Source organism: Typopeltis vanoorti, chromosome 15, assembly GCF_054136105.1.
Source record: "Typopeltis vanoorti isolate ZY-2024b chromosome 15, IOZ_Tvanoo_1.0, whole genome shotgun sequence".
NCBI classification, from domain to species: Eukaryota; Metazoa; Arthropoda; class Arachnida; order Uropygi; family Thelyphonidae; genus Typopeltis; species Typopeltis vanoorti.
The window spans coordinates 82,948,534-83,183,170 of NC_143563.1; the positions used below are offsets into that span (position 1 = coordinate 82,948,534).

At 35.8% G+C, this 234,637-nt stretch overlaps 1 protein-coding gene across 4 annotated transcripts; it reads right to left on the bottom strand.

Moving 5' to 3' along the window:
- Window positions 1–8,580: 8,580 nt before the first annotated feature.
- LOC150098935 (methyltransferase-like protein 25B) lies at window positions 8,581–185,003 on the bottom strand. Of its 4 annotated transcripts, XM_090405563.1 has the most exons (12): window positions 184,805–184,840; window positions 183,036–183,149; window positions 176,605–176,794; window positions 156,698–156,763; window positions 145,084–145,320; window positions 111,378–111,480; window positions 82,802–82,939; window positions 79,117–79,266; window positions 61,306–61,521; window positions 33,487–33,591; window positions 12,538–12,626; window positions 8,581–8,809 (listed from the first exon to the last, which is right to left on the bottom strand). In XM_090405563.1, the coding sequence occupies exons 3-12, from the start codon at window positions 176,773–176,775 to the stop codon at window positions 8,657–8,659; spliced, it is 1,428 nt and encodes a 475-aa protein (XP_090261689.1). In that variant the 5' UTR covers window positions 176,776–176,794; window positions 183,036–183,149; window positions 184,805–184,840; the 3' UTR covers window positions 8,581–8,656. The 4 variants fall into 4 exon arrangements, with proteins under 4 accessions (XP_090261689.1, XP_090261690.1, XP_090261692.1 ...); XM_090405564.1 differs by lacking the exons at window positions 183,036–183,149; window positions 184,805–184,840 and adding an exon at window positions 184,873–185,003; XM_090405566.1 differs by lacking the exon at window positions 111,378–111,480 and having other exon boundaries at window positions 82,802–82,904; window positions 184,805–184,841.
- Window positions 185,004–234,637: the final 49,634 nt, after the last annotated feature.

The window sequence follows — 234,637 nt, forward strand, 5'->3', positions numbered from 1 at the left end:
ATTTCACTCCTACTCTCTTATCCCTTGTTATGCAGTTACTGCTTGTGTCAGATACTGTCTTATGAATTTCCAGGTACTCTCAACATATTTTATGCACAGCTCATCCACTCGACTTATTGAAGCTAGTTTACTGCAAATCTTCCTATAATAACTTACCACATATTTACACATATGTACACTTATGGCAGTAACCTTTTCATATTTTACCATTTCTCAAACAAGAACCTCATAATCATTCTCACCAACAGGAGCAGTGTGAGTAGCTCATTAACAACTACATATTGTCAAATATCACCAAATCCATAACATTGTTGCCTCTAGTTGCTTCAATCACACATGCTGCTTAAGATATTTATCCCTCAAAAAACAAAAACAAACACTCTTCTTGTTCCCATACACTCTCCCCTCCTTCCATTCTATATTACTGTAATTAAAGTGTCCCATGTAAAGGAATATTAAAGTCAATTCGCCTACACATTTCACAATAAGTATTTCATTTCCTGGCCTATAACAGCACCCTATCAGACACTAGCCTGTTAATTTCTACTTCACACCATACTTATTAAAATTCTATGCATGAATTAACAATTTTGACACTTTTTGCGTCAATATTGATAGGTTGAATATGTGGATGTAACAGCAAAAGGCAATGGAATGCCATAAAGGCAAGGTATGAATGCCAATCAGAGTCAGGATCAGGGAAACAGGGGTGATCAGACCGAAGAGCGAGAGAGAGAGAGATGTGGTATTCTTGCTGCTATACCACATCTCTCTTTGGTCTGACCACTCCTGTTTCCCTGATCTCGACTCTGATTGCCATTCATACCTGTCTTATCCTTAACTTTATGCATTCCATCCATATATTCAACCTTGTATCCATCTACATCCTGTCATACAACTAGTTTAGCTATGCTATTCTGCATCACTAGTATGCTTAGATTGTTTGCTACATTAACCACTTGATTCTGTGCCTTATCAGCAAACAATAGTCTTTCTATATGCTCAATACCAAACCCATTCAAATTCAATCCATCAACCTTAATCCATTTCAATTTTCCTTCAAATTCACACCACAGATTCAAAAATTGATTCCCCTTTGCTTCACACAACTTGGCCATCTTGTTATTCATTATCTTAGCTCTCCTAAATTCACTATTGTTAATTGTCATATCTGGGCAACATCTTTTCCAACAACACCATTATCCTTTGTGGTGCGACTTTCTTTCTTGACTACTTGTATTAGAAACTACAACACATTTTAGGAATTTTAGTCAAGTGAGTAATATTTATTATCCTACTAGTTTCACTGATTTTTGCTATTGGTATCTTCAGGGATACAATTGGTAAGCGATATGAAGGTAACAGACTAGGTTTTAACTGACAGTTCTAATTCATACAAAATTAGTACTGTGCGAGACAATACGCGTGTCTCGGAAACATGATTTATTTGTTACGAGACATAATGTAATTGACGTGAAAGTTCATTTCTTTGGTGTTTAGTGATAAAGTTTTCCAAATTTCCGGTAGGATTAGACCTTGATTCTTATTTAGGTTTCCTGTTGAACGGGCGATTATAGCAGCTTCCTCGAAGGTTCTGGAATGGTAGTTCTCTTCTATATAGGGCATATGACTCTTATCCCACTCAATAAGATGGTTGGTAGTCTGAAATATCTTGTCTAACATAGCCTGTGTGCTCCTTCTGTCTCGTTTCGAAGCTTCTAGAGGTCTGACCAATGTAACTAACGCCATAGGAACAAGGTATATTATATACGCCAGAATACTTGTAGAATGGATGAGGGTCTTTCGGTGATTCTAAAAATTTCCGAATAGTATTGACTGGCTTGAATGTTACTCTAATATTGTGTGGTTTTAGAAGGATAGCCAATTTTTTTGGAAATGGTGCTGACAAATGGAATAGTTATAGTACTGATGTATTGGGTGTCATCATGCTGTCTTTGTGGTTATCTGAAAAGAGAATCTCGTTACAGAGTCTTTTAGGACAACCATTTAAGGATAGCTCTCTTCATTCGCCCTTCTCCGAGAAAGAATTAGCCATACGAGAGCCTTGCTCAGCCAAATAGACTCTCAATGCTATGATTTGTTCACAGACATCTCTAATAACCTTGATGTAGATACCTGGCAACTTTTAGATAATATGATTAAAAACAGTTATGCTAAAACCTTCAGTTACAGCAAAAGGACGCAAATTGATAAATTCAACTTGCTATATGATAATTACATTACCTCTAAACCGTCTTTACCAGATAACCAAGTGATAATGAACCTATCTAAACACATTTTAACAAAACCTGAGATCTCAATTCTCAAAAAAGAATTCAATTTCACCTTAAAACCTACTGCTATTCCTAAAATAGAGTTCATCTGCAACTTAGAAAAAGCCCTCTCATTGCTACCACACCCAATAGCTAATGACCTACGATTAAAAAGCAGCATAATCCTCTCCGCTCCTTCAAGATCTCCTAACACCAACTCTAACCAAATGGAAAGAACATTACTCAAATTAAAGAATAATAAAGACATCATCATACTTAAAGCTGACAATGGCAATAATACTGTTATTGCAAAAGTTATTGCATATTATAAAACATTATGAAGAGAAAATTAACAATCTATTATCAGACACATCTATCTATGATGTTCTCAGTACAGATCCTAGGCAAAAAAAAACATTCACAACTCTGATACTTATATCAAAAACTCACAACATTTTATTGAGAAATTAAAAAACATCCCTATTTCTGAATATGATATACCAGCAAGCCTCGACGTCACATCTCTGTTTACAAACATTCCAGTTGTGGAAGTCATCAACATCTTAGACAACTTGTTCCCAAGAAACATCACTACGTTGTTCAATCATTGTTTAACTTCAAATTATTTCATTTGGCAAAAAACTGCCTACAAACAACTTACCGGATTAGCCATGGGTAGCCCCCTCTCTCCTTCTTGTGCTGACTTATTCATGGAAGACCTAGATAAAATCTTATCTCAAATTACCCCAAAACCTAAAACTTGGTACAATATGAAGATGACATCTTTATCATTTGGAATCATAAGAAAGAAGAACTAATGGATTATCTCAACAAAATGATATGATCCTTCTAAAACCACACAATATTAGAATAACATTCAAGCCAGTCAATACTATTCGGAAATTTTCAGGATCACCGAAAGACCCTCATCCATTCTACAAGTACTCTGGAGTATATAATATACCTTGTTCCTGTGGTGTTAGTTACATTGGTCAGACCTCTAGAAGCTTCGAAACGAGACAGAAGGAGCACACAGGCTATGTTAGACAAGATATTTCAGACTACCAACCATCTTATTGAGTGGGATAAGAGTCATATGCCCTATATAAAAGAGAACTACCATTCCAGAACCTTCAAGGAAGCTGCTATAGTCGCCCATTCAACAGGAAACCTAAATAAGAATCAAGGTCTAATCCTACCGGAAATTTGGAAAACTTTAATTAGATCACTAAACACCAAAGAAATGAACTTTCACACCGATTACATTATGTCTCGTAACAAATAAATCATGTTCCCGAGGCACGTGTATTGTCTCACACAGTACTAATTTTGTATGAATTAGAACTGTCAGTTAAAACCTAGTCTGTTACCTTCATATCGCTTACCAATTGTATCCCTGAAGATACCGATAGCAAAAATTGGTGAAACTAGTAGGATAAATATTACTCACTTGACTAAAATTCCTAAAATGTGTTATAGTTACCATTATCCTTTATTTGTCGCAACAAACTCCTCAAGTCCCTATCAACATTTTTTTTTTTCACTAAGTCATTTGTGCCCACAACTACCACTAATTCTGATGTTTCTCTTTCCTTCTGTGTAAAAGTTACTTTTTTCATTATTCCACCAGGTAGGATATTTTTTGTGTACTTTACTAGTAATGACATCTCCAATGATCGCATCTCCATACAATTATTCTTTGACTCTTTCTTCATTACACTAACTTCCTTCTTCTCATTCAAATTCAATCCATCAACCTTAAACCATTTCAATTTTACTTCAAATTCACACCACAGATTCACAAATTGAATCCCATTTGCTTCACATAACTTGGCCATCTTGTTATTATCTTAGCTCTCCTAAATTCACTATTGTTGTCATATCTGGGCAACATCTTTTCCAACAACACCATTATCCTTTATTTGTCGCAACAAACTCCTCAAGTCACTATCAACATTTTTTTTTTTTTTTTTTTGAACTAAGTCATTTGTGCCCACAACTCTCACTAATTCTGATGTTTCTCTTTCCTTCTGTGCAAAGCATCAGTTACTTTTTTCATTATTCCACGAGATAAGGATGTTTTTTGTGTACTTTACCAGTAATGACACCTCCAAAGATTGAGTCTCCATACAATTATCCTTTGACTCTTTCTTCATTACACTAACTTCTTTCTTCTCATTCACATCAGCCAATGCCTTCTTTAGGTGTTTAATCTCATCTTCCAGATATTTCATTTCACTTTTCATTTTGACTAACTCTTCTACTGTACTACAGTCCCAACTCTAGCTCCCATATCTAATTGCTCTAACTTATGAATTCACTTTTCTCATAAATTAATGCTTTCCTTCTTTTTGTTTGCTCTAACAGTCTACAAATATTTCACATTTTTCGGTGCATAAATGTGAAATATCCATGAATCTATGAATTCTCTCACCCCTTCCTGATCCCCGAGAAATCCAGCCAACCAAATCTGTGAACAGCAGTCAAGATACAGCTGATGTTCCAAGTAAAATTTTGAGCTATTTTACCAACTTATTGCAACATGCCCTCTGAACTACTTTTGTCCACCCTTATCCCCAAGTTTCAACAATTTCCTGCAAACCTAACATTTTTCAACATTGAATTGACAACCATTATCCTTTGCCACAATGCCAATTTATTTAAGTCATCCTGCAGGATATCTACATCACCTTTATCAACTAGTTCCCTCCTCAGTTTTACATGTGCAAATAACTAAATATCTCCCTTTAAATCTTTCCCATTATCATTAATATACAAATTAAAGAGAAGTGGCCCTAGTACATAACCCTGAGGCACTCCACTAGTCACCCTCATTCTCTAGATTCCACACCACCATATACTCCTCTCTGTCATTTCCTTATCCATGTTACCAGTTTCATATCCACTCCCATTTATTCCAACTTTTGTAATAGTTTTCTATGCTGTATTCTGTCAAATGTCTTTGCAAAGTCAAGCAGTATCACAGTGTAGTCATTTCCCTTATCTAATTCTGCCGTCACTCTATTATAAAATGTGAGTAAATTACTAAGGCAGAAACTATCTTTTACAAAACCATGCTACCCACCACAGAGTATCATATTCCTATCCACTCATTGCTGGATTTCACTTTTAACTTAGCTTTAAGATAATCAGGAAATTTTATAAAGCTTTGAAGAATATGAAAAAAGAAAAGAAGGAATGCTTGTTAAAATTCACCAAGCAGAAATAAAGAAATTCTAACAAGGCAGAAAGATACACTGGTATCCAAAAGCTAAGGACAAACTACATTTTTACCAGTGCATGAAAAAATTTTCATGACTACAGCCAAATGTGGACATAAATTTATTGCCAGCATACTAATAAATTGTATTATACAAAATATGTGTTATAAATTTTGTACAAATTAAATTGCAATATGTTTTTGGCAAAAGTTACAAATTTCCTAAGGACATAGTTAAGGAATTAATGTAGAGTGCTTACAGAAAACTATGCGAGGAGACATTTCAGTATGGAATATGTCCACCCTGAACTGCGATGCAGTTCTCACGTCGTACCATGCTTAGCACCAAGTGATTCAAGTGATTAAGGCAAACTGGCTCACTCCTCCTTCAGAGCAAGGGAGGCATTGTTTGTTTTCTGGAGAAGAATTTTGAGCAACAATGCATCTCCCTATTGCTTCCCAAACATGTTCTATGGGGTTAAGATCTGGGGAAGCATGTTGGCCACTCAATTCGATTAATACCTCGGTCTCAAGAAATATCTCCACTACTCGTGCACAATGTGGTGTAGAACTGTCATCTATAAAAATGAATTCTTTGCCTACAGTACCACAGAGCAATTGAACATGATGTGGAAGAATGCACATCTTCATTGCACTATCGTTCACCAGTCATACTTCCTTCTTCCAGCACTTGTAGTTTGGTGGATCCATTAAGCATAATGCCTCCCCACACCATGATCCTCCAAGCACAGCTGTATCCATCCCTTTCACACCAGATCAAGTGTCATCTAGAATCAAAGGAAACAATAAAACGACTTATCTGTAAAGGGTACATTAGCCCATTGGTGCCTTGTCCAATTTTTATGGATACAAAAACACTGACAATGTACTCTATCATGAACTGTGGATAAAGGGATGCAGACCGCAGGCCTTTGGGCATATAGGCCAACTTTTCACAGCCATCTTACCACAGTTTTTCAAGATATCTGCATACCTGTGATTGAATGGAGCTGACTTTCAAGCTGACCTACCATAGTGTGTCGATTATATTTCACTGTTATAACCAAAAATCTGTCTTCGTGCTCCATGATAGAGCAAGGGTGACCTCTTAGCAAACGTTTGGAACACAGTCCATTGGTTTCGAACATTGCCAAGAACCTGGATACAATGATATGATTCCCAACTCTAATATTAGTAATTTTGTGTCCTTCAAGCATTCCAATAATTCTTCAATGCATGTTTTTTTTTACTCGTACATATCTACTCCTCCAAATTCAAAATTCTGAACCTGTTCAATGAGTTCTTATCTCTTATGTTGCTGGTATTGTTAGACCAATTTTTAAAATTCTCAAGAAATATAACCTAGTACCCACATTTTTTTCCTATTAAGAAACTCATTTTGGTTACCTTCCACTAAGAATAAACAATCTCCACTATCTCTCACAGGTGTTTATCAAATTTCCTTGTGATTGCCATCTCTTTTATTGTGGGCAAACACAACATCCTGTTTCCCACAGGAACACCAATCCTATATCAATCATTGGTAAGTCTGATTTAGCACAGCATTGAATTGACATTAGTCACAGCATCTTCTGGCTTGATTTTCATCTACTTCATTGGTGCTGCTGCAAATTTGAGTGTTTGTTCAAAGAGAGAGCAGGAGTGCTAATACATCACCCAGATCTGAACCATAATGACTGTCTTTCTTTATCTAAAATTTGGGAGATTCTAAATTACTTATAAGCAGTAATTTTGATTTTCTCCAATCACATTTTTCTATGTACTGTATTGTACTTACTATATTACATTAGAGTGTGGCTCATATCATTAAAAATTCACAGTTCTTGTTGCCTATGTTTTAAAATGTAATTTCACTGAAAATGATCTATCAGATTCAGATTGAAATAGTCAATTTAATAAAGTTTTATTGACTTCTTGTGTTGATGTGTTTCATTATTTGTTTTCTACTATGTCAAAAGTGCCATTAAAGATATGTTCAGTCAACTGCAAACCATCAAAATGAAATCTCTCAGAAAGATAGAAGGCAAAATCAGAAGAGATAAGATATGCAATAAAAACAACTTTAGAAGTAAAACCACTAAAAGGAAATGGTGATAGATGGTTTGAACATGTTCATATAATGAAAAATTAGATATCCAAAGAAAGCTTGGCAAGAAAGACTGCAAGACTCAAAGATCTAAGCAGACATGGAAGAGGAACATCCACACACTGAAAAATAAAAGAGTAGGATGGAAAGATGCCAAAGTACTAGACAGAGATCAAAAGAATCAGCATGTTCTTTGTAGTACATCTACATCAGGTAGAAGAAGATCAACCAAGTAAGTACATCCCTTACCCACATACTGTCCTTACTCCAATACTAGTTACCCAAGTTGAAATCATTCATAATGATTATTCATTTTGTGTCCAATAAACTATGCATCAAGTTCATGATCTATAACAATATCCAACTATATATTTGATTTTGTCAGCCTGCCTCCCTCTCTCCAAACCCAGATAATTATTATGCAATATTCTATGACTAAAATTACAATCAACAGCTATTATTTCTTTAGCATTATTCAAAATTTGAATTACCCAAAATTCAATATCATAAAAACAAATAAAAATAAAAGTAACCTTTAGGAAAGAAAAGATAAGGCAGGAAGAGAGTAATCCACAGCGACAGAAGCAGGCATCAAAAAGAAATCTATTTAAAAAGACCTGTAACTATTCCTCTCAGCAGTTTGAGCATAAAGGAATGTAATACAATATGAGCATTATAATTACTACTACTTTTATTACAATTGCTCATACTGTATTACTTAGTGTAATATTAGCTAAAATAATTCACAATTAACTGGCTGCTGTTTCAAGTTAATGAAGGAAAAAAAATGCATTACAGAAGTTAGTGCAACATGCTGCCAAACTGCAACAAACACACACACACAGGTCACTAATTGCAATACAATGTGATTAGGTGTAGAACGTTTTTTTTGTAATTAGTATTGTGTGAAATATTATTTCATGTTGAAAATAAAAGGTCCAAATCAAGACATGCCAGATCATGTTTTTTTTTTTTTTTTTTTTATTATCTCAATTATTTTTTCGTTATGACATGATATAAATATTATGACCAACACTCATTTATGATAAAAAAAAATTATTTTATACCTATTACAGCTAAATTACGAGGTGATATATACTCATCAAATGCAGCTTCCAAAGCTACTCTAATATTATTTTCATGGAGATAATACAAGCGATCTTGTGTTATCAGAGATTCCAAGACAGGTTGCATTAGAACTTGTAAAAGCTGTAATGTAATTAAAAAATATTAAATAAGCCTATACAGGACAAGAAAATATAATCATATATATATATATATATAATATGTATACACACTGGCAATTTACACTGTTTAAAATATGGATATTATTCAAGAGATATGCATAAATGCTGACTGAATATATGAGACCACAAAATCAAACTTAGAGGTCAATCATGTCAGCTGTGCCATTTATTATATATTTCTAAAAAGACTGCGCCAATTTGTTATCTATGTAGAGTAACTATTTTATTACTGAGTGTTACGTAAATAATAGGCATTCAAAAATATTGGTGCAGTGACTTAATTATTATTTTCATAGTCCAAGAAATTATTTACTATAAAAAAAAATAAAAAAAAAATATATATATACACACAAACACAAGGTGGTTCAAAATTCAACGTACAAACTTTGAGGAGAGATAGAGAACATCAAAATCAACTATATTCACATAGAAAAGCAGACTGGAAACACCACCGGAAGGTACTAACAGGGACACAAAGATACAGAAATAACACAAGGCAGTAAGTAATGTAAAAAACTTTATTACGCATAACTGAACAGTTCACTAGTAGTTGGATACATAATATGGTAAACGAGGTGCATGTCTGCCATCTCAGTGTTCGTAAAACGACACATGTTCTTCATACAACGTCGAAAGCTTGAATCCCACGAACAATCTTTCATATTGATATTTACTATGGTGTAGTCAAGTGGTTTTCTTCCAGCGCATTCTGTGGTGGGTATCTAGTGCATAGTCTGCAAGTCCTGAGTGGCTGTAGTAGGACAGTTTACAGCTGAGGGACCTGGTATACTCCAGGTAGGTCTAGGGGAAGTGGCTGGTCTTTGGTGGAGTGGATAAGGGATGTCAATTTCTTATGTGGTTTGTAACAGGTAATCAGGTCTTTTTTTTTTAGGATTTTTGTGAGCTTTTCAGACATGTCCCAGATATATGGAATGGTGATAGATTTAGTGTAATTTTTGTTAAGAAGGGGGAGGAGGAGGAGGGAGTTGTGGTTAACTGGTTTTAATATTTACTGGATTTTTTGGCAGTTGTAGCCATTGGCTAAGAAGGTGTTAAGGATATGGTTTAGTTAGAGCATTGTTGTCTGAACAGATTAATTTAGCCCTGTTATATAGGGTTATTATAATCCCGTATTGTTGTAAAGGGGAGTGTGATTGCTGGTGAATGCATCTACCTATATGAGTTGGTTTTCTGTAAACAGAGAAAGCCAAGGCTCCATCAGGCTGGTGTGTAATCAGAGTATCTAGAAATGGGAAACTTGTTTTCTTTTTCCAAGGTAAACTGGATTCTGGGGTGTTGATTGTTTAAGTGTGTTAGGAAGTTGTGGAGTGTGTCTAAGCCATGGGGACAAATAGCAAACACATCATCCACATAGCGTAGCCTGACAGTATGTTTTTGTGGGACTGAGTTTAAGGCTTTTTCTTCAAAAGGGATCATAAAGAAGTTTGCCAGGAGTGGAGAACCCATGGCTGTACCCTCCGTTTGTAGAATTTTCCTTGCCAAACAAAATAACCCGATCTCATGGTGAACTGAAATAGGACTGAGATATCAGGAGGAAATTTGGCTTGGATGAGATCTAAGGTATCTTTGAATGGGACATTTGTGAATAAGGAGGAGACATTAAAATCAGTGTGTTGGAGTGAGAGGTTCTATATACTGGCTTTAAAGTAGGTTGAGTTTTTAATGTGTGAGCACTTCGGCTAATTTGTATGTGGGGGAAATTAATGCCATCCCACAATGGGATGTAATGGCACATTCTGTTTATGGATTTTTGGTAGTCCATATATTTGGGGGAGGGGGAGGGGGGGTCTACAGTTGAAAGCTTTTAGTCTACTAGTCACTTCCTCAGGCCAAGAAGTCACCTTCTAAAGGAGCCTTTGAGTGCTCTGATTTGGGAGCTGATGGGATCATATTCAATGGGGAGAGGTAGGTAGAACAACCTTACAGTAAAGTGGAAAGCTTACCTGTGTAGTCCATTTGGTTGAGGACCACAGAGGCATTTCCCTTATCCACTTTGGTGATTGAATACTATTTTGCTGTTGTTCTTCATTTCCTGTAGAGCTTAAGTTCTTCCGTTGTAAGAGAAATGATGGAAAGATACTGGAAATTTGGAAAAAGCTTTTGATTGGATTCAATGGGAAAAAGTCTGGGAAAGTTTGGAAAAGATAGGCATAGAAAAAGAAGAAATAGTCATGATTAAGAACGTGTATGTTAAGTCCAAGAGTCGTGTGAAGACTAAATTTGGTAATATGGAGGTTTACACTTAAAAATGGACTACAACAAGGCTCATTGTGGTGATGAATAGCATCCTAGATATGGTTAATGACCAGAAAGGAAAAACAGCCGTGTTTGCAGATGATGTAGTGATTTGTGCACATTCATAAAAATAACTACATAAGAAACTAGGCAAATGGAATAATGTGACACAGAACTATGGATTACATATTAATAGTAGAAAGTGTGAGAGCATGGTTTTAAATCTTAGTGAAAATGTAACCATTAATGGTGTTAGAGACTCAATGGGCAAGATTTGAGGAGTAGTGAAAAATTCAAATAACTGGGAAATATACTTTCTAGCGATGGAAGTTTAACCAGGAGATAAAGAGGAGGATTTCACTAGGTCAAACTTTTTTTTTTTTTTACCAGTGTAAGTAGTCTACTTTGGGACAGCAAGGTCAAATTTAAGTGTAAGCTCTTGATTAACAAAAGTAACTTTTGTCCATTTTGACTTATGCAGCAGAGACCTGGATACAACAAAAAGAGACATGAATAAATACAAGCAATGGAAATAAAAGTTTTAAGGACAATGGTGACAAAAACAAGACAGAATAAGAAATGTGGACCTATGTTATAATTTCGGGCTAAAAAGTGTTGAAGAAATACTTCTGAGCTCTTGCTTGAGCTATGTGGTCAGAATGTCTCATTTGGACATCTAATGAGAATGAAATTAAAAAGAATAGTAAGAAGAATGTGTGAAATGAAATTTGAGGGGAAGAGAGACCAAGATGAAGACCACAGAAAAGGTGAAGAGACCAGATAAGAGAAGATCTGAAAAAGAGAAACCTGAACTGGTACAGTGTTCACAAAGGGAGAATTTGGAAGGATAGAAAGAAATGGAGAAATTGAATCTGCCTGACCTGACAGTTTTTTGTTGGAACGGTTGTTGCTAAAGAAGGAAAATTAATATTCTTCATAGATGTCACACGTGCATAAAGTTTGAAGGGCAAAAATAAACATTTTGTCACAAAATGCTTGAAACACAAAAAACTGTCACCTGGAGATATTAGTAGCAATTCGGAGGTAAAAGCCCCAATCAGGCAACTCCAAAGCCAAACCCAAAAGGTGGGATATGTTCATGTTACAAATGATATGTAATTACAACCTTGTTTGTAACATTACTCTATGCCAGTTATAAATTAAATTTCATTCAATTCAATCTAGGGAAATGAAGTTACTAGTTTACTTTTTTATCCCATTTTCCCATTAAAGATAGTCTTAACTGAAACCAAGATGAGATGGCTTGACAAATTTTAATAAGGATCTAAATACCAAATTTCAACAAAATCCATTCCAGTCAGAATCAAGAAATAACCATATATGCTCTGATTTTATCAAAGAGAAACTAAATAGGTACTTAATGATTGAATCATATTTTATATATATATATATATATATAAATACTTCACTTACAGTTAAAACTTCAACTAGCGGCATCAGGGGTTCATATCTTTTGTAACATGCTGAAAGTTTCTCTTTTTTTTCTTCTGCACTTAAGTTATCTGAAAAGTGCAACAATATGCCCATTACTGATATTATATTATAATATTTTATAATATAACTTATTATTCAAAGGATGCAAAAAAGTTTACACAACTGGTTCCCAACAGTTTTTGAGTAATTCTTCATGTTCAAAAACCAAGATGTTGTTTTGGAATTACAGCCAAACAATTCAAGCTATGAGGACAGGGTATCATGTGTCTTAAATTTCATGTGCTCTTCTGATCAGATTACCTGTTATGAAAGATGAAAAACTTTTGTTTTCAGGAGGGTGGAAACCCTACCACCTTTGTATGAAACTGGCTAACTCAAATTCAGTTGAGAAAGAACAATCCAGATGGGATTCAATCCCAAACCTTTTCAACCAAAGGATACTGCTGATACTGACAGCTACTAAATCACATAAATCACCAACGGAGAACACACAGGAGGAGAGTTGTATTATGGAAGGGTGCTTGCTAAGAAGTTTTTTTTGGTTAAATATTTAGGAGATTTGATGTGAGCAATATGAAAAACATGACAATAGTAAAAGTGAATTGATGAGGTTGAGGAAGGAATTCTGCTGGGTGCAGAGTAAAAGTGTAAGAAGATACCAGAAAGAAGAAATGAAGATAAACAATGGTAATAAGGCCAGAAAGTGGTACAGTACCATATGGTGAAGGATGTTAAGATAGAGCAATTGGTGGCAATGTGTATAAGAAGAGTGACTGAGGCTGTGAAGAGGAGTGAAAATGCAGAAGAATTGAGTTGGTTGGAACAAATGATTTACAAGGAAATGCAAATTATGTAGCATGGGATTTGAGAGTGCTTGAGGTGTGATAACAAAGAGCTAAAGAAAAAGGCAATGACTATGAATGGCATGATAACGTGGATGTGCAGGGAGAGAGAGACTTTGGATAAGTGCATGTACGAGATAAATATGAAGTTAGGGAAGAGCTATTTGTTGGAGACTGTCAGTAAGCTGGGAAGACTGCTGTTGAGAGAAGTGTATGTGGATTCAGTCAGAAAAACAATTAGATGGTGAGGCTGTGAGTGTAACCTACCAGGATAGGTAGGAGATGAATGGTAGTGGTATAAGAGACAAAGTTTCAGGGATGACCTCATCAGAAGTAGTGAAGTCAAATATTTTCTGGAAAGATAGGTGAGAAATTTTGGGAAGGTGGGAGGAAAGAGAACAAGGAGCAAACTACCATGCTCATACACCTATGCAAAGTGTATTAAGAATAAAATGGCAGAGTTCGTAGTATTGAAAATATGAGTCAGTTCACAAATTATGAGTTAAGTGGAACATGTTGACAAAAAATTATATAATAATGGAAATAGAATAGAATGGATACATCACTCTTCAAGAAGAGAGAAAAGATAAAATAGGCAAGTAGGGTAATGCCGATGACATCGGTAGAGTTGCCCCCCCTGTAGGTGGAACTTGGAGGAAGTAGCTCTTGGCTAGAAGGAGAAGAACAAGAGGTCATCCCTTAAAGATGGGTAAGGATGTCGTTAGTAAAGGCAAGAGCACTAGATTTTTTTTCTTCGAGAGTGGTGAATGAATGGGATGAGTTGCCTGAGTCAGTTGTGAGTGCTTTGTGTGTTAATGATTTCAAGCAGAGGGTACAATAGATATAGTGTTGATAGTTTGGGTCCCCCACGATGAGTCTTAAGACTCCATGGAGATACCCATCAATTAATAAAAATAAACAGCTTTGAGGCCATTTGATGTGAAGTTGAGGGAAGCAGGAATTATAGATATGTAGATGAAACTGGTATTTGATTGACACGTGATAATAATGGGTGACTATAGAAATAATGAATGGAAGCAGAAAAGAAAGAACATGTGGAGAATACATTTTTGAGCTGCTTAGAGATAACTACCTTTCCAAACTGACTCAGGCAACTCATCCCATTCATTCACCACTCTCGTGGTGAATGAATGGGATGAGTTATCCAAATAATATGAAATTAGATGTATACTTTACTACGGAGAACTTCACTCCAGGAGGTGGAAAAGACAAGGGATATAGGGGGTGTTGGTAGATAAGGAGCTGAAGTTCAGGGGACCAATTACAAGTTTACCCAGAAAACTGCTGCCATGAAGACACTGACAATTAGAGATAAGTAACAGTTTCACCATAAAAGGCAATAATCAGGCCACACCTGGATTTCTGCACCCACAGCTCATCACCTGAATATCAATAAGAAAACAGAGGATGCAGAGGTGAGTGACTTCCCAGGACTCTGGAATGTTGATTACAAAGAGAGATTATGGGAGGTGTTCTGAAGATAGGGAGAAGTGATATGACTAAGACAAGTTGGTTAGAGCAGTGTATCAGATTGATACATTAGAGACATCATACGAGGACATCCTTGAAGGCTGTATTTGAATCATGTAAGGAAGTTAAAAGGAGAACTGCTGAACACCAAGTAGTGAATGAGTGGAATATTCCAGCAACAAATGTTCTTGAGGCTACATGTATGATGTGTATTATGTGAGGATGGCCTCTGTGGTAATTTTTCTGATTTCATGATGACCTAGAAATAACACAAAGAATAGTAATTCTAAAAACTACACATTCTTTCTAAACTTTCCTAAAGGGAAATTTTTATGCGAAATCTCACTTGGCAAGAAGTCATCACTGGAAGCTGTATAAGGAGCACAAGCAAGGGAGTGAGAAGCAGGTTTTTTTTTTTTACATGGAGCATTGTGAATGATTGGAATGCACTGCCAAGAGCATGGTGTCTGCAGAGAATATGAATGTGTTTAAAGCATGGCATGATGAGCCTAGTGTATGAAAAAGGGATCTCTTAGATGAGTGACTCCATGGGGTCTTAGGTTGATGATAATAACATTATAAGTGAAGAAATAGTTGTTTACATCAAAAGCATAAAGCAGGAAATTAAAAGAAAATTCATGCAAAAAATACAAACTGAATCTTTTTTTTTTCTTTCGTTTACTGGCAAAGGAATAAACTTTCATAATGCTAAAACCACTATATAACATATTACCATAGTTGAGTATCTAGGCCATCATTCTATTTGCATTTAATATAATTAAAAAAACCCTGAAATAATTGATTTTTTTTTTAATTTTTCAAAAATGTCCACCATTGTAGCATCCCATATAATTGGAAATCAGATGCCACCACAAATTTCTAAAATTCCTCTCAGCAGGAGTGCTAAATACAGGACCACTGTTTTTGACCAAACACAAATTTCTATCGTTACAAAACTGCCACTACTGGCATCAGCTGTGTGGTAGTTTTTTTTAATAAGGATATCATTACATTATATTTCAGTTTTTTTTTTTTTTTAAATGGTATTTAAATAGTATTTATGGTAAAATAGTATTTATGCTCCATATGTATATGATTGAGCAGTCTCAAAAAAGAAGGATAACCAGCATTGTGCCCAGGGTTCTGTTCTTGGGTCCCATGTTATGTAAGTTATTTGCTAATGATATCTCATGTGGATTTAGATGTGCTGATGATGCAAAGTTGGGAATTATAAAAGTGTGCACTTCTAATGTTAATTCCTTTCAAGAAGATTTTAATAGACTTTTAGATTGGACAAATGAGTGGGATTGTAGTTTTAATATTAATAAGTGCAAGGTGTTGCATTTTGGAGTGCAGAGATGTAAGGCTATATATTATATTGATGGAACTGTATTGCAGGAAGTAAATGAGATTTGAAATCTTGGGGAGACAGCTAACAGCAGACTGAAGTTTAGAGGGTTTACTGTACATCATATTGCTGCAGTAATAAGGAATGCACTGACATTTAGGGACAAGAAGGTGGTTATGTCACTATATAAAGCACTGGTGAGACCATATTTGGTGCTCAGATTTGGTCACCTAGTTTTCATTGTGACGTGGAAATTTTGGAGAAGGTCCAGAGATGAATGACTAAGACAATATCAAGACCCTAGAATATTGGGAGATATTCCAGAGATTCCCTCACTAACTTAAATGAGAGATGTTTAAGTTAGTGATGGGTATAAAAGAGTAAAAGGTGAGATAGGAGGAATCAGAGGCCATTCCAGCAAGTTGTATAACAGTGTGGAGAAGATTTTTATATGGAGAGTTGTGAGTGAATGGAACACATTATCAGAACATGTTGTGAATGCAGTGATTGTTAAGGATTTTAATGTTCAGTATGATAAATATGTTGAATGAACTTCTCATGATGAGTCTGCTGACTCCATGGAGGGTGCGATGACGATATCAGCTATGGTAACGTATTAAGAATACAGGTAACCCTCGTATAACGCGGATGTTAGGTTCCATAGAAATGCCACGTTATATGAGACATAGGTCACATAGAAAAAGTAGGGTTAGGTTCCGAAATCGTTTTTTTTTTTTAAATTATATAAACAACGATAACATATCCAACAAAAACAATTTTATTTAATTCAGGTGTCATGTAAGTTAAGAAAACAAACTATGACAAATACACAGTATAAAATTATAAAAATTACAAATTGTACATAAATTTCATTGCATATAATGCATAAATGTTTCAGACACAATAAAATAAAGCGCATATTAACATTTTGTAGATGTTCTTTAAGTGGCCGGAGGTCGTCACCACTTGAAATCTCTTGGACATAATTTGTATAATTCTCATTGCATACTTCAGCTGGTTTAGTCATCAAGAAGTGAGTAATAAGACTTTGCTTTCCACTATGTTGCAATTTTTTTATTAAGTTCATAATATGGCGCTAAACAAATATCCAATTGTCTCGTGAATTTTCCCGAGCACTCCATTGAGGGATCATTATCCGTAAAATAACTTCCTAACTTTTTTGCAAAGTCCAATCCTTCTGCTAATTTCTTTAAACTGAATTCTTTAACGGATTCATCACAATCAGAATCTTCGGCAGAACTTTCCTTGCCATCTATTAATTGTACCAGTTCATCCTCATTTAAATCTGTTTCTCCATCAATTAATTCACTAATTTCGTTTTCAACCATATCGCAAAAGTCCTCTCCACCAAAAATGTGTGCGACGTTTATTATACGACTTAGCTCGACATCCATTGGAGGTACGAAATTTTGTTCCATTACGGCCATATTTTTTTCCAGGAAGCATTCAACGTAGAGGGTTGTAATTCCTTAATGTACAGAGAAATAATTTTTACGCAATTCAATATTGAAAACTCTTTCCACGCTTGAGGCAGTGTCATGTTTGGATTAGATTCCATTTTTTCCAAAATTAATTGAAATGTTCGCCGAATATAATATGACAAATGTTGATATTATTCCTTGGTCGAGTGGTTGAATAAGTGAAGCAGTATTTGGTGGCAAAAAAGGTTATTTTAATATTCGGATAGCTTAAATTTGTTGGATGGCCTGGTGCATTATCTAAAATTAGTAGAATTTTGAAGTCCATATTCTTTTTCTTTGTATAACTGTCAACATCGGGTACAAAACACCTGAAAAACCAATTTTCAAACATGCTAGCTGTAACCCATACCTTTTTTTGTTGGCCCGCCAATAAACAGGTAGGATGGACTTGTCGAGCCCTTTCATCGCACGAGGATTTGCAGATCGGTTAATAAACATTGGTTTTGTCATGTAATCACCTGATGCATTACTACAAAATAGTAGAGTAATTCTATCTTTAGAAACTTTGAATCCAGGAGCTGATCTTTCATTTTTCGAAATATAGGTGCGTTTTGGCATTTTTTTCCAATATAACTCGGATTCATCCGCATTGAACACCTGGTCTGCACTGAAACCACATTCTTGAATGATTTTTTAAGAATTCTGCTCAGGGCAGCTTCAACATCTGCTGATGCTGATTCTCCCTGGATTTTAAGATTATACAAAGAAAACCCCTTTTTAAAGTTTTCGAAACAACCCTTACTGACAGAAAATCCATGCTGAGAGATTTCTTCTGAAGAATCTTGATCAAGTTCTTTTAAATGTTTATAAACTTTGAGAGCTTTTTGCTTAATAAGGTGTCCATCCAAAGGAATTTTCTTTTGAGTGCAATCCTCTACCAAATCATTAGAAATTTCTCCATTTTTTTTCTATTAGAATATTGCGAACGAGTAATGCGCTTTGCACTTACCATTGACCCAGCAATAACACTTTCTCGGATTTTATGTTCATTTTGTTTGATTGTTCGAATTGTTGATTGATTTAAATTCAGAGTCCTTGCAACAACTCCTGTTTTTTCTCCAATTTTCAACCGATCCAAGATTTTAATTTTTTTCTTCGAGAGAAATGAATTTCCTCTTCAATGATGGTTTTTCCCTTTCGTTGCAGTTTTAGTGGCCATTACAATAAAAATAAACTTTTACATAAAAAAAAAAAAGCATTACATATGTATGTAACTCACCAGAAAATAAACTGCTCTGCTTGAGAATAACACTTATGATTTTAAATGTGCTTTCCTGGCAGAAAATAAAGACAATTTTCAACAATAAACACTTTATACAGTAAATCCTAGATGGCAAACCTATGGCGCTCATGCCAGAGATGGCACATCAACGATTTACAGGTGATATCCTTTTATACACTTATAAATTATTCAAGTTTTTTTTTTAATTGTTACAATACATACAAGCTGAATTTTGTTTTACACAAGACAGCAGCTATAAAGACGTTTTGGTGCAGCATTAACAAAAGATCGCGCGCCCCAAAGACAAAAGCAACTGACAAGTGTTGAGTTGAAATGCTAATTCTCTTCAATCGAATTCCATAACATCTGAAACTGTCATAACAACATTTCCTATCGGTTTTAACACATTCACAACAGGGTGTCATTTATCGTTCCGATGGAACTTCTCATTACTGACTGGCTCAACTCACACAAACGTTTCAACCCTTGGTTGAATTTTATGGCTTCATGTTTGCATTTGAGGTGGCAGGTGAACTCACACATTCATTATATGGCATGTTTCAATTCTTGGTAGTCTTTCATTTTAAGTTAGCCTTTGTGATCTGTCATAATGACATTGAGAATTTCAAATGCAATAAAAAAACACTTATTTCATAATTGAAAAATTGGACAATAGTTTTTAGTTAGGTACTGTGTTTCGGTGCAACATATGGTTTTGCTCAAGTCTATACAGCGTAGTTTCTGTGAGAGGGGACATGTGATTTATTAGTTAGCGCCATTTTTATTCCATCTGTCTCTAATTGTACTATTTGTTGAGAATGACAGACTGCAAAAGCCCTCTGTACAGTACCTTATTGTATTCAGTGATACAATAAAACTAAATTATTCGATACTTATAACTACTTGCACGATATGGGCAGACACAAATTTAACGAAGATAAAATTTGAATTTTAAGTCCCGCGGTGAAAAATATGAAAAAATAAATGAAGGGTTACTAGAAATTGTAGACTGCGTTATATCGAAACCGCACTGAACAAGGGATACCACAATTTGTAGACTGCATTATACGAGGGTTACTTGTACAGTGATTTTATAATTTTTTTTTATGCATGAAAGTTTTCTTTGCCAAATAATAAAAAAAAAGATGTAGAGAATCAACAGTTTCAACTTGCTTTTCTTGGTAATTGTATAAAATAAACACTTTAATATGTGCAGGGCTCAAAACAAACTTGTCTGCTCTTCTGTGAGAAGTGAGAATTTTTAGTTGATTAATGAAAACAACGAATGATGAATGAAAAAGCCAGCCTGGTTGGCTGAGTGGTTAGCGTGTCCACTCTCGAGCCAAGAGGCTGTGGGTTTGAATCTCACCATGGGCAGATATGTAAGGCTATCTATTTGGGACAGTCTCATGCAACCAAATTTGTTGAGGTTTGGCATGTTTCTTAGGGCTGAGGCTGATTCCATGAATAGTCTTTCAAATGTGAGGGGAGGGGACTAAATCACATCCTCAATACTTTCTCAGCCAATGGCTACCCCCCCCCCAACAAAAAAAATCCAAAAAACATTGAAACCGGTAAACCAACCCCCCCGCCCCCTCACAACAAGGATTACTCTAAATCCATCACCATTCCATACATCCAAGGCACCTCGGAAAAAATTACAAAAATCCTAAAAAAACATGACTTGACCTCTTGTTACAGACCATATAAAAAATTGGCATCCCTTATCTGCTCCACTAAAGACCATCCATTCCCCCCCCCCCCTAGACCTACCTGGTGCATACCAGGTCCCTTGCAGCTGTAAGTTGTCCTACTTTGGTGAAACAGACAGGACAGCGAATATCAGAACACAAGGGCTACATCCGGTTTCACCAGTACAGCCATTCTGGTTTTGCAGACCATGCTCTGGATACATGCCACAGAATACGGTGGAAGAAAGCCACAACAGTACACCGTAGCAAGTTTAAATTTGAAAGACTATTCATGGAATCAGCTTCAGCCTTAAGAAACATGCCAAACCTCAAAAAATTTGGTTGCATGAGACTGCCCCAAATTTGGGAGGCTTACATCAGGAGACCTTCAGCCCAACAGTCAAGAATACCTACACAGCTCGCTAGGGGGCACCATCAGGACTTTTAGGAAAACCATAGCTTCCTCGCTTCGTTTCTCATTTACTGTGTTTAGTGCCTGCATGCACGTCTTTATTGTAAGTTCCTTTGAAGATAGTAACGTGACGTTGCCAAAATATTGGAAATATATTAAAATTTAATTTAATGTATATTCTATTGTATGTTGTAATTTCCGTAAGTTATTTAGTAAGCATTAGAGTACTATGCTAAATAAGGGATAAAAATTTAAGGAGAACTAAAGGAATAAATAATTCCATACCAATAAGAACTGATAAGAACTGTTTCAATGCAAATGTTTAGTTCAGAAGAAGGAAATTATAATACTAATTAATGATAGAAGTCACTTATGTAAAAGTTTATTTGGAGAATTTTCAATACAGAAGATAACCACAAAAAAGAGAGAGAGAGAGATAAAACAACAATTAAATTGAAAGTGCATGATATTATATGCACTATCAACTGCAAGGGAATAAAACTCCATCTGCATTAATAGAAATCAGGAAATAAAATAATTAATGAAATATTTTTAAATTTAAATAATTAATTACAAGTTCTGAAACACATGAATAGTGATTAGTTAGAATAACTTCCCAAAAGGGAAAGTTTAAAGCAATTGTTTCTGTTAAGGTTGGGATTATGAATGTGTGCTTCCCAGCTTTCTTTGTACAGTTTTTCCCAGAAGAAAATAGCTTTTGCTTAGAACTTTAGTATTGTTTCACTGAATATTGTAGACAAGGCATTGCTTACTAAACTGGATTTATTGGCTCCTTAAGTGAAATATATTCCTCATGCTCTTCAAGACTAATTTGTGAAGAACAACCAGTCTATCTATCATAAAAGATAAAGAAAAAAAATGTTTATGAACTGGATGGAAAGAGAATTGGAGGTTAATCTGACAAAAAAGTTTTGCTTTTATTTCTTAAAGTCCATTAACATATGGAAGAAAATTTTGGAAACTTCTCTGGAGGAGGATTAAGATGAATGCCATGATTACTGATTATTTTATTGATAGTTTTTGTATTATAACTATTAGAATGGTTATAATTCTATCAATATCAAAAGTTATCAATAATAGGTAATTCCTTGTTCAGAACATCTTTACACTGAAAACTGTAGATGCCATATGGTTAACATAGAATGAGAACATCTAGAACATCCAGACAGTTGTTACCTTCTACTTCTAGGGTAAATTTCACTCTTGGATTTACTGAATTAAGTTTCTCAAGAAATTCATGACAATCAGACAGAGGGGTTTCACAGCAAAAACATCAAAAATACATTGTTCATAATGTTCCATAAGTAAGGGAAATGGGAGACCCATATCTGTTTCTGCTATCTGCTTGCATAATTCGTTCTGACAACTGAAATATCCTAAATTAACAACAAAGTCAAATTTACAACATCAGGAAAAATATTATGAAGTAATTCAACTGTATCAGACAGAGGGATGTTTTTTAAAGAGTGGGACTACATCAAAATTTACTAGAAGATCTGTAGGTTGTAAAAATAATACTGAAATTTTATGCTTGGAATCTATTGAGTTTTTTTTATCAAAAAAGCAGAGTTTCCTCTAAATGCAATGAGAAGATAAGATAAGAATCTTGAGAGTTAATAAGTTAGACATTCTATGCAATTCATTTTAGGTCTTAATGGAACATTTTCTTTATGTAATTTAGGAAGTCTAAGAGGAAAAACATGATGAACTTTTAGCCTTTTTATGGTTTTCATTCCATGAATGAACATCATCTAAGAGATTGCTGAGTTTATTGATTTGTGATTGAGTTGGGTCTTTATCAGTGCTTCTGTATGTAGTATGATCTCTAAGTAGAAGATTAAGTTTTCTCAAGTAATTGATTTCTAGCATCATCATGGCAAACACAGTGACAAAGGAAAATGAAAACTGAGTCATTAGATACACTGAATCACACTGAGAAAAAACAAAGCAATCTCTTTCTCTTTATTAATTTTGGTTTTTTAAGAGAGAACATTTTTCTCATGCAGAATTCACACTTCTCTCTCTCTCTCTCCCCTACCCAATTCAAGAAATAGCATAGCCTTGATCTGACTTAAATGAAGCTTACTTCCTCACTGATGGATGGATTAAAAATTTTTCTGTGTTCTGTTTTGTATTTGTGTACTGCAAAATATTAGCATTTGTACATTTCCAGATGCTCTCCTTTTTCCCATCCAAGATTATACATTTACTTGTTCTGGCTTCACTAATTCACCTTAAAATTGGTCTACTTTTCTCTTTTTTCCCATTTGATAATATATATATATATATATTTATCCTCTTCTTATTGTAGTCAATATGTTTCATTCTGCAAAATGCCTTTTCATTTCCCTTTGTATGCCTTGCACCCCCCCAACCATTTAAGCTATAAACATCTAATTTTGTACTTCATTTCTAATGATGCTTCTATTTGACTTTAATCTTTCTCATTGGCTCTCCATACTTTTGAGCAATGTAAGAGTGAAATCAGCATAAGCTGGGTTTTCATCTTGTTTTTTCATTCACTGATTTTTTTAATTTGTTCCCTAGATTTTTTTGGAATTTAGACATTTTCTGACATCTACATCATGCAACCCAAATAACAAAATCACATCATTTGTTCTTTTTCTACTATTTAATCTTTTATGACTACTTTTAACCTACTTTGATTTCTGTCTTTAAATGATTATTAAGCTATACATTGCATTGTGGGGTGCTTAAGGGTCAAAGCTGTATAACTGAGAGGAGACCTCCACATAGCCTTTAAAGGAATGCGGAGAACCGACCAGGGCTTCTGACCTAATGTCCAATCCTCACCTTCTCGTGGTGCACCCTGTTGGGTATCTACTTGGATACTGAACGGACGAGGATGGGCTGGCAATTTGGGATTTAGCCGACCAAATTGTATTCTTATTGGTTAAACCAAAATATAGAATGATGGTACAACATGACAAAATTTCATGCCGGCTGGGGCGTCGCCCGGTTAAACAAGGCCCCCGTTGTTTTAGCCAGGGAACCAGGGCGAACAGCGAAAAGTCAGCTACTGGAACAAATCTGAAAATAAACCCCAACTCAACATCACCAGAGTTAAAGATCGGTACAATCAACGTAAGAAGCCTGAATGGCAAAGAAATGGAGCTAGCTGAGGAATTAGATAAGTACCAGATCGATATAATAGGGGTGACTGAAACAAAAAAAGACAATAACTGGTGAGATCTTTCTGAGCAATAAATACAAAATGTTATATTCAGGCAATGACAATCAAGGAAAAGAAGGAGTAGCCATAGTATTCAACACAAAATACGAGGCTAATCTTCTTGAATGGCAGTCAGTCTCAAGTAGAGTAATGTGGGCAAATATGAGAATGGGGAACTGGACAATGAGACTTATTTGTGCCTATGGTCCCACAGAAGGTTCTACTAAGGTAGAAGTGGAGGAATTTTTTGAGGCTTTAGAAAAAGCAACTGACACAATGAAAAATGAAAAGTTGGTCCTTGTTGGGGATCTAAATAGCAGAGTAGGAAATGATTGTGAGACATACAAAAATATTTTGGGAAAATTTGGAGAAAAGAGCAAAGCTAATAATAATGGCAAATATCTGTTGGATTTCTGCTCAGGACATGGACTGGTTATTACTAACACCATGTTCCAACATAAAAATGTGCACAAATTCACATGGAGAGAAGAGGCAAGGAATAAGAAAAGTCTCATTGACTATGTTATTGTTGATAGTGATGTTTTCTCCCTGGTGCAGGACACCAGAGTGTACAGAGGATTTGAAATTGGAAGTGATCACTATTTAGTCTTGAGCAGGATAAAATTGAATTTCATATTGAAAAGAATAACATGTAAGAAAGTTTTAAAGCGAATAAAAGTTGAGCAGCTCTCAGATGTGAGCTGTAGACTAAAATACACAAAGATTATTGAAGGAAAAATGAAAGAGTTTGAGAACAGGAATCAAACCTTGGAGATTCAGTGGCAAACTCTGAAGAAAACATTGATTGATTCTGCCAGAGAGGCATGTGGTGAGGTTGTTTGTAAGGATAAAAAAATCAGAACTCCTTGGTGGACACAGGAGGTTAAAGAGGCAGTGAAGGAAAAGAAGAAAGCATACCAAAAGTTCCTGTCAAATAAGTCAGCTTGTGCTCTTAGAGAATATAGAGACAAATGCAAGAATGCTAAACACTCTGTAAAACTAGCTAAACAAAAGTCATGGGAGGACTTTGGCAAGAATATAGAAAATAAATATCAAGAAGGTGGCAAAATATTCTGGAGGTTGTTGAAGAAGCTTAAGAATGGAGGAAAGAGTGCTATAAAAGGAATTAGAGATGATAAAGGTGACATGAAAACGGGAGAAAAAGATATTCTTGAAGTATGGAGTAATTACTTTGAAAAACTGCTAAATGAAACAAGCAGTGATAACAGCACAGTGGTAAAAAACACTGACCAGGCATGCAGTCAGGAATACATATCCATACTTGAAGTAGAAAAAGCCATCAAAGGCTTGAAATGTGGAAAGGCAGCAGGAGTAGATGATATTCGACCAGAAATGCTGAAGTATGGTGGTATAAGAGTCTTACAGTGGCTGCACTGCATAGTTCAGAAAGCCTGGACAGAGGGACGAATTCCCGATGATTGGAGTAGAGCTCTCATAGTACCCATATATAAAAAGGGAAATAAAACTGCATGTGAGAATTACAGAGGTATTTCCCTACTTAGTGTTCCTGGCAAGATCTATGCAAGTATACTTGAGAAACGGTTGAGAAGAATTGTGGAAGAAAAGCTTGGTGAAGAACAAGCTGGATTCAGGCCAAATAGAGGCTGTCAGGATCAGATCTTCACTTTACGACAAATAGTCGAGAAAGCATGGGAATATAACAAAGATCTGTATTTAAGTTTTGTCGATCTGGAAAAGGCATATGACAAGGTGCCAAGAGAGAAGCTATTCAATACGATGCAGTTATATGGTGTCAATGGGACATTATATCAAGCAATACTTAGTCTTTATTTGAGTTGTAAGTCAGCAGTTCGAATTGAAGGAAGTACAGGAAGATGGTTTAATGTTAAATCTGATGTGAGACAAGGATGTACATTATCCCCTCTGTTATTCATTATCTATATGGATCACATTATGAAGGAAAGTGGTATTAAACATGATATCAAAATTGGAGATGTTAATGTCAGCTCTTTGCTTTATGCGGATGATGTTATACTTCTAAATAAATCCGCTACAAGTCTGCAAGATTCTCTGACTAAATTGAATAGCTCTTGTAATAGATATGGCATGAAGGTCAGCAATAAAAAGACAAAGACAATGAAAATAGGCAGAATTATTGAAAATGTCAACTGTGTTGTGAATGGAGAACCTGTGGAACAAGTAAAACATTTCAGCTATTTAGGCACGATTTTTACTGAAGATGGTAAATTAAATATAGAAATAGACAACAGAATCAGCAAAGCTGGTATGGTGGGAAGTCAATTGAATAAATTCATATGGAATAAGAGAGAAATTAGTCGGAACACTAAATTAGCTGTATACAAGACAGTGTTCAAACCAGTTTTAACTTATGGATCTGAGAGCTGGGTCAGAAGTAAAACACTTGACCAAAGACTAGAGACTGCAGATATGAGAGTCCTGAGAAAGATTATAGGCGTGAACAGATGGCATCAATGGCAGTATCATATTAAAAACGAGGATATTAGGAAAGAACTTGACATTGTCTGCATCCAGGAATGCGTTAGCAGAGCTAATCTCAGGTGGTATGGTCACTTAAACAGAATGGGCGAGGAAAGATTAGCAAAACAAGTGTTCTCTGCCAGGTTGGCAGGAAAACGACCGAGAGGAAGACCAAGATATAGGTGGATTGATACGGTACAAAGTGCTTTAGACGATAGAAATATAAGATCTGATAATATTGGAGTGTTGACAAGTAACAGAATGATTTGGAGGAAAATTGTAGATAGGAAATTAATAATGATGTAATTTTTTTCATGTAGTACTATCATATCCTGTACACCCCTTGAGGGTACATATCAGGAATTTGATGATGATGATGATGACATTGCATTGTTGGCTTATTTTATTCAATTCATAACTGATTTTTTAAGAGTTATCTTCATTATCTTAATCATCTGATGATTTACTGATTATCTTGTTTAATTGTTTTTATTTTTTTCATATTTTTATAATTTGTTCAACACACACACAAATTATAGCGGAAGAGACAGACTATATCCCTGTCTTACTCCTTGATCAATTCCAAGATACTCTAATTGTGTCACTTTTTCACAAACTAAAATCATATATAGTTTTAGCTGTTGTTTACATGCAGAAGAACAACATTAATTATTTAACTTATATTTATAATCAATCTGGCTCAATACTTTTGTTTTTCGCCATCATCTTCGGTTGTCAAAAGTCCCTCCTATGTAGCACTGTGTAACATCAATACTGATAAGGTTCACTTAAAATGCAGTACTTACCAAGAGCCATGCCCTGATTACTGAGTCCAATTCATTCTGTGCTGAGAACACCAATTCAGCAACATCACCAAGTAGGTTGATGCATGTACCTCCCAACCATGATGCATGTTTACTATTACTTAACCATGCATTCCATTTTCTATGGACAACATCCTTTACTGGATTATTCAAAACTTAGTCTAATAGCCACAAAAGATGGTTCAAGCCAACTGAACTGAATCCTACATATCCTCAATTTCCTGATATGCATCCTGAAGCGGTGTTCAGGCTACTACGATGGCAATACATGATTAAGTTCACATCATCAGTAATCTCCTATCAACAATTTTCCTCCAAATTAGTCTATTACTTGTCACCATAGCAATATTGTTGTATATAACATTTCATGCTTCTAAGGCACTTCTGGCTGAATCAATCCACCAAACTTTGTTTTTCCTTCTGGTCTCTTTCCTGCCATCTTGGCATCAAACAACTGTTTTGCCTTGCTGCCAAAATGTCAACCTACTGACAGTTGCCAAGACCTTCAGAATATTTCACAACTGACAACTTTTTTGATGTGATATAACACTGCCATTTTTTTTAATATCAAAATAAAATTATATACCAAGCATGTTCATTCATAAAATTCGTACAGCTAGATAGTAACTGCCACAATGAACAATTTATAACTGATAATACCCATGCACAGTATTTAAGTAAGGAAAAAATTTTACAATTATTCTTGTTTAAAAAAGCTTATAATAGTTTGATAAAAAAAAGAGAAGATGATGATGATATATGCAAAGTAATTATATTTATAATGCATAGGTGCCTATATATTAAATAGTGGTTTGTCACTTTCGTTCACAATTTAATTAGTAAAGACAAAAATCATTTGAATAACTTACAGAAAAGCACTAATATGAACAATACAGTTTTGGGATAGTAAACATACAATATTTCAGTATGATTATAAATAAAGTACTTGATGAAAGATTTTCATTTTGGTCATTAAATGTGATAAACATGTCTAAAAAATGCCACTGCCTTCACTGTTCTATTACATCCTAAGAAAAACTCAGTTTGCTACCAACATATGTGAAGTTTCTCAGAATGAATAAGAACACTAGATATTTAACTCTCATCCTTCCGATATATCAATTTTTATTATTATTAAAAGTCCCTGATTCCCCTGACTCCAGGGGAATCAGGGACTCATTGAGGGATGCCACATACTACACACACACACCAGCTATCATACTTATTCTTCAATTCATTCACACTGCTTGCACGCACAATATCCAATGGCTATCCATTCCAATCATACACCACCTCATGAGAGAAAAATCTAGCCCCCACCCCCTTCTTAGAGGCATTCATTCTCAGCTTCCAAGGATGTCCTGCTGTCCTTTCCCCACCCTCCATAAATTGAAAAATTCTATCAATGAAAATCCTGTATGACCGTTTCAGAAGTATGCAAGTCTCAATCATATCACCCCTCTTTCTCCTGTTTGCTAGTGTCTACAAATTCTCAATCTGTCTTCATAATCAGTATTCCACAATCCTGATGTCATTTTTAATTCTCCCTCCACTATATCAGAATTACAACAGAAACCAGGAGACCAGACCTGTGCATAATAGTCCAAGTGAGGACTCATCAAGGTCTTGTAAACAGGCAAAATGACATCCATATCTTTACATGTGAATGTTCATTTCAGCATTACAATTTTCTTTTGAGTTGTATTTGCAATCTTTGCTACACAGATGCTGAACTACAACTTTCTATCTACTAATATTCCAAGATCCCTAGTCTCATCAGCTTCTTCTAGCATAATCCCAACCATTATAATATGACATTGGATACCTAATTACGTTGAAGTGAATGACTTCACATTTACTGACACTGAACTGACATTCGTTTTCCCATGCCCACAATTCCAGCCTATTAAAATCAATCTGTAAGTACTGCATATCAGCAGCATTCCTGATTACCATGCCTATCTTTGCATCATCAGCAAATGGCTGTATGTCGCTTGTCAAACCCTTCCAAATATCATTAATGTACAGACTGAATAACAGTGGACCAAGCACTGATCCTTGTGGTAACCACTGGTCACCTTAAATCCTGCAGACTCACATTATCCGTAAACCACTTTTTGATATCTGTCAGTCCATCAGCCATTTTATTCATGCTAATATCTATAACCCAAACCCATATTCTCCAATTTATGCAACAGTCTGTCATGCTGTATTCTGTTAAAAGCTTTAGCAAAATCCAAAAGTATCATTGTGTATTCATTCCCCTTGTCTAGTTCAATGGTAACATTGTTATAGAATGTCAGCAAGTTGCTAAAACATGCCTGTCCCTTGGTAAACCCATGTTGTTCATTACAAAGTAGAGATTCACTGTCAACCCATTTCTGAATGCAGGCCCTAACCAATTTTTCCAAAATCTTCACCACCACACCTGAGATACTAATTGGTCGATAGTGGGATACATCGGTCTTTGCAGCACCCTTGTGCAATGGAATTACCACACATTCCTTCCATTCCTACAGAATGTTCCCTGTTCTGAGACTCATATTAAACATCCTGGTCAAAGGAATGTCCAGTTCAGCTGAACACTCTTTTAGAACACATGCTGATATTCCATCAGTCCCTACTGCTGAATTCTTATTCAATTTGTGCAACAGCTCTAATACCTTGGCCTCACACACCTGTTTCATCTAGTGAAGAGGTAACAGTGAGCTCAATGTTGCGTCCACCAGGTTGATAGCTTTTAACAAAATGGGCACTCATTAACTAAACAACCTCTTCTGCATCTGCAACCCTCACACCATCTGGATTTAGAAGAGTTATTCTTTGATATTCATTCTTTCTTTTACTTGTGGCATATCGACAGAATTCTTGGGGGTTGTCTTCAGCACACAGAGCCAGTTTCTTTTACTCAGACTTTGCTTTCCATACAACAGTTGTGACTATTCCAGCCCACTGCTTATAATTTTCATAATGTACGTTATCATTATGCACATAGTATTCCTTCAATGTCATCCTTTTCTTACAAATCTGTTGTTTAATAAGATTACACATCTATTTGACTCCTACCCTATTTATTCTTCGAACTCTCATAATGCATTCTGATATTGCATCATTTAAGTATTGTTTAAATTCTTCCCATCCAGCAACCAGTTCCATTCCACTGAACTCGGTATATTCCTTAGCTGGTCATAATTTCCTGCTTTGTAGTTCAGCATGTAACCTTTTCAGAATGAAACATTCATAAACTCAGTCACTTCTGAAGTGAGTATTGCATGATCACTGTCACCAACTGGAGGCAGAATAGTTACATCTTTACATGAAAGATCCTCTGACACTATAATAAAATCTAACACTCTTTGACCTCGAGTTCCTTCTATCACATGCTGCTTGAGGAAGTTTTCATGCAACAGTTCAATAAATTAATTTTCATTCTTCTCATGAGATTCTACTGCTATCCAATCAATATTTGGATAATTAAAGTCTTCTGTTATGATTACTCTTTTCACGCTCATCTTTTCTATGTGGTGATGCATTTCTTCACCAATAGCAACGGATCCACCAGGTCTGTAACAACGCCCCACTATGTAATTGATCTTGTTAGATTCCACCTCACACCAGATGGCTTCAAACTCACTGCCTGTACTATTACTAACAGTATTATGAAATACTGTTAGTAATAGTACAACAATCATAGGTCTCAACTCTAAGTGGATTCAAGTCATTTGATATCATTAGCAGCATGCTCCCCCTCCTCTCTTATCCTTCCTAAAAGTACTGTACCCTTTATATTCAATACCAGTTAGTATGTCTGATTCTGATAGCCAGGTCTCAAATGCCTACAATCTGAGGTCCCAGTATATTGACCAAGGCAACAAACTACCTCTTTGTTTCTGATACTTCTATCTACCTGCATGTTCTTTTGTATACTCTTGTCTGCATGACACAGTGTGACAACTTGCAGATCTTTATTCTTCTCTAGTGCCTTATACATGTAGACACCTTAATGGGTCTGAACTGAATAAACAAAGTCAAAATGATTCTCTCCTCATCAACATTTCCATGATAAAGCCCATTCCCATCATTATCACAGTTATATAACATTGTCGCTCTTACACTCACATTCTCACCATTCATCCCTCTATAATTTAGTTTCCTTGACTCTGTGTTAGGTCTCATACCAGTTATTAATTTTTCAAGACTTGTGATACCAAATGCATTCAGGTGCAAGCCATCCCTCTTATACAAATCCAATCTTCCCTTAAACTCACTCCACACATCCAAAAAACTCGCATCCATTCCTTCTACACAGCCTACACATCGAATCATTTGCCATCGTAGCCCTTCTTAATTCATTTTAATCATATCGAGGTAAATACTGACAATTTTCACTTTCCGACTCTTCCAACAACCCTTTCGTATCCTCTCTCATACCGAACTTATCACTAGTTAAGTTGTTAGTACCTACTACAATTACAATCTCATTTACTTTACTTTTTCTGTTTTTGAATTGCTTCCTTAATATTCTTAATTTTTGCTTTGGGAAAAACTCGAAGTTATAACTCGCTGAACAATAGAATATTTTATTATAAATAATATAAAGCAACATGCAAAAACCACAGTGATATATTTAATTAGTAAAAAGATAGATATTTCATACAAAATTAATAGTACATCTTCAGTGTCTGTAACAGTAATAGGAATAGAATACAAGCAAAATGTTCGGTGGATCACCTATACAATTGTTACCGCATGCTAGGAAATAATAGAAATAACAAATTTAATCTATTAAGATAAACGGTTTTTTACATAAGATAAAAGTCTCCCAGATCTTTGAGAGAAACATACAGTCATTTCTATTTAAATTCGGTCGGTGTAAGATAGTTTCACAACTTTCTTTGAATAAGCGTTCATATTTGAATCTGCATCTATGAAGGAGAACTGTTTTATCCCACTGGACACTATGAGTAGAGTCAATACTGTGCTGCACCAGACCAGACTTCAGAGGTTTGTTATAATCAATATAATATTGATGTTCTTTTATTCTAAGAACGGCCAGTTTGTCCAAAATAAGAGACATCGTATTCGCAAGATATTTGGTAAACGCCAGCCAAAGATATTTTATTATAGAGTCACTGTACCATATAACATCCTTCTTTTTACAAACGTCACTTACCTGATTTTTGTTGCTTCCTGAATTACCTGTTTCCATGCTTTGTTGTTTCTTATTTTGCTGCTTAATACCAAATGTATTAAGCAGCAATACTTTTTCTCCCTAGCTCATTTAAACGCCTCTCAACTTTTTGTAATTCCTGCGATTTATAATCCCAAGAATTATTGAAGAACTAATTATGTTTCTCAAATGGAGATAAATGTCCATTTTTATTACTTTTCACATCATACCTTCACCACAATTTTAAAGAAATAAAATAAAAAATTGGGAGAAAAGACAAATCACTGGTTTATTTTAGCATCACTGATCACAAAAACCAATGTAACATCTCATATTAATAGAACTACACAATAAAATAATCAAATTTTTTAAAATAAATACAAATCATAGAAATAACAGCATATTAATTATCATAAATTAGCAACAGTGTCAAAATTAGCTCACAATTCCAGGGAGAAGGAAAAAGATAACGACTGATGACAGAAAAGTAGGTTGATGTTAAAATATATAAACAGTTATGATATATTTACCATTCAGTTCTAATATCAAAACTTTTACTGGGTTACATACTGTCCTTTTTGAAACTATTTTGGAAATACCTGAAACTAGCATATTTACTATATGTTTCATTTTCCAATGTTTCAGAACATTATCTTGTTCCTATTCTATTTTCTCCGAGTCACTTGAAAAACATATACATGTCGAAACAACAGGAACATCAATTTTGTTACCTGCATGATTTAACTGCTGCAATGCTTTAGATGCATATTTTTCAAAAGATGTCATCTCAGTTTTTGTAGCTATTCGCCTCCTTGTCTTTTTCCAGTCTGTGTTCTCTTTAATTATAACAAGAAACAATGAAACATAAAACCAATACATTGGTGGCTTATAGAATATATATACATATAAGCAGTAGACCATAATATTTACTACATATATGCTAACTGTGCAAGACCTGAGGGAAGGGAGAAGAAACTCCATCATGGCATTTCCCCACTGACTATATTAAGATCACATACTGTCACAAGTCACAATAAGACTAAAAAGATATACCTAAGGTTAGTGCAAAAGTATCTACCTCACAAGCAGCTACAAAGATGAAGAAACAGAACTTGCTTATACCTAAATACATCATCTACTAGAAAATGGTAAACATTTTTTAAAATAATTTGATGGGAGATTTCAATGCAAAGGTAGTAAAATCCTAATGAAGCATCTGTGGGAATTAATGGTATACGGACCACAAAAAATGTTTGTGGAATTTGCACGAGAAAGAAATCTAAAAATAATTTTTTTAGATTTCTGAATAATTTTTTTCAAAAAGAAACTTCAAAATATATGGACCTGCAGACAAGACACTTGAATGGAACTAAAAAGAATGAAATTGATTATATATGAACAGATAAATCATATATGGTGCAAGACAAATATTATAAAGTAAGGTTAAGCAAAATAGCAATAAATCTAGGAATGGAAAGGCAAAAACTGATTAAAAAAAAAAAAAAGAAAAGAAAACCAGAAACATCTTAGAAATATAGGGAAAAAAAAAGAATTCCAAGTTTTAGAAAAACATTAAAAAATTGACCCAATTTCAAATACTGAAAATTTCAACAAGTATTCTAACAAAATGTAAAATAACGAATGCTGAAAATTTACCTGGGAATTCAAAATGAGTAAAAATAGATAAATTAAAAAAAGGATACTAAAGACCTAATAGAAAAAAGAAGAAACATGAAACAGGATGTTCATAGTATAAGAAACAACTATACTGAACTCTGCAAAACAATAAGCTAAAAGACAGGCATTTCAAGACAAAAATTATAAGGACAGCAATAGAAAATAACAAGCATATAAAGAAAACTTCTTAATAATACAGGTAATCTTTTTATGACAGGTGTAAAAGATGAAAACAGGATACTACACAGAACTATGTTGGGAGATTACAGCTAAATTTTATCAAGAATTATATACAAAATAGGAAAGAAATAGAGAACAACAATAGAGAAAAGGAAACTAGAAACTATAATGAATATGCAGTCAAAGATGAAGAAAACATGCATTTACAAAAACCTGGATTTGATGGAATACTAATAAAAAAAAAAAGAGGGCTCTCTTGAATATAAAACTAGCAGAATTGTATATTGAATACTGGAAAAATCATCTTATATAAGAAAAGTGATAAAACTGACATAAGAAATTGGAGACCTATAAACCTTCTCCAAGTCCTTCATCAGCTTTTTATAAAAAATTTTAGATGGCTGAATAAACAATATATTAAATTGCCATCAATCAGAAGAGCAGGCAGGTTTCAGAACATCCTTCTGAAATCAAGTACAGGAAAAAACAAAAGAATATAATACACCAATTTCTTTGGTTCCCATGGATTATGTAAAATGCTTGAAGCTATAAAACATATAGGAATAGACGATATCTGTATTAACATATTAACTCATATATGAATGAGAAAAGTTCAGCAGTGATAAATTTAAATGGAAGAGAAATTGAAATAAGAAGGGTCAGACAGGGAGATTATCTCACCAAAATTCTTTGGTATGAAAAAACCAAATACTAGGAGAAAAGAGGACTGAATAAAAGGCAACACATAGCAATGGGGGCCATATGATGAGAATGTAGAAAGTTTTTTTTACCTTGGGTTTATTATACATTAAAAATACCAAGAAATTTTATATCTTACTTGATTTTAATCCTTTTCCCAAGGAAGCAAAACAAAGTTTTGTGCATGAAATATATTCAGGTCTGAGTTATTTGTATATAAAGGCTAACGACTTCATTTCGCTGGCTTTAGTATGTAAAGCAAAGCACCTCCCCCTTTCGGATGTGTATAATACAATGCATAATGGGAAGGGTCACTACCAACCAGTCCTTTACTAAGGATTAAAACCAAGTATAAAATTTCTTGGTATCTTTAACATATATGATGAGAATGTCTGACAACAGAGGGACAAGGAGAGCAACAAAATGAACACCACAAAGAACAGGTTATCTGAAACTAAGTAGACCAATGGTAAGATTGGATGAGATAAAAAGACATTATGGACATTTATGGTGGAGAGATGCACAAGTTTGGCCAGAATGGAAGAAGCATGAAGAGGCATTTGTCCAGCAGTAGCAGACTGAAGCTGTTGATGAAGATAATTGTAAGGAAAGTAAAGATATTTATTATAAGCAGGATGCGAGTTATATATATATTTATTTATTAATTAAAAATAAACATGATGGTACAACATGAAAAAATTTCATGCTGGGGCAGTGCCTGGTTAAACAAGGCCCCCGTTGTTTTCATCTGGGAACCAGGGCGAACAGCGAAAAGTCAGCTACTGGATCAAATCTGAAAGCACACCCCAACTCAACATCACAAGAGTTCAAAATCTATACTATCAACATAAGAAGCCTGAACAGCAAAGAAATGGAACTAGCTGAGGAACTGGATAATTACCAGATCGACATAATTGGGGTGACAAACAAAAAAGATAAAAACTGGTGAGATCTTTCTGAGCAATAAATACAAAATGTTATATTCACGCAATGCCAATCAAGGAAAAGAAGGAATAGCCATGTTCAACACTAAATATGCAGCCAATCTTATTGAATGGCAGGCAGTCTCAAGTAGAATGATGTGGGCAAATTTGAGAATAGTGAACTGGACAATGAGACTTATTTATGCCTATGGTCCCACAGAAGGTTCTACTAAGGTAGAAGTGGAGGAATTTTTTGAGGCTTTAGAGAAAACAACTGACACAATGAAAAAGGAAAAGATGGTCATTGTTGAGGTTCTAAATAGCAGAGTAGGAAATGATTGTCAGACATACAAAAATATATTGGGAAAATTTGGAGAAAAGAGCAAAGCTAATAATAATGCCAAATACCTGCTGGATTTCTGCTCAGGACATGGACTGGTTATTACTAACACAATGTTCCAATATAAAAAGGTGCATAAATTCACATGGAGAGAAGAGGCAAGGAATAAGAAAAGTCTCATTGGTTATTGTTGATAGTGATGTTTTCTCCCTGGCGCAGCACACCAGAGTATAGAGGATTTGAAATTGGAAGTGATCACCATTTAGTCTTGAGCAGGATAAAATTGAATTTCATATTAAAAAGAAGAACATGTACGAAAGTTTTAAACAGAATATAAGTTGAGCAGCTCTCAGATGTTAACTGTAGACTAAAATACACAAACATTATTCAAGTAAAAATGAAAGAGTTGGAGAACAGGAACCAAACCTTCGAGATTCAATGGCAAGCTCTGAAGAAAACATTGCCTGATTCAGCCAGAGAGGCATGTGGTGAGGTTGTTGGTAAAGATAGAAAAATCAGAACTGCATGGTGGACAGAAAAAGTTAAAGAGGCAGTGAAAGAAAAGAAGAAAGCATATCAAAAGTTCCTGACAAATAAGTCAGCTTGTGTTCTTAGAGAATACAGAGACAAATGTAAGAAAGCTAAACACTGTGTAAAACTAGCTAAACAAAAGTAATGGAGGACTTTGGCAAGAACATAGAAAATAAATATCAAGAAGGTGGTAAGATATTCTGGAGGTTGTTGAAGAAGCTTAAAAATAGAGGAGAGTGCTGTAAAAGGAGTTAGAAATGATAAAGGTGACATGAAAACGGGGAGGGGGGGGGATATCATTGAAGTATGGAGTAATTACTTCGAAAAATTGCTAAATGGAACAAGCAGTGATGACAGCACAGTGGTAAAAAACAGTGACCAGGCATGCAGTCAGGAATACATATCCATACTTGAAGCCATCAAAAGCCCAAAATGTGGAAAGGCAGCAGGAGTAGATGATATTCGACCAGAAATGCTGAAGTATGGAGGTATAAAAGTCTTACAGTGGCTGCACTGCATAGTTCAGAAGGTCTGGAAAGAGGGACGAATTCCAGATGACTGGAGTAGAACTCTCATAGTATCCATATATAAAAAGGGAAATAAAACTGAATGTGAGAATTACAGAGGTATTTCTCAACTGAGTGTTCCTGGTAAGATATATGCAAGTATACTTGAGAAATGGCTGAGAAGGATTGTGGAAGAGAAGCTTGGCGAAGAACAGGCTGGATTCAAGCCAGATAGAGGCTGTCAGGATCAGATTTTCACTTTATGACAAATAGTTGAGAAATCATGGGAATATAACAAAGATCCGTATTTAAGTTTGGTAGACCTGCAAAAGGCATATGACAAGGTGCCAAGAGTGAAGTTATTTGAAACGCTATAGTTAAATGGTGTCAATGGGGCATTACATCAAGCAATACTTAGTCTTTATTTGTAAGTCAGCAGTTAGAATTGAAGGAAGTACAGAAGGTGGTTTAATGTTAAATCTGTGTCAGACAAGGATGTACATTATCCCTTCTGTTATTCATTATCTATATGGATCACATTATGAAGGAAAGTGATATTAAACCTGATATCAAAATTGGAGTTGTTAATCTCATCTCTTTGTTTTATGCAGATGATGTTATACTTCTAAATAAATCCGCTAGAAGTCCGCAAGATTCCCTGACTAAAGTGAAAACCAAGACAATGAAAATAGGCAGAAACAGTGAAACTGCATTGTGAATGGAGAACCTATAGAACATGTATAACATTTCAGCTACTTAGCTATGAAGATGGTAAATTAAATATGAAAATAGACAACAGAATCAACAAAGCTGGTATGGTAGGAAGTCAACTGAATAAATTCATATGGAATAAGAGAGAAATTAGTTTGAACACTAAATCAGCTGTATATAAGACAGTGTTCAAACCAGTTTAACTTATGGATCTGAGAGCTGGGTCAAAAGTAAAACACTTGACCAAAGACTAGAGACCACAAATATGAGAGTCCTGAGAAAGATTAGGGGCATGAACAGATGGCATCAATGGCAATATCATATTAAAAACTAGGATATTAGGAAAGAACTTGACATTGTCAGCATCCAGGAATGCGTTAGCAAAGCTAATCTCAGGCGGTATTGACTTAAACGGAATGGGAGAGGAAAGATTAGCAAAACAAGTGTTCTCTGCCAGGTTGGTAGGAAAAAGATCCAGATATAGGTGGATTGATACGGTACAAAGTGTCTTAGACGATAGAAATATAAGATCTGATAATGTTGGAGTCTAGACAAGTAACAGACTGATTTGGAGGAAAATTGTAGATAGGAAGTTAGTAATGATGTAATTTTTCATGTAGCACTATCATATCCTGTACACGTGTTGAGGGTATATATCAGGAATTTGATGATGATGATGATGATATATATATATATATATATATATATATATTCCACAAAATGAGATGATGTATCTAAGACTGATACATGGTAAATTAGAGACTTAACTAAATGATTAATGAAGGGATAAGAAGTCACATGGTAAAACAACAGCTAATTTGGTAGGCAGCATTCTGCAGTCAGCCGATTGCTTTTGAACAATTATTTTGTCACTATATAGATGCTTGCATGAATCTGTACCTATTTTTTTTTTTTTTTTTTTTTTTTTTTTTTTTTTTTTTTTTTAAGGGAGGGGTATTTATGTTTGTTATGTAAACAGTACTAGTTCCAGGATCAAATACAGTAATACCTCAAGTCACATGAGTAATGCATTCTATGATAACATCATGCAACTTGAAATTCACATAACTCGAGAGATTATATTTTCCAGATGAATGGAAAGAGGAAAAAGAAAAAATACAACTGTTTCATAAAGGGAAAATTAGTCATAAGCACAATAAAAATAAAAAAGTACACATGTATCATAATTTAGTAAGATATGAAATTGCAAACATTTAATAGCAGGAAGCAGTAAAAATTATAAGTAAAGATGAATCAGTGAGTGTCTGATGTCTGTGCTAACATTAGATATGCACTGATTCATTTTCACATATTTGACACGAAGACTTCCGATCATTCTTATTGATGAAGGTATCTAATGTTTGTCTGATGCATGTAGTGTCATATTTCACACACACACACACCTGCATTCTTTGCCAACCTTCAAACTTTATCACTGCTTTCCTCAATGAAAACAAATGTTTTCATATATTTCCAAATAGATCAGTTTCATTGAAGTTAAACACTTGCTTTGATTTACAGTTTCAACATGCTTGTGAAATTTCGGCAACTGTTGTTGCCAAAATTTCACAAGTCATAATATTAAATTGATTTCTCATCAGTTTAACATTATGGAAGCCATGATGGTCTTTGAATTTCTGGAACCATCTGCCACTAGCATTAAGATGTCTTAGCCTCAGTATAATTTCTTTTTTGAAAATTCTTAAATGCTTTGGGCTTTTTTCTTGAATCACTGAATAGAAATGGGAATGCTTTATTTTCATGCTCAATCCATGAAACTAGAATCCTTTCCATTTTTTTACATAATCACTGATCAAATAAATGGAATCTCAAGCTGTTTTCATGTGCATGACACATGTTTACATGATTCTATAATTTTTTTCAGCATTATGTCTGATGGTACAAAGTGTTGACTCACTAAGCCTGGTCAATACTTTTATATCCTTTGTGTTTTCCTGTGCTCTCAAAATCTCTCAATACCAAGCTTTTCTTCTAAAGTAATAGCTTTACTTTTCCTTTCAGGTTTATTAGAATTCCAATTTGCTGAGTCAGAAAAAAAATAAAAAATAGAAAACAGGTAAATTAAAATCTGATGTGATGTAGAAACAACTTTCACCAAGATCAAACCAGTACAAGGGTTTTCACATAAACTTCCATGGACACAGAACCAGCATGTGGCAATCCAAATAACAATTTCTAAAAATATCAGGAAGTTATCCTTTAAAAGAGTTAGAACTTTGACAAGTTATCAAAAAAGTTGTCTCTGCAGATCTATTGCGTTAATTTTAGTTATTTTATTTTCAAAGATACTATTTACAAACAGAACTTTGGCTTAGCCATGTGCAATCCTTTATTCCCATGCTGGCAAATTTATACTTGGAAACATTTGAAGAAAAAGTTATCACTTCATTCCTATTAAAGTCTAGGTTATGGAAGAGATATATAGATGATATTTTCTTAATCTGGAGTTATGGACCTGATTCCTTAGAGTTCCTAAACCATCTCAACAGTCAACACCCGAAAATGCAATTTACTTCGGAATTAGAAGTTGACGACTCTCTCTCCTGTTCCTAGATGTCAAACTCACTCTTGTATCTGAAAAATTGAAGATCTCCATTTATAGAAAACCAACTCACATCAATTAATATCTTTATATACAATCTCATCATTATCAGACTCAAAAACTTGGCATCGTCTCTACATTAGGTAAACATGCTCACTCCCTCCTCTGTGAAGAAGAGGATATCAAAAAAAAGAACTACAGTTTCTTCTTACAACCTTTCAGAAAAATGGTTATTCTAAACAGAGAGATAGAAAGCTACTATTTAATCCATCTCCTTGCCATAATGAAGATATGGATCTCTACCATACATCAGCTCCAGTTCTCCTAAGCTAGCTAAAGTTCTATCAGCTCCAGTCCTCTAAGCTAGCTAAAATTCTCAAGAAATTTAAAATCCAGACTTCTCTCACTCCACTGCCCAAGCTACATTCCTTACTCAGTAGTACACTGCACTTAAACAAAAACATAACAGATTAAAATATTCCTGTGTTTATTTCATTTGTTGCAACTGCACATGCCCTATTTTGGCCAGACTGAAAAATACACTGAATTAGATTAGGTGGTGCACTACCTAATCGCACATTCTTTATTCTACTGACCCTAATGATAAAAATTCTATCACCCATCCAGTCACCTGGAACAAATCAGAGAAAATCTTTAGATGCTATGACAAACTTGAGAGAAGAATTGTGGAATCTAAGGAAATTGTCCTGAATTCATTACATCTGAACACTAACCTCAGGTATAATATTTCTGATCATCACTGCGCTGCTATCCAACTTTGGCGTTCACGAGATCATGACCGCATGTACATGCCCAGCAATACTGTGGAATCCAGAACACCTTCAAATGATAGTAATATGTTGGCAATTTAATTTATAGCTATGTTTTTTGTATGTCACTTTTCATGTAATGCACCCAATGAAGTTTTTTTAAGAAGACAAAACTAGGTGCGTGGTTTACTTAAATAAATAGAATTTCTATTTTTATCACTCAGCTTCCAGTCATTTAATCTAATTCAAATACACACACACAGTCAGGTCTCTTTTTATGGGGTAGATACGTTCCACAGAAAACCACATATAAAAAATCGCACAAAAAAGACCTAACTTATGTTGAAAAATCAGGGATACATTTCATAATTTTCTAAAACTGCATAACACTGAAGCAATGAATTAAAATAAACCTAAAATCGCATAAAAAAAGTTTATAAAAATTCAGGAAAATAAGAATGCCTAAGTTTGTTTTAAAGCTTTATTAATTTAATTTTATTGAAAAATAACAATTTTTTTTACATTTTTTATCAGAATTATCGTTGCTATTAGCAACGTTGCTTCCTATTCAGCAATGTTTGCGAACTGGTACAAAATCACTTTCATCACCAGAAAAATAATCAGTGCACCAGATCTGAATGGTAAAGGCAATGGTTCTTCACAAACAGAATTAGCTTCACACTCATTCTGTGCTGATTTTTTTCTTCTGACAACGTAATCAGTGATTAAACTTTGCGATGATGATTTTACTAATTTTTTTATACAGCTCGTGATATCCAGACATACAGATCTTCAGCTCACTTTGGAATTTAAAGCATGTTCAGAATTGTGTCATTAACAAGAAAATGATTTTCCAATTTATTGCACAGTTCAAGACCTTCTCAAATTATATTTGCAGTGAGAGGGACAAGTTTTTCTTCCGCTTCACTATTGTTTTCTGGATCTTCGACGATATCTAAAGTTAATCAATATCCAATAATATCACCGTCACTTAAGGCATTATCCACAAGCAATTTGTTTACATCATTCTGGCTAAATGTATCAAAACTTTCTCCACCAATTTCATGTGCCAAAGTAATGATTTCAGCTGATAATGTAGATGTTTGAATGGTTGCACTGTTTGCAACAACATCCAGGCCAAGCTGCTTAACAGTAGGAATTTAAAGTTTGTGGTCCTATTTCAGCGATAGCAGATGCAACATGATTTAAGTAGTCCAAAATAGAAATTTTTTCCCCCTAAACGTCAGTTACTGCTAATGATTAATTTTCTAGTTTATCCAATATAAATTGAAACCTGTGCTTAATGTAATATTTTTTAAAAGTAGCAATTATGCCTTGATCTAATGGCTGAATAATGCTTGTTGATTGGGTAGAAAAAACAGTACCTGCACATTTGGATGTTCTAAATGCAAATGACTTGGTATATTGTCAACAATTAATAAAACTTTAAAATTGAGAGCTTTTTTGCTTCATATGTTTCCACTTCTGGTACAAAGAAATTATTGAACCATTCAGTAAATACAGCAATTGTTACCCAGGCCTTTGTATTAGCCATCCAATGTACGGCATGCAGCTGTTTTAGATCTTTGCCTTTTAGAGCACGTGGTCTTAGAGATCGATTTACTAAGAGGGGATTTCAACATTCGATCTCCTGATGTATTGCTACAAAGTAACGTTACTTGATCTTTGCTTGCTTTAAACCTACTTGCTTTTTTTTCTCAGACTTTGCGATGCAAGTTCGACTAGGCATTTTCTTTCAAAACAATACTGTTTGATCAGGACAATATCCACCATCTTCAATAATTTTGGCTAACTTCTCTTGAAAATTTTTGGTTGCTTCTTCATCTGCTGCTGCAACCTCACCTGTAATCTTCACGTTATGAAGTGCATTCCTTTTTAAAAACCAAATTAGCCATCCTTTGCTAGCCGAAAATTCTTTATCAGCGGAAGTAGATGTCTCCAATTGCTTCATCTGTTCATAAAACAAAATAGCTTTTTGTTTAATTAATAGTGTACAAACACTCACTCCAATGCAAAATTAAACATCACGGACACTCACTGCTTACATTATGCCAGAATGTGCTGCAACACGCTGTTCATTATGTACAACGGTACAGAAGTTTTGAAGTTAATGCATCGAATAACTTCCAAACCGCATAAAAAGAGATCTGAGTGTGCATATATATACATATATAAACAGGGTGATCAAAATTAAAGTATCCCTGTTTAAGGCCTTGTGAAACAACAGAAACAACACCCAGTGATCCAAATGCTGCGAAGCTTTGCAGGAATACATTGTGCATCATGTGCAACCAATATCTGAGGAAAAAAACCTAGTTCCAAAATTCACCACCAGGGGCACTGTATGATGTGCTGAATGTAGATGCAGTAATTTTTCGGTGTGTATAAGAAGGAGAAAAGCAACACAGGCATAAATAACACATTTTTATTCACTTCTATTATGCATTCACATGCTGTACTGTTCAATGTGCTGCCCCTCCTGGTATGCTACAAACTGCACACTTTGCACAGTGTAATCAATGGCTGAATGCAGCTGGTCGGAACCGATGTTGCACACATGCTGCACATTATGTCTTTCAGTGCTGGCATGTTATCATGCAGTTATCAAAGCACGCAGTTTGTGTACTTAGGTAAACTTTTGATTGGAAAGCAATTTGAAGCAGAGTTATTTGGGCAAACTTTAAAATGGGGCCATGGACAATGAAATTTATTTGTGCCTATGGTCCCACAGAAGATTCTTCCAAGGAAGAAGCAGAAGAATTTTTTGAATCATTACAACAGGCAGCTAACGTAAAGAAAATGGAAAGCATGGTGTTTGTTAGAGATCTGAATAACAGAGTAGGAAATGAATCCCACCAGGCACATAGAAACATTAGAAGATACAAGAAATAAGAAAACATTCATCGACTACATCATTGTTGATAGTGGTATCTTCGTGCTTATTCAGGATAATACAAGAGTGTACAGAGAATTTGAAATAGGAAGTGTCCACTTAGTACTAAGCAGAATAAAAATGGATATCATATTGAAAAGAACAGTATGTAAGAAAGTTTTAAAAAGAATTAAAGTTGCGCAGCTTTTACAAGTAAATTGTAGACTCGACTATGCAATCATCCCTCGACTTACTTCCGGGTTCCGTACCATCCAGCAAGACATAATTGATACATTAAATCAACAGAGTTATAGGGATTAGGGACTTAACCATAAGTATAGTGTCATTTTAATTTTTAAACTTTATAAAACTGTACTGTGTGTTACTGACACTATAAAACAAAAGAATAATCACCCAAATATTCCCCCACAATCACATCTTCATTAACTTCCCTGTGTGAACAATCAGGCTGTGGCTCTTCTGATGTAACCTTTGTTTTTTTGATGAAGATGTCCAATGTGCTTTGCTTACTCCTCTTCTTCTTTTCATCATATATTTATTCATAGCAAGCAAATGCATCATGTACTTTTGTTTTTTCTATTTCCTATTTTCTATTATTAAGCAGTTTTCAATATTGGGGTACATGTCTTCAGCCATTTTGAGAACATTGCTAACTGCAAAGAACATTTCTGCAAAACAACCTTCATTGTAAATTGTTTAACTACCTCTTCCTGTTTCTCTTTTCCCTTTCTCGTTTTTTCCTCCAGTATAACCAATTCTTCATCGGTCAACTCTTCAGAGGAACTTTCTACAAGTTGAATTATGTTGTCATCATTCACACCGAGATTCGGATTGTTTGCTAGGCCGACTATTACAAACTTCAAAAATCATGCACAAATCTTTTTAATGTCCTTTTCCATATGCCACAGCAATATTTTTAATAGCATGATAAATATTTAATGTTTTCCAGAATTGCATGAGTCTGGTCATTTCCTTCAGTAGCAGAAATGGCTTGTGAAAAAGTCCTCCATAGATATAAGCCTCAAAAACTGCAAGAACTCCCTGATCCATCGGTTGGATCAATGAAGTAGTGTTTGGAGGGAGAAACATGACCTTGAACTTGGTCATACGTCTTATAGCGGTGAAGATCACTGCTATAAGACGTATGACTTTGAGCATTATCTAGAATTAAATAAAATTTTAAATTCTACATTTTCTTTTAGACAATAGCTTTTTATTTCACTCACATAACAGTTGATTAAGTCATCCACGACTTCTTATTGCTCCGATAATGAACTGGGAGTATGCTTCCTAATGAAAACATTACTTAAATTAAGGGGATATTGAATCCCACATAGTTTTAAAACCGAATAAGAAACTCAAAGATTGGAATCAGAGAGTTTCTTGCCGAATATAGTAAACTATAAAGTATCGGCGGACACTAGCGTTAGCCAATGCAAGTGATCCTAGTACATAGTACATTACTGGGCAACTCGTTGCAAAGGTGGAGGAAGAAGTTCAGATCGCTATTCTTAGGTATTTTCCATAATGTAAAAACACATTTCCTAGGAAATGTATGCTGTTATTACATTATGGAGGGAGGTCACTACCCAGATCGGTTTCAGCCTTTTTTGAGGCTTCATCAGTGAGCAGCTAGACCTAATACCAAAGTGTATAGCGAAAAGAACTTATGTACTTTGCGAACGAGTTTTCCAAACAGGTGCAACCATTAAGTTACTAAAGTATAAAGAGCTAATAAGCTTCATTTCGGCAATGAAAACATTACTTAAATTAAGGGGATATTAAATCCCACATAGTTTTAAAACCGAATAAGAAACTCAAAGATTGGAATCAGAGAGTTTCTTGCCGAATATAGTAAACTATAAAGTATCGGCGGACACTAGCGTTAGCCAATGCAAGTGATCCTAGTACATAGTACATTACTGGGCAACTCGTTGCAAAGGTGGAGGAAGAAGTTCAGATCGCTATTCTTAATGTACTATGTACTAGGATCACTTGCATTGGCTAACGCTAGTGTCCGCCGATACTTTATAGTTTACTATATTCGGCAAGAAACTCTCTGATTCCAATCTTTGAGTTTCTTATTCGGTTTTAAAACTATGTGGGATTCAATATCCCCTTAATTTAAGTAATGTTTTCATTGCCGAAATGAAGCTTATTAGCTCTTTATACTTTAGTAACTTAATGGTTGCACCTGTTTGGAAAACTCGTTCGCAAAGTACATAAGTTCTTTTCGCTATACACTTTGGTATTAGGTCTAGCTGCTCACTGATGAAGCCTCAAAAAAGGCTGAAACCGATCTGGGTAGTGACCTCCCTCCATAATGTAATAACAGCATACATTTCCTAGGAAATGTGTTTTTACATTATGGAAAATACCTAAGAATAGCGATCTGAACTTCTTCCTCCACCTTTGCAACGAGTTGCCCAGTAATGTACTATGTACTAGGATCACTTGCATTGGCTAACGCTAGTGTCCGCCGATACTTTATAGTTTACTATATTCGGCAAGAAACTCTCTGATTCCAATCTTTGAGTTTCTTATTCGGTTTTAAAACTATGTGGGATTCAATATCCCCTTAATTTAAGTAATGCTTCCTAATGTTTTAGAAGACTGGTAGATTTTCACTGTGCCATATCACAAATTGTTTGTTTATATCCAACCATATTACCCATAACAGAATCGCAATATGGGCATTAAAAGCTTTGAAACTAGGTATAGAGTTTAGCTTTTCGTGGATGAATGTCTGCTCGGGCATTTTTTTTCTGAAACAAGGACGTCTCATCCATATTAAATATTTGCTGTAGCAAATAATTTTCCTCTGTAATAATTTTATCCAATTTTCCCACAAACTCCTTGGCAGCCTTCTCAGCACTTGCAGATTCCCATTCATCATCATTAGTGTTCTGTCTCTTGACAGGTCCAATGGTATAACTCAGCAGATTCTCTTCCTTCAATTTCCTCTGTCTCTTGCTTCCTCCTTCATTTCCTGATATCCTTTTGTTGTGCCCATTATATCATCAAGCATTATTAGTCATCTCCTTCCTCTTGGTCGCTTTCCTTCAATTTTCCCTTCTATCATTCTTTTCAGTAGGCTGTCTCCTCTTAATACATGTCCTATCCAGTTATGTTTTCTTCTTATGGTCTTTAGTAAATTCCTTTCTTCTTCAACTCTTCGTAATACTTCTTCATTGGTGATTTTTTCGGTCCACTTTATTTTCTCCATAACCACATTTCAAATGCCTCCAGCATTTTAGCTTCTTTCTTCCCAACTGTCCATGTTTCTGATCCATATAAGGTCATACTCCAAATATAACACTCAATAAGCCTTTTCTTTAGATTTTCATTCATTTTATTAATAAACAAATTTTTCTTGCTATAAAATGCATATTTTCTTTTGTTAATTCTTTCTTTTATTTCCATGTCACATTTTCTGTTTCTTGTATTTGTATTATCTCACTTGCTCTACACTTTCTCCATTCATCATCACCTTGATACTTCCTGATTTCCTGGAGATTCTAATCACTTTTGATTTCTTTGTGTTAATTTTCATACCATATTTCTTGCATATATTCTCAAATTTTTGCATTAGATGCTGTAGTTCATCTTCAGTATTAGCTAATATTACTTGATAATCTGCAAATCTAATATTTTGTATTCTTCTTCCTCCAATAGTGATTCCTCTTTTCTCTTCATCAAATGCTTCTTTAATCGTTTATTCTGCAAATATATTGAAGAGCATCGGTGACAGGTAGCATCCCTGTCTTACACCTCTGTCAATCACACATTTTTTATTTGGTTTTTCCTACTTTTGTCTTATTATGGTTCATATATAATTCAGCTATTAATCTCCGGTCTCTCCAATCTAAACCTATTTTGCGTAACATTTCCTCAGATTTTCCCATTTCACCATGTCAAATGCTTTTCCAAGGTCGACGAAACATATATAAACTTCTTTATTTACTTCTATATTCCTTTCACATATGGTCCTCATTACTCCAAATGCATCTCAAGTTCCTCTGTCCTTTCTAAATCCAAATTGATCATTCCCCAGAAAATACTCCACCCTATTATATAATCGTTGATTTAATATTCTTAGCAGTACTTTGGAGGCATGCGAAAGTATGCTTATAGTTCTGTAGTCACTGCACTTAGCAGGATTGCTTTTCTTTTCAACTGGTATAAGAATACTCTCTGTGAAATCTTTAGGCCATACTCCTGTTTTGTAAATGAGGTTGCAGAGTTTCCATGTTTTTGTTATACCTTTGTCCTCCAGTTGTTTTAGGATTTCACTAGGTATTCCATCCACTCCTTCCATCTTTCCACTTTTTAATTCCTTAATTGCTGTTTCTACTTCTCTCTTTAGTATTTCAGGACCTCTTCTTTCTGTTGAGATTTCATTTTGCTCTTCCAATTCAATTTTTGTTGGTCTTTCATTTTTTGCATAAAGTTCTTCGATGTATTCCTTAAGATTTTTTTTAGATTCCCATTATGCAGCACAAAACGCTGCTTGAATCTCATGAACCAATGGGAAGAAGAGTTGAATTTGTCATCATAATCAGGTTCTGCTTTCTCCTTCAACATGTTGAAGAGACTTAGTGCCTTAGCGGTTATGGTCACAGTGCTAAGGGGTATGCGCTTTTGGTTCAGGTCCTCTATCCATGACGCAAGTAGCTTTTTCATATCATCGATAAGACCTTGTCGTTGCTTCGTCACTATTGTAGATTTAATGGAAACTGATCCTTTCACAGCCTCTACAATTTTATCCTCATTTTTCAAAATGGTCGTCACTGTAGAATGAGACCATCCGAAGTCATGTGTGATCACATTGACGGGCTTACTAGCTTCATGTTGCTTTATAACTCTCAACTTCGTTTCAAGATCAATTGCTCATCTCTTTTTCTGTGATTCTTCACTGGGTTTTTTGATTGTGAGTGTAGGGGCCATGTTGCACAAAACATCACAAAATATTTAATGATAAATGCACAAATAATCCATTTCTCAAACACAAAATCAACAAAGGAACTGTTGAAGGCACGTGCTGACTGAGGTTGCCACTGTGCATGCTTTACCATAAGCTTGCTTTCATCTTGTTCGAAAGTATAGCCGAAAATGTTATTTATTCCATTATGGGATCATGGCTGTATCTTCAAAAGGACGTAACTTGAGGGATGACTATAAACATTATTGAAGAAAAAAATGAAAAAAATTGAAAACAAGAACCACTTTGGAGTATTAATGGCAAACTCTGAAGACGACATTGATATTCAGCTAGGGTGATATGTGGTGAAGTTGTCCGCAAGGATAGAAAAATAAGAACACCATGGTGGACACAAGAAGTTAAAGAAGCAGTCCTGGAAAAGGTAAAAGCATACCAAAAAAGTCAGCACTTGCACTTAAAGAATACAGAGAAAAATGTAAGAAAGCTAAGCTGTGCATAAAAGTAGCTAAACAAACGTCATGGGAAGAATTTGGTAAGAATATAAAAAAGAAATATCATGAAGGTGGCAAAATGTTCTGGAGGTCATTGAAGAAGCTTAGAAATGGAGGAAATAGTACTGAAAAGGAATCAACGATGATAAAGGTGACATGAAAACTGAAGATAAGGATATCCTAGATGTCTGGAGTAATTACTCTCGAAGACTGTTAAATGAAAAAAGCAGTGAAAGAACTATCTTAGAAAATTTTCGAGAGGAATGCAAAGAAGAGTACATATCAATACTTGAGATACAAAAAGCAATCAAAAACTTGAAATTTGGAAAAGCAGCTGAAGTAGATGATATTCGACCAGAAATGCTTAAATATGGAGGTATAAAAGTTTTGCAGTAGCTACACTGCATAATTCAGAGGGCTTGGTCAGGTCTAATTCCCAATGATTGGAGTAGAGCTCTCACAGTATCCATCTATAAAAAAGGGAACAAAACTGAATGTGAGAATCACAGAGGAATTTCTCTACTTAGTGTTCCAAATAAGATTTCAAGCATACTTGAAAAGAGGTTGATAAAGATTATGGAAGAGAAACTTGGAGAAAAACAAACTGGGTTCAGGCCAAATAGAGGTTGTCAAGATCAGATTTTTACTTTGAGAAATTGGTTTGATTCCCATCCAAGACATGAGGAACCTTTATCAGGTCTCTTACTACTAAAGGTGAGTTAGCTGGTCTCATACGAAGGTCAATGGTTTTTCATCCCTCAGAACAAGCAAACCAGTCCTTAGTAAGGATTGGTTTGCTTGTTCTGACCAAACCAGAACACACACACACACACACATCTTCATCTACATACAAAAAATCTCCTCTCACCCAACGTCAAGTTCAGTGACAAGTCTGCTGGGATCACGCAAATTTAAGTCACATCATGTAGAAGGTCGACCCCAAATAGATGGGAAAAGGCACATGAGGAAGAAGAAATTGAGAATATGACAAGGTGCCCAGAGGAAAGCTTTTCAAAACACTGCAATTATATGGAGCGAATGGAACGTTATACAGAGCAATAAATAGTCTATATTTAAGTTGTCAGTCAGCAATTAGAATTGAAGGAAATACAGGAAGATAGTTTAATGTAAATTCAGGGGTAAGACAAGGATGCACATTATGAAAGAAAGTGGCATCAAGCTTAATATTAGAATTGAACTAGAGATGTTGAACTTAGCTCTTTGCTTTATGCAGATGATGATGCACTCCTAAACACAACTAGTGCAAGTCTCCAGGATTCATTAACTAAATTGAATAACAGCTGTAAAAAATTTAGCATAAAAATCAGCAATAAAAAGACAAAAACCATGAAAATAAGCAGGAACAGAGAAAACTTCAACTGCATTCTGAATAGAAATCCTATAGAACAAGTAAAATATTTCAGCTATTTAGGCACAGTTTTTAGTGAAGATAGCAAGTTAAATCAGGAAATAGACAAAATAAGCAAAGACGGTATGGTGGGTAGCCAGGTGAATAAATTTATATGGAATAAGAGAGAAATTAGCCAAAATACCAAAAAATACCAAACTAGCAGTATATATGACAGTGTTTAAACCAGTTTTAAGTTATGGATCTGAAAGCTGGGTTAGAAATAAAGCACTTGATCAAAGACTAGAGACCGCAGATTAGAGTTCTCAGAAAAATTAGAGATGTAAACCGATGACATTTGGCAGAATCATATTAAAAAAGAAGATATTAGAAAGGAACTTGCCATTAAGAGCATTCAAGAATGTGTCAGCAGAGCTAATCTAAGGTAGTATGGCTACTTAAATAGAATGGATGAAGAAAGGTTAGTAAAACAGGTGTTTGATGGCAAGAAAGAGACCCAGAGGAAGACCAAGGTCTAGGTGGATTGATTTGGTCAGAAGGGCATTGGAACACTGAATGTTAGATATGACAATACTGGAATGCTCACAAGTAATAAATTGATTTGGAGGAAAATTGTTGATAGGAGATTAATAATAATGTAAACTTAATCATGTAGTGATGTCATAGTAACCTAAACACCCCTTGGGAGTACATATTGAAAATTGATGATGATAAAATTTTTCCGGAGAGTGAAAGAACTAATATTACAGTCATTGTGTTAAGCAACAAGGAAGTGAAAAGGCATTGATACAGAATACCAAGCTAGACTAAGTGCACATTCAATTCACCTTTTTTTTTTTTTTTTTTTAAACATGCAGAACAGACTAACTGCGCTCAAAATATATGACCTTAAAAATATTATACTCACTCACGTCATAGTCTCATTTGATTTGACATAATTCTAAACAGTCCCTTGTTTCTAAAGAGAAAGTGGAAAGACACTGTGCAGTAACTTGGAAACAGAAGATCTAATATCTTACAGGAAAGAATCCTTTAAAGTTTTCAAATGAAAGTGGAGTAGCCAGTTTCATATGAGAGGATTTATGTAAGTTCATATTTACAGAGAACTTTGGCTATTTTTTTCTGATGCACCATTAATATACGAGATGGGAATGGTGTTCTGTGATCCTGTGTGTTGGTTGCAGATGGGATGAGGGTGCATATAGTATTTTATCTATTTTATACAAACAATAGACATTGGCTAGAAAGGCGATTGCAATGGGCCCTGAGCTCAGTTCCAAGGACTATGTCATTTGAACAAACAGCCATGGCACAGTGAGTAAGTTTGTTTCCATAAATTCTTCACTATGAACAGTGCATAAGTGTTTTGAGGATTATATACCGTGGTGACATGATTGCTCATGTATATACCTTCTTGTACTAGTGGGTTTTCTGTAAACTGAAAAGGATAACGATCCTTTAGGAAATTTGGAGAAAAGCGTAAAGCTAATAATAATGGCAAATACCTGTTGGATTTCTGCTCAGGACATGGACTGCATATTACTAACACCATGTTCCAACATAAAAATTTGCACAAATTCACATGGAGAGAAGGGGCAAGGAATTAAAAAAGTCTCATTGACTATGTTATTGTTGATAGTGATGTTTTCTCCCTGGTGCAGGACACCAGAGTGTACAGAGGATTTGAAATTGGAAGTGATCATTATTTAGTCTTGAGCAGGATAAAATTTAATTTCATATTGAAAAGAATGACATGTAAGAAAGTTTTAAAGTGAATAAAAGTTGAGCAGTTCTCAGATGTGAACTGTAGACTAAAATACACAAAGATTATTGAAGAAAACATGAATGAGTTTGGGAACAGGAACAAAACCTTGGAGATTCAGTGGCAAACCTTGAAGAAAACCCTGATTGATCCATAGAGGCATGTGGGGAGGTTGTCTGCTAGGATAGAAAAATCAGAACTCCATGGTGAACACAGGAAGTTAAAGAGGCAGTGAAGGAAAAGAAGAAAGCATATCAAAAGTTCCTGGCAAATAAGTCAGCTTGTGCTCTTAGAGAATATAGAGACAAATGTAAGAAAGCTAACCACTCTGTAAAACTAGCTAAACAAAGGTCGTGAGCGGATTTTGGCAAGAACATAGAAAATAAATATCAAGAAGGTGGCAAAATCTTCTGGAGGTTGTTGAAGAAGCTCAGGAATGGAGGAAAGAGTGCTGTAAAAGGAGTTAGAGATGATAAAGGTGACATGAAAACAGGAGAAAAAGATATTCTTGAAGTATGGAGTAATTACTTTGAAAAAATTGTTAAATGAAACAAGCAGTGATAGCACAGTGGTAAAAAACATTCAACAGGCATACATATCCATAATTGAAGTAGAAAAAGCCATCAGAAGAATGAAATGTGGAAAGACAGCAGGATTAGATGATATTCGACCAGAAATGCTGAAGTAAGGAGGTATAAAAGTGTTACATGCACTGCATAGTTCAGAAAGCCTGGACAGATGGACGAATTCCTGATGACTGGAGTAGAGCTCTCATAGTACCCATATATAAAAAGGGAAATAAAACTGAATGTGAGAATTACAGAGGTATTTCCCTACTGAGTGTTCCTGGCAAGATCTATGCAAGTATACTTGATAAACGCTTGAGAAGAATTGTGGAAGAAAAGCTTGGTGAAGAACAAGCTGGATTCAGGTCAAATAGAGGTTATCAGGATCAGATCTTTACTTTACGACAAATAGTCGAGAAAGCATGGGAATATAACAAAGATCTGTATTTAAGTTTTGTCGATCTGGAAAAGGCATATGACAAGGTGCCAAGAGAGAAGCTATTCAATATGCTACAGTTATATGGTGTCAATGGGGCATTATATCAGGCAATATTTAGTCTTTATTTGAGTTGTAAGTCAGCAGTTAGAAGTGAAGGAAGTACAGGAATATGGTTTAATGTTAAATTTGGTTTGAGACAAGGATGTACATTATCCCCTCTGTTATTCATTATCTATATGGATCATATTATGAAGGAAAGTGGTATTAAACCTGATATCAAAATTGGAGATGTTACTGTTAGTTCTTTGCTTTATACAGACGATGTTATACTTCTAAATAAATCGAGTACAAGTCTGCAACATTCCCTGACTAAATTGAATAACTGTTGTAATAGATATGGTATGAAGGTCAGCAATAAAAAGACAAAGACAATGAAAATAGCCAGAATCGTTGAAAATGTCAACTGCATCGTGAATACAGAACCTGTGGAACAAGTAAAACATTTCAGTTACTTAGGCACGATTTTTAGTGAAGATGGTAAATTAAATATGGAAACAAACAACAGAATCAACAAAGCTGGTATGGTAGGAAGTCAACTGAATAAATTCATATGGAATAAGAGAGAAATTAGTTTGAATTTGGAGGAAAATTGTAGATAGGAAGTTAGTAATGATGTAAATTTTTCATGTAGTGCTATCATTTCCTGTACACCCCTTGAGGGTACATGGCAGGAATTTGATGAAGAAGTCATGTCACTAGTATATCTAGAAAAGAAAGAAAATTATTTATTTTCTTTTTCTGTAGTTAAGTTTATTTTAGGATGCTGGCTATTAAGATGTGTTAAAAATGTATTCAACATGTCAGACTCACAAGATCAAATGTGTTTGCTACATTATCAACATAATCTAGCCAAACAATTGATTTAAGTGGGGTCTAGGTGGATTGAGTGTTGAATGCTTGGTTTTCAAAATGTTCCATGTAGAAGTTGGTTAGTGGGGAGAAGAGGAGAATCCATAGTAGTCCCATCCACATGTATATATATTTTTCCTTTCCATAAGTAGTAACCAGAATAAATAGTGAATTTGAATAGCTCAATTATGTCGATAATGAGATCGTGAAGGTTACATTTCTTATTAATGTTTTAAAGAGTACAGAATTTTGTCTATGATTTCGTCTACTATTGGAATTAGGTTGGAGAATTTTAGGAACCAAGCCCTCATGTATTCAGGGTTTGATATAATTTTTAAGCTTTTTGGTAATCTCTTTGGGCTAAGATATAACTTTTTATTTATTTTTTTAAATAATTTATACACTTTTTTCTTTTGAGATTTTGTAGGATCCAAATCTATAATCTGATAAATAGAGGAGTCCTTAAAGAGATGGCTCATTTTTCTGTTGTTATTATAACAATTATAACATTATTATTATTATAATAGGTCCATAATAACAATTTCATTTCACTTACCTACTTTTATTAAAATAATTTATTTTTTTCCTATATACCTTTTTAAATGCCCGTATTTCTTTAGGTGAATTTCTTGGGAGATTTGGATTTTGTCAGAATACCAGCCACTTACAAACTAATTTGATTAGCCACTGTGGGTGCAAAGACAAAATTATGCCTACAACTAAGTGCATTGATGGTGTCTTTTGAGAGTGGCTGCGATGATAGAATCACAAATGTGTTGAACGATATGTTAAAATAAACATTCAAATTTAGGGTTTGAATCACATCTAGGATGCAAAGCCAGCCTGGTTGGCTGAGTGGATAGCACACCCACTTTCCAAACGAACAGATTTTGGGTTCAAGCCCCACTGCAAGCATGGGTGTATGTAAAAGTCTGCTCTGGATAAGCTTCTACAGCTCCTTGAGTTTATAAAGGCTTGCCTTTAAAAAAAACTAACTCATCCTCATGTGAAAGCTTTGCTAATCACAAAGGTGGCAAAGTTTTTCCTTCCAGAAACTTGCGAATTTTCATTCCATAAAAACAGTCAGAAGAACACAGCATTTTTTACAGACGAGAAGAAAATGCAGATAGGATTAACCACCCTATAATAAGCTGTAATCAGGTTTCCAAGAAGCCAAGTTACTTGGCCATTACAGGCCACTGGGCATAATAGGGAAAAAGGAAAATGGGATGGGAAGAATTTCAATGTACAGTTAAGCAAGTTTGGCATTATTCCACTGGATCTCATAGTTAGTGTTGTCAATGTCATGTTGAGATTATGATTAACAACTGTCTTCCCTTGATTATATAATTATTCTTCCCAAGATTATGAGTCTTGACAAACTGGAAGATCACTCAAAAAAAGTATCTCTGGTGTTGTGAAATACAATTTTTGATAACTCTTCCTGTATGACCAAAATAAGACAAGCTGCAAAAATATAGAACTTTGTAAACACCAAGTAGCAGCAATAATTTGTCTTTTGGAGAAGGTAAGAAATTACAGATTTGGTTGATGGAATGAAAGGTGGTGGTGATGAGTTGGAATTTCTTCAAAATCTTTGCCAATTCAGAAATGCTTTTAATATAAGGAATAAGGATTCTGCAGAATTATTCTTCCCTTGGAGGGTGTTGAGGGAAACTATCAGTGATTCCATGCATAATTTTTAGGTTATAATCATATTCAAAAAATGATGTGTTTTGTGCTGTACAAGTGCAACATAAGGTACAACACACAGCCCAGCATGAAATTGTTCATAGGACTGTTTGATAATGTCCAATTCTACTTGAAGAGATACTTTGGAGGCACATTTTGTGTGTTCTGGAAACCAAAAATTTCATAATTCCATTTTGAGAAGGACTGTATGCAGATGAAATAAGAATATTCTTCTTCTTAGTCAATTTCCATGGCTGAGGACTTGTGATCCAATATATTAGTCTTTTCCATTTGTCTCTGTCTTCTGTCATTCTAAGTGCAATCTCCAACTAAGTTCTGTAAGAGCAGGAATTAGATCTAGCCAATCTCCAACGAGGCCTGCTTCTTCTTCTTCTTCCAGCTGCTTGCATCTTGCTCTGCAATAAGTTTCTCAACATTCTCTCCCTTTCTTGAAATATGTCCAAAATATCGAAGGATTCTTCTCTCCACCATGTTGAGGACTCATTACAAGATTTAACTTATCTCGGATGCTCTCAGGTTGGTTCTTTTCTCTGTCCAAGGAACCCTAAGCATCCTTCTCCAGGTCCATATTTCAAAAATCCTGACCTTGTTTATGGCTAAGACTCTAAGCCATAAAGAACCACAGAGAAAACCAGAAAAGGATCTGACCAGTCTTGATCTTTGTGTTGATAGATATTTTTCTATTCTTTCAGATCTTGGTGAGCTGAGTCATTGCAAATATTCCCTTTGTAATTTGTTTTCTTATTTCTTTCTTATGACTCCCATTGGCAGAGAGAAATGATCCCAGATAGATAAACTGATAAACTTTATCTATGTTAGTAAGCAGTCCTGAAGTATTTCCATTATGATTCCTATCTAGGATCATCAGCTTTGTTTTACTGACAATGATTTTGAGTCCATATGTCAAACTAAGCCATTCTACTCTTTCAAGGAGTTCAATCATGTTATTGACATTTTTTGTTATTAGTATTATAATCATCAACATATCTTAAGATATTGATTCTTGAGCCTCCTATCAATATGCCTCTATTCCAGTCATCAGAGACCTATTGATAATTTCCTCACCATACGGATTGAAAAGTCCAGGAGATAGCATACAACCTTGCCTCTTTTTATGCAAACAGAACCAATAGATAATGCATTATCAATGCTTACTGAATTATTATTGTTGTAAAACTGACTTATTAACAAGATAAGAATGTTAAGGAAAGCCAGACTTAGGCATTATTTCCTATATTAATTCCAATGTATGCAGTCAAAGGCTTTGGTGTAGTCAATAAAGCATAAGTTAGCAGGACTACTGAATTCTTTTGATTTTCCAATAAAGTGTCTGAGATTTGAGAACTAGTCTTTTCCCTTTCTCAAATCCAGCCTGTTCTAAAGAGATATGAGCCTGCAAGTGATTATTAATTTTTTCTTTGATAATGCCCAGCATGATTCTACTTGTGTCTGAGATTAATGCTATTGTTCTATAGTTTTCACATTTCTTGGTGCTTCCTTTTTTTATGCATTGGTATAAAGATTGTCTTCACCCTGTCCAATGGCCAAATTCAACTACATAATCTCAGCATTACTTCACACTTGTTCCTATCAACAACTGGAAAGAAGTTAAATCCAGGGGAATTACAGATGAAAGCAATAGAAATTATTACAAAGAAATCAATAAAACAATAAAGAAATCTTAGGAAAGATAGAGATCGAGTCCCATGCGGAAAGTATTGAAACAAGAATTCTGTTTTCAAAAATCAAAGCACTGTAATAGTTTCCAGGCAAAAAAAAAAAAAAAAAAAAAAAACTACCACATAAAAGATAAAGATGAGCACATCCTAACTGAAAAAAAGAGAAATTTTGGAGAGATGGAAAGAATACTGAAAATATCTATACAAAAATTCATATATATTAGTTAATGAATCTTTGACACAAACATGAGAAAATAAACCTCTCATCCTCTTTGAGGAAAAATCTTGATGTTCTTGGATTTTAAGCATAGCAGAATGGCCAGTCTGTCCAAACTAACAAAGGTTATTTGATAAACACCAGGCAAGAATAGAGGTGATAATGTATCTTTGATAAGTGATAAGAAAGAAGACAACTTCCAGCTGGTTTGAAAGTGGTATACAGATTATATCTGTGAAGAGTCCTTGCTATTTGTTCAGATGTTATTTTGAGGTGGAGTATGCAGATCCTTTTAACATCAGATTGCAATCTGGGAGAGGGATGATAATTATCTGTACTTGAATATTTACTGTATTGAGGTTTTGTTGTATTAATTAAGTAATAGAGTAAATTTTCACATGTAACAGGAATTTTCATTGAATTACCTATATGGTTTAGATTATATTATATTGTTCTACTTTCATGATAAAGCACATTTCTGTTATTATTTTAGAAAATTTATTATAAATCTTTACTGGAGCTCTTTGGTTCCAATTACCTGCATTACAAGCTCTTTCCCATTTTGTAGGGTTCACACCTTGTAATAAAATCTACATTTAAAATCTGCATTTTTAAACATTTATACACACTATAGGCAAAATTTCAAATAAATCCATTTCAAAAGACTATCTGAGCTTATGAATTAATTTTCATGAAATCCCTAAAAACTGAGTAAAAGACACTCAGTATATATCAGAAACACAATGGCTATGTCATAATTAATAGTGGTTTTTTATAAGTTATATTGAAATTCAACCATAGTTGTATTTTTATAAGGAAATTATAACACAGTCTAATATTAATTAAAATAAATTTAATTAATATTCCAATATTTTGGAAAAGTCAAATTGCCATCATCAGGAAACAAAATAAGATATATATGCACACAAGTACTGCACTAAGTCATGAAGATGAAGCATGCTAACTAAGAGTAGGCCTTATGTCCTAAATGGTGCCCACTAGTGGACTAAATTGAGCATCCTTGACTGTAGAGCTGAAGCATGGATGACGAGAACTTCCCAAATTTGGGCCAGTTTGATGCAACCGAATTCGTTGAGGTTAAGATAGTTTTCTTAAGGCAGAAGCAGATTCGAGGAGAAATTTCATATTTATATTTGTTGTGATGGAGTAAAGTGGCTAGAAAACCTTGAACTCCAACATGCTGATATTATGGTCAGTCATGTCTCCTCTCTATTCACCAATGTCCCACTTAAAGACACTTTAGACTTTATTCAAACTGAATTTCCTCCTAATATTTCAGTCTTCTGCTATGAACTCTGGCTATTACATTTAGCAAGGAAGATTCTACAAAAGACAGTGGGGACAGCAATGAAACCCCCCAGCTAATTTCTTCATGGAAATATTTGAAGTTCTAAACTCTGCCCTATATAGACCCATTGTTTGGCTACACTTTATTGATAATGTGTTCTCCATTTGGCTGCATGGCCTGGATGCTCTCAACATATTTCTAACATGCTTTAAACAATCAACATCCCAGGATCCAGCTCATGTCAGAAAAAGAAAATTACAACAGTCTTCCCTTTGTAGATACATTAATTACATGCCAGCCTGATGAATCCCTGGCATTCTCTGTTTACAGAAAGCCCACACATACTGGTAGATACATTCACAGTCACATCACTCCCCTCCTTCCTCAACAGTATGAAATTATAGAAACTTTATATAACAGGGCTAAATTAATTAGTTCAGATAAGTGACCCCTCCACTGAACTTAACCACATTCACAATACTTTCTTAGCCAATGGTTACAATTCCTACCATATCCAAAAAAATATTAAATCCCAAACCCACACACCCTTTCCCTCTTCTAAAGAAAAGAGACTACACTAAAGCTATCACTATTCCATATATCCAAGGCACATCCAAAAAAACGAACAAAAATCTTTAAAAAATACAATCTTTCTACCACTTACATACCATATAAAAAAATAGCATCCCTTATCTGTTCCACTAAAGACTAACCATAGTCCATAGACTTGACAGGTGTTTTTCCCATCTCTTGTTGCTGTAAACTATCCTACTATGGCCAAACAGGCAGAACAGCCAACATCAGAATTGCTGAACATAAGGACTATATCCATTTCCATCACTACAGACACTCAGGGCTTGCTGACCATGCTTTGGACACCCCACCATACAATCAGTTAGAAGAAAGTCACTTCACTCCATCACAGCAAATATAAATAAGACTTTTCCTTGCATCTGCTTCTGACTTAAGAAAATACCATAACCTTAACAAATTTGGTTGCATGAAACTGCCCCAAATTTGGGAACCTCTCGTCCTCCATACTTCAGCCCAACAGCCAAGGATGCTCAATTTAGTCCACTAGTGGGCATTATTTAGGCCTACTAGTCGGTATTTAGTTGATATGCTTAATCTTCATTAATTAGTGTAGTGCCTGCATATACATCTTATATTTTGTTCCCTGACGATGGTAATTTGACTTTGCTGAAATATTGAAATATTAATTAAATTTATTTTAGTTAATATTAGTCTACATTGTAATTCCCTTACACAATACAGTTATGAATAGCCAATGCATAAGCCTTATGGCCCAAACTAAATTAAACCAAATACGAATTTCTCACCATTCTCAACAAATACTTGAAGTACAGCTCTGTAAGTAACATTTCTAGAATGCATATAATGATCCTGTTCAGAATGTTCTGCCCATCGTGCACGTGTTTCTTGTGCAGCCAATCGTAAACCATAGTTCGAAATATACCAATCAGGATAGGTCTCTTGTGTTATACGAAGGGCAGATGCTACTGTCTTGCTTAGGGGAAAGTTCTTATAATTAGACCCTGAAAAATTTCATATCAAGAATTTATATATTAGACACAGCAATAAAAAATTAATACACCCAACAATGATGTATATTCAAGGACAAACTATTTAAGTATTGTTTGTATACTGATTTTTATCTATCAGTAAATATATTTAATTCATACATTATTTTGGTGTTGTTTCAAAGAAGCATATTTATCTTGTGGAAATACTTAAGCTAAGTAATGAAATCATAATGTTTCATGAGAGTGGAAGAAGAGTAAGATAGTGCCAACTAGTATTAAAATAAGTATCAAATTACAGATTACTGGTTAAGGTTGAAGAAATTTGTTAAGGCTGAAATATAGGAATAAGCAGATGAAGAACAAAAAAAAAATAATAATCATGCATGCAAACAACACAAGAACATACCAGAAACACTACTGACATTTTGTTTTCGTAATTTAGTCCAATATTTCAGTCCTGTTACAAATGTACTGAATTCTAAATGGTATATTACCCTCTCAGGATAGACTGTAGTTTTAAGTGTAATTAAGCAATATTATAGAGGCAATAATTTCACTAATCTGTTAATAAAATATAACTACTGAGACTAATGCTCAATGCTATATATATATATCTATTTTTTTTTTTAATTAATGAAATCAACTGGTGCATGTAGTGAAACTGTGTCAAAAATTCAAAACTGACTTGCATTAATGAATTTTCAATAGAGAAATACAACTTTCAGTAAGGAAATACCGCGAGTAGACATATTACTTACTATTATAATAACGGAATTAACTCACGTAAAACATTCTTCATTCGTAGAATTTTTGCCCGAGTATCACAGGCATGATCAGTACAAGTACGAAGGCTAATTAAACAATAACTGCTATATTCACAAAGCACCACCTAAGATTAAATTTCCTCAATTTATTAAAAAAAGTATATATATATAATAATATATATATATGTGTGTGTGTGTGTGTGTACAATTACAAGTTAGGTAACATTTGCTGATTTATAGAGTACTATCTCCCACAAAGGGGTGGAAAGACAGACCATTGGATCTGTTTAGGTTAGGGGAGTGAAGTAACGTTTCACATGTTTCTTTGTAAAGCCGTTCCATTAGGAACCGACTTTTGTCTTGTTCCACTGAACTCTATGTCTAGTGTTGATGGCATGCTCTGCAAGTCCAGACTGTTCAGGTTCAAGGTATTGAATGTACGACTTGTGTTCTTCTAACCTGATCTGAGCAGATCTTCCTGTTTGTCCAAAATATGATAACCCACAAGAGCAGAGAATCTGGTAGACACCTGGATAGCTGAGATGTGGGAGCTTGTCCTTTGGAGACGTGAGGCATGTAGAGATTTTTCTGATTGGTCGAAAAGGCACACAAATATTTAGTGGTTTTAACACCTTAGCTATGCATTCGCTAATGCCTTGCACATAGGGGGATAGGTATACGTGTAGTTTCTTCTGTATTTGAAGAGGATGCTGAAGCACGACTACTTAAAACTCTTTTTATGAAGGAATTCTTATAACAATTGGATATGAAGGAGGAATTAATATATTGTAATTCTTTTTGTAATAGTTCTTCTGAAGAACAAAAGGAGTGGGCTCTACGAACCAATGTTTTTATAGTACCTGCCTTATGACTGTTATACCAACAAATCGAAGGAACAGCAATGGGTAATCCAATATCTCCTGCTATTGCCAACTAAACCTAAACCTCTTTTTATGCGAATTTTTTTTTTTTTTACGCAAATTGGGATATCAAAAATATTTTTTTACGCGATTTTTATTCACTTTTACGCAACCAGCCTAAAATCCAAGTTAGGAAAAAATTCGTAATTCAAGAAAATTCTGAGAATTTTGTAGAATTGCATTCTCGTTTCAATAAAGAAAATTCTGAGATTTTTTTTTTTTTTGCATTTAATTCGTTTCAGTTAAGAAAATTCTAAATTCTTACGAATTTCATTTATTGGGAATTCCCTGAATTACATAACTGACAGCGCATAAAAAAGCAGTTCTTAGCAGTTTGAATTTTGGTGTTTGAGTAGACAAACAGTTACCTCATTTTTTGCATTTGCATTTTTTAAGTGAAATCAAAATAAAATCGCGTTATAAAATTAATAATTTTGCCAAGAAATAATAAATGGTAAGCTATATGTAATTTTCAAACTTTCATTTCATTAACCGAAGATTTTAATCCAGCCCTCACATGATGTTGCCGATGAAAACCGTTTCCTTGGATATAAAAATTCAAATTTAGGATCGTCTTCGAATTGGGGAAGGTGCGACGGCTGTGGATAAGCATTTTGGATTCCGTGAATCAACTATCAGATCTATGAAAAATGAAGAGGCTATTAGAAAAGCGGTATGTTCTGGTACAAAATCGAGTGTGAAATTATCATCATACACAAGAGATGATGTTGTTCTAGAAAAGGCCAAAAAAGCTTTAGTGATGTGGATAGAAGATAACGTACAAAAAAGAATGGCAGTTGGCGGAAATTCCATCAAGCAATCAGCACTGAGATTTTATGAACAGATTAAAACACTGCAGCCAGATACTTCATCTCAATCGAGGAAAAAAAAATATGAATTTCATGCAAGCAATGGTTGACTGGCTAAGTTTATTAAAAGACATGCTCTTCATAATATAAAAATTAAAGGTGAAACGGCTTCTGCTGATGAAACAGCTGCTAAAGCATTTCCACAAAAACTTGCTAAAATAACTGAAGATGGAGGTTTCATCCATATTCTGAACAAGTTTGGAATATGGATGAAACAGGCCTTTTCTGAAAAAAAAAAATACCAGAACTTGCGTATCAAAAATGCAAAAAGCTGTTGGTGGGTTCGAAGCAGCAAAGGATCGCATAACACTCCTATTTTGTTCGAACGCTTTAGGAAATCTGATGTTAAAACCACTGCTCATAAATCGATCATTAAGACCACAGCCAATGAAAGGTGTAGATTTTCAAAAATTGCCAGTTCATTGGATGGCCAACAAAAAAGCTTGGGTGACCATTAATATTTTCACTGAGTGGTTCCACAAACATTTTGTGCCTTGTCATTCAAATAGACGCTATTTGAATGACAAGGGTCTTGAATTTAAAGTGCTTTTGATTCTTGATTAATGCACCCGGTCATCATGCCATAGAACACCCAAATGTGCAATTTTTTTTTTTTTCTGCCGCCCAATACCATTGGGAGGCAGAAAAAAATATCATTGCTACAACCTCTAGATCAGGGTATAATTGCGACATTTTAAAACATATTATGTCAAACGACATTTCAGTACGTTTTGAACAAGCTAAATGATGATGAAACACTGTTAGTTATGGATGTGTGGAAAAAAATTTCAATTATGGATTGTATTGATCAGGTTCGATTATCGTTATCTGAATTGAGACCAGAAACTATGAATGCATGCTGGAAAGCCCGCATGTGTTAAAGAGAATGCTCCTGTTCCCTTCAATTATACTGCAGAATTTCCCAATATAATAAGTTTGGCATGTGAAATTGACGGAGAAGGATTCGATGATCTTACATCGGCAGATATCGAAGAATTGTTAATTGATAAACCTCTTATCGAAGATGAAATAGTGGAGATTGTTTCTGAGACTCCTGAAAGCAAAGAAGTGAATGATAATGATCAAGATAATCCTACTTTTACTGCTGATATTATTAAAGAAGGTCTTAAACTAGCCAGTAATTTAGGCAATTACTGGCTAGTTTAATATGATCCAAATGAAGAACATGCTGGGAAGTTTTCACATGAGCTTAAGTTGTTAATGTCTTCATAGAAAGAATTATATCGCGACTTATCTAAAGCATCAACACAGCGATTAATAACTGAATTCATGCCTAAAACTACTAAAACAACCAGTAGTACTTTTGTTCAAGACATGACAAGAAGAATTCCACAAGTTGAGGTGGAAGTCGATGATGATAATACCATATCTAGTAGTTCTAGAAATATTACAGTCTCACGAAAATGCGTTTATTGTCACAAACTGATAGCGAATAACATAATTTTTTTTATAGAATCCTTAGCAAACACTGAAATGAATATGTTTTTTTTAAAGTTATTAAAATTCATTATATGTATGTGTGTTCTCCATGAAATGTAAATAAAAATTTTATGACCTTAATGAATTTAATGTTTGTTTTTTTTCATTATTTTGCTTATATTTCAGGTTTGGAACCAATCTTCACTTTTTGTATGGAGTCAGTAGTTCTTTTTACACAAATTCTATTTACGCGCAATTTTTAGGAATGTATCTATCGTGTAAAAAGAAGTTTAGGTGTACTTCATGGAGCACTTTGAACAACCTATCTTTAAAAACATTTCACCTAGACATAACCTTTGGTTCAGATATGTGGACAACGTTTTTGCCATATGGAAGGGCACTTCAGAAGAATTACAATAATTTCTCTCAAATATAAAAGCACTTCATCCAAGGATCCAGTTCACCCTAGAAGTAGAAGTAAATAAGCAGTTAGACTTTCTAGACCTCTTAATTCTTCGCAAACCAGATGGTAACCTACAATTCACAGTCTATAGGAAGGAGACTCATACAGGCCAGTACATCCATGCTGAATCATATCACCATCCCAGTCAAAAGGCAGGTACTATAAAAACACTGGTTCATAGAGCCCACTCCTTTTGTTCTTCAGAAGAACTATTCCAAAAAGAATTACAATATATTAATTCCTCCTTCATATCCAATGGTTATAAGAATTCCTTCATAAAAAGAGCTTTAAGTAGTCGTGCTTCAGCATCCTCTTCAAATACAGAAGAAACTACACGCATACCTATCCCCTATGTGCAAGGCATTAGTGAATGCATAGCTAAAGTGTTAAAACCACTAAATATTTGTGTGGTCAACCCATCAGAAAAATCTCTACATGCCTCACGTCTCCAAAGGACAAACTCCAAATCTCAGCTATCCAGGTGTCTACCAGATTCCTTGCTCTTGTGGGTTATCATATTTCGGACAAACAGGAAGATCTGCTCGGATCAGGTTAGAAGAACACAAGTCGTATATTCAGTACCTTGAAGCTTAACAGTCTGGACTTGCAGAGCATGCCATCAACACTAGACAGAGTTCAGTGGAACAAGACATAAGTCATTCACAAAAGTCGGTTCCTAATGGAACGGTTTTACAAAGAAACATGTGAAACGTTACTTCACTCCCCCTAACCTAAACAGATCTGATGGTCTACATCTGTCCCCCCTTGTGGGAGATAGCACTCTATAAATCAGCAAAAGTTACCTAACTTATAATTGTACAATACACACATACATATATTTTTTTTAAAAATAACTTTAGGAAATTTAACCTTAGTTACTTAGGTGGTGCTTTTTGAATATAATAGTTGTTTAATTAGCCTTTGTACTTGTACTGATGATGCCTGTGATACCCAGGTGAAAATTCTACAAATAAAGAATATTTTACGTGAGTTAATTCCGTTATTATAGTAGCAAGTAACAGAGAAATACATTAGACACAGAGTTAATGTTCACTACAGCAAACTCACAGAACAGGTTGTTATGCTGGATAATTGCTATAACAAATTTCTTTTAGCACAGCATTGTATTTATGGGGATTTGGTCATAACCTTTCAGCAATGTGGTCGGTGTGTTTGTTATAGTGGTGTTTGATACTATAGGGAGTCAACTGAATTTAACTTTATTGAAAATTAGCAAAAAAACATTTTCTGCTAAAATTAAAAGTACATTAAAGGAATAAACAAGTATTTCAAAAAGACAAAATACAGCTGGTGAACCTAAATCAGCAAGCTGCATGCCTCAAGGTTAATATATCAAGCACACAGCACTTGCTGTTATAGGTTAGTCAGCCCATTTCACCTTCAATAACTGACCTCATTACCCCCTCCCCAACACACACACATTGACCTCACTCATGAGAGACTAAAACCTATATAACACGTCGGTGCAGTTGTAGCCCTTGGGGGAAACAGTAAGATGGAGTCCATTTAAAAGAGATAGACAAAATAAAAGAAGAAGATAAGGAACTGGTTCAAAAGGTATGTAGATAAACAATAAACTGATGCTAACCAACAGCTGCTGCACACATTTTTACAAGATTAAAGAAAAGTACAGAATGATGGAGGTCAGTTCAGCAGAGGAATAATGTCTCTGAGAGAGACTAGTATCACCATCATCATCAATTAACAGAATGTCCTGATTTTGGATAGCATTTTGCAAGCATAGTTTATCAAGTGGCAGGCACAGCCACTTTCCACCCAGAAGGATAAAGGATCAAATCTCACAATGAGCATGGATCTTTTGTGAATGTCTGTAGGTGAGGGAAAAAATGAATTCTTCTGCCTGGTGTGAGACCACCTTAGTGAAGTCCTGAAGTGGTTTGAAAAAGTTCCATATTTGGTCTCTTCAACAGGATCATCCAACCTTTACTCAGACTGATTTAACAGGGCAACAACCTTTCATGGGTGGGGTTCACATTTAAAAAACAGTATCAATGATATTTAACAGTTTCTAGTGCACCACTTCAAATGTGAGAACAATATCTTGTATGAATGTTTAGATTTGGAATCTATATACTGTTAGTAGTTGCATCCAAGCAAGTAATATCATGAACAAAAAAGAATACCAAGTTTTTATGAAGACTGAGGCGACTATGAAGGTGATGTGTTTGTGCTAGGAAAGCTATAAGTGTAAGTCAATTGAAGAGGAGCAATCTGATTTTGTGTGCAGATCCAGGTATTATTTAAAATAAAGGAAGGTGAAAATGCAATCTTTCCTGTGAGAGAAATGTAAATTGAGAGAAAGTCATTTAGAGAGAGAGGGGCATATGTGAAATTATAAAGCCTTGGATACTCCAACATTGGCAGGGAAATCAGAACAGCTAATATTCACTGTTTGTCATGACAAACAGTGAATGACTAAATAAGAAATTGTCAACTTTTAAGAGTAAAAAACACACCATAAAATTATTGTTTGGAAACCAGGCCTCTATGGTCGATGGAATCAAGTTCCCAGAAATATTAAGAGAAACTTATGAGTTTCTCAAAACTTTTCTGTAGTCTGTATGAAAATGAGAGGGCAATGCTTGCTAGGAGACTTTCTGTGGATTGAGAGTTGTGGCACTCCACGAGTGAAGTTGACGACTGATGACTAGAAGCAATATTTTTGAGAGAATTGAAGTGAGGGCAATGAGACAATAGCTTATCTCTTTGACTTTTTTTTGGAATAGCTGAATATAAACATGTTTGAAAAATAAATAAATACAATGAAAGACTATATGTTAGAAGTTTTAACTGCAATCAAGTGGATCATCTTCAGTATGAAATCAAAAATTAAAAAAGGGTACAAGCAACATACCCGAAGAATCAACAATGTATATGTCAGTTATGAAGAATAACATTGATTCTTCTGTTACATTACTTGTTTAGATTTTAAATTCATAAAATTTTACGCAAATAAAATTAAATGTGTTGTCCTTTCTTTCATTGCTTACACGGTGATCAGAATACATTTTGGAAAATTATGGAGACAACTACCGTGTTAGAGCAAAATTTAGTTTAATATAAACCAAAATGAACACACGACGTTTTAACCATCATATCAAGGTCATCAGAGAAACAGACTGCACTACAATCTACATGGTTTGCTAAAGTTACTAACCAACTGTTACAACCAACGGGCTGTAACAGTTGGTCAGTAACTTTAGTAAATCATGTAGATTGTAGTGCAGCTTGTTTCTCTGTATATATGTGTATGTTCCAGATAATGACCTTGATGTGAAGGTCGAAACGCGTGCGTTCATTTTGGTTTATATTAAACTAAAGTTTTGCTATAACACGGTAGTTGTCTCCATAATTTTCCAAAATGTAAATGTGTTGTATTGTAATGATTTCTTAAAACGTCTACTTATGTTTCAATTCATTGAAATATAGGCATGTTTATATGATGGAGATTAGATGTCAGGTGAGTATAAAAGAATGTAAAGACTAATATAGAATGTGTAATAATTCTGAGGTGCATGGATAGGATTAAAAGAACTAGAAGACATTTATATCCAAGCAATCCAAGATTTTGCTGACGTTTTTCTAATCTGATATGATGAACAAAAATGCTTATTTATCATTCTTGGTATCATAAACATGTTTTACTAACATTTCCTTTACCATTCCTCTTGCACTACTCATTCTTCCTTTCCTCTGTTTAAGTGACCACACCACCTCAGATAGCTCTACTAACACACATTCTTGAATGTTAACAATGGCAAATTTCTTTCTAATATCTTCATTTTAAACATGATTCTGCCATCTATTCACTCCCCTAATTTTTCTCAGACTGTCACATCTGTGGTTTCTAATTACTGATCAAGTGCTTTATTTCTAATCCAACTTGTAGATCCATAACTTAAAACAGGTTTGAAAAATTGTCTTGTATACAGCTAATTTAGTGTTTTGGTTACTTTCTATCTTATTCCATATAAATTTATTCAAACAGCTCCACACCATACCAGCTTTGCTTATTTTGTTGTCTATTTCCAAATTTAATCTTCACTAAAAATGGTGCCTAGCTGAAATATTTTATTTCTTTTACAGGTTCTCCAATGATAATGCACTTGTTTGTAACTAAAGAACTGACTGCTTTCACAGTTTGGTTCTTTTTATTGTAGAATTTCACACCAAATTTGTTACAGCTATTCAATTTAGTTACAAGAGGTGTACTGCATTTGTTTAGGAGTACAACATCATCTGCATAAAAGCATAGAGCTAAGTTTGATATTTCCATTTGTAATATCAGGATTAATGCCACTTCCTTCCATAATGCAATCCATATGGACTCTGAACAAGAGTTGAGATGGTGTGCATTAAATAAATATACATTTTTAAAAAAATACAAGCCATAATTATAAACTCAAATAGCTATAAAGCTTGTCCAGACAAGCTTTCACAAATATCCATGCACATGGTGGCATTCACATCGACAACCCATTGGCTGGATAGCAGGTATACTAGCCATTCAGTGAACCAGCTTAGCATGTATTGCTCTAATCAGACACTATGTTGTATGCTTTTTCCAGATCTACAAAACTTAAGTACAAATCCTTGTTCTATTTCAACAATTCCTCAACTATTTTTTGTGAAGTGAAAATCAGATCTTGACAACCACAATTTGGTGTGAAGACAGCTTGTTCCTCTCCAAGAATCTCTTCCATAATTTTTTGTCGTTGCATCTGAAATATGCTTGCATATTCAGTAGAGAAATTCCTCTGTAATTCTCACATTCAGTTTTATTTCCCATTTTATTGATGAGAACTATAGACTCTACTCCAATTATGTGGAATTGGACCTTCTGAATTATGCAATGTAGCCAGAGCAATATGTTCATGTCTCCATATTTGAGTATTTCTGGTTGAATATCATTTACTCTCCAGCTGCCTTTCTACATTTCTGGCTTTTAGTAACTTTTGTACCTTAAGTATTGATATATACTTAAGTGTAGATCCATATATATATCCTATTGTATACCCCTTGTGGAAGTGGCATTTACAGCCGTAGTGCTAGGATGTCTGAAGAAAGCCATTCTTAGTTTGATTCTAGTCGCAGAAATGTTCATTTATCAAGTCTGAATGACTCGAAATCAGAGTAATTTTCCTTTTAGTAATTAAATGAGGCAGTAGCTGAATGTATTCCTAGTGCTCTAAGAATAAATAGGTTGGGAGTGAAATGGATGTGCAACCTTACTAAGCAAGAGCTCCACAAGAAGAAGATAATGTGGAAAGAATATTGTGAGAGGGGGTTATGAAATATATAAAGCTCAGGCCAGAAAAGTAATGAGTATTGGGCAGAAAGCTAAATCAGAGCATGAAAAGAAATTGGCCATGCAAACTAAAGGCAATCCCAAAGAATTTTATCATTATGCCACAAGCAAAAGAAAGAATGAATGTGAAAGAATAACTTTATTGAATGCAGATGGTACTTTAGTGTCAGAAGATAATGATATTCATAAATTAATGAGTGCTCAGTATGCTAAGATATATCAACCAGGTGTATGTAACATAATGCTCAGTGCTACTGAAACAATGGATGAAGAGTTAGAGGTTCATGAAAATCAAATTGAAGCGCTGTTGCATAATCTGGATAAGAATTTGTCAACAGGGACAGATGACATATCAGCCCATTTACTAAAGAAATGTTCATCTGAATTGGCTAGGCCTTTCACATGTTCGAATAACTTGAGTCTCAGCTAAGGAATGGAAGGAATGTATGATAGTTCCTCTGTACAAGGGTGGCGAAAAACTGATGTGTCTAACTGCCAACCTATCAGTATCTCTGGTGTGGTTGTGAAGATTTTAGAGAGGTTGATAAGAACTAGTATAGACAAACAAGTTACACTCTGCCAGGAACAGCATGGGTTTATTAAAGGAAGATCATGTTTTAGCAATTTGCTCATATTTTATAACAAAGTCATGGCCGATTTGGATAAAGGGAATGGATACACTATGATAATGTTGGATTTTTCCAAGGCATTTGATAGGATACCACACAAAAGGCTGTTGCATAAACTGGAGAATATTGGATTAGAATATAAACTCTTGATTGGTTTAGGAGTTGGTTGACAGATAGATATCAAAAAGTGTATACAGTGGACATGAATCTGTCAGATTTTAAGTGACCAGTGGTGTTCCTCAGGGTTCAGTCCTTGGGCCATCATTGTTCAATCTATACATTAATGACATCAGGCAATCAGGGATGCTACTGATATTCAGCAATTACAAAATATTTGAATAGGCTGGAAATTTGGGCAAACGAAAATGGCTGTCAGTTTAATGTTAATAAGTGTAAAGTTATGCACTTTGGTGTGATGAGATTTCTAGTGACATATTATATTAGCGGGGTTACTCTACACAAAACTGAAAAGGCAAGGGATCTTGGCATATTGGTGGATAGGAATTAGAAGTTCAAAGGTCACATAGCAAAAGTTGCAAATACAACTCAGAGGATAATTGTGATGTTCAAGAACCTTGGAATCTAAGGATAATGAAGTCATTTTGCCTCTTTATAAGGCTTTGATAAGACCACACCTCAATGATTGTGGACAGATTTAGTCTCCTGGAGTCCAAGGGGGATAAAGAAGCTGTGGAAAGGGTGCAAAGAAGTTACAAAGATTACATTCAGATTATGGGATTTAGATTATGAGGACAGATTGCAAGTATGTGGATTACTAGTTAACGGGAGAAAGAAGGGTGATATGATAGAAGTCTATAAACTTTTAAATATGTTATAAGATATTGTCTGATGAAATCTTTCATTATATGGAAGGTGGGGGAGAGAACATGGGGGAATCCATGGAAATTAAGTTTGTTCACAGTCGAAAAAGGGATAAAAGCTAGGTTTTTCTCTCATAGAGCAGTGAGTGAGTGGTATAGTTTACATTTAGGGGTAGTGAGTGCATGAATTTAAAGGAATGTATGACAGCTGGTTTGGGTTAATTAGAGCCTCTCTTGATGTGTAAGGCTATAAATGAGTGAGTCTCCCTCGACTTGACTCCCTGGAGGTCTCAGATAATAATATAATCCTGTTTACATTTGTCTTAAACATTATTTTACTACTGTTCTGTCACTACTTGTTTCATTTAAGTCTTTCAAAGTAATTACTCCATACATCTAGAATATCTTTATCTTCAATTTTCCTGTCACCTTTAGCATCTTTATTCCTTTGATCTCTTTCCTCCATTTCTTAGCTTTTTCAATAGCTTCCTGATATTTATCTTCTTATATTCTATTGTCATGCTTTCCCATTGTTTAGCTGCTTTTAAACATATCTTAACTCTTTTATATTTTTCCAGGACTGTATCAAATTCTTATGTCTACAGTATTCTTATTTTCCTATTCTTGCAAAATAAAAAAACAAGAATACTTATTTTTCCTTATGCAGACAATTTAACCCTATGCCTCCCTAGCTGAACAAATCAATGATTTTTTCAGAGATCAGTGATGCCAGCGAAGCCAGTGAGACTACACTGCTTGGTTCTTGTTTGCAAAGTGTTTCATTTTGAAAAATGTTATAATGCTTATTATAATTATAAATTTAATTAATGTGGTATATTTATGATATCATTTTTTTTTTGTTTTTTTTTTTAATCACACAGAATATTTACATACTGATTCACTAGATCATTAGATGTAAAAAGTAGTAAATGACATATGAAAACAGTGCAGATGGCATTATTTATTTACATGCATATATCTACATTTGGATGTGATGAATATTCTACAGTTTTTAAAGATGGTTGAAAGTTTATGTTTTGGTATTTTGTATTAAACAACAGAAAATATGCACACGAGTCTCTCGTTCTCTCTATATATACATATTTCTTTTCATTAAAGGTTTTCTGTTTTTCTCTGAATTATGGTTTAGACATCAATCAAGATTTAACTTATGAAAATTTCATCTTTAAAACAGAAAGCAGGAGTAATACAGCTTTCTGTTTTAAACATTAATCTTGCAGAGATTGTGTATTTGTATTGCATGATATTATATATATGATATTGAGTGTAACAAACAAAATTCATTTATAATTTCTTTTTATCTATATCTTACTGTATAAGGTGTACACAATGTTTGTATATTATGTAACTGACAATGCTGTTATGACTAAGTGAAATACTGGAGTATATATTAAGAAACACAAGTTTAGATGTCTCTCATTTATTACATACGAAATGCTTTTACCAATACACACTTCTAAAATAAGCAACCCCCCCCCCCCAACATCTGCTGAAAGGCACAGTGCTTAATACAATAGGTACATTTTAACCGAGATTATCCTTCAATTCAGCATTAAAACTTTCCCAAACTTCATCATCATCAAATTCCTGACATGCACCCTCAAGGGGTGCACAAAATATTATGATAGTACTAAATGAAAAACTTACATCATTAATAACTTCCCACCAACAATTTTCCTCCAAATCAATCTGTTACCTGTCAAGACTCCAGCATTATCAGATCTTATATTTCTATCTTCTAAGGTATTTATTACTGTATCAATCCACCTATATATTGGTCTTCCCCTGGGCCTTTTTCCTGCCAACCTGGCAGAGAACACCTGTTCTACTAATCTTTCCTCTCCCATTCTGTTTAAGTCACCATACCACTTGAGATTAGCTCGTAATAAGTTTAGTTTAATCCTTTATCCAAGTGTGAGCAAACAAAGTTTGCGCCTGAAAGTATCTTCAGGACTGGGGTAAGGTAGTACAACACTGGACAACTCGTTGCAAAAGTGGAGAAAGCTCTCATCACTCCTATCTCAGTATCTCCCATAATGCAAAGCACATCTCCTTGCAGATATGTGTAATGCTATGCATTAGGGCCGCTACCCATACCGGTTTCGACCTTTATTGAGGTCTTGTCAGTGGGAGCCAGGCCCAGTAGTGGAAACACCAAAGCAGAAGCAATGAGAGGTCATCCCAACCTATAGGAGTTGCCAAAGGGTGTATAACCTTATTATTAAATTACTCCAGATTCAGAGAAAGATGTTGAAAGTTTATTTTTCACTTGGTTAGACTATAATAAGTTTAGTTTAATCCTTTATCCAAGTGTGAGCAAACAAAGTTTGTGCCTGAAAGTATCTTCAGGAAGAGATTAGTTATGCTAACACATTTCTGAATGCTAATAATATCAAGTTCATTCCTAATATTCTAATTTTTAACATGATATTGTCATTGATGCCACCTGTTCATGCCCCTAATCTTTCTCAGGACTCTCATATCTGTGGTTGCTAGTCTTTGGTCAAGTGTTTTATTTCTAACCAGCTCTCAGATCCATAAGTTAAAATTGGTTTGAACACTGTCTTGTATATAGCTAATTTAGTGTTTTGATTAATTTCTCTCTTATTTCATTCAGTTGGTTTCCTACCATACTAGCTTTGTTGATTCTGTTGTCCATTTTCATATTTAATTTGCCATCTTCACTAAAAAAAGGAATCAGAGATGATAAAGGCAACATGAAAACTGAAGATATTCTAGATGTCTGTGGTAATTTTATTTATTGATGCTTATGGCTATATGAAAACTGGTAAGTAAAAAGTAGAATCACAATTTCCAGAAAACAAATGATGAAAATCTTAACATATAAAAGTTCATTATATAAAAGGTACAACCTGTTTCCTAAGTCTTTCCTTTTTTTTTTTTTTTTAATTATAAAGCAAAAGTAACTTGTCATAATTAAGCCAGGGACAATTATTGTCCTGCTACACGAAGTATGACAAGGCTGCACGTTCTCACAACACTTCATAACATAAAAGCAGCTGTATCCGAGATTTAAGTAGAGAGCAGTTGTTTCTTGTGTGAGAAAACTTGATCCACTAGAGGGAGGCCCATTTCACACTGTATCATCATCTTCTAACATGAGTTCTGCTGATACTATGACGAGACCATGATCTTCTGTTTCCTCCATAACCACCGCCACCATCATACTAACTACAGGTCAAGGTCCAGGCTGGAAAGCCAATTCAAGGCCTCATCCGCCACTTTGTGGATGTCCTGTAGGCCACCACTGTGAAATTGGTGCCTTGGGCAGTCGTACACAATATGAGTAATCATCTGAGCCACGGGAGAACAATCACAATAAGGGTGATCTGACAGCCCCCATTTAAGTAGAAGATAGCCACATCTACCCTGACTAGTTCTGATCCTGTTTATGGATGACCAAATCTTCCTAGGAAGATCAAAACCAGGCTGTGGAGCACAGGGATCTTCTACCAGGAAGCTGTTTGTTGGGAGATTGTTGGACCAGTATTCTCTGCATAAGTCAGATATTGATGGCAGAGCAGCTGAACAGAGTTCGTCCATGGTCCAGAGAGGCTTTCTAGATTTGAGACGAAGACTAGGTGGGTTTATGAGAGTCTGGTGTAGGGGTAGGAGTGGGTTCCTCATTGCTTTATTAAATTTCTTAATCGAGGCTTGTCTTCTCCGTATGTGTGGTGGAGCAATGTTAGATAGAACAGGCAGCCAGGAGAGAGGGGTGCTTCTCACTGTCCCACTAATTGTGCACATGGTAGAGTTCAGCTGGGTAATCCTAATGTTAGTGTGTGTACAGAGAATGCGAGGGCTAGTGCAGACGACCTTAGGACTTCTGCACCACAATCCTAGGTTGTTCCAGCAAGCCTTGAAATGATGTTATTTCTGGTTTTAATTTTATTGGAGAGGTTGATGATGTGCCTTTTATAGGTTAGGCTTCTGTCCAGGCTCACTCCAAGGTATTTTGGGTGAGGCTCATGTTCTACCATTTTTCCACAGAAGGAAAGGTTGAGTTGTTGATTCGCCTTGCATTGTACAGTGAAATACTGAGGACACTGTTTTCGTTGGATTTGGCTTCTAGCGCCACTGCTTGAAGTACTCTTCCAGGGTGTTCAGGTCTGTATTCAAGGTTGATAAAGGAGATGGATTGATGTTAGATCGCTAGGTCATCGGCGTACATATACTTGCTTGATCTGGTATGAGGTAGATCATACACATAGATTTTAAAAAGTATAGGGGATAACACAGAGCCCTTAGAAAGACCGTTGTCTGTGGTAATTACACTGAAAGACTGTTAAATGTAACCAGCAGTGATAGAACCGTAGTAGAGAATTTCAGGAGTAATGCAAACAGAAGTAGTACATATCAATAGCTATGGTAGAAAAAGCCATGAAAAACCTGAAATATAAAAAGGCAGTTGAAATAGATGATATCTGAGCAGAAATATTCAAGTATAAAAGTTTTACAGTGACTACAATACATAACTTGGATTGTCTGGGCACATAGTTAAATTCCATCTATAAAAAAAAGGGAAATAAAACAATGTAAGAATTGCAGAAGAATTTCCCTATTGAGTTTCCTTGTAATATTTATGCAGCATAGTTGAGAAAGGACTAAGAAAACTTATACAAGTGAATCTTGGAAAAGAACAAGATGATTCAGGCCAAACAGAGGTCGTCAGGATATTTTTAATTTAAGACAAATAGTAGAGGGATCTGTAGCTATGTTTTGTAGATCTAGACAAGGCATTTGACAAGATGCCAAGAGAAAAATGGAAAGACCCACTGACAGTTCAAAAATTTTATTGAAGAACTGGAGCTTGAAGATAAACCCAGTGATGTTTTTTCCTACTAAATTGTAATGTGGCTGTCAACCAGCAATGTCTTAAGTAAGCTTTTGGATTTAGTGGAGCCTATTATTACTAATGTTCCTTAGATCCAAAATAAACTCTAAACTTGGCACTCCAGGGAAAGGACAAGATTGTTTCTGATCTTACTCAGAAAATTTTCAGCTTTCAGAATAAAATAAGTTTCCAAAGAGAGACGTTGTCAAGAAACTTAAGTTACTTTCCTAATCTCAAAAGGAGAGTAAATACATTCGCTGATATTGAAATAAAATACCACAAACTGGAAGAATACAAAGATAAATTATGACTACTTGATAATTTCCTAGACAGGTTTAAGGACTTGCAGAAGCTACAGTTCTGCTTTGGCTTTCTTGTAAATTCATTCATTGTTGATGTAATAAATGATGGTTGTTCAATTCTCCTCTAGTTACAGAAAAATCTGCTGTGGAAATGGAACTAATAGAATTACAGTTGGATCTGGGTCTAAAGAATATCCATAAATTCCAGTCCACAAGTGAATTCTGGAAGCAAGTTACAGAAATAAAATATCCTGAATTGAAGAAAACTCATCTCAGTTTTCAGCACAACAAACTGCTGTGAATCACTGTGCTCGGTAATAAAGTTTGTGAAGTTAAAGCTTTATGCGATCTTTACAAATCAATACCTGATGAAGCTAATTCATACAGCCTTGACAACATATCAGCTGGATTTTCAATGACCCACAACCAAGATGGAGAGACACACGACCTCTACTGGCAGTAAATAGCCTGATAATTGAAGCAATGTCTGTTTGTGTCATAAAAATATTATAGACTATAATTTTGTAAGATGGTATGTGATTAAAATATCTCTAATTTTATCAGTTCACATATTTTTCTCCATGTTTTGAGAAATCTTTTTTTTTTTTGAACAAATATTCACTAAGGCAAATAAATAATTAAAAATATCTGTTTTTATCCCTTTTATTTTTGACAGTCTCATTTAATATGTTAATGAAACAAAAATTTTTCTTAGATGTTTCCATAGTTCACTGCCATATTAAATACACTCAATATAGTTAAAACAATGATAATTTTAGATTTTGAAAACAATTAGTATGTGTGTACTCTGTGATTTTTGAAACTAATACAAATTAACAGTTCAGAAACTACATACTGTGCATGAATAAATATTATGTACATGCATTTCTTAATATTTATATAAAATTTTTGCAACAAAATGTGCATGTAACAATAAAACTGTGTGTGTGTGTGTGTGTGTGTAATATTTATTCATGTCTTGCAGCTCTCAAACAACTGAAATTTATCTTATGTGGTTCTCATGTTAAGCAAGTTTGGCCACTCCTGATATAGATATTAACTAATACAGTAATATAGTTAATATCAAAAATTACTTTCATCATTTTATTAATAGGGGCTTTTGTTAGCAAAAAGATTCAAAGTTAATGAATGATACTTTTATCAATGTCTCACCTTCACTTGACATAAGATGATAGCAACATCCTAAACAAACTATACTGCAAATTTCTGGATGTGCTATGAAGTGTTTCAACATTGATGGAAGGAGATCGCCACAACAATGGAGTCCTGTCATCAATACACGCTTAGTTTCCTTGTATTCACCTAAAAAAATAAAATAAAATGCATACGTACATATATATATATTACACACACACACACACACACACACACACACACACACACACACACACACACACACACACACACACACATTAATTTATTTAATTTAAAAAAAACTCCATAAAACTGTATTCATAAACAAACTTTTTTTATGAAAATGGATTCAGCACTACTAATTGCTTGATGGAACTCCTAGTGAGTTAACTGGGACACATCATAGAAGGTCTTTAGTATTTTGCATGGTGAGTAGGCTGTGCATAATTTATCGACCCTTGTATACATACACACAAAACTTAATCTTTATTCCTGTATATTTCTTAAAAAAATTCAGATCAGAGAGATGACTATGATTTTCATAAAAGAATCAAAGCATAAGGGTTTATGAACTATTGAAATGTGTTTGAAGAACAATGAATCACACTTAATATACTACAGCCAGTTTCCATCTCTTCCTCTGGAAAAATGTATAACACATTATCTGATATGTCAGGGCAGGATTTGGCTTTAATTTACATTCAAAGATACAGAGGTACCCATTTTCGCCATTATGTGTGTGTGTGTGTGTGGAGGGGATGTCTGGTGATTTTTCTTTCAGTGATGCCCTTGCCATAATTTTCTTAACAAGTGGGTTCTCATTCAGCAAGATCACTTTAGGAGTTGTTTCAGAAGTCAGAGCACTACAGAGAAAAGTACTCATGATTAAAATGTGTGGGTATGCTAAAATTAAAGAATGGTGGGATGGACACATAGGTTTGTTACGATATAAAGAATAGTAACATTTTTGTCTATACCAGCATAAGTGTAAAATAGGAAGGAAGCAAGGAACATTTTCTCTATTGGCTTTTCACCTGTGGCATGGATGATGAGAAATAGCAGTATGTTTATATGTTGAATGTCTTATTTCTGTTATCAGGTTATATATCTACAGGGTGGCACAAAATGTACCTACCAAGTTTAAATCCACTGAGGGAACCGTGTCTGCACTGAGGTAAAACTTGTTTGAAAACAATTTCATTCCTTTCCTTCAGAGCTTCTATGGTTCTGGCCTCACAGGTCACTTTTTCATGCAAGACAGCACTCGTTCCCATCGCACAGAATCCATTTTCCAGCTTCTGAATGAACATTTCTGTGGATTATCCGAAGCAGTAGGAAGCAGAATTGACTGGCCACCTTATTCACTAGACCTCAATCCTTTGGTTTTTTTTTTATGGGGACTTCTCAAAGACAAAGTGCATCGGAACAATCCAAAGACTTTGGAGGAGCTAAAGTCATCTATCGAGTGTGAAATCTTGGCTATTCCAACAGACGTCCTCCACAAGGTGGTGTACAATTTTGTGATACAATTGCGGAAGATCACTGAGGTTGAAGGTAAACATGTTGAACATGTTGTAATATAAATGGCATAAGATATAGACCTTAATACACTTTGGATGAGATTCGTATGCCTCCTTGTTCAGGAATAATACAACATTAAATTTGGTAGGTACATTTTGTACCACCCTGTATGTTATCTCTAGTTGGTTGGAACTTGTAAGAGCATGACTTCTTCATTCTGAAAAATTTCAGAACGAAGAATTTCTTCTCAATGGGATTTTTTGGTTTAGTGCCAAAGATCCCCACCAACCATGGAGCTACATGCAGATGCTCACTATCCAACAAACAAATGCGTTTAGAAGGAGAAGGTCAGGGTTACCCCAGATGCTATACCAGCACTATGGCAAGTCTTAGCCTATCTCTAGATCATGGAAAAGGAGGCTTACTGCAGCACAACTGACCCTTTTAGGCAAAACCACCAGCTGTTTGCTATGTAGTGTGATCTCTGGATATCAGGAAAGGAAATCCTAGCAGTCTTGCATTACTTTGTCTTGTTTCAGCAAGACAGGCAGTCCTGGATGTACTAGCCAGGATGCTGGATCCAGTAATGGTGGTATGGAAGGTAGGAAAGTAAAAGAAAAAAAAAACTCAGTAGAAGCAGAGTGATAAATACAGAAAGAAGAGCACAGAAAAAAGAATGAAAAGGGCTAATAGCATCACTGGGAAATTTCTTCCACTACCATCAGATGCTACACAAGTGGAGGGGCTTAGGTCAGAAATAAAACATTTAATCAAAGAATGAAGGCCACAGATATAAGAGTTTCAAGAAAAATTAGGGGAGTGAACAGATGGCATCATTAGCAGAATGAAATGAAAACTGAAGATATCAGGAGGGAACATGGCACTGTTAGACATTTAGGAATATGTCAGCATAGCTAATTTCAGGTGGTATGGTCTCTTAAACAGAATGGAAGAGGAATGATTAGCAAAACAGATATTTGATGCAAGGCATGAAAAAAAAAAGACCTGGAGAAAGACCAAGATCTAGGTGGTTTGATGCAGTTAAAATACCAAAATATGAATCTAACAATATTGAGTTCCAGATGGATAACAGAATATTTGGAGGTAAATTGCCAGTAAGAATTTCGCAATAATGTAATCTTTCACGCAGTATTCTCATAATATTCGATACATCCCACTACCACCACCCTCCGAGGATATCTAGTAAGAATTTGATTATGTGATATCTGACAGATATTTTAAGAGTGATTTGGAAGAATAGAAATTCTGCTGGTTACACCTACTATCTACACAAGATCATTAAACACAGTTCCACATCTCTTCCAATAGAAGTAGAGGACTGGATAAAACTACTGCTGAGACAAACTAAGATAATGTCAAAATATTATACCCGTTAATCGGAAGTTGTCTTCAGCCAGTTTTCTGGGAGAAAAGCCTATGTTAAATCAGATCCTTCCAACTAAAGAGCAAAGCTGAATCCAGTCTTTCCAACTAAAGGAAAAATATTGATGCTTGACTTTGCATTTAAGATAGCCAGAATGTAGGAGATCTATATTTGAAGAAAGAAAGTCCTAAAGGTTCGTTATCATTTACTGAATTTAGAGAGTAACATAGGCATTAAATGAATATTTTCATGAAAGATAAATGCACAGATTTCTCATTTAAATCTGAATGAATAATGAAAGGCAATATGGGGGAAAGAAATATAAGGAAGCTGGATTTCAGTGAGGAAGAGCAGAAGTTTAGCAGATGAGTGGCTGATGATATAATTGAAGTTTCTTGAGATCAGAAGTCCTTTTTTTATTTAATTTAGAGGAAGAACTTCTGTTCTCTTTCTGTTAACAAATAAGGTTGGGTAAAATTAGTATGAGGTTACTTAAGTGTACTCAAGATAGTACATTAGGGTCTTTCAATGCATTGTTCAGGTAGTGTTTCCCCCCTCCAATATACATAATATTTGAACTTCATCTGAGCATACACTTGGCAGATGTAGCTGGCAGTAAGATTATTTGTCAAATGTTCCAAAATATTGTAATGTTTTTAATATTATGGTTTAAATGCCCTGTTAAAATGTTCTTTAAATGGAAAATAACTCTGAGATTAATAAGCAGTAAAATATAGTTCTTATCATGGAAGAAAACAATTCTACATAAATTTCTACATTTAAATAAGATAGCATTACCTTTTAATTCATCTTGATTTCCACATGGGCATTCTTTTCTAACAGGAAGATTTTTAAGGATATGCTCCAGGGAAGTAAAACTCTCATTATCAGAAGACACTTCCTGATTATAATAATGTACATTAGACTGGCATGTACCTAAATAACAAAAAAAATTATAAGATACACATAGTTCATTATAACTTTTAAAGCCAAAAAATGTACTTTCCTACATAAACCAGCACTTTTTTTGATTGAAGAGGTGAGATAACTAGTCTCATATGGAGGTGACAGGATTTTCCCTCCTGGAAGCAGCTTTTCATCCTGCAAAATAGGTAAACTGGACAAAAGAACACAGGCAATTTATATACCTAATACGCTGAGCCTTAGCTGATTCAGCCATAATTCAAATCAACCAACTAATCTACATAAACTGAGAAATGATACAACATGAAAAGCTAGCACAGATTTAAGTTTTAAGTTGGGGTTGATAGAGCAACTTCTGTGACCTCTTTTCGGATATTTTTTAAATTTCTTCTGTTCATTTCAATATTTTCTCTTATCCACAAATTCCATTCTACGCATAACTAGATACATAAAAAATAAATAAATAAAGGGATGAGATAGGAGCAATCACAAAATTTTAGCATATGAGATATCACCTGTTCATCATCATCATCAAATTCCTGCCATTTACCTCAAGGGTTGTACAGGATATGATAGTGCTACATGAAAAATTTACATCATTACTAACTTCCTATCTACAATTTTCCTCAAATCACTCTGTTACTTGTCAAGACTCCAACATTATCAGATCTTATATTTCTATCATCTAAGGCACTCTGTACCATGTCAATCCGCCTATATCTTGGTCTTCCTCTGGGTCGTTTTCCTGCCAACCTGGCAGAGAACACTTGTTTTGCTAAATTTTCCTCGCCCATTCTGTTCAAGTGACCATACCACCTGACATTAGCTTAGCTAATGCATTACAATGGATGACGACATCGTCAAGTTCTATCCTAATACCCACGTTTTTAATATGATATTGTCATTGATGCCATCTGTTCAAGCCGCTAATCTTTCTCAGCACTCTCATATCTGCAGTCTCTAGTCTTTGATCAAGTGTTTTACTTCTGACCCAGCTCTCAGATCCATAAGTTAAAACTGGTTTGAACATTAGAGAGAAATTAGTGTTCCGACTAATTTCTCTCTAATTCCATATGAATTTATTCAATTGACTTCCTACCATGCCAGCTTTCTTGATTCTGTTGTCGATTTCCATATTTAATTTACTATCTTCACTAAAAATCGCGCCTAAGTAGCTGAAATGTTTTACTTGTTCCACAGGTTCTCCATTCAAAACACAGTTGATATTTTCAACGATTCTGGCTATTTTCATTGTCTTTGTCATTGCTGACCTTCATACCATATCTATTACAACAGTTATTCATTTTAGTCAGGGAATCTTGCAATCTTGTAGCAGATTTATTTAGAAGTATAACATCGTCCGCATAAAGCAAAGAGCTAACATTAACATCTCCAATTTTGATATCATGTTTAATACCACTTTCCTTCATAATGTGATCCATATAGATAATGAATAACAGAGGGGATAATGTACATCGTTGTCTCATACCAGATTTAACATTAAACCACCTTCTGTATTTCCTTCAATTCTAACTGCTGACTTACATCTCAAATAAAGACTAAGTATTGCTTGATATAATGCCCCATTGAATAGATTCTCTCTTGGCACCTTGTCGTATGCCTTTTCCAGATCGACAAAACTTAAATACTGATCTTTGTTATATTCGAATGCTTTCTCAACTAATTGCTGTAAAGTGACGATCTGATCCTGACAGCCTCTATTTGACCTGAATCCAGCATGTTCTTCACCAAGCTTTTCTTCCACAATTCTTCACAACCGTTGCTCAAGTATACTTGCATAAATCTTGCCCGGAACACTCAGTAGGGAAATACCTCTGTAATTCTCACATTCAGTTTTATTTCCCTTTTTATATATTGGTACTATTAGAGCTCTACTCCAATCAACAGGAATTCATCCCTCTGTCCAGGCCTTCTTAACTATGCAGTGCAGCCACTGTAAGACTTCTATACCAAAATACTTCAGCATTTCTGGTTGAATATCATCTACTCCTGCTGCCTTTACACATTTCAAGCCTTTGATGGCTTTTTCTACTTCAAGTATGGATATAAATTCCTGACTGCATACCTGTTGATTGTTTTTTACCACTGTGCTATCACTGCTTGTTTCATTTAACAATTTTTCGAAGCAATTACTCAATACTTCAAGGATATCTTTCCCCCCCATTTTACAGCTCTTTCTTCCATTTCTAAGCTTCTTCAACAACCTCCAGAATATGTTACTACCTTCTTGATATTTATTTTCTATGTTCTTGCCAAAGTCCTCCAATGACTTTTGTTTAGCTAGTTTTACACAGTGTTTAGCTTTCTTACATTTGTTTCTGTATTCTCTAAGAGCACAAGCTGACTTATTTGCCAGGAAATTTTGATATGCTTTTTTCCTTTCCTTCACTGCCTCTTTAACTTCCTGTGTTCACCATGGAGTTCTGATTTTTCTATTCTTGCCACATGCCTCTCTGGCTGAATCAATCAGGGTTTTCTTCAAGGTTTGTTCTTGTTCTCAAACTCTTTCATATTTTTTTTCAATAATCTTTGTGCATTTTAGTCTATAATTCACATCTGAGAGCTGCTCAACTTTTATTCACTTTAAAACTTTCTTACATGTCATTCTTTTCAATATGAAATTCAATTTTATCCTGCTCAAGACTAAATAGTGATTGCTTCCAATTTCAAATCCTCTGGTACAATCTGGTGTCCTGCACCAGGGAGTAAAGATCACTATCAATAATAACATAGTCAATGAGACTTTTCTTGTTCCTTGCCTCTTCTCTCCATTTGAATGTGTGCACATTTTTTTGTTGGAGCATGGTGTTAGTAATAACCAGTCCATGTCCTGAGCAGAAATCCAACAGGTATTTGCAATTATTATTAGCTTAGCTCTGTTCTCGAAATTTTCCCAAAATATTTTTGTATGTCTGACAATCACTTCCTACACTGCTATTTAGATCTCCAACAAGGACCAACTTTTCCTTTTTCATTGTGTCAGTAGCTTTCTCTAGATCCTCAAAAAATTCCTCCACTTCTACCATAGTAGAGTCTTCTGTGGGACCATAAGCACAAATAAATCTCATTGTCCAGTTCCCATTCTCATATTTGCCCACATTACTCTACTTGAGACTGCCTGCCATTCAAGAAGATTAGCCTCGTATTTAGTGTTGAATACTATTGCAACCACTTCTTTCCTTTGATTTTCATTGCCTGAATATAACATTTTGTATTTATTGCTCAGAAAGATCTCGCCAGTTTTTGTCTTTTTTTTGTTTCGGTCACACCTATTATGTCAATCTGTACTTATCTAATTCCTCAGCTAGCTCCATTTCTTTGCCATTCAGGCTTCCTATGTTGATAGTACCGATCTTTAACTCTGGTGATGTTGAGTTGGGGTTTGTTTTCAGATTTGTTCCAGTAGCTGACTTTTCGCTGTTTGCCCTGGTTTCCTTGCGAAAACAACAGGGGCCTTGTTTAACCGGGCAACGCCCCAGCCGGCATGAAATTTTGTCATGTTGTACCATCATTTTTATTTTGGTTTAACAAATAAGAATACAATTTGGTCGGCTAAATTCCAAATTGCTAGCCCATCCTCGTTTGTTCAGTATCCAACAGGGTGCACTACAAGGTGAGGATTGGACATTATGTCAGAAGCGCTGGTCGGTTCTCCGCATTCCTTTAAAGGCTATGTGGAGGTCTCCTCCCAGTTATATAGCTTTGACCCTTAAGCACCTCGATATCATCTGTTTCATTCCTAAAAGTCAGATTCACGCATACACGGTATGCACTTTTAGGCAAAAATTGGACTTGATCACAGAACATCAACAAAAAAAAAAGTGGAAATCATATGAAGCTAGAAAACCAATACATGCTATTTTGTGCACAATATGATGAAGATTATTACCAAGAACAGAGATGGAATTAATGAGTACAGTGAGAAGTTAGTTAGACAGTTTTGAAGTTGGACACATTTTGAACAGCAGTTCCTTAGATTTACATACTTAAGGAAAAAACTAGAGGAATAGTGGTGATCAGTTTGGTGGAACAGTGCCCGTGAAAATACCTACACAAGAGGCAACAGCAGACACAAAATGGCTATCAGAGAGTGAGTGAAAAGAAACTGTGAGAAAGGGATCACCAGTTAACTGGACTGCATTCCTCTAGTTAGCATTAAACATTTTTAAGGAAGTTTTTGGTGCTACACAAAAAACACGAGTAGTACCATAGTAGAATCTGCAATCAGTAACATGTAGAAAGAGTATATGGAATAATCTTGAGATATTCTAGCACTATTAAGAATGATTAGAGGATAAAAATTCATTCATCCTGAGAAACAGCGAGCAGCCAGAAATATAACAAAACTTCTTTTCAGCCATTTTCTGTCCACTGCTGGACAAAAGCCTCCTCCAGTTCTTCCCACCTTTCTCTGTTCTTGGCAATGATTGACCAATTTTTCCCAACAAAATTTAACAGTTCACCACTCCACCTTCTTTCAGGAGGTCCTCTGCCTCATTTCCCTTCTTCTGGAATCCAGTTCATTACTATGGTGGTCCATCGCTCATCTTCTCTCCTGGATAGATGTCCGGCCCATTTTCATTTTAGTCACTTATGGTGAAGAATCATGTCAGTGATTCGAGTTTGGCTTCTTATGGAGGTGTTTCACTTCTTATCTTTTAATGTGATGCCTAGCATCAACCTCTCCATTTTTCTTTGAGTTGTTTATTTGCCAGTGCTTTTGTTAGCAACCAAGTTTCACAACCATATGTGATGACTGGAACACTGGTTAAATGTCTTCCTTTTCAAACAGATGAGAAATCATTTTGTTCCGAAAAATGTTTTTCATTTTTCTGAATGAGCCCCAGGCAAGTTGAACTCTCCTATTTATTTCCTTTTGGAGTCCACAGTTTAGATCAATGAGATGACCTAAGTATGTACATGAAGAGACTCTTTCCAAGAAATTGTTTTCTATTATTATGTTTTTTGGTGTTGCAAAATGATTAAACATGATTTTAGTTTTTTCTGTTTATTTTTAGACAGACTTTTCTGCTTTCATGATATAGATCTTCTATCATTATATTAAGGTCTTCTGGAGTGTTTGCAAAAATTATGATATCATCTGCATATCTTAGGTGTGTTAAGTTTCTGTTATTAATTTTTATACCAAGGTTTGTTCAGTTTATATTATTAAATATTTCTTGAAGGACTGCTGTAAAGATTTTGTGTGATAGAGAGTCTCCTTGTTGGAGACCTTTTTCAACTGCTATTTTATTGCTACTTATGTGAAGTTGGATTGTTGCTGTTGCAGTGGTATATTTCCTGGAGGAGGTCCATATATTCTCCAGGAACTCCCTGATTCTGGAGTGCTTTGATTATTGCATTAGTTTTGATGGAATCAAATGCTTTTTTCATAATCAATAAAAGCTAAACAGAGAGTAATTGGTTTTCTTCCACTTTTTCTATTATTTTTTTACTGCAGGAATATGATCAATTGTGTTAAAGCCTTTACGGAATCCTGCTTTGGTTGATTTGAGTCTAGAAGAGGGGTTAACCTGTTTGTTATTACTTTTTATGAGAATTTCGTACAGATTGGAGGGAATATTAACTGGTCTATAGTTCTTGTCCCCTTTTTTAAATAACAGTACCATCTTTGCAGTTTTCTGGTATCTTCCCCTCTTCTAGGCATAAATTTAGTAAGTTTGTGACATGGTCAATTATATTGTTTCCTTCCCATTTAATTAATTTTATGTGAATTAGGTCTTCACCAGGACATTTTCCATTTGTTTTAATGCTTGTTTTATTTCATCTGAAGTAAATGGGAGGATGAATTCCACATGTGATGGAGAAGAGTTATTTATATTTGATTTATCTATTGAAGGATTACTATAGTTTTTTTTTTTATAAAATTCTTCTAGCCTGCTTAGGATTTGTTCTTGGTTCCTTATCGTAGTTCCATTCTTATCTTTTATTACAGTTATCTGACTTTTGCCAACTGATAAATGTTTTCTTAATATTTTCATACTTTTGTTTTCGATATAAGATCTTATTTCATTTCTCATCTTTTTCCTTATTTTTGCATAGTTCTGCATATTCTATTTTAGAAATCAAGTTTTTGTCTTGTTTCATATTTCGTCTCTTTTTTAGGAACTGTAAGGTTTCCTCTGAAAGTTTATGGTCTTTTTGTTGGCTGCTGAGATTATTACTTCCGTTAGGTTTCTGCTTATTTTATTCATGTCATCATCATCATCATCATCAAATTCCTGCCGTGTACCCTCAAGGGGTGTACAGGATATGACAGTACTACATGAAAAAATTACATCATTACTAACTTCCTATCTACAATTTTCCTCCAAATCAGTCTGTTACTTGTCAAGACTCCAACATTATCAGATCTTATATTTCTATCGTCTAAGGCACTTTGTACCGTATCAATCGACCTATATCTTGGTCTTCCTCTGGGTCGTTTTCCTGCCAACCTGGCAGAGAACACTTGTTTTGCTAATCTTTCCTCTCCCATTCTATTTCAGTCACCATACCATCTGAGATTAGCTCTGCTAACGTATTCCTGGATGCTGACAATGTCAAGTTCTTTCCTAATATCCTCATTTTTAATGTGATATTGCCATTGATGCCATCTGTTCACGCCTCTAATCTTTCTCAGGACTCTCATATCTGCGGTCTCTAGTCTTTGGTCAAGTGTTTTACTTCTGACCAGCTCTCAGATCCATAAGTTAAAATTGGTTTGAACACAGTCTTGTATACAGCTAATTTAGTGTTCCGACTAATTTCTTTCTTATTCCATATGAATTTATTCAATTGACTTCCCACCATACCAGCTTTGCTGATTCTGTTGTCTATTTCTATATTTAGTTTACCATCTTCAGTAAAAATTGTGCCTAAGTAGCTGAAATGTTTTACTTGTTCCACAGGTTCTCCATTCACAACACAGTTGACATTTTCAATGATTCTGCCTATTTTCATTGTCTTTGTCTTTTTATTGCTGACCTTCATACCATATCTATTACAACAGCTATTCAATTTAGTCAGAGAATCTTGCAGACTTGTAGCGGATTTATTTAGAAGTATAACATCATCCGCATAAAGCAAAGAGCTGACATTAACATCTCCAATTTTGATATCAGGTTTAATACCACATTCCTTCATAATGTGATCCATATAGATAATGAATAACAGAGGGGATAATGTACATCCTTGTCTCACACCAGATTTAACATTAAACCATCTTCCTGTACTTCCTTCAATTCTAACTGCTGACTCACAACTCAAATAAAGACTAAGTATTGCTTGATATAATGCCCCATTGACACCATATAACTGCAGCGTATTGAATAGCTTCTCTCTTGGCACCTTGTCATATGCCTTTTCCAAATCGACAAAACGTAAATACAGATCTTTGTTATATTCCCATGCTTTCTCGACTATTCGTCGTAAAGTGAAGATCTGATCCTGACAGCCTCTATTTGGCCTGAATCCAGCTTGTTCTTCACCAAGCTTTTCTTCCACAATTCTTCTCAACCGTTTCTCAAGTATACATGCATAGATCTTGCCAGGAACACTCAGTAGGGAAATACCTCTGTAATTCAAACATTCCGTTTTATTTCCCTTTTTATATATGGGTACTATGAGAGCTCTACTCCAATCATCGGGAATTCGTCCCTCTGTCCAGGCTTTCTGAATTATGCAGTGTAGCCACTGTAAGACTCTTATACCACCATACTTCAGCATTTCTGGTCGAATATCATCTACTCCTGCTGCCTTTACACATTTCAAGCCTTTGATGACTTTTTCTACTTCAAGTATGGATATGTATTCCTGACTGCATGCCTGGTCAGTGTTTTTTTATCACTGTGCTGTCATCACTGCTTGTTTCATTTAGCAGTTTTTCAAAGTAATTACTCCATACTTCAAGGATATCTTTTTCTCCTGTTTTCATTTCACCTTTATCATCTCTAATTCCTTTTACAGCACTCTTTCCTCCATTCCTAAGCTTCTTTAACAACCTCCAGAATATTTTGCCACCTTCTTGATATTTATTTTCTATATTCTTGCCAAAGTCCTCCCATGACTTTTGTTTAGCTAGTTTTACACACTGTTTAGCTTTCTTACATTTGTCTCTGTATTCTGTAAGAGTAAAAGCTGACTTATTTGCCAGGAACTTTTGATATGCTTTCTTCTTTTCCTTCACTGCCTCTTTAACTTCCTGTGTCCACCAGGGAGTTCTGATTTTTTTATCCTTGCACACAACCTCACCACATGCCTCTCTGGCAGAATCAATCAATGTTTCCTTCAGAGTTTGCCACTGAATCACCAAGGTTTGATTCCTGTTCTCAAACTCTTTCATTTTCTTTTCAATAATATTTCTGTATTTTAGTCTACAGTTCACATCTGAGAGCTGCTCAACTTTTATTCGCTTTAAAACTTTCTTACATGTTATTCTTTTCAATATGAAATTCAATTTTATCCTGCTCAAGACTAAATAGTGATCACTTCCAATTTCAAATCCTCTGTACACTCTGGTGTCCTGCACCAGGGAGAAAACATCACTATCAACAATAACATAGTCAATGAGACTTTTCTTATTCCTAGCCTCTTCTCTCCATGTGAATTTGTGCACATTTTTATGTTGGAACATGGTGTTAGTAATAACCAGTCCATGTCCTGAGCAGAAATCCAACAGATATTTGCCATTATTATTAGCTTTGCTCTTTTCTCCAAATTTTCCCAAAATATTTTTGTATGTCTGACAATCATTTCCTACTCTACTATTTAGATCCCCAACAAGGACCAACTTTTCATTTTTCATTGTGTCAGTTGCTTTTTCTAAAGCCTCAAAAAATTCCTCCACTTCTACCTTAGTAGAACTTTCTGTGGGACCATAGGCACAAATAAGTCTCATTGTCCAGTTCCCCATTCTCATATTTGCCCACATTACTCTACTTGAGACTGACTGCCATTCAAGAAGATTAGCCTCGTATTTTGTGTTGAATACTATGGCTACTCCTTCTTTTCCTTGATTGTCATTGCCTGAATATAACATTTTGTATTTATTGCTCAGAAAGATCTCACCAGTTTTGGTCTTTTTTGTTTCAGTCACCCCTATTATGTCGATCTGGTACTTATCTAATTCCTCAGCTAGCTCCATTTCTTTGCCATTCAGGCTTCTTACGTTGATAGTACCGATCTTTAACTCTGGTGATGTTGAGTTGGGGTTTGTTTTCAGATTTGTTCCAGTAGCTGACTTTTCGCTGTTCGCCCTGGTTCCCTGGCGAAAACAACGGCGGCCTTGTTTAACCGGGTGACCCCAGCCGGCATGAAATTTTGTCATGTTGTACCATCATTTTTTATTTTGGTTTAACCAATAAGAATACAATTTGGTCGGCTAAATCCCAAATTGCCAGCCCATCCTCGTTCGTTCAGTATCAAAGTAGATACCCAACAGGGTGCACCACGAGAAGGTGAGGATTGGACATTAGGTCAGAAGCCCTGGTCGGTTCTCCGCATTCCTTTAAAGGCTATGTAGAGGTCTCCTCTCAGTTATACAGCTTTGACCCTTAAGCACCCTTCATGTCTTCATTCTTTCAAATATTTATTCATGTCTTCTTCAAATATATTTATTAATTTATTAATTCTAGCGTTTGAGTTTTTCTGCATAATCCTTCTTGTTTTCAATAGGTTTTAAGTCAAAACTTCTTGATTTTTTTTTGTTGTTTAGCCATTTTATTCTTTCCAATTTGGGATTTATTTTAATTTTGGCTCTGATTAGTTGGTGGTCGCTTCCTGTTTTACTTGATTTAGTACTGAGGTATCTTGAACTATTTCTTTATTATTACACAGTATATAATGTATTTCATTTTTTATTTCTTAATTTGGACTTCTCCATGTCCATTTTCTTTTCAGGGCTTTCTTAAAAAATGTATTCATAATATAAAACTTGCTACTGATAGAGAATTCTATAAGAGCCATTCATGAGTTACTGCTTGTACCATATAAGTATGATCATATTGTGTCTATTTGGTGAATGGGATGACCTACTTTGGCATTAAAATCACCCATTACTGTAGTAAAGTTCTGATTGCTATTAGAACAGATCATGTATAAATGCAGATGATACAAAGGAAATGCTCTGATCTAGATCCCAAGAAGTATTGTCCACTGGGTAGACAGTATTCTTAGTAATTGGTCAGTGCCATGTATAGGCAAGTGTCCGCGCGGTTAGCCTAGTGGCTTTGCGCTTCGCAACCATATGCCTGGGGAAGGAGTGTCCTAGGTTCAATTCCCATCGGAGACGTGAGGAGCTGAAGGATCTTCCTCAGCTATAGCCAAGTTAGCTGGTCTTGGGCGCAGGCAGTAGGGTTTTTTCTGCCAGTTTATCTGGTGTTTTTCATCCCGCAAGCAGGCAAACCGGCCCAGTGAACACACACAGGGATACAGCCAAGGATACCTTGAGGCATAGGAGTGACCATTCTATCCTCGTATTTCGGTTACGAAATCCAAGCATGCTTGGAAGGTTGTGGGCCTTAAAGGCCTGTTAAAGCCATTGGGATAGATAGATGTATGGGCAAGTGATTAGAGAGAAGAAAGGAATCTGTTAGTAATTTTCCTTGAAGAGCTGGAGGTTGTATGCATTGGAGAAGACCGTTTCAAAGGAGAAGTATAGAATGAAAGAAGAGAATGAAATGTTAGTTTCATGTTTAAAGCTGAGGAGTATATGAATACTGACCAGAAGCTACCAATGTTCATCATCAGAATAAAGAGGAGGAATTGTGGCAAGCCAGCTCAGTGGAGCAGCATCCATGGAAATACCTAAAGAAAAAGTATAATGCAGAAGTACAGCTATGGGAATGCAATTGGAGGGGACCAGTGACTAAAGGGTCATCTATTAAGTGAACAACTCTCTTCTAGATTTCTGAAAGATTTTTTTTTTAGTGCACTACCACACCCAGATGAAAGAACAATATTCTAAGATGTGGCAGATCTGGATTTATACTGTTAGTGAGCAGCTAAGAAGTAATGCTCAGAATGAAAACAAAACTAACTTTTTTGGAGGATGAAGAAGATATATAAAATATGTATATGATGTTTATGCCAAGAATGGGCTAGATAAAATGAAGTCTATGAAGAGGAAGTGGATCTTGGTTAGCAAGTGGAGTGTTATCAAAGGTGAGCATGGTCTTTGCTAGGAAACAAGAAGGTTATTATGTTTTGGTAGCATTAAAATTTCCTAAATAATTTTTGTTCCCACTTGAGAACAGCCAGATGATTGATGTTTAAAGCACTGGGCATAAAAGTCCTTGAAGCTCGAGTTCTCCGAGTACTGCTACATCATTTTGTTAATGATGATAAGGAATGGAGAGTACTGACATAACACCACCAGTCTTATTAGACTGGACATTAGTCAGAAAATATAGGAGCAAGAATGTAGGTGAAGCTTTGCAGTAGCAATGGAAAAAGCAAATGAGATGGAACCATCCCCCACTATGACATGCAATGAATGATAGGAGTGGAAGCTGGCAATCCATTCAAAAAGGGTAGGATGAGACCATAAGATGGCAGAATGGAAAGAAGGCTACAATACCAGACTTGATCAAATGCCAGGAAATATCAAGAGAGACCAAATGAGATTCTACACATCTTTCCATGGCTAGTGTCCAATGGCAGATAGTCAGCAAGGAGGTCTGCTGTGGAACAAGAATGGCAGAATCCACAATGATGATAACTAATTACTTGAGTCCCCAGGTAGAAAAAAGCTGGTTGTTGATGTCCTTCTGAGGTAAAGACAAGAATGACAGTTCGATGACTGACTTTCACCTTCCTTTGTAGAAACAAGCTGGACAAAATTGCTTTCACTGCCAGATAGATACAATATGAGTAGGACAGCTTGTAAAGGCAACATGGGATGGGTATTAATTCTGGAGCAAAAAGCTCTTAGTACATCTGAAAGACTATCATCTGGGCCAGAGGGTAATTTATATCGAGGCTATTTGAGTATTTTCTAATATCCTTCAGTCAAAAGATCAGAGGGTGGTTGTGAAATAGTAGAATAGTCTTATCAAAGGACCAGAAGGCCCAGCTTCCATTTTCACAGCAGGAAAGCTCAGTTAATTGAGCCATTACAAATCATCAATAAATCTAAAGATCGTTGATGATTTTTTTCTCTTCAGTTGCTATAAGTTGTAGTGTAAGCCGAGCGAAGGCTGAAAATTGAGTGTTTGCTACATTTTTTTGCTTAGATTGCTTTGGCACATTTCTTGGAAAACGAAGGTTTGGAAAGGATCAGGGATTTTCAGCAGAAAGGGGAATAAACATCATCATCATAGTGAGAATAATTTTAGTTATTATTAGATTAGGCAAGTACTCAGATCAGGAGAGCTGAAACAATAATCAGATCATGGAAAGAGGCACAGAAATCCCAAAGGTCATCCTAATTAGTACCATAGGATAAGAAGCAGAAAGTGGCTAAGAGAAGAACTATCTATAGAAAATGAAACATGGAAAGTTGGATCACATTTGCCAAGAGAGCTAACATCAACAGTATATTGAGAAGAAGAGCTGGTTAAGATAAGATCCAGGATCCTGGGAAAACGATATGGATTATCTGGAATTCCAGATAAGGTTAACAACTTGAATTAGATTATTACTGACAGCAAACAATTCAGTTTCTCTTCCACTCTGGTCTTTGAAGTTAGAAGTTAGAGAAGGTGAAGCAATTTGGAACTATGGATGTTGAAATCTCCAAGGAAGTTTATGTCAGTAGGTGATCAACACTATATGTGATGAGCTTTCAGAGAAAGATAACCAGAAGGATCACTTTTTAACTATAAGAATTAGAAGACTGCTAAAGGCAGCAAATGAAGGTAGCCTTTTTTTTCTTACAAAATGAGCCAAGAAAATCTTTACCTACAGCAGATCATATAGTGCAGATTTCAGACCTGATAATCATTGACATGAGATATTAGATCAGACAAAGTGCATGTTTCACCCTTCTAACAAAAGGCAGTGTGTATGATGTAGTGTGGAAAGTTTAGGCTGCTATCATAGATGATGCCAGTGGAGGTCAAGGATGAATAACATGAGATTTGGATGTCTGCAGGTGGTGGTACATCAGTGATGTTGGTAATGTCTGTGTGAAAGTGTGTGTGTCTTTTTTTAGAATGGAGTTTTTTTTTTTTTTTTTTTTGCTGGATTTTTGAGAGTACTATTTTAATTGTTTGCATAATTGATAATTTTGAAATTTTTTTTGTGACGATTAATCCAATTCAAACTTAAAGGCTACTTTAACCTTATTAAATACAGATGTGGAAAACATCCACAGATATCATTAAACTGTAATTTGAAGGCCTCCAAAAACTATGATTGCCTGTTAGCACCCACAGACAGTCTCCCCTACCTAGGACTTCACAGGCTCTAAGCCTAACCATTTCCACCTCTAGATTGCTTGCAAACATGATAGATAGGCTTTATATTGCACCTCTGGTTATGTTACTGGAATCCTTTATCATAAATGCAGTGTTGTGCATTTATGATAAGACATGCTTGTGTGCAGAAGTTGTCTGTTGATGGCTTTTTACTTTCTCCCTTATTTTGGAAAGAATAAAATGACAGCAATGGTATGCTTGTCAATGACATAGCAAATGGCATATGTTTGCTATCTTTTTTTGTTTTTGACAAAAGCTGGACTAATTTCTAACTACAGGACAAATGCTAGCATAATTAAAGTAACTTTTGATAATCACTGCCATCACAGAGATGCCAATGTGGTATTAGATAAAAACGGTTCAATGATCTCCAAATTTTTGCCTTTTTATATAAAAAAAAGACTGTAAATAATTGGCAGATGCAAATAGCAACTGAACATGAAGATTCACTTTTAAATCATGCTGACAAAAATGACTAGCTGATTATGAGAGGTTCATTTGAATTTGAATTAATGGATATTTTCAATATTATGACAAATGAAATAATTTTTACAGAATTGAGGATATCACTTCCTCATGAAAAATGGCCAATTCTGCCAACAGAAAATAGTCCCTTCTTAGGATGCAATTAAAATATCACTTGGTCACATGTGCTAAAAAGACAACACCCAAAAAATGGGAATGACAGGGACTTGAACCCAGCCAATCCAATGCGAAGCACTCAATGCCAAGATTCATACATTTTTCTTCAAGAATGAGCAGCCCACACTGACTGTTGAAGTCAACAGTGATCCTGATCTGCCACAATGTACTCATAAAATTATGAGTACATTGTTTAAGTTAAACAGAATGTTTAAAAAATTAGTACTACTTTAAAAAAAAAAAAAACACAAAAATACCTAAATAAACGGGCTGGTTGTTTTGATCAATCACATCGCTCTGTGATTACACCACGATTTTAAAATCAGAACAAACAACATGTCAGATGACATAGATGTTTCGATTGCGACTCCAGATTTTTTTTTTTTTTTTTAATTCAAAATTCTCATGAGAAAACATTCGCAAGTCAGATCAAAGCAAATTTGGATTAACTTTTACATGAAACTTGCAGTTTTGTTACACTCTCTTCCTTGGCAAGACCAAGGAGGAGCGTGTAGTGATGGTGAGCGAGCTGATCAGTGTTTCGGAGAGACCTATCTTCAGTATGAAAACTGATAAAAAGAGGTCACATGTGCTAAAGACAACACCCAAAAAATGGGAATGACAGGGACTTGAACTCAGCCAATCTAATGCGAAGCACAACACCAAGATTTGTACATTTTTCTTCAAGAATGACAGCCCACACTGATTGCTGAAGTCAACAGTGATCCTGATCTGCCACAAATATCAAGAACAATGCTTTATCGGATGATGGAGGATCTTGGCTTCGGGTACATAAAACAGCAACGTGCATTGGCCTTCATAGAATGAGAGGATGTAATTGCTTGGCAAAACTGACACCTTCGAGCACAGAGGAATATGCACCTTCCATTGCAGTCTTGAAATGGAACAGAGGATAGTTTGCTTACTGTCTTCTCACTCCATTGCAAAAAAAAAAAAAAAAAAAAGAAATAATTACAAATACAAAAAAGAAGAAAGAAGTGAGCATCACTGTTTATAAGAAAGAAGTGAACACCGTGTGGTTTCCCATATGACAATGTAGACTAGAAATAACTAAAAATATTGCTTCCTATATTTTGGCAAAGTTAAATTGGCACATTCAGAGATTAATACATTGGTATTAAACACATGCCCGTGCAGTTAGCCTAGTGACACTGCGCTTTGCAACCATATGACTGGGGAAGGAGTGTCCTAGGTTCGATTCCTGTCAATGACGTGAGGAGCTGAAGGATCATCCTCAGTTATAGCCAAGTAAGTCAGTCTTGGCCGTGGACAGCAGGGTTTTTTCCACCAGTTTATCTGGAGTTTTTCATCCCGCAAACAGGCAAATCGGCCCCGTGAACACACACAGGAATACTTCGAGGCACAGGGGTGACCATTCTATCCTCATATTTCGGTTAAGAAATCCAAGCATGCTTGGAGGGTTGTGGGCCTTAAAGGCCTGTTAAAGCCATTGAGATAGATATTAAACACATGCACACTTCATTAACAAAGATGGAACAGAAGAGATACAGGATGACCTGAAGTCCAATAATTATGCCACCTATTTGCTTTGGTTGGGTGTTTTTGGCTGTTGGGCTGACTCTCTGCTGATGAGGGTTTCCCATATGAGAGGCAGTATCATGCAACCATATTTATTTAGGTTGGGACGGTGGGTAAAAGTTGCAGCAGATTAAAGGAAAAGCCTCCTGAATTTAAATTTGCTTTGGTGGAATAAGGTGGCATTTTTCCAACAGATCCCATGCTGGGTATCCATGGCATGGTCTGCTAATCCTGAGTGGCCGTAGTGGTGGAAACAGATATAATCCTGGTGCATGGATGCTGACTGTCATCTCCTCGTTGTGCCCTCTGGACAGCAGTATTTCTTTTTCCCCTGTCATGGAGACAAATTTCAGTGATTATAACTATGCTACCACATACAGGGCAACTGAAGCGACTCTCGATTTGGAAATGATGTCAGAGTTGAGAAATGAGCAAACCATTCCACCCATTACAAGAAATACTAATATCATCCAATGTAATTTAAATGGTATCGTTACTCCAGCAAGCAAAGAAAAGCTAAATGAACTATTACTACTAGCTACTTACTACTACAAACATGATGCTGATATTATCTATATCCAGGAAAACAAATTTCGACAATCCAGCAGACTAAACATTAAAAACTATGATATCATATGACAAGATAGGCCTACTGACCAAAATGGAGAAGAGAAGGGCTTCTGACACTAATCCGAAACTTGTCATATAAACTTGTTGAACTAAATATAGAAGCAGAAGGAACTGAAATACAAGGAATCCAAATACTGGAACCAAGTAAGAAGCCATTAAACATTTTCAACTGTTATCATTCTCCTAACAAACCTGGACCAAATCTTTCCAGCGTATCCCATCTCATTGAAGAAAACTCCAATATCTTAGGAGACATGAATAGCAAACACCTGTTATGGAGTTCTGAGGAAATAAACCAAAGAGGAGAAAACCTGAGTAATTTCTTAGATGAAACAGGACTAATAACTCTCAACAATGGAAAACCCACTCATCTGTCTCATTCTTATGGTACAAAAGATATTACTGCAGTCTCGCCAAATCTTCACAACAAAGATATCGGTCTGTTTTGGAACCAGTAAAAAGCAACCTTACCCCAAGATTAATCAATCTGAACCCACCCCAAAAAATAAAATCTCATTGGAACTTTCAGAAGACAAATTGGGAGAAATACAATGAAGTAAGCAAAATGCTGAAAGATCACACGTACCATGATGACTTAGACAAAGTCTATGTAACTTGGAAGAATACTATCCTAAATGCAGCAAAGAAAAGTATCCCAAAGGGCTACAGGAGAAAAGTTATTTCAAACTGCACATAGGTTCACCAGGAAGTTGCCAGTAAAATAACTAAACCAAATGAATTATTTAACATCTTAAAAATTGGAAGCTCTCCAGAAACCAGGATCGAGTACAACAAGATAAATGCTGAAATTAAACAAAAATACAATATATTGCAAAGAACTAGGTGGCAAGAATTTTGCCACAACTTAAATCCAAACACTTCAGATACCAAAGTTTGGAAACTGACTGCTAATTTACACAGAGACCTACCAAAGGCAAGTGAGACTAACACGCTAAAAGATCCAGATGGAAATATCAAAATTGGAAACAGGGAGATTGCAAATACCTTGGCCTTTCATTTTCAAAATATAAGCAAACCAGAGATGAATACCAGAAAAGACGATCAAATATCAAAACAGGCTTGACAGCAGATAAACACTGCAAATTTTCCAAAATATAAAAACAAATTACAGTCATACCCTGACTTACGCGAATCTAGAGTTATGTGGTTTCTTATACGTACATATTCCCATCCCGCTTCATGCCTCACCACTAGTCTTATCTTTCAGGCCCCGGCCACATTCGCCAGTGTCGCACATGCTGTGAACAAGCATTGATGTGTTTCACGCGGTCTCCATTCATACATGATTTTTAGTCTACAAACCTTGCGACTGTTCAATGTTATGTTCTTGATAAAAATTTTATCACATAAAAAATAATTATGTCATCCAAAAGAAGCAACTCCGATTCTTCTACAGCTAGTAAGAAAAGAAAAACATTGACTTTGGAAACAAAACTCAACATTATTAAGGATTTTGAAGGCAGAATGAAAAGTTGTGAGCTAGTAAAGAAGTTCGATCTACAGGAATCTACAGTAAGAACAATCATAAAAAAAAGGTTTACAGATTTTGGAGAACATAGATTCTAACGAGGAATGAATTGTAGCCACAAGGTAAGGAATAAAAAAACATTGGCCAGCTATGAAGAAATTTTGCGTGACAAGAAAAAGACATTATGCCGTCAGACGAATCTATTAGATTTTATGAAACCATTGACATCGAAATAACTTTCTTTTTTTTTTTTTTTTATGTACGAAAAACTACAATTATGATTATATTTCTTAAAAAATATAGGTGTTTTTGTAAACCTTTGGTCTCAATTGTATGTTTGTATATATAAATTACACGCAAAATTTACAAGAATTCGACTTACACGCTTTTTGTTGGTCCCACCTACCGCGTAACTTCGGGGTTTTACTGTATTCTGGAATCCATTTACAATCTCTGAATTGAGAGATGCCTTGGAGAGACTAGATATAAATAAATCATGTGGACCAGATAACATACAAGGAATTAAAATCAAACATCTTCCTTCCCTAGCCCTAGATTGGCTACTTCGCCTATACAACAATAGTCTAAAACAAGGAAAAGCTCCAAAAGGTTGGAAAACAGCCAAAATCATACCAATCTTAAAGCCTAACAAACCTCAAGACCAACCAGGAAGTTATAGACCAATTTCACTGACTTTAATTCCAGGCAAATTGATAAAAAAAATGATACTCCAAAGTTTGAATTACTATCTAAACAAAAATAGTATACTACCACATTTTCAGGCTGCCTTTAGAAGAAATCACTCAACAACTGATCAACTTTTCTACTTAACCCAGTCAAATCAAGATAACTTCCAGAACAAACCTATCAAATCTATCATTGCAGCATTTATAGATTTCAGCAATCCCTTTGACAAGGTGTGGAGGCAGAAACTCTTTTCCAAACTTTGTCATATTGGAACAGAAGGGAAAGTTCTAAACTGGATTTATGACTTTCTAAGAAATGGAACAATTCAAGTTAGAACAAATAATACCTTTTCCAAGAAAGAGAAAATAAGACGGGGACTCCCTCAAGGCAGCATTTTGACCCTGCTCCTTTTTTCCATCTACTTAAATGACCTGGGTAAAAATATAAATAAAGAAACAAAGATAGCTATGTTTGCTGATGATTTGGTCCTATTCTCAGCTCACAACAACAACTTAGAAACAGCAGGTCACTTAAACAAAGCCATTGAAAGTTTATCTACATACTGTGAAAACCAAAAAATCAAAATTAACCTTACTAAATCAGAAATTTGTGTATTTACCATTAATAACCACCTCAGAAAGTGGAGACCAAAGATTAAGCTAAACAGTCAACTAATTACATTTAATGAAAACCCCAAATAACTTGTAGTTACTCTGGATCCATCACTAAGATTCAATAAACATATCAACAATGTTGCAGTCAGAACAAAAAGAAGACTAAATATCATGAAAAGTATCTCAGGTAAAGAGTGGGGAGCCAATGTTGAAACTTTAAAAAAGTCACATACACCTCTATTATCCATCCCATAATGCTTCGCCCATCTGGATGCGAACTTTACAAAACCAGTTTAGCCAAGCTTATAAAAATTCAGAAAAATGCAGCTAGAATTATACGTGGACTAAAGAATACAACTCCTGGAAAAATAGCGGACTTCAAATCCAACCTTGTGCCTTTAAAAATTAGGAAGCTAAATAATCTTATTAAATTTGTAGAAAAAAGGGCCAACTTTTCACTCAAGTGAACTTTTTAAAAAGTGGCAACCAATGAACAGAATAAAGAAAAAAATCAATAATGCATATAATCATGGAAAATACAATCCCTTGGATTGTCCAAATAAAATAGCCAACTACCCAGCATTTCCTCTAAATATAGTTATTAACTTTGAAATAGGGAAACATGAGAAAAAAAAGCCTAGAAAACCCTGAAATCTTGAGATTGTTAGCTCTTATTCTGTCCTTATATTAAATATTCCACAGTTCCAAGGCAGTCTTAGTTATTTGTCTTTGGTCTCTCTCTCTCTCTCTCCAATTTTTCCTTATCGCCAATATATCCAGCTGACCAGATGTGCAAACAGAAATCCAAATGAGGCCTAATTAGTGTCTTATACAACAGAATCATGACCTCCTTTTGCATACATGTCAGTGTTCTTTACATATAGCAGCAAGTTTCTGGATAACCTTTACATCTGAACAACCAACTAAAGGTAACTGCCAGCTATTTCACACGTTCCCATAATATACATGATATTCCATCCAGCCTGCAGCCTCATTAACATCAAAGTTACTTAATATTCTAAACACTTTGCATTCTTGAACTGCCAGTCTTATGTCCTCTTTACTATTATTATTCAACACTAGTCAACTGCCACATGAAATATAATAACAAAATACCCATTTAACTCTTCTACCATATCAGCAAGTGTGACTTGTGTTCCATCTTCAGCAACTAAAGTCAGACTTCTATATTCATTCTTTCTTATGATAGATGCATAACTGGAGAATTCTTGAAAGTTTTGCTTTACTGTTCCAGTCAATCTTCTTTCATATGCTATCTCTTTTCTTATCAACCTTATCACCTTCCTAGCTTATGCCTTATAGTGAATATATTATAGTAATTGTTATATTATTGAATATGACATTCATTATTAAACAAGTCTATGTTCAAGGTGCTTGCTATTCTGAATTCTTGGAAAACCATATGAACTGATATTTATTATTTATTTTTTTTTGTTAGAAATGGACATTTTTATTGTCAAAATAAACTGAAAATTAATAGTCTCCTCCCAGCCTGACAAAATTTAATGAGATCTAGTATCCAGAATTACTAGTAAAATTTATTTTCTTTTGCCAATAACCACTTTAGATTATTTTAACGGCAAAAGAAAATTATGTCTACAGTACACATGTCAATGATATCTCTAGGTTAAGCTGTGTGATAATGAATGGTATCACTACACAAGAATGCTATTACAAAATGTATCTGGTCATGTATGAATATCAGTGTCTGAAATAATAATTATTATTATTATTTACGACATCTCCATGGAGTCCAGAGACTCATTGTGGAAAACATGATCAACCACCATACACACAAAAATCCTATATTACTTCTTGAATCCATTCACCATCAGGGCACTCACAACCAAATCTGGCAATCCATTCCACTCACTCACCACTCTCCATGCAAAAAATCTGGTCCGCACACCACTATTAACCAAACTCTTTCTTACACAACTTCCATTAACCTTCCTACCGGCTAGGACGTCTATAGACATCCAACTAAATCTGGATAAGATTCAGCCCACCTGTTTAAAGAACCTGGATAAGAAGTGCAATTTGACTGTCATGTCCATTAGAAGGTGTGATAAACCCTCACGCTGAAGAGAAAGGTTAATTGGATTATCTCCCGTTCGTAGCTGCCTCTCAGTATCCGGACTTTCTTGTTCCATGCTGGTGAACTGGATTTTAGTTATATATGATAGACTAAAAATAGAGAAATCATTTATATTTTTGTTTTCTCTTTTTATTGTACAATACAATTTTAATTTCTGAACAAAATAAAGGTCTTGCATAATTTCTTCACTTAACCAATTTAATTTTTTATTTTTTTTGCGCTAATTTTTTTCTAATCGCTACTAGACAAAAGATTTTTCTTTGTTCTCGAAGAAATTAATTCACGATAATTATTTGGAATATTCTTTTAAAAAAGAAAAGAAAACCGGCTCCAGGTTATATTAATTTTATTTTTGTACAAAACCATCGAAATCGAATAATACTTAACAGATTTCCTTTAGGACACGCTTGAGCAACTTTGCTTTATAGAGAATAACATGAAATTCTTTAATCATATTACTAAATTTTTTCTTCATGTTGTATAGTAATCTGTACTTTCACTTTCTTGGTTTCCTTGTATAATTGGTCATTACAAAATGAAATTAACAGTTATGATTTAAATGTATATTTTCTGCATAATTCAGATATTTTATTCTCCAATTTTTAAAGTAAGCGATACATTTGCTTATTTTTATCATTCAAAATATGTATATCAAATGTGAAATTTCATTTCCATATTTTTACAATAGAATTGAACTTTATTTCGCCTCTGATAGTTTAACCACCCCCCTCCCGTTGCATTACTATCACACACCCGAAAACTGTTATGAAACATAGGTACAGTTTTTATTTAATTCGTTATTTTTCTCTAGTAATTGTTCCACATAACTTTAATTTTTCGATACTGAAACTATCTGGTGATTATTATAAATTAGCAAATTATAAATCAGACAATATACATATTTCCTGATTATTATAAATCAGGAAATTATGTGATATTCGGATATAGGTGAAATTAATATTTAAAATCACTGTCATCCTTCAAATGCAATATCAGAATAAAGAAAGTGAAAAACCCGAAGTTTCGAAATACATTTTGAAAGCCCGCTCTCGAAATGTATCGGTCTACAGACTGGATTCTGAACACGCCAATGTTTCTTGATGTTATGACTGAAAAACAATTCAGTCTCATCATGAAGTATTTGCATTTTCAGAATCATGAGGAATACGATCAGGCAACACATCCTTGCCCAGTCCTCAACAAAATTTATGATTTTCTGATGAAAATCCGTCAAAAATGTAGATCACTCTACATTCCTGAGAGAGACTTGAGTATCGATGAAAGCCTTATGCCATTCAAATGTGGACTGAAATGTAAGCAGTATATTCCCAAAAAGAAAGCGAAGTATGGAGTAAAAATTTTTATGCTTTGCGAATCGGAAAGTGGATATCTTTGGGATTTCAAACCTTATACGGGAAAGCAAACTGTAATCGAGCACGATAAATATTCGGATCTCCCCTTGTCGATGCGTGCAGTAATGCAGTTACTAGACCCTTTACTGGAGAAAGGTTACTGCATTATAATGGATAATTACTATATATGTGTCCTGAACTCGCTGATTTGCTTGTACAGCATCTTACAGATAGTTATGGTACTGTAAATGCAAAAAGGCGAGATATGCCTCCAGATCTGGCTTCAGGAAAGCTATCGAAGGGGGAAATCCGAACTTATCAGCGAGGGAAAGTCTTTGCACTACGTTGGAAAGACAAAAAAGATGTTTTTCTGCTATCTTCCCTGCACAATCCATCAGCGGAATCCGTGGAGAAGCATGGTTTGAAGAAAAAAAAACCCATTGCTGTGTGTGCATACAACGACACTATGGGTTGAGTCGACAGGTGTGATCAGCAGCTATCATTCTACTCTGTAATGAGGAAACAGCATAAAAAATATTACAAAAAAGTGTTTGGGCATGTTATTTGAATTTTGAAGTGTTTGGATTTTGTTATTTGGAACAGTTTCCTCCTGTACAAGAAAAAATGTTTGTCTACCATAACATATCTAGAACACAGAATAGAAATTGCGATAGCATTGCTGCATGCACATGCACCTTCTTCAGCAAGCAGAAAAACAGGAAATCCTGCCAGACATCTGAGGTTGAACGTTGCTAACTCCAACCATTATCCCGAAAATCTACCACCAACGGCTAATAAAAAAAAAAAACTCCACGCAAATATTATGTATGTAATAAAAAAAATATCAGAAAGGAAACAAAAATCTGGTGCCCTGAGTGTAAAACTGCTTTGTGTGTTTACCCTTGCTTCAAGGTGTTCCACGCTGTTCAAGAATTTTAAATTCTGAACAGTATGAAATAAAAAATGTTTGTTTTCAAGGCCATCAAAACAGTCCTTTTCAGGACTACAAATATTGATAGAGGGATACCCGAATGCACTGTTTCTTTTTCATCTTGAAGGCTAATTTTTAAGTTCTTTTTATGACACAGAGAAACTGGAAGGAGTATTCCAGGTAAAGTATTTCATCAAAACAATAAAAAATAATGAAATAAAATCTACCCTATATATATATAAAATGATAAGCTTTTTATGGCATGTTTATCGAAACGTTTTGAAACTCAGGGGCTACCCTGAGTGTCGAGTCTTCAAAATTCGAGTCATCAGAATTCAGGGGCTGAACCCCCTTTCGAGTTATCACAATTGAAGGAGAACTGGTCTACCGTACCGGAACACGGGGGGTTGGGCATAGCCCCCCTAGTTAATAAATGAAATATATAAATAATAACGGGAACATTTTCACCTTGCCAACACTCAACATTGATGTGATATGGGTTCCAAATTTCTTGTTTCGGAGATATATATATATATATACAGGGTGTTCGGGATAAATTTGACATATTTATAATTAATTATATTTTTCCGTAAGTTACATGTATTAACACACACTTCTCTTCATTTAAAAGTTTGGACCCTTCTTCATTCATATACAAGATGTCAGAAAGGATGGATAGCTGGAACCCACCTGAATCATGGAAGAGAATAACTTGTATCATGATGATTCGTGCCCGCCATCAAAATAAGGATATTACGACTGCTGCCCAATGCTCCCTGAATACAGTAAAAACAATCAGGCATGAACTAGAGACTTGCAATGGTGACTACGAGGATGTAGCAAGAAGAAAGATCCCTAGCAGACGATCCGATTGCGTTCGTACAGCAGAATTCCTCGCAAATCTGCAGGAACAGGTGTTGAAGAACCCTGGCATTGGAATTCGGGCTTTGTTCGTGGAGTTGCTAACTGTAGTCAAGCCCTGGATAACAAGGGTAGCCAATGGTAGGCCGTATGTATGGCAGCAGGATTCGGCCCCTTGCCACACCTCTGGGAAAAGTCAAAAATGGTTGTCTGAAAATTTCTACGACTTCACCAGTCCAAATGTTTGGCCTCCAAACTCCCCAGACCTTAACCCCATGGATTATTTTGTATGGGGCGCAGTTGAAAAAGACACCAATCGCACTTCCAGTAATACAAAAGCCCAGTTAATGGATAAAATTAAAACAGTTTTTGCGGCCCTTCCCAGGGAGACTGTAGCATCAGCTTGTTCGAGGTTCCGAAGCAGAATTGAAGCTGTGATCGATGCTAATGGTGGTTATTTTGAGTAAATCTTGTTGATAGTATTGTAATTAACTCTGCCTGTAATGTTTTTTTTGTCAATTCATTAAATTTAATAGATACAAAGAAGATTTTCTTTTTCCTTACGAAACTGTCAAATTTATCCCGAACACCCTGTATATATATTACAAAGTTTTGTAATAAAAATTTCTGCTACAGTGAAGTTTGGCAAAATCAACAATATTATTACCACCTTATTTCTGTTTCTCGTGTGGGAGAAAAACGGTAAAATGTCACTCTTATAATTATATGAGATGTTATAATGGCAAAAATAGTAAGAAAAAAGTCATTTGCAGTTTCTCTTCAAAACACAAAGAAAGAACATTGTAAATTCAGCCAGTGGAAAAGAAAATACTACATATTTTTCTCCTGTTATCTGATTTTTTTTCTTATAGTTCAAAGAAGAAATCACTGCATACAACATGAAGTCTGCAGGAGGGAAAAAAATCTGGAAATTGGTTACATTATAACGAATAGAGAAATCATGTCAGAAAAATTATTCACGTATGATTCTAATCTCAGCAGACATAACATTTTCTTCTAGATTAGATATCTAAAGTAACTGAACCTTTGCTACTATTTTACACTAAAATGAATGGGTATGTTCCCCAAGTGATTTACGTTTGTAACAGCTGTCTTGCGAACGATTTATGAAATAAATTATCTGAAATATCCGCAGATTGCTTAGGTCTATATCCCCCCCCCCAAAAAATAAAAGAAGATTATGAAACGCATATGCACCTTTTCTTTGAAAATAATTCAAATCCTCTTTTTCAAGATAATTGTATGATTTAATTTCTAATTTTTGATAATAAAAGTGAAACTGATCATTATAAATTAAGCAATTCTTTTGGCATAAATAATGTATAAGCATGTAAACGAAATATCAGTATTTCTGTTAGAATATAGGTAATCAACAATCGAAAAGGAAACAAGACATTCTTGACATATTTTGCACTACAGCCTGGGGCACTTTAGTGTTCTCCCCTTTCTTCTCAATAGCACTAAGAGTAATAAGCCTTCAACTTTTCCTCCAGCTAAGAGGATATTACCAAGTATTTAGAAGACGTAGATTATTTCAGAAATAGCTTCCAGCAGCAGAAGAAGTAATATTTAGATTTTTTTAAAAGAAAAACAAACACAAATAATACTACTGAACTTTCTTTTGTGTGGTATGCATATAAACAATTTTGCATGGCGAAAATATAGCATATTATTTCTAAAATTTCACATAATTTCAGCGGACAGTAGAACAGCTGGTTTTAGATTACAAATAAATAGAACAGAATTAGAAGTTTCACAATACAATCTGATTGCCATATATCTTGTGTCAAAATGGTAAAATTAAGTAATTGATTTTCAATGCTGTCTAGAAAAGCTTTCAAACCTGTGAGTTCTAGGAGAGGATAAGGAGGGGGGGGGGAAAGCATTAGAAAATCTTCAAAATGAAACAGGATTTTGAATCATTCCGTATATGATATTTTTCACATTATATTTTCAACATATCTACGAGGATGTGCACTAGATATTATCGTAATATGCATAATACAAATAAATAAATAAATGACGAAGGCGAAGAATCACTGCTAAAATATCATTGGATATATATTTTTGATACCAAAAAGACACACAATCGGAAAGAAACCGAGTAATACAATGTAGCATTTTAACATTTTCTTTTTATTTTGTCTTCATGAATAACAAAAAAATCGTTTCTAAAACTGAAATGTGATGATCCATTTAATGCTATTTCGCTAGAAACGAAAGAAAAAGGACATATTTATTTCAATAAATATTGTTTAAAAATATAAATATTTGACATAATATTTTCAAAGCAAACATTTGAAAATTCTGAAATTCGAAAAAAAATTATTCAATTATTATACGTAAAGTGAAAGATCAATCAGTGCAACTCTTCCGGTGCACTGATTTGTAGAATTACCAAGTATTTATAAGACGTAGATTATTTCAGAAATAGCTTCCAGCAGCAGAAGAAGTAATATTTAGATTTTTTTAAAAGAAAAACAAACACAAATAATACTACTGAACTTTCTTTTGTGTGGTATGCATATAAACAGTTTTGCATGGTGAAAATATAGCATATTTTTTCTAAAATTTCACATCATTTCAGCGGGCAGTAGAACAGCTGGTTTTAGATTGCAAATAAATAGAACAGATTTAGAAGCTTCACGATACAATCTGATTGCCGTATATCTTTTGTCAAAATGGTAAAATTAAGTAATTGATTTTGAATGCTGTCTAGAAAAGCTTTCAAACCTGTATAGAAATTTAGAGTAGTTATGCAATTCAGTTCCAAGAGAGAATAAGGAGGGGGGGGGGGGGGGAAGCATTAGAAAATCTTCAAAATGAGCAAAAATGTTGAATCATTCCGTATATGATATTTTTCACATTATATTTTCAACATATCTACGACGTTATGCACTAGATATTATCGTAATATGCATAATACAAATAAATAAATAAATGACGAAGGGGAAGAATCACTGCTAAAATATCATTGGATATAAATTTTTGATACCAAAAAGACACAATCGGAAACCGAGTAAAGCAATTTAGCATTTTAACATTTTTTTTTTATTTTGTCTTTATGAATAACAAAAAATCGTTTCTAAATCTGAAATGTTATAATCCATATAATGCTATTTCACTAGAAACGAAAGAAAAAGGACATATTTATTTCAATAAATATTATTTAAAAATATAAATATTTGACATAATATTTTCAAAGCAAACATTTGAAAATTTTAAAATTCGAAAAAAAATTATTCAATTATTATACGTAAAGTGGAAGAACAATCAGTGCATCTCTTCCGGTGCACTGATTTGTAGAATAAAATACACCAAATTCACTATCACTAAATAGATTCATTGCAAAAGCTGATCAGTGGGCATTTCAGGATTGATTTTTTTTTCGCATATGTGAAATTGGTTTCAATTTTTGGGAAGAGACACAATAAATCATTTTAGAGGCAAGAAAGGTCAAATAACTTAGGACAGTAAATGAAATTCTAAGCAACACAATAGACGTAAAGACAGGGGGAGGGGACACAAAGGTCACTCAGCAACAGTTAATCCACTAATGCTATAGAATAGCCGTAACGAGATTAACGGCGGAGGAAGGTAATGGCATGATAAAAGGTAGAATGCAGACGAAGTTTTGATCCATGAAAATAGCTAGGGAGTGTTGAATATTTCATCTGCACCGGCCGGTTGGGAGGTTAATAGCCCTAGTTTTCTGACTATTTGTTAGAGAACCAGGGGGGATATATGCAAGTAGCACGATACCAAGCGAGCTCATGCTAAAGTTTTTTTTTTTGCTTATAACTTTAAGCTCGTGATCAACAAAAATTCAAAATTAAATTTTTCAAGTTTAAAAGCACAAATATCATTTGCCTGTTTTATATAGTAAATAAATAAATAATGGATATTTCTTGTTCTTTTATAAAAATCATGCATTCCAAATTTAGAATAAATGTTTCATCTATATATGTATCACAAACAACATCAAAACATGTAAAGAAACTAAAATAGTTCTTTGCATGCCCATCTGGTGATCAAGCACACAGCTTAAAAACACAACAAGATTGCCCTATTCTGAAATTTTGTTATGGATCCATTTTAAACATACCTTTAATCAGCCTGTCTTTAGCAAACTGAGCTTTGAATGAAGTACTTTCCAATCCAATAACGGTATATCCAAAATGATGATGTAAAACTTGACCTAAATAACCCTAAATATATAGTTTTTATTGATTAATATACCATTACACAAAATTTTAAAAACCTTCACTTCCCATTCTGAAAAATGCAGTCTTCAGTTAAACCATCAATTTTAATATATGTTTAACTGAAGACCACTTTAATGTATATTTAAATATCATTCACACCAAACAGTTAAGTAAAATTATCCTCCAAGTTACAAATATTATTCCAAAAATTCTAATGTTAAAGCAATAACAAACATCACAGAAATTATCTAACTACAAAAAATAACACAGTTTGTTCTCACTCTGCCTGTCAGACTTTCCTTATAGATACACTTCATTATAGATTAATATAAATTAATCTTTCATATGCATTTTTAAAAGAATATGATTATAATAACAACATAAGAAATTTTAATATATGCATGTAACATATTTAACTAGCTGTTTATGAAAAGTAATAATTGCACTTTCAGCATGAGTGATCATATAAACTACCCATAATGTTCTTAAGGATCCTTTTTCTAACATTTCTTTACAATCTTCACCAAAGCAGTTTCAACCTGGATAAGTAGCATATCCTGCTAAATATAATGCCTGATCCATGTTCCTACTTCTACTTAGTCAATTCTTCCTACTACCTGTGAGTCGAGTTCAGCAATGGACCCTTGAACTACCTGCAAGGTTTTTTTTTTTTTCTAAGTTGGCACATCTGTCATAAGAGCATCCATGTGAAATTGCAAGTCATTCTATCAAGTAGTTCGTTTTATACAGCTGTCTGAAGCAAAAGTGTTGTCTGTATCCCTTGAAATGGATGAAATTGAGTATTGTGCGGTCATAAAATTCTTTGTAAAAGAAGGTTTAATGCCAAAAGAAATTCATTCAAAGTTCATAAAAGTTTATGAGCACTCTTCTCCTTCATTTTCAACAATTAAGAAATGGGCTGCTGAGTTTAAATGTGGCTGTACCAGCCTTGAAGATAATCCATGTGAAGGACGTCCAAAAAAGTATAACACCACCAGAAATCATTGATCAAGTGCACGATATGGTATTGGATGACCAGCGAGTCAAAATGTGTGAAATTGCTGATGGATATATTATGCATGTAGAATTGCATGTGAAAAAGCTTTGCGCAAGGTGGGTGCCGTGCTATCTCACAGCAGATCAAAAACGCACTCGCATGAAAATATCTGAACAGTGCTTGGAGCGTTTTTAACAAGAATAAAACTGATTTTGCGAATCGATTTATTACATGGATGAGACTTGGATTCACCATTACACACCAGAATCCAAACAGCAGTCAAAACAGTGGTGGACAGAAGCCAGGTTCAGCACCAAAGAAGACAGTCAGTTCCATCAGCAGGAAAAGTCATGGCATCGCTGTTTTGGGATGCTAAAGGCATTTTGTTTATTGATTATCCTGAAAAGGGTAAAACAATAACCGAGGAATATTATTCCGATCTTTTAACCAGACTAGATGAAAAAATTCATGAGAAAAGACCCGGTTTGCAGAAGGGAAAAAAAAAAAAAAATCATCTTTTATCAGGACAATGCACCTGCCCACAAAAGTATTTTGGCAATGGGAAAATTAAAGGATCTGCACTATGAATTGTTAGAACATCTACCCTATTCCCCAGATTTGGTTCCCTGTGACTTCTATCTCTTCCCAAAACAAACTTTTCCTTGCTGGTCAGCGTTTTTCTTCGAATCAAGAGGTGATTGCAGCTGTAGAGGGGTATTTTACAGATCTTACTGAGAACCACTACAGGGATGGGATAATGCTGGACCATCGCTAGAATAAATGTATTAGTCCTAAGGGAGATAATGTTGAAAAATAAAAATAATTTTGAAATTATAAATTTTGTTTTTTCATTGTTAGGCCGAGAACTTTTTAGACCACCCTGATATTAGGAAGTTACTGTAATTATTATTACAGTAACTTCCATGGAGTCAATAGACTCTTCATGGGAGGACCATTCACCCAACAACATGTCTATCATATTGACATTTTAAATTATTTACACTTCCTGAAATCACAATGCATTCCACTCACCAACAACTCTCTCCATGTAAAAAATGTGCTCCTTGCACCCTCTTTTTCATCACATGCAACTTCACCTATACGAAATAGGTATTACCATATCTATACGACTTTTCCAGTTTGTTATGTGAACCAAGTTTGTTTGTTTTTTTACAGTGAAAGGTGTGTGGCGTGTTGTGTGTGTTCATATTATTCATTCATACAATTAAGCATACCAAATAATTATATTTTATAAATGCATATAACAAAAAAATTTAATCCTAAATTAATTTTATTTCAAAATGGGTTTACTTGCTAACATTTTAACGGTTAGTATTAACAACATTTTTCACTCTGAATGGGAGATACTGCCACCATACATTTTAAAATTATAGAAAAACTAAAGAAAAATTTTAACTTGAAGAAATCAAACAGTTCTTTGATGTACAACATACCAGCCTATATATACACTTCCTATTATTCTTGCAATATACTCTCAATCTAGATTCCCCCTCACCATGTTATGTAGAGATACAAAAACATTTATTTTAATAATATCTGCATGATACTTTTTGTCACATGCTCTCTAAATTGAGGTTTTCTCCCCACTAAGTCCCTACATTTGTGGGCCCTTCCAATATGTCACAAAATTGACATAAGAGTAATTCTAATATGATAAGGTGGTAACAAGCCTTGCTAAATCTCACAGTAATGTCTGCTGAATGTGCAAGGAATTTAGTCCTGGCTGAGGAAGATCAAAAAAGTTTTTTCTATCACAAACGGGATTTATCCTAGGGCATTTTGCCATACATCACTTGCCTGATGTATGGCAAAATCCCATGGCCAGGAATATAGGCAACCTACAAATTCCAACACTTTTTTTCCTTTTTCTGTATTAATTTACCACCATCTAGTGTGAAAATATAAACATGTTTCATTGATCATCTGGCTGCAGTTAAAGGCTGGGTTAAAGTCATCTTCAAATGGCAGATGATTGCAGATAGACAAGTGGCTTGAAGAAGTACATTTGATTTCTAGAACAAAGTTATTGGATTACCAACCTTTAGCTCAACCAATGTAACCCCCTAATTTTTGCCAGCTCACGTATGCTTAAAAAACATTTTGTGCATAAGTCTGCAGTCTCTCTCTATGTTCACAACAGCACAAGTTACAAGTCACAAGTCACAAACTCTTAATTTCACACAGCTAAAATTAAAGCCATCTTCTTTAAAAGGTCTTATGTTAAATTGCATGCTAAATATTTCTATAACAGAAATCTACTCCTATGCTTACTCCTTCAGCTACTTAAATACCACATATGCAAATTACGTTAGTTCTAAAAGAGAAAATTCTATGCCTTTAAGCCTAGTATGCACTTTTCATACTCTAGTTCATACTCTATCAATATATCTAGGGCTGCAAGGTATAGTTTCTCCCTGCAGTCTTTGCCATATCAATGATTCTGTTTTAGAAGTAGTATTTAGATTCAAGACCATTCTATTTCTCTTGTCAAAATAATTAACATAGATCGTAATTGTGAATAGCTTGAAGTGCAAAATGTCTACACAACCAATGTATTTCGTTAAGTGATTTGAAAGCCACTGATTCACATTTAGAACAATTCCATTTCTACAAATTTACCCATTTTTGTTGAAGATCGACAGAAGACTTTACAGACAGATCTAAATTTAAAGTACAGGTTTGAAATGTTTGGTCACTGATCTATCAATATTCTCATCAACTACCAATGTGTGAAATGCAGATGCTGCTATTTCATTTATGGCATTCAGAAACTTGAGAGAATTATTCTTTTCTCCACCAGGTATGTTCATATACATAGAATGGGCAAGAGTAATATTGGAGTGGAGACAATGTAGAAAGTATTAAATAAAATAAGTGACAAGTTTGATTTATCATATAATTTGTCGTTATTGCTATGACTTTGTTGTTATTACCATATGTTCAAAAAGCATCCAATGTAAATTAGAAATTCTAAAAGAAAAAAATTTTGTGGGCTCAATTACTAGGCACATGCTTACACAGCTTAGAGGGAACATTGAGCCAAACCCAGTACTAAAATATATAAAGCTTTAGAACCTTTTTAGGTGAAATTTACATTAAAAAAAAAGTATTACTACTTCATAACCACACGAAGCGATTACATTGGTCACAGATTTTTATTAAGCCAGAATTAAAGGGGAAGGGATCAGAGAGGGTGCTTAAGGGTCAAAGCTATATAACTGAGAGGAGACTTCAACATAGCCTTCAAAGGAATGCAGAGAACTGACCACGGCTTCTGATCTAATGTCCAATCCTCACCTTCTCATGGTGCACTCTGTTAGGTATCTACCTGGATACTGAACGGATGAGGATGGACTGGCAATTTGGGATTTAGCCGACCAAATTGTTTTCTTACTGGATTAAACCAAAAATTTAAATGATGGTACAACACGACAGAACTTTATGCCGGCTGGGGCATAGTCCAGTAAAAGGCCCCCCGTTGTTTTTGTCAGGGAACCAGGGCAAACAGTGAAAAGTTAGCTACTGGAACAAATCCTAAAACTTATCCCAACTCAACATTACCAGAGTTAAAGATCGGTACTATCAACATAAGAAGCCTGAATGGCAAAGAAATGGAGCTAGCTGACGAATTGGATAAGTACCAGATCAACATAATAGGTGTGACTGAAACAAAAAAAGGCAAAAACTGGTGAGATCTTTCTGAGCAATAAATACAAAATGATATATTCAGGCAATGACAATCAAGGAAAAAAAAAGGAGTAGCCATAGTATTCAACACTAAATACGAGGCTAATCTTCTTGAATGGCAGGCAGTCTCAAGTAGAGTGGTGTGGGCAAATATGAGAATGGGAAACTGGACAATGAGAATTATTTGTGCCTATGGTCCCACAGAAGGTTCTACTAAGGTAGAAGTGGAGGAATTTTTTTGAGGCTTTAGAGAAAGCAACTGACACAATGAAAAGGGAAAAATCGGTCCTTGTTGGGGATCTAAATAGCAGAGTAGGAAATGATTGTCAGACATACAAAAATATTTTGGGAAAATTTGGAGAAAAGAGCAAAGCTAATAATAATGGCAAATACTTATTGGATTTTTGCTCAGGACATGGACTGGTTACTACTAACACAATGTTCCAACATAAAAATGTGCACAAATTCACATGCAGAGAAGAGGCTAGGAATAAGAAAAGTCTCATTGACTATGTTATTGGTGATAGTGATGTTTTCCCACTGGTGCAGGACACCTGAGTGTGCAGAGGATTTGAAATTGGAAGTGATCACCATTTACTCTTGAGCAGGATAAAACTGAATTTCATATTGAAAAGAATAAAATGTAAGAAATTTTAAAGATAATAAAAGTTGGGCAGCTCTCAGAACTGTAGACTAAAATACACAAACATGATTGAAAAAAAAAGTAAACAGTTTAAGAGCAGGAACCAAACCTTGGAGATTCAGTTGCAAGTTGTGAAGAAAACCATGATTGATTCAACCAAAGAGCCATGTGGTGAGGTTGTGTACAAGGATAGAAAAATCAGAACTCCATGGTGGACACAAGAAGTAAAAGAGGCAGTGAAGGAAAAGAAGAAAGCATATCATAAGTTCCTGGCAAATAAGTCAGCCTGTGCTCTGAGAGAATACAGAGACAAATGTAAGAAAACTAAACACTATGTAAAACTGGCTAAACAAAAGTCATGGGAGGACTTTGGCAAGAACATAGAAAATATATATCAAGAAGGTGGCAAGATATTCTGGAACATTGTTGAAGAAGCTCAGAAATGGAGGAAAGAGTGCTGGTAGAAGGAATTAGAGATGATAAAGGTGACGTGAAAACAGGAGAAAAAGATATCCTTGAAGTATGGAATAATTACTTTGAAAAACTGCTAAATGAAACAAGCAGTGATGACAGCACAGTGGCAGAAAACACTGACCAGGCATTCAGTCCGGAATACATATCCATACTTGAAGTAGAAGATAGTCGACCAGAAATGCCCTCGTATGGAGGTATAAATGTTGTACAATGGCTGCACTGCATAGCTTAGAAGGCCTGGAGAAAGTGATGAATTCCAGATAATTGGAGTAGAGCTCTCATTGTACCCATATATAAAAAGAGAAATAAAACTAAATGTGAGAATTACAGAGATATTTCTTTACTGAGTGTTCCTGGTAAGATATATGCAAGTATACTTGAGAAACGGTTGAGAAGGATTGTGGAAAAGAAGCTTGGTGAAGAACAAGCTGGATTCAGGCCAAATAGAGGCTGTCAGGATCAGATTTCAACTTTATGACAGACAGTTGAGAAATCATGGGATTATAACAAAGATTGTATTTAAGTTTTCTTGATCTAGAAAAGGCACGTGACAAGGTGCCAAGGGAGACGATATTCCAAACGCTACAGTTATATGGTGTTAATGGGGCATTATATCAAGCAAATACTCGGTCTTTATTTGAGTTGTAAGTCAGCAGTTAGAAATGAAGGAAGTACAGGAAGATGATTTAATGTTAAATATGGTGTCAGACAAGGATGTACATTATTCCCTCTCTTATTCATTATCTATATGGATCACATTATGAAGGAAAGTGGCATTAAACCTGATATCAAAATTGGAGGTGTTAATCTCAGCTCTTTGCTTTATGCGGATGATGTTATACTTCTAAATAAATCTGCTACAAGTCTGCAAGATTCCCTGACTAAATTGAATAACTGTTGTAATAGATATGGTATGAAGGTCAGCATTAAAAAGACAAAGAAAATAGGCAGAAAAGTTTAAAATATCAAAATGATCAAAATTGAAAATTCTCCATTCACTGCATTGTGAATGGAGACCTTACAGAACAAGTAAAACATTGCAGCTACTTAGGCATGATTTTTGGTGAAGATGGTAAGTTAAATATGGAAATAGACAGCAGAATCAACAAAGCTGATATGGTAGGAAATCAACTGAATAAATTCATATGGAATAAGAGAGAAATTAGCCAAAACACTAAATTAGCTGTATACAAGACAGTTTAAACCAGTTTTAACTTATGGATATGAGAGCTGGGTTAGAAGTAAAACACTTGACCAAAGACTAGAGACCACAGATATGAGTCCTGAGAAAGATTAGGGATATGAACAGATGACATCAATGGCAATATCATATTAAAAATGATATTACGAAAGAACTTGACATTGTCAGCATCCAGGAATGTGTTAGCAGAGCTAATCTCAGGTGGTATGGACACTTAAACAGAATGAGAGAGGAAAGATTAGTAAAACAAGTGTTCCCTGCCAGGTTGGCAGGAAAAAAAAAAAGGTCCAGAGGAAGACCAAGATATAGATGGATTGATACAGTAAAAAGTGCCTTAGAAGACAGAAATATTAGACCTGATAATATTGAAGTCTTGACATTTAACAGACTGATTTGGAGGAAAATTGTAGATATGAAGTTGGTAATGATGTAAATTTTTCATGTAGTATTATCATATCCTGTTCAACCCTTGAGGGTCTATATATCAGGAATTTGATGATGATGGGATCAGAGGGAGAGAGAGTTAATCCCCTCCCCAATTCAAAGAAGATCACTTGTTTAGAAAATCAGATATTATGATCAAAGGCACAACTAAGCCTATTATAACATGAAAAGCAGAACTAGGGGATTATCAAGGTCAGAGGTACAGTTAACAGTAAAACTTCAGATCAATGGAAAAATTAAGCCATTGTCAGAAAACTGAAAGATCCATTGACAGGAGGTTAGATATTATGCAACTCACTATATCTTGAAAATTATTCCTAAGAATTTCATTTGTGAATAGAATAAATAAAGATGTGTAGTTTGAAGCATACCTGTATGCTAATAAGACTTTTTTTTTTTTTTCTTTAAGTAAGCTTGGGATGAAGGAAAGATGGAATATTTTAGTCTTATAATACAATTCAATGGAATAACTACAGCACAAAGAGAAATAATCAAACCGCAGGTTTAATATTTCAATATTTCTTCTGTCACAAAGATGTCCAAGAATACCATGTTAAAATTGTAATAACGCATGCAAGACACAATAAGTAGAAGAAATGAAATTAGACTGCATAAAGACTGGAGTCTTATGGGGGGGGGGGGAGTGCTGTTGACCATGCTTAGTTGCTGGGCAGGAGAGTGAAGAAGGACCTGGGAAGTTGAACACAACCATATTCATTAAGATTAGGTTGGTTTTTAGGGTTGTATTTACTGTGATGGAGCATTACAGTTCTCTTCCATCTGATTTTGTACAAGGTATCCAAGGCTTGGTCAGCTAGACCTGACTGACCATAGTTGAGGCAGTAGATGTATTTTTTGTATTCATCTATTTGGATGTTAACAGAACAAGGAATCTTGTAAACACTGAAGCAAAGTGGAAAGGAAGTGGATCCTTAGGATAGCAGAGAAGGGAAGCCAGTTTCATATGAGGCTTAAAAGCAGCAGAAAGATTATATTTCTTTAAAGTCCTGGCTATTTTTTCTGAAGCGTTCTGGATATAGAGATAGATAGTAATGGCATTACTGTAATCTTTATAAACAATAAATTATATGATAACCCCAGTAATTAACTTTAATGAACGTGCAGATATTTAAAGATAAAAGTGTAGTCTTTATGTTGAGAGGGATGTGAGGAGGTAGAAGGGATAGATAATTTATAGATCTTTTTGGCATTGTAACCAATGGATAAAAAGATATCTGGTATCTAGCACATAAAGGTGAGTTCAGCTGTAAGGGAAGCTTGGGTGAAACAGAGGTTGGAGGCTCTGCTGACAAGGGTTTTGATAGCATCACATTGTTGAGAAGGAGGATGATGAGAAAGTTGATGTATGTATCTACCTGTGTGAGGGAGTTTTCTGTAAACTGCAAAAGAAAGGGTGCCAATGGGCAGATGTGTGATTAGTGTCTTAAAAAAGCAAGCTGTTATTTTCTCTTTTCTATAGTGAATGGGATGATACAATGCTGACTGTTGAGGTGGAGGAGGAAAGAGTCAATGTGTGAGCCATGAGGCCAAATAGAAAACATATGATCAACATATCTTAACCAAATAGAAGGTTTGAGAGTGGCAGTATCAAGAGCATGTTTTTTAAAATGCTTCTATGTACATATAAAAATTGGCTGGGGGGGGGGGGGAACCCATCGAAGTACCTTTATCGGTTTATATAAGGTGCCCTTCCAAGAGAAGTAATAGCAAAATTAAAGAGATCAATCAAGTCAGAGTGGAGAGCATTTTTTAGTAAATTTAGAATGTCAAAAAGAAGAATATTTGTATGGAATTTTTTATATAAAAAATATGGCCATAAATGGAATTAAAGATTTTGCTAAATGTTCAGCTAATTTAAAGGAGGGAGGAGTCTGTAGTGTCTACTGTGGGATGGAGAGAGTAATTGGATTCATAAATTTTAGTTAATCTATATATCTGGATAAACTAAAATGTTAGGGATGATTTTTTAACAACTTCAGGAGACCAAGTAGTGACATTTTTTGGAAGCCTTTTTAACATTTTTTTCTGAGACTTGTTGGTATCATGATCCACCGGTTTATAAGTGGTGCAGTCTCAGAGCAGCACATTCAATTTTTCATTATAATCACTGAAATTGAGGATAACAGTGGCATTGTCTTTGCCAGCTCTGGTAATGATTAAGTTGTAGTCTTTGCAAAATTCACATAGTGCACAGAGCTGGCTAATGGAGAGATTTCTTTTTGGCAGCAATGTTTGTGACAAGATATTAGCCACATTGAACCCGATGTTGTTGGCAACATTTAAGAGGCAAGTTGTGCCTGGCACATTCTACAGGCCATATGATATCTAAACAAGGCACTACTGCAAAGTTACAAGGCTAAGCACACTAATGGCTATTTTGTTGAGTTAGACGATGGGTAGATGACAACCTGTAGCAGCTGACTACTCGGCAAGTTCCTAGTTTTCCATTAAATTGCATTATGAGTGTAAATCAGTACCTAAGCATAAATATGCAAATATTTTAGTCAAATGTCAATTAAATTTGTTTTAATCAAGCAAGAAACTAGATTAATGCAAGAAATTACCATAATCATTATTAAAATCCTAACAAAGCGGATTGCTTATTAAAGGAAAAAAGTTAAGGAAACAAATAATTCTATATTTATATTAATTTATTAAGTATAGTTTCAGGGAAAATTCCCATGTTACTCCTCTTAAACACTATTAATATAATTACGGATATTATAGCTTGTTTTTGTTTAGGAGTGTCCCTTATTTTAATACATTGGCTAACATTACTCAAAAAAGGAGTGTGTGTGTGTGTGTGTGTGTATATATATATATATTTTAGGGCATTATGGGTGAGTATAGAAGGCAAAATGGCAGGATAAAAGAGGTGGAAAAAATTTTGTACATACCTTGTTTTTGGTTCTATGATGCCTTCCAATTCCAAGATCTTGCTGAAGGTTGTTTATAAATGGCGGGGGGAGAGAACATGGGGATGCGTTTTGACGCGGGAAATAAGATTGGAAACCCGGGTTACTATTAATAATATATATATAAATATATATATTACTATTATTTTTTTTTGTTTTGTTTTGTTTTGGGCTGCATTTTTTGTGGGAGGGAATGAAGGAGAAGAATATCCTTATGTGGAAACTGGGACAGGGGTTAATGCGGTGTGGACCGTTTCGGACGTCATCTGACCATCATCGGAACCTTGTGGGGATGAGCGTAGGGCTATGTCAAGGCTGCAAGTTGCATCTGCCAAATTAGGGCATTTGTGGTCACTACATGGCCAGAGGCGTGGTTTAATTTGTAAGTTCTGGATCATCCAACATTTGGAAATTAGGTAGGGGCAGTGGACGTTGATAGAATTTTCATTGCATTCTATGGCAATAGTTTTGGATATTCTAAGCATTGTTTCGTTGTCTTGTTTGTCTATGATTATGGCCTTGTTGATTTGGGGGATATGTTTTAGTTCAAAGGTGTGAGCTGCAATTTCTGTCTTCCCTGTACTCTGTGTATTGTTTTTCTTTTTGATGTTGCAATGTTTTTTTGTGTTCAGATATTCCGGAATGGGAATATTGCAATCCCTGAAGTGCTCTTGTAGTCTAGTCCATAAAGACCTAATTATAGAGCCAGTGTAAGTGACGTCACAGTCTTTTTGACAAGGAAATTTGTAGACTACGTCGTGGTGTTCAAATATTTCTTTGTGAGTGAGAGATTTAGTAGGTTTTAGGAGAGTTGCTAATTTTTGGTTCGTGGTGAATACTAGCTTATAGTCTGTGTTTTTGAAAATGTATTTGTAGGCTTTGTATGTGTTTTGGATGTATGGTAATTTGATGACCATACGTGTCGGGATGTCTGTTTTGGTAGTATTATTGTTAAGACGGGATTTTGCCGTATTCTTCGCGTAATTTATTAGATGTGTGGGGTAGTTGCGATTTTTAAAAACCTGTGTTAAATACTTTAGTTCCGTGTTAAGATAATTGCTGTTGGTTGAGAATTTGTAAGCATTGATAAATTGTGATAGGGTGACTGATTTTTTGACGGAATATAGGTGGTATGAACTGAAATGGAGGTAGTTTCCGATATGCGTGGGTTTGTGGAATATCTTCGTAGCTATCCTGTTATGGCTTCTGATTAAAGTCAGGTTTAAGAAATTGATGGATTTGTTCTGTTCTGTTTCCATGGTGAATTGTAGTCTGTTGCTATAATCGTTGAGGGATGTTCGTAAGGCAGAGATGTGTGAGGGTTTGCCAATGTATAGAATATCGTCTACATTTCTGCCATAAAAGGTGATGCCAGAGGGAGGGATGGGTGGAGTAGAAGTGATTCAATGTGTGCCAGAAATAATTCTGCTAGATGTCCACTGATGTTTTGGCCCACTGGGAGACCAAAAATTTGAACTTATAAGGAGTTGTTGAATTTAAAGAAGTTGGTGGATATTGTGAGTTTGATCAAGCTAATTGTCATTTGGTGTTAATTTTGTGTGTGTGTGTGTGTGTGTGTGTGTGTGTGTGTAGGGTGTGGTCCTCAGTGAGAAGTGCATGTACGATGTCTAATGTTCTGAGGACATCCACGTTGGTGTAATAAAGACGCATCTAGTGAGATGAGGATGTCATCATGGGATGGAGTAGTGTTATTTTCCAGAATAGGTCGTCCGTATTTTTGATCATACAGATAGACGTTGTTAGTAGTGTTGATGAGTTTGGCAACAAATTTAGATAAAGGAGCTGTGAAGGTGTTCTTGTAGGAGACTATGGGTCTTATCGGATAACCGTCTTTGTGGGTTTTGATGTTCCCAACATAAGGGGGGGGGTTGTGTATCTCATTGTGGTTTTATCTATTTTGTTTTGACTTTTTAAGGTGTGTAGGGTGCTGTTTTATTTGTTTTATGAGGTCAGAGGTAGGATCATTGTAGATTTTTTGGTAGGTGTGTTGGTCGTTTAAGACGGCCATTATTTTGTTGTGGTAATCCGTTTTGTTGATGATGACTACAGTGTCTCCTTTGTCAGCTTTTGTGATCATGATATCTGGGTTCTTCTTTAACGATAAAAAGACTCTTTGTAAGTTGGGAGTAATGTTGGGTTTTATTATTATTTTGCTATTTATAATGTTGTTTATTTTTTGGAATATTGTGTCTCTGTTTGGGTCATTTTCAAGTTTCGCTTGGATTTTGATGATGATGTCTTTTTTCGGTACATATTTAGGGGGATAGTTTATTCGTGAAGTTTAGTCCTTTGTTTAGGATGGTGATTTTGTCAGGTGTGAGGATGTGGTGTGACAGATTTTTGATGGAGTTGTCATGTGTGGATCGTGAGGCGGTGGTGTCTGAAAGATTGGGAACAGTATGTGTTATGTATTTTGTGCCTGTTAAGGCATACCATTTTTTTGTGTGTCGAGCTTCGGTTAACAGCGCGTAGTCGTTGATGTGTGTTTGGGTACTTTCAGAGAAAACTGCTGATTCATTTGGGGTCAATAAGGTTTTCAGTCTACGTTTTGTATTGTGGATGCATGAATAAGCTTGATTTTTCTTTCTGAATCTGTCATGTATGGGCTGCTTTATGAGTGCACGTGAAGCTCGGTGGCAATTTTTTTTATTCCCAGAAATGGAGCGGTTACCACGTACTGTAGCAAAGTTTGCGTGACGTTGTGATGTAGGCAATTCTTGAGGAATGTTATTGCGCAGTGTATGTGAGGATGGTTTTCGGGTAGGTTACTTTTGTGAAGGTTATACATTCGTTGAAAGTATGACGTGAGCCCATGACATAGCTTAGTGTTTGGAGCGAGTGCAAAAACAATCTTATTATTAAAGTGTATTTTGTGTCACGGAGGGGGAAGAATAGGGGGTGGTATGAGTAGTGAGCCAATGGTTGCAGGGTTTTATGGTTACAAACACAATAAAAATGAAGTATAGTTTCTGGGAAAATTCCCATGTTACTCCTCTTAAACACTATTAATATAATTTCAATTTAATAAAGTCAAAACAAAATAGATAAAACCACAATGAGAGACACAACCCCCCCCACACACACTACATGCACCCTCCTTATGTTTGGGAACATCAAAACCCACAAAGACGGTTATCTGATGTGACCCATAGTCTCCTACAAGAACACCTCCGCAGCTCCTTTATCTAAATTTGTTGCCCAACCCATCAAACCACTACTAACAACGTCTATCTGTATGATCAAAAATACGGAACGACCTATTCTGGAAAATAAATAACACTACTCCATCCCATGATGATATCCTCACCCCACTAGATGCAACTTCTTTATACACCAACGTGGATGTCTTCAGAACATTAGACATCGTACACACACTTCTCACTGAGGACTACACACGCACAAAATTAACACCAAATGACATAATTAGCTTGATCAAACTCACAACATGCCACCAACTTCTTTAAATTAAACAACTTCTTATATGTTCAAATTTTCAATGGGCCAAAATATCAGTGGACATCTAGCAGAATTATTTCTGGCACACATTCAATCACTTCTACTCGCACCCCCCCCCCCCCCCTGGCATCACCTTTTATGGCAGATACGTAGACGATATTCTATACATTGGCAAACCCTCACACATCTCCGCCTTATGAACATCCCTCAACGATTATAGCAACAGATTACAATTCACCATGGAAACAGAACAGAACAAATCCATCAATTTTCTTAAACCTGACTTTAATCAGAAGCCATAACAGGATAGCTACGAAGATATTCCACAAACCCACGCATATCGGAAACTACCTCCATTTCAATTCATACCACCTATATTCCGTCAAAAAAATCAGTCACCCTATCACAATTTATCAATGCTTACAAAATTCTCAACCAACAGCAATTATCTTAACACGGAACTAAAGTATTTAACACAGGTTTTTAAAAATCACAACTACCCCACACATCTAATAAATTACGCGAAGAATACGGCAAAATCCCAGTCATAACAATAATACTACCAAAACAGACATCCCGACACGTATGGTCATCAAATTACCATACATCCAAAACACATACAACCCTACAAATACATTTTCATAAACACAGACTATAAGCTAGTATTCACCACGAACCAAAAATTAGCAACTCTCCTAAAACCTACTAAATCTCTCACTCACAAAGAAATATTTGAACACCACAACGTAGTCTACAAATTTCCTTGTCAAAAAGACTGTGACGTCACTTACACTGGCTCTACAATTAGGTCTTTATGGACTAGACTACAAGAGCACTTCAGGGATTGCAATATTCCCATTCCGGAATATCTGAACACAAAAAAACAGCGCAACATCAAAAAGAAAAACAAAACACAGAGTACAAGGAAGACAGAAATTGCAGCTTACACCTTTGAACTAAAACATATCCCCCAAATTGACAAGGCCATAATCATAGACAAACAAGACAACGAAACAATGCTTTGAATATCCGAAAACTATTTCCATAAAATGCGATGAAAATTCTATCAACGTCCACCGCCCCTACCTAATTTCCAAATGTTGGACGATTCAGAACTTACAAAGTAAGCCATGCCTACAGCCATGTAGCGACCACAAATGCCCTAATTTGGCAGATGCAACTTGCAGCCTTGACATAGCCCTACACTCATTACCAGAAGGTTCCGATGACGGTCAGATGACGTCCGAAACGGTCCACACCGCGTTAACCCCTGTCCCAGTTTCCACATAAGGATATTCTTCCCCTTTGTCCCCCCCCCCCCCCCCCACACACACAAAAAAAAAATGCTGCCCTAAAAAAAAATATATAGATATATTATTAATAGTAACTCGGGTTTCCAATCTTATTTCCTGCATCAAAATGAACCCCCATGTTCTCCCCCCATTTATAAAGAACCTTTAGCAAGATCTTGGAATTGGAAAGCATCATAGAACCAAAAACAAGGTATATACAAAATTTTTTCCACCTCTCTTATTCTGCCATATTGCCTTCTATACTCACCCATAATGTCCTTAAAAAAAAAAAAAAAAAAAACACATATATACCCCTTTTTTTGAGTAATGTTAGCCAATGTATTAAAATAAGGGACACTCCTAAACAAAAACAGGCTATAATAGCTGTAATTATAATAATTTATCTATAATAATTGATAAGACCGCCGCTAGAGGGACTCGTGGTGTGTAGTGTTTGTTGAGAGCTCCTGATAAGATAAGTGTTATTTTAAGTTATCATTGACAATTTTGCTTGAATATTACGTAGTTTTGTTTGCTTTTCGTATCTTAGTTTGTCTGTTGTGTTTTTGGTGTTATTTCAATTATTAATTTGATAAGATATGATAGAAGAGTGCACATGGCTCCAGTAAGAAGGAAAATAATGGCAGCCATTAATAATGGTTTGCCATATTTGTTCAAAAATTGTAACATAAAGGAGATTATTCAATATACTATGTGCGAGATGTATGCTTTGCGGAGAGCAGTTGGAGTCTGGTTAGATGATGATAGTGGAGTGAATGTGTGCAGAAAATGTAAGGAAAATGAGGAATTAAAGTGTGTTTCAGGTTGTGAGTGTGATATTTTTGTTTGAATGTCAGAATGTAGAAAATAGCGATACGATAAGAAATTGCGAGGTTGTACCAGAGGGCAGTGAGGGCGGCGTTGAAAGTGAGAATGAAGGTAATAATACAGAACAAATGAATGGTTTAACAGATAAAAAAGATGAGATAGATGCAATGAGTGAGATCGCATGGTTGAGCAGAGCGATACATAGGGCAAAGCAGCAGCTGAAGTGTATGCACAAATGTCTACCGAGTGTACCAGCGAATAAAAAAAAAAGTATGATAAGAAAAATAAGAGTATGAATGTAAAGTTAACAAAATGAAGGAGCGAGTGCTGTATGGAGATGTGTTAGTACAAGGTGTGATAGTTGAAAATTTGACAAAATCGTACCAACCTAGTGCGACCATGAAGGACGTAAGTGAGTCTATTAGGGAGCAAAAGCAAAGGATGAAAGAAATGATAATGGTGGCAGGTACAAATGATTTGAAAGGATATAAAATGGATATGATAGAGGACCTGAAGGAATTGTTTGAGGAAGCAAAAGAGAAGAGTGAGAGAGTTAGGATGGTTAGTCTGTTGCCACGGTATGACAGTGAAGAGTTTAGAAGGAGAGCCATAATTGCTAATGACTTTGTGCGCAGGTTATGCAGGATGAGTGGTGAGGAATTTGTGGACACGTGGAGTGAGTTCGATGGGCGAAAGGATCTATATAAGATGGATGATTCGCATTTGAATGGATTCGGTGTAAGGAGACTTGAAAAACTGTTGTTGAATGAAGTGGATGTGCAGAATCAGGGAAACTAGATTTATTAAGGGGGGGGGGGTAGATATGCAGACTTTAGGGAGGCAGTTGAGTTTATGAATGAATATAATATGCCCGAGCGAGTAAGAAGGACAACAAATCAGAATGGGATAGTTAGTATAAGGCATCAAGGTAGGGATGGGACTAATGGGCTTCTGCAATTCATGTATACTAATGCTAGGAGTATTAGGAACAAGAAGGAAGAATTTTTGGCCTTGGTTGGCACTTCCAGACCATAGGTTATTGGCATTAGTGTAACATGGCTGAATGAAGATGATATAGCTAGTGGGATTGAATGTGAGCTAGTCGGATATAATGTGTTCAGGAGTGACAGGGAGAATAAAATGGGGGGAGGGGGGGGGAGTATTATTGATGATAGCTGATGAGCTACAGCCAAGGAGAATAGAAGTTGAATTGCAGGATAGAGAAAAGAGTACATTTGAGGCTATTTGGTGTGTGATTGAGGCTAACAGAACAAAATATACAATTTGGTGCTGCTATAGACCAGGTGATGGAATAAATGGTGGAGATAGTATGCATAAGCAAATAGAAGAAATGAGTGGAAGGAGGAGAGGACACATGGGAGGAAGGAATTGGATTTTATGCAGTTATTAAGGGATAACTATCTGCGACAGTATGTAATGGATAATACTAGGGGTCAGAGAGTGCTTGACCTAGTAATTGCATCTGAGGATTTGACGGTAACGAATATGACCACATTGCCACCAACTGGTGAGAGTGATCATAAGGTCTTGACTTGATTTATTATTTGGATTCTACATATACAGTCAGCCATTGCCTCCTGCAAGGACTGGATGTTGATAATGAATGGGAGGCGGTTAAGAAGCGTTTGCAGGAGGCAATTGCTGACTGTATACCTAGAATCCAAATAATAAATCAAGTAAGGATTAAATGGATGAATAACACCATTAAGGTTGAGCTGCAAAAAAAGAAACAACTGTGGAGGAAATTTAAGGAGAAAGGTGACCTGCAGGCACATGAACGGTATAAAGCCCAGGCCAGAAGGGTAACAAGTGTGGTAAGAAAAGCAAACGTGGATGAAAGAACATTAGCCATGCAGGCTAAAGAGAATCCCAAACAGTTTTTTTCGATATGTTGCAAATAAAAGAAAAAAATGTATACAGCATTGATTTTAAAGAATGCCGATGGTAGGGAGGTAACCGAATCAGTTGAATATAGTAGAATTACTGAGTGAGCACTTTGCAAGAGTATATCATCCAGGTGGTGACATTGCAGAAATGGAAGAACCAACAGCTTATACGGGAATTGTGGTGAATGAAGTGGAAGTGAATAGTCTATTACAAAACCTCAATGTCAATTCATCTGTGGGATTGTATGGTATACCAGCTCGTGTCGTACGAGAAGCTGCTTAAGAATTGTCAGTGCCTTTCACCATTTTATTTAATTTGAGTCTCAGGTCTGGGTTAGTCCCAAGAGGGTGGAAAGAGGGGAAAATAATTCCACTGCATAAAGGCGGTTCCAAGACTGCTGTTGAAAATTACCGGCCGATCAGCATATCAGGAATTGTTGTCAAGGTCTTGGAGAAAATAGTCAAGAGGTAAATACAAGATTGGATTGATGAAAATGGGATACTGTATGGGGGGACAGCATGGTTTTGTAAAGGGTAGATCATGCCTCAGTAACTTGCTCATGTTCTATAACACAGTGACAGCTGAACTGGATAAGGGTAACAGGTTTAGAGTGACTGTAAACCTGTTACCTACTGGACCTTGCTAAAGCCTTTGATAGGATACCACAACGAATTCTAATCAGTAAACTGCAGCATATGAGAATAGATATAGGGTTGGTGAGATGGATAAGAGGGTGGTTGATGAAGAGATATCAGAGAGTGGTTTATTCAGTAGTCCAAAAGACGGCCTGTGATTAGTGGTGTGCCGCAGGGTTCTGTTCTTGGACCACTACTGTTTATTTTGTTCATTAACGATATAGGGAAGGATCTGAGAGGAACTGTGCATCTGTTTGTGGATGATGCAAAGTTGGGTAGAGCAATAGTGAATGCTCAGGATGTCAAAATTTTGCAGGATGATTTGGATAGTTTGGAGGACTGGGGCTAAGGAGAATCAATGTCAATTTAATGTGGAAAAATGTAAGGTTTTGCATTCTGGGATGAAAAGATTAGCAGCAGTATATCACATTCATGGAACTGTACTCCAGGAGATTAACGAGGCCAGGGATTTGGGAGTGTTGGTGAATAGGGAGTTGAAGTTTAGGGGACACATCGCAAAAGTGGCAAAATCAGCTCATCAAATCACTTGGTTGCTGAAAAACACTTTAACGAGCAGAGACAAACAGGTAATTGTTCCTCTGTATCGAGCTTTGATAAGACCCCGTCTAGACTACTGTGCCCAGATATGGGCGCCAGCGTTTCTTCTTGATAAGGAGGATCCAGACGAGTAACCAAGATGATAGTAAGACTATAGAATGAACCTTATGAGAACAGGTTGAAGATTTGTGGGCTGCAGAAATTGGTTGATAGGCAGAAAAGGGGTGATATGATTGAGAAATTCAAATTACTGAAGGGTTTCTATAAGATTAATTCAGAAGATTTTTTCAGAATAGGACTGGAAGTGGGAGGACTAGGGGCCATCCATGGAAGCTTGGTAAGAGTGTGGTTAGCAAGGGTGTTAGAGCTAGGTTTTTTACTTGGAGAGTAGTAAATGAGTGGAATATGCTGCCAGTCTGTTGTGGGTGCCATGACTGTAAATGAGTTCGAGGTGAAGTATGATAGATACAGTGCGAATGTTGAATAGTTGTTCTTGACATGATGCTGGGCCTCCCTCAATGAGTCTAAGGACTACTTAGAGCTGCCTGTAATAATAATATGTTCTGGAGTTCATGCCATTCCCTCTGTGAAGCAGCTAGCTTGTTGAGTGATAGCAAGCATGAGAATTATCTACTTCCAATAAATACATAAAACTGAATAAATTTAAAACTTAAATTAAAAATGTCAAGAAATTATATTTTTGTTTAATCCTGTGTGTATTATACACACACAAAAGGATATGTGCTTTGCATTATGGGATACTAAAGAAAATAATGTGAAGGCATTACCTCCTATATAGAAGTAGCCTAGTCATGAAGTTACTTCACATGCAAACTTTGTTTGCTTACACTTGGATAAAGGATGAAACTAAGAATATAATTTCTTGTGATCTTTATACTTTAGATATCTCATTTATCTTTAAAGGATAAAATCATTAACTCTCTGATTCATTCTATTACTGATTTGTTTAACATGTAATTAGTCATGTCTACTAGACTGAACATTGTTTTTACAAATTCCTATAAACAATAAATGTTCATTAGAGTTGGTTCTTTATTAGGCCTTTTCTGAAAATATAAAATTACTTCACTTCCATGGGATTTTTTCTATTTCCTTATTTAGCATACATTTGTTCCAATGTTCTTACTTCATGCAATTTATTATTATGTACAAATCATCAATTCCTTATAAGAGAAAAACAGTTTCTTTTACTATTTCATAAACAACATATAAATAGAACTCTTCATGTTAAGCCACTTTACAGTTTCAGATTTCACTAATCCGTTACTTGTTACAATAGAATAATGAATATTACTGATATTCATTATTTGTCCTTGAGACCGAAGACAAAACTTTTCATTTTGCATTTCTTCAAACACAGAATTAGAATGTCTACTCAATTACTGTTCACTTGTTGACAGTCTCAACTCCTCCAGTTAAAGGATTCACCTTGCTATAATTCCTTTTTGGAATCTTTATTAATATATTCCCAACTGTCATATTTTCTTAAAAACTTCCTAAAACAAAATTCTCTGGTCTGTGATCTACAGAAACAGAGAACACTTTGTTTCAATCCTAAATAACAGGACAAAATTAATCAATTCAGATAACAGTGCACTAACTACTGAACTTAATCATATCCTTAACATCTTCTTAGCCAATGGCTACAACCCACCAAAATATTAAAACCAGGTAACCACAACCCCATCCCCTTCAAAGCAGAGATTACTCTAAATCTATCACCATTCCATATATCTGAGGTACATCCAAAAAATTAAAAATCCTAAGGAATATGACCTCACAACCTGTTACAAACCACACAAGACACTAGCATCTTTTATCTGCTACACAAAAGACCAACAACTTCCCCTAGACTGACCTGAGTATACCAGGTCACTTGCAGTTGCAAACTGTCCTACTATGGCCAATAAAGATATCCAAACACCAGGACCACCAATATATCCAGTTCCACCAATAGACACTCAAGACTTACTGACCATGCCTTGGACACCCTCCACAGGATACTCTGGAAAAAGGCCACTTTATTACACCACAGCAAGTATAAGTACGAAAGACTATCCCTTGAATCTGACTCAGCTCCGAAAACTTTCCAAACCTCAAAAAAATTTGGATGCATGAGACTGCCCCAAATTTGGGAAACATACATTCTAAGATTGTCAGCCTAACGGCCAAGACAACCAAAATTAGCCAACTAGGGGGGCACCTTTTATGACTAACAAAGTTCAGTTGCCTTTCTTAAGCCTCATTTGTTTAGTGTGAGTGCCTGTGTGCACATACACTATTGGCCAAAATTGTGAAAACCTTTTGGAAAAAATGTATTTCTGAGGTTGGATGGCTCATAACACCACTTTTCTTTGGAGTAATACCATAAAATTATATATCAATGGAAAGATAATTTAATCAAGAATGCAATGCAATAACTTTTATGAAGGATTTTTTTATTAGAACAGCAATCATAAAGAAGAAAAGTGAAACACAGAAAAAATGAGACATACAAAAATTCTCACAATGCGAGTTAATACTTAGTTGGGTACCCTTTAGCATTAATTATGGCCTTACAATGCCTTCCCATGGAGTGAACCAAGTTTTTTAGTTCTGCAGCTGTTATAATATGAAGCCAAGATTGAATTATTGCTTCTATTAATTGGGTTTAATTGGTGGGTTGCGTCTGACTAACAAGTTTCTTTAGTCGGCTCCATAGATTTTCGATTGGGTTAAGGTCTGGGCTATTCCCAGGCCATTCCAGCAGCAGAATATGATTATCTTGAAACCACTTTTTGCACACAACAGCAACATGACATGGAGTAGAATCCTGTTGAAATATAAATGCTTCATTATCTTGGAAAAAATCATGTGCGGAAGGCTTCAGTTTGGGCTAAAGTATTTTATTTATGTATTTTTGGTATTTATATTCCCATTAATCATGCAAATTCTGCTTACACCTTTTGATGTCATACAACCCAGATCATAACACTAAGTTTCACAGTAGGTGTAATCGGTAGTGAGCTATGGAAATTTTAACAAAGGGTTTGCATCGTCTAGCAAAAAAACATATTTCACACAAAAATTTTTTATCAATACAGCTTGTGTACAAATTCTAATCAAAAAGTATAAGAGGACAATCAACCTCTAATGGCTATCATTTTTAAATAAATATTTCATGATCTAAACATGAAACATTTACACAATCAACTGTGTTAATTTATCTTACATAAGAAAAACATTTTTTAACTATCAAAATATAATAAGAATGAAATCTTTTATAATACATTTGATTGGCTACTGATTTTACCATAAGATTGGTTACCAGAAGGGATAAGGATAAAGAAAACGCATGCGCTTATTTTATTTTCAAACTTGGGCACATTCGTTATAGAGGAGTTGAAACAATAATTCCAAATAATCTATAATGCTGAATAGACTAATTTTTGTTAAGGTTACTGTATGAATTTGTCGCTTAATATGTTTAAAAAAAAATTTTTTTTTTTTTTTGAAAAAATAAAAAAGTAAAGAAAAAGGACAAGGGGCTCACAAATTTGAGAAAAATTTAACAAAGGGCTTGCGCGAGCTCCTTATAGCTCACCACTGGGTGTAATGCAATCAGGATGCAAATCTTCTCCGATTCTTCTCTTTACGTATTTTATGCCATCACTACCAAACCGGGAGATTTTAGTCTCATCACTCCAAATAACACTGTCCCATTGTTCCGCTGTCCAGTTAACATGGGTTTTAGCCCAGTTTAATCTTTTCAACCTTTGTTTGAGAGATAAAAACAGCTTTTTTCGTGGAATTCTAGCATTTATACCAAATTCCTGCAGTCTGTGCCGAACAGTCACTCAACTTCACATTGTATTGCGCCATTTCATCTTGTATACACCCAGATGATTTTCTTCTGTCACGTAGGCACAGTCTCTCAATTCTTCTATCATCACTTGCTGTTGTGGACCTTTTCCTGCCTTTACCAGTCTGGTTTTGTAGTGACTGAGTCTCCTTATACTTCTTCAAAAATTTAGAAATGCCACCTTTGGTTAAGTTTCCACCAATTTTTCTTCTAATTTCTTCATAACTGTAGCCTTGTTCACTTAATAATACTATTTTACATTGCTTTCTGGGTGACTAGTCAACTCTTTGTGCCCTTTCTTTAATTTTATTACATTTTACGAGCTCACTAAATAAAAGAACACAAAAAAAAAAACCCAACCAACCTGATAGCAATCACATAACACACTGACAAATGTCCTCCTCTCAGCTCCAATACATGACATCAATAGCTGAATCCCACTGTGACCTGATTGGCTCATTGCCAAAACAAGATGTCACCTGATTGGCTCTCTAAACGCTCATGCACATTGGCTACATTCAAATAAAGGAAAGCTACTTCATATCAACCTAAGCAAGTTGGCTTCATTTTCTGGTTATTTGGCTATAACCTTTCATAGAATACAGATAATTGAACAAACTTTGTTGCATTACATTCTTGATTAAATTATCTTTCCATTGATATATAATTTTATGGTATTACAGCAAAAAAAAAAAAAGTAGGTGGTGTTATAAGCCATCAAACCTCAAAAATACACTTTTTCCAAAAGGTTTCCACAATTTTGGCCACAAGTGTATCGTTGTTTTTATGATCAATGACGATGGCAATGTAACATTGCTGAAATACAGGTAGTTATTAAAGTTTTTATAATTAATAATCTAGTTTACATTGTCATTTCCTAAAAAATTAGGAAATCTATAAGCTTATCTACAAGACATAGAACACCTTGGGGAATGATGGTAGCCTTCACTGGCTACTGGCTAGGAATTCTGACCAATACCTTATCTTGGATCCAACTGCTAATACTGATATTCTGGATATTCCCATATGCTAACACCAAAATAGTGGCTATTATTAACAAGCCATGGGTTCAAATAACATGGCTTGTTGATTGAAGTTTGGGGATGTCTTTACCTGACATACAAATTTCATTGCCCAGTAAGGGACTATCAATGTGCTTAACGTAGGGATGAAGTGGTTTGACAAAGTTTCACACTTGGTCAGTACAGCAGGATTTTCAGACTAACTCTTAGTCCATCTACAGTATTAATGTATAATAAAATTTATAACCTTTCATTCACATAAAAAAAAAAATTTATGTACCACAAGTCACCTAGTTTCTCCTGTATTCTGTTCCTCTATACTACTACTACATTTTAATATCTGGCATTCAGCCATCCTAGTATTCATATCATCAGTTTCATATCCATCCCCATTTGTTCCAATTTGCATAACAGTTTGTTAACAGGTATCCTGTCAGATGCCTTTGCAAAATCCAGTATCAATATGGACATATCATATGAACTGATATGGCCAGATCTTATCCGATGACTAAAGTCAACAGAAGTCCTCTCTATCACATGTTGTTTCATGTAACTAACTCTTCATAGGTGCATAAATTCCACTCCCTTCCTACCATGTGACAATTTATGTCTCTATAGATTGAAAGTCCTCTGTATAATAATTGCTCAACCTGCACTCACTGTGTAATTTGCCAATGCACATACATCATTGCAAGAGATGATGTCTTCTACAAGAAGCAACAAACTGTATGCTGTATTTTGTCTCAGCCTCTATGTCACACAAAACTGTCTCAAATGAAACTTCCATCCACATGCCTATCTTCCTGATCTACTCTTTTTGGCTGCAATTTATCTGCTATCATCAGTATCTCTTCCTCCCCATTCTATCTTCTTTATCCTCCCTAAACAAAATGCTACACCCATCACATTTTATCCTTGTGACCATTTCTTTTCTCTTTCCAATTAATGTCTCTATAGAATGAAAATCTTGTATAATAATTACTCAACCTGCACTCACTGTGCTAATTTGCTAATGCATGTCTTCCGCATCATCTCTTGTACTCCAAGCCTACAAGCAGCAATAAACTATATATTTTGTCCGAATGGCTTCTATCTCACATAAGACTCTCTCAAATGAAACTACCATTCACATGCCTGTCTTCCTGATTTACTCTTTTTGGCTGCAATTTATCTGCTATCATCAGTATCCTTTCCTCCCCATTCTATCTTCTTTATCCTGCCTAAAAAATGCCACATTTTATCCCTGTGACATCATCTTCTGTCAAACCAAGCTTCATTTAATGCCTATAACTTTTGGTGAGGTTGCACTAATCAATTCAAAAAGCTCCTCTACTCTAATGCTGATATTTCTAGTGTTAGTACACAAACTGTATAATCCCCAAATACTTTTGCACTTTGTACTGACTACCACATTCGATTTTGCCACTTGAGAAACTAGAGATTCTGCATTTTTGGTCATTCTCACATTCACTTGTCTCATGGATAACTGCACATATACTCGTCCGCATCCACCCTAGTAATTTGAGTTTTCCTGGCTTTGCATTTCAACACTTTCAATGAACAATGCTTTCTCTAGACACTTAACTCTGAATCTATTTAGGTGTGATCCATCAGCATTACATATGTCCTTCTGGTCATCAAATTCAGTCCATCTACAAACTCAACACTTCTGCACATATGCACATTGATTCATTTGCAATCATTGCTCTTCTCCTATTTCACTTGCCCTTATCATAGCAGGGAACCAAACTTACAATCTTCACCCACTTGCTCTACTTTTTCACTTCTTTCATGCAGAATTTTTCATCATTGAAGTCATTAGTGCCAACCTAAACAATCAATTCTTTCACCTTTCAATTTCAATAATCTCATCTTTCTTTTACCCTCTTTTACCTTGCGGTATCGAGGTATAATATAAAAATATTATATTATTTTTCAAGCCAGGGAAATGAGATTTAGCAATGCTCTCATTAAGATCTCCTGTTACTACAGAATCACTGTAACCCCCCCCCCCACACACACACTTAGTGTGTTCTTGTTTCTTATCTCACACCCTTGTTTTTTCCTCTTCACAGCTCTACCAATCACCTGATGTTTCTGCAATCTTCCAATTTTGTGGTTGGTCCTATGAAGGACTTTCATTCAAGAGGTCCTCTTTGTTCTCTTGCCCTTACACTACTGCATTTTCAACAATATTGCTGATATTAACATTTTTCCAGACTTCTGTCAATATTCTCTACTACACCAGCATGTTTTTTTTATGTTGGGCCCATACACAAGAAGTTGGTAGATCAACCTATACTACGTTGGTACTGTATATGGGTAGTGGGTTGGGAAAGAAGAAACTTGTTTACATTTGACTTAAAAGCTTGTATATTGCATTCCATGGGAAATACATCAGAGGAAGATTGTTGTTCCGCAATACTGCAGTAGCAGGGATGAAGGAGGAGGAAAAGAAATGTGTTCTGTGGGTTTCGAGGTGAAAGGATATTGGGTGGCAGCTGTACGTTCCAACGGGTTTAGTACTGAGTAGAGGAATTACTGATGCTATTTCAGATGAGCATTTGCCATAGAAATATTTATAGAATATACAAATTGCAGAGACCAAATGTCTGTGCAAAAGTGAAGGAAGTGAGTTGGTAAAACTTTTACACTCTTCACAGAACTAGATCTCACTCTCTAACCACATTTATTCACCAGTTTCTCTTTCCTTCCACCAATCTTTCAACTTTTGCAACACACATACTGCACTGAACAAGATCTCAAATATTCACCTCACCCAACAAAGCAATCTTGGCTGCTACTATTCTACTATGCATTGGTGCCATACAGGCAATGTCTGCTTTAATACAAATATCCAACTTTGCCTTAAATCTAAAACACACAAAAAACAAGAAGTACAATAAATTAACTTATTATTAATTAAAATTTGAAAAAATTACTTAACTTTCAGCAGCACTCTAACATGCATCCTTCACAATTTGGCCTTGAACTCCAACGTGTGATAGTTTATAAGACAATAAACCAGATTGCACTTCAATGATATACAATGTGTGTGTGTGTGAGATCAAATTTTGATTATCCAATCAGTTAACTCTATGGTGATTAAGATTCTTTAAAAGATGGAAACAGTATAAACTTGAGCCTCCACAGCTTAGTTTCAACAATGTCTTCTAGTTGGAAAGACCTGGATTCAAATCCTGTGTAGGATGCGAAGAACCTTTGAGGTATTTTCCTCCTGGAAACTTGGGTTTTTTATCCTGTGAAATAGACAACCATCCAGAAGCACACGTACAATTTACAGACAGACAGACAGACAGACAGACACACACACACACACACACAGTACCTATAAGTCTTAGCTATGACATGCCAGTAAGTCTAACATGCAAGAGAAGATCGGATGAGTCTGAATTCAGGAATAGGTAGAGAGAGAGAGAGAGATACCAACAATCTGTAGGGAAGAGCATGGCAGTAACTTTCTAAAAGGAACTCTTGTCTTAATCTGCTTTACTTTTTTTAAAATAAAGTTACAACTGAGTTGGATAACAGAAATGCAACATCACTCTATTATTGCAGTTAGATAAGATAGTGGGAGGAGATGGAAAATAAACTACTGTCATGGAGAAGAGGGTAACTGATGAGAAGGTTTCAGAGAGAGATGTGCATAGAAGGGAAGACACTCTACTTGAGGGGGTAACCCACATGGTGTACCATAGCTCTATCCTCAAGCCAATGACATTCAGTTCATTTATTAACAATCAATATTGGAAAAGGATTAGAAGGGAATATCGAACTGTCCAATGTTAATGGTAAGTTGGTTACAGTAACAAAGAAAGATTATGATTTAGTGTCCCTACAAGTGGATTATTCATATCCTTATAAGATGATGGGGTGCTTAAGGGTCAAAGCTGTATAACCGAGAGGAGTCCTCCACATAGCCTTTAAAGGAATGCGGAGAACCGACCAGGGCTTCTGACCTAATGTCCAATCCTCACCTTCTCGTGGTGCGCCCTGTTGGGCATCTATTTGGATACTGAACGAACGAGGATGGGCTGGCAATTTGAGATTTAGCCGACCAAATTGTATTCTTATTGGTTAAACCAAAATAAAAAATGATGGTACAACATGACAAAATTTCATGCCGGCTGGGGTTAAACAAGGCTCGTGTTGTTTTCGCCAGGAAACCACGGCAAACAGCAAAAAGTCAGCTACTGGAACAAATCTGAAAATCTGAAAACAAACCCCAACTCAACATCACCAGAGTTAAAGATCGGTACTATCAACGTAAGAAGCCTGAATGGCAAAGAAATGGAGCTAGCTGAGGAATTAGATAAGTACCAGATCGACATAATAGGGGTGACTGAAACAAAAAAGACCAAAACTGGTGAGATCTTTCTGAGCAATAAATACAAAATGTTATATTCAGGCAATGACAATCAAGGAAAAAAAGGAGTAGCCATAGTATTCAACACTAAATACGAGGCTAATCTTCTTGAATGGCAGTCAGTCTCAAGTAGAGTAATTTGGGCAAATATGAGAATGGGGAACTGGACAATGAGACTTATCTGTGCCTATGGTCCCACAGAAGGTTCTACTAAGGTAGAAGTGGAGGAATTTTTGCATCATGACATGCATAAACATCTATGCATGTCATGATATTTATTTCTTTATTTTTTATTTATATCTCTTTGTTTCCCAAAAATAATATTCCTAATAAATACCACTATACTAATTTCTCCCCCTCCACACACACACAAAAAAAATACTGTGCAGTAAAACAAAACCAGGGTATTGTGACATGCATTTGTGATGGAAGAAGGGAAGGAGTAGCCAAGACAAATTACATCTTAACATGCTTACACAGGGCTTTGTCTCATGCATGTTGCATGTCAAGCAGGAAACTGACTTGACTGCATATCATGTCCCTTCCACAATGGGTGGCCACATTTTTACAAATTAGCCAACATATATTTCAGTTTCTATTGTAGCACCAAGTAAAGTACATAAATATTTTATGCAGTGACACTTTGATATTGATTGATTGTTTTCCTCTGTCATTTTTGTGGATAATATACAATGATAATGATATCAAATATCACCAAACATTGACACACACAATCAGCAGATGAAGAAATCAATCGATTTTATGTAACACACAATATTTTGAAAAGCAAATTTTTCATTTTATTTATTTTATTTTTTGAAGATGTCAAAAAAAAAAAAACATTACTTGTGAGATTTTCTATACCATTACAACACAAATACTAGTTTTACATCAACATGCAGAAGAGATGTGATATACAGTCAAGCGAGTTCCCTGCCTGACAACATACATGAGACAAAGCCTAGTGAAAATGTGTTATGGTGTGACATATCTTGACTGGCCAAACCCTGCACATGCATATCATGAAACTCTGCAAACAAAGCAGTCAAATTATTTACACATTGATTTATTTATTAACTTCATAGTCTAAAGCACTAATATAAAGTTTAGCCCAGTATGAACCATTACATAACTAAAGCCGAATATGAAAGAACTGTTAGACAAAACTACAAAAAATGGTTCATGCTTACTTATTGTATTTTTTTTCTTTCTTCCTAATCCAGAAGAAACCACTAGCATAAGTGGCAAAACTAGTCAGTTTAACTATATTATCACAACCTATTAAACCCATTTGAAATATTTATTTATTTCAGGTTAATCTTGATATCTAGAGTAATTACTTGGAAAGAATTAAATGAAACAAGCCATAAGAGAACAGTAGTAGAAAATATTCAAAAATAACAAACAGGAATACATATCAATACTTTGAGGACAAAAAAGCTAATGAAAGTCTGAAATGTGGAAAGCCAGCTGGAGTAGATAATATTCAACCCATATTTGAACCACTTAAATGTGGAGGTATAAATGTTTTCTGGAGGCTACATTGCATTATAGGCATTCACAAGGTCTGGTCAGAAGGTCAAATCTCAGATGACAATGTTAGCATTAAAGAGGAATTTCTCTACTAAGTTTTCCAGATAAGATTTATTCAAGCATGCTTGAAAGAGTAAGCAAAAATTGCCTAAGAGACATTAACTCAGAGGAGACCTCCACACAGCCTTTAAAGGAATGCGGAGAACCGACCAAAGCTTCTGACCTAATGTCCAATCCTCACCTTCTCGCAGTGCACTCTGTTGGGTATCTACTTGGATACTGAACAAACGAGGATGGGCTGGCAATTTGGGATTCAGCCAACCAAACTGTATTCTTATTGGTTAAACCAAAATAAAAAATGATGGTACAACATGACAAAATTTCATGCCAGCTGTAGCGTCACCCGGTTAAACAAGGCATCCCCGTTGTTTTCACCAGGGAACCAGGGCGAACAGCGAAAAGTCAGCTACTGGAACAAATCTGAAAACAAACCCCAACTCAACATCACCAGAGTTAAAGATCGGTACTATCAACATAAGAAGCCTGAATTGCAAAGAAATGGAGCTAGCTGGGGAATTAGATAAGTACCAGATCGACATAATAGGGGTGACTGAAACAAAAAAGACCAAAACTGGTGAGATCTTTCTGAGCAATAAATACAAAATGTTATATTCAGGAAATGAATATTAAGGAAAAGAAGTAGCCATAATATTCAACACAAAATACGAGGCTAATCTTCTTGAATAGCAGGCAGTCTCAAGTAGGGTGATGTGGGCAAATATCAGAATGGGGAACTGGACAATGAGACTTATCTGTGCCTATGGTCCCACAGAAAGTTCTACTAAGGTAGAAGTGGAGGAATTTTTTGAGGCTTTAGAAAAAGCAACTGACACAATGAAAAATCGGTCCTTGTTGGGGATCTAAATAGCTGAGTAGGAAATGATTGTGAGACATACAAAAATATTTTGGGAAAATTTGGAGGAAAGAGCAAAGCTAATAATAATGGCAAATACCTGTTGGATTTCTGCTCAGGACATGGACTGGTTATTACTAACACCATGTTCCAACATAAAAATGTGCACAAATTCACATGGAGAGAAGAGGCTATGAATAAGAAAAGTCTCATTGACTATGTTATTGTTGATAGTGATGTTTTCTCTCTGGTGCAGGACACCAGAGTGTACAGAGGATTTGAAATTGGAAGTGATCACTATTTAGTCTTGAGCAGGATAAAATTGAATTTCATATCGAAAAGAATAACATGTAAGAAAGTTTTAAAGTGAATCAAAGTTGAGCAGCTCTCAGATGTGAACTGTAGACTAAAATACACAAAGATTATTAAAGACAAAATGAAAGAGTTTGAGAACAGGAATCAAACCTTGGAGATTCAGTGACAAATCTTGAAGGAAGCCCTGATTGATTCAGCTAGAGAGGTATGTGGTGAAGTTGTTTGCAAAGATAGAAAAATAAGAACTCCCTGGTGGACACAGGAAGTTAAAGAGGCAGTGAAGGAAAAGAAGAAAGCATATCAAAAATTCCTTGTAAATAAGTCAACTTGCACTCTTAGAGAATACAGAGACAAATGCAAGAATGTTAAACACTGTGTAAAAGTAGCTAAACAAAAGTCATGAGAGGACTTTGGCAAGAAGATAGAAAATGAATATCAAGAAGGTGGCAAAATATTCAGGAGGTTGTTGAAGTAGCTTAGGAATGGAGGAAATAGTGCTGTAAAAGGAGTTAGAGATGATAAAGGTGACATGAAAACGGGAGAAAAAGATATCCTTGAAGTATGGAGTAATTACTTTGAAAAACTGCTAAATGAAACAAGCAGTGATGACAGCACAGTGATAAAAAAACACTGACCAGGCATGCAGTCAGGAATACATATCCATACTTGAAGTAGAAAAAGCCATCAAAGGCTTGAAATGTGGAAAGGCAGCAGGAGTAGATGATATTCGACCAGAAATGCTGAAGTATGGTGGTATAAAAGTCTTACAGTGGTTGCACTGTATAGTTCAGAAAGCCTGGACAGAGGGATGAATTCCCGATGATTGGAATAGAGTTCTCATAGTACCCATATATAAAAAGGGAAATAAAACTGAATGTGAGAATTACAGAGGTATTTCCCTACTGAGTGTTCCTGGCAAGATCTATGCAAGTATACTTGAGAAATGGTTGAGAAGAATTGTGGAAGAAAAGCTGGGTGAAGAACAAGTTGGATTCAGGCTAAACAGAGGCTGTCAGGATCAGATCTTCACTTTACGACAAATAGTTAAGAAAACATGGGAATATAACAAAGATCTGTATTTAAGTTTTGTCGATTTTGAAAAGGCATATGACAAGGTGCCAAGAGAGAAGCTATTCAATACGCTACAGTTATATGGTGTCAATGGGGCATTATATCAAGCAATACTTAGTCTTTATTTGAGTTGTAAGTCAGCAGATAGAATTGAAGGAAGTACAGGAAGATGGTTTAATGTTAAATCTGGTGTGAGACAAAGATGTACATTATCCCCTCTGTTATTCATTATCTATATGGATCACATTATGAAGGAAAGTGGTATTAAACATGATATCAAAATTGGAGATGTTAATGTCAGCTCTTTGCTTTATGCAGATGATGTTATACTTCTAAATAAATCTGCTACAAGTCTGCAATATTCTCTGACTAAATTGAATAAATGTTGTAATATATATGGTATGAAGGTCAGCAATAAAGAAAAAAACAATGAAAATAGGCAGAATCATTGAAATTGTGAACTGTGTTGTGAATGGAAAACCTGTGGAACAAGTAAAACATTTCAGCTACTTAGGACGATTTTTAGTGAAGATGGTAAATTAAATATAGAAACAGACAACACAATCAACAAAGCTGGTATGGTAGGAAGTCAACTGAATAAATTCATATGGAATAAGAGAGAAATTAGTCGGAACACTAAATTAGCTGTATACAAGACAGTGTGAGTCAGAAGTAAAACACTTGATCAAAGACTAGAGACTGCAGATATGAGAATCGTGAGAAAGATTATAGGTGTGAACAGATGGCATCAATGGCAATATCATATTAAAAATGAGGATATTAGGAAAGAACTTGACATTGTTAGCAACCAGGAATGCATTAGCAGAGCTAATCTCAGGTGGTATGGTCACTTAAACAGAATGGGTGAAGAAAGATTAACAAAACAAGTGTTCTCTGCCAGGTTGGCAGGAAAACGACCCAGAGGAAGACCAAGATATAGGCGGAATGATACGGTACAAAGTGCCTTAGACGATAGATAGGCGGAATGATACGGTACAAAGTGCCTTAGACGATAGAAATATAAGATATGATAATGTTGGAGTCTTGACAAGTAACAGACTGATTTGGAGGAAAATTGTAGATAGGAAGTTAGTAATGATGTAATTTTTTTCATGTAGTACTATCATATCCTGTACACCCCTCGAGGGTACATGGCAGGAATTTGATGATGATGATATTCCCCCCCCCCTCCCCCACAGTATAATTCTATTTATTTATTACATGCAGAAGGTGAAGATTAGTTTATATTTTTTATTTATGTTGAGCCCATACACGAGAGTTAATCAACTATCATAGATATATGGCATATAAACAAATGACAGACATTTCCTAGTAATTTTAACATGATTATGGTGGAAAATAACAAAGAAAATTTTTTGTGTGTAAATGCAGTAATACTCACCAATCCTGAACCAATGTCTAGTATGACTGTACACTTAAGCTGTTTACAAATCTTTGACAACAAAGCAGCCATGTGCTGAACTTCGACCTGCTTTTTGGGTGGCATGCCTTTCTTTATGTATTCTGGTATAACTACTGATGATGCTTCAGCATTATTAGAATTAACTTCTAAATAACGACTCTGTGAGTACTTTAGAGAATCTACTATAAAATTCTGCAAAGATAAAGGCCATTCTTCCTATAAAATAAAAGAGATTATATTTAATGCAATACTCAAATGACGAAAAAAAGTATAATAATAGCAAATAAATTAGCAACAGCTCAGCAAGTATTTTTTTTTCTTTCTTTAAATTCAGAGATGCCTATGTAGGCACCTCTTTCCATTATGCTTGGCCAACGGCCAACCAAAGAAAGCCTGCTATATCTAATTGAGTCAATGACTTGAAGAAAACTCTTTCTAGACTTCTCTTCATCTGGTTTCAAGTTTTTAACCAAACAACTAAAAAACAACTGATCACAGAATCAAAAAAAGTGGTATACAGTGGGTATGAATCTGCCAGATTTAAGGTGACCAGTGGATTACCACTGGTCACCTTAAACTTGTACTTAAAGCACAAGTTTAAACCTAAACTGAATGTCATCAAAGACAGGAATGGATCATTACTAACAGAAGAGTTGGAAATCAAAAACAGATGGAAAGAATACTGTGAGGAACTGTAAACTGTACAGCAGAGTGGATAAAGAAAATGTGGAGTCCTCCCACCAAGAAAATTTTGATTTGGAACCTCCTCCACTTAGGCATGATGTTGAAAGAGCAGTTAAGCAGCTCAACAGCAATAAGGCCCCAGGTGCAGATGAAATCCCAGCAGAATTAATTAAGGCCACAGGGGATGGAGGGATAAGAGTGTTTCATAGATTGATTACAAGGATATGGGAGACAGGATCATGGCCTAGAGATTGGAAGAAGTCAGTTTTCATACCACTACACAAGAAAGGTGATATGAAGGCATGCAAGAATTATAGAACTATTAGTTTGATATCTCATGCAAGCAAAATTTTATTAAAGATCATGCTAAATAGGATTGAGGCCAAAGTTGAGGCAGAGATGCCCGAGGAACAAGCAGGTTGTTGCGTCGTATATCTCTAATATTGACATATCAAGGCAATATAATTAGCTTCATCCTTTCCTACTTTAGCCGCTATATCAAATTCTATCACATGTACCTCTTTGTTAAGTTGGTTGTGCCATTGTTATGTGATCTTCATTAATTTTAGTCTTATCGTTATGTCTCACTTCTTTTATACCTTTTCTTACATAATTTAACCTTTTAAGGGCCACCAGAGATTACCTGTTCCCTGAATTCTATGAGTTATCCTGGTCACTCATGCAAAATTTATTTTTTATCTCTGCCTGCCTGGGTCTTAAAGTTAGAGATAAACTTAACCTTTAGGATAAACATAGTTTATTAGGTGCCACTAATAATGTTAACTGAATTCTTAGAAGTCTTGGGTTCTCTGGCTTATTTTATTTGTAGTCATGCCCTACAACTTTCAACTGGGGTATTCCCGCACACGATCACAGGTTCGAAGTTTTATGAAGGGTCAGTCATCATGATCAGAAACACATGTAAGGAATCAAAATATTTATTAAACTCATCATATAATGCCATACAAGTTGAAGTAGTTATTAATTCTAATTTAATCTTCTACCTTTCTCTCACTCTTAAAACAATTATGCATTGACTTCAAAATGTTAGCAAATTCAATAACTCAACATATAATACATTCTTAATTACAGCTCAATTGGACATTAAGGCAATTTATAATCTCTCTCGGATTAATTACGACTGAATCTCTATCTAACTGAAAGTTGTTAGAGTTCATTTCAAAAGCATAGTCATTTACATAAATCTTAGTTCTTCACTCTTTCTTCCATTACAAATTTTAAGATGCATTCTCTTAACACAGTCAATTCTCAAAAGGGGCTAGAACAAGTGAGAGTACTTATCTATTCTTTATTGGTTTTCTTCCATCCTTCCTTCTTTGTTTCAATTTCTGGTTGTCTCGATCTTATTGCCACGTGGGTTACACGTGCTCACCTGAGTTGGGTGCTATCTCTCTGCTAAGGTTTTACATCGATTGCCCTCTCATTGACGGCCTACGGTTGATCTTGCCGAAATCTGCTGCGGTGTCATGCCGGATCCTTTCATAAGTCAGCCCTCAAAAATGAGAGCTGAACTACGATGAACTCTTAGAAGCACACGAAGAGAAATGCAGGAAGAAGAAAAAACGGGGGGATTTACTTCCGTGTCGCAGGTTTTATTCGCTCCCCTAGAGCGCCACCTTTCCGAGTTTGAATTTCTCTTATCATCTCACCCATTGGTCTCAGGCTGGGTGACTTCACCGATCAACATATGGGACTTCTTGTTTCCGGGAACATATGCATCATGATGTCTTCTGAGATGTGATGCTCTTATTCAGCCCTATGTTGCTGAATAATATGCATTCTTTCATTTATAATATTTCACTAATGATTTCTCTCATATCTGCCCCTTTTGCTGACTTACATTCAAGCTAGACATAGATACATTAATTTAAATTCACATAATTCACAGTTTATCATACAAGATGTTGTTACAAAAAAAACATAGTTACGCTGTGCTAAAAGATAAGCATGCATATATATTTTTTGTTAATTGTTAGATTCTGGAATGGTGACGTCATGTAAAATTTGAAGTCGCCTATTTCAGGTCTAACAAGGTTTTATGAAAGGTAGGGGCACCAGAGATCAGATCCTTTGCCTTAGACAGATCACAGAAAAATATAAAGAATTCAGATTCCCTCTGGTAATGTGTTTCTTAGACTACTCTAAAGCTTTTAACTGTGTTGAGCATGTGAAACTGTGGGAAGTAATGAAAAGAATGGGTTTTCCTCAACACACTATCAGGTTGATAGCCAACTTGTATAAGGAACAACAAGCCACAGTAAGAACAGGTGTTGGATTGACTGACTGGCTTCAAGTTGGAAAAGGAGTTAGACAAGGATGTTTATTTTCTCCTCACTTGTTTAGTATATATGTAGAGGACATCCTGCGTGAAGCATTGGATGAGCTCAGGACAGGAATTAGGATAGGAGGTAGATTGATCAGTAATCTGAGGTACGCTGATGATACAGTACTCCTTCGTAATGACATGGAAGAACTAGGACTAATTATTGACAAAGTTAACAAGATCAGTAATAACAGAGGACTTCAACTCAATTCTAGCAAGATAAAGATCATGGTTCTGAAAGGAAAAACAAACAGAGAAGCTCTTGAGAAACAAGTGTATCTTAATGGAGAAAGAATTGAGGAAGTCAGCAAGTTTGAGTACCTGGGATCCATTATTAATGTGAAGAATTGCTGTTCAGAAGATGTCAGAAAAAGATTAGGAATGGCTAAAACAACAGTCAAAGACCTGTCTAAAATCTGGAAGGATGGATCTATCTCTATGGGAACAAAGTTGAGGATTTTAGATGCTGTTGTTTTCCCAACAGCGACTTATGGATGCGAGACTTGGAACCTAAAGAAGTCAGATAAGAAACGGATATCTGCTTTTGAGATATGGTGTTACAGAAGGCTGTTGAGAATATCATATACTGAAAGGCATACAAATGAACAGGTGTTAGAAAAGATTAGTAGAACTTTAAGGCTCCTTAAGGATATTGACAGAAAAAAGTTAAAATATTTTGGGCACATAGAAAGGATGGAAGGAGGACTTCTCAGAACAGTAATAGAAGGTAAAGTTTCTGGAAAAAGAGGCAGGGGTAGACCATCAATGAGATGGATGGATGGCGTGTGTGGAGTGACTGATCTTCAGGGAGTTGAGGCTGCCAGAAAAGCAAATAACAGGACTACATGGTGCGGCCTGGTGTGGAACATCACCGAGCATTGGAGTGACCATATGGCATCTGTAGATGCCCAGTGAACATAGAGAGAGAGAGAGTGGAGTACCACAGGGTTCAGTCCTTGGACCATTATCGTTCAATCTATACATTAATGACATCAGGCGGCATCTAACATCAGATGTGCAATTGGTTGTCGATGATGCAAAAATAGGCAGACCAATCAGAGATGCACCTGATATTCAGTACTTACAAAATGATTTGAATAGGCTGGAAATTTGGGCAAACAAAAATGGCTATCAGTTTAATGTTAATAAGTATAAAGTTATGTACTTAGGCATGATTAAAGTTCCAATGGCATATTATTGTAGCATAGCAAGATTATGCTACAAGAAATTGAGGAGGCAAGGGATGTTGGCATATTGGTGGACAGAATTTGAAGTTCAAAGGTCACATAGCAAAAGTTGCAAATACAACTCAGAGGATAATTGTGATGTTGAAGTAAACCTTGACATGTAAGAATAAGGAAGTCATTTTGCCTCTTTATAAGGCTTTGATAAGACCACACCTGGATTATTGTGGCAGATTTGGTCTCCTGGTTCCAGGGGGATAAAGAAGCTGTGGCCAGGAAGCAAAGAAGAATTACAAAGATTATATCCAGATTATGGGATTTAGATTATGAGGGCAGATTGTGAGAATGTGAATTGCAGACTCTGGTTAAGAGAAGAAACAGGTGTGATGTAATTAATGGGTATTATAGGATATCATCTAATGAAATTTTTTGTTATATGGAAGGTGGGGAGAGAACACAAGGGCATCCACGGAAGTTAAGTTTGTTCACAGTCAAGAAAGGGATAAGAGCTAGGTTTTTCTCCCAGACAGCAGTGAGTGAGTGAGTGAGTGGAATAGTTTGCCTTTAGGTGTAGTGGGTGCATCTAGTGTGAATGAATTTAAGGTTATGTATGAAACTGGTTTGGGTGATTTATAGCCTCCCTTGATGAGTCCTTGACTCCCTGGAGGTTTCAGATGATGATAATAATTTCTTCTTTCTCCACCATCACTTACCTGTCACTGTGCTATAGGTTCCTTTGCCTCTCGCATATGATATATCAATCAATTTAAATACATATATTTTATGTGTGTGTGTGTGTGTGTGTGTGTGTGTGTGTGTGTGTGTGTGTGTGTGTGTGTGTGTGTGTGTGTGTATACATATATAAAAACATATGTACTGGCCACTTCAAGTCCCAATCAATCAAGGTGGTGTTTCAATGGATGAAACACCATCTTCTGAGTTGGAGGAAATTCCAATTTCCTCAAACTCAGAAGGTATCCTTTGACAGCAGGAATGCTCATTGATAATGCAAGAGTCCCTCTAGTGGAAAAAGGCTATGTCTCTCCTGGTCAAGTCACCATGAGATTTGACTTGACCAGGAGAGGGTGTCATGGTCCAACATAAAAAAAGATGCATTTTTGTAATGTAGTCAAGGTAGCTATAAAACTGTAGTTCTTTAAAATTTTGATATCAACTGTAATACTATATAAATAGCCTACTGTAAAAATAACTTATTATGGCTACACACAAATGCCATTAATATTGTGAACAAAAAAGTAAAATTTATTGCCTTGGTGAATAGGTTATTGATTGTCGGCATTAGTGAGACCTGACTCTCAGAGGCAGATATATCATGCATAATATGCAGTATTTTTAGGAGGAATAGAGGAGATATGAGAGAAAGGGATGTGTTATTGATATCAAATGATTTGATCCAGTTAGGGTAGACAGCAGTGATTGCAATATCATAACAATTTCACTTAGCAGTGAGAGATGGAGTCTAACAAGATCAAATGCATAGTGAAGTGTTGTTATAGACCTGGTAGATCAGTTGCTGGTGAAGATAAAATGATCACCAAAACAACCTGATAGGTGAATTTAATTTTCCAAACAGTGAAATCTTTGTAAGAATAATGAAGCTAAATTTATTGAGCTCTTGCAAGACAGGCAGCATCAGGCAGATTTATTTTGAGGTCAGAGTATTGGACATGATTATAGTGTCAGAGAGGGTTTCAGTTAACGATGTGACTGACCTACCTCCAGTGACAGTCATCATGCTGCACTGACCTAGGAAGTGGCAAGTCTATGTTTCATTCAGGAATGGTTACATGCTGAAAGAAGGAATTATGCCCAACTGACAAGAATACTTGGTTCAGGCTGATGGTACCAGATATGAGAAGGATACTGGCAAAGCATTGGAAGTATTTAAAAAATATACTGATGATAAAATACTAGAATGTGTCCCTAGAGTTCAAAGAATAAAAAAGGTGGGAGTGAAATGGATGTGCTATCTTAAAGAGACTCTTAGGAAAAAATATGTAGAAAGAAGACAATGAATATAAGGATGACATCATTATGAAATTTATACGTATCATATGGAAAGCTAAGTCTGAATATGAAAAGAAACTGACTCTGCAAGCTAAAGACAACACAAAAGATCTTTATGCTTTTTAGATTTTTATATCTTTATATTTAGATTCTTTATCTTTATGCTTTAAGTAAAAAAAAAGGATGAACATGAAAGAATAACACAACTGAATGCTGTTGGTATGTAGGTGGCAGGTTAAGTTTTTATTTGACTAATGAATGCCCATTTTGATAAGAACTATAAACCTGGCGTATACAAATTGGAGCTCAATACTGCATTTACACTGGCTGAAGAGACTTAAGTATATAAGGAGGATTACTAAAAATGCTGCATTAACTGAATAACAATTTTGCAATGAGGCTGATGGGATATCAGCAACAATATTAAAAGTGTTTTCAGCTGAACTAGCTGTATAATATATAATCATCATCATTCTATTCCTGTGAATAGAATGATGATTTATGGTTTCAATGATGCAAGGACAGCAAAGGTCATACTGTGCCATATCAAAGGTTAGAACAGTGCACAATATAAGACAATCACAAATATCCATGCCCACAGCAAGATTTGTAGTCGTGACCAGTTGGTTAGATAGCGGGTGCACTAACTAATCGACCAACCAGGTCAGCTAGAAGTAGAAAAAATGCATGATAATCCTATTGCATGGGGGCAGTGCAAAGAATGATGTGCCTAACTATCAGCCTATTGGTATCTCTGTAGCGGTGGTGGTGATGATTTTGGAAATTTGGTTCAGTTCACATGAACTTGAGTTTTACAAAGAGAAAGTCTGTTTAAGTAACACATTTTATAATGATGCTTGTTCACATGGTATAATAATGTTATGGGTGAATTAGACAAGGGGAATGGATACACCAATGCCATGCCGAAATAAACACTGAGAAAGATAAGGAAGTATTTTGTATCTTCAAAGGTCTTGACATGACCTTACTTGGATTACAGCACATTGATCTGGTCTCTTTATTTCTAAGTAATGTAGATACAGTGAAGTGGATGCAAAGGAGAATATTTAATATTGGGACTGCAAAAACTAGTAACTAGAAAGAGGGGGTGATATGATAGACCTACAAACTTCTGAAGGGTCATACAGGATTATTATAATTATTAAGTGACATCTCCAGAGATGTCCAAGGACTCATTGCAGGAGGACACCTGCTCTGCTCCACTACACACATCTCACTGTCTCCCTTACTACTTAATTCAAATAGATGGATGTTTTCACTTTATGGAGGATGAGGAGAACATTCATGGAAGTTGAGAATAAATGCATCAAGAAATGGGTGGGAAATGGATTTTTTCTCATAGATTAGGAGATGGTGAGTATAGGTCATGCGAATGAATTGAATAAAAAGGTGTGAGGTGAGGGATATGTAACCAATCTTCTCTCTAAGCAGTGCACATGCATGGGCATGCACACACATAAAGGGAACAAACATGCCTATAAACTGCACACACACAATTTTTACTTCTGAATTTTTAGTATTTGAACATACTATAAAAATGAATTATATGATAAATTGTACTTGTTGCTTATTTTATTCAATAATTTCTCCAATGTCTCAACTTCAATATTACCGTAATCCATTTCAACTTAACACTCTAGTTAGCTACTTTATGCGCATGCAATGTGGGAGAACTGGCACAGATGTCAGCAATTTGAAGAGGCATATTTGTTTAGAGTGGCTACTGTCCAGACAATAGTCACTTCGATTCACGCAAAGAGTGTTGGATTTTTGCAACTATGTGGATTTAAGCAAGTTAATTTAGTGCTTGCAGTTTTAGAGGTTATAGCTATATGAAAAAAGAGCAACATTAATATGAGAAATATTACATCAGCAGTCTTAGGACATTAAATACTCAAAATGGCTACCAAACATATTGGGTCTGAGACTAGAAACATGCACAAAATGTTTCTCACGTATACATTGGCTGGCAAAAATTAGACGTAATTGTATGTAACCTTTCTGAATGAGTCCATGGAGGTCTGTTACTAATAACCTTTGTTTGCTTAGGATTGAAAAAATAAAAATAAAAACAAGAATATGATTTGTTGTGAAGTATAATTTACCTTCTTATCTTAAAAAAACTGTTTCTTTACTCTCTCTCTCATGCTCTCTCTTGTTTCCTTTCTCTTTCAAATTTCCTTTCCCTTCTTCACTACTTTACCACACACCTGATAAAACTCTGATTGCTTTCTTCAAAACTTTTCCTGCCTAAGCACAGGGAACATAATGAACTTTTGAGAATCCTTAAGTACACCACATATGAAAACACAGCAAGACTGTCCATAAAAATTAATTATGTTTGAAATTCATTACAAAAAAAAAAAAAAAAAGACAAAAACTGGTGAAATCCTTCTGAGCAATAAATACAAAATGTTATATTCAGGCAATAACAATCAAGGAAAAGAAGGTGTAGCCATAGTATTCAACAATAAATATGAGGCTAATCTTCTTGAATGGGAGATAATGTACAGTGATGTGGACAAATATGAGAATGGGAAACTGGACAATGAGACTTATTTGTGCCTATGGTCCCACAGAAGGTTAAAGTAGAAGTGGAGGAATTTTTGGAGGCTTTAGAGAAAGCAACTGACACAATGAAAAAGGAAAAGTTGGTCATTGTTAGGGATCTAAATAGCATAGTAGGAAATGATTGTGAGACATACAAAAATATTTTGGGAAAATTTGAAGAAAAGAGCAAAGCTAATAATAATGGCAAATACCTGTTGGATTTCTGCTCAGGACATGGACTAGTTATTACTAACACCATGTCCCAACATAAAAATGTGCACAAATTCACATGGAGAGAAGAGGCAAGGAATAAGAAAAGTCTCATTGACTATGTTATTGTTGATAGTGATGTTTTCTCCCTGGTGTAGGCACCAGAGTGTACAGAGGATTTGAAATAGGAAGAGATCACTATTTAGTCTTGAGCAGGATAAAATTGAATTTCATATTGAAAAGAATAACATGTAAGAAAGTTTTAAAGCGAATAAAAGTTTAGCAGCTCTCAGATGTGAACTGTAAAATACATAAAGATTATTGAAGAAAAAATGAAAGAGTTTGAGAACAGGAACCAAACCTTGGAGATTCAGTGGCAAGCCTTGAAGAAAACCCTGATTGATTCAGCCAGAGAGTCATGTGGTGAGGTTGTGTGCAAGGATAAAAAAATCAAAACTCCATGGTGGACACAGGAAGTCAAAAAGGCAGTGAAGGAAAAGAAGTAAGCATATCAAAAGTTCCTGGCAAATAAGTCAGCTCGTGCTCTTAGAGAATACAGAGACAAATGTAAGAAAGCTAAACACTGTGTAAAACTAGCTAAACAAAAGTCAATGGAGGACTTTGGCAAGAATATAGAAAATGAATATCAAGAAGGTGGCAAAATATTCTGGAGGTTGTTGAAGAAGCTTAGGAATGGAGGAAAGAGTGCTGTAAAAGGAGTTAGAGATGATAAAGGTGACATGAAAATGGAAGAAAAAGATATCCTTGAAGTATGGAGTAATTATTTCGAAAAATTGCTAAATGAAACAAGCAGTGATAGCACAGTGGTAAAAAAACACTCAACAGGCATACAGTCAGGAATATATATTTATACCTGAAGTATAAAAAGCCATCAAAGGTTTAAAATGTGGAAAGGCAGCAGGAGTAGATGATATTCGACCAGAAATGCTGAAGTATGGTGGTATAAAAGTCTTACAGTGACTGCACTGCATAGTTCAGAAGGCCTGGACAGAGGGACGAATTCCCGATGATTGGAGTAGAGCTCTCATAGCACCCATATATAAAAAGGGAAATAAAATTGAATGTGAGAATTACAGAGGTATTTCCCTACTGAGTGTTCCTGGTAAGATTTATGCAAGTATACTTGAGAAACGATTGAGAAGAATTGTGGAAAAAAAGCTTGGTAAAGAACAAGATGGATTCAATCAAAATACAGGCTGTCAGTATCAGATCTTCACTTTACAACAAACAGTTGAGAAATCATAGGAATATAACAAAGATCCATATTTAAGTTTTGTAGACCTGCAAAAGGCATATGACAAATTGCCAAGAGAGAAGCTATTCAATACACTACAGTTATATGGTGTCAGTGGGGTATTATATCAAGCAATACTTAGTCTTTATTTGAATTGTAAGTCAGCAGTTAGAATTGAAGGACGTACAGGAAGATGGTTTAATGTTAAATCTGGTGTGAGACAAGGATGTACATTATCCCCTCTGTTATTCATTATCTATATGGATTACATTATGAAGGAAAGTGGTATTAAACACGATATCAAAATTGGGCATGTGAATGTCAGCTCATTGCTTTATGCAGACAATGTTATACTTCTAAATAAATCCACTGCAAGTCTGCAAGATTCCCTGACTAAATTGAATAACTGCTGTAATAGATATGGCATGAAGGTCAGCAATAAAAAGACAAAGACAATGAAATTAGGCAGAATCACTGAAATTGTCAACTGTGTTGTGAACAGAACCTGTGAAACAAGTAAAACATTTCAGCTACTTAGGCACGCTTTTTAGTGAAAATGGTATATTAAATATGGAAATAGACAACACAATCAACAAAGCTGGTATGGTAGGAAGTCAACTGAATAAATTCATATGGAATAAGAGAGAAATTAGTCGGAACACTAAATTAGCTGTATACAAGACAGTTTTCAAACCAGTTTTAACTTATGGATCTGAGAGCTGGATCAGAAGTAAAACACTTAACCAAAGAGTAGAGACCACAGAAATGCAAGTACTGAGAAAGATTAGAGGCATGAACAGATGGCATCAATGATAATATAATATTAAAAACAAGTATATTAGGAAAGAACTTGACGTCAGCATCAATGATAATATAATACTAAAAACAAGTATATTATGAAAGAACTTGACGTTGTCAGCATCCAGGAATGTGTTAGCAGAGCTAATCTCAGGTGGTATGGTCACTTAAACAGAATGGGCGAGGAAAGATTAGCAAAACAAGTGTTCTCTGCCAGGTTAGCAGGAAAACAACCCAGAGGAAGACCAAGAGATAGGTGGATTGATATGGTACAAAGTGCCTTAGACAATAGAAATATAAGATCTGATAAAGTTGGAGTTTTGACAAGTAACAGACTGATTTGGAGGAAAATTGTAGATAGGAAGTTAGTAATGATGTAAATTTTTCATGTAGCACTATCATATCCTGTACAACCCTTGAGGTAAATGGCAGGAATTTGATGATGATGAAGTTCATTACAGTTTAAAAATCATTTAATTTAAATACTCAAGAAAAACATGACTGAATTAATTTAATTACCTTCAGGAATCCAAATGGTATTTTATTCAGTTCTTCATTAGTAAGATTCAGAAGAACATCTTTCCACTAAAACAAAGCAAGTTAAAATTTCATGCAGATTATATAATTGAAAGGCTAAGTATATCAAAATGTTCAATTGTCAAATGATTATTTTTTTAAAATTAATTAATTATTATTATTATTTTTTTTTTTTGAAGTTAGTCTAAATGCAGAAATACTTTCTTGGCTATGGCAACTGAGCATAAGTATATATACAGTAATTATAATTTATCAAAAATTGTAAATTTCAAAATAATGTTATATACTATATTAGGATTTAAAAGATATTTTGCAATGCACCTCTTAAATCATTAATTCATTTCAGTAAATTATGGAGACTAGAACTATGTTAGGAATGATTACTTTAATTTCCTGATGCTGACCTTGATATTAAGGTCATCATCATCTGGAGTATATATACATAAATATATACACTCACACACACACAGACAAGCTATATTACATTTCAAACAGAATGCAAAAGAGATAATGATTTTCAACCATTAATGTATGTTAATGACATCCAGTTTGTGTTGGGAGGTGGCAAGAGTTTAAGTGTATATATTAGCCAGTATGTGTAAGCTTACGGTAAACAGTGAAGGAAAGACTGTCAGAAGGAAGATGTGCGAGAAGTGTATCTAGGAAAGGAAGTGTGTTCTGACTTTCAATTTCAATTGTGAACTGGGTGCATTTGTGTTGTTTGTTTAGATGGCTAAGGAAAGTGTCTTAGTCTTGGCCATGAGACCATATAAAACAAAAACATCGTCAATGTATTTAAGGCAGACTTTGGGTTTAAAAGTAAAGGAATTTAGATCATGTTGCTCAAAAGTTTCTGTATAAAATTTAGAAATTTTCACAAATATCCCAATCAATGATTCTATTCTTCTTTTACAGTACAAATGCCTAACTGATATCATGGCATGCTTTGTCCAAATACTAGGTTCTGGCTATTTTGTATGGCAAAATACATTTTACCTACAAAAAGAAAGCACAGCCATTGGCTCACTGTTACCCCCCCCCCCCAACTGGATATGGATGCAATACTCTATAGTGTGCAGCATGGCTTTGTAAAGGGTAGTAACTTATTCACATACAAACTTATTGTTTAATGCTGACCATATTGTAATGCGTACAAACACCTTACATTCTTTGCCTACCAGTTTCGTTAGCAAACTGTCTAACTTTTTCAAGGCGTTGACAGAAAAGCATAAAAAACTAGTAAATGCAAATTGAAAGGAACAAAAAACATTGTAAACAATCTAGTAGCTAAGGTTACACGTTCGCGTGACAGAGGTTGAGAGGACTTATTGTTCTTATTCATTATCACGCATGCGTGTTTGTTGTAAATGCGTAATGTGATTATTGGCTAGTTGTAGTTCAGATGGATTTAGAGAGAGGATCAGGTTTTTCCACGAACTGTTCAGAATAGTACCCCGATTTCTGTTGAGGTTTCCGCTGGTTATTAACACTATTGTGGCTTCCTTGAATAAACGATGTCTGTAGTCGTCATCCAAATAAGGCATGGAGCTGTTTTGCCACTCTATCGTGTTGTTAGATGTACAGAAATGATGTGCTAAGCTGGAAGAAATACTTCTGTTGTGGTTTACATCACCAACATGTTCTTTTTGTCTGATCTCTAAACTCCGTGAAGTTTGTCCGATGTAGGCAAGACCACAGGAGCAAAAATCTCAAATCTCACTAATAGCCAACATTATCACAAAATGGACATCCTCCGAACATCATTAAAAAATATCTATAAGGTGACAACCCCAGATAAGAAGAATCAAGCTCCCAGCACATTTTTACTGTAGTGATCCCTTTTATCTGGTCAATTTCTTATCAAATAGCCAGAATACTAAGAGCCTGCAACATCAGAGTGGTCTTCAAACCAACCACCAGCATCAGACAGTTTTTTAGGATCCCCAAAAGATAAGGTGCCATTCTACAAATATCCAGGAGTATATTACATTCCTTGCTCCTATGGTCTTGCCTACATGAGACAAACTTCACAGAGTTTAGAGATCAGACAAAAAGAACATGTTGGTGATGTAAACCACACGATAGAGTGGCAAAACAGCTCCATGCCATATTTGGATGATGACTACAGACATCGTTTATTCAAGGAAGCCACAATAGTGTTAATAACCAGCAGAAACCTCAACAGAAATCAGGGTACTATTCTGAACAGTTTGTGGGAAAATCAGATCCTCTCTCTAAATCCATCTGAACTATAGCTAACTAGTAATCACATTACGCGTTTACAACAAACACGCATGCGTGATAACGAATAAGAACAATAAGCCATCTCAGTCTCTGTCACGCGAACGTGTAACCTTAGCAACTAGATTGTTTACAATGTTTTTTTTGTTCCTTTCAATTTGCATTTACTAGTATTTTTATGCTTTTCCGTCAACACCTTGAAAAAGCTAAACAGTTAGCTAGCGAAACTGGTAGGCAAAGAATGTAAGATGTATGTACGCATTACAATATGGTCAGTATTAAAACAATAAGTTTGTATGTTTAATTTAACTTATTCACATTTTATAATAAATGTGACAGCAGAATTGGATAAAGTTAATGGCTACACCATGATACTGCCTTGACTTTGCCACAAAATACCTCATGAAAAACTATCACAAAAACTGGAGAGGATGGGAATGGACATGAGGCTAGTAGCATAGATAAGTGGATGGCTGAGGGACAGACATCAGAGTAGTATATAGTGGGGTGGAGTCTAGGAGAATGATAGTGACTAGTGGAATACCTCAGGATTTGGTACCACTCTAATTCGTATATCATTGACATAGAGAAAGATTTAACAGGACATATTCAGTTGTTGGCTGATAATGCAAAGCTGAGAAGAGCAATAGTTGATTAAGGTGATGATCCAGCAGGATGACTCAAATAAACTGGCATTGTGGGCAAAGGATAATGGTTGTCAATTTAATGTTGCAAAATGTAAGGTTCGGGTGCTTAAGGGTCAGAGCTATATAACTGAGAGGAGACCTCCACATAGCCTTTAAAGGAATGGGGAGAACCAACCAGGGCTTCTGACCTAATTTCCAATCCTCACCTTCTCGTGGTGCACCCTATTGGGTATCTACCTGGATACTGAACGAACGAGGATGGGCTGCCAATTTGGGATTTAGCCGACCAAATTGTATTCTTATTGGCTTAAACCAAAATACAAAATAATGGTACAACATGACAAAATTTCATGCCGGCTGATGCATCGCCTGGTTAAACAAGGCCCCTGTTGTTTTCGCCAGGAAACCAGAGGGAACAGCTAAAAGTCAGCTACTGAAACAAATTTGAAAACCCACTCCAACTCAACATCACCAAAGTTAAAGATCAGTATTATCAACATAAGAAGCCTGAATGGCAAAGAAATGGAGCTAGTTGAGGAATTAGATAAGTTCCAGATCGACATAATTGAGGTGACTGAAACAAAAAAGGCAAAAACTGGCAAGATCTTTCTGAGCAATTAATACAAAATGTTATATTCAGGCAATGACAATCAAAGAAAAGGCCTAGCCATAGTCCTCAACACTAAATAAGAGGATAATCTTCTTGAATGGCAGGCAGTCTCAAGTAGAGTGATGTGGGCAAATGAGAATGGGGAACTGGACAATGAGCCTTATTTGTGCCTATGGTCCCACAAAAGGTTCTAATCTACATACCACAGAAGTAGATTAACTCTGCCAATGCATCCAGGAATACATTAGCAGAGCTAATCTCAGGTGATATGGTAGAAGTGGAGGAATTTGTGATATGGTAGAAGAATTTTTTCATGCTTTAGAGAAAGCAACTGACAAAATGAAAATGGCAAAGTTGGTCCTTGTTGGGGGTTCTAAATAGCAGAGTAGGAAATTATTGTCAGACATACAAAAACATTTTGGAAAAATTTGGAGAAAAGAGCAAAGCTAATAATAATGGCAAATACCTGTTGGATTTCTGCTCAGGACATGGACTAGTTATTACTAACACCATGTCCCAACATAAAAATGTGCACAAATTCACATGGAGAGAAGAGGCAAGGAATAAGAAAAGTCTCATTGACTATGTTATTGTTGATAGTGATGTTTTCTCCCTGGTGTAGGCACCAGAGTGTACAGAGGATTTGAAATAGGAAGTGATCACTATTTAGTGTTGAGCAGGATAAAATTGAATTTCATATTGAAAAGAATAACGTGCAAGAAAGTTTTAAAGTGAATAAAAGTTGAACAGCTCTCAGATGTGAACTGTACACTAAAACACAAAGATTATTCAAGAAAAAATGAAAGAGTTTGAGAACAGGAACCAAACGTTGGAGATTCAGTGGCAAGCCTTGAAGAAAACACTGATTGATTCAGCCAGAGCGTCATGTAGTCAGGTTGTGCTCAAGGATAGAAAAATCAAAACTCCATGGTGGACACAGGAAGTTAAAAAGGGACTGAAGGAAAAGAAGAAGAAAGCCTATCAAAAGTTCCTGGCAAATAAGTCAGCTTGTGCTCTTAGAGAATACAGAGATAAATGCAAGAATGCTAAACACTATGTAAAACTAGCTAAATAAAAGTCAATGGAGGACTTTGGCAAGAATATAGAAAATGAATATCAAGAAGGTGGCAAAATATTCTGGAGGTTGTTGAAGAAACTTAGGAATACAGGAAAGAGTGCTGTTAAAAGGAGTTAGAGTTGATAAAGGTGACATGAAAACGGGAGAAAAAAAGATATCCTTGAAGTATGGAGTAATTACTTTGAAAAACTGCTAAAAGAAACAAGCAGTGATGACAGCACAGTGGTAAAAAACACTTCCCAGGCACGCAGTCATGAAAACATATCCATACTTGAAGTAGAAAAAACCATCAAAGGCTTGAAATGTGGAAAGGCAGCAGGAGTAGATGATATTCAACAAGAAATGTTGAAGTATGGTGGTATAAATGTCGTACAGTGGCTGCATTCCATAGTTCAGAAGGCCTGGACAGAGGGACAAATTCCCGATGACTTGAATAGAGCTCTCATAGTAGCCATATATAAAACGGGAAATAAAACTGAATGTGAGACTTACAGGGGCATTTCACTACCGAGTGTTCCTGGTAAGATATATGCAAGTATACTTGAGAAACAGTTGAGAAGAATTGTGGAAGAAAAGCTGGGTGAAGAACAGGAGTGAATTCAGGCCAAATAGAGGCTGTCAGGATCAGATCTTCACTTTACGACAAATAGTTGAGAAAGCATGGGAATATAACAAAGATCTGTATTTAAGTTTTGTTGATTTGGAAAACGCATATGACAAATTGCCAAGAGAGAAGCTATTCAATACGCTACAGTTATATGGTGTCAATGTGGCATTATATCAAGCAATACTTAGTCTTTATTTGAGTTGTAAATCAGCAGTTAGAATTGAAGGAAGTACAGGAAGATGATTTAATGTTAAATCTGGTGTGAGTCAAGGATGTGCATTATCCCCTCTGTTTTTCATTATCTATATGGATCACATTATGAAGGAAAGTGGTATTAAACCTGATATCAAAATTGGAAATGTTAGTGTCAGCTCTTTGCTTTATGCAGACAATGTTATACTTCTAAATAAATCTGCTACAAGTCTGTAAGATTCCCTGACTAAATTGAATAAATGTTGTAATAGATATGGTATGAAGGTCAGCAATAAAGAAAAAAACAATGAAAATAGGCAGAATCATTGAAATTGTCAACTGCGTTTTGAACGGAGAACCCGTGGAACAAGTAAAACATCTCAGCTACTTACGCACAATATTTAGTGAAGATGGTAAATTAAATATGGAAATGGACAACAGAATCAACAAAGCTGGTATTGTAAGAAGTCAATTGAATAAATTCATATGGAATAAAAGAGAAATTAGTCGGAACACTAAATTAGCTGTATACAAGACAGTCTTCAAACCAGTCTTAACTTATGGATCTGAGTCAGAAATAAAACACTTGACCAAAGACTAGAGACCGCAGATATGAGAGTCCTGAAAAAGATTAGAGGCGTGAACAGTTGGCACCAATGGCAATATCATATTAAAAAGAGGATATTAGGAAAGAACTTGACACTGTCAGCATCCAGGAATGCATTAGCAGAACTAATCTCTGGTGGTATGGTCACCTAAATAGAACGGGCGAGGAAAGATTAGCAAAACAAGTGTTCTCTGCAAGGTAGGAGGAAAACGACCTAGAGGAAGACCAAGATATAGGTGGATTGATATTGTACAAAGTGCCTTAGACAATAGAAATATAAGATCTGATAATGTTGGAATCTTGGCAAGTAACAGACTGATTTGTAGGAAAATTGTAAATAAGAAGTTAGTAATGATGTAAATCATTCATGTAGTACTATCATATCCTGTATACCTCTTGAGGGTACATGGCAGGAATTTGATGATGAAATGTAAGGTTATGCATAACGAGTTGAAAAGGTTGCATATGGTGTATCATGTTGATGGTATTGGTTTTCAGGAAGTTGATCAGGCTAGGGACATGGGGATAATGGTGGACAAAGAGTTCAAGTTCAGAGGGCATATTGCAAAAGTTAAAATAGCTCAACGAATTACTTGGATGTTGATAAACACACTAACAAGTAAAGATAAGGAAGTTATTATCCTTCTTTATAAGGCTATGATTCAGCCATATCGTGACTACTCTGCAGACAGATTTGGTCACTTGGGTTTCTTGCAGACCAGAAGGTGGTCAAAAAAGATTCAGAGACAAGTGACTAAGATGGCGACATTTCTGTGGAATACTCCCTTTGAGGATAGGCTGAAGATTTGTGGGTTAGAAAATTTGGTTGATAAGCAGAAAAGGGGGAACTTGATAGAAACTCAAGATATTAAAGGGGTTTTATAAAATTGATGTAAGTTACTTAAATATAAAGAGTCAACAGGCTTCATTTCGGCGATTTAATGTTTAAATCGCCGAATAAGTAACTCAAAGATTGGAATCAGAGAGTTTCATGCCGAATATAGTATAAAAAAATCTATAAAAGAATCGGCAAATACCAGCGTGAGCTGAATGCAATTAGTCCTGGAACATAGTACAAACACGGGCAACTCATTGCAAAGGTGGGGAAAGTTCTGATTGCTAATCTTGGTATTTTCCATAATGAAAAAACACATTTCCTAGGAAATGTATGCTGTTATTACATTATGGTAAGGAGGTCACTACCCAGACTGGTTTCAGCCTTTATTGAGGCTTCATCAGTGAGTAGCTAGACCAAATTAATACCAAAGGGTATAGCGAAAAGAACTTATATACTCTGCTATATGAGTTGTCCAAAAAGCTGCACCCATTCTTAATTTAATTAATGTTTATATTGCTGAAATGAAGCCTGTTGGCTCTTTATATTTAAGTAACTTAATGGCAACTCGTATAGCAGAGTATATAAGTTCTTTTCGCTATACCCTTTGCTATTAATTTGTTCTAGCTACTCACTGATGAAGCCTCAATAAAGGCTGAAACCGATCTGAGTAGTGACCTCATCATAATGTAATAAGATCTGGTCAGTAATTACGAGGGTGGTCTGAAAAGTTCTCATCCTAACAATGAAGAAACGAATTTATAATTTCAAAATTATTTTTATTTTTCAACATAATCTCCCTTAAGACTAATACATTTATTCCAGTAATGCTCCAGCGCCATTATCCTGTCCATGTAATGGTTCTCAGCAAGATCTGCAAAATATTCCTCTACAGCTGCAATCACTTCTTGTTTCGAAGAAAAATGCTGACCAGCGAGGAAGAGTTTTAGTTTTGGGAAGAGATACAAGTCAGAAGGAGCCAAATCTGGAGAATATGGTGGATGTTCCAACAATTCATAGTGCAGATCCTAATTTTCCCATTGCCAAAATACCTTTGTGAGCAGGTGCATTGTCATGATGAAAGATGATTTTTTTCTTCGGCAAACCGTGTCTTTTCTAGTGAATTTTTTCGTCTAGTCTGGTTAAAAGATCAGAATAACATTCTCAGGTTATTGTTTTACCTTTTTCAAGATAATTAATAAATAAAATGTCTTTAGCATCCCAAAAAACCAATGCCATGACCTTTCCTGCCAATGGAACCCACTGGCAGGAAGGTGCTGAACAACTGGCTTCTGTCCACTGTTTTGACTGCTGTTTGGATTCTGGTGTGTAATGGAGAATCTAAGTCTCATCCATAGTAATAAATCAACACACAAAATCAATTTTATTCTCGTTAAAACCCACTAAGCACTGTTCAGAGATTTTCATGCAAGTGCATTTATGATCTGCTGCGAGTTGCACAAAGTTCATGATAACTATCATTACCCTCATCAGCTTTGGTAATCACACAGTGTGGTAGTTCAGCTCACAACAGTTTGCCCTTGGTATATAACCTCAGAGATTCACTGGCAAACCTTGAAACATTGATTGAGTGAAGCATGTGATGAGGTTGTCTGTAAGGGGAAAAAAAAAAAAATCAGAACTCCATGGTGGACTCATCAGAAAGTTAGAAGCAGTCAAGGAAAAGAAGAAAGCATACTGAAAGTTCCTAGCAAGCAAGTCAGTTGATGTTTTTGGAGAATACAGAGGAAAATGTTAAGAAAGCAAAGCACTCTGCAAAACTAGCTAAACAAGTCACAGGAAGACTTTGGTAAGAACATAGAAAATAAATATCAGTAAGGTGACAAAATATTTTGGAGGCTATTGAAAAAGCTTAGAAATGGAGGAAAAAGTTCTATAAAAAAAAAACAGATGATAAAGGTAAGATAAAAACTTAAGATAAAGTTATTCTAGATGTCTGAGGTAATTACTTTTAAAGACTGCTAAATGAAACAAGCAGTATCACAGCACAGTGGTAGAAACTCCCAACAGGAATGCAGTCAGGAATATATATCCATACTTGAAGTAGAAAAAAGCCATCAAAAACCTGAAATGTGAAAGGCAACTGGAGTAGATGAAATCTGTTACAAGAAATACTCAAATATTATTATTACGGGCAACTCCAAGGAGTCGACAGACTCATCGAGGGACACCCAACATCATGTCAAGAACAACTATTCAACATTCACACAGTATCTATCATACCTCGTCTTGAACTCATTCACAGCACCCACAACAGACTCTGGCAGCATATTCCACTCGTTTACCACTCTCCAAGTAAAAAACCTAGCTCTAACACCCTTGCTAACCATGCTCTTGCCCAGCTTCCATGTATGGCCCACTACCAGTCCTATTCTCAAAAATATCTTCTGAATTAATCTTATAGAAACCCTTCAGTAATTTGAATGTCTCAATCATATCATTCCTTTTCCGCCTATCAACCAATTTCTGCAACCCACAAATCTTCAACATGTTCTCATAAGGTTTATTCCATAGACCTGCTATGAACTTGGTCACTAATTTCACCAAGACCTTGACAATGATTCCTGATATGCTAATCGGTCGGTAATTTACAACAGCAGTCTTGGAACCACCTTTATGCAGTGGAACTATTTTCCCCTCTTTCCACCCCCTTGGGACTAACCCAGACCCGAGACTCAAATTAAACAAAATGGTCAAGGGCACTGATAATTCTTTAGCCGCTTCACATATGACACGAGCTGGTATACCATCCAATCCCACAGCTGTATTAACATTGAGGTTTTGTAATAGACTATTCACCTCCACTTCATCACTACAATTCCCGTATAAGCTATTGGTTCATTCATTCCCGCAATGTCACCACCTGGATGATATAGTCTTGCAAAAGTGCTCGCTCAGTAATTCAACTATATCAACTGATTTGGTTACCTCCCTATTATCGGCATTCTTTAAAATCATTCTGCCATACTCATTTTTTCTTTTACTTGCCACATATCGAAAAAACTGTTTGGGATTCTCTTTAGCCTGCATGGCTAAAGTTCTTTCATAATACGCTTTTGCTTTTCTTACCACACTTGTTACCCTTCTGGCTTGCACTTTATAACATTCATGTGCCTGCTGGTCACCTTTCTCCTTAAATTCCCTCCATAGTTGTTTCTTTTTTTGCAGCTCAAGCTTAATGGTGTTATTCATCCATTTAACTCCTACTTGATTTATTAATGTGGAGGTATAAAAGTTTTACAGTGGCTTCACTGCATAGTTCAGAAGGCCCAGTCAGAGGATCGAATTCCAGATGGAGTAGAGCTCTTATACTATCCATCTATAAAAAGCTAAATAAAACAATGTGAGAATTCCAGAGTATTTTACTACTAAGTATTAATGATAAGATTTATGCATTGTACCTAAAAAAAAATGGCTAAGAAAAATTGTGGAAAAAATGAATTCCTTTGCTGACTCAAGAATAGGCCAACAAAGGAATTCATATTAACTATGAAAAGCAGACTCCAGCTGAAAGTACACACAATCTGTCCAGGTTTAACCACACTATTAATGGAACATGAAAAGATAAGGCACTAAGTACACAGATTCCACATTCTGGAATTGCCATTCTGCATCTGTTGCCTACATGTTCAGACTCAATCATCTACTCTCTGAATGTAAGAACTGGACTCTGTCCTCCTTGACTCCATATGCATATCTCTAATACACGTCAGGAAATGAGTGGCCATTATTATCAAAACAGATATATCCATAGGTATCGATCAAAATCATTTAATTTTGCTAATAAACTCAATTCCCAATTGTTGAAACATCACATACATATTCATAATGTCAGGATTATATATGCTACAGATACAAAAATATATGCAATAGAAATTATAAAATATATACATGTTTACACAAGAATATTATTAAATTTGCCAAATATTTCAGTCTGAATATTACAGACCATCTTCAGTGGCTGCATAGGAATAGTTTTAAAAAACAAGGTCAATTGATCATTCACAAATAGAACGAGCCGCGTGATGTCATATCGCTAAGTATTAAAAGAGTAAACATTTTTTTATCAGAGTCATGATTAAATGAAAGATATTAATTCAGAAATTAATGTAATAATCTTAAATAACATTAGACTAATATAGGGAATATATGTTAAATCATCTATATTATTTCTGGGAAAACTCCCATGTTACTCCTCATTATAAACTATTATAATTACAGCTATTTTGCCTGCTTCAGTTTAGGAGTACCCCTGTTTAGATGTCATTGGCTATTTACTCATGGGTTCTTAGGGCATTATGAGTGTAGATGTACTAAAAAGTATATGTAGCTTAAGGAATAGAAAATTGCACATACCTTTTTCTGGGTGTTGTGGCTTTTCCTCTGTCTGCGATGTTGAGAACTGCAGAGTGTGTGTGTGGTGTGGGGGGGTAGGCAGTTTGGTAGAATAAGTTAGAAAAACCCGGGTTTTTTCCGTAATATATAGAAACATATACTTTTATATAGGGTGGGGAAAAAAGTGAAAGGGTTAATTTTTTAAAATAGGGAGGGGGAAGGGGAAAGGTAGTTGACGGGGTGTGGACCGTTTCGACTATTCGTGGTCATCATCGGAACATATTGGGAAAGTGGAAGCTATGTCAGGTCGGGTGGGTGCTTCAGAGGTGTTTGTGTTGTCTCCTATTGGTCGGGATTGTGACCTCAATTTAATGTTGTGAAGCTTCCAAACCTCGGAGATTATGTAGGGCCTGTGTACGTTGATCGAGTTTGCGTCACACTTTATAGCTATTGTTTCCGATATTCTGAGCATTGTTTCATTGTCTTGTCTGTCTATTATGATGGCCTTGTCTATCTGCGGGGTGTGTTTTTGTTCAAGGGCGTGAACAGCTATTTCCGTTTTTCCTGTGCTTTGTATACGATTTTTCTTTTTAATGTTGCGTTTTTTAGTGTTTAAATGTTCTGGAATAGGGATGTTACAGTCACGGAAGTGTTCTTGTAGTCTTGCCCATAAAGACCTGATGGTGGAACCTGTGTAGGTGATGTCACAGTCTTTTTGGCAGGGAAATTTATAGACTACATTGTGCTGTTCAAATATATCTTTTTGTGTGTGAGGTTTGGTGGATTTTAGGAGGTTTGCCAGTTTTTGGCTTGTGGTGAATACCAGTTTGTAGTCAGTATGTTTGAAGATGTATTTATAGGCTTTGTATGTGTTTTGGGTGTATGGTAGTTTGATAATTTTTTGTGTAGGGAAGTTCGTTTTGGTACTTGGGTTGTTTTGGCGGTTTTTTGCCGTCTTGTTTGCGTAGTTAATCAGTTGTGTAGGATAGTTGCGATTTAAGAAGATCTGTGTTAGTTTTTTTATTTCAGCGTTTAGACTATTTTGATTGGTTGAAAATTTGTGAGCATTTATGAATTGTGATAAGATGACGGATTTTTTAATAGAATACGGATGGTACGAGTGAAAATGGAGGTAGTTTCCGATGTGTGAGGGTTTGTGGTATATTTTCGTGGCTATTTTGTTGTGTGTTCTGGTTAATGTCAAGTTTAAGAAGTTGATGGATTTGTTCTGTTCGGTTTCTGTGGTGAATTTTAACCTGTTGCTGTAGCTGTTTAGGGATGTTTTTAAGGTGGTGATGTGTGTGGGATTACCAATGCACAGAATATCGTCCACGTATCTGCCATAGAAGGTGATGCCGGGGGGAAGGGAAGGGTGGAGTAGAAGTGATTCTATATGTGCCAGGAATAATTCCGCTAGTTGTCCACTGATGTTTTGGCCCATGGGGAGTCCGAAGATTTGTATGTACATGTTGTTGTTGAACTTGAAGAAGTTTGCCGAGATTACTAGTTTTATTAAGTTAATAATGTCAATGGGCGTTAGTTTAGTATGAGAGTGTAGGGTGTGGTCTTCTGTGAGTAGTGTGTGTACGATGTCTAAAGTTCTGGGGGCGTCCACGTTAGTGTATAAAGAGGCCGCATCTAAAGAAGTGAGGATGTCTTCTTGGGATAGGGTTAGGTCTTTTATTTTATTGAAAAGGTCGTCCGTGTTTTTTATCATGAAGTTTGACGTTGTGATTAGTGGTTTGAGGAGTTTCGCTACGAATTTTGATAGAGGGGCTGTGGTGGTATTTTTGTAGGAGACTATTGGTCTCATCGGGTACCCGTCTTTGTGGGTTTTTATTTGTTCGAACATACAAGGGGTGCGTGTGGTGCGGGGGATCGTGTTTTTCAGTGTGGTTTTGTCAATTTTATTTTCATTTTTTAGGATGTGTAGGGTATCGTTGATTTGTTTTATGAGGTCGGAGGTGGGGTCAATTTGTATTTTTCGGTAGGTGTGTGGGTCGGTTAAGATGGCTGTTATCTTGTTGTGGTAATCGGCTTGGTTTGTGATGACTACGGTGTCCCCTTTGTCCGCTTTATTGATAATAATGTTCGGGTTCTTCTTTAGGGAGAGAAGGGCTTCTTGTAAGTTGGGGGTGATGTTGGGTTTAATTATTATTTTACTGTTTATGATGTTGTTAATTTTGTGGAATATAGTTTCTTTGTTAGGGTCATACTCTAATTTCGCTTGCATTCGGTAATGATGTCTCTGTTTTGTATATATTTTGGCGAAACACCAAAGTTTAATCCTTTGTTCAGGATGGTGATTTCGTCGGGCGTGAGATTGTGGTGTGATAGATTGATAATGGAATTGTTTTTTGTTGGTTCTAAGGCGGAAATATCCGAAGGGTTGGAAGCAGCGCGATTGTTGTATTGGGTGTTTGTTAGTGTGTACCATTTCTTTGCAATGAAACAATGAAACAATGCTCAGAATATCGGAAAACAACCCAACAACAAAACAACCCAAGTACCAAAACGAACTTCCCTACACAAAAAATTATCAAACTACCATACACCCAAAACACATACAAAGCCTATAAATACATCTTCAAACATACTGACTACAAACTGGTATTCACCACAAGCCAAAAACTGGCAAACCTCCTAAAATCCACCAAACCTCACACACAAAAAGATATATTTGAACAGCACAATGTAGTCTATAAATTTCCCTGCCAAAAAGACTGTGACATCACCTACACAGGTTCCACCATCAGGTCTTTATGGGCAAGACTACAAGAACACTTCCGTGACTGTAACATCCCTATTCCAGAACATTTAAACACTAAAAAACGCAACATTAAAAAGAAAAATCGTATACAAAGCACAGGAAAAACGGAAATAGCTGTTCACGCCCTTGAACAAAAACACACCCCGCAGATAGACAAGGCCATCATAATAGACAGACAAGACAATGAAACAATGCTCAGAATATCGGAAACAATAGCTATAAAGTGTGACGCAAACTCGATCAACGTACACAGGCCCTACATAATCTCCGAGGTTTGGAAGCTTCACAACATTAAATTGAGGTCACAATCCCGACCAATAGGAGACAACACAAACACCTCTGAAGCACCCACCCGACCTGACATAGCTTCCACTTTCCCAATATGTTCCGATGATGACCACGAATAGTCGAAACGGTCCACACCCCGTCAACTACCTTTCCCCTTCCCCCTCCCTATTTTAAAAAATTAACCCTTTCACTTTTTTCCCCACCCTATATAAAAGTATATGTTTCTATATATTACGGAAAAAACCCGGGTTTTTCTAACTTATTCTACCAAACTGCCTACCCCCCCACACCACACACACACTCTGCAGTTCTCAACATCGCAGACAGAGGAAAAGCCACAACACCCAGAAAAAGGTATGTGCAATTTTCTATTCCTTAAGCTACATATACTTTTTAGTACATCTACACTCATAATGCCCTAAGAACCCATGAGTAAATAGCCAATGACATCTAAACAGGGGTACTCCTAAACTGAAGCAGGCAAAATAGCTGTAATTATAATATGTTAAATCATATTTCTTCAGCCACTTATACACCGATTAACAAATTATCCACCCACTTTCCTTCCTCTAAAGATGAAGCTAAACTATGTCTCTACATGGTGTGCATTGAGTTCCGTGTAAACTGTAATCTTTTCTACTTTGGACAAACTGGACACTCTATAGAAAAAAGAATTCAAGAGCATCAATCAGCCATTCAACACAACAAACCCAAGAAATCTGGATTAGCTCAGCACAGAATAGAAACAAGCCACAACATCCTTTGGTTCAAGACTCACCTCTTACACAGATGTCGCTATAAATTTGAACGTTTATTTAAAGAAAGTGTAGAGGCCTTACTTCAACGTCCTAACTTGAATCGTAATGTTTGTATACCTGTATCAAAAATTTGGGAAAGTTTAATCAAAATAACACATTAATTATGATTATTTTATTTTATTTTTATTTTTTCCCTATATTAGTCTAATGTTATTTTAAATTATTACATGAATTTCTGAATTAATATCTTTCATTTAATCATGACTCTGATAAAAAATGTTTACTCTTTTAATACTTAGCGATATGACATCACGCGGCTCGTTCTATTTGGGAATGAACGATTGTTCGTATTCCACCTTGTTTTTTAAAACTATTCCTATGCAGCCACTGAAGATGGTCTGTAAATATTCAGACTGAAATATTTGGTAAATTAAATAATATTCTTGTGTAAATGTGTATATATTTTATAATCCTAATGTCACAAGTATCTTTAAAGATGCAATAGAAATGTTAATCAAATTATTTAAATATGTGTATTACATGCATTGTATGCAATGGAGCATGGAGGAAAATAAAGTTACTTCCTGGTAGGGTTACTACTGGGAAGAAAAGAAGAAAACACAACACACACATTAAAATCTGTGATAGAAGTTGGAAGAATAATTCTAAACATCCAAAAATCAGAATTAAACAATTTATGAACCCTTTTTAGAAATCCGTCACACAAATTTTTGAAAGCCCAAAGTTTTACAGATATTGCATCAATTATTATATTTTTGTTTTGCTAATAACAGTAGTAACATAAAAGTCAAAACAAGTTACATTTAGAACAGATAAGGTTTCAAGAGTTTAAATTGCTTTATATCTTTATTTAATATATTAGTTTACATGAGTATTAGTTTATATATATACACAGGTATTCCCTTGATTAACGCAGCTAATTAACTTCGATGTTACCACGTATATCAAAATCGCGTTAATCAAATATAATAATCAATGGTAAAAACTACAATTCGTCCATGATCGATTACTGTATTAATAGTTTGTTTTATATGGTACTCTTTTAGGAAAGATAAAAAATGAATGCAAAGTAAATGTTTAATAAATACTTGTACCTACATTAGTTACTGCAATTTTTTTTTATTATTAAAAGAAGTTATCAAACAGGATTTTGAAAACAACCTAAGTCATTAGTGCATTCTGGCAAAATAATTTTCCAAACAGCTTTCATGCAGCTAGAAGACACTTGCTCCCACGAGTTATGAATGTTTTCAATTGCGTGCTTAATGTTAAATTTTTTCCATAATTCTTGGAGCATAATCGCATTTTCTACCGTTGTTGTTTCTACTGCCTTTGAAAATGTCTTTTTAAGAAAATAGGCTTTGAAAGTTGCAATGATGCTCATTTCCAAACTTTCACATTCTCACACAGATCATTAAGAGAATTTGGATGACCAAGTGCGTTATCAAAAAGCAAAAGAGCTTTGAAAGCCAAGTTATTTCTCTTGCAATAAGCTTCAATTGGCAGGCAAAAATAAGACTTAAACCAATCTTCGAATAGACTTTGGGTAACCCAAGCCTTCTGATTCGCCTGCAAAATTACAAGTAAAGAGTTCTTGTTACATCCTTTTAAAACCTTCGGGTTCTGAGTTCAATAGACAAGCAGCGGCTTCAATTTAAAATCTCCATTAGCATTCCCTCCAAGCATAACAGTTAAACGATCTTTTGATACCTTATAGCCAGGCTGCTTCTGTTTTTGATATAAAAGTTCTAGATGCCATTTTTTTCCAATAGAAGCCAGTTTCAACTACATTGAAAATTTGGCAGTAATCGCAGGAAATGTAGATGCAGCATCTTCATCAGCATTTGCAGCTTCACCTGTTATTTTCACATTCTTTAGTCCAGCCCTAGATTTAAAATTTTCAAGCCAGCCTTTGTTAGCTGCAAATTTTAAATTTGTCTTCTTTATATTTAGTCTTTTTAAGTCATCAAAACAGACTTTGCCTGTGATATTATAGACAATTGGAAATCTCTTTTGATTACAGTCGTCCAGCCAAATAATCAACAGATCTTCCATTTCAACCATTATAGCACTCCAGTTAAGTGTGCATTGCATACCTGCAGATGTAACTTTACCTTGCTCACAATACTCATCAGCTTTGGATAAAATAGTCCATATTGTAGACTGGTTAAAACCAAATTCACTTCCAATCTTATTTTTACTTTCACCACATTTAAATCTTTTAATTATATCAAGTTTTGTATCTAATTACTTTCCTCTTCTTTTTTTCACTTGAAATTTATGAAGAACATAATTTGTAAATACATATACAGCAGAACAACTGGAGCTTGTAATACACCCACTCTTAATGCTGGCACTCAAGCTCAGGGAGCATGGCTGCATGGAAGGAATGACGTCATCACGAGGCTTGCATGTTTTCGCGTGGTAAATTTAAAGGCGCATTAATCAAAACTCTTGCTGTGTATATCAAGAGATTGTCGCAATTAATTTCACTGTATTAAGCAAGGGATACCTGTTAGTTGATATACCATATTTGCCGGCGTATAAGACGCACCCTCTTTTTTGTACACATTTTTTAGGAAAAAAACTTTATCACTGAATATTATAATGAATTTACAGTATTTCGAATATAAAATTTGAAGTTCACTAATCTTGAACACCATGATGTTGTTCCAGTAAAGTCGGCGATCCCTCTGTTAGTGGCTATCGCTTTCGCTCGATGAATAATAATAATCATAAAATCCAAGTATTCAGTTCTACCTCAAGTTCTGTCCATTTTGCAGTTCCACTTAATAGGTTATGTTTACTGTGAGTTGTTGCTTTTTTTAGATTTTCCTGATTCTGCCAAGTCCTTATAATTTTCTCAGTTGAGGGCAGCCCAAAATGGCTCTCTGCAGCCCTGTTTCCAGGTTCTTTAGCATACGCAATCACACGTAGCTTGTATGTAATATTGTAGCAATGCAGACGTTTTTCAGCCATAATTTGCCAAGAAATTTAGATAAAATTTAGGCAGAAATTTACACCGTTCACAACAACCATGACAACAATTGGAAAGTTTAAACAAACAGGAACACAGCTATGATCGTCGATGACAGCACATGTGCATTTTCACTGAACTCTACGTAACTGGAATGCTCTCACACACCGCAAGGAAGCAAGAAAGAAATCGCGTAACTCGGAACAGAGAAAATTTCCAGAAATGAAAGTAATAAAAAACCGAGTATTGGCGTATAAGCCACACCTTGTTTTTCAGACCTATTTTCAAAGAAAAAAAGTGCATCTTATATGCCGGCAAATACGGTATATAATTTTCAACACACCATTGAAGGATGTGCTGAAAAGGTGTGATAATCACCATGAAGGAATTGAGGTAGAACTATGTAACTTACACATTATTCTACATATTCCTCACAAAGTATTATATACTTGTTATAACGCTGCTGCTGCATCACTTGCAATCCTCTCAGAAAAAAGTCTTTCCCTTGCTACACACAAAGCAGTTCTCAGTTGCATATATGATTTCATCATCTGTGGTAAATTTTGTTCCTTTCAAGTGTTTCTTTAAATTTAGAAATAGGAAATAGTCAGGTAGGACCAGGTTTGGCAAATAGGGTGGGTCAGGCAGACATTGAAAGCCCAAGCTGTGCACTGTCTGTTTGGTTTCATGAGCAGTGTGAGCATATACATTGTTCTGCAAAAGCAACACGCCTCTGCTCAGTTTCTCACAGCGTTTCAGAAAAGCTGAATAAACCGCTGTCGTTACAGTTTCACATTTTTTGAGGTACTTGGTAAGGATTACACCATCCATATCCCAAAAGACAATGGCAAGAATCTTCCCTGCTGATTTTTGTATTCAAAACTTCTTTGACTGTGGAGAAACTTTGTGCCTCCACTTAACTCACTGTTTGGTCTCTGGGTCATAGTGATGAAGCCATGTTTCATCAAGAGTCACAATATGAGCCAAAAAATTGGAAACATGATTTTTTAAAATGACCCAAAATCCCTTAGGATGACAGCACACATTCTCTTTTTTGGTTGACATTCAAACATTTGGGGGAACCACTTCGCTAAGAGCTTCTGCATGTCGATATTGGTGTATAATGGCCTGAACCTGTTCCCCAGTCTTCACAATGTTTTTGCCTGGTATTCGTCTATCATCAAGGACCATGGCATGTACTGCATTGATGTTTTCAGGTGTGACCACTGTGGAGGGTCTTCCTGACCTGGGGGCATCTGTTGTCTCAGAATACCAAGTTTTAAACTTGGCCATCCATCTGGCAACTGTTGGATATGCTGGGGCACAGTACCCTAAAGACTGACACAAAGTTTGGTGAATCTCAGTTGCAGACTTTTCTTGCAGCATGAAAAATATGATATCGGCCTGCAACTCTATGTCTTCGAATTTCTTCAAAACCTCTGATATGTCTTCTCATATATATCCTAAAAGAAAAAGAACAAATTATTACAATTTGACGAAACATGGGAGTTAAAGGGGTTTCAAGATATGTTATATCAATTGCTTTAATATCATTTTTGTTCTAGGTGCAGTTCCCCCCCCCCCCTGTATATATTTAAATTAGTTTGTGTTGGTCTCCTGTGATGAGTTGTGACTCCATGCAGATACCCATATAATAATAATATTTGATCCCACCAAATTCGGCATTCCTTCCTTCCTCCATTCCAAAGGTAGTCTCTAAAAATTAGCTTAACCCAATTTTTTTTTTTAATGGCAATTAATGCAACATTAAAATTACAAAGAAAGCAACAATCATAGTTTATTCTTTTTTTTTTTATATATATACATCAATAACTTCAGTTTTATGTGGTAATCAATTAAAATACTCATGTTAAAGAAAACTAAAAAAATGCAAATACATACATCTTGTGGAATCCTTTCCAAAATTTTCAAAGTAAATATTTTAGTCAAATGAAAATCATAAATCCAAGAATATTCAGCAAGATAAAATAGTGTTTCCTGCATGTATTTCTGAATTTTTTCATCTGATGTAGAATGCTGTATGAAATTTAAACAATCCTTCTGAGCTGCCATTTGTTATATCACAGTGAAACTAAAAATTAATAAAGAGAAAAAAAAATTAGAGAATTCAGAAGCCATTTAAAAATATACTATACATAAATTACATCTAGGATGGTAATCACAAAAGTATAGTCTACTATTTATACTATATACATCATTATGTAATTATTTCTGTACCATGCCTGAAATGGAAGAAAAAATAAATGGGATAGGTTGTTTTCAAAAGGAATAAACAGGAATAATGTTGCCAAATGCATAGCATGAAGGCTGGAGAATATGTTCCCCAGTCTTCACGCCATGGGTTTGAACCTCTGGAGCAAGGATGTTTGTAAATGTCAATAAAGTGGTAGAGAATTTATCTGGTGTGAGATTACCACTGCACTGCTTAAGATCCCAAGTAACCTGAAAAAGTTCTATGTTTGGTCTCTAGAGCAGGATTTCTTTAATTACCTAACCATTAACTCACAACAATACTTATGTACTATAGGTTTCCAACCTTTCATGAGTGGGAATGTCATTAAAAATTTTTTTTATTCTACTATACATTTCCACGAACAATAAATATCTTAAGGTAGCAGGATGGTTTAAGATTTCCCTAATAAGGTTTAAAATAGGATGGGTTTTCTGCTCACTTCAAGTGCTTCCAAATGTAGTATTGTCCTGTATTCTTGCCCTTAAAATTAGCATGAAATAGGAACAACTGGATTCATCACTTTCTATGGCCTTTTCCAGTCCTTTCGTGTCTGACACTAATATTCCTCTGCATACTATAGCCGTTGGTGTTTGCTTTTGTTCAAAAGGCATGGTAATCTTCATGGTTGTCTGCTGTTGCAAAACTTTCGGATACATTCTCTCACAAGCTCTAGTTGTACTTGCAGCAATTTCACCAATTGTAACTCTTCTCTTAGATTCAATGCTATCACTCCTCTGTCTGTCCGTCTGTGTACAAGCTGGACATTAACTTGATTAAAATTAAAAGTGTTAAGAGTCTTAGATCTAGTTATATCATCAGACGATGTGACTGTGAATTAAGTGTCTAATCTTCCCTGTTTGGAGAAAGTGACCATGAAGTGATCACATGAGTTGCAGCCAGTCACATGAGAACTTCTATAAAAGGGATATATATGTGGTGGAACTCCAATGCTGGTAATTATGGAAAGCTTAGGAGACAACTGGGAGCTGTAGTGTAGAAAGATGTGTGGAATTAGAAAGATATAGATGCTGCATAGACATTGATTAAGAGCCATTTAACAGCAGCAATGCCTGAGTGTATTCTAAAGGTGAAAAGGCTAAACAAGATCAGAGTAAAATAGATGAATAAAGAGTTTAAACATGAAATCTGGAAGAAAGAGAAGGCACTGTGGAGGCAGCACAAGATGAATGTTGGTAATGATCACATACACGAAGAATACAAGGAGTAGGTCAGGAAGGTGACTTGGTAAGGGCAGCAAAAGTGGAATATAAAAAGAAATTAACCAATCAAATTAAGAAAAACCCTAGTGAAGTTTTTCGACATGTGTGGCAAGTAAAAGGAAAAATTACTATAGGAGGACGATGCTAGTTGATGACTCTAGCAGACTGGTAACCAATGCAGAGGATATAGTTGAACTATTCAATAATTAGTTTATCAGCGTATTCATCCTTGTGAAGACAACATCAGGAGAAGACGGAGCATAGAACGTACGCCAGAGAAGGGACTGATGGTGAATGAACAAGAAGTATATGAAGAATTAAGTAAACGATGTAAATAAGGCGGTAGGATTATAAGACGATATAAGACAGTATTTCATGTGTCTTGAGGGAATGTGCTTCTGAATTAACAGCACCTTTGGCACAACTATTTAATGAGTCATGTGACAGGGCAGGGTGGGAAAAATTATTCCACTTCACAAAGAGAGGGATATGACTGAGGCTGCAAATTATAAGTCGATCTATGTGTCTAGGATTGTTGTTAAGGTATTAAAGAAGTTGGTGAGGACTAGGATTCAGAAGTGGGTTAATAACAGCATATTATTGATGATGGTCAGCATGGGTGTTTGTTAGGGAGAAGTCATGTTTCAGCAATATGCTTACATATTACAAGGTGACAAACTTACTTGATAAAGCGAGATGCATATACAACATTGTACTTGGATTTTTCAAATGTCTTGGATAGACTGCCACATGACAAGCTGGTAGCTAAACTGAAACAGATGGGATTAGATAAGAGACCAGCAAGTTAGCTAGCTGATTAACTGTCAGACAGGTATCAGCAGGTTGTATATGTAGGGGTAGTATCCCAAAATAGGAAGGTCACTAGTGGAGTGCCACAGGAATCTGTTTGGGGACCATTATTGTTTAACTTGTATGTTAATGACATTGGTACTTGCTTAGCTGGAGATGTGCAGCTGTTCGATGATGCAAAATTGGAACGGGCTATGAAAAGTAGAGCAGATGTTGTGGCCTTACAGTAAGATCTGAATAAATATGTGAGTGGGAAAAGGATTGGAGCTATCAGTTTAATGTTGCAAAGTGCAAGGTCTTGAAATTTGGTAGGCAAGATTGGGTGGGATTCAGAGTATAAATTATTGGAGAAATTTTGAAGAAGGTGGAGGAAATGAGAGATCTGGGAGTGATGGTGGACAGAGACTTGAAGTTACATTACTAAAATGGTAAGAACATCACAATGGATTATAGCAATAATGAGAAGGATATTGACATGCAGAGGCAAAGTGGTTATGGTTCTACTGTATAAGGCTTGATCAGGCTACATGTGGACTACTGTGACAGATTTAGTTGCCTGGTTTTCAGGGGGATGAGGATGCACTGGAGAGATCAAGAGAAGGTTTATGGAATGTCAGATATGAGGAGAGAATGAGGGAATGCGACTTACAAAGCAGTGTGAATATAAAAGAAGAAACGACAGTAACGGCTTGTTACCGGATTCATGTGGAGAAGATATTTCAGTGTGAGCAGGGGTGTATGAAGTAGGTTCTTTGCATGGAGTGTGATTGGTGAGTGGAATGCAATGCCTGAAACTGTAAATGGGTTCAAGGCACAGTTCAATGATCTTTTGGCATGAGAAAGTATAGCCCTCCCATGATGAGTCCTTTGAGGAAATCAGATAATAATAATGCAAAAACCTTATGGCATGGGTCACTATCCAGACCACTTTCGACCTTTATTGAGGTCTCATCAGGATACTCTGGAAGGTACCAAGGTTAAATTGATGCAAAGTCATATATTTTCAATATACAAGTAGTAAAATGATGTATTACTTTCAATAAATCCAGGTGAACACCTCACAGGTCCTTTGCATAGATATCTAATGGTAAATTACCACATCTTTCTTTCTTAATAACCTCAAGACTCATTTGCAGAAATTTATTCCATTTCTTTACAGAACAGAAACAGAAAAACTCAACAGAAAAAACCCACAGTTTTATGAGTCTTTCTTATATTACAAAGAATAGGTGGTCAGTACAAGAACCATTGAAAACAATTATACCCTGAAAGATTCCTTTCAAGAAAAACTTAATTCTAATACAGTAGAATCCAGCTATTGCGATCACGGATAATATCATCAATCGGCTATTGTTATCAAAATCAGTTGGTCCCGAAATACGTCATTTAAAATGAATTAAAAATAATCCGTATTATAATGAAAGTTCCAGTTATTGTTATCAAAAATCCTCAAATGTTTAGCCTTTTACGTGTCAGAATTCTAAGAAATAAGTATCATCAGGAGAAAATTTGATAAAGAACATTTGTTGAAATATGACTTTTTTTTTGTTAATCTTCCTTTAATCTTATTCTTCTGTAAATCTTAAATCTTCCAGGCAAATGCAAGGGGGGGGGTAATAAATACAGTCTAATTGTGATTTTTCAAGTTTATTTTCATGCTCTTTTTCAGCAAGTGAATTTGGCTTTAAGTGCTCATTAAAATAGCCCTTAGTATTATGGCAGAAGCAAGTAAAAAAACAAAGATTTAGCTTTTCAAGAAAAGCAAAGAATTTTGGAGTGCTATGATAAGTTGCCCAAAATGAGTCAGAGTAGTGTGGCTGTACATTTAAAAATTTCACATCCACTCTTGTGTAAGATCTTAAAAAAAGATCAAACATGGAAACTTCAGCTCTTACTAATGAGAACATGAATTGGAAGTGAGCCCAATCTGGTAAGGATGCTCAAATTGAATCAGCATTAAAAATTTGGTTTAGTAATGTTCGTGAAAAGAATGCTTTGATTAATGAGCCTTTGATAAACCAAAAAAAGCAAAAGAACTTGTAAAAAATGGGCAAAGAAAATTTCAATGCACCGATGGATGGTTTTATTTTTTATTTATTCTTATGGGGTTCCCCCTGTTCCTTAACCGCCCCTTAGGAATGGTTGAGCCTTCCTAATGAGGGTTAAGTACTATATCCTATGACTGTAACCTGTTCACGGGTCCTGTTTGCCTGCTTGCGGGATGAAAAAAAAACTCTAGATAAACTGGGGGAGGGGGAACCCTGCTGTCCACACCCAAAACCAGCTAACTTGGCTATGGCTGAGAAAGATTCAAATTTGCTTGAGGATATTTACAATGCAGACGAAACAGGACTATTTTCGTGCAATGCCTAAGCATTCGTTTAAAAATGAAAGTACTAAAGGATTTAAATCTTCAAAAGAGCAAGTGAAAGTTCTTTGTTGCGCTGATATGAAAGGTGAGAAACAAGAGCTCCTAGTGATTGGAAAAAGTAAAAATCCTCAGTGTTTTAAAGGTGTCAAAAGTTTGCCTGTTGACTACTGTTCTAGTGCAAATGCTTGGATGACTAACGACATTTTCAACAATTGATTAGTTAAGTGGGATCTTAAATTAAAGCGAAAAATTGTCTTGTTAGTAGACAACTGCACTGCACACACACAAAAATAAATTTATCGTTAAAGAACATCCAAGTAATTTTCTTGCCTTTGAACACTACATCATTAATTCAGCCATGTGACAAGGCATCATACAAGCTTTTAAAGCTTATTATCGGAGGGAAGTTCGTGCGAGAATTATAGCTGAACTCGATTATATAAAAGACCAATCTGATGCAAGTGCAATTACAAAAAAAGATTTCCCTTCTTGATGCATTGCATTTGGTAGCAATGTCATGGAAACAAGTCTCAGAGAAGACCATTGAAAACTGCTTCCAAAAAAGTGGAAGGTAGATTTTTTAAGACAAACTCTGAAACTCCTTCTTCCAAGGAATTTGAATATCTTGCAAATTAAATTTTTGATGAAACCCCAGACGGTGTGTCAAAATAAGAATTTGAAAACTGGTTGGATATTGATAACAACATTGAAGTCGTGGCTACAGTGACAGTGTCAGAAATATGTCAAGCTGTTTCCGATGAAAACCTTAAACTAATAGAAGTGAACCTAATACAAGTATAGAAAACAAATTTTAGAACAGCCAATGCCCAGATGCAAAAAACTATGAATACTTCGTCGCGGTGTGCAATATACAGCGACAAACTTCGAAAGACATTATGAATATGAGCAATTTATTCATTAACTACTATATTCAAAGACACAACAGACAACACTAGATAAGTTTTTAAAATGAATTTTATGTTGTTGGTAATTAAAAAGTTGTTTATAGCAATCAAATTAAATAATGTTCATAAGAATAAATTGAAATCCATGATGCAATTTTTTATATCCTTTGCTTAATGTTATCAGCCAGTTATTGTAATTGAAAAGTGACTGTCCCAAAGTGATCACAAATAAATGGCATCTACTGTATATGGTTTACCAGACTTTGTAGATACTATTAATGTTGGTTACTTCTTTCCTTCTATTGCACTTTCCAAAGTATTTGATTTCATTGATCAGAAAGATGTAGATCGTATGCGTTGCTCAGACTGGATCAAATTGCAAGTAAGAGATATCTTCTGGTGGAAAGACTTTGTAGCTTATTTTCATTTTTAACAGCTAAGAGGCTACTGGACAGAAACAAAATAGGCATTTGTTTAAATATAGTCGCACACACTGCAGAGCAGACTGTCAGTTGTAGTGTATACACTTGATTCAGTTGTTCACTTGGAGGGAGCTGTGCATGGCCATCCAAATCAAGTCACGATGCACTGGATATCTATTACTGATGTTGAGTTATATGAAGGCAGTTTAATGCTTGTTTATTATGTTCAGAAAAGCTTGGTGAAAAAGATTAAACAAATACCAATAAATCTTCAGTGGTAACAAAATATATTGATACTTAACAAAAAATTATATTCTTCTTTTAATCCTTTACCAAACATAAATATCTTACACAACAGAGGAAGATGACTTCATATAAACTGGCTCAGTATCTCATAATGCATAAACAGTGAAAGAGTCCCAATTGGGTCCCCAGCTCAATTTTGACCTTTATCGATAGTGGGAACTAAATCCAGAAAGATACCAAGGTTAAATCAATGCAGACATAATACATTTTCTATATACAAGTAGTAAAATGAGTATATCATCAGATTATTAAATACTCCAGATCAGAGATAGTTGTAAAACTCTTTTCCACTGAATTACAAAGTATACTATGCTTGATCCTTTACCCAAGCATAAAAAAAAAACATTTGTATGTGAAATATCTTCACAACTAGTTTACTTGTACACTGTACAGAGAGGCTGTTGACTTTACATAATTTGCCTTAGTATTGCTTTTTTTATGCAAAAACATTATGGAAAAGGTCATTACCAAAACCGATCTAGAACTTTGTGAGGTCTTGTGTGGGAGCTAGACACAGGAAAATACCAAATGTTAAATCAATGCAGAAGCCATATATTTTCTAAATACAAGCAAAATGGTCGATCACATATTATTAAATACTCCAGACTAGTCATGAAGATACTTCACATGCAAACTTTGTTTGCTCATTCCTGAATAAAGTAGATGGCTGGTTTTAAAGTAATCAATATATGTACTTACAGATATGAGTTACTAGAAAAATCAGGAAGTTAAACAGATGGTGCAGCCATGTTAATATATATATATATATATATATATTATTATTATTATTATTATTTTGACACCTCCAGGGAGTCCAAAGACTCATCGAGGGAGAGTGTGCCGACAGCATCGAACGATTTGCCCCCTTCCAACTACTAACCGCGCTCAAACTTACTTAACTGAGCCATTAGTAGCAGAGGCTCTACCAATCCACCAACCTTCGCCGGCAGCGAAGGTTGGTGGATTGGTAACCATGTTAATATATATGCTGCTTCGCCGGCATATATATTAACATGGTTATATAAAAATGCTATATAAAATCAGAGAAGAAAAGACATCATTTATATCCAAGGATATGCATACAGATCCAAATTCCAATTTGCATTCATGAATATGTATTTGGATCTAATGTAACAGATCATTTAAACCAAATGGGAGAAGAAAGATAAACAAAAATGAAAGGCAAAAGACAAGGTACCAAAACATTGAAAAATATAGTTGGAAACTGCTGTTTAAAATTCTATTAAAAATTAAAAAATGCTATTTAAAAAATACAGAATACTACTAGTGGTGGGAGGTAGACGGCGTTGATGTATTTGCGATTCGTTGTAGTTAGTGGATGTGTGTGGTGGAGACAGAGTTGTAGAGTAAATGCCCTCCCTCGATGATTCTTTGGACTCCCTGGAGGCCCCACATAGTAATAATAGTCAAAACTATCTTGAACGATAACAAGAAACAAAACAATTTCGAAGAAACCTGATGGAAAAACTAGTAGCAAAACTAAATATGTTGAATTATATAAAATCAAGTGGATAATTTTACATCTCCGAAATGAAGCCGTTAGCTCATTATTTTGGTAAATAGTTTTACTAAATATGTTGAATTCTTATATATTCTGCAACACAATTAAGATTTTATCTTCAACTTCTATTGGCAAACACTGCATGTTTGTCAAAAGAACTAGCGAAACCCATGCATTTAGCTTTCAAGATGAGATATAAGCATAAAATAAATTTAAATAAAATCTATTATACAACAAACCAAAACGATAAATTTTCTAGTTATAAACGTAATTTCAATGAAGTTATCCATACAGTAACTATGACTTTGGCTTCTCCTCGTAACCAACTTCACAAGATTCTGACAATTTTTGTTAACATACCTTAGTTTCCGCTAATCCCAAATAAAAGCACACTTGACAGAGTAGTAGTTAACCCTCTATGGGTAAAATAAGTAAACATCGGTGAAATTTCAGTAAATGAAAATGGGATTTACTTTCATGAACCTCAGGACTTTACATAAATATAATTTTCTATGTAACACAACATAAACATATTTTGCACCAAAACATCCACAATAAACAGTATATAAAATCACAGAATCAGTTTTGAATTTAATTGACTTAAAAATAATTACAAAATAAGTGAACCAATCTAAAATAACTTATAAATTAAATTAGGTATGTTTCTGGGAAAATTCCCATGCTACTCCTCTTAAACACTATTATTATTATTATTATTATTATTATTATTATTATTATTATTATTATTATTATTATTATTATTATAGCTATTATAGCCTGTTTTTGTTTAGGAGTGTCCCTTATTTTAAATACATTGGCTATTTTTACTAAAAAAATTTTTTTTAATATATATTTTAGGGCATTATGGGTGAGTGTTGAAGTCAATTATAGCAGAATAAAAGAGGAGGGAAATTTTGTACATACCTTGTTTTGATACTAGGATGCCTTCAAATTCCATGTTCCTGCTGAAGATTGTTTATAACAAGGGGGAAGGGAGCTTGGGGGGTGTTTTGACGCGGGAAGAATAAATTGGAAACCCGGATTTATTTTAATATATATATATATATATATATATATATATATATATATATATATATACATATATATATATGTATATATATATACATATATATATATATGTATATATATATACATATATATGTATATATATATATATATATACATATTAGGATAACCAAGCAATTTTATATGCTTGGTTATTTTAGCTCCTAATCCCAAGTGTGCAAACAATTAAGTTTGCGCCTGAAACAAAGTTCAAGTCTAAAGATGGTACAACACCAGGGCAGCTCATTGTAAAGGTGGTTAAAGCTTTGATCACTATTCTTAGTATTTTCCCATAATGTAAAGCACATCTCACTAGAAGATGTATACTGCAATGCATTATGGGTGGGGTATATTTATTCCCATATATATACATATATATATATGTATAAGGCGAGCGCCCTTTCCAGTCATGTCCTTTTCTCGGCAAACTCTAACCTTGAAGAACAGCCACATCAAGTTGATTGGGAACGCACTACTAATTTATATATTTGCAAGGATGAATTCGAAAGAAGAATCATCGAATCAAAAGAAATAGTTCTGGACCCTTCACATTTAAACAATAATCTTAGCTACAATTTACCCGATTCCCATAGCGCAGTAATCCAGTACTGGCGCTCAAAAATTAGCTGTCGCACACATTCTACTCATGCCAACGGTAGCACGCGGTCACCTATTCAAATATGACTGTTATTATTCTGCTTTTTATTAAGCTGTAAAGTTCATTTTTTACCGTGTTATTTTATGTCTTATGTTTTTATTTCTCACCTGAAGAAGTCGGATCACCGATGAAACTAGTTGTGATGTATTAAAGGTTTTTGTTATACTTTCTCGGGTTCTAGTCAGTTAAATTTATTTATATATATATATATATATATATATATATATATATATATATATATATATATATATATATATATATATATATATATATATATATATATATATATATATATATATGCATATATATATATGTGTTTAAGGGCGCTTTTTTGGGGGGTAGGGGGAATTAAAGATACCAAGAAATTATATACTAGTTTTCATCCTTTATCCAATTGTAATCAAATAAAGTTTGTGCCTAAAGTATTTTCAGGACTGGGGCTATGCGTGGTAAAGGTAGTATGACTTCGCATCACTTGCCTTAGTAACCCATAATGCAAAGCACATCTCCTTGCGAACATGTATAACGCTATGCATTTTGGAAAGGTCACTACCCAGACCAGTTTCCCTGTTTAAGTGCAGGATTAACTCTCCAAAAATTCGTGCGATCACTTAACCCAACAATTAGCGACCTCAGTGATCATTTAACTCAGCGATGGCCTGCTCAGTTGCAGGCTCCTCTACAACCAAGCAGAACCACTCATATTTCAGAAAAAGCATCAGCCAAGGAAACCCTATTACAGGCCACCCCAAAGGATCCAAATCCCTGGATGTTCCTTAAGGCAAAAAACCTTAAAGGAGCAAAAATTCTGCGCCCCCAGAATCAAAACGCAAACCGGTCTCGACCTTCTTTGAGGTCTCATCAGTGGGAGCCAGACCCAGAGGTGATACTAAGGGTAAAGTAATGCAAAAGTCATATTTTCATATACAAATTGCCAAAAGGTGTCAGAGCTTATTATTAAAATACCCTGGATTAGAAATAGTTATTTGTTGAAAGTTTTTTTCACTTGGTTATACCATAAATTAAAGAGACCAAGAAATTATATACTTGGTTTAATCCTTTATCCAAGTGTAAGCAAACAAGGTTTGCATCTATGATCAAAACTGTTTAACAGCCTTTATTAACTATGCAAAATAAATATACTAATTTTTTTAAGGAAAATGATGCCATAACGGCTAAGACAATTTTCACAAACGTTTCTTAGGGAGCCTGTGTAGCTCAGTGGATGTGGCGTTTGTACACCACCGCGCTTGGCCGCACGAAGGAAGACTTGGTTTAGAGTCTAGTCGGCGACTAGAGGAAATTTTTCTAAGCCTTTTTTCGACCTGTTCCCGAGTTAGTCAATCTCTGGCACGGGCAAGCAGGTTTTTTCTCCCGGAAACTCGGGTTTTTCGTCCTGTAAACTCAAGAAAATCGACCGTAGAACCCACATTATTTCAGACATTAAATATATTGTGTTAGGGCTAAGGACCACGAGATGGCGGCACATTTGAGCCGTCTCTCTTCACTGCGTAACGCTTAATTAGTAATAGCCTTGGGCCATCTGTCTCTGATTCGGTACCAGTGGAGATTGAACTGCCCACTCAGTCTCCAAAAGTTAGATAGGGCTAAATGACCTCGCCTACTCCCGTATACAGGAATAAAAAGGCGTTAGCTGATTTTTTTTGTTTCTTTTGGCTGTATCAAACAACATGCAGTTGAAAAAAAAATCAAACTCAAATGAAAAACAAGTACAAAGAGACCAATAATTACTAAAGTGATAAGATTAACAAAGTTGCGCACTAAAAATATCGTGATACACTTCACGTTTATAACACATATTGAACGCCTGTTAGGAACCGGTCACCGATACGTTCGCAAACACAGAACAATGTTATTATCAATATTTAGGATTCGAGGAATCATAAATGTAAAGAGATTAGTCGAAGTCAGAAGAGAAAAACGACGCAGGAGATCCGAGGTTGAAAAAAAAAATGAGATATATGATTAAACGAGAGAAATATGGAAAGGAGATAATATTTATGGTGCTTCTATGGTATGATAAAAGCCTTTGTAGCAAAATGGAGTTTGAATTAACAAAAAAATACTAAACTCAGTTCTAGTTAACAACTAGAGGAACTTTTTCTAAGCCTTTCTTAGACAGGTTCCCGAATTAGTCGATCTCTGGAAAGGGCAAGCAGGTTATTTTTCCCAGGAAGTCGGGTTTTTGTGTCCTTTTAACTAAAAAATTGACTATACAAACCGCATTATTTTAGACAATAACATATTGTATTTGCCTGTGTAGCTCTGTGGAAATAGCGTTTGCATTCTCTGTTCTAGGCCGCCCAAAGATAGACTTCAGTTCAACTATAGTCACCGACTGGAGGAACTTTTACAAATCCTTATTTCGACCAGTTCCAGAGTTAGTCGATCGCTGGAAAAGGGTGAGGGGGTTTCTTCACCCATAAACTCAATAGAATCATCCGTAGCGTTCTACTAACAGTCTTAGTAACCAACACTGACATATCCAATTAGTGTTAGAATATGTCAATGTTGGTTAGCGATAGTCATGGGCCAGCTATCTCTGATTTGCTACCAGTGAAGACTGAACTGCCCACTCAGTCACCAAAAGCTATAGAGTTAAAAAAGGCATGGCCTACTCCATATAAGGGAATAAAAGGCTTTAGCTGATTATTATTATTATTTATTGTATTAGGATTATGGACCACAAGTTGGTGGCACTTATTTGCCGTTTCCTCACTTGATGACGCTTAAAATTAGTGATAATCGTGAGTCAGAAATTTTTGATTGGCTACCGGTGGAGACTAAACAGCCCATTCAGTCTCCAGAAGTCAGATAGGGCTAAAAGGTCCTTGTTTACTCTCTATAAAGGAATAAAAGTCACTAGCGAATTTATTTTTTCCTCCGATTTTCTAATAGAAGTACTTCCCAAAATCGCAATAAAGTATTATTTTCCTGCTGCGAAAATTAATAATATTAGTGATGCTAACCTAGGCGAACTAAGAAGGAAGACAATGAGAGCTAATGAATCAATATTCCGGTTGTGCAGATTAATAATATTAGTGATGCTATCAGAATGCAAAAAAGACAGCATATAAAAATGGCAGTTTTGGCTTGAGCCAATGACTGAGAGAGGAAGGATGAGAAAGAGATATTGGAAGAAGAAAAAAAGAAGAACGAGAGAGTGAAGTTCGTCAATCTCTTGACATACTATAACCTAGGCGAACTAAGAAGGAAGACGATGACAGTTAATGAATCAATACGCCAGTTGTGCAGAAAGAATGACATATAGTTTGTGGGCCTATGATCTGAGTCTAATGGATAGAAGGATTTGTGTAATGCCGATGGTCTGAACTTGAATGGATTCGAGTAGATGTCTGGAGAGCTTTATTCATTAACAGCGTGGACTCTCAAAACCAGGAAAACTACAGAAATCAGAGGAGACACGGACGTGTGAAGGGATAAAGGATGGAATCCATGAGGCAAAGGTGTGTGTGTGCGTGTGCGTGTGCGCGCGCGTGCCTGCGTGTGCGTGCGTGGTTGTTCGCGCCTGTGTGTGTCTGAATAAAAATGCAGAGTCTAGTCTATCATGAAACAAGGGAGAGAGGATAGAGTCCATGGAATCAATTAAGGATGTGGAGGCGGTTGTGGACATAAACCAATAGCTATTACAGCGTCTATATAATAACGTAAGAGTAAGAGTCAGTTGGGCAGTTCATTTTGAAGCAGTGTCGTTGTCCTATTGAAGCGAATAGAACAAAATATAAAACTGGTTGCTGCTATAGTGCAGGAAGATGTGGCAAACAGGTATTATTATTATTATTATTATTATTATTATTATTATTATTATTATTATTATTATTATTATTATTATTATTCCTGACACCTCCAAGGAGTCCGAAGACTCATCGAGGGAGGACACCTACAACTGTCTCAACCACTACACCGAACCTCTACTATGAATCGTCTCCATCAGGTCGAGTAATTATTATGGGGACTTCAAAGACAAAAACTGGAAACACTATGATGGATAAATTAGATGGTAGGAAAAAAATTAAATTTATAGACTTACTGAGTGATAAGAACTTGAAGCAGCACATGATATAGGGTACTCGGCATATGATATGATGGATCTAGTTATAGGATCAGAAGCTGTATCTATAATTAGGTGACTACATTTCCTTCAACAGGGTGAGAGAGAGAGAGAGAGAGAAAGAGAGAGAGAGAGAGAGTGTGTGTATATGACAGAGCTAATTGAGAGGTAGCAAAAAGTGGAATTTCAGTTTAAGAAGGGACATATACGTAGAACTCTAAGGCAGGTGATTAGTCAAGCTTAGGTGGCAGCTTAAAGCAGTGACATGGCATAAAATCAGCAAAGGAAGGAGGTGATAGTGCATGATGGAATCAAGGGGTATCTGAAGTAAGCAATATCAGAAAATATACCCAAACAGGAGAATAAATCAGGTAGGAGATACGTGGATAAGTAGCATCATTAAGTATGACCTGCTAAACACGAAAATTTGGTGAAGGGTATACAATAGTGACGGAAAAAAGGTGACCAGCATGGTAAGGAAGGCAAAATGAGATTATGGAAGAAATTAGCTGAGCAGACCAAAAAATATTCCAAATAGTTCTGTCGTTATGTAGCAAGTAGAATGAAGAATAGCTATGGAAGGTTAACTTTAATGAGTACTGATGACAGAGAGCTAACAGAAGCAGACGAAATAGTTGAGCTAATTAGTGGCCATTGTAATAGGCCATGTCTAATATGAATGTAATGGGCCACTAGGGCCTAATACGGGAAAAGAGAAGGAATTATTGACCACTTTGCAAAATTATATCAACCAAGTATGCTTTCACAGAGGCGAGTCTGATAATAAACAGAGGTTAATGATTTAGAGGGTCTTAGAATATTGCAACATATGGAACTGGAACAAATGGGGATGAATATGAAACTGTTATAGGGGATACCTGAGTATATGACTAGTGGTGTGTCACAAAGCTTTGTGCTTAGACCACTGTTGTTTAATTTGGAAATAAAAGATACAGAAATAACCTAAAGGGTGATATTATGTTGCTGATGTCAACAGTTAATCAAGGTGATGTAGAGAGCTTGCAAGATAATTTCAGTAGTCTTATAGTACTCGCAGAACATAATGGATATCAGTTTTATGTGGAAACTGTAACGTTATACGATTTGGAATACCAAGTTTATATGTTGTGCTCTACTTTCAGATAACTGTAAGCAATTTAATTTATGAAACTAGAGTTTTGGGAGTGATAGCGGATCGAGAGAGAGTTAGAGTTCAGAGCGCATATTCGTAATGTTGTAGGATCGTTCACAGTAGTATTTGGTTATTGATGAATATATTAAAAACAGAGATAATGCACTTATCATTCATCTTTACAAAGCCTTGATACTACCATATCTTGATTACCGTCCTCATGTCTGGTCACCTGGGTTTCTTGGGGATGAGAAAGTGGTGAAAGGATCCAGACGTGAATGACCAAGTTGTTGAATAGTTTGTGAAATGCTCCATATGACTATAGATCGACGATATGAGGATTGTAAAAGTTGGTTGATAGCCGAAAAAGAGAGGATACGTTAGAAATATTTAAGTTACTTAAAGAATTATGAGAGGCGGTGCTATAAGAGTGCACGAAAGATTTCTTGGAACAAGAAACGTGAATTGCAAGATAGCAATTACAGGGGAGATCTGTTAAACCAAGAACTTCTTCTGTAGATTATAGAAAGATAGGTATGGATAACAGGAGCTACTATGTGATCAAAAGACTGGCAGAGGACCGGATACTGTGGCATACTATAATTGCTAACCTCTAAATTGGAGAATTACTTAAGAAAAATAAAGGATTTTAAAGATTTCATGTAGGACAAATGTTTCGTACATAGCTAATAGGGGAAGAACAAGATATTATCGCTGGAAGTTGGGTAAGAGTGTAGTTAGCAAAGGCGTGAGGACTAAATTTTTCACTTAGAGTGTAGGGAATGACTGAAACGGGTGGTCTGAATCAGTTGTGAGCTTTTTGTCTCTTAAAGGATTCAAAAAGATGTATAAAAGATATTGTGTCAATAGTTTGCATCTGCCATGATGACTCATCACACTCCATGGTGGTGCCAATGCCAAAAAAATATAATAAACATAATAAAAAATTGATGCCTTTTGCAATCGGTATAAGCAATTATTAATTATTCTTGTAAGTCACAGGATATGCATATAAATACTCCTTTCGGCATCTACAGATTTGATTTTGATAAAATTTGGTAATTTACATATGTCCAGATGTATCAATTTATCACGCTTTTGATTTGAATCAGAAAATTAGCTACCAGTGGAGATTGAACTGTCCACTCATTCTATAAAAAATTTAGATAGGACTATAACAGAATCTCCCACTCGATATATGGGAATGAAAAGGCATTAGCTAATTATATATATATATATATATATCCACTAATCTCCACTGGTAGCCATTCAGAGATAGTTTGACACTAACACAATATTTTTAATGTCTGAAATAGTATAGGTTATTATTATTAATTATTATTATTATTATTATTGTTACGGGAAACTCCAAGGAGTCGAAAGACTCATCGAGGGAGGCCCTAACATCAAGTCAAGAATAAATATTCGACATTGACAAAGTATCTATCATACCTTGCCTTGAACTCATTCACGGTCGTAGCACCCACAACAGACTCTGGACGCTTATTCCACTCATTCACCACTCTCCAAGTAAAAAACCTCGCTCTAACTCCCTTGTCAACCACGCTCTTGCCCAGCTTCCTTGCATGGCCCCTAGTCCTCCCACCAACAGTCATATTTTCAAAAATAACTTCTGGATCAATCTTATAGAAAACCTTCGGTAATTTGAATGTCTCAATCATATCACCCCTCCTTCGCCTATCGTCCAATCTCTGCAACCCACAAATCTTCAACCTATTCTCATAAGGTTCATTCCACAGACCTGCTATCATCTTAGTCACTCGTCTCTGCATCCTCTCCACTTCCTCCCCATCACGACGAAATCCTGGTGCCCATAACTGGGCACAGTAGTTCAGATGGGGTCTTATCAAGGCTCGATACAGAGGAACAACAACTTGTTTGTCTCTGCATGTTAAAGTCCTTTTCAGAAGCCAGTTGATTTGATGAGCTGATTTAGTCAGTTTTGCAATGTGCCCCCTAAACATCAATTCCCTATCCACCAACACTCCCAAATCCCTGGCCTCGTCAATCTCCTGAAGAACGGTTCCACCAATGCGATATTCTGCTGCTATTCTTTTCACCCCAAAGTGCATAACCTTACACTTTGCCTCATTAAATTGACATCCATTTTTCCTAGCTCAGTCTTCCAAACTATCCAAATCATCCTGTAAAATTTTGACATCCTGTGAACTCGCAATTGCTCTACCCAACTCTACCCAACATCATCAGCAAACAAGTGAACACTTCCTGTCAAAATCCTTTCCTATATCATTGATGAACAAATTGAAAAGCAGTGGTCCAAGAACAGAGCCTTGTGGCACGCCACTAGTCACAAGCTGTCTTTTAGACTCCACTCCTGCATAAACCACTCTCTGGTATCTCTCCTTCAACCACCCTCCTATCCATCTCACCAACCCTATATCTATCCACATCTGCTCCAGTTTACTGATTAGGGTTCCATGTGGTATCCTGTCAAAGGCCCTGGCACTGTCCAGTAGTATCGCTGTAAACACATTACCCCTCTCCAGTTCAGCCGTCACTGTGTTACAAAACGTGAGCAAGTTACTGAGGCATGATATACCCTTCACAAAACCATGTTGTCCCCCATACAATATCCCATTTTCATCTATCCAATCCTGTATTCTTTTCTTGAATAATTTCTCTAAGACCTTAACAATGATTCCAGATATGCTAATCGGTCGGTAATTTACAACAGCAGTCTTGGAACCACCTTTATGCAGTGGAACTATTTCCCCCACTTTCCACCTGCTCGGGACTAACCCAAACCAGAGACTCAAATTAAACAAAATGGTCAAGGGTACTGACAATTCTTTAGCTGCTTCTCGTACGACACGAGCTGGAATACCATCCAATCCCACGGATGTATTGACATTGAGGTTATGCAATAGATTACTTACTCCACTTCATTCACCACAATTCCCGTATAATCTACTGGTTTATTCCTTTCTGCAATGTCATCACCTGGAAGATATATAATTGCAAAATGCTCACTCAGTAACTCAACTATATCAACTGATTCAGTTGACTCCCTACCATCGGCATTCTTTAAAATCATTCTGCCATGTACATTTTTCCTTTCACTTGCTACATATCTAAAAAACTGTTTAGGATTCTCTTTAGCCTGCATGGCCAATGTTCTTTCATAATCCTTTTTTTTGGCTTTTCTTACCACACTCATTACCCTTCTGGCCTGCACTTTATACCGTTCATGAGCCTGCCGGTCAACTTTCTCCTTAAATTCCCTCCATAGTTGTTTCTTTTTTTTTTTGCAGCTCAAGTTTAATGGTGTTATTCATCCATTTAATCCCTACTTGATTTATTATTCGGACTCTAGGTATACAGTCAGCCATTGCTTCATGCAAACACTTCTTATCTACCTCCCATGCACTATCGACTATTAGTCCTTGCAGTTGTACATGCCATGGCACTGAACCAATCAAACTCCTAAGCTTGTCATACTTTCCAGCCCGATAATTCCACATGTACCCTGTCTTAATTGAAAATTCCACACCTTTCGCCATCTCCCTAGTCAAGACCCTATGATCACTCTCACCGATTGGTGGCAATGTGGTCATATTTGTTACAGCCAAATCTTCAGATGTAATTACTAGGTCTAGCACTCTCTGACCCCTAGTATTTTCCATTACATGTTGTCGCAGATAGTTATCCCTTAATAACCGCATAAAATCCAATTCCTTCCTCCCATATGTCCTCTCCTCACTGCAATCAATGCGACCATAGTTGAAATCTCCCATAATAATTACTCTCCTTCCACTCATTTCTTCTATTTGCTTGTGCATACTGTCACCACCATCTTTTCCATCAACTGGTCTATAGCAGCACCCAATTGTATATTTTGTTCTGCTAGTTTCAATCTCACACCAAATAGCCTCAAAAGTGCTCTTTCCTCTATCCTGCAGTTCCACTTCTATTCTCCTTGGCTGTAGCTCATCAGCTATCATCAATAACACTCCTCCCCATTTTATTCTCCCTGTCACTCCTAAACACACCATACCCTCACATTCATCCCACTAGCTGTGTCATCTTCTGTCAGCCATGTTTCACTAATGCCAATAACCTGTGGCCTGGAAGTGCTAACCAAGGCCAAAAATTCTTCCTTCTTGTTCTTAATACTTCTGGCATTAGTATACATGAATTGCAGAAGGTCCCATCCCTATTTTGATGCCTTATACTAACTATCCGATTCTGATTCGTGGTCTTTCCTACTTCTTTGGGCATATTACGTACATTACATACATTCACACACTCAACTGTCTCCCTAAAGTCTGCATATGTACTTACCCCCCCCCCCTTAATAACTCTAGTTTCCCTGTTTCTGCACATTCACTTCCACTACATTCGGCAACACCTTTTCAAGTCTCCGAACACCAAATCCATTCAAATGTAAACCATTTATTTTATATAAATCCTTTCTCCCATCGAATTCATTCCACACATCCACAAATTCCACACCACTCATACTGCGTAATTCACGCATAAAGTCATTAGCAATTATGGCCCTCCTTCTATACTCTTCACTGTCATACCGCGAAAAAAGATTCACCATCCTAACTCTCTCACTCTTCTCTTTTGCTACCTCAAGCAATTCCTTCAATTCATCACTCATAGCCATTTTATTTCCTTTCAAATCATTTGTACCTGCTACCACTATCAATTCTTTCACCCGTTGCTTTTGGAGTCTAACTGACTCGCTTTCATTCTTAACGTTCGCACCAGGTTGGTACGATTTTGTTAAACTCTCAACTAAAACACCTCTTAGTAAGGAATCTCCATACAACACTCACTCTTTCATTTTTTTACACTCACTATCATACCCTTATTTTTTCTATCATACTTCAGCTAAACTGAAGCCTTTTTATTTCCGTATGCGGGGAGTAGGCGAGGCCATTTAGCCCTATCTAACTTTTGGAGACTGAGTGGGCAGTTCAATCTCCACTGGTACCAATCAGAGATAGATGGCCCATGACTATCACTAATTAAGTGGTACACAGTGAAGAGAGACGGGCACAAATGTGCAGCAATCTCGTGGTCCCTAACCCTAACAAAATATATTTAATGTCTGAAATAATGTGGTTCTACGGTCGTTTTTCTTGAGTTTACGGGACGAAAAACCCGAGTTTCCGGGAGGAAAAACCCGCTTGCCCGTGTCAGAGATTGACTAACTCGGGAACCGGTCGAAAAAGGCTTAGAAAATTTCCTCTAGTCACCGACTAGACTCGAAACAAAGTCTTCCTTCGTGCGGCCAAGGGCCATGGTGTAAAAGTCATGTCCACTGAGGTACACAGGCTCCTCTCATACATTTTTGACAATGCTCCAACTGCCGATTTGCTCTATGTATCGCTCCGCGTAATACAGCGATCTCACCCATTGCATCAGTGTCATCATTTTTATTCTCCGATGGTTCATTCAATCGTTCTGTATGTTTACCTTCATTCTCACTTTCAACGCCACTCTCACAGCTATCAAGTACTACCTCGCAAATATCACCATTCATACCTCGCATATCACTGTTATCTAGAAAAAGGTATCTTGTGGACGAGTCTTCGAGGAAATCCATTCATGGTAATGTTGGTGGGTATCAGGGATAGTTATTCCTTTAGATCTTGTTGATCTGTTGTAAGGAGAGAGGCACGGTTCTTCAACAAGTGTACAATACTAAGTTTCTGAGAAATGTGGTGTGAAGAAGTGAAATGTAAAAGACTCGTCCACAAGATACTTTTCTCTGAACTCCGAAAAAGACAAGATAATGTACGTTATATTTCTACCATCGTCATTCCTTACTTAGGGACAGTTTCCAATAAGATTGCTAGACTCCTTAGACCACACAAAATAAGAGTGGCCTTTAAACCCACAGAAACGATTAGACAATTCTTAAGATCTCCAAAAGATAGCCTTCCTTTCTCCAAATATGCTGGAGTTTATAACATACCATGCTCGTGCGGCTTGAATTACATCGGCCAATCTTCATTGAGCCTTGAAATTAGGCAAAAAGAACACATAGGTGACGTCAATAATAACAGAGAAGAAAAATTGGGGTTAGCTTTTCATTTCTCAAGAACGAACCATACCATAAAGTTGGATAGAAGCACCCTTACATGGAGAAGGACTTCCGCTCCCGAATTTTTAAGGAGGCCAGAACAGTTGCCCGCTGTATACAAAACCTTAACAGGAAACAAGTACTAATTTTGCCCGTGATCTGGAAGACCCTTATCAGATCCTTCAACTCGCCAGAACTGAATTATAGTGTCAACTATAGAACGTTCCTAAATAACAACAAGTGATATCATCCACGCTCTATGAATGAATTGTACGCGCTCTGTTCTTTATTTAATATAATTGGAATCGGTTGATTATGGTTTGTAACAGTTTTTTACTTTTTAGTGCCATACATCAGTTATGTACCCTGAAGATGCCAACAGACTTAGTTGGTGAAACTAGTTGGTATAACTTAGTTGTTTGTTATATGCACTTGATCAATATAATCCCAATAAAAGTTTTTCCAGAGCTTTTTGGTCAAGAAAATTAAACGTTTTTAAACAATACTATGTAAATACTATGCAAATTCACCAACTATTACTCAAAATATCACTTATCTGTTCAGGAGCTATCCACGAATACTACACACGATGTGTTTAACAACACACCGTCAAAAAAAGATGGAAAGGCTTACTTCACGTGAACATTTACAAGTAATCCGAATGCCTTTGTCTAATAAATTGACTTACAGAATACAGAACAAGTAGAATACTTTACACTTCATCCAAGTGTACGGAGACTTGAAAAGGTGTTGTCGAATGTAGTGGAAGTGAATGTGCAGAATCAGGGACACTGGAGTTATTCGAGGGGGGGAGTAGATATGCAGACTTTAGGCAGACAGTTGAGTGTGTGAATCTGTGTAATATGCGCAATTTGGAGAATGGAAAGAATTCTTGGAATGGAAACGAAAATGGTCATGAAGACACCCAAGGAATGAAAAAGCAATGAAGTTGCCTTTTTATTTAGCGAAGTAGACTGTAACAGCTACTCCGTTTAAGAATGAAAACATTATCACACTATGAATTAGTAATATAGGAAAACACTTTTTAGTTTCTTTCGAATCCTTTTAATCTTTAGTTATTGTTTTTTTTTAGCTTGTAAACAACGAGTTCAGACACTTATTTTTTACATAAAAAACACTGTATTTCAAAAAAAAATCAGCTAACCCCTTTTAATCCCCTCTAAGGAGTTGTCATCATGTTTTGTGCTTGGTTGTCTATAGATGGCTGTACTAATTTTCCAATACATTTTTAGTATTTCTTTTCTGTTAAAGGGTGGTAATTCTTAGAGTAAAGTCGCGATGGCGGGTGTGATTAGGTTTTTCTGAATAATTTAATTATATACTGATGTCCCTCAAACACATACTTTTTTTTCCATAGCTCATCCGTATTTTCTTCTATATTCATATTCTAATTCAAATTTATATTGCATTCATAATTCATCCAAATATTTTGATTTGTCTAAATTAAGATATTTAAGTTCAATAAATAAATAAATAAACAAATCGTGTGTGAATTCACGGTGATTTCAAAAAAGTGAACTTACTTAAACATACATAACACATAAATGACACTGTTTGTTCTTTTAAATTTATATATTTATTTCACAGATATTATTTACAAAGCAATATGCAGAAATAGGAATTTACAGATATCACCAATACATATGGTGTTTTACTTGTCGTAACATTTCTATGATGCGGTATGTTTGATTGCCTGATTTTGATACTGCTTCCCAGATGATTATGGCAATTTCCACGTACACTAATATTAGCAGTACTGCTATAAAAGCAAGTATATGCCACTTTTGCGGTGGTTCTAGATTTTCACCTGCAAAGAAAAAAAAAACATTGGTAGTAATGGAAAAGTTAGCAGATTACTATAATCCTAATACAGTAGTTAGTTTTGGAAGAGTCAAAGCTTTACAGAAACATACACATTTTCCACATGAAACCGTGAAAAGTTGGTTAGCAACACAGCCTACTTATGTGAGACATAAACCCATTAGAAGAAAGTTTAAACCCAATCAAATCAAATTCCCGACACTTTTACACACTTTTCAATGTCATTTGGCAGATATATCATCCCATGCAAAAGAGATGGGGGTGTGTGTTCCCTTCTTGTATGCATTGATTGTTTTTCCCGCATTGCGTGGGTTCGAACCCTGAAGAAGAAATCAGCAGACGCTGTTGTTAATGCATTCGAGTCTATTTTTAAAGAGGAAGTGCCATGTTACCTAAACACTGATCAAGGAAAAGAGTTTTGCAACAAGAAAGTTCGTGCATTGGTTTAGAACCATAATATTTATTTCTACACGACCAGGAGAGAAATGAAAGCACCCATTGCAGAAAGATTTATCAGAACATTGAAAACAAAGAACTACAAATGGATGACGTATACTATAAGTAAAAGTTATACGAAAGTTTTGCCGACCCTTGTACATACTTATAACCTCACACCACACCGCACTATCGGTATGGCTCCTTCGCAAGTTAACCTTCACAACGAGGATCGTGTACGGAATCCAAGAGGAAACTACCAAACCAAAATTTCAAGTAGGCGATAGTGTGGTTTTAAGTGATGATACCCACAAATTTAGAAAAGGGTATTTGGGGTAACTTGACATGAGACTTGTTCACTATTGCTCAGGCTATTAATAGAAACCCTGTAGTATATAGAATTCGCAGTCGGGACGGAGAGATAGTGGAGGGAACTTTCTATGAACCTCAACTGCGAAAGGCTGATATATCAAATGAACTCCCGGAAGACGTGTATCTAACCGAACAAGTCTTACAAACAGAAAGGAAAGCTTCAGTATTTTGTTAAGTGGCTCATTTATCCCTCATCGTAGAACTAAAAAAAATAAAGGTCTCTGAACAATAAGGAAGATAACTTGTTAATTTTAATGAATATTGAGAGGAAAGTAAAGAGTAAATTAACAGAAAATAACATCATGTATGTCGAAATGGACCGCATATCTCAAGCAGTGACTACGACGTTCTTTGATTAAAAGGACCTGTCTTTCGCAAAATATTTATTTTTATTGACTTTAACTAGAACTAAGCAATTATTCTATGGAATACCTTTGTATATCATGAATCACCCAGATAAAGCATGAAATAAAATTATAATTTAATACTCTAACTAAAATGATCAGTTATTCTATAGAATAACAATTACCGTATTCTTCCATGTATGAGATGAAAAACGTATTCAGATCGAAACAATCTGGTGGAGTGGAGTCTAACAAGATCAAATATATTGTGAGGTGTTACAGACTTGGTGGATCGGTTGTTAGTGATGAAGAAATGTATTACCAAATAAAGATGATGGGTGGAAAACGAGTAATCATTATGGGTCACTTTAAGTATCCAAATACATACTGGGTAGTGGTGGAATCGCGCGAGAACCAATTTATCAAGTTGTTGTGAGACGACTTCCTCAAGCAGCATGTGACAGAAGGAACGTGAAGTCAACTAATGTTAGATCTGATCATAGTGTCAGAGGGAGTTTCAATTAAAAATATGATTTTCTGCTTCAGTTGCTGAGAACTGATGACATGCTGTATTGACTTTGCTAAGTTTATGAATGTTCCATTCAGAAAAGGTTATATGATGAACTAGAGCAGACGAAATTATGACCAACTAAGAAGTGAGCCAGGCTCTGTCCCATGGCATCAGGAAATTTGATAACTGTCAAAATGCCTTTGTAAAATCCAGAGGTATTACTGTAAGTGAATCACTCCTATCCAGAACTGTAGTCACCTTATTATAAAATGTAAGGAAATTTGTAAAACAAGACCTCCCTTTACAAATCCCATGCTGACCTCTATAAAGAATGTTTTCTTTGTCCATCCAATCTTGTATTCCATTCCTAATCAATCTCTCCAAGATCTTAACAACCACTCCAGAAATACAAACTGGTCTGTAATTTGAAACATCCGTTTTGTTTCCACCTTTATACAATGGAACAGTCATCTCCTCTTTCCACCTGTTAGGGATTGTTGAGGACACTGGACTCTCTTTAACCAACCGAGTTAACGAAAGTGTCAGTTCCTTAGCGCATTCTTCCATAACACGCGGAGAAATTCCATTTAGTCCTTAAGCAATCATAGACTAAATGGGTTTTTCATTGACTTTCAAGGAACTGGATTGAGGTACTGATTCCTCAACTTCCTGTTTCCATGGAATACTATCATTACCATGATATGAAAAACTTTCGCAAAATGATCACTGAACAACTCCACAATAACTTCTTCCTTGGTCACTTTTGCACCATCTCTATTCAGCAGAGTTATCTTCTATTACTAGTCGATTTAAAGATTACCTTAACACGTTCATTGCCAGTCACGTGATATCGCGCGATGCGAGTTCTCACCAAACGGCCGATCACGCGTTATCGCGTTGACGTCGCTAACTAAATAAAAAAATAAAAAAAAATTTGGCCACCACACGAAACTCCAATTTTCAGCTTGGCAATGAACGATATCGCGCGATCACGCGATGCGAGTTCTCACCAAACGGCCGATCACGCGTTAGCGAGTGTACGTCGCTAACTAAATAAAAAAATAAAAAAATTTGGCTACCATACGAAATTCCAATTTTCAGCTTGGCAATGAAAGTGTTAAATTGACATATTTAAAAAAAGAACAGCATGTATTGGAGGAATTTAAACATAAAGTTAATTAGAATATTATATGTGAGCCTCATCAGACAATTATGAGGAATAATGTTGAACGTATGAAATGAGATATTATATCTCAATATCAAGTATTCATCATCATCATCATCATCTCATCCGCTTGGTAACGAGTTGAGTCCACTAAGAAGAAAGGTTCTCCACTTATCACGATCTCTGGCCATGAGTCTATATCTGGGCAGATGGGAATGTTCTTTCAGCAACTTTATCCAAGTACTTCTTGGTCTGCCTCTAGGTCTTTTACCTCCTATATATTCATTCAGAGCTAAATATGACAGTCTATGAGGGCCTTTCTCTGAATATGACCAAACCATCTCAACTGATGCTTAATGGTTGTATCTATTATATCATCTGGGAAGTTTAAATCTATTCTGACTTGATCATTGGTCTTGTGTTGCAATAGTGAAGATTGGAATAATATCAAGTATTATGCGACGCATTTATATTGAATTTTAAAGATAAACTAAATTGGAGAAAGATTTCTCCGTTTCAAGTACTCAATGGATTATTTCAAAATTTTGCACAAAACGTAAATATGAAAAGCATCAGACACTATCCAAAGATAATGCAGAAGAAATTCAAGAATCTACTTAATGGAAAAAATTTAAAACTTAAAGATGATTAGCAAGGTACAAATTATAAATTTAATTGAAAAATGATTGAAATTGTTTATGATATAGATCAGGGCTAGCCAACCTTAGGTAATCCGAGGGCCGCATTAGAAAAAAAAATTATCCGAAGGCCCTCATCACATTGCGTATCTAGTAATTTGGTGAGTAGCAGTTACACAACCTTGAGAGTTGAACAAACGAACTTGTCCATTTGGAGACTGATTCACTGGGAGGATCTTGTGTGTGATTTTAAAATTCGATTGTCTTCTAGTTGCATATAGGAAGTTCAGTGTGTTGTTTCTCCATGTGCATTTCTCTTCTTCTGTTGGTTTATCAACGTCTCATAGGTTTCTTAGGCTATTTTAGATTGCTGGTTTTTTTGTTTGCGGCGATGGGAAAGTGATTATCACTTAATATAGGTTATCGCTATAGTTTATAGCGATATATAGGAAAGTGGTTGTGGCGTAAATATATAGGAAAATGGTTGTCGCGTAAATATAGGTTATCACTTCTCGGCCAATCGCGTAAATATAGGTTATCACTTCTCGGCCAAAAAGCCAAGAAGCGATAACCTAGTTCTTAAAAGAACTGATGGACTGAGTCCTTGACTCTTTATCTCGTCATCTGAATGAAGAAAATCTGTGTGAATGGGGTATTATTGAGCAAAAAGCTCTAATCATGGCTGGGTAACAATAGCCAAGCCTCAGTTAAAACTTCATTGGCTAAAGCATTCCCATTCGTTACCCTGGAAGTCCTAAAAAGGACTTTTTCCTGTATTAAGCGATATTAAGCGATAACCTAGGACACGCAGGACGCAGGACATATATAGTGCAGAGAGTGAAGCTTGACGCTTTTCATATTCCCTGTTGTCTGTTTCGGGAGCAGTGATGGGAGAGATTTGTGAGCTATTTTAGCTCACCCTGAGTGGGCAGAAGTGGTTATTCGTCGTTAGGTGTTAGGATGGCTTTCGGTCTTTTATGTTTCCAGTAGTCATTACCGTCATAGTTTCCGGCTTGTTGTATCAGTTGGTTTGGATGGATAGATGTCTTCATAAAGAATTTTTCTGCTAGGGAGCGTAGAAGTGGAGAGATGTAGGGGATATTTAAGTCCCGGTAGATCTGGGCGTTCCTGATGAACCATGGGGCGTCCAAAATCATTCGCAGGCATTTGTTCTGTAGTCTTTGTAGCTTGAGGATGTTTGTCTTGGAGGTATGGCTCCAGGCTGGGAAGTCATATATGACTGTGGGACGGATCACTGTCTTGTACAGTAGTATTTTATTTGTTGAGCTTAGTTTGCTGTGTCTGTTGATCAAGGGGTATTGCTGGGCGATAACTTTTGAAGCTTTGGTGCATATGCTCTTGATGTGGCTGTTGAAGCATAATCGCTTATCGAGAAGTATTCCTAGGTATTTTGCTTCAGTTTTCCAGGGAATTTTAGAGTTGAACAGGGTGATGTCTCCTTTGGGGGATGCTCGTCTTCTTGTGAAGAGTATCGTTGTACTTTTCTGGGGGTTTAATTGTAGTCGCCAGTCTTTAAACCATTTTTCTAGAATCAGGATGGTGTCTTGTAGTTTTTTGGTGACGAGAAGTGGTTGACGAGATCTGGCTAGAATAGCCGTGTCATCAGCATAAAGGGCGATCGTGGATGTGAGAGGATTTTGAGGGATGTCTGCCATATAGATGTTGAACAGGATCGGGGCTAGTAGTGATCCTTGAGGAACTCCAGCGAGAATTTTACGTTGGGTTGAGACTGTTTCATTGATTTTGACTTGCATCCTCCTGTTGGAGAGGTATGATTTGATCAGGTGTATCATGTTTAGTGGAAGGTTAGCGATGATAAGTTTGTAGAGGAGGCCTTGGTGCCAGATCTTATCGAAGGCCTTTGAGATGTCTAGGAAGACAGCTCCAGTGTGTTGATTCCAAATGAATCCTGTGGTGATGTATTCTACCAGTCTATGGATTTGATGGGCGGTGCTGTAATTTTGACGGAAGCCGAAATGTTCTTCTGGAATGATATTTAATTGGTTGACATGATCTTGGAGTCTGATGAGGATGATTTTCTCAGCTATTTTCCCTAAATTGGATAGCAGGCTGATGGGACGGTAATTTTCAGGTAGGTGTGGGTCTTTGCCTGGTTTGTGAATTGGGATAATGTCAGCTATTTTCCATGACTGGGGGAAGTGCTGCCATTTGAGGATGGAGTTTATGATGTTTGCCAGATGTGCTATGCCTTTGCGTGGCAGTGCCTTGATGACTTGATTAGTGATGCCATCCAGACCTGGGGTTTTTTTGATCTTGAGATGGTTGATGATGCCGATTATTTCGGTAGGTGAGGTAGGCATTATAGGACTTGGATTGACATCGGGACGATTTACTGTGAACCTGACTTTACGATGGATCTTGTATATGTGGCAGATGTTTAGGTTATCATATGCAGGACTGCATTGTTTCTCTAGGTTTCTTGCTATGGCTTCGGCTTTGTCAGCATCTGCGTATGCAAGGTGCTGTTCTGCTTGCAGAGGGGGGAGGGATTTGTGTTTGATCCTGAGGTTGTTTAGGAATTTCCATATAGAATGATCTGCTGTGGAGATGGAGGTGAGCTTGTTGTCCCATTGTTGGTTCCTGTGGTTCTGAAGAGCTTAACGGACAGAGTTGTTTAATCTGTTGAGGGCTGTTTTGTCCTGGGGAGCACGAGTGTTCTGATATCTTTTTCTTTGTCTGTTTTTTCCCTTATTAAGTCCATGATTTCTACCGGGAGACGATTTTGTTTATGGGTAATCGTGGATACGGTGGCTGCTGTTATGGCTTTATTGATTTGATTGGTGAGGTTCTTTATTGCCGTGTCGATTTCTTCCTTGGAGGTTTGGGGGGAGGTGACTGATCTTTGTTCCCTAAGTGAAGTAGGATTGGGTTGTGGTCTGATGATAATTCGTTCAGTGCTTGAATGCTGTGCTGGTATTTGATGTTGTGTAGAATGGCGATGTCTAGGATGTCGGCTGTGCCAGTTGGGCTGTGGTGGGTTGGTTCACTTTGTCCTGTTAGGACAGCGTTGTTTAATCCTGTGTAGCTGAAGAGAATACGGCCATTTTTATTTGTGGTTCTGCTGTTCCAGGAGGGATGTTTGGAGTTTAAGTCCCCAGCGACGATGATGAATTCATTTGTGCCTAGTACAGCATCCAAGTCAGAAAATAGCAGGGTCTTAGCAGGGGAGTTGTAGGCGGCGTAGATTTTAAGTCTTCCAGTTGAATTTGTGTGGACTTCGACACCGGTGAGTTCTAGGTTGGAGGTTGGGGGGGTGAGTATTCCATTGTGCCTGATGCAGTTCCTGATAAATATGGCTGTACCACCACCTCTGTAGTCCAGTCGGTCGTTTCTGTATAGTGTGTAGCCTCTCAGTTTTGGATTGTCTGCAGGTCTTAGATGAGTTTCATTAATTAGGATGACGTCATGGTTGTATCTGTGAGAGAATTCTTGAAGTTCCAGAGTCTTGATTTTTAGGCCATTGGCGTTCCAAGCGGCGATCTGTAGTGAGTCTAGCATTAATCTAGTTTTATTCATTAACAAGCATTGATAATATGGTTTGAGTTTCTTTTAGAAATCTTTTGTGGAGTTTGGTAAAGGGTTTGACTTACTGAAGTTTTGAAGCATGTTTGCCAATGAGGCTGTGATGACTGTTGTCATGTTTGGAAGAATTTGGTCCTGTTGGATATATTTGGATGAGCGGGCTACTTCGGCATATGTCCTGTTTCGAGGGTGGCTTTCTAGACTGTTGGTATTTTCCACTTGTGAGATCTGGTATTTTGTTGTCTTTTGTTGCATGTCAGGCAACTGGGGAGCAGTCAACTCCGGTGCCTGTGGGCAGGGTTCAGAGATCTGTTTCCTTTTGTTGTCTGTTTTATTCTTAGGGTAGTGACTGCAGCCTCTGTAGTTTGCCGTTTGGGGCCCCTGCAGTTCGCGCATTTGGCTGGTGAGGTCTTGGGTTTTGAGCAGGTTGCTATGGGGTGATTTTGCCCACATTTGAGGCATTTGTAGTCTGCTCTGCAGAGTTTCTGTGCGTGTCCGTACTTCTGACATCTGTAGCACTGGCCTGACGAGGCTCTTTTTCTTAGTGGTTCTGTAGTGATTTTCAGGCCACAGATCGTTGTTAAGTTGTATATGTTCTTGTGTGTGTTAGGTATCTCAACGAGTACTAGGGACATTGGACTCTTTTCAGCCCGTAGCATTCTGCTAACTTTGACAGGTGGGAGATCGTGGAGGCAGAGGTCTTCAGTAATTTCATCTGTGCAGATGTTTTCTGTTACTCCCCTGAGTACAGCTTTCAGGTTTTTCTCCGACTTCAATGAGTAAGTATGATGTTTAATATTTGACTCGTCCATGGTTTTTGTGAGGAGTCTGTAGTCGCTTACTGTGGTAGGCTGGATTTTAACTCCGTCGTCTACGTTTTTTGCCCAAGAATAGGCAATTTTGTGGTTTTGCATAATAGTCCTAAGGGCCGTCCAACGTTCTTTTTCCCACAGAACAATTGGGGGAACTTTTTCATTGTTGGGCGTGGGGAGGTTAGTGTTGGGGGCATCTTCTTCCATCCCCTCGTTTATCTGAGTCTGCGCTGTTTTACGTTTTTTCCGTGCATGGGTTTCTGTATCATGTTTTGGAGTGGGAGCAGAGATTATCAGGTTCATATTCCCTTCTTCCCCTGATGTTGAGTTGTCCCCTACTGTGGAGTCGTCTGTCGCTGAATATAGGTTTAGAAACCCTGGCCACTCTACCTCAAATTTCTTCAACAGTTTTTTGAGGAGGTCGAGCGCTAGATTCTTATCCAACGATTGGTTAAGTCATCGGGACTTAAACTGGTCATGTTTGAAATATTCAAATATATGCTTATATGCTTATCTGAGCTGGATCTCAAGGATTTCCGTATAGCGTATAAACACAAAATATGACACACTAAAGGACTATCGCGAGACCGCAATCACTAATTAACAACACAATCATCAGCTACTTGATTACCTTCGCTTTCCGCTTATATCAAAAATCTGAATCAACACTCCGAATTATTCATAACAACTATTTAAATCACTGATCACATATATAAACACTTGGCAACCGCCATTACCAACCCTAATTCATCATACAACAACAACAACGTTACTGGCTTGCTGGGTGAAGCATAAAATGCTTTTTATTTTCTCCTTTATCTGTGTGGAGAAGCTTGATGGGGGAGGTTGTGAGACTTATGTTCGCACATTGTGAACTATGGAGTTAGCTCTGTTCTGCTGAAAGCAGGATTGCCTTGTGTCTTTTGTGTTTTTGATAGTCATGTTCACTATAACTGGAAGCTTGTCTGATTAGTGGATTGGGATGAGAATGTGCCTTGCTGAAGAACTTTTCCGCATGGTCATGAAGGAGAGAACGGATGTCAGGGGTTCCGGTTTCTCTGTGGATCTGCGTGTTTCTGACAAACCATGGGGCGTCTAAGATCATCCGCAGGCATTTGTTTTGTATCCTCTGTAGTTTCTGGATGTTAGATTTGGATGTGTGACTCCATGCCGGGGATGTATATATGATTAATGGTCGAATTACCATCTTATATAATAACAGCTTATTGAGTTTATCCAATTTGCTGTTGCGATTGATCAGGGGATAGAGTTGGGCTATGGTTCTGGATGTCTTTGTGCCTATGAGCTTGATATGGCTGTTGAAATTTAGCTTTTTGTCTAGCTGTACTCCAAGGTATTTGGCTTCTGTCTGCCATGGTATCTTTTTTCCCAGAAGTTCAATATCATCTTGGATGAAGGCTTTGCGTCTAGTGAACAGTATAGCTGAGCTTTTGACGGGTTTTACTTGTATCCTCCAGTCGGTGAACCATTTCTCTAGCTTTGTGATAGTATCCTGGAGACGACTGATCGCCAGGTGTGGGCGGGGAGATCTTGTCATTATGGCTGTGTCGTCAGCATATAGGGCTGTGATGGTAGTCCTCAGGTTCTGTGGAATGTCAGCCACGTAGATTGTGAAAAGTAAAGGAGCCAAAAGAGATCCCTGTGGTACTCCTGCCAGGATTTTGCGCCTAGTTGAGCTGATGCCATTTATTTTTATCTGCATGGATCTGTCAGTGTGGTATGATTTTATTAGATGGGTAAGGTTTGTTGGAATGTTGGCCTGAATGAGTTTATAGAGTAATCCTTGATGCCATACCTTATCAAAGGCCTTGGCAATATCCAGAAAAACTGCAGCTGTGTGAAGGTTCCAGTTGTATCCTTGAGTGATATGCTCCACTAGTCGGTGTATTTGTTGCACAGTGCTGTGCATACGGCGGAAGCCGAATTGTTCGTTTGGAATTATTTCTAATTGATCTGATTTTTCTTGTAGTCTTGAAAGGATAATTTTTTCAGCAATCTTTCCAAGGTTGGAAAGCAGGCTTATTGGACAGTAGCTTTGCGGGAGTTGCGGATTGTTTCCTGGCTTTTTTATTGGTATGATGTCTGCTGTTTTCCATGCAGAGTGGGAAGAGTTGTATCCTCAATATTGCATTGGTTATGTTAACCAGGTGCATAATAGCTTTTCTAGGAAGTAATTTGATGATTCTGTTAGTAATTCCATCTGGCCCTGGAGCTTTTTTGTTGTTTAGATGTTTTATGATGTTGGTTATTTCAACTGGAGTAGTGGGGGTGATGCTGGCTGGTTTGTCTTCGGACTGACTTAAGGTACGCTTGACCTGCTGGTGGACTTTATATATGTGGGTGATGTTTATATTATCATATGACAGGCTGCATTGTTTTTCTAGTTTTTCTGCTATTGCTTCTGCTTTTTCTTTATCAGTGTGCGCCGTTCCATGAGCAGTTTGCATGCGGTAGGGAATTGTGTTTAGTGCGCAGAATCTTCAGAAATTTCCATATTGTGTGATCTTCTGGGTTGAGTGATGATAGTTTATTGTCCCAATCCTGGTTCCTGTGGATTTGAAGTGCTTTTCTGACTTGGTTGTGCAACTGGTTCAGAGTTTTCTTGTCCTGTGGGGCTCTTGTGTTGTGGTATCTTTTCCTGGCTTTGTTTTTTTGTTCTGATGAGGTCCATTATGTTTTCTGGGAGTCGACCGGATGGGTGGTTGGTTATGGTTTTGATGACTGCTTCTAGTGCTTTTTAATTTGGCTTGTTAAATTGTTTATTGCTTCATCTATGTCTTCTTTTTTGTGGATGAATGGTACAGGACCAATGTATTCTGGTAGGATTTTAGCTAGCCTGTCCCACGATATGAAGGTGTGCTGGTGGGCCAGTTGGTCTTGCGTGCCAAGTTTGATCAGGATTGGGTTGTGGTCGGATGATAATTCACTGAGCGTCTCTAGTTTGTATTGATAACTGATGTTTCTAAGGATAGCTATGTCAAGTACATCTGATCTGCCTTGAGGGCTGTAATGAGTGTGCTCAGTGGGTCCTGCTACCACAACTGAGTTAAGTGTTGGATAGTTGTGTAGTATGCGACCACTTCTGTTGTTGGTGGTGCTGAACCATGCTGTGTGTTTGGCGTTCAAGTCACTTACTATGATGGTGGGGTCTATGGTGCTGAGGATTGCATCCAGGTCTGTTGTCAGTAGAGGATTGCTTGGTGAGTTGTAGGCAGCAAATATCTTGAGGCTTCCAGCATTGTTTGTGTGGACTTGTATTCCTGTGGTTTCCAGGTTTGTAGTCTGTGGATTGGATATGGCATTGTGGTGGAGGTATGGTTTGATGTAGATGGCAGTGGCTCCCCCTCTGGAGCTGAGTCTATCCGTTAGGTATATTGTGTATCCTCTCACTTTTGGGTTGTTGGCAGGTCTTAGGTGGGTCTCGTTGATCAGCATTATGTCCGGGTTGTGCCTTTGTGCGAATTCCTGTAGTTCTAATGTTTTGTTGGTGAGGCTATTGGCATTCCAGGCTGCAATTAGAAGCGAGTTAGGTTTAACTTTTGTTTTATTCATAGTTGAGTGCTCTGAGTATGGAATGGGTTCCTTGCAGGAATCTCTTTGTGGAGGATGGAGTTGGGTTTGTTCTGCTGAATTCCTGCAGCATAGTGGCTAGCGAAGCAGTCTGTATTGCTGTGATGTTGGAGCCTATTTGATTGCTTTGTATTGTGTCCTTTGGGCGGGCTGCTTCTGCATAGGTCTTGGTGGAAGGTTGAGCCCTTTCCTGACTTTTATGGATTGGGTTTTGCTGGTTTGATGACTGTGCAGCAGAGATGCTTTGAGTGGTGGTCCAGATTGGGGGGAGGTTGGACGGGTCTTGTAGTTCCGTGATTTCTGGGATGGTGGCTGCATCCTTTGTAGTTTGTTGGGTGGGGACCTCCACAGTTGGCACATTTGGCTGGTGTGGTTCTTGCTTTTGTGCATGTAATGGCTTGATGCGTCTCGCCACAATTCAGGCATCTGAACTCGGCTTTACAGAGTCTTTGGGCATGGCCAAACTTTTGGCAACGATGGCATTGCCCTGCTGATGCCCTTTTCCTGAGTGACACTGTTGATATTTTAAGTCCACAGACCGCAGTTATGTCATAAATTTGTCTCTGTGTGTTCTGTATCTCAACCAATACTAATGGCATCGGTTGTTTATCGGATCTGTACATCCGGCTGACTTTGATAGGTGTTAGGTCCTGCTGGGTAAGGTCAGCCGCGATCTCCTCGGAGGTAATGCCTTCGGTGACACCTCGCAGTACACCCTTTAGATTTCTTTCGCTGCTTATTGCGAAAGTGTGGTACTGTAGTTTGTTGTTATCCATCATTTTTGTTATTCCTCTGTAGTCTGTGACTGTTGTTGGTCGAATTTGTACACCTTCGTCGGTGTTTCTGGCCCAGGAGTATCCAATTTGATGTTCTCTTAGGTTTCTTGCAACTGTGGTCCATTTTTCCTTTTCACGGAGAATTACCGGGGGGGGCCTTTTCCCTTTTTTCCGGGACTATTTGTGAGGGTGTTTCGTTTTTCACAAGATCATCCTCGATGCTACGTCTCTTGCCCGTCTGTTCTCCTGTGAAGACCGTCTGACTGAGGCTCTCGGGCAGGGAGATGGATGTGTCATTGATCTCTTCCACTTCGCCCTCCATATCATTGGATTCTTCCGGCTGTGTGTACAGGTTTAGGAAACCTGGCCATTCAGTATCAAATTTTTAAGCAGTAATTTAAACAATTTTAATGCTTGCTCTTTGTTTAGATGCTCTAGCAGATCAGTAATATTATCCATGTCTGTTTTATTTGTTGTTATATCTAGTAGGTAGTGATTGGAAAATTGCTTATGATCGCAATTAGAAATCCCGCAGGTCTTGAGACCTGCCAGCAGAAATTTTGTAGAGGATATTGCAGATGAAAAGGATTGCCAGCAATATCGAGCGATTAGCTAAATGCGCAAATCAATAGCATATGAAATTTCAGAATATGAAGAACGCTTACCTCTATATATATCATTTATCATTCAAAACTATCGCACTAAACTAATACACGAGCCGCCATTTGCATTTTAATTCATCATATTTAAAATTTTTTATTATATAAATATCTACTAAGTGAGATATTTTATGGTTTATTATAAAATAACAATGAAAAACATTTTTAAAGTAATTTTTAATTTTTGCTTTAAACCTCTTTAAAATATTTTATTTTAAATTAATTTTATATAAAATTTAACAACATTTAAAAATTTAAAACGTCTATTGAAAAAAAAATTATATATCATATGATCCATAAATATTCTCATGTATATGATTATATTAACCTAATCTATGCACTAAAAAGACGACTATGGGGACGAAGGCATTTCCTATACCCAAGGTTTATTCTCGTACACTTTGGTAAAATTCGAAACGTTTATGTTTTTTGAATTCAATTGCCTATATAAAATGATGATGGATGTGAAAATCCTTGTTGTAATGTATATTTAATTTCAAGTATATTTCTTTATTCGCTGTGTATATTTGAAAACATAAAATCTGACGCAATACTGTCAGTAGTATGGGAGCCACTTCTGACAAGATCAAGATCTAGATAAGATAAGAAGGAATCGTGACGTGATTGGTTGTTCAGGTGACACGTCATTGTATGCATAACGTCATGAGTTTGGAATGTTTTGAATTTTTCTGGGAACATATGTGTGAGTGACGTCACGTTGTTTGTTTTGTTCACATGCGGAATTGTGGGTGATGGTTGCAGATAAGGATTCATGTCGTGATTGGTGGGGCACTTTAAACCAAACAGGGGAAGCAAGGTCAATGTCGTGTATGTGTGTTGTTATCAGATGAAGATTAGTGACATCATTTGTTAGTTGTTAATAAATGACGTTATTGTTTTGAATGGAAAAGGAAGATATATTGTAGATAAGGATTCGTGTCATGATTGGTGGGGCACTTTAAACCAAACAGGGGAAGCAAAGTCAATGTCGTGTATGTGTGTTGTTATTAGATGAAGATTAGTGACATCATTTGTTAGTTGTTAATAAGTGACGTTATTGTTTTGAATGGAAAAGGAAGATGTATTGTAGATAAGGATTCGTGTCGTGATTTGTGGGATACTTTAAATTAACAGGGGAAGCGTGGTCAATGTCGTGGATGTGTGTTGTTATTAGATGAAGATTAGTGACGTCATTTGTTAGTTGCTAATAATTGACGTTATTGTTTTGAATGGAAAAGGAAGATATATTAGTAGATATATATATATATATATATATATATATATATATATATATATATATATATATATATATATATATATATATATATATATATATATATATATATATATATATATCTTCCTAGAAGATATATTAGTGGATAAGGATTCGTGGCGTGATTGGTGGGACACTTTAAATCAAACAGGGGTACGTTGAATGGGGGAAACGACGTCCGTGTCATGGATGTGTGTTATTATGAGTTGTAAATAAGTAAATGGTTTGCATATGGCATTATGAGTGACGGCTAGTGATAAGCTAGAGTTTAGAATGTTTGGAATTTCTCTGGCGGGGTCCCTTTTGTCAGGGATATCATGTGGCATATTTGGTTCGCGTAAAGCATTGTGGGTTCTGTTTTTGAGATAAGGAATCGTGACGCTATGTGTTTGGAAATTTCTGGGGAACATATGTCACTGTAATATCACATGGTGTTTTGGTTTGCCTATGGAATAGTGTGTGGGGGTGGGTGGAGGGGTGTTTGAGGGAAACCAGCATATAATTAAATTATTCAGAAAAACCTAATCATTGCCGCCATCACAACGCTACTCTAAGAATTACCACCCTTTAACAGGAAAGCAATACCCCAAAATGTATTGGAAAATTAGTACAGCCATCTATAGACAACCAAGCACAAAACATGACAACAATGACAGATGTGTGTCACCCTAGGAAAAATCCAAGATATCTTATGTCAAAAACATCGCCCACAATTTCATAGCCAAACCAAAACACCCCGTGATATCACAGAGAAATATATGGTTCCCAGAAATTTCCAAACACATAACATCACGATTCTATTCTCTAAATATCACCGACAATGCTATAGGCGAATCAAGTACACCACGTGATGTCCCTGACAGACGAGGGCCCAGTAAAATTCCAAACTCTATAACAACAAACATTCACATCACGATTCCTTATCTTATCTTGATCTTGATCTGGTCAGAAGTGTCCCACCAATCATGACACGATTTCTTATACACTGATATATCTCCTTTTCCATTCAAAACAACAACGTCACTTATTTACAATTAATAAATGATGTCACTTTTTTACAAATAACCAATGACGTCACTTATCTTCATCTGAAAACAACAAACATTCACGTCACGATTCCTTATCTTATCTTGATCTTGATCTGGTCAGAAGTGTCCCACCAATCACGACACGATTCCTCATCCACTAATATATCTCCCTTTTCCATTCAAAACAATAACGTCACTTATTTACAAGTAACAAATGACGTCACTTATCTTCATCTGATAACAACAAACATTCACGTCACGATCCCTTATCTTATCTTGATCTGGTTAAAAGTGTCCCACCAATCACAACACAAATCCTTATCTCTACCATCACCCATAATTCCATATGCGAACCAAAATACAAGACCTCACGTCACTGATACAATTTCCCACAGGAAAATTCCTAACATTCTAATCTCATGACGTCACATCCACAATGAAGTCATCAAATCAACAACCAATCACGTCACAATTCCTTATCTTGATCTGGTCACTAGTGACCACCCTACTACTAGCATTCAGAAGAAGTGAATTAAATTAGCAGGCATACTACAATTGCTACTTATTTTGTAGTTATGAAGACAATGAAATAACTTCTTTTTCTGAAGGACTTTTTTCCTCTAGTTCATGAGAAACCTTTTTTTGTAGGTTGTTTACACTGAGCATCCTTCTGTTATCATACATAGATGGCATCATTTAGGTTATGCATAAGTATCATACGCAGGCGGCAGCATTTTATGTTATGCATATGAAGGCATTTAGAAAATATATTAGCATAATATATTATCGTAATACCTCTCGTTTTATCAACGATAATTGTATCCAAAATTAGTCAGTTAAAAAATACTGACAATTTATATCAACGTTCTTGGGAATGAAATTACAGCGATATTGTACATGAGTAGTAAGAACAGAAAAACTTCTTCAAGGTCTCCCCCCCCCCCCCCCCGGAGCAGTCTAACTCCTTGGGCCAGCTCTCCTCAGGAAAAGGGTAAGTACTGCCCTGTCAAGACCGTCATGTATACCTTAACAACAGCACTCCCTAATTGCCAGTTCATGAAGGTCACTGTTCCTACATTGTGTGATCCTTCTTAATTTAATCAGTATTGCCTATGAGTTTTTTCTGGAAGTACCCGGTATGAATATCACCTGGGATGCAAATGCAATGAAGCATCCCAGGTGATATTATAGGGGCTTTTACAGCTTCCTAAGTCTAATTCTGACGCAACCGGAAGGTTCAGGTTTTTTCTTTCAGAAAATTAGGCAAGGCGGCCAGTCAAATACAAGGAATTAATGATACAATGCACAGGACTTAGTTTCATTGCTTTGGTCTTAATTTCAAACGACCATGTTAGGCTGCAGCAAGCGTGCAGCAGTTATATTATGTTATCATATTTATATACTTTTCTTGATATTCGAAAACATCTCAGAGCATTCCATAGTACCTTCATTATTTTACAGAAATAGAGATAATGTTTAAGTAAAAATGTCAAAAAGTCAGATGCTTGTGTAGTTATGGAGTAATGAATTTCTTTTTTAAAAATAGAACACATTATGTTTACATTACCCTCAACTGGGACTTATTTATGCATATTAAATCATAAATCTCACTTGTTTAAAGCGTCTCTCAAATTTTTAGAATCGCTACTGCAGTTGTATTTCACAGACTGCCTTATTATGTTTAGGGCGTTAGTAACATTCTCAACTTCATTCAGAGGGTTTTTTATGTTGCTCCCAGCTTGCGCGGCAATAATTGAGCTTTGTGTTTTGTATCGAAGGCTGATGCTTGCTTGTCCAGTCAAAGCTACCTTGTCTTGTTCGGTTGTAGAAGCTTCCAGGTCCTCGTAGCAGCACTGCGATTTCATGCGTGCGCATAGTCATTTCACGTTGCCTCACTCTGTTGCTTAAACACAGGCCATACTCAGTCAACATAGCTCTTGCCAGTGAGCTTTAGCCAGCCTTTATAAGTGTGCGTGTTGTTGGGAAAATTAAGTTACAATCAACTTTTTATGACAATGTTATTGTCCAGTTCATAAAGAAGAACCGTAGGGTAGAATATGTATTCAAGTAGCTAAATTCTATATTGAAAAATATAGAATATCATTTGTAAAATAAATGTTGTATTTGTATGATTAAATGTACATAAATTTCTAAATATATAGTTTTAAATGGTCAGTAATTCATTATTCCGCTAATCAGACTTCAATCACACATCTCACTCCCTGAATAATAACAAGAGCAAGTGTGAATTTTAAGACCAGCATTCGCCACCTAATATATATATCGTAATATTAATATTTGACCAGTTAAATTTCTGTAAGTCCTATGGTTCTCAGAATTTTCTGGTGATAGCCCTGTAGCAATTTTTTATTTCATCTCATTACGTTTCTTTATTGCCTATTTGTATATATTATTGCATATTTTTCTTTCTGTTGTTTGTGAATTGAAATATTTCTTCAGCATAACGAAGAATATTTTTGATCTAATACTATTTGTTTTGTATGTTTCTCTCAGGTACAGGAGGATTAAATACTGTATTTCTTTCTGTATCTTTTCTGAAAATTGTCTTCGTATGTTTATATCTTCAAAATTCTCGATGTTATATTACTATTTCTACATATTTTATTAAAATTCCATTTGACCAAAAGCGCTAGCTAGAAATGTGCAATTAACAGTAATGATCAGCATCTGCACTTGCCCTTTTGTAGGTTCGGTCGTTTCTCATAAATGTCTTCTGTTTACTGCATATAATTACATGATCTGTTTGGTTGCTGAATGTTTCATCTGGGAAGATCATTCTACTCATTGTAAACCTTCTGGAGGATGCAAATTAACCATTGGTAATCATGCTGATTATGTGAGCCGACTGTTGATCTGTTTTGACACAATGCAACATGTCTACAAACGTGTCTTCTGGAGATTAACTCACTGTGAAAACGGACTTGGAGCAAGCCTGTGTCTTAGTTCTTATGCTTTTTTTACTGCCTTTGGTTTTCTTTTTTACCTGAAATAGATAATGAATGTAAAGAATAACAATCAAAAAACCACAACACCATTGGTGCTCAAGTATGCTGAAGCCAATGTCATTTTCCATGATTTTGAATCCAGGTTTAAGTTATTGCTAAAATTTCCGAAATAACATATGAAAAAAAAAAGACTCAATTGATCTCCAAACAACCTTTAACTGTTGCAGATTACTATAAGCTGAATGACAGGTGGTCTGTAAACACCTGTAATTGCTAAAATTCGAATTAGCATATGAAAATATTTGAATATTTAGGTAAATACAAAAAAAAGACTCAATTGGTCTCCAAACAACCTTTAACTGTTGCAGATTACTATAAGCTGAATGACAGGTGGTCTGTAAACACCTGTAATTGCTAAAATTCGAATTAGCATATGGAAATATTTGAATATTTAGGTAAATACAAAAAAAAAGACTCAATTGGTCTCCAAACAACCTTCAGCTGGAATTACTATAACCATCTGAGTGACAGATGGTCTGGAAACACCTGTGACTACTAAAATTTTCGAAATAGCATAAGAAAATATTTTAATACAAATTGAATAACAATAGTAAATGCCAACAACAAAAAAAAAAGACTCAACTGGTCTCCAAACTATCTTCAGCTGTTGTAGAATTATTATAACCACCTGAATGACAGGTACTCTGGAAACACCTGTGATTGCGAAAATTTCCGAAACAGCATATGAAAATATTTGAATAATAATTGAATAATAATGGTATATGCAATAAAAAGAGACTCAACTGGTCTACAAACAACCTTCGGTTGTTGTCGAATTGCTATAACCATCTGAATGACAGTTATAGCAATTTGCAAAAAAAAAAAAAAAAAAACTGTTTTTTTGCAATTAATTTACTTGGTTGTTAACAAGAAATCTTAATAATTATATGTCGAGGTTACTGCACAATATCCCAGTATCAGAGCTACATAAAACTGCAGTGAAATTATGAATTGAAGGAATGGAAATGAACTTTAGAAATTGAAATTATTTTTCGAGAATGACGGTTAAACTCTTGGATAGAGAATCAGCCACATTCCTTAAAAATGAAGAGAGCATATATTGATGGCTTAAAAGTTCTTAAGTGGCTGAAATAGTTACCACTCTGAACATGGGTAAAGCAGTCGTGAGTAGAAATCTGGATTTTTTTTCCCCAGTGATATGAACACCATGGCGAAGAATAAATTTAATATGGAAATAAAAGGCCCTAGAAATATATATATATATATATATATATTTATTACTATAGTATTAACAAGGTGAATAAACTTTTATTATCGTAGTTGAAAACAGTTGATTGATAGTTTTCAGGTTTGGTTGCTGTTGAGGGGATAAGTGAAGAGTGTTATAGAAACTTGATCAGCAAAGTAAGTACCATAGTTCTGTTCTTTGGAGTTCTTTGACTGGAATCATCTAATTCAAATCTGGAATCAATTCAGTTGATTCCAGTTAAAATCCTTCGATATCATCACGTTAACAAAGATATAACACTATGGATGAATGGAATTTATCACTTCTCAAGCAGTGTTACGCGTTTAAATTGTGCTCTTCTAATAAATCTTAACCAAACGAACTACCTTACTGAGGCCAAGCAGCAAGAATGACATCGCTCCTCCCTCTAGACATCCATCGCTCGCTCGAGGTTTTGGTGGCTTACAAAAATGCAGTGGCTTTGCTTTGCAGCACTAATACAGGAGCAGGTATCTTTAACATATAGTATACCCAAGGTAAAAAATTTTCTACATCTATCTCTCATCCTGAGATTTTTATTTAATATGGTCAAAGCACCTTATGGTAACTTGTTTTGCTAAAATATTTATAAACTCTGTATTACTTAAATTTAGTATTTCTTAGCCTGGCTCCCACTGAAGAGATCTCAATAAAGGTCGAAACCGGTCTGGGTAGTGGCCCCTTGCCTTTAATACATAGCGTCATACATCTCCTCAATGAGATGTGCTTTGCATTAAGTGTAAATATTAACAATAGTGATTAGAGCTTATTCTGCATTTACCACGAGTTGCCTTGACTTGCACTATATGCAGGGTCAGCTAGACTTGCAACACTTGGAGGTGGAAATATATATATATATTTCCACAACATATATATATATGTTGTCATATATATATATGATACCAAGAAATTTTGTAAACTTGGTTTTAATCCTTTTTTCCCAAGTAAGCAAACAACAAGTCAGCCAATTTTGCGCCTGAAGTATTTTCAGATCTAAGGCAACTCGTGCTAAAGGTGGACTAAGCTCTGATCACTTGCTTCAGTATCTCCAACACTGCAAAGCACATCTCTTGAGACATGTACGATGCTATGCATTTAGGGAAGGGCCACTACCCAGACCGGTTTCGACCTTTATTGAGGTCTCATCAGTTATAAAATTATAAGTTCATTACTTCAACCTTGGTATCACCACCTTAGGGTCTGGCTCCCACTAATAAGACCTCAATAAAGGTCGAAATCGGTCTGGGTAGTAACCCTTACCTTAATGCACAGCATCATACTTGGCCGCAAGGAAATGTGCTTTGCATTATGGGAGATACTAAGGCCAGTGATCAGAGCTTAGTGCACCTTTACCACGAGTTGCCTTAGACCGGAAAATAATTCAGGCGTAAACTTGGCTGGCTTGCTTACTTGGGAAAATAGGATTAAAACCAATTTTATAAAATTGTTTCTTATCTTTAACATGTATAAAATTCTTGAGTTTATGGGATGAAACAATCCTATTTTTCCCTGCCATACATGAACTAACTCAGGAACCAGTCGAAGACAGAAGTTCAATTCTAGTTTGAGACCAGAATCGAACCCGAAACAGTCTTCTTCAGGCGGCCTAGTGCTATGAGCTCAACATCTATTTCCATATGATTACACAGGCCTATCATCCCGATTCAATCAATAAATCTGTTTAACTTGTTTTAATGAGATTTAGAAGAATTTTTTCCTGACTGAAAGAAACGAAGTGATTTTTATTATGACAAAATGCGCATCGGTGAACATTTTACTTCATCTGTTCGTCACTAATGAACCGTGTCTCATATTCCATTAAAAAAACAAACCGAAACGTGGTCCTGCTGTGGTGGCAGAGTGGCTGAAATGAAATGATGTTGTTTTTGCCAGTTCACAGAAATGACCACTGTATCCGAAAACTTTTGGTACACTTTACTTGGTTTTAAGAGGGAGTCAAATGTAATTATGTAAAGCAGGTTATACTAATTAATAAATAAATCACTAAATACCTTTCCATTTGTCAAAGGAAACAGACATCACTTTTGTTCCCTAACTTTTTTTATGCTCAGTTCCAAGTCTTAACCTTCAGTCATTGATTGCTGAAAGCTGAATACTATTTTTTTTTTTTCGGCGTCTTCGAAGGTGACAAGCATACAGTAACAGTTGGTTTCAACTCTTGCTCCAGATTATTATTATTATTACCCAATATCTGACAAGCATATGGCGATACACAGAATTCTGAGCATTAAAAACCTGAAATACTACATGACATTAACAAGGAATTATTTCAACATCACCTATCCAAACAACAGAGACAAATATCGTATAACACGAACTACAACAACTCTCTACATCCCTACACCCTTCAATAATTCATACGGTTCTTTTGTGAGATCACATCAGATACCCACGCAACTCAACAACATACCAAGAAATTTAAGACACATAGATATCTATAGAACATTAAAACACGAACTCTGGAAAATATATCAACAAAGTTAATATACCATTAACACTAATATACACATCACAAATCACCAGTATCCCATGCTAACATCCCATACATAAACAGTAGAAACAATATAAATAGTGAAGCCTAACGCCCACTCTCTTCACAAAAGTTAACCCAAGCTTCGAAGTAGGTGGGATTAACTAGCCTCACTCAACCACACGTAATCCTTATAACCAAAGAAGCAGATTATGTAATAAAACAGTTAGTAAAGTATACACCAATAAAGAAGATACTGATTATTACGTGATAATATCATTAATATAATACTCTTATGTAACGTGAAAAAATAATGCAATAAATTATTCTTATAATTAAAAAATTATATAAACAAAAAAAATTATTATACAAAAAATTCTGAATAATCTTCATTGTTAACATTAGAAGAACATGTGTTGTAAATACATAATATAGAGGCAAAAAATACTATTAAAAGTTTTAGTTGAAATCAATGTAAAAAATGCAGCACTTAGAGCTGAATTCTGTAAAATTATAAGTTGCAATGTCACTCAAGATGTCTATTGTATGTGTAAATATTTTAGCAATCAATAAATTACTATTACTATTAAAATTATTATTATTATTATTATTATTATTATTATTATTATTATTATTATTATTATTATTATTAAAGATAGTAAACGTGTGTAGAAAAGAGCAAGGATTAATTACAATGGATTTTACTGAATTCAGGAAGAGGATTACATACGCTCATTATTAAATGTAATATTTAAAAAATTGGTGAAAACTATAATTTCAGTTTTGGATCAGTTCTTCACTTCGTTCCAGGAAAAATGCAGGAAAGCTCTTACTTTCTTTTCGAGGAGGGGGGAGGGCACATGTGTTACTTTTATGTTGGAAACTGGACTGTGATACAGTTGCCCTGCTCAGTCAGGAATTGGTTCCTTTTATTCCAAGATTGGTGGAAGATGACAAGGGTGTTGTTTTCACGGTGGTGACGATGCTCATCGGGACGATGGCTTCTCGCCTTTTCTTAAAAAGTGGTGAGTAGGTGGTCACTTGCTTCTCTAAGTGAATGGATTATTCTCCCTGCTCTTGTGTGTCTTAGATAAAACATAAGATATATATTACTGCTTTCGCAGTGATAAAGCCATAGTTGCAAACTGAGTGGATTTTAGACTTTGTATGGAGAAGGTTCAAGTATTCTTTTTCTGTTTGTAAAACAGTGCAGAATAAAGCTGCAGTTTCCAGTGACGAACGGATCAACTTGATGTTTACAGGATACTCAAGGTAGATGTGAAGAATTGTTTCGGTTCTGCCGCAGAAGAGGAAATTTTCTAACAATTCAGAGGTAAAATTTGTACAATATAGTAACGGTGCAGAGGGCGTTGAGCCGCATTCTCCACTGATTGTCATCATCAGCTTAATGGAGGTTTGCTGAGATGATAAAGGGTTCTGTTGTGAAGTTGTTTACTGTGTACTTTCGATTAGAAATTCATACATATTGTATATGTTGGATGAATCGAGTCTCACCATTCTATTGCTAGTTTTCAAGAGATATACAGGCGTCGCACTTCTACTATTGGTTCTTGAAGGCCTGATTCAGATGTGATATCTGAAGCGAAGATTTGACGGTATATATCTTTTCGTCAAGGATCCCATATTCATTGGTTACTAATGATTCTGGATAGCGCATTGTGAGGTTTGGGGATAAAATATCCGGTACGACTCTCACTCTTCGCCAACTCCATGCAAGAAATCAAAGCTGTTGGTTAGTGGTAGGACTTCTTATCATGTTATAGTGGTAGAGGGGTTCTTTAAGTATTTCCTGAAGTGAAACTGCTTACACTCTATGTCATAGATCAAGGCTTTTTCATCTTTGCGATGTTTCACTGTACAAGGTGGCAGATGTGTCGTTAAATGCGCTGTTCTCATTCTATTAGACATTATTTCTCTGTTAGTTGGGTCAGGAAAATCACACTCGGTTCTTATGAAGGCATCATACTACAGTAATTATTTATGTTAAATTAAAGATGTAATAAAATTATATTCTTATTTAATCCTTTATCTACATGTAAGCAAACAAAGTTTATATGTGAAGTATCTTCAAGATTAGGTTACTTGTATATAGAAGTTAATGACTTAATATTATTTGCTTTAGTATCAGTAGTATACCAGGCACTCTGAACCAGATCAAGATCAAGATAAGATAAGGAATCGTGATGTCATCAGTTTGGAATTTCCCTGGGGGGATATGTGTCAGTGACATGAGTTCTTGTGTTTTAGTTCGCGTATGGAATTATGGGTAATGGTAGAGATAAGGATTCGTGTTGTGATTGGTGGAGCACTCTGAACCAGATCAAGATCAAGATAAGATTAGGAATCGTGTCGTGGGTGGTGTTGTTTTCAGATGTAGAAAAGTGACGCCATTTGTTATTGTCAATAAGTGACGTAATTTGTTACTTGTAAATAAGTGACGTCATTGTTTTGAATGGAAAAGGGAGAGATATTAGTGGATAAGGAATCGTATCGTGATTGGCGGGACACTTTTGACCAAATCAAGATCAAGATAAGATAAGGAATCGTGACGTGAATGTTTGTTGCTATCAGATGTAGATAAGTGACATCATTTGTTAGTTGTAAATAAGTGACGTTGTTGTTTTGAATGGAAAAGGGAGATATATTAATGTATAAGGAATCGTGTCGTGATTGGTGAGACACTTCTAACCATATCAAGATAAGATAAGGAATCGTTACGTGAATGTTTGAATTTAATTATATGCTGATGTCACTCGAACATACAGTTTTTTTTTCTTTTATAGATGGCTGTACAAATTTTCCAATACATTTAGGGGTATTTCTTTCCTGTTAAAGGGTGGGAATTCTTAGAGAAAGTCGTGATGGCGGCAGTGTTTCGAGCTTTTCTGAATAATTAATTATATACTGTTGTCACTTAAACACATACTTTTTTTCCATAGCTCATCCGTATTTTCTTCTATGCTTATATTCTAATGTAAGTTCATATTTTATTCATAATTCATCCGAATATTTTGATTTGTTTAAATTAAGATCTTAAAGTTCAATAAATAAATAAATAAACAAATCTTGTGTGAATTCACGGTGATTTCAAAAGTGATCTTACTTAAACATACGTAACACATAAACGACACTCTTTGTTCTTTTAAGTTTTCACTGCGACAGTATTTCGAGCTTTTCTTAAAAATTTTATTGTATGCTGGTGTCTCTACGGTATTTTAAAATAAATAAATTAAAATAAACGGACAGTTAAATGGATTACAAAACCTTTTTTATGTATTCTAGAAATTCTAATGATAATTTAAAATGACTTACAGCTTTCCAGAATGGCTCTTCTAAATACGAATATTCCAAAAAAATATTCCAAAATAGTTGAATTTTATATCCACCGCTACACAAACACAAAAACCAGAAAGAACGAAATTTCTGTAAATACTGTAACCTGAAATAGTTGAGTACTTCTTCCTTTAGATTTCAGCCCGTAGGATCATGCTATGTTATCGTCATAAGCAATATCCGCCCAGCGAGCGGTTACTACAAATCGGGTTTTCTTCAAAGGGGTCTTTCATGAAGATGACAGGAGTCACATCCGTAAATTGCTGTTTTTTTCAAAAGGTATCAATTTCCCAAGTTTGGATGTTTCTCAAATACATACATATGACTAAGTGATTAGCATTCACATGATTGCGATGACACATATCCTAAAATTATTCATTCTTCCTTCCCGTGGGAAATTATTGCTGTAGTAAATTAATGCTTACATTTCTTTTTTTAAAACCAATATTGACTATTAATTTTACCTGCGATTTCTTTTGCTCTTAACCTATCTCTAACTGAAATTTATTTTTTTCTTTAGCAGTAGTTTTTGAACTCGCCATTGCAATTTCTTTTAGAAATTTCTTTTTCCAGCACAACAAATAAATAGTTATTTCTTATTATTTCAAATGCATATTAGCTCTGTAATATATACTTTGTTAATTTCTATATTACATTTTATTTGACTGTAATATTATTAACAAATGGCTCTGTAAAATAGCCAAATTCTTAGAGTATTTTAACTTTTCACGTGAAATCTTCTCCAAATTCTAGCTATTAATTTAATACCCGATTATTCTTTTTGCTTCCAAGAGTTGACAGTTTCTTGAAATATTTGAGGCCTTGCATGAACAAATAAGACTTTTAATTCAGTGAGTCAAAAAAAGTCTCTGGTTAGTTTATGGCATGAAATTTCAGAAGGGAAAAAAATGTTATGGTCTTAATTAAATTTGTATAGCACATCAACGACACCCAATTTGTTCATTTAAATTTACACATTTTAATGAAATATTATTTACAAATTCTATTTACCGAATCTAACATACAGAAATAAATAAAGTGAAAAATATAATCTATTTTTTTTGTTCCTCAATCTTTTTATTGTTAAATTTGCACTGTTGTTCAAAACTTCTTCCTATGTTTGTGGAATTGCCATCATGTTGTTTTTGACACTGTGACTCTCATCTGAAAGTTAATTTTCTTCTGGTGATTGTTGGTAATTTATTATTGTAATAAAATTAAGGGTTGCATATTTATTTTTTTAAGCCAATACACATACTTCTGAGAATTATTAAAACCACAGAATCTTTCGTTATGTTTCCAAAAGCATTTCAAAGTGCACGTTATGTTTTCACATTTTGGGCATCCAATTTCATTTAAATCAAGAACAGGCCTCCCTGTTAAGCTCATTAATGTTTTTGATTTTTCTCTTCCTTTGGCAAGTAATATTTGATATTTGCATGTTGATTCTATCATCCAATTTCTTAGTTTGTCCAGAGATAGTGAATCAATTTCCCACTTCTGCTGATGGTTATATTTTATTAACCAAGAATTCTGTTTTTTTAACTCTTTCAGGTAATTCTTTCCAACTACATGGTGATTTTGTCAATACACATCTTACAATAATCCATCAGAAATACAAATTTCTTTAGGAAATAAATTTGAAGTCTCATTCAAAAGAAATTGGCAATCAATTATCCCAATGATAACTGAAACTTCGTAATTTTCACCCACTGTCGATTTTTCATAAACGTTTTCTTTCATTCTTCTTCTTCTTCTTAGATTACTTCATATGGCACCACATAAATAGTTATTTATTATTATTATTATTATTATTATTATTATTATTATTATTATTATTATTTCACTGATTTTTAGCTCTGATCGTATATTTTATGTTAACTTTCTGTTACAAAATTCTAAACAATTAGAACTTTTTACAAAGAAACTTTCCAAGAATTTTGTGGCTCACCCATTATTTTACATTACCAAACACAAAACACCACAACACAAAACAGCAGCTGTACTGGATGAACAATTACCTGAAGTCCAAAGTCACTCGACTCTATGGTATTTTCTTATAGTACTGTTTACACTTACCATGCCCTACCCTGACCGGTCATTCTAAAATGAACCTTTTGCACAGATGACTCAACGACATGTTTTCACATGATGCTGGATATACTGTTGGTGTGTTTTTATCTTACTTTGTGTGGGGAAAGGTAAAATTTGTATATGTGTTATCTGGAGAGTACAAAAATTTTTTCTATCCCAAACTTTAAGAGTTAAAGTCACGTTTTGGGTTAATTATCTGCTATCTCTCTGTAAAACAACCGAATTTTAACAGTTCGGATTTTCGATTATGTGAACGAATTGTTTTCAGATAACACAAACAATGTCAATAGGTAGCATCAGACAATTTCTAAAATAATCAATACATGGATATCAGTTTTCAAACCCCCTCCCGTTCCTGGCATTAATTTCACAGTAATGATTTTTTTAAATAATTAAACAGAATTGCATTAAGGTATAAAGTTGTGGATTTAAATATCAAGTTCTAATCAGAATAACAGTAAAAAATTGACTGTAGAAAAACACAACAACAAAATCACACATCCTTGTTCATTTAAGTTTATAAATGCTTATTTTATTTTCCTGAAATACTATTTACAAGTATATTCACTGAGAAAAATTCGAAACATGTAATTACCTAAAATATTTCACAATACTCAGTGACATTTTCCAAAGAGTTAAATGAATAAAATTTTTGTTACTCACTGTTTCTTGGTTACATTACATCAAAATAGCTGGTCACGCCAAAGAGTTTTTAAACAGATACCATGGTAACCACACTCCCATACATTTGATATTATGTCAGTCTGGAAATGACATCATGCCTTCCTAAACATTATGTGTATTATTTTGTCATCAAATATACACAAACAGTTTTTGTAAAATGTTCGTAAATGTCCCAAAATAAAGAGTCTTTATCGAATTGGATAACATCTTGAAAGTCTAATTTTATCATTGATGAATTTAAATGATTAGCGATAATTTTCTCCGTGATGCGAATAGATGGTAATTCAGTTTCCAAAATTAGTAAATGATTATCAATGTCATACATTTTTTGTGAAATCTCTCGGCTTCTTCACAACTAATAGAAAAAACTTTACTTTCATCAGCTCCTGTATCATCAAGTATTAGTTCCCCATGTTGGCATATCAGAATATAACACTCACCAAGGTCCATTTCGTAGTCAACTCATCTTTGCAAATAGCCGAGGATATCAGACTACTTCCTGTGTAACTTTTCCCAAGTGGTCCTGGATAAATACATCACAATGTACGTGTCTTCTAAAATAATAATCAGTTTACATCCTTTTAGAGCTAAGTGAAGAGTATTGTCTTGTGCTTTTTACTGAAGAAAGAAAATTTCAATGATTTTGTGGCTCACCCATTAATTTACTTTACTTTCCTGGATACCAATCACCACAACATGCTGTCACTCATGTTGTCACTCAATTAAATACGATAGCTGCACGAAATGAACAAATTGCCATAACTGTAAAGACACTTGATTCAATTGTTTTTACTTATAGTCTGTTTACCTGACCGTTAACCCTGACCATTCCTTCCAAAATGAAATTTTCGTGCAGATGATTCACTGACAAGTTTTTACAATGTGTTGGATATGATTTTGATGTGAGATTATCTTACTTTGAGAGATCATGGGGCAAATCTTATCTCTGTGGCTCGAAGGGTATTCTATATTATTTGTCCTTATTATGTTAAGTATTTTATCCTCAAAAAGTGGTTTTGATGTTAGACCATGTGACTATTTCTATCACTCATATGTCCGAAATTGTTGGGATTGGGAAAAAAAATAGCATTAGGTGGTGAAAGTGAAAAGTTCGTCACGAGGGTGACAGAGGTCTTCCCTGCAATGCTCCCCCACCACACCCCTAACCCCATCACCCCTATTCTCCCCCCTCTCCTCCAGAAGATGTCTGCACAGCCTAGTGGAGATGAGTGAGCTCATCTTTTGCGGATATCTTTTAGGGATGTCACCTCCTAGTGATACTGATAACTTTGGAGAAAAAAAAAGCATTAAGTGGTGAAAGTGAAAGGGTAGTCAAGAGGGTGACAGAGGCCTTCTCTGCAATACTCCCTTCACCCCCTCTCCTTCAGAAGATGTCTGCTCAGGCTAGTGGAGATGAGTGAGCTCATCATTTGTGGATATCTTTTACTGATGTCACCTCCGACTGATACTGATAACTTTTTAGGAAAAAAAAATTAAAAAAACGCGTTTTTTCATTTTTCTTTAATTTAATTTTAATTTAATTTAATTTTAATTCATTTTTTAAAAATGCCATAGAAACACCAGCATAGAATTATATTCTTCAGAAAAGCTTGAAATACTGTCGCCGTGTAAACTTAAAAGAACAAACAGTGTCGTTTATGTGTTATGTATGTTTAAGTAAGATCACTTTTGAAATCACCGTAAATTCACACACGATATGTTTAATTATTTATTGAACTTTAAGATCTTAATTTTAGACAAATCAAAATATTCGGATGAATTATGAATAAAATATGAACTTGAATTAGAATATGAATATAGAAGAAAATACGGATGAGCTATAGTAAAAAAAAGTGTGTGTTTAATGGACACCAGTATATAATAAAATTATTCAGAAAATCTCGAAACACTACCACCATCACGAATTTCTCTAAGAATTCTCACACTTTAACAGGAAAGAAATACCCCAAAATGTATTGGAAAATTTGTACAGCCATCTATAGAAGAAAAAAACTGTATGTTCGAGTGACATCAGCATATAATTAAATTCAAACATTCACGTAACGATTCCTTATCTTATCTTGATATGGTCAGAAGTGTCCCACCAATCACGACACGATTCCTTATATAATATATCTCCCTTTTCCATTTAAAACAACAACGTCACTTATTTACAACTAACAAATGATGTCACTTATCTACATCTGATAACAACAAACATTCACGTCACGATTCCTTATCTTATCTTGATCTTGATCTGGTCAAAAGTGTCCACACCAATCACGATAGGATTCCTTATCCACTAATATCTCTGCCTTTTCCATTCAAAACAATGACGTCACTTATTGACAATAACAAATGGCGTCACTTTTCTACATCTGAAAACAACACACACACCCACGACACGATTCCTAGTCTTATCTTGATCTTGATCTGGTTCAGAGTGCTCCACCAATCACGACACGAATCCTGATATCTATCATCACCCATAATTCCATATGCGAACCAAAACACAAGTACTCACATCACTGACACTTATGTGCCCAGGGAAATTCTTAACATTCCAAACTAATGACTTCACTCCCACAATGACGTCATCAAATGAACAACCAATCACGTCACGATTCCGTATATTAACCTGATCTGGTTCAGAGTGCCTGGTATACTTCTAGTATCCAATAATCCAAAGACCAAACCCTTTTCAGAGTGTATAATGCTATGCATTATTTGAAATCAAGTACAAAAAATAAATAAAGTTTCAAGAACTAGGTCTGATGCACAGTATTTACCAATAAGGTGATAAACCTTTTCACTACTTGTATATAGAAAATATATGACTTTTTCATTGATTCTGTCTTAATCTGGGCCCTACTGAGCCCACCAAATGACAATGTCCAGCACATCCGAGCCACCTCTTCGGGTGGCTCGGATGTGCTGGACATTGTCATTTTTAAAAATTTAAGATACCAATTCAAATTGGAATCAGTCAACGAATTATCTTCTGACCACAGTCCAATAGTGCTCAATCTAGGTTCATCAGGTCAATTCTTTCCTCTGCACACATTCATACCATGCGACAAGTTAGCCAAGGTTCTTCCCGATCATATTGGTCCAGTACCCATTATCAGTAAAAAGGAAGAGATTGACACAGCAATAAATAACTTAACCATACAAATTCAGAAAGCAATTGAATGAATCAGACAATCAACTGTCTTCAACCCAACAAACCGTATCCCTGAAGAAATCATGGACCTAATCAGAGTAAAAAATAGATCCAGGAAGACATACCACAATACCAGAGCCCCACAAGTTAAAAAGTATTGAACAATCTAAACAGGCAGGTCCGAGAAGCTCTTCAAAAACACAGAAACCATCAATGGGAAACCAAATTGGCTAACATCAATACTGAAGATCATTCTGTATGGAAATTCTTAAGAGCAATCCGCACCAAAAAGTAACTCATTCCCCTATCCAAACCAAGAAAGGGACAGTTCACGAAGATGAAGAGAAAGCCGAAGCACTAGTAGATAACCTAGAATCTCAGTGCAACCCATCGTATACTAATTTAAATATCAACCTTATGTACAAGATTCATCGTCATGTTAGGTCAACCTTAAGACAGAACATTGTCAACTCAGAACATATCACCCCTACAAATCCAACAGAAATGATAAATATCATCTCCCATCTAAACAATAGAAAAGCTCCAGGACCGGATGGCATAACTAACAGAATAGTAAAACTACTTCCAAGAAAGGCCATAGTCCATCTCGTCAACATTACAAATGCTATGTTTAGATTCCAGTTCCCTTATATATGGAAAACAGCCACAATCATACCACTGAAGAAGCCAGGAAAAAATGCTCACCTTCCTGAAAGCTACAGACCCATAAGCCTATTATCCAGCCTCGGAAAGGTAACAGAGAAAGTGATTCTCTCAAGATTCCAAGCAGAAACAGATAAGTTAGGAATTTTGCCTAACGAACAGTTCGACTTCCGTAGGGCCCATAGTACAGCCCAACAAGTGCACCGGCTGGTAGAAATCATTACTAAAGGTTTCAACTGGAAACTCAATACAGCTGCCATCTTCATCGACGCAGAGAAGGCGTTTAATAAAGTATGGCATCAAGGTCTTCTCTACAAACTGATAAAATTTAATTTCCCAGTCAGACTAATAAAGCTAATACATTCTTATCTAAAAGAGATATACATGCAGGTCAGGGTAGGCGAAACTGTTTCGACCAGACGCAGTATCTCGGCAGGCGTACCTCAAGGATCGCTTCTGGCACCTCTACTGTTTTCAATCTATGTAGCAGACATCCCTCTGAACCCAAGAACAACATTCACTGCATTATATGCTGATGATACTGCACTGATATCAAGTTCACTGAGCCCAAAACTGGCAACTAAAAGACTACAAAATAGCATACACACTTTAGAAAAGTGGATGGCAGACTGGAGGATCCAAGTTAACCCCCAGAAAAGCTCAGCCATACTGTTTACTAGAAAGAAAATCCATACCATGGAGGATATTCATTTTTTGGGAGTAAAGATTCCATGGCAGACTGAAGTTAAATATCTTGGAGTGATTCTTGATAGTAAACTCCTATTCAGCAAACATATTAGTTACATTTGCTCAAAGACATCCTACGTCTTAGCACAGCTCTACCCTATGATCAACAGACAAGTAAACTGGACATGCAAACAAAATTAACAATTTACAAGATGGTAATTAGACCGGTTATCACTTACGCATCCCCAGCTTGGAGCCACACCGCAAATTCTAACATTCTAAAACTTCTGAGATTACAGAATAAGTGCCTGAGGATGATTCTGGATGGCCCCTGGTTCATAAGAAACACCCAGATCCATAGAGAAGTTAATATCCCTTATATCTCTTCCTTTCTCATAAATCTAGCTGAGAAGTTCTTTACCAAGACAAGTAACCATCCTAACCCGTTAATAAAGGAAGCCTCGGAATGTAATGAAGAAGAAATCTACAAATTTAAAAGACCAAAATCTATTTTAATTTCAGCTGAACGCAACTAACTTCACTGCCCTCAATGGGCGAGCATATAGCTCACAAACACTCCATTCAAAGTTCTTCCATTACAAGACAAAGGGGAATATGAAAAGCAATTTTGCTTCACCCATCTAGCCAGAAATGTTAATGTTAATGTTAATCTTAATCTGCTTTGTTTGCGGAATACAAGGTAAGACTTTGACTTTTGATACAATTTTCTGGCCCTAGCCTGTTCTCTTCGCCATTGTAAATATTTTATACCTATTCAAGAATGGAGAATGTAAACGATATCAAAGACGCCATTCAACAGTTAAACAAAGATATGTCACTTGACATTCTCAAATTCCTCCTAAAGAAATTTGAAACAGATTATCCTGGTTGCTTGAATCTCTTCACTCAAGTAAATGACACTGAAGATGATGACTTGGACATTGAAGAGGACATTACACCTGTTCCACCTTCAAAGATTTCCCGCAGTTCGATTGTTCTCATGAAGAACATTCTAATAAAAGATGCAGAACATCGGAAGGTGGATTGGAAGTTGATGTAACAACTCAACAAATTCAGACCACCCAAGATAGAAAAGAAAATGTCCCTCCAGTCATCCTTCGAGTTAAAGACAAATGGACCTCGGTCTCAAGATCCCTAGGAGAACAAAATATCAATTTTTCCTGGGCAGGAAATACTGAAGAGGGTGTAAAGATTCACCCTACCACTGTCACTGATTATCGCTTGATGACGAAAATGCTTGACAACTCTAAATTGCCCTTCCACACATTTGCGCTAACTATCGAGAAGAACATAAAAGTAGTTCTAAGAGGAGTGGCTGAGGGTATAACAACTGATGAGATCACAGCTGACCTCATCAATCAAGGATTGACTCCAACCAAAGTGAGTAGAATGTTGAGGTCAGATAAAACACCAATGCCACTGTTGTTGGTCGAAATTTCCAACACACAGAAAAGCATCTATGAAGTTACGAACATTTGTAAGCTTAAAATTAGAACCGAACCTCTAAGGAAAAAGGCATCGGCAGGGCAGTGCCACAGATGCCAGAGGTTTGGGCATGCCCAAAAACTGTGCATAGCTGCATATAGATGCCTAAAATGCGGTGAGGGTCACCAAACTAACTCCTGTACCAAACCCAGATCCACACCTGCTTGTTGTGCCAACTGTAGAGCACCACATCCCTCTAATTACAAGGGTTGCCTTTTCCATCCAAAAAAACCGTGGATCAACAAGAACTAACCACGTTCTTACAAACAATGACACAACACACAACCAAGCAGTTCGCCCTCCAGATCATAATACCTCACATTCAACAACACAGGAAGGCACTCGACCCTCATCCATGTCCAAATCATATGCGGAAGCGGTAAGAACCCAGTCATTTCCATCACAAGAGCGAACAAGCTCTAATCTCACATTAGCTTTAACCTCGTCACTTGCAACAATGCTGCATGAATTCAGCAAAGCAAGCACCTCACCATCCTCGAGAAAAAGATTCTACATAGAAACCCAATCCATATTAACAGCTCTCTATAATGTTTAAAAAATTTAAACCAAATTCTCTCATGATAACAGCATGGAATGCCAATGGCTTAACAAATAAAATTCTCGAGCTGCAAGAATTTGCAAAAAGATTCAATCCAGACATAATCTTGATCAGTGAATCCCACCTCAGACCATCAAACAATCCAAAACTATGAGGCTATATTTTTTATAGGACAGACAGACTTAACTCTAGTGGAGGCAGAACAGCTATTTTTATCAAAAATTATTTAAGCCACAATGCACTGACTAACCCCCAAACTCTAAACCTTGAGGTGACGGGTGTGGAAGTGCACACTAATAACGCAAGCAAACTCAAAATCTATGCAGCGTACAACCCTCCTAGTATTCCACTATTGACAGCAGACTTAGACTCCATCCTCGGCTCCACGGATTCCATAATTATAGCAGGAGACCTTAACTCCAAACACACGGCCTGGTTCAGTTCGTCAATCAACTCCAAAGGCCGTACCTTATTCAACTATACGTTACTCAACTCATCAATAGTAGCTGGACCCACTGAGCCCACACACTACAGCCCATCAGGAAGTTCTGATGTATTAGACATAGTTATCCTCAGAAACATCAAATATCAATGCCAGCTGGAGACAGTAGAAGAGCTTAACTCAGATCATAA

Coding starts and splice junctions, on each gene's coding strand:
- LOC150098935 (XM_090405564.1), bottom strand. CDS start 176,775: ATGGCAGCTCAGAAGGATTGTTTAAATTTCATACAGCATTCTACATCA. Junction 111,481..145,083: donor TAGACATTGGTTCAGGATTG/GTGAGTATTACT, acceptor CTATATATTTAG/GGTTATTTAGGTCAAGTTTT. Junction 8,810..12,537: donor CGCTAGTTGAAGTTTTAACT/GTAAGTGAAGTA, acceptor ATTACATTACAG/CTTTTACAAGTTCTAATGCA.